Source organism: Glycine max, chromosome 5 (genome assembly GCF_000004515.6).
Source record: "Glycine max cultivar Williams 82 chromosome 5, Glycine_max_v4.0, whole genome shotgun sequence".
Classification (NCBI taxonomy): Eukaryota; Viridiplantae; Streptophyta; class Magnoliopsida; order Fabales; family Fabaceae; genus Glycine; species Glycine max.
Genome location: NC_038241.2, coordinates 38,871,591 through 39,152,439, shown reverse-complemented (window position 1 = coordinate 39,152,439; position 280,849 = coordinate 38,871,591). Strand labels below are relative to the sequence as shown.

The 280,849-nt window shown below is 32.7% G+C and overlaps 35 protein-coding genes, 3 long non-coding RNA genes, 1 other non-coding gene and 2 pseudogenes across 82 annotated transcripts in view; 24 read left to right on the top strand and 17 right to left on the bottom strand.

Annotated features, from left to right (window-relative positions):
• LOC100791666 (uncharacterized) overlaps positions 1–1,220 on the top strand; it is a 2,994-nt gene extending 1,774 nt beyond the window's left edge. For both annotated transcript variants that reach the window (XM_003525340.4, XM_006580511.4), the window contains one exon: positions 1–1,220. This exon is cut by the window's left edge and continues 404 nt beyond it. In XM_003525340.4, coding sequence (XP_003525388.1) covers positions 1–862 — 862 coding nt within the window. In that variant the 3' untranslated portion in view covers positions 863–1,220.
• A 1,339-nt stretch (positions 1,221–2,559) lies between these two features.
• Positions 2,560–5,446, top strand: LOC100792189 (BTB/POZ domain-containing protein At5g41330). The gene has a single exon (XM_003525341.5). The coding sequence runs from the start codon at positions 3,694–3,696 to the stop codon at positions 5,209–5,211; it is 1,518 nt and encodes a 505-aa protein (XP_003525389.2). The 5' UTR covers positions 2,560–3,693; the 3' UTR covers positions 5,212–5,446.
• A 13,512-nt stretch (positions 5,447–18,958) lies between these two features.
• LOC121174913 (cytochrome P450 86A22) lies at positions 18,959–21,532 on the top strand. The gene has a single exon (XM_041015658.1). It carries the CDS (start codon positions 19,697–19,699, stop codon positions 21,281–21,283), a length of 1,587 nt encoding a protein of 528 aa, XP_040871592.1. The 5' UTR covers positions 18,959–19,696; the 3' UTR covers positions 21,284–21,532.
• A 3,914-nt stretch (positions 21,533–25,446) lies between these two features.
• On the top strand, positions 25,447–27,628 carry LOC121174916 (uncharacterized). Of its 2 annotated transcripts, XR_005891614.1 has the most exons (5): positions 25,447–25,679; positions 25,844–26,064; positions 26,175–26,266; positions 26,519–27,026; positions 27,120–27,628. It is a non-coding gene; the product is annotated as an uncharacterized lncRNA (long non-coding RNA). The 2 variants fall into 2 exon arrangements; XR_005891613.1 differs by lacking the exon at positions 25,447–25,679 and having other exon boundaries at positions 25,715–26,064.
• A 1,090-nt stretch (positions 27,629–28,718) lies between these two features.
• LOC100793781 (short-chain dehydrogenase TIC 32, chloroplastic) lies at positions 28,719–31,449 on the bottom strand. The gene is made up of 8 exons (XM_003525344.5): positions 31,284–31,449; positions 30,654–30,885; positions 30,230–30,309; positions 29,921–30,074; positions 29,675–29,753; positions 29,469–29,553; positions 29,148–29,194; positions 28,719–29,026 (listed from the first exon to the last, which is right to left on the bottom strand). The coding sequence occupies exons 1-8, from the start codon at positions 31,387–31,389 to the stop codon at positions 28,862–28,864; spliced, it is 948 nt and encodes a 315-aa protein (XP_003525392.1). The 5' UTR covers positions 31,390–31,449; the 3' UTR covers positions 28,719–28,861.
• Positions 31,450–33,059: 1,610 nt separating this feature from the next.
• LOC121174914 (probable aquaporin PIP1-2) lies at positions 33,060–34,779 on the bottom strand. Its single transcript, XM_041015659.1, has 4 exons — positions 34,299–34,779; positions 33,856–34,154; positions 33,583–33,723; positions 33,060–33,334 (listed from the first exon to the last, which is right to left on the bottom strand). Exons 1-4 carry the CDS (start codon positions 34,624–34,626, stop codon positions 33,239–33,241), a joined length of 864 nt encoding a protein of 287 aa, XP_040871593.1. The 5' UTR covers positions 34,627–34,779; the 3' UTR covers positions 33,060–33,238.
• Positions 34,780–44,333: 9,554 nt separating this feature from the next.
• LOC121174912 (UDP-N-acetylmuramoyl-L-alanyl-D-glutamate--2,6-diaminopimelate ligase MurE homolog, chloroplastic) lies at positions 44,334–48,347 on the bottom strand. Its single transcript, XM_041015653.1, has 5 exons — positions 46,366–48,347; positions 46,041–46,157; positions 45,756–45,931; positions 44,826–44,971; positions 44,334–44,657 (listed from the first exon to the last, which is right to left on the bottom strand). Exons 1-5 carry the CDS (start codon positions 48,152–48,154, stop codon positions 44,639–44,641), a joined length of 2,247 nt encoding a protein of 748 aa, XP_040871587.1. The 5' UTR covers positions 48,155–48,347; the 3' UTR covers positions 44,334–44,638.
• Positions 48,348–48,846: 499 nt separating this feature from the next.
• On the top strand, positions 48,847–54,198 carry LOC100776560 (uncharacterized). 2 transcript variants are annotated; one of them, XM_006580513.4, is made up of 7 exons: positions 48,847–49,522; positions 50,026–50,176; positions 50,496–50,563; positions 51,369–52,635; positions 52,767–52,846; positions 53,125–53,302; positions 53,397–54,198. In XM_006580513.4, exons 2-7 carry the CDS (start codon positions 50,089–50,091, stop codon positions 54,035–54,037), a joined length of 2,322 nt encoding a protein of 773 aa, XP_006580576.1. In that variant the 5' UTR covers positions 48,847–49,522; positions 50,026–50,088; the 3' UTR covers positions 54,038–54,198. The 2 variants fall into 2 exon arrangements, with proteins under 2 accessions (XP_006580576.1, XP_003524457.1); XM_003524409.5 differs by having other exon boundaries at positions 48,848–49,522; positions 50,026–50,230.
• Positions 54,199–59,802: 5,604 nt separating this feature from the next.
• On the top strand, positions 59,803–62,376 carry LOC100792719 (cytochrome P450 86A22). Its single transcript, XM_003525342.5, has one exon. It carries the CDS (start codon positions 60,541–60,543, stop codon positions 62,125–62,127), a length of 1,587 nt encoding a protein of 528 aa, XP_003525390.1. The 5' UTR covers positions 59,803–60,540; the 3' UTR covers positions 62,128–62,376.
• A 3,914-nt stretch (positions 62,377–66,290) lies between these two features.
• LOC102667937 (uncharacterized) lies at positions 66,291–68,472 on the top strand. Of its 2 annotated transcripts, XR_005891608.1 has the most exons (5): positions 66,291–66,523; positions 66,688–66,908; positions 67,019–67,110; positions 67,363–67,870; positions 67,964–68,472. It is a non-coding gene; the product is annotated as an uncharacterized lncRNA (long non-coding RNA). The 2 variants fall into 2 exon arrangements; XR_001388575.2 differs by lacking the exon at positions 66,291–66,523 and having other exon boundaries at positions 66,559–66,908.
• Positions 68,473–69,562: 1,090 nt separating this feature from the next.
• Positions 69,563–72,293, bottom strand: LOC121174911 (short-chain dehydrogenase TIC 32, chloroplastic). Its single transcript, XM_041015652.1, has 8 exons — positions 72,128–72,293; positions 71,498–71,729; positions 71,074–71,153; positions 70,765–70,918; positions 70,519–70,597; positions 70,313–70,397; positions 69,992–70,038; positions 69,563–69,870 (listed from the first exon to the last, which is right to left on the bottom strand). The coding sequence occupies exons 1-8, from the start codon at positions 72,231–72,233 to the stop codon at positions 69,706–69,708; spliced, it is 948 nt and encodes a 315-aa protein (XP_040871586.1). The 5' UTR covers positions 72,234–72,293; the 3' UTR covers positions 69,563–69,705.
• Positions 72,294–73,842: 1,549 nt separating this feature from the next.
• On the bottom strand, positions 73,843–75,539 carry PIP1-5 (aquaporin PIP1-5). The gene is made up of 4 exons (NM_001255575.3): positions 75,143–75,539; positions 74,700–74,998; positions 74,427–74,567; positions 73,843–74,178 (listed from the first exon to the last, which is right to left on the bottom strand). Exons 1-4 carry the CDS (start codon positions 75,468–75,470, stop codon positions 74,083–74,085), a joined length of 864 nt encoding a protein of 287 aa, NP_001242504.2. The 5' UTR covers positions 75,471–75,539; the 3' UTR covers positions 73,843–74,082.
• Positions 75,540–85,177: 9,638 nt separating this feature from the next.
• On the bottom strand, positions 85,178–89,191 carry LOC100776022 (UDP-N-acetylmuramoyl-L-alanyl-D-glutamate--2,6-diaminopimelate ligase MurE homolog, chloroplastic). Its single transcript, XM_003524408.5, has 5 exons — positions 87,210–89,191; positions 86,885–87,001; positions 86,600–86,775; positions 85,670–85,815; positions 85,178–85,501 (listed from the first exon to the last, which is right to left on the bottom strand). Exons 1-5 carry the CDS (start codon positions 88,996–88,998, stop codon positions 85,483–85,485), a joined length of 2,247 nt encoding a protein of 748 aa, XP_003524456.1. The 5' UTR covers positions 88,999–89,191; the 3' UTR covers positions 85,178–85,482.
• A 502-nt stretch (positions 89,192–89,693) lies between these two features.
• Positions 89,694–95,042, top strand: LOC121174910 (uncharacterized). 2 transcript variants are annotated; one of them, XM_041015651.1, is made up of 7 exons: positions 89,694–90,366; positions 90,870–91,020; positions 91,340–91,407; positions 92,213–93,479; positions 93,611–93,690; positions 93,969–94,146; positions 94,241–95,042. In XM_041015651.1, the coding sequence occupies exons 2-7, from the start codon at positions 90,933–90,935 to the stop codon at positions 94,879–94,881; spliced, it is 2,322 nt and encodes a 773-aa protein (XP_040871585.1). In that variant the 5' UTR covers positions 89,694–90,366; positions 90,870–90,932; the 3' UTR covers positions 94,882–95,042. The 2 variants fall into 2 exon arrangements, with proteins under 2 accessions (XP_040871585.1, XP_040871584.1); XM_041015650.1 differs by having other exon boundaries at positions 90,870–91,074.
• A 1,475-nt stretch (positions 95,043–96,517) lies between these two features.
• On the bottom strand, positions 96,518–99,927 carry LOC100794993 (GMP synthase [glutamine-hydrolyzing]). Its single transcript, XM_003525346.5, has 5 exons — positions 99,251–99,927; positions 97,952–98,578; positions 97,735–97,866; positions 97,471–97,646; positions 96,518–96,822 (listed from the first exon to the last, which is right to left on the bottom strand). Exons 1-5 carry the CDS (start codon positions 99,794–99,796, stop codon positions 96,699–96,701), a joined length of 1,605 nt encoding a protein of 534 aa, XP_003525394.1. The 5' UTR covers positions 99,797–99,927; the 3' UTR covers positions 96,518–96,698.
• Positions 99,928–107,429: 7,502 nt separating this feature from the next.
• On the bottom strand, positions 107,430–112,000 carry LOC100795524 (transcription factor EGL1). The gene is made up of 8 exons (XM_003525347.5): positions 111,329–112,000; positions 110,594–110,848; positions 110,343–110,439; positions 110,156–110,170; positions 109,666–109,722; positions 108,723–109,577; positions 108,074–108,520; positions 107,430–107,942 (listed from the first exon to the last, which is right to left on the bottom strand). Exons 1-8 carry the CDS (start codon positions 111,424–111,426, stop codon positions 107,871–107,873), a joined length of 1,896 nt encoding a protein of 631 aa, XP_003525395.1. The 5' UTR covers positions 111,427–112,000; the 3' UTR covers positions 107,430–107,870.
• A 3,543-nt stretch (positions 112,001–115,543) lies between these two features.
• LOC100305606 (uncharacterized) lies at positions 115,544–119,423 on the bottom strand. 13 transcript variants are annotated; one of them, XM_006579284.4, is made up of 6 exons: positions 119,015–119,423; positions 118,879–118,927; positions 118,674–118,718; positions 116,765–116,828; positions 116,484–116,577; positions 115,552–115,855 (listed from the first exon to the last, which is right to left on the bottom strand). In XM_006579284.4, the coding sequence occupies exons 1-5, from the start codon at positions 119,298–119,300 to the stop codon at positions 116,533–116,535; spliced, it is 489 nt and encodes a 162-aa protein (XP_006579347.1). In that variant the 5' UTR covers positions 119,301–119,423; the 3' UTR covers positions 115,552–115,855; positions 116,484–116,532.
• Positions 119,424–122,458: 3,035 nt separating this feature from the next.
• LOC100777089 (kinesin-like protein KIN-14J) lies at positions 122,459–130,777 on the top strand. Of its 6 annotated transcripts, none has more exons than XM_006580516.4 (22): positions 122,459–122,883; positions 123,376–123,487; positions 123,576–123,751; positions 123,921–124,019; positions 124,417–124,612; positions 124,814–124,938; positions 125,120–125,203; positions 125,321–125,404; positions 125,502–125,594; positions 125,719–125,748; positions 126,648–127,001; positions 127,083–127,164; positions 127,262–127,357; positions 127,459–127,638; positions 127,751–127,857; positions 127,935–128,113; positions 128,447–128,611; positions 128,701–128,954; positions 129,086–129,249; positions 129,455–130,011; positions 130,203–130,309; positions 130,448–130,777. In XM_006580516.4, the coding sequence occupies exons 2-22, from the start codon at positions 123,421–123,423 to the stop codon at positions 130,507–130,509; spliced, it is 3,261 nt and encodes a 1,086-aa protein (XP_006580579.1). In that variant the 5' UTR covers positions 122,459–122,883; positions 123,376–123,420; the 3' UTR covers positions 130,510–130,777. The 6 variants fall into 6 exon arrangements, with proteins under 6 accessions (XP_006580579.1, XP_006580578.1, XP_006580577.1 ...); XM_006580515.4 differs by having other exon boundaries at positions 122,459–122,932; positions 123,381–123,487; XM_006580514.4 differs by having other exon boundaries at positions 122,459–122,932.
• Positions 130,778–133,055: 2,278 nt separating this feature from the next.
• LOC100778143 (uncharacterized) lies at positions 133,056–137,411 on the top strand. 13 transcript variants are annotated; one of them, XM_006580519.4, is made up of 10 exons: positions 133,056–133,212; positions 133,300–133,401; positions 133,649–134,919; positions 135,059–135,177; positions 135,419–135,543; positions 135,817–135,916; positions 136,272–136,337; positions 136,429–136,512; positions 136,805–136,890; positions 137,044–137,411. In XM_006580519.4, the coding sequence occupies exons 3-10, from the start codon at positions 133,716–133,718 to the stop codon at positions 137,189–137,191; spliced, it is 1,932 nt and encodes a 643-aa protein (XP_006580582.1). In that variant the 5' UTR covers positions 133,056–133,212; positions 133,300–133,401; positions 133,649–133,715; the 3' UTR covers positions 137,192–137,411. The 13 variants fall into 13 exon arrangements, 9 of the variants coding, with proteins under 9 accessions (XP_006580582.1, XP_014631314.1, XP_014631315.1 ...); XM_014775828.3 differs by having other exon boundaries at positions 133,637–134,919; XR_001388487.3 differs by lacking the exon at positions 137,044–137,411 and adding an exon at positions 135,638–135,711 and having other exon boundaries at positions 133,066–133,401; positions 136,805–136,863.
• Positions 137,412–139,248: 1,837 nt separating this feature from the next.
• Positions 139,249–144,279, bottom strand: LOC100778683 (uncharacterized). 2 transcript variants are annotated; one of them, XM_006580526.4, is made up of 3 exons: positions 143,860–144,279; positions 141,165–143,046; positions 139,249–140,148 (listed from the first exon to the last, which is right to left on the bottom strand). In XM_006580526.4, exons 2-3 carry the CDS (start codon positions 143,028–143,030, stop codon positions 139,822–139,824), a joined length of 2,193 nt encoding a protein of 730 aa, XP_006580589.1. In that variant the 5' UTR covers positions 143,031–143,046; positions 143,860–144,279; the 3' UTR covers positions 139,249–139,821. The 2 variants fall into 2 exon arrangements, with proteins under 2 accessions (XP_006580589.1, XP_014631312.1); XM_014775826.3 differs by lacking the exon at positions 143,860–144,279 and adding an exon at positions 143,203–143,821.
• A 1,635-nt stretch (positions 144,280–145,914) lies between these two features.
• On the bottom strand, positions 145,915–152,437 carry LOC100796051 (uncharacterized). 3 transcript variants are annotated; one of them, XM_006580525.4, is made up of 9 exons: positions 151,918–152,437; positions 151,430–151,492; positions 150,207–150,962; positions 149,919–150,053; positions 148,633–148,716; positions 146,679–146,738; positions 146,501–146,587; positions 146,265–146,408; positions 145,915–146,112 (listed from the first exon to the last, which is right to left on the bottom strand). In XM_006580525.4, exons 1-9 carry the CDS (start codon positions 152,287–152,289, stop codon positions 146,089–146,091), a joined length of 1,725 nt encoding a protein of 574 aa, XP_006580588.1. In that variant the 5' UTR covers positions 152,290–152,437; the 3' UTR covers positions 145,915–146,088. The 3 variants fall into 3 exon arrangements, 2 of the variants coding, with proteins under 2 accessions (XP_006580588.1, XP_014631313.1); XM_014775827.3 differs by having other exon boundaries at positions 145,915–146,408; XR_001388484.3 differs by lacking the exon at positions 145,915–146,112 and having other exon boundaries at positions 146,268–146,408; positions 146,501–146,594.
• Positions 152,438–155,559: 3,122 nt separating this feature from the next.
• On the top strand, positions 155,560–157,339 carry LOC100798181 (5-amino-6-(5-phospho-D-ribitylamino)uracil phosphatase, chloroplastic-like). The gene is made up of 2 exons (NM_001317692.2): positions 155,560–155,693; positions 155,861–157,339. Exon 2 carries the CDS (start codon positions 156,084–156,086, stop codon positions 157,215–157,217), a length of 1,134 nt encoding a protein of 377 aa, NP_001304621.2. The 5' UTR covers positions 155,560–155,693; positions 155,861–156,083; the 3' UTR covers positions 157,218–157,339.
• A 3,585-nt stretch (positions 157,340–160,924) lies between these two features.
• On the top strand, positions 160,925–168,930 carry LOC547545 (glutamate--cysteine ligase, chloroplastic). 3 transcript variants are annotated; one of them, XM_003525349.5, is made up of 16 exons: positions 160,925–161,279; positions 161,355–161,634; positions 161,785–161,935; positions 162,023–162,130; positions 162,627–162,719; positions 164,284–164,367; positions 164,508–164,576; positions 164,667–164,737; positions 164,823–164,891; positions 166,065–166,158; positions 166,307–166,396; positions 166,500–166,580; positions 166,949–167,041; positions 167,613–167,693; positions 167,766–167,835; positions 168,612–168,930. In XM_003525349.5, the coding sequence occupies exons 2-16, from the start codon at positions 161,363–161,365 to the stop codon at positions 168,698–168,700; spliced, it is 1,515 nt and encodes a 504-aa protein (XP_003525397.1). In that variant the 5' UTR covers positions 160,925–161,279; positions 161,355–161,362; the 3' UTR covers positions 168,701–168,930. The 3 variants fall into 3 exon arrangements, with proteins under 3 accessions (XP_003525397.1, XP_006580590.1, XP_040871579.1); XM_006580527.4 differs by having other exon boundaries at positions 160,993–161,279; positions 161,359–161,634; XM_041015645.1 differs by having other exon boundaries at positions 161,014–161,279; positions 167,613–167,835.
• Positions 168,931–171,204: 2,274 nt separating this feature from the next.
• Positions 171,205–174,727, top strand: LOC100797652 (tubulin beta-1 chain-like). Its single transcript, XM_003525351.5, has 3 exons — positions 171,205–171,791; positions 172,371–172,640; positions 173,648–174,727. Exons 1-3 carry the CDS (start codon positions 171,398–171,400, stop codon positions 174,322–174,324), a joined length of 1,341 nt encoding a protein of 446 aa, XP_003525399.1. The 5' UTR covers positions 171,205–171,397; the 3' UTR covers positions 174,325–174,727.
• A 307-nt stretch (positions 174,728–175,034) lies between these two features.
• On the top strand, positions 175,035–175,106 carry TRNAC-GCA (transfer RNA cysteine (anticodon GCA)). The gene has a single exon. It is a non-coding gene; the product is annotated as a tRNA-Cys (tRNA).
• Positions 175,107–175,890: 784 nt separating this feature from the next.
• On the bottom strand, positions 175,891–186,362 carry LOC100797107 (serine/threonine-protein kinase BSK7). 2 transcript variants are annotated; one of them, XM_006580528.3, is made up of 12 exons: positions 186,277–186,362; positions 185,998–186,056; positions 185,479–185,570; positions 185,174–185,397; positions 183,042–183,177; positions 182,596–182,729; positions 181,868–181,973; positions 181,244–181,329; positions 180,876–181,064; positions 178,623–178,775; positions 177,192–177,305; positions 175,891–176,577 (listed from the first exon to the last, which is right to left on the bottom strand). In XM_006580528.3, the coding sequence occupies exons 3-12, from the start codon at positions 185,561–185,563 to the stop codon at positions 176,335–176,337; spliced, it is 1,470 nt and encodes a 489-aa protein (XP_006580591.1). In that variant the 5' UTR covers positions 185,564–185,570; positions 185,998–186,056; positions 186,277–186,362; the 3' UTR covers positions 175,891–176,334. The 2 variants fall into 2 exon arrangements, with proteins under 2 accessions (XP_006580591.1, XP_003525398.1); XM_003525350.4 differs by having other exon boundaries at positions 185,998–186,064; positions 186,277–186,344.
• A 6,830-nt stretch (positions 186,363–193,192) lies between these two features.
• On the top strand, positions 193,193–196,921 carry LOC100798706 (AT-hook motif nuclear-localized protein 5). Its single transcript, XM_003525353.5, has 5 exons — positions 193,193–194,487; positions 195,115–195,182; positions 195,709–195,840; positions 195,931–196,089; positions 196,411–196,921. Exons 1-5 carry the CDS (start codon positions 194,034–194,036, stop codon positions 196,654–196,656), a joined length of 1,059 nt encoding a protein of 352 aa, XP_003525401.1. The 5' UTR covers positions 193,193–194,033; the 3' UTR covers positions 196,657–196,921.
• Positions 196,922–197,058: 137 nt separating this feature from the next.
• On the bottom strand, positions 197,059–198,327 carry LOC102659935 (uncharacterized). Its single transcript, XR_414523.4, has 3 exons — positions 197,891–198,327; positions 197,619–197,693; positions 197,059–197,527 (listed from the first exon to the last, which is right to left on the bottom strand). It is a non-coding gene; the product is annotated as an uncharacterized lncRNA (long non-coding RNA).
• An 859-nt stretch (positions 198,328–199,186) lies between these two features.
• On the bottom strand, positions 199,187–201,369 carry LOC100527421 (uncharacterized). The gene is given in 6 exon segments (NM_001248911.2): positions 199,187–199,409; positions 199,509–199,676; positions 200,222–200,340; positions 200,862–200,923; positions 201,158–201,234; positions 201,320–201,369. Coding segments are annotated over 6 exon segments (501 nt in total). The 5' UTR covers positions 201,365–201,369; the 3' UTR covers positions 199,187–199,379.
• A 300-nt stretch (positions 201,370–201,669) lies between these two features.
• GSTT1 (theta class glutathione S-transferase) lies at positions 201,670–204,350 on the top strand. The gene is made up of 7 exons (NM_001249974.2): positions 201,670–201,902; positions 201,986–202,059; positions 202,154–202,214; positions 202,312–202,365; positions 202,729–202,808; positions 203,351–203,556; positions 203,666–204,350. Exons 1-7 carry the CDS (start codon positions 201,838–201,840, stop codon positions 203,876–203,878), a joined length of 753 nt encoding a protein of 250 aa, NP_001236903.2. The 5' UTR covers positions 201,670–201,837; the 3' UTR covers positions 203,879–204,350.
• Positions 204,351–205,388: 1,038 nt separating this feature from the next.
• Positions 205,389–208,802, top strand: GSTT2 (glutathione S-transferase GSTT2). Its single transcript, NM_001255957.2, has 7 exons — positions 205,389–205,561; positions 205,661–205,734; positions 205,940–206,000; positions 206,788–206,841; positions 207,249–207,328; positions 207,842–208,047; positions 208,195–208,802. Exons 1-7 carry the CDS (start codon positions 205,491–205,493, stop codon positions 208,405–208,407), a joined length of 759 nt encoding a protein of 252 aa, NP_001242886.2. The 5' UTR covers positions 205,389–205,490; the 3' UTR covers positions 208,408–208,802.
• Positions 208,803–209,229: 427 nt separating this feature from the next.
• LOC102660154 (probable copper-transporting ATPase HMA5) lies at positions 209,230–210,396 on the bottom strand (annotated as a pseudogene).
• Positions 210,397–212,078: 1,682 nt separating this feature from the next.
• LOC100799758 (serine racemase) lies at positions 212,079–214,804 on the top strand. 2 transcript variants are annotated; one of them, XM_006580531.4, is made up of 7 exons: positions 212,079–212,206; positions 212,555–212,835; positions 213,003–213,089; positions 213,172–213,402; positions 213,863–213,936; positions 214,039–214,225; positions 214,425–214,804. In XM_006580531.4, the coding sequence occupies exons 2-7, from the start codon at positions 212,660–212,662 to the stop codon at positions 214,675–214,677; spliced, it is 1,008 nt and encodes a 335-aa protein (XP_006580594.1). In that variant the 5' UTR covers positions 212,079–212,206; positions 212,555–212,659; the 3' UTR covers positions 214,678–214,804. The 2 variants fall into 2 exon arrangements, with proteins under 2 accessions (XP_006580594.1, XP_040871578.1); XM_041015644.1 differs by having other exon boundaries at positions 212,132–212,206; positions 212,660–212,835.
• A 390-nt stretch (positions 214,805–215,194) lies between these two features.
• On the top strand, positions 215,195–217,581 carry LOC100779214 (actin-depolymerizing factor 7). The gene is made up of 3 exons (XM_003524414.5): positions 215,195–215,775; positions 216,565–216,824; positions 217,007–217,581. The coding sequence occupies exons 1-3, from the start codon at positions 215,677–215,679 to the stop codon at positions 217,155–217,157; spliced, it is 510 nt and encodes a 169-aa protein (XP_003524462.1). The 5' UTR covers positions 215,195–215,676; the 3' UTR covers positions 217,158–217,581.
• A 1,293-nt stretch (positions 217,582–218,874) lies between these two features.
• On the top strand, positions 218,875–221,865 carry LOC100800291 (RNA-binding NOB1-like protein). The gene is made up of 5 exons (XM_003525356.5): positions 218,875–219,295; positions 219,419–220,559; positions 220,696–220,864; positions 221,264–221,380; positions 221,525–221,865. Exons 1-5 carry the CDS (start codon positions 218,971–218,973, stop codon positions 221,669–221,671), a joined length of 1,899 nt encoding a protein of 632 aa, XP_003525404.1. The 5' UTR covers positions 218,875–218,970; the 3' UTR covers positions 221,672–221,865.
• Positions 221,866–224,006: 2,141 nt separating this feature from the next.
• Positions 224,007–229,199, bottom strand: LOC100779744 (probable LRR receptor-like serine/threonine-protein kinase At1g63430). The gene is made up of 13 exons (XM_006580532.4): positions 228,502–229,199; positions 227,988–228,126; positions 227,744–227,815; positions 227,462–227,605; positions 227,211–227,360; positions 226,506–226,622; positions 226,364–226,428; positions 225,865–226,101; positions 225,568–225,773; positions 225,333–225,468; positions 225,091–225,248; positions 224,717–224,932; positions 224,007–224,551 (listed from the first exon to the last, which is right to left on the bottom strand). Exons 1-13 carry the CDS (start codon positions 228,584–228,586, stop codon positions 224,306–224,308), a joined length of 1,971 nt encoding a protein of 656 aa, XP_006580595.1. The 5' UTR covers positions 228,587–229,199; the 3' UTR covers positions 224,007–224,305.
• Positions 229,200–235,659: 6,460 nt separating this feature from the next.
• On the top strand, positions 235,660–239,731 carry LOC100527667 (uncharacterized). The gene is made up of 3 exons (NM_001399605.1): positions 235,660–235,762; positions 238,647–239,077; positions 239,193–239,731. Exons 2-3 carry the CDS (start codon positions 238,844–238,846, stop codon positions 239,547–239,549), a joined length of 591 nt encoding a protein of 196 aa, NP_001386534.1. The 5' UTR covers positions 235,660–235,762; positions 238,647–238,843; the 3' UTR covers positions 239,550–239,731.
• Positions 239,732–247,870: 8,139 nt separating this feature from the next.
• LOC100780280 (intracellular protein transport protein USO1) lies at positions 247,871–253,479 on the bottom strand. Its single transcript, XM_006580533.4, has 9 exons — positions 253,010–253,479; positions 252,446–252,646; positions 252,244–252,366; positions 252,101–252,138; positions 251,880–251,988; positions 249,327–251,591; positions 248,993–249,130; positions 248,595–248,653; positions 247,871–248,445 (listed from the first exon to the last, which is right to left on the bottom strand). Exons 1-9 carry the CDS (start codon positions 253,076–253,078, stop codon positions 248,187–248,189), a joined length of 3,261 nt encoding a protein of 1,086 aa, XP_006580596.1. The 5' UTR covers positions 253,079–253,479; the 3' UTR covers positions 247,871–248,186.
• Positions 253,480–268,245: 14,766 nt separating this feature from the next.
• REM2.3 (remorin-like) lies at positions 268,246–272,376 on the top strand. Of its 2 annotated transcripts, none has more exons than NR_174997.1 (6): positions 268,246–268,355; positions 270,710–270,751; positions 270,832–270,903; positions 271,766–271,847; positions 271,949–272,199; positions 272,260–272,376. NR_174997.1 is itself a non-coding variant. In NM_001289233.2 (6 exons), exons 1-5 carry the CDS (start codon positions 268,259–268,261, stop codon positions 272,147–272,149), a joined length of 483 nt encoding a protein of 160 aa, NP_001276162.2. In that variant the 5' UTR covers positions 268,246–268,258; the 3' UTR covers positions 272,150–272,199; positions 272,260–272,376. The 2 variants fall into 2 exon arrangements, 1 of the variants encoding a protein (NP_001276162.2); NM_001289233.2 differs by having other exon boundaries at positions 270,843–270,903.
• A 1,469-nt stretch (positions 272,377–273,845) lies between these two features.
• Positions 273,846–276,134, top strand: LOC100499865 (LIM domain-containing protein WLIM2b). The gene is made up of 5 exons (XM_003524416.5): positions 273,846–274,377; positions 274,868–274,967; positions 275,092–275,114; positions 275,254–275,343; positions 275,444–276,134. Exons 1-5 carry the CDS (start codon positions 274,243–274,245, stop codon positions 275,768–275,770), a joined length of 675 nt encoding a protein of 224 aa, XP_003524464.1. The 5' UTR covers positions 273,846–274,242; the 3' UTR covers positions 275,771–276,134.
• A 1,325-nt stretch (positions 276,135–277,459) lies between these two features.
• The window catches only part of LOC100781351 (uncharacterized), a 6,446-nt pseudogene continuing 3,056 nt past the window's right edge, over positions 277,460–280,849 (top strand). The window contains exons 1-9 of the transcript XR_136532.5: positions 277,460–277,838; positions 277,941–278,564; positions 278,652–278,788; positions 278,870–278,990; positions 279,070–279,168; positions 279,296–279,595; positions 279,714–279,821; positions 279,929–280,000; positions 280,180–280,266. The product of XR_136532.5 is annotated as an uncharacterized protein (transcript). The remainder of the gene's footprint in view (positions 277,839–277,940; positions 278,565–278,651; positions 278,789–278,869; positions 278,991–279,069; positions 279,169–279,295; positions 279,596–279,713; positions 279,822–279,928; positions 280,001–280,179; positions 280,267–280,849) is intronic.

Genomic DNA, 280,849 nt, shown 5'->3' with positions numbered 1-280,849 from the left:
TACACCTTCCTCGCCCGAGGTTCCATTTGCTCAGCTACTTGACCCCAACAATAAGAACAGTGAAACCTTTCAGAGGTTCCAAATATCTCACTATGACTTCCAATCCTATCAGTTTCATCCTGGAAGCCCTGTTGGTCAACTCATATCACCAAGATCTGCCATCTCAGTTTCCGGCACCTCATCGCCACTCCCTGACTCTGAATTTAATGCCACTTTCGCCCATATCCTTGATTTCCAAAGAGCAGACCCTCCGAAGCTTCTCAACTTAGATAATAAACTGTCTTCTTGTGAAAACCAGAAGTCAAATCATGGTTCCGGGTCTCTGACCCCAGATGCTGCAAGGTCCACAACTCAATCTGGTTTTCTATCAAATCATTGGGTTTCTGAGATCAAAATGTCCCCACATCCTAGCAATAATCGCCTCAATGAGATTAGTATAAATCATAGAGTTTCATTTGAATTATCCGCTCAAAAAGTGTTGAAATCTCTGGAAAACAAGCCAGCAGCATCAGCGTGGACTAATGTCCTGCCAAAATTGAAAAATGATGCTCCAACAACAGACAAAGAAGAAAAATCAGAAGAAAGTGCGCTTGATGACAAACAAGTAGTTTCTGAAGCTCACAATGATCAACCACTGGAAACCACTTTGGGTGGAGATAAGGCAACAACAGTTCATGAGAAGGATCAGTCCTTAACTCTTTCTTCCGCTAAAGAATTCAATTTTGATAATGCAGATGGAGGAGATTCTCTTGCTCCCAATATAGTTGCTGACTGGTGGGCTAATGAGAAAGTTGCAGGGAAGGAGAGAGAGGCATCCAAGGATTGGTCCTTTTTCCCAATGATTCAACCTGGTGTCAGCTAAACAATATGGCTTCATCTTGTTCATGAGTTTGGCATTGGTTTTTAATTTTGTGCCGTGATGTTGATTGACAGAACCCAACAGCACACATGCTATATATAGAATCATAGTAAATTAAGATTTGGAAGTCTAACACAGTGATGGGGTTCTTTTTTGAACTCAATGGCCCCGAAAAAAAAAATAGTGAGTTTGCTTATTATATGTGTTATAGTTTTTTTTTTGCCAAGTTTGGATTAGAAATAGCTGTACATTTTTAGCATCTATGATTATATTATATATATGTAATATAGTTGACTGTCATTATTGTTATCTAATGATGGCGATTATAATATATAGCTGAAGATCATGATTGTTTTGATTATATGGAACGCCAAGTTTGAACCTTGGTCCAAATTTATGCGTGGGAGGAATTCAATCTTCTCGCTCACAGGCATCTTGAAAAGTGAATGCGGATACGTTACTTGTTCTATTTGACTATTTCAAACTTTAACTTTTAAAATACTTGCAACATTTGGTGTGTTCTTAGATTTCGCTTTAGGAATTAGTAGTTTTCTGAGTGTTCAAAATTTGCCATAGTTCAATATAGAATTGACAGATCCGTAGTAATTGGGAGACAGATTCACACATTTGGACTATCATGCTCTACAGTAAAAGACATGTTTCCTCAAATAAACAATTTTACTTTCTCTGGGTACATCAAAGTTCAACAACATTTAACGGAAAAAAATGTGAATGAGAAATGAATAAGACAAATTGTCTAATAATATTTCCTATTTGGCAATAATTCATACACCAAATTATACAAGAGATAGAAATATGAGATGTATTAAAATTGCTGCTGTCCAAAATGTTAGTTGTTGTATAAAGAACACATCATACTTGTTTTTTAGTTGTTGTTTTCTAGTTGTTGACAAAAAAATGAGTTCGCTTTTCTTTTTAATTGGCTTTTGCTCCAGTAGTAGCTTGAAGGACTGAAAAAAATCAGTTACACTAATTCAAACCAAACTGCATTAAAACTCTAATAACCTCAACCCTAAGACAACTTACTTATTTATAACTGGTTTTTAAAACCGATTTTGGTTTTAAAATGATTTTTAACTAAACAGATTCAAATCCAGTTTTTTATAAAATTTATTTTTAAATTTAATCTTGTATTAGTGCAAACAGATTTTAAAATAATTCTTTTCATTAAAAACCATTTTAAATTTTAAATCAAATCTGCTTTTGTCGATAAACTGGTTTAAAAACTAGAATAAAACAAGTTTGAAACGAGTTTGGACAAAAATCCAAGTAGCTCTGAAAAGAAGTAATCTAATTATAAAATTTAATTCTTATATGTAGTTTTAAGTTGAATTCGGGTCTGTTCCATAAAAAATGTAAACTGTACCAAAAAAATTGTAATTTGGTTTGATTTTACACAACCAAAACATACACACTCCTATAACTTGCCTTTTTTAATTTTGTTTTTTTGTATAAATGTAGTAGCTCGCTTTTAGGAACGTAAAAGGCCCAAAACGCCTACGCAGAGCCCTAAATCAACACCTTCAGGTCCAGTCCAGCACGACTATCCAGAGTCCAGACAAAAGTAACCTTTTTCGTAGTAGTTTCCATTTTTTGGGTCTTGTGTGCACGCTTGACCAATACATGTTGTATTTAAATTTATTGAATATTCTTTCAATAGTCGGTTCTGCATTTAGCAAACTAAAGTATCAATATTTTATTTTTTTAGAAATACTCATTTTGGTCTGTGAAAATATAAGACGGTGAGAAATTAATTCTTGAAATTTAAAAAATTTAAATTTATTTCTTAAATGTGTAAAAGGTACATCAAATTAGTTATGTAAATAATTTAATGAAAAATTAGTTTATAAAATTTTTAACTTATAATAAAATTGATTTTTGAACATTATAACTTAATAATAAAATTGTCTCATAGATTTTTCACATTTTTTATATATTTAAAAATTAAATTTAAATTTTTCACTTTTCAAAAATTCCTTTATCATCATTTTATACTTTCAATTACCAAAATAAATATTTATCCATATATTTTTAGATGATAACTAAAATATCAATATTGAACATTATTATATTAAATTAATAAATTTATATTTTACTTTTTTAAAGGGCATTTATATTTTACTTATTTAATGTAAGTAGTAACAATTCCTTCAAAAAAAAACTTTATTATTTTTTATATACAATCAAGAATATTTATTGTCTAAGAAACTAATTGTTTCTAAACATAAAAAAAAAGTTAGTGAATTTTATTTTTCTCAACATACATGATTGGAAATTAAACTCTTGTCAGTATATTTATTAAAGGATCTAACCATCTATTAATTTTGTCATACTTGTTAGTAAACTATAATTATTATCATTTTAAGTAAAATGGAAACAACTATTATTAATTATACTGACTAACTAATACTAGAAATTTTCTTTCTAGTTTCTACAATATTTTAATAAATCTTGATGACATAAGTTTGTAACATTCGATCTGCTGACTAATCTATAAACATATTTTATACTCCTTTCTTTTCCCTCTCTCCAATAAGAAGCTGTGTCTCATTTCGCCTCTCTTTCATAACATAAACAGCAATAATCGAAAACTTGGGCACCAAATTTGACCCAGCCATTATAATTTTTAAAAGAAAAAACGTGCGGCAATAGCCAAGGACAGTAGAAAGATACTCGCCGCAATATTCTGAAAATGCTCATTTTAGTGTGGTCCATCTCGGCCGGCTAATATAATTATTTCTTATTTATTTATTTTGAAAAGAAGGAGAATAACGAAACCTACACTCATGGCATAACAACAAAAGTCTGATGCCATGAGTGTAGGTTCTCTTCATCCTCACAACAACCCCAATTTCCCAACCACTACTATAAACACCACAAACTCCTCTCCTCTCTTTTCTTGTATCCACATCTCCAACGGAAGAAAGAACAGCCAAGAAATCAGAGAAAAAAAAATGCCACCTTTTGCCGGATCCGAACCAGTTGGATTCCCTAAGCCAGATTCCGACATAGTTTCCATTGACGTTGGTGGCCAACTGTTCCAAACCACGAAACAGACACTAACCTCGGCGGGTCCGAAAACCTTCTTCTCCAGAATTGCGGCGGAATCTTCTGGACTCCACACGCCCTTCCTAGACAGAGACCCAGATCTGTTCTCGCTCCTTCTCTCTCTTCTCAGAACCGGTAACCTTCCCTCAAAGGCCAAAACTTTCGATCTCCAAGACCTAACTATTGAGTCTAAATTCTACGGCATCGAATCCCTCCTCGTCAATTCCCTCTCCAACCCTTCTCAATTGGAACCCTTTAATCTCCAAAAGTCGCTTCTTTTACCCTTGAACGGACGCGATTCCCCATCCGCCCTCGCCACCACCGCCTCCGGCTCCCTCCACGTCGCGCACGGCAGCAAGATCACCTCCTTCGACTGGTCCCTCCGCCGCAAATCCACCGTCCTGACGCAATTCACCGCCGTGGACTCCCTCCTCGCGCTCTCGCCGTCGCTCGCCGCCGCCGGCGCCAACGACTTCTCCGGCCTCCAGATCCTCGACCTCGATAAGGGGCGCGTCAGGGAAACCCTAAATTGGGAAAACGTCACCAAATCCGGCTCCACCGTCCAAGCCATCGGATCCTCGCCGGAAAACATGTTTGTCAGCTTCGAATCCTCTCGGAGAAACTCGAATTCAATAATGGTCTACGATTTGCACACCCTGACACCCGTTACGGAGATCGGTCACAACGAGATCTTCGGCGCGGACATCGATTCGGCGATTCCGACGACGAAATTGCAATGGATTGAGGGTTACAATTTGTTAATGGCTTCTGGGTCCCACAGTGGGCCCTCCGGCGTGAGCGGGAACATACGGTTGTGGGATGTTCGGTCCGGCAACGTTGTTTGGGAGGTTTCCGAGAAAGTGGATTGTTTTGCTGACGTGGCGGTTTGTGATGCGCTGTCGGTTATATTTAAGGTTGGGGTGAATTCGGGGGAGGCATCCTACGTGGACTTGAGGAATTTGAGTAGCGGTGAGAGCGCGTGGGTATGTCTCGGAGATAAAAGAAAAATTTTGAATGGGAAGAAGGAAGGGTTTGGTTGCAAGATTGAAACGCAGGGGAATCAAGTGTTTTGCACCAAGGGTGGTGATATGGAGTTGTGGTCGGAGGTTGTTATGGGGTCTGGGAACAGTGGGAGGATCTTCAAGAAGAACTTGATGGGGAGAGTGAGGGATATGGGTGGGGCCAAGATTACCAATTTGGCCTTTGGAGGGAGCACCATGTTCTTGACTAGGAAGGATCAACAATGTGTTGAGGTGTGGCAGAGTTCTTCTAGGGAGTTTTGATGAGTTTGTTACTTTCTTTCTTATTTTATTCCAAAAAATTGAAGAATAGTTACCTTGACAAAGAGGGTTGGTTTGCTTGCATGCTGTAAATGAACCTTTGCTGGCGTGTACATTTTTAATGTTTGGTGAGGTACCAACTACTACCATGTTGACAATTTTTCATATCAAATATACCATCCAGCAAAGAGTGGGTGGTTAGTTTAGTAAGACAAATATCAAGAGCTATTTATCATGATTCATGAACCTTACTGTTGATATTCTCTAATTCTTTGTGATCATAGTTGTTTTATAATTTTTTAATTTTCTACATCGACAAAATCTATGGTCCTACAGTTTGGTGCATCCATGCTCCAAGCTAAATGCGGGTGTGTTGTAGAATCAGTCCACGAATGAAACATTGGTTTTCTCTTATCGGCCTAAGTTAGGAATTTAATAATTGTACTTTTTAATAAAATAAAATAAAAAGTGCATGGTTGTGATTTAATTTAGATATGTATTTTAACTTCTTTTAGTGGTATAAAATTAATTTTATCAACTCCGAACCTATGGGACTGCAAATTCTAATAATTTGAATCGCGCTAAATTGATTTAGATACTAAATTCTCCTTCTCAGTTGTATCGATAAGAAAAGGCTGAATCCGGTATTTGTTTAGTTGTTGTTACTGTGAGGCCTTGTCAGTTGAGAAGCTTTGGTTGCTACAAATCTGTTGGTTCTCTCCAACGGGGATCAAATGGATGGTCCCTTCCTTTGATTGGATTCAAGTTAATTTTGATGGTTCTGTCCAAGCTTCTTAAGGGATCCCAAGGGAAGATTTATTCTGGCCTGCACTGCTCTTATTGGAGATTGTTCAGTTATGCAAGCAGAACTATGGGACATTCTTCGTGGTACTACTCTCGTGTGAAATAGGGATTTCACAAAATTTATATTGAATTTGACTCATCTTTTGATTCACGATTGTCAGAAGTCTCATCCTTGTTACTCTCATTCAGTTCATTTGTTCTTTCTCCAAGGGGCTTACTCTCACTTTTAATCATGTCCACAGCAAGGCCAACCAACTCACATTATAGCTAAGATTGGTTTTTAGTGTATTTGGATACCTCCTAGAATGGATGTTGTTTAACATTCCATCTCAATTTCAAGTTTATGATGTTTTAGATTTTTTACTTGGGTATTATTATTGGTGCCAATAAAATTGTCTTCCTATCATTCAAGATCAATTACTAAATTATCCTTTCCCACCTTACCTTGTACTCATATGCTAGTTTTTTTTTTTGGTGGTTAAATGGAATCATGATTTTATTGTGAAAATTCACACATTAAAATCATAATTTCATTATTTTTGAAGTTGTTAATGCACATCCAAATTGTGATTATGCTCAAATTGTGATTCTGCTGGACTAAATTTCACACTTTTGGTTGTATATATTTTTTTTCTTTCATGGATTTGTAATTTCTTTGGGCTTTTGCCCCTTTAATGCACCAAAAAATAGTTATTGGTTATCCAAAACTGTAGGATTCCTACCCTGTTGTTGTGAGAAGCACTCGGGGCAAGGCTGCATAATTTCGCATGGGCTTAGCCTAGGTTTTTGGACCTTGGTCAGTTTGCCTTTCTCCCTTTCTTTTTTTGAAAATGAAATAATAAATCGAACAAATCCTTAAAACAACTTTGCTAACTTGTAAATAAGACCATTTTTTTTAAATAGTTGAAAATAAATATTCTTTTCTAAAATAAAATCAAATCAAATGTGCACGTTGCTAACTTGTAAACACCCACCTATTTTCCGCACAAGGGAAGTGAATTTGTTCAATCTTGAATGAGTAAATGGCAAAAAAAAAAAAGAAAAAAAAATCTCGAATGAGTAGATATCGGGGCAAGTTTTTGTATGTGAAAAAATCACTGGTGGTTGCTTGAAATTAAAAGGATTACGTGTAAGTTTAATTGTGGGTTAAAAACGTTTTAAACAAATTTTTACACGTTTCATTTTACATTGTACAAGGGTCTAAAATTGATTTTAAATTAAAGTAACTTTGAGTATTTTTTTGTGTTTGATAAAAAAATGATATGGATCACTCACCATTAAATAGTAAGAAAGCATGCCATATGATTTCTACCAAACAAATTAATTCTGACAAAAGTTCAATCTCTACTAGTAGTTTTTAGTTAAATAAACAGTCATTGATTAGCAAATATGCAACGCTGGGGCCACGAATCCAACACCAACGTGGTCTTAATATAAGCTCGTTTTCATTCCTTTCCGGCAAATAAAAACCCATTTACAGCTCGATCTGGGCTCTTGGGTCGCATGGGACAACATGCTGGAAGCAGTAATCAAAGAAGTATTTTACGACATTTTTCAGACCCCGCCCCACAAAAAATTAAAATTGAATTTACACATGCATTTCAAAATTTTCCACGTTCCAATTTCTCCATCATATTCGATTCTTAGTACAGTCAAATAGTGAGCAACTTTTAATACTTTGAAAATTTTCCAAATGACACAAACAATTGATCTGGTTAATCATCCGCGTTAGAATTGGGTTGATTCACAATGATACTTTTAAAACTTAGCCATGTTTTTTAAAAAGTTAATGTTAATTGTTAATTTATTAGTTTTAGTTAATGGGAAGGATTTGAACCCATACCTTCTTCCTCTCCTCCTTCTCTCTTAACCATCAAACCAACCACAATTTTGGAAAAGAAAAAGTATCGGTACATAAGGAAATTGTTTAACTAAAAAAAAAGAGAAGTTTATTTGATGCTTAGAATAGATATCCTATCGTATACTTGTGTGGAATGGAAAGAGTATGTATCAATCTCAAATTGGGTTAATCAATATCTACGAAGTTTGCTAGCTTGATACTAGTATTTAAAATAGATACTGTAGCACGTGTGTAGTTGAGGACTAGCTAGCTTGGTATTTAAAATATATACTGTAGTAAGTACGTGCGCAGTTGAAGTGCTATGGGAATACGTAACTATGCACCAATGCATGTGCCCTTTAATTTTTGCCTCCCTCCTGTCTAAAGTTAATTTCTACGAAGCTCGATCGAGTCTGGGTTCGCAAAAAATGAACCATATGGATATGGTCCTCTTGTTGTAATTTCTGTATATATGGAGTTATCCACCAATGTGTTTTCTTATGCCATAATAAATAAAAAGTTGTTGAGAAGTACTAGTAGTGAATAATAATTCAACGTGATTGTTCCTTATTCTCTGATTGCATTGTCAAATGTCGTGGACTTTAACCAACAAAAAATTAACTAAACAATTCAACGGTTTGAAAAGTGGAACAACTTTGGCAGAGACATGGAAAAAAACAAGTCCTACGAAAAATGCTATTGGAGAAAATAATGTTAACCGATTATGTGGCTACCACCGCCCTCTAAAGATAGCTTCGACGGTGGACTGGGACCCACTGTCGCGATGTTAAGACCCACTCACTCCATATGAACCTAAAAACCCATTATTATCGCCTTCCAATTAATGCTGCATTACCCATGAGCACAAACAATTCATTGCTAAATTCGTTGATTTTCATTCACAATATACTAGTAAGAAACAAGGCATTGAATTTATAGTCAGTGATAACCATTTTATCGGCAACCGTTGCCGTATATTTAATTATTCCAGTGACTTTTGACAAAACTCAATGCCCGTATTAATTGTTACTCTATGCATTTTCATTCATTATTGATGTTAACTATCATGAATTTTGTTTTAGTTTAATCATAAGTTTTGAGTTTTGAATATGTAGTCGTGATAACTATTAGAAAGATAAGTTTTATTACTAAATAATCTATCTCATTTGAAACATAATCATCTCCTATAAAATATATATGTGATTTAACAACAACAAAAAATTATTGTTATCTTTCTATCTATCCTAAAAAAGTTATCGTCTTACATTAATTATTCTTTTTATTAAATCTTGTTGGAGTGACAATATATTTCCTTATAACATTTTTACATTATTTTTAAACATTTTATGAATAAAAACACTAAATAAAGATAATATATTTAATAACCTGAAAATAAAATATTTTAATATTTTCTTCATTTAAAACATATTTAGATTAGATTGTTTTCTTCTTGTCTTAATCCAAAATTTGATAAAAAGATAAATAAAGTCTAATAAAAATTATTTTGATTAAGAATCGAATTCAAATATTATTCAAATGATTGAATCTTAATTTAAATATATTAATTATTTGTGTTCAATCACTTGATTAGATTAGATTCTTTTAATTCTAAAATAAAATATTAATTTATTTAAATAAATCATCAATTTGATCCATAAAATTATAAAATTATAATAGTTGGTTAAATTCATATATGAAATTAATCGAGAGATTAAAATAGTTTCTAATATTTTTAAAAAATGTAAAATGTCCTTCAAATAGTAAATCATCGATCAAAGTAGTCCTGTGCTATTATGTGGTGTCATCTAAATATAGTTAATGCAAAGATGTAAGAAAGGGAAAAAACAGTTATTATTCCGCCAATATATTCAGTCATTTGCAACCTTATTATGTGGCAACCACATATATATGTGCCTAGTTAGTTGTCTTTGTTTAATTATTATTTCAGAAATCAATTCCACCGATCAATTTTAAGGAGTACTTTGATTGATAATTTACAATTTCAGAGACTGTTTTTCTATTTTATTATTTCTAGAAACTAATTTAATCTACTATTGTAATTATAGAAACTATTTTAATCTACTATTTTATTTTCCTATTTTATTCCCAATATTGAATCATTTAATCATAAAATTAATTACTTCAAATAATATTATACCTTTTATATAATTTAATCATAAAATAATATTACTTTGATACAACATAAAAGAAATAGATTGTTTTAATAAATATATTTTTCGTTTAATACTCCAATGTCCAATACAAAAAATTTATTTCATATCATAAATCGTGAATTTAATAAAAATGCTTGGGCAAAATATAAAGATTTTAATATTATCATCCATTCATAGAATACTAAACGTGCATATATCTCCAAAAAAAAATGAATTTTAGTTCTTCATGTTGTATAATTATGATTACTTTAAAAATCATATCTAATGCATGTGATTTCTTATTAGTTGGTAGTACAAAAATATTTACACTATTAGTTTATTAAAATTAAACTGATAACTTATTGTAATAATTAATTATAACTATAATCAATTGTTGAAATGATTTATTGCTTAAAATTGCTTTGAAAAAATTATCGAATGATTTTTTTTCAATATATTGAATACTTTTTTTTTTAATAAAATAAATATAAATCACACACGCCAATTTTAACTAGGAAAAAATCCATGCATATTTTAAGTAGGGAAAGAGAAACGAACACGTACTCATTGGAAATCAAAGTCGAAATACTGCAAATCAATTGGTTGTCCTCGTTACCTACATATATCATCAACTTAAGAACATGTCAAATCCATATTTAGATCTATTTATGTTAAAGCCAACTAACGATTGTCGTCCTTTGGAATTTAATGAAGAAAATAGAAGCATTTACGAGTTAATTTAACTCATATGTAGGGTAAATGACATTTAAATCAATCAATTTGGTTGGGTCGATTTGATTCGTTTTTTAATTTAAACATTATGATTGAAACCCTCTAAAAATAAATACATTATGATTGAGTTAGTTTTGCCCATGGCAATTGGCACATAGAAGTCCAGCTCTCAAAGTCAAATGTTGGAATGGTGGCTTGATATGGGGTGGCGTTGTGCTAATTTTAGATATGGCACAGAGAAGTCAAGCTCTCGAAGTCATAATGTAATTTTAGATTAATATTCCAGCAGCATTATTATTTTTATGTAATGGTTCAAGACATATTTTTGATTAGTATACCATTATTTTAGTTTCTGAAAGTGTCTAATAATTCTTTTGAATTTTGGACTAATATAAATGATGGTCAGGCACTAAAGGGTGGTTTACTCGTATTTGTATTCTTGTCCCATTATTTTTGCTTTCAGGAAACGGTATATAACGACATCCTTGTTGTAATTAGTATTAGTTCCACTAGGATCGTATTTTCTGACCAGATCATATATCATTCCTTTCCCTTTGTTGATATACGTTGTTCCTTTGAGATGCATCACAAGAAAAGGAAATTAAATATCTCCCTTACTCGTTTTATCAACTGGAGCGTGAACCAAAAAGACAAAAAACTTATCGATCAAATACAAACTGAAATTGATGGAATATAGACAAGGAAAGATATTACAATCTCCATGTACAAAATACAAAATAGCAGTGATACTTCGATACCTAATATTTTAGACACCTCGTTGATATATTTTATTTGTTTATTTTTCTTGAGGGTTTTTAAGATATCTCCATTAATTTTGAGGATTTTGATATATTGTCAGTTTTTTAAGTAATAGTTATTAAGTTACATTGTCATTATTTTGATATTTAGTAATAAATTTATTTTATATTTTAATCTAGTCCTTGTATAATTAAAATATTATTTCATTTTAAATGAACTTTTTAACATTACATATCTCATATGTATCTTTCTCTATGTTATTCCATTTGAAGCCCTTAAGTTGAAGATTGAAATTTTCACAACAAATAATATCAAATTGTCTTTCCTCTCTTCTCCCAAAATCTCAAAACATTAGTTGTGACATTGTCGAAATCCTAAATACAATCGTGATTGTCATAATCTTTAACTTATTCTAGTTATAAAAAATCTTGAATGAATCTGTGAGAACTTCCACTTTCAAAGATAAAATATGGAATTATGTAAAAATTAAATAAAACTTATTTGCATTCAATCAATTGGTACTATTTGGTAGGTTATTTTTCTGTCAACCAATTCAATTATTGCAATCCGAAAGATGCGAATTTCTTGGAATTGGGAAGTTCTTATAGGGTCAAGGTATTTTCATTCAATTTCAATCTTTAGAAGAAGAAGAAGAAGAAGAAGAGAGAATATATAATACCTGTGTTGTGGGAAAAATCTTAGGGCAATGAGCCAAGTAAAAGGGCTTCACGTTTTGGGAAAAAGATAACAAAGGATTTGTTATGTTTGCAGAAGTTTGATTACGTGTTATTAGAATGTTTATTTTAAAAATCATTTAAATCAAACAGGGACTAAAATGTAATTTATAATAAAATTATTACTAAATATCAACATAATAACTTGATAATGTAACTTAATAACCATTGGTTCGAAAAGCAATAATATCAAAACTCTCAAGATTAGTAAGAGTTATCATATAAACTCTCTCATTTTTCTTTTCCTGCTACATCCATCTATTTATTATTTTTTTATTACTGTTTTTTCTCTCACTAGATGTGCATTAACATATGGGGCGTCTAAGAAATATTTTCTATATGTGCCAAAATGCACGTGTTGTTGTTGTTGATTTAAGAGCACACGAAACACTAGATACCCTATAATGGAATTCGTTATATGCATGCATGCTGAGTGCCTTGCGGAAGGGTTGGATTCTCAATGATCACCATCCCTGATGGTATGTTCAGTTGAGGAGAAAAAAGTAGAACAGCTGGGGAAGGAGAAAATAAAAGCGAGGAAGGTTTTGTGTTTGCATGGGGGAGGAGGGAAAGCAATTATGGACGAGCTATTCTGGGCCAAAACATTACTCAGAGGGAAAAATAGGACAAGATGACTAAGTTTTTTTTTATAAAAAAAATTAGACTTAAATGTAATTTTATTTTTTAAAAAAAAAATATGTAATGTTCATTTTTTTCATTTTAAAATAAAGATATTTAGTCTCTTTTTATTGTTCAAAATCCATAATTTTAGTTTGTTTATTTTAAAATATATTTATTTAATCTTTTAACTTTGTAAAATTCATGATTTTAATTCTTTCATCAAATTCAAAATATTAATACACAAAAATATTAATTTAATGTGACTCAAATTCAGTGACATGATACAACATTATTTATTTGATTCATATTATAATCAATGTTAATTTCTCAAAAGTTAACACTTTCAATTTTGTGGAATGTTAAAATTGTACTTTTTACAAAACTTGACTAAATGTAACTTCTAAAAATAGAAGACTAAAATTGTAGATTTTAAAAAATAAAAAGATTAAATATTTTTATTTCAAATACAAAATTAAAATTATGAATTTTAAAAATGGAAAACCAAAGTTACATTTAAGCCTAACTTTTAATATTTAACAATACTTACATGATATAAAAATATATAAAAAAAACAAAAAAAAAAATTATTTTAAAAATTATAGTTTCTTTAAATATTTTTTTAAAATTATTTTTTAGTAAAAGAATATAAATTTATCTATCTTTCAATCTATTTTCTTACTAATTTAAACAAATTAGTGATTATTCTTTTTTGTTAAATTACTCATTTGGTTTCTATAGTTTCACGATTTATATATTTTTAGTTCCAATAGTTTAAAAGTGGTTTTTTTAGTTCCTATAATTTACATTTTAATTCTCTTTTAATCCTTATAGTTTAAAAGTGATATTTTTAGTCATTATATTTTAAAAGTGATATTTTTAATCCTCATAATTTAAAAGTGATCTTTTTAGTCTTTATAGTTTGTATTTTGATTTTCTTTTAGTCCCTATAGTTTGAAAGTGATTTTTTTAGTCCCTATAATTTGTATTTTAATTACCTTTTAGTCCTTACTACAAAACTATATATAAAAATAATTAGTTACAAATTAATTATAAATTATCAACTATTTTTTATTACAAATTATCTCACAATAAATTAGTTACGAATTACTTACTAATATTTTTGTAGTTAATTATAATTGATAATATTATTCATATTTTGATGGTAAAGACTAAGAGGAAATTAAAATATGAAGTATAGAGACTAAAAATATCACTTTCAAATTATAGGGACTAAAAAGAAATTAAAATGTAAATGATAAGGACTAAAAAAACCACAACTACAAGGACTAAAAGAGAATTAAAGATGTAAAATATAGGGACTAAAAGAGAATTAAAATATAAATGATAGGAACTAAAAAAAACCACTTTCAAACTATAGAAACTAAAAAAATAGTACTAATCCTAAAACTATAGGAACCAAATAAATAATTAAACTTTTTTTTTTACTACTTTTTCTTATATTTATTCAAATGTCATATGTTTAGTTTATTGTTATTATATTGCTCATTATTTTGTTTCTTTTATATAATCATATACTTTCTCAAAACTCAATTATTTGAATTTTTAATAAACTTAAATATAAATAAATTTTATCTACTTCTATTCTATCTAATAATATAATCTCAAAAATACTCATCAATTATTTAAAATTCTATTTTCAATGATTATTTTGTTGTTATAAGTTTCAATGAGGGTTTTTTTAGGAACAATATTTTTAAATTTATTATTTATAAAAAAAATTAACATTAAATAAATATTTCAAAAAATCCAAACTAAAATATATATAAAAAATTAATTCACGTACATTAAGAAAATTAATTTACATTATTTAACGTTGATAGTCCCAATAAAAAAAATATTTTGTTTCTTAAACTTCCCTTTACATTTAATTGCATAGGAAAAAATATTGGTGAAAATAAAACTTTAATTAAATTAATGATATTTGGGAGATAATATTATTAAATAAAAAAATTAGTTATATTTTTTATATTTTAGTTCATCACATAGAATTTTTTGCTTATATTTCAGTCCAAAAAATATAATATACAGTGTTTTCAATATAACTTAAGTGAAATGGTTCGGTGTATTAAGTGGTGAAAGAAAAAACTTAAGTTGCATAGCTAGTCTTGTTTTTATAATATTTTATAAACTATTAACCACTTTACCATTTCACTAGTCAAAGTAAATGTCATGTCAATTGTTCATATCAACATAAAAATATGTTATAATTATCAACTAACAATCAATAATGGTTAGAAAGATGAAAATTTTAGATTTAAAAAAAATTGCAAATGTGTATTCCCTTCTAATGATGATTTTTTCAAACATACTAGTTAAAATTTAAACCCCTAACCAAGTACTTAGGAAGTTAAAGATCCAGCCACTTGAATCAATTATTGTTAGATTTTTTATAGATTATATTTTTGGTATATAACCGTTGTTGGTTTGTTAGCATCAATCTTAGTTTCGCTGTCTATTTTTTATAAAACAATATTATTAAAAAATATATAAGTTAATTACATAAAAATATTTTAATTTATAAATTTCACATAAATTAAAAAAAAACATCTTTGAAATGAAAAAAAAAATAGTTTCAATAAATTTAAATATAACAAGTACTCCAATTAAATTTCAAAAGTCAGAATTGTTTAGAGTTAACCAGAGATAGCATACCATCAAAACAGATGTGCTTTTGTGGCAAATAAATGTTGCTGTCGGTCACTAATTTGAATTTGAACCCAATCACGTGAGAGCACCGAGCCATCAGGCATTTATCAACCAAAGAAAGGGAAATTTTAGCCTCCGGTGAAGGGGAAAATTAAATAATAGATTATCTCATGCGAAATATTACCTCTATTTCTTTTTAATTATTGATTTTTTTAAAAAATATTTATATTTATTGTATATGTGATTTGTAAAGTTCAAACATGAATTATTCTTTTATTAATTATATTTTTATTTATGTCTTAATCTTTTAATTAATCTACACATGTTGGAGTGGAAAGTAAAAGTGGTAAAACAACAACTCCACTTTTTGACTATTTTATTATAATTAAAAAAAATATTGCATTTCTTAATTTTTATATAACAACATTAAAAAGATAAATAAAGGGAACATAGGAGTATATTTACATGATTTTAAAATTTTTATTTTTCTATTTTTTAATAATAGAATAGAATCTCTACCATTTGACCACGCCTATTCCATACCCATAGGTCTACTCTGCAGTTGGCACCAGCACGTCCAATCTTCCACACTTTTTTTTAGCCAATCTTCCACACTATTGTTAAGCACAAAATTATAGTTTTCTCAACCAATCTTATTCACTTGTATTTCTTTCATTGAATGCTAGAATTAAAGGCAAACCAACACTTTATAAAATTAGTGGGTGGGAGCTCTTATTCAAGAAATACTACTGTATCAATTTATTTATTTTGGTATAAACACTAACAATTTATTTGAACCTAATAATTAAATGTTAAGACGTGGACGAAAGTTTTTGATGACTAAGCATGTGTGATGATGATTCTTTTCCTTTCAAATTACGGTATATATTCTCAGGTACTATATATGTATTTCTTGTTCTTCAAATTAAGGTATTTTTCAGTCAATATAGTACTCAATAGCTATATATAATTTATTATTTTGAAACGTAAAAATTATTGAAATGAATTTTTTTTACAAAAAAAGTCCTTTATATATATAATCAATAATGAAATCTTTGATCAACGTACTTATTAATTGTGATGGACTTTGTGACTAAGATATTACATGTTTTTAATATACTTGCTAAAATTAATTAATAATAATTTTTAAAAATATATTATCTATTATATGTTTACTAAAAAATATTTAAATATTTTCACAAATAACTTCCATGGTTTTACTAACCATTTTCTTAAGAATACTATTTTTAATAAGAAATTATTTTTAATTCTTTAACTATTTTCCAAAGAGAATACTTAAAAAGGCCACAATATAATAAACTTGTTTATTTAGGTGAACTGTAGTTCTTTAATAAAATTTATCTAACAATACAAAATACGTAAAATATAAATGTTAAGATAAAAGCATTTTTTTTTTGTAAGTTTTAAATCAAGGAAGACTTTTACATTAAATATTATATTTATAAGTAGGAATGCTAAGATGAGTTAGTCCAATTCAGTTTGGCTTGTCATGTCCTACCATTAGCAAGTCAAAAATAGGTTATGGCAAACTTACTCTTTCTAAGAATGTGACTGATTGAAAAAATGTTGCTCCTCTAACTAAGTCATCTTATTTATTGGTGGACTGCCAGATGGGCTTGCCAAAAAATACAATAACAACAACAACGCTTTATCCCACTAGGTGGGGTCGGCTACATGGATCAACTTCCGCCATAATGTTCTATCAAGTACCATATTTTTATCCAAATCATTAAGTTCGAGATCCTTCTTGAGAACCTCTCTTATAGTCTTTTTGGGTCTTCCTCTGCCTCGAATTGTTTGCCTTCTCTCCATCTGGTCTACTTTCCTCACTACAGAGTCTACCGGTTTTCTCTCTACATGCCCAAACCACCTAAGTCTATTTTCCATCATCTTCTCTACAATAGGCGCTACTCCAACCTTCTCTCTAATAACTCCGTTTCTAATTTTATCCTGTTGAGTCTTACCACACATCCACCGCAACATCCTCATCTCCGCTACACCTACTTTAGTCTCATGTTGGCTCTTGACCGCCCAACATTCTGTTCCGTACAAAATCGCCGGTCTTACCGCAGTCCGATAAAACTTTCCCTTTAGCTTGATCGGTACCTTTGCATCACATAACACCCCCGATGCTTTTCTCCATTTCATCCATCCTGCTTGAATGCGATGATTCACATCCCCTTCAATTTCTCCATCATCCTATATTACAGACCCAAGATATTTAAACCGTGTGACTTGAGGGATAATATGGTCTCCTATTTTCACCTCTGAGTTAGATACCCTCCTACTTTTGTTGAACTTACATTCCATATACTCCGATTTGCTTCTGCTTAGGCGAAAGCCATGTGTTTCTAGAGCTCGTCTCCAAGTTTCCAACCTCTCATTCAACTCCTCCCTCGACTCTCCAAGGAGGACTATGTCATCTGTAAAAAGCATGTATCTCGGCGCTATCTCTTGGGCTTGCCAAAAAATAAATGGAAGAAATTGAAAACGGAAAACTTATAAAAAATTAAGACGTACGATTGGTGTTTTTTTTTTTTCAATTTCAAAGAAAATTAAAAATAAGAATTAAAAAATAAATTTTGAAAATAAGTTCAAAGAAAATAACAAATCAACGTTTTTTTTAATCTTTTTTTAAGTAAAAATGTAATGACACCTAAAAATATCTTCTTCTTGATACATGTCTTATGAATCTTAAAAATTAGAAGAAGAAAATTATTTTTACAAAATGAAAACATAAAATAAACATTCAAATGAATCGTTACTTAAAAATTATTTTAAAAAATATAGTTTTAGACATTTGTTAGCTACTATCCTATCTAGCTGTCCAGTTAATAAGTCTTAACTATATTATTTTATCTTAATAGTTTAACTCTTCCAACTATTTTGTCTTCAAAACTAATTATAACAACATAAAATCAATAGACTAACAAATCTATATATCTTTATTATCTTCTTATAAGTTATAACTTAAAATCTGCGGTCCTAAAGTGTCAACTTCACACAAAAAATAAACTAAAACCCGAAATTCAACACTATTTTTTATTGTCTTTTACATAGTTAAAACAATCTAACGTAACAAACTTATCTACCCTATCGTATTCCAAATATTTTTTTTAGCAAGTTAAAATGGGGTGAGACAAATGGATGGACTGATAAAATAATATGAGAGTGCATTTAAATTTTAAAGGGGATTACATCAATAAAATATTTTCCCTTCAACACTCATTAGCATTTGTCTTATAAGAATAGTTTGCCTTGGAACAAAACTTACATAGAGCTTCATAGATATTGTTTGTACTATTCTTTAATTAGAATTTCAGTAATATCCAAAATAAAAAAAACTGTATCAATGATTAAGTATATTACTAAAGTGAAACTCTTATTCTAATTAAAAAAACAACACACAAAAAATACCTTTAAAATTGTATGTAATTTTTCTTCTTCTGCCCTATCCTTGACATGAAAATAAAAAAATTAAAAAAAAGAATAATTTATCTTTAACTCTCAATATGCCCAACGACCTCGGTGGACATTAATGAGGGTGGATTCATAAGCCACTGGAGCCTACTGACAAGGGAAGAAAATGCAGCTTAAACCATTGAAATCATCAGCAACACCTAGCATCTCCATTCCTTATTAATTGTCCTTCTCTGGGCTTCACTGCTATAAAACACTTTTTTTTCTCGTTTCCCTTTGGCTCACACAACATAAACTCCTACCAAGGTTCTCTCGTTCACTCCTCTCTCTCTCATCGTACGTGCATCCATCTCTCAACACCAAATTACTACTTGCTTCTCTTATTACTCTCCCCAATATTGCCTCTTGTACTTTTTATGCTGATTGCCCTTGAACCCTTCAAGTTTCGACACACATTGTTCACTCTCACAATATTTGCATGCAACAGATCTCAATTATTCACCAATCAAAACCACTTGCACATTTTTTAGTTGAACACAATAATTTCATCTATCACTCCCGTTTTAGCCCCCACTTGAATACTACACAGCTAGGGTTTACTTTCCTCATTTAAGCTGCAATGGATCCAATTGAATTTGCGTGGTGATGGTAATAGCAGCCTCTAGCTCCTCCGGTGAGGGAAGGTGCAAGCAATAAAGGTTTAATTTTTTGTTTTGGGAGTTGGGCCCAGCACTCACATGGACGCAGCAACGGCTTTAATGATCCTATCAGCAATAGCGGCCTATTTAATATGGTTCACCTTGGTCACTCGCTCCCTCAAAGGTCCACGTGTCTGGCCCCTATTGGGCAGCCTCCCTGGCCTCATCCAACACGCCAACCGCATGCACGACTGGATCGCTGACAACCTCCGCGCGTGCGGCGGCACGTACCAGACCTGCATCTGCGCCCTCCCCTTCCTCGCCCGAAAACAGTGCCTGGTGACTGTCACGTGCGACCCCAAAAACCTCGAGCACATCCTCAAGCTTCGCTTCGACAACTACCCAAAAGGCCCCACGTGGCAGTCCGCCTTCCACGATTTGCTCGGCGAAGGCATCTTCAACTCCGACGGCGACACGTGGCTCTTCCAGCGTAAGACTGCCGCACTGGAATTCACCACTCGCACCCTGCGCCAAGCCATGGCGCGCTGGGTGAACCGAGCCATAAAGCACAGGTTCTGCCCCATCCTAGCCACGGCTCAGAAAGAAAACCAATCAGTGGATCTTCAAGACCTCTTGCTTCGGCTCACTTTTGACAACATATGCGGCTTGGCTTTCGGCCAAGACCCGCAAACCCTAGCCGCGGGGCTTCCAGATAACGCTTTCGCTCTCTCCTTCGACCGAGCCACTGAAGCCACTCTACAACGCTTTATTCTGCCGGAGATCTTGTGGAAGCTGAAGCGATGGCTCAGGCTCGGAATGGAAGTGAGCCTGAGCCGGAGCCTCAAACACATCGACCAGTACCTCTCCCACATCATCAAGAACCGCAAGCTGGAGCTGCTGAATGGTAATGGGTCCCACCACCACGACGACCTCTTGTCCCGCTTCATGAGGAAGAAAGAATCCTACTCGGAGGAGTTCCTCCAACACGTGGCACTCAACTTCATCCTCGCTGGGCGCGACACGTCATCGGTCGCGCTCAGCTGGTTCTTCTGGCTCTGCGTCAAGAACCCGCGCGTGGAGGAAAACATCCTAAACGAACTCTGTACTGTTCTTCTGTCCACGCGTGGAGATAACATCTCCACGTGGCTGAACGAGCCTCTTGTGTTCGATGAGGTAGACCGTTTGGTCTACCTCAAGGCAGCATTGTCTGAGACACTGCGGCTTTATCCCTCCGTGCCGGAGGACTCCAAACATGTTGTGAAGGATGATGTTTTGCCTAATGGAACCTTCGTTCCGGCAGGTTCCGCGGTGACCTATTCAATTTACTCTGTTGGGAGGATGAAGTTCATTTGGGGAGAGGACTGCCTCGAGTTCAAGCCTGAGCGGTGGCTCTCTCCTGAAGGGGACAAAATTCAGGTGCAAGACTCTTACAAGTTTGTTTCGTTCAATGCGGGACCTAGGCTTTGTTTGGGGAAGGACTTGGCTTACTTGCAGATGAAGTCAATCGCCGCCGCGGTGCTCCTGCGCCACCGCCTCGCTGTCGCGCCGGGCCACCGCGTCGAACAGAAGATGTCACTCACACTGTTCATGAAGTACGGTCTCAAGGTGAATGTGTACCCAAGGGATCTCAAACCCGTGCTGGAAAAATTAACCACCATCAAGAGTGTTACTGTTGGTCAAAAGTGATTTTGATTTGGTTAATTAAAACAGATAGATACATCATCGGTTTAAATAAAGAAATAATTATAAGAATTTTATATATTACTTAATATAGAATGATGGTGTATCATTTCACTTGTGTTAGTTTAATTTACGCTGGCTGTATAGATGAAATTTCCCTTTACTCACAAGTTTCTCATTTGATGATGAATACTATATATGTTTTGCATGTAAACATTTTGATGATTAAAAAGTAATGCTGCTGCAGTTCTGAAAGCTATATTTGTGCTGTAATTTATCATGGTGGGTGCCTTCACGAACGGGAACTATTTGGTGACACTGATGTAGATGTAGTTTTGTTATTTTAGGACTCTGGCATACTTGCACAGTTAAAGCCCTAGCTTGTGGTCTCTGTCACTATAATGTAATACAGGTCACTGAGATCACATTCGTAACTGCCACATTTCCAGATTTGGGATATTTGGATTTCCAGCAATAAAAAATGACTAAGTCATACGGTTGCACGTGAGTTGTACACTTAGATTTGGTAGAAGGTATAGAAACACGGATTACTTTAGTTGCATTTAATTAAAACTTTCTTATATAGTTTTTGTTTCTTTCGCACAAAGAAGGCTATTTATCCAATCGGATTTATTCGAGAATTATTTACATTAATGTAGATTGATTCAGTTAATTCGTTTTTCCACTTCATATTTGAATCAAATATTGTAATATTCTTAGATTTGTGTTTATACTGTAACTTTTAATTTATTGTAACCTAATAATGAACCAAACCAACTAAATCTTAATAGATTGGTTTGCTTCATATATTGGCTAAAAACCTAAACCTAATCAACTCAATTAAATACGAATTTTTCTTTTTCTATTTTACCTCTTAATTAACTTGAACTAATCCAAATCATGAACAATCCTACCCAAAATTTGTTAGCTTTTCCAATTTCATTTTCTTATATTAGTTATGTATATAAATTCATGTAATATATAACTTCTTACGCGATTGGTGAAAATAAAATTAGATCCTGTGGTTTGAGTGCCAATTTATATATTTTCTACATCCTTATTTATAAAACATAATTAATAAAAAAATGTATTTCTTACCGTAAGACTTTGTCTCATCTCTCTTGTGTATTAATTATTTTTTTAACAAAAATATCCTAAATTATCCTGTTCTCTCCCCCATGAGGATTTAAAAAATGAATAAGTTCTCAATAAATTAAAGTCAAGGATAAATTTTAAAAATATTAAAATTGTTGATAAATTTAATATTAATAATTAAATTAATTAACTTTTTAATGAGTAAAAGTTAATCAACTATATCTTATAACTAGGATCGAAAGCAGTATATATCATCATCAGTAAGAAACATTAGAGTGGACACAGTCAAGTTAGGTTGGATTTAAGAGATTTTTAGATTTAAACTGATAAATATTAATATGTTTAGTTTGGTTAAGGTTTTGTATTTTTATTTTTATTTTTAAAAAGGAAAACCAAATTAACTCGATCACATTTGAACTCTGTGTCAGGTCTGGCTAGCAATTATATCTATTAATGAAATAGTAGGAAAAAAAAATAGCATGTTTGGGCCATTTTTAGGTTCTTGTGTCAAGATTCAATACTCAAATCGATTTTTTTAATTATCATGTTATTAGTATAAAATATTTATTAGTTTTTTCAATGATTAATTTTTAGGTTCCTGGTATCAAGATTCAATACTCAAATTGATATTATTAAGTTTTCCATTTTAAAATTCAAATTAAACTATTTTTACAAACTAACCTGCCCTTTCAATTTAGCATATCCACCCCTGGAAAACATGTTTTTATCTAACAATTATCATTCTGTCTCATACACCAAATATGTAAAAAATTATACGTAATTATGATGAGTTTTTACAATAATTTATATAACTTATTTTTTTTCCTATCATGTTACTTATTTTATATCACATTTATCTAAAAACAAAATTAGTTAAGAATACGTGATTCTTAAGCAAATTTCTACATTTTTTATTTTTGAATATTTAATACAATTATAAACTTGAACTCAAAGTTATGGGCTAATTAAATAAAAATAACTGCATATCAATTTACCTATGCATTAATAGATTGTGATAGATAATTGTTGATTGTATATAACACTATTAAAAAAAGAATTTAACATCGATTAGAAAGATATTTAACATCAATTTTAAATCGAGCAATATTGAAAGTAAACACTTTTAACATCTATTTTTAAACTGATGTTAAAAACAAAATTTGATATTGATTGTAGAAGAAATCGATGTTAAAAATTCTTTAATATGTGTATTTCAATTAGATTTTAACATCGTGTAGACAATAGTTTTATAATATCCGTTTTTAATGGAATCAATAGTGTCAGAAATCAACTTTCTAAAATGAAAAAAAAGAAGATAAAAGATTAAATAAATATTTTTAAAAATAAAGAAATAAAATAAACTAAATTATCAAATTAAACTTTTTAAAAAATAAAGATGTAAACCGAAAAAAAAAAAGATGATTTAGCCTTATTTAGTTATACCTAGTCTGTTAGCGGCATATATAGCAGCTTCCTTTATTCCACCAAATAAGAATTTAATTTTACATATAATTAATTTATTACATCCGGTTGACAAGGAACTTTTCTATCCGTTAATATTAGCCAAAGAATTTGATGGTTGACATTCATGCACCCAGAACTTGATGGTTATCCTTGATGGCAACATGTCACTTGAAAACAACGGCATTTATTATATTCATATATAGATTTAAATAAATAATAATAATTTGAAAACATAAAAGGATTCATATTATATATGTAATTAATAAATATACACAGTAATCCCGTGCAATACGCAAATTGCATAACTAGTTCTACATATTATATACCATGCAAGTCATTTTCATGGCAAAGAAATTTAGTAACCCCAAATTGAGGTCATGTGCCCTCAATCTACAAAATTAATCAAACACAGAGTGTCGCACTCTAGATAGTCATTAACATCTTGACAAGTTTAATTTATCTTCTTGTAACACATGCAATGCAATAATTGTAACAGAAGATATTGTGTTTGTTGTAGTCTTGTAGAAATGAGCAGTCAAAAGTCTAAACTAAACCCCCCTCGACCAATATAATGCAGAATTATCGTACATGTATGTAAGGGGCCAAAATCTCGAATTTAATAATGGCCAAGTTTTTGTTTAAGCTATTAAATTGCATGTTTGGCTTATACAAAAAAAAAAAAAAAAAACCCACACAGATGCATGGCAGCATGACAGCATACAACTTCACCGTATGTGTTGGATCTAGTGAAAGCATTCAGTCTCTAGTGAATTAAGGTTCAAATTTCTATTTAAAAAATTGTCCACACATATTTAGTACTATGTTAATAAGATTTATCTCTAAGAAAAAATGCATGTGGGAAACTAAAAAAAATAACCCCTTATAGAAGTCTTCTTTTCGGACAACGGGGAGGTGCTCTCAATCTAAATACTTTCATCACAGTTTCATCATCCATGTGAGCAATATCATATCTTTTTTGTGAACTTTCAAAAGGAAAATTATAAGTTGTTCCACAACAACAAGTTTTTAAAACTAAAAAAAAACTACAAACTAAAAGTTGATTTCAGTTTTTAAAAACTTGAAACTAAAAATACCCCAAACAGGGCCTAAAATGTTTCTTTCTAGAGTTTATTTCTCTAACATTTGAAATTATTCATTTTTATCTTAATAAAATGTGTGAATTTTAATTTTAGTTACTATAAAATTGACTCTTTATTTTTCATATTTTATTTCTTTAACATGTTTTCTGTTTTTATTTTCAAATAAAATAAAAAATAAGAGTGAAAATATATTTATTTAAAATTTAAGAAATATTTTCTGAAAATATTTTAAAAAGTAGACCCAAACTCAAAATAACAAATCAACATTTTCAGTTTTTTTATAAAAAAGTGAAAACATTATAGGATCTTAAAGTACTTTCTTCTCCATAAGTATTTTTATAAATCTTAAAAATTTAAAAATAAAAATTATTTTCAGAAAATAAAAATAAAAAATAAACACAAAGACCGAGCGCAATCTAACATTCATTCTACACAAATAAATAATATTTATTTTAGAGCTCCAAATATTTCATATCTGGAATAATTTGATGCAGATAAGCGGGTCATGTCTATTTTCTTTCAAAGGAATTCCTTACTGGATGGCACCTGAGGTCAGGAATAGCAATTACATTCAACATTTTTGTTGCTGATGCTTTGCGTGTAGTATATTCTTATCTGTGTCAATGCCTCAATTACACGTAAAAAATTCAAATGGTTCTAATCTTGCGGTTGATATATGGTGTCTAGGATGCACTGTTTTGGAGATGGCGACAACAAAACCTCCTTGGAGCCAATATCAAGGGGTGAGTTTGTAGACAGACTAAAAGCATCTTGAACATTGTTGTATGTACATTTGAAATTTTCTGACACAAATATATGAATCTTAGTTGGAAACTTAGAGCACATGTTTGTCTAGAAACATTGATTGCTTAACTTGTTTCTGCTGTTTTACACTACATGTTTCAAGGTTGCTGCTTTGTTTAAGATTGGGAATAGCAAGGAGCTTCCTAAATTCCAGATGGAAAAGATTTTGTCAGGCTTTGTTTGCAAAGGAATCCTCTAAATCGTCCCTCAGCTTCTCAACTTCTAGAGCATCCATTTGTTAAAAATGCTATGCTGGAAAGATCCATTTTAGCTGCCGTTCCTTCAGAAGATCCAACTGCCATAATAAATGCAGTGAGATCTCTGGTATGTCTTTCGTACAATCATTCTCTGCACAGCTGCATTATTTTTCTGAGGTTGTGCATATCTATGTTGTCTACGAGTGCTCACTATTCATCACTTTGAATTTCTTTTAGGCTATTGGACCTGCAAAACATAATTTATGCTTAGACTCAGAAGTGGCTGGGATCTATCCACACAGAAGCTTGAGAACTGGTTCTGGATCAAGGTTTCTCTCAAACTCAAATGCACACACTTAAGCATGAGAAAGATTGCAATGATAAAATACAATGGTCTACTTGCGCATATGAATATTTGTAGTGCTGACATGTACATATGAATATTTAAAAGCTATTTTTAATTGGCTGCGGAGAAAAATTGGTCAAATTGTCCTATGCTATTTTTAATTTTTTTTTTTAATTCAACATACTTTGATATCAAAGGGAAGCTATTAACTTTTTTTTGTGCCCTTTGTTTCCAGCAATGCTCATACACCAAGGAACATCTCTTGTCCCGTTTCTCCCTCTTAGCCTTATAAATCATTGCATACAAGTGGAAGGATGTCTCCTTCTCCAATACCCAGCCCTCATACTGCATCTGGCCAATCTTCGCCACTAACCAGTGGTGGTGGTGCTATTCCATTTCATCAAAGCAACAGATATTCTCACATGAAGTTTTGGGTATGATCCAAAAGTCTCAGGGATTTGGAAGAAACTTGCAAACTACACATGCTTGCCGGGGTGTAGTTTCATCTGATAATGATGCTCTTCCAAACCATTCTAGGAGGGCTGTCCAGGGAGACCCGATAGAATTTCGTGATGAGAAGTCATATTTGGCTGATTGTGTATCACGACAGCTGTTGAGGGATCATGTACGCCTAAATGCATGCCTGGATAATAAGCTCCATGCCCCAAATCCTGATTGCATTAATGGCTTATGATCTGCATGCCTGTGATCAGATGGTAACACGTGGCATTGAAGATTTGAAGGTTAGCGTTTTCGGAAAGTGTAAATTTACATAATCATGGAATATGGCTACATTCGAGTACTAACCATAATGTCATTTTTGTTTGGAGTTTCAGAAGCTGTTCTGAAGTCTGCGTTTTCTTTGGAGACGCAACATTCAGTCCCAGCCATGCGTAAAACATTTTAGCCCTTTAAGGAAATGTGTGTACATTATAAATTTTATTGCTGTCATTTCGTGGTTTATCGTCATCCTAGCTGAAAATGGGGGTGGTGCCACAGCCTATAGAAATTAGAAACAAATGTCTATTGTAAATATTGCAGAAACCCAGTTATAGTTGATTTAATCAAGGGGGTTGTTCAACTCTTTTCATGTTATATATACTCTCTGGATTTGTCAGCATCTCCGGGCTTAACTGCTGAAAATGTTGCAGCAACTTGGAAGAAGCAGCATAATTTTGGATCAATCAAAATTTTATAATTAAATCACCCCATGCTTTTATTTTCAAAACAATTCAATTTTGTATACTCAGATTAATGTGTCTACTTTTTTTTTAATTCATTGGAAATGCGGCTACTTGTTTAAATGCTTGTGAACTTTATAGTGTTTAATCCAAGAGAAGTAAAAGGAAAATAATTATTTAGATTTATTTCGTTTGAATAAAAGATTTAGGAGAATACTTGTTTAAATACTTGTTTAAATGCTTGCGAACTTTGATAAGGTTTTGGAGAAATTGGAGAGGAAGAAAAGTAGTTTATAATTTAAGTAAAATATGATTTTTTCTTCAAAATATTTAAAATGTTAGTTTCAACTCTCATAAAAGTTTAATAAATTTTGAATCTTTGACGAAGAACTATCCATGCTTTCTTTTCTCTCGCCAACCAAACCTTATATTTTGAAATTAATTCAAGATGATAAGATACATGGACGTTTCCGTGGGCATTATGCACTTGTTACACAACAATCACTAAGAGGAAGGGCCAAGCAGAAGGTAACACTTCTCTTTTTCTCCTTTTAAGGGGTATTTGGTTTAAAGAAATAAATGAGAGACACAATTAAATTGAGTTGATTTAGGAATAAATGTTGTGAGATGGGTGTTTATTAGGAATTAATTACAACTGTAATTTTTTTTAAAAATATGGATCCCACTGGATAAAACTTTCACCCAAAATTGAAATGAGGTGAAAATAGAAAGAGAAGAGACTGCAAATGTTGTCGGAGAGAAGAGTGACGGGAGAGAGGAGATAGGAAACTGAGTTTCTCACATTCTGACGGATGCCTAACTGATTATGAAAAATATATAATCAATTATCCTTCCTTGTTTATTTTTTTTCCTTCTTTTTTACCTATCAAATTACTTTGATTCAAATATTTCATCTTTTTTACATTGATCTTTATCAAATCATTTTGATCTCTATCAAATCATTTTACTTTACATTCTTTCATTTCTTTTTATTCTTCACACTTTCATTCCTTCTGATCCTTCTTTACCAAACACACTCTTAATCAAACACACAGTCAAATTTGCCGAGTGGATAGTATTCACAAGTAAAAAAGTATGGCCGCAATGTGGTAATAATATGTAGCGATTACATTAATACAATTCTTCCGTAATGATTTCGATATCAATGCAGAAGGGACTTATGGAGTCAAGTTTGAAACTAATTATGTATACTGCTTGATTTTCAACAATAACGGTACCAAAACAATACTGTAATGGATAGTAGTCTGAGCTGTAATAATTAATAAAAACCTTCAAGTTGTAAGCTTACACCACTATAAATTTCTAATTCGCTGAAACTTGTTTTCCAATACAATAATGTTGGCATTTATGAAGCTTCCTCTAGTCAAACCTTTAAGCTACTTTGGATTAGTCAGGCTTAAGCTGAATTCCCATAGTTTTTTTGCCAGCTCTGAATCTTTAGCCAGAGAGGCCGGGTTTCCCTTATTGCTATCCATAAAGTATTCACCAGATATTCCCTTGACTTGTGGATGCAATGCCACATAACATTGAGTTGCAGCTCCCTACAAACATGCCCCAACAATTCAATTACTACTAAAAATCTGGTGTAACATTTAGATTAGCAACAGTAGAAGGCATGCAACCCTCACGTTGCTTTAATATATTTTTGTATGTACAAAATACCTGTTGCACATTTTTAAGGAAGTACTTGCCCACCATGTTAGCAAGGGCTGCACAAACCAAGTAGTAGATACATGAATGTAAATTCAAAAGATTATGCAACCAATTGTGTATAAGAATTACCAGCTAGTACATCAGTTTTGCTTCTCTTTGTCTTTTTACAAGATATACATAGCATGGTAAGCCTATTGATATGCATTATGTAGATCAGTCAATGTTACCTATGCCTAACCTCTATTGAACCGGTCATCAAACCTTATTTCCAAAAGCAAGGATACTTCAATAAACACACTTGCAGTCTAATTAAATGGTATAGATACTCACCATTAATATAATCATGGTATCGCAGAATATTTGTAATAATTGATCCAGGATGAAGGGAGTTGACAGTGATTTCCACTCCTTCTTCCTGTCAAACAAAGGAATATGCAACGATTCTACATCAAACTTGACCAACAAGTTGTTCACCATTATAAAGTGGAATCAATGAAATTCCATAAATTAGAGATGATTTTTCATGAATATAATACCTTCAAGCGCCTTGCAAGCTCATTTGCATGTAAGATATTAGCAAGCTTTGATTGTCCATAAGCAAAATAACTGCTATACCTGTATAAAACTCAGATAGAGAAGGAAATTATGCAATTTTGGGGACTCAAAACATTGGACATGAATAATATACATTTATTATGAATTTTTATAGCAAGAGCTTAGTAGAAAATAGCCAAATAGGGAAAAGGTTTATCATTGATTTATCATTCCAACCAGACCATTACCCTGATTCATCATTGATCTTATCAAATTGAATCCCTTCACGATAAGCAAATCTGTGTGCCTCTGATGATAGAATAACTATTCTTCCTTCCTGGTTGCATACCCCTACTGTTTTTTTCATAGTTTCTAATAAAAGGTTTGTCAAGAGAAAATGGCCTGCAAAAATAGTATTAAATTATTAATCTTCAAAGTAATTTTGTATATTATTAGAGAATAACAACTTTCAGTTATACATCATTTAGAAAGACATGTTGCAGAAATGAGGTCAGAGAAATCTAACATTTATGTGAGGTAAACATGCAATATAATACCTAAATGATTGGTTGCGAACTGCAATTCAATATTGTCTTGGGAAAGTGTGAATGGAGTCGCCATCACCCCTGCATTGTTACTTCAAAGGAAAGAAAGAGTATTATTTCTTTCAACTTTCAAAAAAAGAAAAGGAATATTATTTGTTTCAACTTCAAATGAGGAATCTGCAATCAACACATTAAAACAGACAGGAGTTTCTTTCCATGCAATATGCCAACTAGAGTTCAGAGTGAAAGGGAACAAGGGAATAATCTTACAGGTATAGTTTATCAAACCCAGTCAAAAAAGAAAGTAGTAAAAGTTGGCAACAACCACCTTTCCAGAAAGATATGACATCAGCCAGTCATATTCAACCACTTGGAGACACAGAGACAAAAAATATCACCTAAGATATCTAAAACAGATAGAGTTAAAAGTTCTTACATTAGGATATTGAGTGGAAGACCAGAAGAATTAAAATCTGCTGCAAATTTCCTTACCGATGCCATAGAGCTTAGATCTAACTCCATGACATCAATTTTAGCCGAGGGGATTTCCTTAAGTATTGTTTCTTTGACATTCTTACCACTGTCCAGACTCCTTACTGCCATAACAACATGGACACCGCGCAATGCAAGAACCCGGGTGGTCTCCAGACCAAGGCCACTTGTTGCTCCTAAAAATGGACTAAATAAGTACTGAATCATGGTATAGTTGAAACCAGTACAAAATTCAAACTCCCATCTGAATTATAACAGGTTACATGGGATCTGATTTGTTCAATAATTCAACAAAACTCATGTCATCATTGAATAAGCCATAAGTGATGCATCATCATTAAACTATAAAACAACATAAGGAAAATAACTTCTGTCATCTTTCATTTCATCCCACATAAGTGTTCCAAGTAGACTATGGCATCCTCGGACACACGCCCTTTAAAGATTTAAACTTGCTTCAAGTGGTAAAGCTTTTTATGCAAACACACACAACCCAATTTTCTCAGCACCCAAAAACACATGATAGGATTTTTTTATATTTTTTTCAGAAAATAAAAGAAAAGGGAAGAAAGACCTGTGACGATGGCGGTGAGGGCGGTTCCATCAATCCCTTGAGTGACTTGTTCGGCTGTGGAAGAGGCTGAGAACCCTGATGCCCCTTTCCAACCAAGAAACCACATTTTTACTTTTGCACACCAAACAAGTCAAAACACTAATTAATCAGGGTAAGTTTGTGACAAATACTGTTTCAGATAATATATTTAAATTTGTATTAATACTTTATGGACTCGTTGAATTGCGGACTATCCATATTATCACATTTTTAAGGAAAAAAACTAAACCTACACCCCATTTAAGGAAAATACCTTTATTTTGTTATGTGTTTTTCTATTGTTTTTTTTTTCTTTATTTTTCTTTTACAATCATATAAAAAAAATACTAATTATTCATAGCTTTTTACCCTTTTCTTTCTTGTTTCTACTTAATCAAATAATTGCTTGTTAAATTTTAACTAACTCGAATAAAATAATCTCGTCTTATAAAGGATATATGTGATCTCATACCAAAAAGTTAAAATATACTAGTGCAATTTTTTATGTGAAATTAGTGTATATTCGAGTGATAAGTTTATAAAATTGATTTTCAATAATTAAATTATAAAAATATATGTAGTTTAACATCTATGAAAAGTAATTTTGACATAATTATATTGTTTAAAATAAAATAATTTTGTATGAACAATACCAAAGTAAATTAATTTCAAGGACCGTGACTCACAAAAATCTTATTTGGACGACATTAGTGATTTTCATGCTTATGAATGATCAGATAGAGTCATTAGCTTCCTATTTTCATGGTTTGCATCAGGAACAACATTTTTTTCACATTAAACATGTAAGCATTGTGCATGTTGAGTGGTGAAACTGTGAGCCAGAGACAGTGAAATTTTCAGACGGCAAAATGGGAGATCTCAATTAGAGTGGAAGAAAAATAAAATAATGAGAGGTGGTCATACATAAACGTTGAATTTGACCTTATATAATAAATATTTGGTGAAAAAAATTGTTACTCAATTAGAGTTGTACATATGACTTCACAAATCATTAGGCAAATTATGTATTATATAAATTAGGGTTCAATTTACACATATCGCAATGTGGACATTGGTACCTTGACTCATGGCGAGACAATGTCGACCTGTGACTTGGGATGAACAGTGTTGTTGTAGGAGTTGTTTAAATAATGATTCATTTATCATATTTGTTTAATCAATTGACACAAATTCCACTTATTGTGTTTAATCTAATGACACACGATGTAGAATAATAAACATTACCCTATTAATGGTAGTCACTTACATAATTTCTTACGTAATATAGTGTATATTCCTAGATTCGAAGCATTGGTATTCGAAGTATTAAAAAAGAAAAAAAGAGCACACATTAAATAAATAAAAAATTATGATACTCCTTTGGCACAACAAATTTTTTTTAATGCAGAATTATTAAATACTTCTCAAGTTTAATTTGTACTAAAACTACTTATACTTTAAAGAAGAATATTGCGTTTTTAGTCATTACCCTTGAAAATTACTAATTTTAGTCTTTATACGTATATTTTTAATTTTTGTTTTAGTTCATATGAATCATATCACCTAAAAAGTAGTTTCTAATTACAGGGACTGTGGAAGGTAAAGATTATCCATCAAATAAGTAATTAAACCTTCGAATAAGATTGATTGCAAAATTTCCAGGCATTTTCTATCAGAAACTCCACGTGATTTTAATAGTATCGAAGTATATCATTTTCTTTCTATTGAAGCTAAAAGAAGTAATCCATTGTAAACAAATAAAATAAAACAAGTAATCCATTCAGAGTGTCACAAATACAATCAAGGAACTAATCATGTCATAATTTACATCCATACAATGGATTAAAACAAAAAGATTCACATGAATTTCCAAATGAAGAAGACTCCAGATACATAAATAACAACTAATACAAGCAAGCACATACAAAAACAAGAGCCTAAGCCCTTGTCTTGAAAGGGATGGCTCGGATGACTATCTGGTGATACACAGCAGCAAGGGCAGCTCCAATGAAAGGTCCAACCCAGAAAATCCACTATAAACCACAAAATAAAAAAAATTACATTATTATTTAAGGCATATATATTTTTTTATAGAGTTTAATGATTAGAATGTGTTATTAGTAAAATGTTTTATACTGTTAAGGGAATCAAAAGTCAGTATTGGTAATATTTCTAACATAATTATTATAAAAATCAATATAACTATTTACCTTATTTTCCTATGCTAATGGGAATATATGTAACAAAATTTAAAGTCTTAAAAAGGAAGTAAGAAACATACTTGGTCATCCCATGCATGGTCTCTGTTGTAGATGATGGCAGCTCCGAGACTCCTAGCTGGGTTAATGCCAGTTCCTGTGATGGGAATGGTAGCCAAGTGGACCAAGAACACAGCAAATCCGATGGGAAGTGGAGCCAAAATCTACAATTATTATATCATACCATCATAAATTAACCACATTAATAACAAAGTCAGAATATATACTCATTTATAAGCCAAATTAATGGAATGAATGCAATATTGTAGTGGGGAAAAGGAAAGAGTATAGCATACAGGAACGTGTGAGTCTCTAGCGTTTCTCTTGGCATCAGTGGCAGAGAAAACGGTGTAGACAAGAACAAAAGTGCCAACAATCTCAGCTCCAAGTCCATCACCCTTGGTGTATCCAGAATTCACAAAATTGGCTCCACCTTTGAACATCTCATACCTAGCATTGCCCTCAAATCCCTTCACCACACCAGCCCCACAGATGGCTCCAAGACACTGCATGATAATGTAGAACAGCGCCCTTGTGAGGGACAGCTTCCTTGCCAAAAAGAGACCAAAGGTCACAGCTGGGTTGATGTGTCCCCCTGAAACAACAAACACAGATCTGGCTTAGTTCAAAACCTTTCAACAAAAAAATTTGTTTCAGATCCCACATCCACAAGTAAAATGGTAAAAATTATGTATATAAGTGAAAGACAACCTAAAATTCTAAGGAAAAGGAGGGGTACCTGAAATTCCAGCAGTGCAGTAGACAAGGGCAAAGATCATGCCACCAAAGGCCCAAGCAATGCCTTGAATGCCAACAGAGGCACACTTGGAGGGTGACCTGTTGACACCCATGACAGTTAAGATGGTAATGTAGAGGAACAAGAAAGTGGCCACAAACTCAGCAATTCCAGCTCTGTAGAAGGACCATGACTTTAGCTCACCAGGCTCAAACAAAGGTGCTGGGGGTGGTTCTTTGTAGTCCTTGTCACCCTGAGCTGCTGTACCAATTGGTTGCCTTTCTGAGAACTTAGTTGCTCCAACCCTTACATCTTCCTCTTTGCTCTCCATTCTCACACCCTTTCTCCCTTTCTCTCACAAATCTTATTAGCTAGGCTGAGAGAATGGTCTTATTATATATACAGTGGAAAGAGGAAACTCAAAACTGCAACACAAGTCCATCCTTTATTTCCTGTCCTGTCCAGGGTAATAATAATTATTATAAACTTAACTGTGACTGTTTCTTTTTTGTTTTTAGCAAAGAGCTACTGTACTGTTATGCTTTGATTTTGATTATTGTACTTTTCAGATTAAAATATTAATAAGACGTGGGTTTAGTTTAGCTGTCAAATAAAAATAAAATAAAGATATGTGTAATTTTTGTGAGCAGGTACTTGCTGGTTCCTTTGTTTCCACAGCAGATTTCTGGATGTCTGATTTCTCTCTAATATTTTTGTCTTTTTAATGTTTTGTATTTATAATATTATTTTTTACACTTTTCAATAAAAAGGACGTGTAAATATATAATTCATACCAGTATTAATTTAAATACACAATTTAATTTTTTCTATTAGCATGGACAACTACGTATACGTGAATAAGTCTGTGACTACGTAAAGATTTAATTATATTATCATATATTCATATGCGATGGGGTCTTACCAGGTATGGTATATTTAAGATAAATAATTAAGTATTTATTTATATATTAATTCGCTAATGAGTATCTAAAATTAATTGTATCAAAACTAATCCTTATTCAGTAAAATATTAGTGAGTACTGTACTAGGAAAAAATAAGAACCGGACTAGTAATATTTATTAAATATGATTAATGAGTTATATAATTAACTTGCACTGGTAATATTTCTCTTATAAACATAATGATATCATGTTAGTTGTGATGACAAAAAAACGCCGGTTATATGCAGAGTGAGTCAATACTCATTAAATATGAACATAGTGTTGCGTTTGATTGAGGTTTGGTTAAAGTTTAACTTTCTCTGACTTCAAAAAGACGAAGGGCATATATGTTAACGGTAGGAAAATGAGAGGCACAGGATAAAAGAAAGAAATCGGAAGGGGCAGAAGAAATGGCCGTTGGGAAAGTGACAGGCACATGGTAGTTTTGCTTTCTGTTCTGTGGTCATTATCGTTTGTAGTTATTGTGCTTGTGCCTGTTCTGTTGCAACAGTTCACGTTAGTGTTACTGTTCTGTACGTTACACCAAAGATGTCTTCTATCTTTTACATTAGGATCTCTCCCTGTAATAATGATAAAAGACCCTTCCATTAATCAAACTCCATCATAATTCAACAAGCCCCGGTTGATTCTCACGTGATCAACAATAAAAGAATATTCTCAATTAAAAAAAAAATCAATAGAATTGAAATCTTTCGTCAATTAGCGTGAAAGATAGTTTAATAAATACTGTACAATTTATTGTTTAAATGAGATTAAAAATATCAAATGAAGTTAACTACTACGACTCTCGATCCAAAGTATAGTAGTGTCAATGTTTTAGCCTCTTTTTTTCTATTCTAAAATTATTGATGTTTTGATAAATTTTAATTACAATTAATTTTTTTTTCATATATACTCTCGCTTAAAATAACTAAATTTGTTTTTACGAAAAATACCGCACTACTTATAACTTATTTTAAAAAAAATACTTTAGCATATAACAAATCACATTTATATATTTTATATTAATTAAAAGTATTTTATACTTACTACTAATCATTCTTTAGTTTATATATTATATGTATATTTGACCAAACTGAACACTCGATAACATCTTTTTTTAAGTAGTATTTGAGTATTCAATTGGGCCAAATACTTGAACATACTCTTAATTAATTTAACCACCAAATGTAACTCTTAAAATATTTAGATACTCAATTAGATCGAATACCTTAGTATTATCCTTGCCTAAACATCAAAGATAAATTTTCAAAGTGTTTAGGTACTCTACTAGGATGAATACTCAAGTGCTCTCCTAACTTGAAACAACTCCCAAATATCTCACCTAGTAAATTGTCAATATTATCTTAATAACAATCATTTAACCTTTTTAATGGTGCTTAAGGACATATTACCTAATGAGATAATAAGATATGAGATTCAAAGTTGACTGAAGTATATATAAATAATTATGAAAATCTCAAAATAATATATTATTTATTTTTATTTAATATTTTCATTTATTATTCTGATGGAGATCTTACTTAAACATCAGACTATTCCTTTCAATTACTCATTCTTTAGACTGCCAAGTAACAGCCGAACAAGTGCAGATAACATTAATATTAAATATTAGTAATCATTTTAGAATACATGTAAATTGTTAATTAGCGAAGGTAGTATTCTGATATTAAAGGGAAGCATAACTTGCATCATAATCCACAAGTGCATTTATTTTTTTGGAGATTTTCAATGATTTTAGGGATTCTTGTCCTTGATCATACATCTGTATTATTTTGATGAACAAGAGGAATGTTGTGGCGCTATATTGTTTTAGCTGTGTTTCAAATATTCCACGAATCTGATTATGGTGGAACAAATCTTCATTGTCATTATTATCATAACATGTATACGAAAAGCCAGAGTAGCTTTATTATATAACTTATGCGTAACAGCTCATTCTCAAGCGATGCCCTGTTGGGAGAAATTATATCTTGGAGGACCTGCGTGTAAACTTCTCATTAATTAGGATAGAGATAAAATTATCCTAAATCCCGTCGAATGGAACAATTAATTATACTTATTTAAAAAATATATAAAACTTAGAGAAAAAATGCTCACCATTTTAATTTAGACTTCAAATTTTTGTAAGGAAATATTTTTTTACATATCGGTAAGAGTTAAATTAATGAACTTTTATTTAAAAGTAAAATAATAAATTATTAAAATATTTATTTTATTTAATTAATTTTATAAATACTATTTTATATATCATTAGTGGAGAGTTATTATTATTTTTAATTATAAAAATTTATAAATTAAAAAAAATTAATATATAAATCTTTTAAATTTTATTTTATATCATTTTTATTTTTGAATAGTTTATGTATTTTTATTTTAATTTTACCAATTTATAATTAAAATTCATAAATTAATATATAAATTATTTATAAAAATTATTTTATAAATTTATTTTAATATAAAAATTATTTTTACTCTAATTATATAAATAAATATAATTACATCAATTAATAAATAAATATTGAATATTTTATTTTAATTTATAAATTTTTATAATATGAAATAATTAATAATTATTAACAAATGATACATTTAAAATAATATTTATAAAATTAATAAAATAAACTAGTTGTCTAATAGTTTATTATTTATTATAAAAAATAAGAGAATTAAATATCTTAGAATCATGAACGTGAAATGACAAGAGAAACAAAATTATAATTTAATTTTTTTAAAATATATAATTTTATATAGTATATTTTTCATTTAACAATTTAAGGAAATGAATTAAATTTAGATTTGAAAAGACTATTTTCATATAAAAAAAACTAATTTTTTTATACGATCGAATCCTATGTGAGAAACAAATTGATTTTTTTTTTTTACTTTCTTTTACAATTAATTGGTTTTTTACTTAAACAGTGAACCACCTGTTTCAAGATATGTACACAAGACATTTAATAATATAAAGCTTTGTGGCAGACTAAATGCCTAGAGCTCAGCGCTGGCAAGAACAATAAAAATAATATTATAAATTTATTTGAACGAGATATATAATAAACAAATGTAATAATTCATCAAATGGATATATACGGAGAAATATTATTCAATAAAAAATATTAAAACATTCAGCACATTTATATTATTGTCACAGCTTGTCTGTTGTTTCTAAACTGTAAGCTTGTGGAATTTTGGGAAGTCCTGTATGTATTCTAACCTGGATAACTCAGTAGATGGATAAAATTAAGACTGGTTCCATGATCTTCATACAGACTCAAACATATCATCATCATATGATAATTTGTTGGCAACTCTGTGCACACAAGACTAATAAATGGAACACACAAGATTAAGTATACTACAAAAAATAATAATTACAAGATTTAGCACCTTTTAGTTACATTTATGGAAATACATCCCAGGAAATATCGATTTACTACTTTAACGGGATTATTGGTTTGCTTAGTTTAATTAACTCATTTATATATAAATTCATAATTATTTTATTTAATTATTAAATTTATTTTTTATTTTTAAACTTAACTGTGGATAATATTCTTCTCTTGAATATTTGTGATTATTTTTACAAACTCCTTTTACATTGTGATAGTGTAACTTTTTCAAAAATAGAATGAATTACTTTTCACATTTTCAAGGCCCTTAAAAATTAGTATCTAACATAAAACCCACCCGTGCATTTTAAGTGATTTAACATTACTCTTCTTTAAATTTATTTTACTTTAAAAATTACTTTGAAATGCATAACATAGTTTTATAATAAGATCGGCTATGAACCATAAATTTGGACACTTTCCAGTTTTGACGAAACGTTGAGAATGATTCTAATTCATTGGTGAATTTTTTCCTTAATTATTTAGAAAGCAATGATGCACAATTATCTACTTATTTTAAACAATCCATTAACACTTTTATTTTTATTTTTTTCTCTTATCATATTATAAATTGTATAGTATTTATATTTTTCTATTTATTTTTTTCTCTAAGTGTATTATAACATAATGAGTGTTCTTGAAACATTTTTTTTTGTCTAAACCAATCAAACATTTAAATTAAAAAAAAAAAAACAATTTAGACGTTGAACTTAACGGTATCTCTCTGCCAGAAAGAAAAATATAGAGACTTTTCCTACGTGGGTGGCTAAGTGGGGCAGGCTGGCAGGATTGGTTTCATTTGATACAACGATTTGGTCCCGATTCCAAAAGATCATACAACGAATTATGTACCAAAATAAAATATACAACGAATTATGTCACTAGTACACTGTACATTATCCTTCTAGTTTCATTCTTCGATCAATTTCATTATGTTGTTGGAATCCGATATGAGATGTGCACATTGATGGTCTCTCTGGTTCTCCTCTAGTCCACGAAATACCAGAATTAGAAATGTCCACGTCCTCATGCATATGAAACTATCAATCATCGTCTAATAAATAAGTAAAATATTTAATATTTTTTAAGAAATAACATGTATCTTTCACATAAAACAATTTGTTTCAATAGAACTAGAGCAGCATATATGAACGAGGACAAAATCCTCTTTTTCAATATTTAACTCAATTTAATATTTTTTATTCATATGAATTAAATAAAGATATCAAAGAATTTATAACACTTCACATTTCTATTTCACCAATTGAATTAAATTCTCTTAATTAACTCATTTTAATTCCTATTCCATCTAACTTTCATCAGAAATTATTGATTGATCTATAATTATTAGGTTGCGCCTAATTTACTAAAAATAAGATAGAGAGAATATCATTGAACCAGTTCGGTCATCTGACAATTTTTTGGGTACGCTATTTGGTGGTCGATACATAATATAAGTTGTGTTTTATCTTGTTTAATATGTTTATGTACTAAACAAAATAATGTAAATTTCACTATAAAATCTTAGGTGCATTGGGAGCACTTTGACAGCACAATAAAGGAGAGACACCTCTATGGAGGAGGCGCAGCCCCTGACGCCACTGAGTGTAGGGTCTGGTGGCGCAAGACCGCCATAGGATCATGCGATGGCAGCGACGGCACGACGGTGCAACGCGGTCTCATTGGAGTTAGCCAAAAGAAGAAAAAAACATAACAAGAAGAAGGAAGAGGACCATGAGAGCATTTGAATAAATTAATAATGAAAAGAAAGAAACATTGAGCAAAAAGGAAACAACAACAGTTCATACAACTCTTGTCGTCGGCTAAGGCGGTCCTCACCAGCGGCCAAGGTCTGACATTTGAAGATGGAAGTTTAGAGAATGAGACACATGTGGAAAAAGAAAAAAAGATGTGAGATAATAAAAAGTCAGAAAATAAGAATAATATTGTATTTTTACTTTTGTTAAAAACTTGACAAAAAGTTATATGAGATTTAGTGAGTTACAAGTTTTTGTATATTTGTTTAGTCCATCATTTTTTATTTTTTATTGTCTCTCAATCATTTTTTAAATCAAACATTAAACAAATATTTTTTTATTGTTCGGTCCCTTATTTTTTAGCAGATCAAACATATCTTTATAGTTTCATCTAATTTTCATATGACATATGTTTAAGTATTATTATTTTTCTTGTAAATTAAAAAAATTTAACTAATGTTATGTAGAGATTGACCTAAACTACATACACATGACAATCTAAGGTTACCTAATAATTTTCCCACTCCCATTTCATTTTTCTTTCATTAGGTTTGATTTTGCATTGAAACCACGTAGCGTGCATAAAACCATGAAAAAAGTAAAGGCTATGTTTTGTTGCTTTGCTTTTAACACGAAGATTTTAATCAATTTTTCGTAAACATGAAGTAAAAGCAAGCACATTATTTCTATAATTTATTTTGATTTTAAATCACATTATTTATCATATTTATATTTTTCTGTTTTAATTTTGTTTTTCTCAATCTCTTTTCTTCTTTCCACTCATATAATCTAAAAATGAGGTGTACCATTATCATTGATCCCTAACTGACTAATAATTTAGCTGCATTGCAATATTATACTTGTAGATGATATCATTTTCTTTTTCACAGGAAAAAAAATTCTTTCAAACTATTTTCCTCAATTAAATTTATAACCAGTAAGAAAGCATGGAACAATGTATAGTTGTGCTGGTTGCCTGGTTGGCCATACCTTCCAAAAATAAAAATTAAAAGAAGGTTAAAATATATTTTTGTCCTTATAAATATCGAAAAGTTTGGAATCCGTTCTTATAAAAATTTTGATATATTTTTTGTTCTCATAAAATTAAATATATTATTTTTTGGTCTAAAGTCAGGTTTGGACAAATCCGAACTTACATGACATTTTTTAAAACTTAAAATTATAGGCTAAAATATGTTTTTCGTCTATATAACTATCAAAATATTTGAAATTCATCCTTCTAAAATTGAATCTTTTTTTCTCCTCGAAAAATTAAAATATGTTACTTTTTAACTTGAACGTAGGTTTGGATATCCGAAATTGTGTCACTCTTTATTGGTTCCATTGATAGTTATAAGAGTGGGTATTTTTGGGTATCCGATATTTTTATACATTTTTTGGTGCTTTTCAACCCCAAAAAATCACTCACTCTCATAGTCATTAATGAAACCAATGAAAGATTGACATAGGTTCGGATACCCGAACCTACATCCAGGCCAAAAAGTAGTAGATTTCAAGTTTTCCTGGACAACAAAAAGACTCAAAATTTTGTACGATCAGATTCCGAACATTTCAATATTTATAGGAACAAAAAATATATTTTAACTTATAATATAAGTTTTAAAAAATGTCACATAGGCTCGGATTCGGTCAAGTCAAACTTCGAGTAAAAAAGATAACACATTTCAATTTTATAAAAATATAAAACATACCAAAAATTTTATAGGATGAGATTCCAAACTTTTCAATATTTATAGAAACTAAAAGCATATTTTAGTCTTAAAAGAAAATAAAAAGAGAGAAGTATTCCCACAAATCATCTTAGTAAACCATGCTTCAAACATGTTGCTTTTTTCAGTCACAAAATAATTTGTTTTCACTGTCTGAAGAGCAGAATTGCCAAAGTCAATAACAGACAAGTACAAGTTAATTCTCACCAAAGCCACGAGCAATCATTGGCCATGAGAAGCATCACCCGTGTTGGATACAGTAAATATTTCCATGCATTCACACAGTAAACAAATCAGAATTGTCGGAGAAAGTGACTCATTTTATCTCGATAAATCGACTTATATCGAAATTTGAATTGTCTAATGTTTGATTATTTAAAAGTTACAGCATGAGTACCTAAAAACACTAACTACAGTGAATGTGGACCAGAAGTATCCACCTCCAAGGTTCATCAACTGGTACTGCAATAAGAGGCTCTGCTTTTCTACTAGTTTATACTTTTTAGCAATAACCACTACTGTATTAGTGGTAGTGGAACCAGTAAAATGATATTTTTAGAACCCAAAATTCCTTCACTCTCCTAAGCAACTTTTCCAAAAATGAACTTAAGCGAAATTTCAGCATTCTTTGCACATTTTTTTAGTTTCAATATTCTGGATTGGTTGCATTAAGCATGATTTCAAAAAAAAAAAAAGTAAACACAAGAAACACAGAACAAATGGAAACCATTGCTAGTTCATTTTGTCTTCCAAGAGACGTATGAAAAAATTGTATCAAGTAGATCAAAATGTTTCATGAAATGGACACCACTAAAGAATATCACATGTCTGCTGCCATAAAACCATTTCCCAATGATAATAGTGTAAGCTCAAATAAAATAACTATACTTTGAGATTAGGTATATACTATCTGGAGAACTGTGAATTGTGATTATCAGAGCAATTCCCTTTACATAAAATAACCAACCAAAGAGAATGGTGATTAAATGCACGCTGCCTGATAGTATATAAATACATGCATGATAGCTTCTCCCAGGCAGGCTATGAATAGATATCAAAAAGAAACTTCGTATTATATGTCTGTCTAGTATGTTTGCAGATAAATTTGAAAAAGCTGAAATGCAAGTAAACATGAAAAGGAGCACCTTTTAGATATGGCGTTCAAGAATCAAGAAAAAAAGATATTACAGCATCCGGATCAGATAATTCTAAACATTTTATACACTTATTGTACAGATCAAAATATTACAATAAAGATCATCAAAATCTAACATCTTTCAAACATACAAAAATTAAAGCTACGACTGACTTAAAAAGGCTCAAGTAATTAAAATATAGGAACTAAAAGCCAAGTCTGACCTTTTCTTTTTCTGCCCCCCACAGATTACATCACAAAACTTTCTGTTCACCCATCACAAGTATAGCTTAATTATCCTCACTCCGCATTAGAATTGTAATTCAAAAGCAGCACATATTGAAAGGTCACAGTGGCTTAGCTATGTACTTCCAGACAAATATTTGTTCTGCGAGCGAGAAATATCATTAGGTTTATATAATTCCATTTGTGAATGTCTTGGCAACCATATATGAAAAGTTCATTCGGATTAAAAGGCATGGCAATTACTTCAAATGTTTTAGGAACTATCACTCTCTTTGGACCCAAAATATCCTTGTTTTTCTTGCAGACTCAATTGACTTTGACTGGTGAATTGATTTTCACTTTTTCTTCGACTGTTAAAATTTTTGTAAGGAGATTTCATTAGTCATACAAATTATGTTAATAAAATAGTTAGAAGTACTTTGACGTGCGATACATTTGTAAACTATCCGTAATGGGCTGGATTGCATGCCATGGGATCCCAGACTTCTTTGGAGGAGATTTTTCACCTATTCCAAACTAAATTTAAATGCTATTAATCGCCTTGCATCTGGATTGTTTATAAATTATATTTGACTTTGGTCAATATATCAGCTAGTAGTTTAGGTTGACTAATGTTTTTTAAACAAAGTGGTCCCTTTTAATAGGTTCCGCTTAAGAGCCCACCCAAGAAGAGTTTTGGTGCTGGATGTCAGTGCTCATAGTGATACTCCAAAGCTTCTCAAACCTATTGTTGCCTGTTGGACATTCCTGAAGCTTCTCAAAATATTTTATCCATATTCTAAGAATAAAGACTGAATTTGTTGTACAAAGCGAAGAAAGAGGAAGCTGACTATTGCATTACTCTCCATAATTTAGTTAGAAGACGTAGAATTACAGTAGAAAAGGACAACGGAGAATGGGAGAAGAAAACTTATGACTACATTTGTATAAACAAAAATAAATGGTTGGATAAACTGTACTAAGCCGACCGTCCTATTTTTGGCTGGAATCTGACGCCTAATTTTTGGGGCTTGCGCTTTCCAAGCTCCTGCAAAGAAAAGCTCTCTAACCACGGAAAGGCCCTTTTCTTCATACTTGCTCGAAGATAACAATCCAATATTTATCACAACAGCCGTTTGTATCAATGGCTCTCTGGTAACCTGCGACAAGACAAAAACGAAATAAACATGTTATTCTTTTTCATGGGTAACACATGACAATTCTGTGTTTTTCTTTTATTTATTTTGTTGCAGGTGTGGTCTTAATTGCCAATAACCAGCCTTGTCAAGTTACAAAAGGGCATTGAAGAGGAAAACATTTGATATTACCGCCATGGAAATTCACTTGTATCTATTCCAGCTTGGTGAAGCTCATCAACATACTGCAATGCCTCTCGGCACTCTTCTCGATCATCAAAGAATTCCTTCTTATCACCTTCTACTTGATATGTTTCATGGCCTTTGCCAGCAACCACCTGCACCATGCATATAAAAGTACAACCTTGTTTCACAAATCACAACCCACAAATTAACAATTCGTTGTTTATATTAATTTTTTGGTGCATTATTTCAACTTATAGATGATATGATACTCTTAAAGAATTAATTTATATAGATGTCAAGAAGAGGAAACAAGTTATCAGACTCCAGTTGTAATGCTTTCGGTAGTTTATTTTTTTAAACAGTCAATCTAAAGCTTATAGACTGACAGGAAACATGAAGTTTTCTCAACTCCAATAAGCACAAATCATAAAGAAAAAATAGTTTGGACATGCTCTACTAGGATGGTGTCGCATCAATCACCGCACAAGAAAATAAAAGGAAAGGATCAGTTAAGCCTTCAATTAAAGCAAGGCTACCAAATTGAGACAAACTAGAACTCCCACATTTGTGTAGGAACTCTAAGTCATGACTTCATAGGATCACCAAGTGCCATGATGAAACTGAATGTTGATTGTTGGAGGATAATCATCCACTTGCAATAAGATTTATTATTGTGGATTGTGGCAATGTTTGTTCATTGTGTTTAAATTTAAGCTTCTCCCTATTTTTTTCTCTTAAACAGTATAGTTTCGTTGACATATCACTTTGACATACACCTTAAAATATCCATCAAAATTTTCAGAAAACCAAAAACTATAAATCTCTTTTGCAGTACAAGCACCAAAATGCTTTCAATTAAGTGACTTCTCAGGCATCACAACTTAGCTCAATTCTATATTAGAAGGTGAAATGTAGAATAGGGCTTCATTAACTTACAATCATATCACCCTCCTCTCCCATTGCAACTGCAGCTCGCACAGCTACCCTCCTAATGTCATGGAGAAAAAGTCTATGACCATTAGGAAGTGGTGGATAATAGTCATTCTCTCCATATTTCAGGTAGTCCTGCATCGTCCATCCTACCCCAGCTAACATATCATCCAATATATCCACTGGGCAAAAAGCAAAGAAGCATGTCAAAATTAGATTCCAAAGCTGTGCAGCAGCTAGTTAAAGTACGCATATTCATATATTGCTCTATTCTATGTTCAAAATACATACATGGATCTTCATTCTTGGGATTGTCAGATGTCAGCATGGTCACTTCACTTTTATCTGTTGCTATCTTGGTCATCACAGGCCTCTTCCCCCTGTCGCCCTCACCACAGCATCCAATGACTTCAAAATGAACAAGAAATTATGACATGCACAATAATGAAAGCATGTTTGACTTAAATAATACAAGTCTTCACACTCCAGGCATGTAAATAAGTATGGAGTTTTAACTTTCCAACAGAAAAATGCTTTGGTTTAATTTCTTCATGTCCAAACCAAAATTAGAAAGGAAATATTTTGCAGCAATAAGAGAAGCACAACACAAACATACCAGTTATAACCCTGCGAGGTCCAAGCTCTCTTACAGAATCAAGCAATCTAGACAATGCATCAGGAGTACTGGCATAGTCCACTATCACCCCAAATGCTTGCTCCTCATCAATCAACTCACACCTCCCAGGAACTGCATCAACCTCTTCAATCCCTCTAACAATGTCCTCCAAGGGTGCCCCAACAGCAATCCCAACTGCCACAGCAGCAAGGATGTTGTAAATATTATGCTTCCCAAGCAAACCGGACGAAATCTCCAGTATCCCTGTGGGAGTATTAACCAAAACCTGTGTCTCAAACAAAGAAAGCTCAAACTTCAAGGGATGAACATCTGCCTCCTTATTCTCCATTGCAAACGTCACAACAGGAACTTCCTGGCTCCCCTGCGACACAAAAAATGACGCATTTGGATCATCAATGTTAACAACCTTCCTGTGCCTCTCCGGATCCACCATTCTCGAGAACAACTTAGCCTGTGCGTCCCTATCCCCCTCCTCCTCCTTACTCAAATTAGTGAAAACCGCAATATCAAAATCAACCTCATCATACTTCCCATCCCCCAACCCATGACCACCCGCCTCCATGACCACCGCCTCAGTCCCATTGTGAATCATCTTGGCCATCAAATTCTGAACCAAAACAGAATCCGGCACCATGTTACCCAGGTCCATCTTATTATCCCCATGTACATATGAAGCAACCGAGTTCAACATACCGGTGCGCAGCCCCATCGCCTCATACAAACTTTTAATCAAACAGGTGGTGGTCGTTTTGCCATAAGTCCCAGTTATCGCGATCACAGCCATTTTGGTGGAAGGTTGTTTAAAAAACGAGGCAGCCAAAGCAGGAAGAACAGCATTAGTATCTTCCACAATAACCAAAGCCTTGCACCCCAAAGTGTCCTCAATATCAATCTCTTTACTAGCCACAACCGCAACGGCACCTCTCTTATCAGCCTCAGACAGAAACAAATGCCCATCGGTTTTTCTCCCCACACAACACACAAACAAATCACCAGAACTAACAATCCTCGAATCGTGCTGAATTCCGGTGATTTCAATCTCCAAATCACCGGAAACCGACACCGGCACGACCTTACTCTCGTCAAGAAGCTCAGCCAGAGTCATCTTAAATTTCCCTTCTACAATCCTAACCTTACTTTTACCATAACTGTCAAAATCGAATTCAAACGGAGAATCGGTTGAGCTTCCGTTACCGTCACCGGTGAGTCCCTGGAGGCGTTCGATTTCCTCCAAGTCGCCGAGCTCGTCCGGTTGGAGCTCGTCGACGGCGGCGACGGGGAGTTGGTCCTGCTTGGGGGGATTGGGTTGGAGAAGGCCTTGGGAGACGAATTCTTTGCGCTTGAGAGCTAAAGCTTTGTCGATTTCGCCGAAGAGGTCATCCTCGGAGGAGTCGAAGGGGGCGTTGTCGGGGGCGTCTTCGACGTCGGCGATGGCGGCGAGGTACGTGGACTGGTTGTTCTTGTAGTCTTCTTCTTCGATTTGGCGAGCGCGTTGGGCTTGGCGCTGGATTTGTTGGAAGGTGGAAAAGCCGTGGGAGGAATCCTCGTCGGCTTCCGGAGGGTCGTCGTCGGCTGGGCTTGGGTAGAACTTCCCATCAGGCCCAATGGCCCGCGGAGCCCGAACGAAAACAACAAAGGGATATGAAAAAGAAGGAAAGAAGGGTGTAAGAGTGGAAGTGGAAGTAGAAGGCTTGTGAAATTGTTGCAGTTTTGCAGCTGTAGGAGTAGGACAAAGCCAGTGTGGAACACCAACAAATGATAAAGCCATCAAAGACACTGCTACTGCCGAGTAGAGTCAATAGGGGTTTGTGTCTCATACGGGCTATGCCATTGCCTGATACACATTTGGGCTCGGCCCAAATTTCTTTCTATTTGTGTAGCATCAAATGAGGTTGGCAAACTATCATGTAGTATTGTACGTGAGAAGATAAGATTGGATTGGGGACTTGTCTTATCATTTTACGTGTATTATTCACTTTAGTGGAATTGTCTTTAAATGGCTATATGTAGTTTTTTTTTAAAAGAAAAAATGACAAATGTTATTCAGGATATTAAGAATTAAAAGTGAAGATATTTTATCATAATTTATAATTTGTCCTTGTTCTATATACGAATTACTACAAAGACCCAGTATTGTGCTTTGCTATAGGGATTCCTACTAGAGCTTCCTCTTTTGTCTGTCAATGCAAAATTCTCTTTGTGCCTTAGAGGCAAAAGAGGCCTTATATGCAAAATTCAGTATAGAAGAAGGGTAAATTAATAATAGAATGCAATTGTCAGTTAGTTGTGTAGTCATTAATAATAGAATTAGAATCCCATGACAGGCAACGATAACAGAATGGTGTTATTATTGTTGTTGCACCTAAATTAAAAGTGACAGCCGTCATAAAAAAATCTTGTTCACGTTAGCGTTAACATGAGTCTACATAATAAGTGAGTGCGGGACCATAGCCACCAACATGAACGGTTCACATTGGTAGCACAACAAGGTGCAGGGGCCAGGGGGTGTTCCATACTAAACATGAATGAATGGAAAGACGTCCCATCGAGCAAAAGACCTCACTCTACGACAAGCTTAGGAAGACGGAAGATTCCTTAAAACCAAAGAGCTGGATTCAACAAATAGTGGGTCTGAACAGAACTCTCACTAGACAGGAAAAGGATGCCCATGATTGACAGATAATCATGCTCCTTGAACATGTAGTCACAAGTTTCATCTCTAGGTTGGTGTATATAAAAGAGTATCTGTTGGAAGAAGTCGACTCTTTAAATGAATATCACCCCCGAATTCACCTTAAGAAAGACTGGCAAAGGAGGGTGGATTTGGATTTGTAATTGCAATTGCTCGGAAGTGATAGACACGTAGAGAAAGACATTGGATAACAAAACAAAAGCAAGCCAAGTTGCCTTCAGCTAAAAGCTTTCCTCAACCACTAAATATTTTACAATTTACTTGTCATTGTCATAATATTTTATGTCCCTATCAGAATCCGATTGACTATTTAGACACACACACATTCCCTGTGTTCCTGTGTTTTTGTGTTTCACTTTCACATTTTCAAATTCCATTCTAGATCTACTTCATCATGCACTTGTTTAAGCTGCAGGAGGACTTTAATTTGGGTATTATATCCAGGTATCTCTCACGTATAATTGTTATAGACTTGCTATTTCCATTGATACTTGTTAGACTTCGTATTTTACCAATGATACTTGTTAGAATTAACTAGGCAAAAAAAAGGACTATTGAATTTAATGATTGCAGTCAGGGTTGGGCCTCAGTCACATTAGGTATTCAGAAAGTAACTTACTTTGCTCTTCACGTGTTTGTGTTTTACAGACAAGGTGGATACTTTTTCATTGTTTTATTTCACTTTTGTTCGGGGGTTGGGTGAATATGTCAAAATTGTCAATTGGTTATAGATATTAGTATAGTTGTTTAGTTTTAGAAAGTATGATCATTCAATTGTAACTCTTTTTAAGTTTTAAGGTTTTTGTGGGGTTTGAAACTGATTATCAATTAGTACTTCAGATTCTGATACTTTTTATTGTCATTTGGATGGAATTCTGAAGCCGAACATTGTTTGGTTACTTCCCATTTACAAGGATTAACCTTTCCTTTTTTCTGTGCCTGCACAGACTTTTGTGTTTTTCCAATTAAATTTGACTAAAAGATCACAGATAGTAGCTTTCCACTTTATCATGGCGAGAAGATCTCCTCCTCGGGTTAGCCAAACGTACGAGACAGGCTGTACGTGGCGAATGTTAAGAATCTTCAATTTTCGTGAAGGTAATTCTGACAGAAGATTGGTTTCCAATAGGAGGCTGAATGCTCATGCTAATGGTGAGACTTTTTTGTTTTTTACTGCTTAAACTTACTGGGTGGTAGAATTTTCATCCAAAAAGGTTGCGAGTTTCTTAGTCTTGGATGCATATTGCATTTAGTTAAAGTCTTCTGGGCCAAAAACCCGTGCCTCCATTTACCATATTTTTACTTAAACCTGCTACACATTAAATCAATTTTAATTTTCTGAAGGTGAGGAAATTACATGTAATCAATTTGGTCCCGATATAATTTGGAACTTGTGAATTTTTTTTCCAAACTGCAGGAAATGGAAATTCTAGAAGTAGATCAGATGTGCTTAGCACATTTGATGAGAAGTACCTTCAAATTGGTGTAAGTTCTGATCAAACGCACTTCCTTCTCTAAGATTGATGTTATAACATGAGCCTTGCTTTTAAAATTCTGCTTAATGAAATTTATCATAATGCATGCTGTTTTACCCTTTTTACACGGCCACACATCCTACCTCTTCCTAAATCTGTTTACGTGTAGTCTAAGTTGCTTGTAGTGTGCTTTGTATCTAATTAATTATTAATTATGAAGTGTACGTGTTATTTCAATTTAAACGTCAAAGAAATTTGTTAACTATCTCTCTAATGTACCTAGAGGAAAGCATCTCCCTTGACATAAGCCATCTTATTTTTGTCTTGACTATTGACATAAACCACTCTTTTCTTTTATTATCTTAGTTTTTCTCTCAATTCTTCCCACACACAAATACATTGGTGTAGGGGTAGGGCGTAGGATTTTGCGAAGTGAAGAAATCTTTTTAATTTTGCTTAATAACGTAGCACTTTAAAATTTAAATCTTAAAGACCTCAATTATTATTTGTACTGTGATGATGAGCAGAAGAGAAACAACACTGAAACCCATCCATTACTCCATCCTACAAATATATTTAAAAAATAATCACCTTCAGCCTTGGTCTCAAAAATCAGTGGCTTGTTTTGATGATCTATTGACTAGTTTCATGAAAAATAAAATACATGCATAATAAATTATAAATCTAGAAGTTTTAATTAAGCTTTAAAATTGCCACATATAGTTGGCAAGATGCCGCAAAAATGGTGTCATGCATTCTTCTCACCCTATTACAATGATAGCTTAGTAGCACTCATGGAAGAATTCTAACTACAGGTAAGTTCCAGAAGAAGAAGAGATTATAGTTGTAAAAGTATCAGCGGCATAGAGAATGAACAGGTAGCAGATTGGAGAGAAGAAGTAACAAAGATGATTGTTGACCCGAGATTTGTGAATAAAAATTATCAGGGAAAAGATGGGGCAGACTGTGAGCCTAATCAGTTCTTGGATGCTTTACAGATTTTATTTTCAAACAAGGAGCTTTTCATAAAACTTTTGCAAGATCCCAACTCTTTGTTAGTAAAACAGATTCATGACTTACAAAGTACTCAAGTGAAAGAACCATATCAGCAGGCAAGGCAAAAAATGATGACTAAATTAAAAAAGCCTCAAGATGGTAATGCTACACAATGTGTAAAACCTTTTAAGCCCTTTGATAGATCTGATTTGAGGTTAAGTGTTAAGCCTCAGTCCTCCAACAGAATAGTAGTTTTGAAGCCTGGCACTGTTAATGTGGAAACAAGCTTTGCTAGTCCTCCCCATTCGCCTGATAGCTTCAGATCTCATGCACAAAATATTATGCCTTCATATTTTCCCTTTAGTTGCATAAAGAGAAAATTGAAGCATGTCATGAGAGTAAGGAGACAAGAACAGCAGTGGAGGACAGATGATGAAATGTCAAGTAAATTTTCCTGCAGTTCCCAGGGCTTGGAAGATGGTCAAAAAGTAAAACAATTGGAAATTGCTGAGAGAAATTCACCAATTAATGCCCATCCTAATGCTGGAAAAAGGTTGAATTCATATCTTGATCTGAAGAAGAGGGACAATATTATCAAGTTGGAGGATTCTGAGTTATGTATGGGGCTGGAAACTGCTTCATTTGGTGAAAGTCGTAGTAAGAACTCATACCATACTTCAGTTGGCCATTCTGAGGAAAATATACATGTTGAAGGTAGGAAAGGCCCATCTCAGATGTTAAACTGTGGAAGTGAGGAATGTGAACAGTGCACAAACTCTCTAGGGAGATCAATTCCTCGTCCTGACTCTTTGTACTTGCCAAGCATGCATAGGTACTGCAAGCACAGTTCCATTACTGAAAGGATGAGACATTACAGCAACTATCAAATGGTCCACAGAACCAGGTTGGGGCTTCCAAAAGAAGGGGAAAATGGCTCCTATAACTTTTTGGAACCGAAAATCAAGGATTCACCATTGGCCATTGTTAACATGCATACTGATAAGTTGCAACTTTTTGGTGAAGATATTAGAATCAGAAATAGCGTTCCTGGCGACAGTCTATTTGCACATTATGATATTCCTAGAGGTATGCTCTGTATAATAAATATGTCTCATTTATCATCTATGTAATCCATCAATTCTTTAGCATGGTCTAAGAAACTTGTAAAATATTGTTATAATATATATACATGAGAGAATATATGGATATGTTTTCAGAACCAGATGGCAGATACAGGGACAGCCCTACTAGGAACATAGACATGAATGATATAACCGGAGGAAGTAGATCGTTTCTGGTAAATAGTTTTTGGCATTTACTCTGAACTCTGAAGTGACATAGAGATCTATCTTTTACTTTTATCAAATATGGATTTGGCTACCTTTTAAAATCAATGTAGTAGTTTTCTACAACTTTGTAGTTTATTATAGTATAAATGTATATGTATTTTATCACCATCTCAACTATTGTTTTCCAATTAACAGTGCTTTCACACTTCTCGTTAGTGAAATTCATCAAAATTATTTGTTATCTTTTTTATCCTTGATGTGAATAATGGAATTTGGTGTTGATTAGGATTTGCATCCAGAGATCCAGACTTTTCCTTTTTCACAAGATGTTATTTCATCCCGTCAGAGAACAGATGATTATGTAAACATGGGAAACAAAGTTGAACACACCAGTGCTGAATCTGTTGTTCAGCAATTTACTAAGGATGATGTTACCAACCCACAAATCACCACCTTTCAACAAGGTATGGTTTTAAACCTGGACATATTCGAGTTTTTTTTCATGTTCACTCTATTGTTGAGCAATTTACTAAGGATGACAGTTTCGGACTTCCACAGATGAGTCACCGATACAAGTAATGCAAGACAAATTTGAAGAGAGCCATTTTGAAGACCTTATAAGACTCTCTTTGGATCCAATGAACAATTTAACCTTCTCCAAGGACATCTTACACAATGTAAGAGAAATTCTGCATGCTCTCAGCTTAAAATGGGATGAACTTACTCTGAAGAGATCATGTGACCAATTGTTAGATCCATCCACCTTTGTTGAACTGAAGGAACTAACTAGCCAACTTTCTGGTGGTAGAATCTTGCATGACTGTGTCATCGAAATTTTCATGCAGGTATATCAGAACTGTGGATTCCCACCTCATGTTTCAACAAAAAATCCAAATGTCCAAGCATATGTTGTGAAGAAACTTCTGGTTAAAGAGATTACAGAACTAGTTAAGTTGCACTTTCACCCTCGTCCATCACCTTTAACGTTAGAACAACTTGCTGAAAAGGACTTGGCAAGACGTGGTTCGTGGCTAAATATCCAAGTTGTTACAGAAGATATTGCAATAGAGGTGGAGAAAGATGTTCTTGAAAAAATGGTATTGGAAATTGCATCTGAGATGGATGTCAGAAGTATGTCTACTTATTACTCGTGGGATGATAAAGCACTATGGAAAGATTATCAAGCTACCATTTTCTGAATAAATCATAAATTTGGTCCAGGCATTACGCTTCCTAAATTACACTTGTATCAGTACAACATGATTTTTTATACACAACAATATGAAATTTTCATTTTCTCATTATTTTTTGTTCGTGTACAATGACAATAATAAAGTTTGAATTTAAATTCTCATGCAAACTAACTAAATTCTCCGTTACTATGCGTACCTAAAAGGTTTTATTTTAGAATCTTTTGATGCCATGACAAATTATTTTTTGTATTTTTAATATGCAGTCCAAATATTCTATATTTGATGCCTTTACATGCATCTCTTTTTAATTATTTTTTTATTCAAAACAAGTCTGCATGACCAGTACCAGTTTGTGAAAGTCAACAATATAAGTTGATCGAGGTTGTTGAATTATAGTGTTTACAAGTCTTTATATATTAATAATTATTTAAAGTTAAATTACTCATTTAATTTCTATAGTCTCTGTGTCTTTTAGTTTTTATAGTTTGAAATTAATTTTTTTAAGTCTCTATCGTTTACATTTTAAGATCTTTTTAGTCCTTCTAGTTTGTATTTTAATTCTTTTTTAATCCCTATAATTTGAAAATGATATTTTTAGTCTCTATAATTTGTATTTTAATTACTTTTTAGTCATTATTAAAAAATATATACAAATAATTAGTTATAAATTATTAACTATTTTTTATTACAAATTACTTCTGATAAATTAGTTACGAATTACTTGCTAATATTTTTTTAATTAATTATAATTGATAATATTACTTATATTTTGATGGTAAGGACTAAAAGGAAATTAAAATATAAAATATAAAGACTAAAAAAACTATTTTTAAACTATAAGAACTAAAAAAAAATACATTATAAGGATTAAAAAAATCACCTTCAAATTATAGGGACTAAAAAAAATTAAAATGTAAATGATAAGGACTAAAAAAACCACAACTACAAGGACTAAAAGAGAATTAAAGATGTAAAATATAGGGACTAAAAGAGAATTAAAATATAAATGATAGGAACTAAAAAAAACCACTTTCAAACTATAGAAACTAAAAAAATAGTACTAATCCTAAAACTATAGGAACCAAATAAATAATTAAACTTTTTTTTTTACTACTTTTTCTTATATTTATTCAAATGTCATATGTTTAGTTTATTGTTATTATATTGCTCATTATTTTGTTTCTTTTATATAATCATATACTTTCTCAAAACTCAATTATTTGAATTTTTAATAAACTTAAATATAAATAAATTTTATCTACTTCTATTCTATCTAATAATATAATCTCAAAAATACTCATCAATTATTTAAAATTCTATTTTCAATGATTATTTTGTTGTTATAAGTTTCAATGAGGGTTTTTTTAGGAACAATATTTTTAAATTTATTATTTATAAAAAAAATTAACATTAAATAAATATTTCAAAAAATCCAAACTAAAATATATATAAAAAATTAATTCACGTACATTAAGAAAATTAATTTACATTATTTAACGTTGATAGTCCCAATAAAAAAAATATTTTGTTTCTTAAACTTCCCTTTACATTTAATTGCATAGGAAAAAATATTGGTGAAAATAAAACTTTAATTAAATTAATGATATTTGGGAGATAATATTATTAAATAAAAAAATTAGTTATATTTTTTATATTTTAGTTCATCACATAGAATTTTTTGCTTATATTTCAGTCCAAAAAATATAATATACAGTGTTTTCAATATAACTTAAGTGAAATGGTTCGGTGTATTAAGTGGTGAAAGAAAAAACTTAAGTTGCATAGCTAGTCTTGTTTTTATAATATTTTATAAACTATTAACCACTTTACCATTTCACTAGTCAAAGTAAATGTCATGTCAATTGTTCATATCAACATAAAAATATGTTATAATTATCAACTAACAATCAATAATGGTTAGAAAGATGAAAATTTTAGATTTAAAAAAAATTGCAAATGTGTATTCCCTTCTAATGATGATTTTTTCAAACATACTAGTTAAAATTTAAACCCCTAACCAAGTACTTAGGAAGTTAAAGATCCAGCCACTTGAATCAATTATTGTTAGATTTTTTATAGATTATATTTTTGGTATATAACCGTTGTTGGTTTGTTAGCATCAATCTTAGTTTCGCTGTCTATTTTTTATAAAACAATATTATTAAAAAATATATAAGTTAATTACATAAAAATATTTTAATTTATAAATTTCACATAAATTAAAAAAAAACATCTTTGAAATGAAAAAAAAAATAGTTTCAATAAATTTAAATATAACAAGTACTCCAATTAAATTTCAAAAGTCAGAATTGTTTAGAGTTAACCAGAGATAGCATACCATCAAAACAGATGTGCTTTTGTGGCAAATAAATGTTGCTGTCGGTCACTAATTTGAATTTGAACCCAATCACGTGAGAGCACCGAGCCATCAGGCATTTATCAACCAAAGAAAGGGAAATTTTAGCCTCCGGTGAAGGGGAAAATTAAATAATAGATTATCTCATGCGAAATATTACCTCTATTTCTTTTTAATTATTGATTTTTTTAAAAAATATTTATATTTATTGTATATGTGATTTGTAAAGTTCAAACATGAATTATTCTTTTATTAATTATATTTTTATTTATGTCTTAATCTTTTAATTAATCTACACATGTTGGAGTGGAAAGTAAAAGTGGTAAAACAACAACTCCACTTTTTGACTATTTTATTATAATTAAAAAAAATATTGCATTTCTTAATTTTTATATAACAACATTAAAAAGATAAATAAAGGGAACATAGGAGTATATTTACATGATTTTAAAATTTTTATTTTTCTATTTTTTAATAATAGAATAGAATCTCTACCATTTGACCACGCCTATTCCATACCCATAGGTCTACTCTGCAGTTGGCACCAGCACGTCCAATCTTCCACACTTTTTTTTAGCCAATCTTCCACACTATTGTTAAGCACAAAATTATAGTTTTCTCAACCAATCTTATTCACTTGTATTTCTTTCATTGAATGCTAGAATTAAAGGCAAACCAACACTTTATAAAATTAGTGGGTGGGAGCTCTTATTCAAGAAATACTACTGTATCAATTTATTTATTTTGGTATAAACACTAACAATTTATTTGAACCTAATAATTAAATGTTAAGACGTGGACGAAAGTTTTTGATGACTAAGCATGTGTGATGATGATTCTTTTCCTTTCAAATTACGGTATATATTCTCAGGTACTATATATGTATTTCTTGTTCTTCAAATTAAGGTATTTTTCAGTCAATATAGTACTCAATAGCTATATATAATTTATTATTTTGAAACGTAAAAATTATTGAAATGAATTTTTTTTACAAAAAAAGTCCTTTATATATATAATCAATAATGAAATCTTTGATCAACGTACTTATTAATTGTGATGGACTTTGTGACTAAGATATTACATGTTTTTAATATACTTGCTAAAATTAATTAATAATAATTTTTAAAAATATATTATCTATTATATGTTTACTAAAAAATATTTAAATATTTTCACAAATAACTTCCATGGTTTTACTAACCATTTTCTTAAGAATACTATTTTTAATAAGAAATTATTTTTAATTCTTTAACTATTTTCCAAAGAGAATACTTAAAAAGGCCACAATATAATAAACTTGTTTATTTAGGTGAACTGTAGTTCTTTAATAAAATTTATCTAACAATACAAAATACGTAAAATATAAATGTTAAGATAAAAGCATTTTTTTTTTGTAAGTTTTAAATCAAGGAAGACTTTTACATTAAATATTATATTTATAAGTAGGAATGCTAAGATGAGTTAGTCCAATTCAGTTTGGCTTGTCATGTCCTACCATTAGCAAGTCAAAAATAGGTTATGGCAAACTTACTCTTTCTAAGAATGTGACTGATTGAAAAAATGTTGCTCCTCTAACTAAGTCATCTTATTTATTGGTGGACTGCCAGATGGGCTTGCCAAAAAATACAATAACAACAACAACGCTTTATCCCACTAGGTGGGGTCGGCTACATGGATCAACTTCCGCCATAATGTTCTATCAAGTACCATATTTTTATCCAAATCATTAAGTTCGAGATCCTTCTTGAGAACCTCTCTTATAGTCTTTTTGGGTCTTCCTCTGCCTCGAATTGTTTGCCTTCTCTCCATCTGGTCTACTTTCCTCACTACAGAGTCTACCGGTTTTCTCTCTACATGCCCAAACCACCTAAGTCTATTTTCCATCATCTTCTCTACAATAGGCGCTACTCCAACCTTCTCTCTAATAACTCCGTTTCTAATTTTATCCTGTTGAGTCTTACCACACATCCACCGCAACATCCTCATCTCCGCTACACCTACTTTAGTCTCATGTTGGCTCTTGACCGCCCAACATTCTGTTCCGTACAAAATCGCCGGTCTTACCGCAGTCCGATAAAACTTTCCCTTTAGCTTGATCGGTACCTTTGCATCACATAACACCCCCGATGCTTTTCTCCATTTCATCCATCTGCTTGAATGCGATGATTCACATCCCCTTCAATTTCTCCATCATCCTATATTACAGACCCAAGATATTTAAACCGTGTGACTTGAGGGATAATATGGTCTCCTATTTTCACCTCTGAGTTAGATACCCTCCTACTTTTGTTGAACTTACATTCCATATACTCCGATTTGCTTCTGCTTAGGCGAAAGCCATGTGTTTCTAGAGCTCGTCTCCAAGTTTCCAACCTCTCATTCAACTCCTCCCTCGACTCTCCAAGGAGGACTATGTCATCTGTAAAAAGCATGTATCTCGGCGCTATCTCTTGGGCTTGCCAAAAAATAAATGGAAGAAATTGAAAACGGAAAACTTATAAAAAATTAAGACGTACGATTGGTGTTTTTTTTTTTTCAATTTCAAAGAAAATTAAAAATAAGAATTAAAAAATAAATTTTGAAAATAAGTTCAAAGAAAATAACAAATCAACGTTTTTTTTAATCTTTTTTTAAGTAAAAATGTAATGACACCTAAAAATATCTTCTTCTTGATACATGTCTTATGAATCTTAAAAATTAGAAGAAGAAAATTATTTTTACAAAATGAAAACATAAAATAAACATTCAAATGAATCGTTACTTAAAAATTATTTTAAAAAATATAGTTTTAGACATTTGTTAGCTACTATCCTATCTAGCTGTCCAGTTAATAAGTCTTAACTATATTATTTTATCTTAATAGTTTAACTCTTCCAACTATTTTGTCTTCAAAACTAATTATAACAACATAAAATCAATAGACTAACAAATCTATATATCTTTATTATCTTCTTATAAGTTATAACTTAAAATCTGCGGTCCTAAAGTGTCAACTTCACACAAAAAATAAACTAAAACCCGAAATTCAACACTATTTTTTATTGTCTTTTACATAGTTAAAACAATCTAACGTAACAAACTTATCTACCCTATCGTATTCCAAATATTTTTTTTAGCAAGTTAAAATGGGGTGAGACAAATGGATGGACTGATAAAATAATATGAGAGTGCATTTAAATTTTAAAGGGGATTACATCAATAAAATATTTTCCCTTCAACACTCATTAGCATTTGTCTTATAAGAATAGTTTGCCTTGGAACAAAACTTACATAGAGCTTCATAGATATTGTTTGTACTATTCTTTAATTAGAATTTCAGTAATATCCAAAATAAAAAAAACTGTATCAATGATTAAGTATATTACTAAAGTGAAACTCTTATTCTAATTAAAAAAACAACACACAAAAAATACCTTTAAAATTGTATGTAATTTTTCTTCTTCTGCCCTATCCTTGACATGAAAATAAAAAAATTAAAAAAAAGAATAATTTATCTTTAACTCTCAATATGCCCAACGACCTCGGTGGACATTAATGAGGGTGGATTCATAAGCCACTGGAGCCTACTGACAAGGGAAGAAAATGCAGCTTAAACCATTGAAATCATCAGCAACACCTAGCATCTCCATTCCTTATTAATTGTCCTTCTCTGGGCTTCACTGCTATAAAACACTTTTTTTTCTCGTTTCCCTTTGGCTCACACAACATAAACTCCTACCAAGGTTCTCTCGTTCACTCCTCTCTCTCTCATCGTACGTGCATCCATCTCTCAACACCAAATTACTACTTGCTTCTCTTATTACTCTCCCCAATATTGCCTCTTGTACTTTTTATGCTGATTGCCCTTGAACCCTTCAAGTTTCGACACACATTGTTCACTCTCACAATATTTGCATGCAACAGATCTCAATTATTCACCAATCAAAACCACTTGCACATTTTTTAGTTGAACACAATAATTTCATCTATCACTCCCGTTTTAGCCCCCACTTGAATACTACACAGCTAGGGTTTACTTTCCTCATTTAAGCTGCAATGGATCCAATTGAATTTGCGTGGTGATGGTAATAGCAGCCTCTAGCTCCTCCGGTGAGGGAAGGTGCAAGCAATAAAGGTTTAATTTTTTGTTTTGGGAGTTGGGCCCAGCACTCACATGGACGCAGCAACGGCTTTAATGATCCTATCAGCAATAGCGGCCTATTTAATATGGTTCACCTTGGTCACTCGCTCCCTCAAAGGTCCACGTGTCTGGCCCCTATTGGGCAGCCTCCCTGGCCTCATCCAACACGCCAACCGCATGCACGACTGGATCGCTGACAACCTCCGCGCGTGCGGCGGCACGTACCAGACCTGCATCTGCGCCCTCCCCTTCCTCGCCCGAAAACAGTGCCTGGTGACTGTCACGTGCGACCCCAAAAACCTCGAGCACATCCTCAAGCTTCGCTTCGACAACTACCCAAAAGGCCCCACGTGGCAGTCCGCCTTCCACGATTTGCTCGGCGAAGGCATCTTCAACTCCGACGGCGACACGTGGCTCTTCCAGCGTAAGACTGCCGCACTGGAATTCACCACTCGCACCCTGCGCCAAGCCATGGCGCGCTGGGTGAACCGAGCCATAAAGCACAGGTTCTGCCCCATCCTAGCCACGGCTCAGAAAGAAAACCAATCAGTGGATCTTCAAGACCTCTTGCTTCGGCTCACTTTTGACAACATATGCGGCTTGGCTTTCGGCCAAGACCCGCAAACCCTAGCCGCGGGGCTTCCAGATAACGCTTTCGCTCTCTCCTTCGACCGAGCCACTGAAGCCACTCTACAACGCTTTATTCTGCCGGAGATCTTGTGGAAGCTGAAGCGATGGCTCAGGCTCGGAATGGAAGTGAGCCTGAGCCGGAGCCTCAAACACATCGACCAGTACCTCTCCCACATCATCAAGAACCGCAAGCTGGAGCTGCTGAATGGTAATGGGTCCCACCACCACGACGACCTCTTGTCCCGCTTCATGAGGAAGAAAGAATCCTACTCGGAGGAGTTCCTCCAACACGTGGCACTCAACTTCATCCTCGCTGGGCGCGACACGTCATCGGTCGCGCTCAGCTGGTTCTTCTGGCTCTGCGTCAAGAACCCGCGCGTGGAGGAAAACATCCTAAACGAACTCTGTACTGTTCTTCTGTCCACGCGTGGAGATAACATCTCCACGTGGCTGAACGAGCCTCTTGTGTTCGATGAGGTAGACCGTTTGGTCTACCTCAAGGCAGCATTGTCTGAGACACTGCGGCTTTATCCCTCCGTGCCGGAGGACTCCAAACATGTTGTGAAGGATGATGTTTTGCCTAATGGAACCTTCGTTCCGGCAGGTTCCGCGGTGACCTATTCAATTTACTCTGTTGGGAGGATGAAGTTCATTTGGGGAGAGGACTGCCTCGAGTTCAAGCCTGAGCGGTGGCTCTCTCCTGAAGGGGACAAAATTCAGGTGCAAGACTCTTACAAGTTTGTTTCGTTCAATGCGGGACCTAGGCTTTGTTTGGGGAAGGACTTGGCTTACTTGCAGATGAAGTCAATCGCCGCCGCGGTGCTCCTGCGCCACCGCCTCGCTGTCGCGCCGGGCCACCGCGTCGAACAGAAGATGTCACTCACACTGTTCATGAAGTACGGTCTCAAGGTGAATGTGTACCCAAGGGATCTCAAACCCGTGCTGGAAAAATTAACCACCATCAAGAGTGTTACTGTTGGTCAAAAGTGATTTTGATTTGGTTAATTAAAACAGATAGATACATCATCGGTTTAAATAAAGAAATAATTATAAGAATTTTATATATTACTTAATATAGAATGATGGTGTATCATTTCACTTGTGTTAGTTTAATTTACGCTGGCTGTATAGATGAAATTTCCCTTTACTCACAAGTTTCTCATTTGATGATGAATACTATATATGTTTTGCATGTAAACATTTTGATGATTAAAAAGTAATGCTGCTGCAGTTCTGAAAGCTATATTTGTGCTGTAATTTATCATGGTGGGTGCCTTCACGAACGGGAACTATTTGGTGACACTGATGTAGATGTAGTTTTGTTATTTTAGGACTCTGGCATACTTGCACAGTTAAAGCCCTAGCTTGTGGTCTCTGTCACTATAATGTAATACAGGTCACTGAGATCACATTCGTAACTGCCACATTTCCAGATTTGGGATATTTGGATTTCCAGCAATAAAAAATGACTAAGTCATACGGTTGCACGTGAGTTGTACACTTAGATTTGGTAGAAGGTATAGAAACACGGATTACTTTAGTTGCATTTAATTAAAACTTTCTTATATAGTTTTTGTTTCTTTCGCACAAAGAAGGCTATTTATCCAATCGGATTTATTCGAGAATTATTTACATTAATGTAGATTGATTCAGTTAATTCGTTTTTCCACTTCATATTTGAATCAAATATTGTAATATTCTTAGATTTGTGTTTATACTGTAACTTTTAATTTATTGTAACCTAATAATGAACCAAACCAACTAAATCTTAATAGATTGGTTTGCTTCATATATTGGCTAAAAACCTAAACCTAATCAACTCAATTAAATACGAATTTTTCTTTTTCTATTTTACCTCTTAATTAACTTGAACTAATCCAAATCATGAACAATCCTACCCAAAATTTGTTAGCTTTTCCAATTTCATTTTCTTATATTAGTTATGTATATAAATTCATGTAATATATAACTTCTTACGCGATTGGTGAAAATAAAATTAGATCCTGTGGTTTGAGTGCCAATTTATATATTTTCTACATCCTTATTTATAAAACATAATTAATAAAAAAATGTATTTCTTACCGTAAGACTTTGTCTCATCTCTCTTGTGTATTAATTATTTTTTTAACAAAAATATCCTAAATTATCCTGTTCTCTCCCCCATGAGGATTTAAAAAATGAATAAGTTCTCAATAAATTAAAGTCAAGGATAAATTTTAAAAATATTAAAATTGTTGATAAATTTAATATTAATAATTAAATTAATTAACTTTTTAATGAGTAAAAGTTAATCAACTATATCTTATAACTAGGATCGAAAGCAGTATATATCATCATCAGTAAGAAACATTAGAGTGGACACAGTCAAGTTAGGTTGGATTTAAGAGATTTTTAGATTTAAACTGATAAATATTAATATGTTTAGTTTGGTTAAGGTTTTGTATTTTTATTTTTATTTTTAAAAAGGAAAACCAAATTAACTCGATCACATTTGAACTCTGTGTCAGGTCTGGCTAGCAATTATATCTATTAATGAAATAGTAGGAAAAAAAAATAGCATGTTTGGGCCATTTTTAGGTTCTTGTGTCAAGATTCAATACTCAAATCGATTTTTTTAATTATCATGTTATTAGTATAAAATATTTATTAGTTTTTTCAATGATTAATTTTTAGGTTCCTGGTATCAAGATTCAATACTCAAATTGATATTATTAAGTTTTCCATTTTAAAATTCAAATTAAACTATTTTTACAAACTAACCTGCCCTTTCAATTTAGCATATCCACCCCTGGAAAACATGTTTTTATCTAACAATTATCATTCTGTCTCATACACCAAATATGTAAAAAATTATACGTAATTATGATGAGTTTTTACAATAATTTATATAACTTATTTTTTTTCCTATCATGTTACTTATTTTATATCACATTTATCTAAAAACAAAATTAGTTAAGAATACGTGATTCTTAAGCAAATTTCTACATTTTTTATTTTTGAATATTTAATACAATTATAAACTTGAACTCAAAGTTATGGGCTAATTAAATAAAAATAACTGCATATCAATTTACCTATGCATTAATAGATTGTGATAGATAATTGTTGATTGTATATAACACTATTAAAAAAAGAATTTAACATCGATTAGAAAGATATTTAACATCAATTTTAAATCGAGCAATATTGAAAGTAAACACTTTTAACATCTATTTTTAAACTGATGTTAAAAACAAAATTTGATATTGATTGTAGAAGAAATCGATGTTAAAAATTCTTTAATATGTGTATTTCAATTAGATTTTAACATCGTGTAGACAATAGTTTTATAATATCCGTTTTTAATGGAATCAATAGTGTCAGAAATCAACTTTCTAAAATGAAAAAAAAGAAGATAAAAGATTAAATAAATATTTTTAAAAATAAAGAAATAAAATAAACTAAATTATCAAATTAAACTTTTTAAAAAATAAAGATGTAAACCGAAAAAAAAAAAGATGATTTAGCCTTATTTAGTTATACCTAGTCTGTTAGCGGCATATATAGCAGCTTCCTTTATTCCACCAAATAAGAATTTAATTTTACATATAATTAATTTATTACATCCGGTTGACAAGGAACTTTTCTATCCGTTAATATTAGCCAAAGAATTTGATGGTTGACATTCATGCACCCAGAACTTGATGGTTATCCTTGATGGCAACATGTCACTTGAAAACAACGGCATTTATTATATTCATATATAGATTTAAATAAATAATAATAATTTGAAAACATAAAAGGATTCATATTATATATGTAATTAATAAATATACACAGTAATCCCGTGCAATACGCAAATTGCATAACTAGTTCTACATATTATATACCATGCAAGTCATTTTCATGGCAAAGAAATTTAGTAACCCCAAATTGAGGTCATGTGCCCTCAATCTACAAAATTAATCAAACACAGAGTGTCGCACTCTAGATAGTCATTAACATCTTGACAAGTTTAATTTATCTTCTTGTAACACATGCAATGCAATAATTGTAACAGAAGATATTGTGTTTGTTGTAGTCTTGTAGAAATGAGCAGTCAAAAGTCTAAACTAAACCCCCCTCGACCAATATAATGCAGAATTATCGTACATGTATGTAAGGGGCCAAAATCTCGAATTTAATAATGGCCAAGTTTTTGTTTAAGCTATTAAATTGCATGTTTGGCTTATACAAAAAAAAAAAAAAAAAACCCACACAGATGCATGGCAGCATGACAGCATACAACTTCACCGTATGTGTTGGATCTAGTGAAAGCATTCAGTCTCTAGTGAATTAAGGTTCAAATTTCTATTTAAAAAATTGTCCACACATATTTAGTACTATGTTAATAAGATTTATCTCTAAGAAAAAATGCATGTGGGAAACTAAAAAAAATAACCCCTTATAGAAGTCTTCTTTTCGGACAACGGGGAGGTGCTCTCAATCTAAATACTTTCATCACAGTTTCATCATCCATGTGAGCAATATCATATCTTTTTTGTGAACTTTCAAAAGGAAAATTATAAGTTGTTCCACAACAACAAGTTTTTAAAACTAAAAAAAAACTACAAACTAAAAGTTGATTTCAGTTTTTAAAAACTTGAAACTAAAAATACCCCAAACAGGGCCTAAAATGTTTCTTTCTAGAGTTTATTTCTCTAACATTTGAAATTATTCATTTTTATCTTAATAAAATGTGTGAATTTTAATTTTAGTTACTATAAAATTGACTCTTTATTTTTCATATTTTATTTCTTTAACATGTTTTCTGTTTTTATTTTCAAATAAAATAAAAAATAAGAGTGAAAATATATTTATTTAAAATTTAAGAAATATTTTCTGAAAATATTTTAAAAAGTAGACCCAAACTCAAAATAACAAATCAACATTTTCAGTTTTTTTATAAAAAAGTGAAAACATTATAGGATCTTAAAGTACTTTCTTCTCCATAAGTATTTTTATAAATCTTAAAAATTTAAAAATAAAAATTATTTTCAGAAAATAAAAATAAAAAATAAACACAAAGACCGAGCGCAATCTAACATTCATTCTACACAAATAAATAATATTTATTTTAGAGCTCCAAATATTTCATATCTGGAATAATTTGATGCAGATAAGCGGGTCATGTCTATTTTCTTTCAAAGGAATTCCTTACTGGATGGCACCTGAGGTCAGGAATAGCAATTACATTCAACATTTTTGTTGCTGATGCTTTGCGTGTAGTATATTCTTATCTGTGTCAATGCCTCAATTACACGTAAAAAATTCAAATGGTTCTAATCTTGCGGTTGATATATGGTGTCTAGGATGCACTGTTTTGGAGATGGCGACAACAAAACCTCCTTGGAGCCAATATCAAGGGGTGAGTTTGTAGACAGACTAAAAGCATCTTGAACATTGTTGTATGTACATTTGAAATTTTCTGACACAAATATATGAATCTTAGTTGGAAACTTAGAGCACATGTTTGTCTAGAAACATTGATTGCTTAACTTGTTTCTGCTGTTTTACACTACATGTTTCAAGGTTGCTGCTTTGTTTAAGATTGGGAATAGCAAGGAGCTTCCTAAATTCCAGATGGAAAAGATTTTGTCAGGCTTTGTTTGCAAAGGAATCCTCTAAATCGTCCCTCAGCTTCTCAACTTCTAGAGCATCCATTTGTTAAAAATGCTATGCTGGAAAGATCCATTTTAGCTGCCGTTCCTTCAGAAGATCCAACTGCCATAATAAATGCAGTGAGATCTCTGGTATGTCTTTCGTACAATCATTCTCTGCACAGCTGCATTATTTTTCTGAGGTTGTGCATATCTATGTTGTCTACGAGTGCTCACTATTCATCACTTTGAATTTCTTTTAGGCTATTGGACCTGCAAAACATAATTTATGCTTAGACTCAGAAGTGGCTGGGATCTATCCACACAGAAGCTTGAGAACTGGTTCTGGATCAAGGTTTCTCTCAAACTCAAATGCACACACTTAAGCATGAGAAAGATTGCAATGATAAAATACAATGGTCTACTTGCGCATATGAATATTTGTAGTGCTGACATGTACATATGAATATTTAAAAGCTATTTTTAATTGGCTGCGGAGAAAAATTGGTCAAATTGTCCTATGCTATTTTTAATTTTTTTTTTTAATTCAACATACTTTGATATCAAAGGGAAGCTATTAACTTTTTTTTGTGCCCTTTGTTTCCAGCAATGCTCATACACCAAGGAACATCTCTTGTCCCGTTTCTCCCTCTTAGCCTTATAAATCATTGCATACAAGTGGAAGGATGTCTCCTTCTCCAATACCCAGCCCTCATACTGCATCTGGCCAATCTTCGCCACTAACCAGTGGTGGTGGTGCTATTCCATTTCATCAAAGCAACAGATATTCTCACATGAAGTTTTGGGTATGATCCAAAAGTCTCAGGGATTTGGAAGAAACTTGCAAACTACACATGCTTGCCGGGGTGTAGTTTCATCTGATAATGATGCTCTTCCAAACCATTCTAGGAGGGCTGTCCAGGGAGACCCGATAGAATTTCGTGATGAGAAGTCATATTTGGCTGATTGTGTATCACGACAGCTGTTGAGGGATCATGTACGCCTAAATGCATGCCTGGATAATAAGCTCCATGCCCCAAATCCTGATTGCATTAATGGCTTATGATCTGCATGCCTGTGATCAGATGGTAACACGTGGCATTGAAGATTTGAAGGTTAGCGTTTTCGGAAAGTGTAAATTTACATAATCATGGAATATGGCTACATTCGAGTACTAACCATAATGTCATTTTTGTTTGGAGTTTCAGAAGCTGTTCTGAAGTCTGCGTTTTCTTTGGAGACGCAACATTCAGTCCCAGCCATGCGTAAAACATTTTAGCCCTTTAAGGAAATGTGTGTACATTATAAATTTTATTGCTGTCATTTCGTGGTTTATCGTCATCCTAGCTGAAAATGGGGGTGGTGCCACAGCCTATAGAAATTAGAAACAAATGTCTATTGTAAATATTGCAGAAACCCAGTTATAGTTGATTTAATCAAGGGGGTTGTTCAACTCTTTTCATGTTATATATACTCTCTGGATTTGTCAGCATCTCCGGGCTTAACTGCTGAAAATGTTGCAGCAACTTGGAAGAAGCAGCATAATTTTGGATCAATCAAAATTTTATAATTAAATCACCCCATGCTTTTATTTTCAAAACAATTCAATTTTGTATACTCAGATTAATGTGTCTACTTTTTTTTTAATTCATTGGAAATGCGGCTACTTGTTTAAATGCTTGTGAACTTTATAGTGTTTAATCCAAGAGAAGTAAAAGGAAAATAATTATTTAGATTTATTTCGTTTGAATAAAAGATTTAGGAGAATACTTGTTTAAATACTTGTTTAAATGCTTGCGAACTTTGATAAGGTTTTGGAGAAATTGGAGAGGAAGAAAAGTAGTTTATAATTTAAGTAAAATATGATTTTTTCTTCAAAATATTTAAAATGTTAGTTTCAACTCTCATAAAAGTTTAATAAATTTTGAATCTTTGACGAAGAACTATCCATGCTTTCTTTTCTCTCGCCAACCAAACCTTATATTTTGAAATTAATTCAAGATGATAAGATACATGGACGTTTCCGTGGGCATTATGCACTTGTTACACAACAATCACTAAGAGGAAGGGCCAAGCAGAAGGTAACACTTCTCTTTTTCTCCTTTTAAGGGGTATTTGGTTTAAAGAAATAAATGAGAGACACAATTAAATTGAGTTGATTTAGGAATAAATGTTGTGAGATGGGTGTTTATTAGGAATTAATTACAACTGTAATTTTTTTTAAAAATATGGATCCCACTGGATAAAACTTTCACCCAAAATTGAAATGAGGTGAAAATAGAAAGAGAAGAGACTGCAAATGTTGTCGGAGAGAAGAGTGACGGGAGAGAGGAGATAGGAAACTGAGTTTCTCACATTCTGACGGATGCCTAACTGATTATGAAAAATATATAATCAATTATCCTTCCTTGTTTATTTTTTTTCCTTCTTTTTTACCTATCAAATTACTTTGATTCAAATATTTCATCTTTTTTACATTGATCTTTATCAAATCATTTTGATCTCTATCAAATCATTTTACTTTACATTCTTTCATTTCTTTTTATTCTTCACACTTTCATTCCTTCTGATCCTTCTTTACCAAACACACTCTTAATCAAACACACAGTCAAATTTGCCGAGTGGATAGTATTCACAAGTAAAAAAGTATGGCCGCAATGTGGTAATAATATGTAGCGATTACATTAATACAATTCTTCCGTAATGATTTCGATATCAATGCAGAAGGGACTTATGGAGTCAAGTTTGAAACTAATTATGTATACTGCTTGATTTTCAACAATAACGGTACCAAAACAATACTGTAATGGATAGTAGTCTGAGCTGTAATAATTAATAAAAACCTTCAAGTTGTAAGCTTACACCACTATAAATTTCTAATTCGCTGAAACTTGTTTTCCAATACAATAATGTTGGCATTTATGAAGCTTCCTCTAGTCAAACCTTTAAGCTACTTTGGATTAGTCAGGCTTAAGCTGAATTCCCATAGTTTTTTTGCCAGCTCTGAATCTTTAGCCAGAGAGGCCGGGTTTCCCTTATTGCTATCCATAAAGTATTCACCAGATATTCCCTTGACTTGTGGATGCAATGCCACATAACATTGAGTTGCAGCTCCCTACAAACATGCCCCAACAATTCAATTACTACTAAAAATCTGGTGTAACATTTAGATTAGCAACAGTAGAAGGCATGCAACCCTCACGTTGCTTTAATATATTTTTGTATGTACAAAATACCTGTTGCACATTTTTAAGGAAGTACTTGCCCACCATGTTAGCAAGGGCTGCACAAACCAAGTAGTAGATACATGAATGTAAATTCAAAAGATTATGCAACCAATTGTGTATAAGAATTACCAGCTAGTACATCAGTTTTGCTTCTCTTTGTCTTTTTACAAGATATACATAGCATGGTAAGCCTATTGATATGCATTATGTAGATCAGTCAATGTTACCTATGCCTAACCTCTATTGAACCGGTCATCAAACCTTATTTCCAAAAGCAAGGATACTTCAATAAACACACTTGCAGTCTAATTAAATGGTATAGATACTCACCATTAATATAATCATGGTATCGCAGAATATTTGTAATAATTGATCCAGGATGAAGGGAGTTGACAGTGATTTCCACTCCTTCTTCCTGTCAAACAAAGGAATATGCAACGATTCTACATCAAACTTGACCAACAAGTTGTTCACCATTATAAAGTGGAATCAATGAAATTCCATAAATTAGAGATGATTTTTCATGAATATAATACCTTCAAGCGCCTTGCAAGCTCATTTGCATGTAAGATATTAGCAAGCTTTGATTGTCCATAAGCAAAATAACTGCTATACCTGTATAAAACTCAGATAGAGAAGGAAATTATGCAATTTTGGGGACTCAAAACATTGGACATGAATAATATACATTTATTATGAATTTTTATAGCAAGAGCTTAGTAGAAAATAGCCAAATAGGGAAAAGGTTTATCATTGATTTATCATTCCAACCAGACCATTACCCTGATTCATCATTGATCTTATCAAATTGAATCCCTTCACGATAAGCAAATCTGTGTGCCTCTGATGATAGAATAACTATTCTTCCTTCCTGGTTGCATACCCCTACTGTTTTTTTCATAGTTTCTAATAAAAGGTTTGTCAAGAGAAAATGGCCTGCAAAAATAGTATTAAATTATTAATCTTCAAAGTAATTTTGTATATTATTAGAGAATAACAACTTTCAGTTATACATCATTTAGAAAGACATGTTGCAGAAATGAGGTCAGAGAAATCTAACATTTATGTGAGGTAAACATGCAATATAATACCTAAATGATTGGTTGCGAACTGCAATTCAATATTGTCTTGGGAAAGTGTGAATGGAGTCGCCATCACCCCTGCATTGTTACTTCAAAGGAAAGAAAGAGTATTATTTCTTTCAACTTTCAAAAAAAGAAAAGGAATATTATTTGTTTCAACTTCAAATGAGGAATCTGCAATCAACACATTAAAACAGACAGGAGTTTCTTTCCATGCAATATGCCAACTAGAGTTCAGAGTGAAAGGGAACAAGGGAATAATCTTACAGGTATAGTTTATCAAACCCAGTCAAAAAAGAAAGTAGTAAAAGTTGGCAACAACCACCTTTCCAGAAAGATATGACATCAGCCAGTCATATTCAACCACTTGGAGACACAGAGACAAAAAATATCACCTAAGATATCTAAAACAGATAGAGTTAAAAGTTCTTACATTAGGATATTGAGTGGAAGACCAGAAGAATTAAAATCTGCTGCAAATTTCCTTACCGATGCCATAGAGCTTAGATCTAACTCCATGACATCAATTTTAGCCGAGGGGATTTCCTTAAGTATTGTTTCTTTGACATTCTTACCACTGTCCAGACTCCTTACTGCCATAACAACATGGACACCGCGCAATGCAAGAACCCGGGTGGTCTCCAGACCAAGGCCACTTGTTGCTCCTAAAAATGGACTAAATAAGTACTGAATCATGGTATAGTTGAAACCAGTACAAAATTCAAACTCCCATCTGAATTATAACAGGTTACATGGGATCTGATTTGTTCAATAATTCAACAAAACTCATGTCATCATTGAATAAGCCATAAGTGATGCATCATCATTAAACTATAAAACAACATAAGGAAAATAACTTCTGTCATCTTTCATTTCATCCCACATAAGTGTTCCAAGTAGACTATGGCATCCTCGGACACACGCCCTTTAAAGATTTAAACTTGCTTCAAGTGGTAAAGCTTTTTATGCAAACACACACAACCCAATTTTCTCAGCACCCAAAAACACATGATAGGATTTTTTTATATTTTTTTCAGAAAATAAAAGAAAAGGGAAGAAAGACCTGTGACGATGGCGGTGAGGGCGGTTCCATCAATCCCTTGAGTGACTTGTTCGGCTGTGGAAGAGGCTGAGAACCCTGATGCCCCTTTCCAACCAAGAAACCACATTTTTACTTTTGCACACCAAACAAGTCAAAACACTAATTAATCAGGGTAAGTTTGTGACAAATACTGTTTCAGATAATATATTTAAATTTGTATTAATACTTTATGGACTCGTTGAATTGCGGACTATCCATATTATCACATTTTTAAGGAAAAAAACTAAACCTACACCCCATTTAAGGAAAATACCTTTATTTTGTTATGTGTTTTTCTATTGTTTTTTTTTTCTTTATTTTTCTTTTACAATCATATAAAAAAAATACTAATTATTCATAGCTTTTTACCCTTTTCTTTCTTGTTTCTACTTAATCAAATAATTGCTTGTTAAATTTTAACTAACTCGAATAAAATAATCTCGTCTTATAAAGGATATATGTGATCTCATACCAAAAAGTTAAAATATACTAGTGCAATTTTTTATGTGAAATTAGTGTATATTCGAGTGATAAGTTTATAAAATTGATTTTCAATAATTAAATTATAAAAATATATGTAGTTTAACATCTATGAAAAGTAATTTTGACATAATTATATTGTTTAAAATAAAATAATTTTGTATGAACAATACCAAAGTAAATTAATTTCAAGGACCGTGACTCACAAAAATCTTATTTGGACGACATTAGTGATTTTCATGCTTATGAATGATCAGATAGAGTCATTAGCTTCCTATTTTCATGGTTTGCATCAGGAACAACATTTTTTTCACATTAAACATGTAAGCATTGTGCATGTTGAGTGGTGAAACTGTGAGCCAGAGACAGTGAAATTTTCAGACGGCAAAATGGGAGATCTCAATTAGAGTGGAAGAAAAATAAAATAATGAGAGGTGGTCATACATAAACGTTGAATTTGACCTTATATAATAAATATTTGGTGAAAAAAATTGTTACTCAATTAGAGTTGTACATATGACTTCACAAATCATTAGGCAAATTATGTATTATATAAATTAGGGTTCAATTTACACATATCGCAATGTGGACATTGGTACCTTGACTCATGGCGAGACAATGTCGACCTGTGACTTGGGATGAACAGTGTTGTTGTAGGAGTTGTTTAAATAATGATTCATTTATCATATTTGTTTAATCAATTGACACAAATTCCACTTATTGTGTTTAATCTAATGACACACGATGTAGAATAATAAACATTACCCTATTAATGGTAGTCACTTACATAATTTCTTACGTAATATAGTGTATATTCCTAGATTCGAAGCATTGGTATTCGAAGTATTAAAAAAGAAAAAAAGAGCACACATTAAATAAATAAAAAATTATGATACTCCTTTGGCACAACAAATTTTTTTTAATGCAGAATTATTAAATACTTCTCAAGTTTAATTTGTACTAAAACTACTTATACTTTAAAGAAGAATATTGCGTTTTTAGTCATTACCCTTGAAAATTACTAATTTTAGTCTTTATACGTATATTTTTAATTTTTGTTTTAGTTCATATGAATCATATCACCTAAAAAGTAGTTTCTAATTACAGGGACTGTGGAAGGTAAAGATTATCCATCAAATAAGTAATTAAACCTTCGAATAAGATTGATTGCAAAATTTCCAGGCATTTTCTATCAGAAACTCCACGTGATTTTAATAGTATCGAAGTATATCATTTTCTTTCTATTGAAGCTAAAAGAAGTAATCCATTGTAAACAAATAAAATAAAACAAGTAATCCATTCAGAGTGTCACAAATACAATCAAGGAACTAATCATGTCATAATTTACATCCATACAATGGATTAAAACAAAAAGATTCACATGAATTTCCAAATGAAGAAGACTCCAGATACATAAATAACAACTAATACAAGCAAGCACATACAAAAACAAGAGCCTAAGCCCTTGTCTTGAAAGGGATGGCTCGGATGACTATCTGGTGATACACAGCAGCAAGGGCAGCTCCAATGAAAGGTCCAACCCAGAAAATCCACTATAAACCACAAAATAAAAAAAATTACATTATTATTTAAGGCATATATATTTTTTTATAGAGTTTAATGATTAGAATGTGTTATTAGTAAAATGTTTTATACTGTTAAGGGAATCAAAAGTCAGTATTGGTAATATTTCTAACATAATTATTATAAAAATCAATATAACTATTTACCTTATTTTCCTATGCTAATGGGAATATATGTAACAAAATTTAAAGTCTTAAAAAGGAAGTAAGAAACATACTTGGTCATCCCATGCATGGTCTCTGTTGTAGATGATGGCAGCTCCGAGACTCCTAGCTGGGTTAATGCCAGTTCCTGTGATGGGAATGGTAGCCAAGTGGACCAAGAACACAGCAAATCCGATGGGAAGTGGAGCCAAAATCTACAATTATTATATCATACCATCATAAATTAACCACATTAATAACAAAGTCAGAATATATACTCATTTATAAGCCAAATTAATGGAATGAATGCAATATTGTAGTGGGGAAAAGGAAAGAGTATAGCATACAGGAACGTGTGAGTCTCTAGCGTTTCTCTTGGCATCAGTGGCAGAGAAAACGGTGTAGACAAGAACAAAAGTGCCAACAATCTCAGCTCCAAGTCCATCACCCTTGGTGTATCCAGAATTCACAAAATTGGCTCCACCTTTGAACATCTCATACCTAGCATTGCCCTCAAATCCCTTCACCACACCAGCCCCACAGATGGCTCCAAGACACTGCATGATAATGTAGAACAGCGCCCTTGTGAGGGACAGCTTCCTTGCCAAAAAGAGACCAAAGGTCACAGCTGGGTTGATGTGTCCCCCTGAAACAACAAACACAGATCTGGCTTAGTTCAAAACCTTTCAACAAAAAAATTTGTTTCAGATCCCACATCCACAAGTAAAATGGTAAAAATTATGTATATAAGTGAAAGACAACCTAAAATTCTAAGGAAAAGGAGGGGTACCTGAAATTCCAGCAGTGCAGTAGACAAGGGCAAAGATCATGCCACCAAAGGCCCAAGCAATGCCTTGAATGCCAACAGAGGCACACTTGGAGGGTGACCTGTTGACACCCATGACAGTTAAGATGGTAATGTAGAGGAACAAGAAAGTGGCCACAAACTCAGCAATTCCAGCTCTGTAGAAGGACCATGACTTTAGCTCACCAGGCTCAAACAAAGGTGCTGGGGGTGGTTCTTTGTAGTCCTTGTCACCCTGAGCTGCTGTACCAATTGGTTGCCTTTCTGAGAACTTAGTTGCTCCAACCCTTACATCTTCCTCTTTGCTCTCCATTCTCACACCCTTTCTCCCTTTCTCTCACAAATCTTATTAGCTAGGCTGAGAGAATGGTCTTATTATATATACAGTGGAAAGAGGAAACTCAAAACTGCAACACAAGTCCATCCTTTATTTCCTGTCCTGTCCAGGGTAATAATAATTATTATAAACTTAACTGTGACTGTTTCTTTTTTGTTTTTAGCAAAGAGCTACTGTACTGTTATGCTTTGATTTTGATTATTGTACTTTTCAGATTAAAATATTAATAAGACGTGGGTTTAGTTTAGCTGTCAAATAAAAATAAAATAAAGATATGTGTAATTTTTGTGAGCAGGTACTTGCTGGTTCCTTTGTTTCCACAGCAGATTTCTGGATGTCTGATTTCTCTCTAATATTTTTGTCTTTTTAATGTTTTGTATTTATAATATTATTTTTTACACTTTTCAATAAAAAGGACGTGTAAATATATAATTCATACCAGTATTAATTTAAATACACAATTTAATTTTTTCTATTAGCATGGACAACTACGTATACGTGAATAAGTCTGTGACTACGTAAAGATTTAATTATATTATCATATATTCATATGCGATGGGGTCTTACCAGGTATGGTATATTTAAGATAAATAATTAAGTATTTATTTATATATTAATTCGCTAATGAGTATCTAAAATTAATTGTATCAAAACTAATCCTTATTCAGTAAAATATTAGTGAGTACTGTACTAGGAAAAAATAAGAACCGGACTAGTAATATTTATTAAATATGATTAATGAGTTATATAATTAACTTGCACTGGTAATATTTCTCTTATAAACATAATGATATCATGTTAGTTGTGATGACAAAAAAACGCCGGTTATATGCAGAGTGAGTCAATACTCATTAAATATGAACATAGTGTTGCGTTTGATTGAGGTTTGGTTAAAGTTTAACTTTCTCTGACTTCAAAAAGACGAAGGGCATATATGTTAACGGTAGGAAAATGAGAGGCACAGGATAAAAGAAAGAAATCGGAAGGGGCAGAAGAAATGGCCGTTGGGAAAGTGACAGGCACATGGTAGTTTTGCTTTCTGTTCTGTGGTCATTATCGTTTGTAGTTATTGTGCTTGTGCCTGTTCTGTTGCAACAGTTCACGTTAGTGTTACTGTTCTGTACGTTACACCAAAGATGTCTTCTATCTTTTACATTAGGATCTCTCCCTGTAATAATGATAAAAGACCCTTCCATTAATCAAACTCCATCATAATTCAACAAGCCCCGGTTGATTCTCACGTGATCAACAATAAAAGAATATTCTCAATTAAAAAAAAAATCAATAGAATTGAAATCTTTCGTCAATTAGCGTGAAAGATAGTTTAATAAATACTGTACAATTTATTGTTTAAATGAGATTAAAAATATCAAATGAAGTTAACTACTACGACTCTCGATCCAAAGTATAGTAGTGTCAATGTTTTAGCCTCTTTTTTTCTATTCTAAAATTATTGATGTTTTGATAAATTTTAATTACAATTAATTTTTTTTTCATATATACTCTCGCTTAAAATAACTAAATTTGTTTTTACGAAAAATACCGCACTACTTATAACTTATTTTAAAAAAAATACTTTAGCATATAACAAATCACATTTATATATTTTATATTAATTAAAAGTATTTTATACTTACTACTAATCATTCTTTAGTTTATATATTATATGTATATTTGACCAAACTGAACACTCGATAACATCTTTTTTTAAGTAGTATTTGAGTATTCAATTGGGCCAAATACTTGAACATACTCTTAATTAATTTAACCACCAAATGTAACTCTTAAAATATTTAGATACTCAATTAGATCGAATACCTTAGTATTATCCTTGCCTAAACATCAAAGATAAATTTTCAAAGTGTTTAGGTACTCTACTAGGATGAATACTCAAGTGCTCTCCTAACTTGAAACAACTCCCAAATATCTCACCTAGTAAATTGTCAATATTATCTTAATAACAATCATTTAACCTTTTTAATGGTGCTTAAGGACATATTACCTAATGAGATAATAAGATATGAGATTCAAAGTTGACTGAAGTATATATAAATAATTATGAAAATCTCAAAATAATATATTATTTATTTTTATTTAATATTTTCATTTATTATTCTGATGGAGATCTTACTTAAACATCAGACTATTCCTTTCAATTACTCATTCTTTAGACTGCCAAGTAACAGCCGAACAAGTGCAGATAACATTAATATTAAATATTAGTAATCATTTTAGAATACATGTAAATTGTTAATTAGCGAAGGTAGTATTCTGATATTAAAGGGAAGCATAACTTGCATCATAATCCACAAGTGCATTTATTTTTTTGGAGATTTTCAATGATTTTAGGGATTCTTGTCCTTGATCATACATCTGTATTATTTTGATGAACAAGAGGAATGTTGTGGCGCTATATTGTTTTAGCTGTGTTTCAAATATTCCACGAATCTGATTATGGTGGAACAAATCTTCATTGTCATTATTATCATAACATGTATACGAAAAGCCAGAGTAGCTTTATTATATAACTTATGCGTAACAGCTCATTCTCAAGCGATGCCCTGTTGGGAGAAATTATATCTTGGAGGACCTGCGTGTAAACTTCTCATTAATTAGGATAGAGATAAAATTATCCTAAATCCCGTCGAATGGAACAATTAATTATACTTATTTAAAAAATATATAAAACTTAGAGAAAAAATGCTCACCATTTTAATTTAGACTTCAAATTTTTGTAAGGAAATATTTTTTTACATATCGGTAAGAGTTAAATTAATGAACTTTTATTTAAAAGTAAAATAATAAATTATTAAAATATTTATTTTATTTAATTAATTTTATAAATACTATTTTATATATCATTAGTGGAGAGTTATTATTATTTTTAATTATAAAAATTTATAAATTAAAAAAAATTAATATATAAATCTTTTAAATTTTATTTTATATCATTTTTATTTTTGAATAGTTTATGTATTTTTATTTTAATTTTACCAATTTATAATTAAAATTCATAAATTAATATATAAATTATTTATAAAAATTATTTTATAAATTTATTTTAATATAAAAATTATTTTTACTCTAATTATATAAATAAATATAATTACATCAATTAATAAATAAATATTGAATATTTTATTTTAATTTATAAATTTTTATAATATGAAATAATTAATAATTATTAACAAATGATACATTTAAAATAATATTTATAAAATTAATAAAATAAACTAGTTGTCTAATAGTTTATTATTTATTATAAAAAATAAGAGAATTAAATATCTTAGAATCATGAACGTGAAATGACAAGAGAAACAAAATTATAATTTAATTTTTTTAAAATATATAATTTTATATAGTATATTTTTCATTTAACAATTTAAGGAAATGAATTAAATTTAGATTTGAAAAGACTATTTTCATATAAAAAAAACTAATTTTTTTATACGATCGAATCCTATGTGAGAAACAAATTGATTTTTTTTTTTTACTTTCTTTTACAATTAATTGGTTTTTTACTTAAACAGTGAACCACCTGTTTCAAGATATGTACACAAGACATTTAATAATATAAAGCTTTGTGGCAGACTAAATGCCTAGAGCTCAGCGCTGGCAAGAACAATAAAAATAATATTATAAATTTATTTGAACGAGATATATAATAAACAAATGTAATAATTCATCAAATGGATATATACGGAGAAATATTATTCAATAAAAAATATTAAAACATTCAGCACATTTATATTATTGTCACAGCTTGTCTGTTGTTTCTAAACTGTAAGCTTGTGGAATTTTGGGAAGTCCTGTATGTATTCTAACCTGGATAACTCAGTAGATGGATAAAATTAAGACTGGTTCCATGATCTTCATACAGACTCAAACATATCATCATCATATGATAATTTGTTGGCAACTCTGTGCACACAAGACTAATAAATGGAACACACAAGATTAAGTATACTACAAAAAATAATAATTACAAGATTTAGCACCTTTTAGTTACATTTATGGAAATACATCCCAGGAAATATCGATTTACTACTTTAACGGGATTATTGGTTTGCTTAGTTTAATTAACTCATTTATATATAAATTCATAATTATTTTATTTAATTATTAAATTTATTTTTTATTTTTAAACTTAACTGTGGATAATATTCTTCTCTTGAATATTTGTGATTATTTTTACAAACTCCTTTTACATTGTGATAGTGTAACTTTTTCAAAAATAGAATGAATTACTTTTCACATTTTCAAGGCCCTTAAAAATTAGTATCTAACATAAAACCCACCCGTGCATTTTAAGTGATTTAACATTACTCTTCTTTAAATTTATTTTACTTTAAAAATTACTTTGAAATGCATAACATAGTTTTATAATAAGATCGGCTATGAACCATAAATTTGGACACTTTCCAGTTTTGACGAAACGTTGAGAATGATTCTAATTCATTGGTGAATTTTTTCCTTAATTATTTAGAAAGCAATGATGCACAATTATCTACTTATTTTAAACAATCCATTAACACTTTTATTTTTATTTTTTTCTCTTATCATATTATAAATTGTATAGTATTTATATTTTTCTATTTATTTTTTTCTCTAAGTGTATTATAACATAATGAGTGTTCTTGAAACATTTTTTTTTGTCTAAACCAATCAAACATTTAAATTAAAAAAAAAAAAACAATTTAGACGTTGAACTTAACGGTATCTCTCTGCCAGAAAGAAAAATATAGAGACTTTTCCTACGTGGGTGGCTAAGTGGGGCAGGCTGGCAGGATTGGTTTCATTTGATACAACGATTTGGTCCCGATTCCAAAAGATCATACAACGAATTATGTACCAAAATAAAATATACAACGAATTATGTCACTAGTACACTGTACATTATCCTTCTAGTTTCATTCTTCGATCAATTTCATTATGTTGTTGGAATCCGATATGAGATGTGCACATTGATGGTCTCTCTGGTTCTCCTCTAGTCCACGAAATACCAGAATTAGAAATGTCCACGTCCTCATGCATATGAAACTATCAATCATCGTCTAATAAATAAGTAAAATATTTAATATTTTTTAAGAAATAACATGTATCTTTCACATAAAACAATTTGTTTCAATAGAACTAGAGCAGCATATATGAACGAGGACAAAATCCTCTTTTTCAATATTTAACTCAATTTAATATTTTTTATTCATATGAATTAAATAAAGATATCAAAGAATTTATAACACTTCACATTTCTATTTCACCAATTGAATTAAATTCTCTTAATTAACTCATTTTAATTCCTATTCCATCTAACTTTCATCAGAAATTATTGATTGATCTATAATTATTAGGTTGCGCCTAATTTACTAAAAATAAGATAGAGAGAATATCATTGAACCAGTTCGGTCATCTGACAATTTTTTGGGTACGCTATTTGGTGGTCGATACATAATATAAGTTGTGTTTTATCTTGTTTAATATGTTTATGTACTAAACAAAATAATGTAAATTTCACTATAAAATCTTAGGTGCATTGGGAGCACTTTGACAGCACAATAAAGGAGAGACACCTCTATGGAGGAGGCGCAGCCCCTGACGCCACTGAGTGTAGGGTCTGGTGGCGCAAGACCGCCATAGGATCATGCGATGGCAGCGACGGCACGACGGTGCAACGCGGTCTCATTGGAGTTAGCCAAAAGAAGAAAAAAACATAACAAGAAGAAGGAAGAGGACCATGAGAGCATTTGAATAAATTAATAATGAAAAGAAAGAAACATTGAGCAAAAAGGAAACAACAACAGTTCATACAACTCTTGTCGTCGGCTAAGGCGGTCCTCACCAGCGGCCAAGGTCTGACATTTGAAGATGGAAGTTTAGAGAATGAGACACATGTGGAAAAAGAAAAAAAGATGTGAGATAATAAAAAGTCAGAAAATAAGAATAATATTGTATTTTTACTTTTGTTAAAAACTTGACAAAAAGTTATATGAGATTTAGTGAGTTACAAGTTTTTGTATATTTGTTTAGTCCATCATTTTTTATTTTTTATTGTCTCTCAATCATTTTTTAAATCAAACATTAAACAAATATTTTTTTATTGTTCGGTCCCTTATTTTTTAGCAGATCAAACATATCTTTATAGTTTCATCTAATTTTCATATGACATATGTTTAAGTATTATTATTTTTCTTGTAAATTAAAAAAATTTAACTAATGTTATGTAGAGATTGACCTAAACTACATACACATGACAATCTAAGGTTACCTAATAATTTTCCCACTCCCATTTCATTTTTCTTTCATTAGGTTTGATTTTGCATTGAAACCACGTAGCGTGCATAAAACCATGAAAAAAGTAAAGGCTATGTTTTGTTGCTTTGCTTTTAACACGAAGATTTTAATCAATTTTTCGTAAACATGAAGTAAAAGCAAGCACATTATTTCTATAATTTATTTTGATTTTAAATCACATTATTTATCATATTTATATTTTTCTGTTTTAATTTTGTTTTTCTCAATCTCTTTTCTTCTTTCCACTCATATAATCTAAAAATGAGGTGTACCATTATCATTGATCCCTAACTGACTAATAATTTAGCTGCATTGCAATATTATACTTGTAGATGATATCATTTTCTTTTTCACAGGAAAAAAAATTCTTTCAAACTATTTTCCTCAATTAAATTTATAACCAGTAAGAAAGCATGGAACAATGTATAGTTGTGCTGGTTGCCTGGTTGGCCATACCTTCCAAAAATAAAAATTAAAAGAAGGTTAAAATATATTTTTGTCCTTATAAATATCGAAAAGTTTGGAATCCGTTCTTATAAAAATTTTGATATATTTTTTGTTCTCATAAAATTAAATATATTATTTTTTGGTCTAAAGTCAGGTTTGGACAAATCCGAACTTACATGACATTTTTTAAAACTTAAAATTATAGGCTAAAATATGTTTTTCGTCTATATAACTATCAAAATATTTGAAATTCATCCTTCTAAAATTGAATCTTTTTTTCTCCTCGAAAAATTAAAATATGTTACTTTTTAACTTGAACGTAGGTTTGGATATCCGAAATTGTGTCACTCTTTATTGGTTCCATTGATAGTTATAAGAGTGGGTATTTTTGGGTATCCGATATTTTTATACATTTTTTGGTGCTTTTCAACCCCAAAAAATCACTCACTCTCATAGTCATTAATGAAACCAATGAAAGATTGACATAGGTTCGGATACCCGAACCTACATCCAGGCCAAAAAGTAGTAGATTTCAAGTTTTCCTGGACAACAAAAAGACTCAAAATTTTGTACGATCAGATTCCGAACATTTCAATATTTATAGGAACAAAAAATATATTTTAACTTATAATATAAGTTTTAAAAAATGTCACATAGGCTCGGATTCGGTCAAGTCAAACTTCGAGTAAAAAAGATAACACATTTCAATTTTATAAAAATATAAAACATACCAAAAATTTTATAGGATGAGATTCCAAACTTTTCAATATTTATAGAAACTAAAAGCATATTTTAGTCTTAAAAGAAAATAAAAAGAGAGAAGTATTCCCACAAATCATCTTAGTAAACCATGCTTCAAACATGTTGCTTTTTTCAGTCACAAAATAATTTGTTTTCACTGTCTGAAGAGCAGAATTGCCAAAGTCAATAACAGACAAGTACAAGTTAATTCTCACCAAAGCCACGAGCAATCATTGGCCATGAGAAGCATCACCCGTGTTGGATACAGTAAATATTTCCATGCATTCACACAGTAAACAAATCAGAATTGTCGGAGAAAGTGACTCATTTTATCTCGATAAATCGACTTATATCGAAATTTGAATTGTCTAATGTTTGATTATTTAAAAGTTACAGCATGAGTACCTAAAAACACTAACTACAGTGAATGTGGACCAGAAGTATCCACCTCCAAGGTTCATCAACTGGTACTGCAATAAGAGGCTCTGCTTTTCTACTAGTTTATACTTTTTAGCAATAACCACTACTGTATTAGTGGTAGTGGAACCAGTAAAATGATATTTTTAGAACCCAAAATTCCTTCACTCTCCTAAGCAACTTTTCCAAAAATGAACTTAAGCGAAATTTCAGCATTCTTTGCACATTTTTTTAGTTTCAATATTCTGGATTGGTTGCATTAAGCATGATTTCAAAAAAAAAAAAAGTAAACACAAGAAACACAGAACAAATGGAAACCATTGCTAGTTCATTTTGTCTTCCAAGAGACGTATGAAAAAATTGTATCAAGTAGATCAAAATGTTTCATGAAATGGACACCACTAAAGAATATCACATGTCTGCTGCCATAAAACCATTTCCCAATGATAATAGTGTAAGCTCAAATAAAATAACTATACTTTGAGATTAGGTATATACTATCTGGAGAACTGTGAATTGTGATTATCAGAGCAATTCCCTTTACATAAAATAACCAACCAAAGAGAATGGTGATTAAATGCACGCTGCCTGATAGTATATAAATACATGCATGATAGCTTCTCCCAGGCAGGCTATGAATAGATATCAAAAAGAAACTTCGTATTATATGTCTGTCTAGTATGTTTGCAGATAAATTTGAAAAAGCTGAAATGCAAGTAAACATGAAAAGGAGCACCTTTTAGATATGGCGTTCAAGAATCAAGAAAAAAAGATATTACAGCATCCGGATCAGATAATTCTAAACATTTTATACACTTATTGTACAGATCAAAATATTACAATAAAGATCATCAAAATCTAACATCTTTCAAACATACAAAAATTAAAGCTACGACTGACTTAAAAAGGCTCAAGTAATTAAAATATAGGAACTAAAAGCCAAGTCTGACCTTTTCTTTTTCTGCCCCCCACAGATTACATCACAAAACTTTCTGTTCACCCATCACAAGTATAGCTTAATTATCCTCACTCCGCATTAGAATTGTAATTCAAAAGCAGCACATATTGAAAGGTCACAGTGGCTTAGCTATGTACTTCCAGACAAATATTTGTTCTGCGAGCGAGAAATATCATTAGGTTTATATAATTCCATTTGTGAATGTCTTGGCAACCATATATGAAAAGTTCATTCGGATTAAAAGGCATGGCAATTACTTCAAATGTTTTAGGAACTATCACTCTCTTTGGACCCAAAATATCCTTGTTTTTCTTGCAGACTCAATTGACTTTGACTGGTGAATTGATTTTCACTTTTTCTTCGACTGTTAAAATTTTTGTAAGGAGATTTCATTAGTCATACAAATTATGTTAATAAAATAGTTAGAAGTACTTTGACGTGCGATACATTTGTAAACTATCCGTAATGGGCTGGATTGCATGCCATGGGATCCCAGACTTCTTTGGAGGAGATTTTTCACCTATTCCAAACTAAATTTAAATGCTATTAATCGCCTTGCATCTGGATTGTTTATAAATTATATTTGACTTTGGTCAATATATCAGCTAGTAGTTTAGGTTGACTAATGTTTTTTAAACAAAGTGGTCCCTTTTAATAGGTTCCGCTTAAGAGCCCACCCAAGAAGAGTTTTGGTGCTGGATGTCAGTGCTCATAGTGATACTCCAAAGCTTCTCAAACCTATTGTTGCCTGTTGGACATTCCTGAAGCTTCTCAAAATATTTTATCCATATTCTAAGAATAAAGACTGAATTTGTTGTACAAAGCGAAGAAAGAGGAAGCTGACTATTGCATTACTCTCCATAATTTAGTTAGAAGACGTAGAATTACAGTAGAAAAGGACAACGGAGAATGGGAGAAGAAAACTTATGACTACATTTGTATAAACAAAAATAAATGGTTGGATAAACTGTACTAAGCCGACCGTCCTATTTTTGGCTGGAATCTGACGCCTAATTTTTGGGGCTTGCGCTTTCCAAGCTCCTGCAAAGAAAAGCTCTCTAACCACGGAAAGGCCCTTTTCTTCATACTTGCTCGAAGATAACAATCCAATATTTATCACAACAGCCGTTTGTATCAATGGCTCTCTGGTAACCTGCGACAAGACAAAAACGAAATAAACATGTTATTCTTTTTCATGGGTAACACATGACAATTCTGTGTTTTTCTTTTATTTATTTTGTTGCAGGTGTGGTCTTAATTGCCAATAACCAGCCTTGTCAAGTTACAAAAGGGCATTGAAGAGGAAAACATTTGATATTACCGCCATGGAAATTCACTTGTATCTATTCCAGCTTGGTGAAGCTCATCAACATACTGCAATGCCTCTCGGCACTCTTCTCGATCATCAAAGAATTCCTTCTTATCACCTTCTACTTGATATGTTTCATGGCCTTTGCCAGCAACCACCTGCACCATGCATATAAAAGTACAACCTTGTTTCACAAATCACAACCCACAAATTAACAATTCGTTGTTTATATTAATTTTTTGGTGCATTATTTCAACTTATAGATGATATGATACTCTTAAAGAATTAATTTATATAGATGTCAAGAAGAGGAAACAAGTTATCAGACTCCAGTTGTAATGCTTTCGGTAGTTTATTTTTTTAAACAGTCAATCTAAAGCTTATAGACTGACAGGAAACATGAAGTTTTCTCAACTCCAATAAGCACAAATCATAAAGAAAAAATAGTTTGGACATGCTCTACTAGGATGGTGTCGCATCAATCACCGCACAAGAAAATAAAAGGAAAGGATCAGTTAAGCCTTCAATTAAAGCAAGGCTACCAAATTGAGACAAACTAGAACTCCCACATTTGTGTAGGAACTCTAAGTCATGACTTCATAGGATCACCAAGTGCCATGATGAAACTGAATGTTGATTGTTGGAGGATAATCATCCACTTGCAATAAGATTTATTATTGTGGATTGTGGCAATGTTTGTTCATTGTGTTTAAATTTAAGCTTCTCCCTATTTTTTTCTCTTAAACAGTATAGTTTCGTTGACATATCACTTTGACATACACCTTAAAATATCCATCAAAATTTTCAGAAAACCAAAAACTATAAATCTCTTTTGCAGTACAAGCACCAAAATGCTTTCAATTAAGTGACTTCTCAGGCATCACAACTTAGCTCAATTCTATATTAGAAGGTGAAATGTAGAATAGGGCTTCATTAACTTACAATCATATCACCCTCCTCTCCCATTGCAACTGCAGCTCGCACAGCTACCCTCCTAATGTCATGGAGAAAAAGTCTATGACCATTAGGAAGTGGTGGATAATAGTCATTCTCTCCATATTTCAGGTAGTCCTGCATCGTCCATCCTACCCCAGCTAACATATCATCCAATATATCCACTGGGCAAAAAGCAAAGAAGCATGTCAAAATTAGATTCCAAAGCTGTGCAGCAGCTAGTTAAAGTACGCATATTCATATATTGCTCTATTCTATGTTCAAAATACATACATGGATCTTCATTCTTGGGATTGTCAGATGTCAGCATGGTCACTTCACTTTTATCTGTTGCTATCTTGGTCATCACAGGCCTCTTCCCCCTGTCGCCCTCACCACAGCATCCAATGACTTCAAAATGAACAAGAAATTATGACATGCACAATAATGAAAGCATGTTTGACTTAAATAATACAAGTCTTCACACTCCAGGCATGTAAATAAGTATGGAGTTTTAACTTTCCAACAGAAAAATGCTTTGGTTTAATTTCTTCATGTCCAAACCAAAATTAGAAAGGAAATATTTTGCAGCAATAAGAGAAGCACAACACAAACATACCAGTTATAACCCTGCGAGGTCCAAGCTCTCTTACAGAATCAAGCAATCTAGACAATGCATCAGGAGTACTGGCATAGTCCACTATCACCCCAAATGCTTGCTCCTCATCAATCAACTCACACCTCCCAGGAACTGCATCAACCTCTTCAATCCCTCTAACAATGTCCTCCAAGGGTGCCCCAACAGCAATCCCAACTGCCACAGCAGCAAGGATGTTGTAAATATTATGCTTCCCAAGCAAACCGGACGAAATCTCCAGTATCCCTGTGGGAGTATTAACCAAAACCTGTGTCTCAAACAAAGAAAGCTCAAACTTCAAGGGATGAACATCTGCCTCCTTATTCTCCATTGCAAACGTCACAACAGGAACTTCCTGGCTCCCCTGCGACACAAAAAATGACGCATTTGGATCATCAATGTTAACAACCTTCCTGTGCCTCTCCGGATCCACCATTCTCGAGAACAACTTAGCCTGTGCGTCCCTATCCCCCTCCTCCTCCTTACTCAAATTAGTGAAAACCGCAATATCAAAATCAACCTCATCATACTTCCCATCCCCCAACCCATGACCACCCGCCTCCATGACCACCGCCTCAGTCCCATTGTGAATCATCTTGGCCATCAAATTCTGAACCAAAACAGAATCCGGCACCATGTTACCCAGGTCCATCTTATTATCCCCATGTACATATGAAGCAACCGAGTTCAACATACCGGTGCGCAGCCCCATCGCCTCATACAAACTTTTAATCAAACAGGTGGTGGTCGTTTTGCCATAAGTCCCAGTTATCGCGATCACAGCCATTTTGGTGGAAGGTTGTTTAAAAAACGAGGCAGCCAAAGCAGGAAGAACAGCATTAGTATCTTCCACAATAACCAAAGCCTTGCACCCCAAAGTGTCCTCAATATCAATCTCTTTACTAGCCACAACCGCAACGGCACCTCTCTTATCAGCCTCAGACAGAAACAAATGCCCATCGGTTTTTCTCCCCACACAACACACAAACAAATCACCAGAACTAACAATCCTCGAATCGTGCTGAATTCCGGTGATTTCAATCTCCAAATCACCGGAAACCGACACCGGCACGACCTTACTCTCGTCAAGAAGCTCAGCCAGAGTCATCTTAAATTTCCCTTCTACAATCCTAACCTTACTTTTACCATAACTGTCAAAATCGAATTCAAACGGAGAATCGGTTGAGCTTCCGTTACCGTCACCGGTGAGTCCCTGGAGGCGTTCGATTTCCTCCAAGTCGCCGAGCTCGTCCGGTTGGAGCTCGTCGACGGCGGCGACGGGGAGTTGGTCCTGCTTGGGGGGATTGGGTTGGAGAAGGCCTTGGGAGACGAATTCTTTGCGCTTGAGAGCTAAAGCTTTGTCGATTTCGCCGAAGAGGTCATCCTCGGAGGAGTCGAAGGGGGCGTTGTCGGGGGCGTCTTCGACGTCGGCGATGGCGGCGAGGTACGTGGACTGGTTGTTCTTGTAGTCTTCTTCTTCGATTTGGCGAGCGCGTTGGGCTTGGCGCTGGATTTGTTGGAAGGTGGAAAAGCCGTGGGAGGAATCCTCGTCGGCTTCCGGAGGGTCGTCGTCGGCTGGGCTTGGGTAGAACTTCCCATCAGGCCCAATGGCCCGCGGAGCCCGAACGAAAACAACAAAGGGATATGAAAAAGAAGGAAAGAAGGGTGTAAGAGTGGAAGTGGAAGTAGAAGGCTTGTGAAATTGTTGCAGTTTTGCAGCTGTAGGAGTAGGACAAAGCCAGTGTGGAACACCAACAAATGATAAAGCCATCAAAGACACTGCTACTGCCGAGTAGAGTCAATAGGGGTTTGTGTCTCATACGGGCTATGCCATTGCCTGATACACATTTGGGCTCGGCCCAAATTTCTTTCTATTTGTGTAGCATCAAATGAGGTTGGCAAACTATCATGTAGTATTGTACGTGAGAAGATAAGATTGGATTGGGGACTTGTCTTATCATTTTACGTGTATTATTCACTTTAGTGGAATTGTCTTTAAATGGCTATATGTAGTTTTTTTTTAAAAGAAAAAATGACAAATGTTATTCAGGATATTAAGAATTAAAAGTGAAGATATTTTATCATAATTTATAATTTGTCCTTGTTCTATATACGAATTACTACAAAGACCCAGTATTGTGCTTTGCTATAGGGATTCCTACTAGAGCTTCCTCTTTTGTCTGTCAATGCAAAATTCTCTTTGTGCCTTAGAGGCAAAAGAGGCCTTATATGCAAAATTCAGTATAGAAGAAGGGTAAATTAATAATAGAATGCAATTGTCAGTTAGTTGTGTAGTCATTAATAATAGAATTAGAATCCCATGACAGGCAACGATAACAGAATGGTGTTATTATTGTTGTTGCACCTAAATTAAAAGTGACAGCCGTCATAAAAAAATCTTGTTCACGTTAGCGTTAACATGAGTCTACATAATAAGTGAGTGCGGGACCATAGCCACCAACATGAACGGTTCACATTGGTAGCACAACAAGGTGCAGGGGCCAGGGGGTGTTCCATACTAAACATGAATGAATGGAAAGACGTCCCATCGAGCAAAAGACCTCACTCTACGACAAGCTTAGGAAGACGGAAGATTCCTTAAAACCAAAGAGCTGGATTCAACAAATAGTGGGTCTGAACAGAACTCTCACTAGACAGGAAAAGGATGCCCATGATTGACAGATAATCATGCTCCTTGAACATGTAGTCACAAGTTTCATCTCTAGGTTGGTGTATATAAAAGAGTATCTGTTGGAAGAAGTCGACTCTTTAAATGAATATCACCCCCGAATTCACCTTAAGAAAGACTGGCAAAGGAGGGTGGATTTGGATTTGTAATTGCAATTGCTCGGAAGTGATAGACACGTAGAGAAAGACATTGGATAACAAAACAAAAGCAAGCCAAGTTGCCTTCAGCTAAAAGCTTTCCTCAACCACTAAATATTTTACAATTTACTTGTCATTGTCATAATATTTTATGTCCCTATCAGAATCCGATTGACTATTTAGACACACACACATTCCCTGTGTTCCTGTGTTTTTGTGTTTCACTTTCACATTTTCAAATTCCATTCTAGATCTACTTCATCATGCACTTGTTTAAGCTGCAGGAGGACTTTAATTTGGGTATTATATCCAGGTATCTCTCACGTATAATTGTTATAGACTTGCTATTTCCATTGATACTTGTTAGACTTCGTATTTTACCAATGATACTTGTTAGAATTAACTAGGCAAAAAAAAGGACTATTGAATTTAATGATTGCAGTCAGGGTTGGGCCTCAGTCACATTAGGTATTCAGAAAGTAACTTACTTTGCTCTTCACGTGTTTGTGTTTTACAGACAAGGTGGATACTTTTTCATTGTTTTATTTCACTTTTGTTCGGGGGTTGGGTGAATATGTCAAAATTGTCAATTGGTTATAGATATTAGTATAGTTGTTTAGTTTTAGAAAGTATGATCATTCAATTGTAACTCTTTTTAAGTTTTAAGGTTTTTGTGGGGTTTGAAACTGATTATCAATTAGTACTTCAGATTCTGATACTTTTTATTGTCATTTGGATGGAATTCTGAAGCCGAACATTGTTTGGTTACTTCCCATTTACAAGGATTAACCTTTCCTTTTTTCTGTGCCTGCACAGACTTTTGTGTTTTTCCAATTAAATTTGACTAAAAGATCACAGATAGTAGCTTTCCACTTTATCATGGCGAGAAGATCTCCTCCTCGGGTTAGCCAAACGTACGAGACAGGCTGTACGTGGCGAATGTTAAGAATCTTCAATTTTCGTGAAGGTAATTCTGACAGAAGATTGGTTTCCAATAGGAGGCTGAATGCTCATGCTAATGGTGAGACTTTTTTGTTTTTTACTGCTTAAACTTACTGGGTGGTAGAATTTTCATCCAAAAAGGTTGCGAGTTTCTTAGTCTTGGATGCATATTGCATTTAGTTAAAGTCTTCTGGGCCAAAAACCCGTGCCTCCATTTACCATATTTTTACTTAAACCTGCTACACATTAAATCAATTTTAATTTTCTGAAGGTGAGGAAATTACATGTAATCAATTTGGTCCCGATATAATTTGGAACTTGTGAATTTTTTTTCCAAACTGCAGGAAATGGAAATTCTAGAAGTAGATCAGATGTGCTTAGCACATTTGATGAGAAGTACCTTCAAATTGGTGTAAGTTCTGATCAAACGCACTTCCTTCTCTAAGATTGATGTTATAACATGAGCCTTGCTTTTAAAATTCTGCTTAATGAAATTTATCATAATGCATGCTGTTTTACCCTTTTTACACGGCCACACATCCTACCTCTTCCTAAATCTGTTTACGTGTAGTCTAAGTTGCTTGTAGTGTGCTTTGTATCTAATTAATTATTAATTATGAAGTGTACGTGTTATTTCAATTTAAACGTCAAAGAAATTTGTTAACTATCTCTCTAATGTACCTAGAGGAAAGCATCTCCCTTGACATAAGCCATCTTATTTTTGTCTTGACTATTGACATAAACCACTCTTTTCTTTTATTATCTTAGTTTTTCTCTCAATTCTTCCCACACACAAATACATTGGTGTAGGGGTAGGGCGTAGGATTTTGCGAAGTGAAGAAATCTTTTTAATTTTGCTTAATAACGTAGCACTTTAAAATTTAAATCTTAAAGACCTCAATTATTATTTGTACTGTGATGATGAGCAGAAGAGAAACAACACTGAAACCCATCCATTACTCCATCCTACAAATATATTTAAAAAATAATCACCTTCAGCCTTGGTCTCAAAAATCAGTGGCTTGTTTTGATGATCTATTGACTAGTTTCATGAAAAATAAAATACATGCATAATAAATTATAAATCTAGAAGTTTTAATTAAGCTTTAAAATTGCCACATATAGTTGGCAAGATGCCGCAAAAATGGTGTCATGCATTCTTCTCACCCTATTACAATGATAGCTTAGTAGCACTCATGGAAGAATTCTAACTACAGGTAAGTTCCAGAAGAAGAAGAGATTATAGTTGTAAAAGTATCAGCGGCATAGAGAATGAACAGGTAGCAGATTGGAGAGAAGAAGTAACAAAGATGATTGTTGACCCGAGATTTGTGAATAAAAATTATCAGGGAAAAGATGGGGCAGACTGTGAGCCTAATCAGTTCTTGGATGCTTTACAGATTTTATTTTCAAACAAGGAGCTTTTCATAAAACTTTTGCAAGATCCCAACTCTTTGTTAGTAAAACAGATTCATGACTTACAAAGTACTCAAGTGAAAGAACCATATCAGCAGGCAAGGCAAAAAATGATGACTAAATTAAAAAAGCCTCAAGATGGTAATGCTACACAATGTGTAAAACCTTTTAAGCCCTTTGATAGATCTGATTTGAGGTTAAGTGTTAAGCCTCAGTCCTCCAACAGAATAGTAGTTTTGAAGCCTGGCACTGTTAATGTGGAAACAAGCTTTGCTAGTCCTCCCCATTCGCCTGATAGCTTCAGATCTCATGCACAAAATATTATGCCTTCATATTTTCCCTTTAGTTGCATAAAGAGAAAATTGAAGCATGTCATGAGAGTAAGGAGACAAGAACAGCAGTGGAGGACAGATGATGAAATGTCAAGTAAATTTTCCTGCAGTTCCCAGGGCTTGGAAGATGGTCAAAAAGTAAAACAATTGGAAATTGCTGAGAGAAATTCACCAATTAATGCCCATCCTAATGCTGGAAAAAGGTTGAATTCATATCTTGATCTGAAGAAGAGGGACAATATTATCAAGTTGGAGGATTCTGAGTTATGTATGGGGCTGGAAACTGCTTCATTTGGTGAAAGTCGTAGTAAGAACTCATACCATACTTCAGTTGGCCATTCTGAGGAAAATATACATGTTGAAGGTAGGAAAGGCCCATCTCAGATGTTAAACTGTGGAAGTGAGGAATGTGAACAGTGCACAAACTCTCTAGGGAGATCAATTCCTCGTCCTGACTCTTTGTACTTGCCAAGCATGCATAGGTACTGCAAGCACAGTTCCATTACTGAAAGGATGAGACATTACAGCAACTATCAAATGGTCCACAGAACCAGGTTGGGGCTTCCAAAAGAAGGGGAAAATGGCTCCTATAACTTTTTGGAACCGAAAATCAAGGATTCACCATTGGCCATTGTTAACATGCATACTGATAAGTTGCAACTTTTTGGTGAAGATATTAGAATCAGAAATAGCGTTCCTGGCGACAGTCTATTTGCACATTATGATATTCCTAGAGGTATGCTCTGTATAATAAATATGTCTCATTTATCATCTATGTAATCCATCAATTCTTTAGCATGGTCTAAGAAACTTGTAAAATATTGTTATAATATATATACATGAGAGAATATATGGATATGTTTTCAGAACCAGATGGCAGATACAGGGACAGCCCTACTAGGAACATAGACATGAATGATATAACCGGAGGAAGTAGATCGTTTCTGGTAAATAGTTTTTGGCATTTACTCTGAACTCTGAAGTGACATAGAGATCTATCTTTTACTTTTATCAAATATGGATTTGGCTACCTTTTAAAATCAATGTAGTAGTTTTCTACAACTTTGTAGTTTATTATAGTATAAATGTATATGTATTTTATCACCATCTCAACTATTGTTTTCCAATTAACAGTGCTTTCACACTTCTCGTTAGTGAAATTCATCAAAATTATTTGTTATCTTTTTTATCCTTGATGTGAATAATGGAATTTGGTGTTGATTAGGATTTGCATCCAGAGATCCAGACTTTTCCTTTTTCACAAGATGTTATTTCATCCCGTCAGAGAACAGATGATTATGTAAACATGGGAAACAAAGTTGAACACACCAGTGCTGAATCTGTTGTTCAGCAATTTACTAAGGATGATGTTACCAACCCACAAATCACCACCTTTCAACAAGGTATGGTTTTAAACCTGGACATATTCGAGTTTTTTTTCATGTTCACTCTATTGTTGAGCAATTTACTAAGGATGACAGTTTCGGACTTCCACAGATGAGTCACCGATACAAGTAATGCAAGACAAATTTGAAGAGAGCCATTTTGAAGACCTTATAAGACTCTCTTTGGATCCAATGAACAATTTAACCTTCTCCAAGGACATCTTACACAATGTAAGAGAAATTCTGCATGCTCTCAGCTTAAAATGGGATGAACTTACTCTGAAGAGATCATGTGACCAATTGTTAGATCCATCCACCTTTGTTGAACTGAAGGAACTAACTAGCCAACTTTCTGGTGGTAGAATCTTGCATGACTGTGTCATCGAAATTTTCATGCAGGTATATCAGAACTGTGGATTCCCACCTCATGTTTCAACAAAAAATCCAAATGTCCAAGCATATGTTGTGAAGAAACTTCTGGTTAAAGAGATTACAGAACTAGTTAAGTTGCACTTTCACCCTCGTCCATCACCTTTAACGTTAGAACAACTTGCTGAAAAGGACTTGGCAAGACGTGGTTCGTGGCTAAATATCCAAGTTGTTACAGAAGATATTGCAATAGAGGTGGAGAAAGATGTTCTTGAAAAAATGGTATTGGAAATTGCATCTGAGATGGATGTCAGAAGTATGTCTACTTATTACTCGTGGGATGATAAAGCACTATGGAAAGATTATCAAGCTACCATTTTCTGAATAAATCATAAATTTGGTCCAGGCATTACGCTTCCTAAATTACACTTGTATCAGTACAACATGATTTTTTATACACAACAATATGAAATTTTCATTTTCTCATTATTTTTTGTTCGTGTACAATGACAATAATAAAGTTTGAATTTAAATTCTCATGCAAACTAACTAAATTCTCCGTTACTATGCGTACCTAAAAGGTTTTATTTTAGAATCTTTTGATGCCATGACAAATTATTTTTTGTATTTTTAATATGCAGTCCAAATATTCTATATTTGATGCCTTTACATGCATCTCTTTTTAATTATTTTTTTATTCAAAACAAGTCTGCATGACCAGTACCAGTTTGTGAAAGTCAACAATATAAGTTGATCGAGGTTGTTGAATTATAGTGTTTACAAGTCTTTATATATTAATAATTATTTAAAGTTAAATTACTCATTTAATTTCTATAGTCTCTGTGTCTTTTAGTTTTTATAGTTTGAAATTAATTTTTTTAAGTCTCTATCGTTTACATTTTAAGATCTTTTTAGTCCTTCTAGTTTGTATTTTAATTCTTTTTTAATCCCTATAATTTGAAAATGATATTTTTAGTCTCTATAATTTGTATTTTAATTACTTTTTAGTCATTATTAAAAAATATATACAAATAATTAGTTATAAATTATTAACTATTTTTTATTACAAATTACTTCTGATAAATTAGTTACGAATTACTTGCTAATATTTTTTTAATTAATTATAATTGATAATATTACTTATATTTTGATGGTAAGGACTAAAAGGAAATTAAAATATAAAATATAAAGACTAAAAAAACTATTTTTAAACTATAAGAACTAAAAAAAAATACATTATAAGGATTAAAAAAATCACCTTCAAATTATAGGGACTAAAAAAAATTAAAAAATAAACTATAGAGAGTAAAACAACCACTTTAAAACTATAAGAATTAAAAAGTATAAATGATAAAAATATAAAGAGTACATAGAATAATTAAACTATTGTTTAAAACTTTCAAAACCCAAAAGGCATGAGACTTGCATAAATGAAATTACGCCTAGTAAGTAAGTCTAGTGCAATGCATATCTTTCAATCTCCCCTCCACTACATGCCCAATAATAGGCCCCATAAATGATTTTTACAAATTAAATTAAATTTCAAAATTGAGCTTACATGAAATCTATTTTTAAAAGCGTTCATTTTTATGAGATTGTTCTTATCAAAACATGGGTTAGAGACTCTCACTAAATGTTCAGTTTTTATCCACTAGATGAACATTTTACTTAGATTTATAAATTTATTTAAACTATTATCTAGATCAAGTTGATCAGAACCCCTTCTACCTCTTTTTCTCATTTCAAATTAAAGGTTACTAGTACTAAATTACAAAAGATTGTCCATTTTGCTACCCAGCAATTATCGAGAAGAACTTGTTATAAAATAAGAAACTTGTACACCATGCAAATAAATCCTTAAAGATAGGATAGTACGAGCATCTCGCGTCTCAGATTTTTTTCCTCACCAATCCAATTACACTGTTCATGATCTTCGACTTCAAAAATTAAAATATTAATAAAATTGATTCATGGGGGCAAAAAAATCATTAGTTAAATTTTTGGTTATGGACCTCTCAACTCCTACTCCAATCACAAGAATCATATTAATTCCACTAGAAATTCCCGCTCCCCTCCAAGCCATTGTAGGCATGCAAGGAAGAAGACATGAAAGACAAAAAGAAAATAGTCAGTGCCTTAGCACATATACAACTTCAAAGTACCTCGCTACTTTTGTGAAGTAAAACCCATAAAATGTGATGTTATTCCCATTCAATTGTTGATGGTGGCTTTGAGGTAATATCTTGCACAACACGGTTTACACCACGGACACCATTACAGATCTTTCGGGAAACATCGTCAAGGAACTTGTGCTCAAAGTAGTACCTGAAATTTATTTGAAAATGTAGTTACCAGAGAGCAGCAAAGGATGATAAACAACAGTTATTATGATTTAATAGGGAAAGCCTATTTGAAGCCAATAGAATAATTTAAAAGTATTTGTATAACAAAAATGCTCTGAAACTAATGTATTTTTTGCAAAGAATTTAATGCCCCTAGTATTTAACTAAGATCATGATTGACTAATGACAAGATAAGGTGGCATCACTTTCTCTGGAATATTTCAAAATTTTCTTATGTGTTTATGTATGGTTTATAGTCCCAAGCAGGTGTAGAAGTTCTTATACTCTGTTACAAGCACCAGTACTGACACCTTCCCCTTTATCAAATAGACATGCTACATCAACAAGAAAAGCAGAATATCATGTCATGTACTGGGAACCCATCACATGCTTATCAAACTTTATTTGGTCCATTCTATAGTTTACTAGAAACATGTTCGACCTACTATTGGTAATTTGGTACCATTAAAAGAAAAAGAAAACAAAATATGGTACTGCAGCAGCAGCACAGCATAACCAGATATGCTTTTTACAAGTATATTCTACAAATGGAGCACATTCAGCGGTAATAAGGAGAAAAAAAAAACATTATTCAGTAGCATAGCCAAACATACTACAGTTGAAATCTTACCAGTCAGCAGTCATTCCATCTTGACTTGTAACAGCTCTGAGAGCAACAACATGGGAGTGTGTTCTTTGATCACCTTGAACTCCAACCGATCGAACAGGCAAGAAAACTGCAAAAGCTTGCCATATTGAATCATAGAGCCCAGCATCCTTGATTGACTGAATGAAGATCTCATCAACCTGGAAAAAACAATTCTTAGACATAAATACTAAAGGGTAATCATCAATCAGCATCACAAACATACAAAAGCACAAAAGATCTACATACCTGTCGGAGAATATCTAAAGCATTTCCTTCAGTCACATCACCCAAGACTCTCACTGCAAGACCAGGCCCTGGGAATGGGTGACGTCTTAGAAAGGCCACAGGAACATCCAAGATCCTCCCTAATTGACGAACCTACACAAACCGCAACAAAAACAATGCATAACATAATCTGAGAATCCAAGCACATTTAAACAAGCCAATAGATCCAAAGCAAAACCTCATCCTTGAACAGAAGCTTAAGTGGTTCAATAAGCTTCAACTTCATATCTTTTGGAAGGCCTCCAACGTTATGATGACTCTTAATGGTATGGGAATGGGTTCTCCCGGTCCCAGGTGGAGGACAAGATTCAATCACATCAGGATACAACGTCCCCTGAACCAAATAAGAAGGCTTCTTCCCCAGCTTCCCCTCAAGCTCCTGAGCAAAAGCATCAAAAATACAAATAAACTCCTTCCCAATAATCTTCCTCTTGGTCTCTGGATCCACCACACCTTTCAACTTCGTAAGAAACTGATTTACGGCATCAACACACACAACCGGCAAATGAAGATCCTTCTCAAAAGTCTCCATCACACGCTCCCTCTCCTTATACCTAAGCAACCCATTATCCACAAACACACAATGAAGCCTATCCCCAATAGCCTTATGCACCAGAGTAGCAGCAACAGTGGAATCCACACCACCAGACAAAGCACAAATCACATGCTCATCAGGCCCCACCGTTTCTTTAATCACCTTTATCTCCTCCTCCATCACATCCTCCATCTTCCACCCTGCTCCCACACCACAAACATCAAACAGAAAACGCCGCAATGTCTCCATTCCATCCTCCGTATGGGTCACCTACACAAAACCACAACCAACATTAATCCCGAACATACAGCACATAAAATTAAATAGGATAAAATATGCATTTGGTTCTTCAAAACATCTCGAAATCCGGTTTTAGTTTTATAAAAGTTTAATAGATTTCTAGTTTCTATATTCCCCAAAAGTGACGTGATTTTAAAATCGTATTAAATTAATTTTAATAAATTAAAGCCAGATTTCGAACCGCTGGATCAACTAGTTCAGTATTATTCCAGCTTAAATAATGGTAACAAGTTCAAGTCCTGAGTATGAAGTTGCACTAAATACTCTGAGAGAGCTCAAGTCATGCGCATGCAGCTGCTTTTTTTTTTTTTTTATAATACGCACGCAATTGCATTAAATACTGAAGGAGCGTTTTGTCACTCAGTAGTCTTATTCTAACTCAAACACAATTGCTTCTAGCCTATTGTATCTATCAAGAGAACCGGATTTCAAGACATGTTGACAGGGCCAAAAACATATTTTATCAGGGTGATGCAAATTAAGGTAATGTCAAACTTTTTGGGACATTGATTAAAAGCCCTATTCATGTAATCCACTTTTAATGAGACAAGACTTTGTTAATGATGCTGACAATGTTAATGATGCTGACAAAAAAAAAAAAAACCTTGTTAATGATTAAATTTGAAGTTATGATAAAACTACCTCAGGGTGATACTGGAGGCCGTAGAGCTTGGCGGGGGGGTTTTCAATAGCGGCAACAGCGCCCTGGTCGCTGCGGGCGACGACGTGGAATCCATCGGGCAGCGCGACGGCCTCGTCGCCATGGCTCATCCAAACGACCTGTCGTTTACCGACTTTCTCAGGGCCAAAGAGCGCGGAGGGTTTATCGGCACAGATTTCCATGCGGCCATACTCCTGCTTGTCTCCGACGCGGACGTCGCCGCCTAGGCGCTGGACGAGGAGCTGGAGGCCGTAGCAGATGCCGAGGACGGTGACGCCATTGGACTGGGCCCACTGGAGGAAGCCGTCGGGGAAGGAGGGGGAGTCGGGGGTGTGGACGGAGTGGGGCCCGCCGGAGAGAATGACGACGGAGGGGTTGAGGTCGGCGATGGTGGAGAGAGAGGAGGTGCCGGAGATGCAGAGGGAGAAGACGGAGAGGCTACGGATGCGGCGAGTGATGAGGTGGGTGTATTGGGAACCGTAGTCGAGAATGAGAACCAGGTCCGATTTCACGTTTTTGGGGTCCATTTTTTCTGTCTGGGGAGGGAGTGATGGAGGCTGCCAAGTGCTTCCCTTTGCTAGGGTTTATGGTGTCGACTGTTGACAGTGGTGAATGATGATAGGCCAGGGTTTATGTCCCCGCAACAGTGATTTTGAATAAATTGAAGTAAACCTGTCGCTTTAATTATTTTAATTTACTGTCACTAACTGTGATTTGAGATTTTTGGGTTTGGCGGGAATCCACCAATTATCTTCATGCCTTTTTCTCTCGTCCAATCAATTTCTCCCACTTTACAACTCTTTAATCTTTTTTTTAAACAATGTTACTACTCCCTAGGTTAATTATTACTATCATTCTGATTTCAAATTCTTAATATATTTTAATTAATAATGATAATTCTATAATTTTAAATTAACTAAAAAAAATATCTATCGAGATAAATAGGATAAATAATTATTTTCATTTTAAATGCTTAGATGATTAAATAATTTATCTCCAAAAGATAAAAATTCAAATTTTAATCCTCAAAGATAAAAAAAGTGCAACAAATTCATTCATTAACTTTCGTCCAATAAAATTAACAAAAGAACCTACCATAATCAAGGATAAATTTGTGAGTCATTTACACATTCAGAGACGAAAATAACTATTTATCCAAAATATAATTTAATCTTCATTTTTTGTAATCGTTGCAAGCGTAATATTACAATAAACATCATATTGATTAATAAATATAATTTATCTATTGCTTTAAAATTTCTATTGTGACAAAATTAAGTTGGGTCTCATTTTTTTTAAGGATTAACTTAATGATTGTGCATTTTTGTTTGAGGCTAATATTTTAAGTAAAGTATTGTCACATTATAAATTTCAAAGCAATAAACAAATTATGCTTATTAATCAATAATATGTTTATTATTATGTTTGTTTTAATTTATGTTTGTTTTCCTATTTTTTAAGTATTTATTATAATGTTATACTTACAACGATTAAAAGAAAGGAGTGAAGACGAAGATTAAATTATATGTTGGATAAATAACCATTTTCATTCCTAGAGTGCTAACAAATTCTTCCTTGAATGTAACACGCAGACTCTTTCATTAAGGACAGCAAAAGAAAGTTAATGGATAGATGAATTTATCATATTTTTTTCACTTTTAGGGTCTAAAATTTGAATTTTCATCTTTCAAAGATGAATTTATTAAAGCTCTACACATTCATGGACAAAAATAACTATTTACTCAGATAAACATTGAAATTTCAAATAATTATATTTGTTTTGAAATCAAATAATTTTATTATATCTTTAAAAAAAACTTGTTTATTGTGTATTATAAATTAAAAAATTAATCCTCACCTAATTTTAATATAAATATAGATGAACATAATTATCTTCTATTGTCAATTTGTCGTGAATTTTCTCTCAATACATCATGAAAAATTATACCTATATGACTTATGATATTAAGCCCACAAATTAAGTATAAGATTTTAGTTAGTCATTCGATTTTGTTGTTATGTACTAATTTCAATAATAGAAACCAAGTAACTAGCCTTGATTTGATTTTGTTAGCAAAATATAGTTTTTCATTTTTCCAAGACTAGCCTTCATTTTTTACTCATTCAAGTATAAAAAATAGTTTTTCATTTTTCAGGACTAATATATTAACAAAATAAATTTTTAAGCATGAAATTAGGTATTTACTATTATTTATTATTAGGTAAGTTTGTTGACTTTAATAATAGTTATTCTAAAAGTCATATTAAGGTGAAGTGAGATTCAACCATAATGTAAAAATATTTTATACTATTGCATGACTATTAAACCTTGTGTTTTTTACCATGATATAAAAGATAATTTTTTAAATGATTGTTTGTTAGTGTATATTGAAAATAAAAGTATTGAAAATTTAGTGTAAACTCAATTATAATTTATTTTCGTGACATAAAAAACAATTATATCTTTTGATAAATAATTAATATAATTAACATTTTGAAATATTAAATTACAAATAATTTATATAAAAATTAATGAACTTCGTAACATCTTGACACATGGTGACCCAATAAAAACTGGATTGGAGTCTGTGGATGGTCTTGGCTATTCCCAAATGGCTCCTCAAGGGAGTAGCATGAAACTCGAGCAAGAGATTGGGGATAAAGGAATCTGTTGTGTCTAACCAAATGCGTCTGTGAAAGAACAGAAGCTCATTATGAATGCAAAAGTCGGGGTAGTCTTAAGGAGTGTCCCGGACCTTAGATAGCTGAGCCTGAAAGGCGGGGCTTGCATGCAAGGTACGACGAAGGTCGTCGATAAAGTCAAAATTGGGAACATAAAGTAAGAGGAGCTGGCCAGGAGTAGCAGGGGCAGATCGAGAAAGAGCATATGTGACAACATTGGAGGCACTTGACTTATATTGGATTGAATAATCATACCCCAAAAGCTTGGACAGATAGTAATATTGTTCTGGAGTCTTAATTACCTGGGACATGAGTTCCCGGAGGCTCTTATGGCCAGTCAAGATTGTGAATGAATGCCCGAACAAATATTGTCGCCATTTGCGAACGGTCGTAACAATAGCGTGAAGTTCTCTTACATAAGTGGAAGCATGGAGTAATCAGGGTCCAAAAGGTTTGTTGAAGAATGCAATTGGGTGGCCCTGTTGCATTAAAACAGCTCCTATGGCGGTACCAAAAGCAGCTATTACAATGATGAATGGTGCATTAAAATCTGGGAGAGCCAAAACAAGGCTTGAGTCATGGCCAGTTTGAGTTGCTCAAAACAAGATTGAGAGACCGAAGTCCATACGAACACATCCTTGCATATGAGTGAAGTGAGAGGAGTCACGATTGTCGCATAATTCTTAATAAATTTGCAGTAAAATCTTGTAAGGCCCAGAAATGCATGTAGTTCCTTGGGCGAAGCCATAGCCAGAGTAGGCCACTGTACCATGGCTCGAACCTTGGAGGGTTCGGGTTCAACTCCTTTGCCGAAAACGAGATGCCCCAAGTACTCCAACTGAGTTTGCGCAAACATGCATTTGGTGCGCTTTAAATAGAACTTACCCTGCAACAAAGTCTGAAAAATGGTTTCAAGGTGATGAAGGTGAGATGGTAAAGAGTCGCTATAGACTAGAATATCATAAAAAAAGACTATGGCAAAGCGGTGCAAGAATGGTGCCAGCAGACTGTTCATCGCGGCCTGATAGGTCGAAGGCGCATTGCATAAGCCAAACGAGATTACGCGATACTCGTAGTGCCGCTGATGTGTTTTGAAATGTTGTTTTCTCAATGTTCGAAACACTATTTTCCCAAGCTCATCGAGCATTTCATCAATCGTTGGAATAGGAAATCGATCGCGGATAGTGAGTGAATTCAACGTACGATAATCCACACACATTCGGTAAGTGCCATCCTTCTTCTTAACCAAAAGAACCGACGAAGAATATGGGCTCCGACTGTGTTGGATGAAGCCCACGGTTAAGAGCTTAGAAACTTCTTTCTCAATTTTAGATTTTTGGAAGTGTGGGTAACGGTATGGCCGGACGTTCACCAGAGTGGTAAAGGGAATGAGATTAATATGATGGACCACCTGGCGAGGGGGAGGAAGGTGAGTTGGTGTTTGGAAGATGGTCTAGAACTTTGATAGCAAAGCTTCAATGGCGGGAATGGGATGTGGGAGATGAGGAGGTGGGTCGAGTTTGGTGGTGGGTAGAAGGCAGAGGTGAAACAGGGCCGAAGTTGACCCGGTCTGTATCAGGCGCTTCACCTAGGGAGCAAAAATAGGTTCGGGCCCAATAACTACATCCGCGCGAAGCTCGATTGGGCGGCCCAAGGGGGTGAACTGCATAATAAATGAGGTGTAGTCAATAGTAATGGGCCCAAATTGTCGGAGCCACTTAATGCCTAGGACCGCGTCAGCGCCACTTATAGGGAGGATATGGAAGGTGACTGTGAATGGATGGCCTTGGAGGGTGAAAGGAGTGTTTGGTTAGAGTTGGGTGTAATCGAGGATTGAACCATTGCCAACCAACACGTGTAATGGTGAAGTGGGTTGTGTGGGTAGGTGAAGGAAATGGGCAATACGAGGTTGAATGAAGTTATGGGTGCTGCCGCTATCAATTAAGATGGTAAGGCGGGCGTGGTGGATAACGTCGAAGAGGCGAAAAGTCTTGGGAGAGGGAAGGCCGGAAAGGGCGTGGAGGCTGATATGGGGAATGGAAGGGGAGGTGTCAATATCAGAGCCAGGGTCAAGAGTAGGGGCGGGGTCAGGATTGGGTGAGAGGTAGAGTGAGGTAGAGAAATCAGGGTTGGGGTCAGAGGTGGTGTGGTCCGCAATGAAGAGGAGAACATGACCTTTGCAATGATGAGTGGAACTCCACTTTTCATCGTAATTGTAGTAAAGGCCCTTCTCGTGGCGGAGGGCCATTTCGTTTGGGGTGTGTTGTACGAAAGGGGTTTTAGGTTTAGGGTTAGGGGTGGGAAGTGGTGGTGAGGGAGGTGGAATAGGGCGGGGAGGAACGCGGCGGTCGTGTAACTTGTCTTCCTATAGTTTGGCAAGGGTAGTGGCTTGCGACAAGGAAATTGGTTGAAGGGCCAACACCTCGCGACAAAATTCCAACGACAAGCCGGAGATGAAGCAACTCAGCAGGAAAGGGGGTGGAAGGCCGATGACGTGGTTGGCCAAGCGCTTGAACTTGGTCAAATATTTGTTGACCGTACCCTTCTGTGAAAACTTGAAGAGAGCGTCCTTGGGATCATCGTAAAAGAAAGGTGCAAAGCGAGACTCCAACGCTTGCAAGAAGCTAGACCAGGAGGTGATGAATCCATTACGGAACATGCACTGGTACCAACTAAGGGCGGGGCCATCGAGATAAAATGATGCGACAGTGATGCGTTCTTATTCCGGCGTATTCTGATAATCAAAACGAGAAATATACGACCGAAGGGATCGCGAGCATCAAAATGGGAAATATCGAGTTTCACAGGATTGCGATGAAGGTGAGGAGTACTGGAAACAGAAGGTGTGTTGTTGGTGGTCAGTAGATGGAGTCTGTCAAGGATCGAATCAACCTTGCTAAAGAGATCATTGTACTTATCTGCGAGGTCAGTGTGTTTATCAAGGAGGGAGGAATGGTGGATGGACAGACGGAAAATGGCTTCCTCTAGCCTATCAGTGGTGGTCTTGCGGGTGGCATGGTCGGACCAGTTGATAAGAGGAGAGGTGCACGATTGCCTTGTTTCGAGGACAAGGCTCCTCCTGAGATAAGAATTTTGGGAAATTAACTTCTCTATTTTTCATTTCTTGCAACCTTCTTTATATACTAGTTTTGGTAACATAATTGTAACAAACTTCCTAACAAATTTTTAACAAACTTATAATAATTTGCTAATTATTGCTGCTAATGGTTGCAACTAATTTCTGTTGTTGGTGTTTCCTTGGCACTATCTTCAGGTTTCGTCTGCAAGTGACTTGGGCGTGTAGCATTTCTTTTGGGCCTTCTTGCATTGGGTTCTGGTAGCTGCTCTGCTATTTTGCTAACATTTTTTGTTATTTTTTTTTAAAGCCAAAGAAAATAATATTATTGATATTTTTTTGAAAGGCAAAAAAGATATATATCAATGGTATGAAATATACATCAGATAGACAAGGTGTACAGGATGATATAGAGTACACCCAGTCTACGCTCCCTCTATGAGTCATGAGGTAATTTGCCTAGTCAAAAAGTTTTCAAAAAAAAAAAAAATGTCCTATGCAGTCAGACTTATATGCACTCCAATGGGTTAGTGGACCAAGTGGAAAAGAAAAATCCTGGTTGTATCCCTCTTTTGTAAAGTAACCAGTACCATGAAATTGTCTTGATGTGATTTAAAACTCCTATAGAATGAAGCTGCCCCCCTCTTAATATTATCAATACTTAAGCGTGGCTGAAGCACAAGATGTGCAAACAAAACCACAAAAGAGCAATACAAAGTTTCAAAGTAGACCACAAATAATTCTTTGGTTATGTGAGCTGACATGTTTGCTTTATGAATTTGGATCATATGTCATCTAAAATTGGCTCAATATATAATAATTATTATAAAAGTCAAATTTAAATAATTTATGAAGGGTTATTACTTTTTAGTATAAAAATCTTTACCCTTACCATACATATAAATTAAACTAAAAAAGTGTAAATAAAATTGAGATGTATGTGCTGAATTTCTCTTTTCAAATTTGTCTAGCTTGATAGGGAACGTGCGCTCACTGTGGAAGGAGCTGGTCATTGGTCGATATATTATATATCCAATTCTTAAATGTTTTATATCCTGATTCAGTCAGGACTAAGAATCATGCACCAAGTTAGAAGTCTTATCATGACCGAATCAGCTTTCATATATATATATGTGTGTGTGTATACACGACTCATTACTTTCCTTTTATTATTGATTTATTGTTATTGAATTCCACTGAATAGCATGTTTAATTTTCGCTTTATATGTCCACGATGTAAACATATGCATTCACTTAATGGTCAACAGTCAACATGAATGCAGTATACATAAAACAACCAAAAAGTTAGCTGCATTATTTGATAACCACTGTATTAATTATTAGGAGGGGTCCTCTTTTTTTAATCTCATATCGTTGAACATATATATTGAATGATGTGAACAATATTGTAGAGCTTAATTTGCATGTGTTCACTCATATCAGACGAAAACAGCACTATCTCATCCCAGTACAGTTGAAGTATCTAATATTCAATTAAGACTAAATCTCAATTTATTATTTTAAAATTTTGCGTGAATTCTTCAAAAGAATATATATAGTAATTATATTTGTCTTTCAAAGATTTAATTAAAGTCTCATCATATTAATTCACTAAATTTTGTATCATCGTACAACTACCTAAAATAGAAGACTAAAGTAGTAATAAAAAATATAATTTAGTAAATAAATCTTCAATAGATTAATTTAATGGTAAAATCTTTAATAGATTAAAGTAATGTCAAAAAATAAAAATATTAATTTGATAATAAAAATATACGTGATTACACATGCAACAAATCTAAATTGATGATTAATTTACTCTTAAATATATTTGATCAGATACTATAATGCCGGCTAGGACCCCCACCCCCATTTTATAATCTGTTCTATGCGTGATCTGTCAAGATCCAGCAATGAACTGCTTTGATCTCTGAATATAAAAAATAAAAGGCAGAAAGAGGATTATATTACTGGAGACTCAATTTGACCGAGACTACGTATTATTAGGGAATAAACAAATTAAAATGAATGGAGTGGTTGGCAAAAATATTAACTATGTCAAGATACTTATCAAGGTAATTAATATAACTTGTTACCACTGGTTGTAATATTTTATTACAAAGGGGATAGAATAGTGAGGGAAGAGAATGAAAGTTATAATGATGTGAAGAAAAAGAGAAAGATAATTAAGGTGAATATAAAAAATAAAGTGTTAAGAAAACAGTTAAAAGACCACCACTTGTTAAAATATAATTCTACCCTCCATGTTGTTGTTTGTTTTCGTTTCAATCAAGTAGTAGGATACAAGTTGAGCATCTGAGGATCTATGTACTTTTCTTGGATCACATGAATTATAGATTCGTTGTGACGGACAAATCCATAAACAAATTCAGAATTATAGATTCATGGTCAAAATAGTTGTGTTCATTTTAGTATACTAGTAGTAGTACTGTACAAAAATCATATAGGTAGGTTCATTTTCAATTTAACATCACGCGCAGCTCTGAAGAAAGCTATCATAATTAATAATGTACGTCTCTCTATCAATATTTAGTCATTGGTCAACCTTTGTGATGCCATAGGAGCAAATGGCATTACATAAATCTAGTCAACTAAGCATACCTACCCATTTACAAGTGCTTAAAAGTCCATATATGTTACGTCACCAAGAGTTATGGTATGGCCGAAAGATGAGTGAAAGTCTACATTTTCCTTTTATGAGAAATCTCCAAGAGCTGCACTTGTGAGTTGTGACTCCATCAATCTAATGAACTTTCTATGTCACACGGCAGAGGTAAGAATTAAATTCAACAACCCATGGTTTTTAAGGTAAAGACAAAAAATCAGCACTTGGAAGCCACTTTTTGTAGTGCTAGTTTGATTCTTTTGGCTGTTGCAACCCTTGGTCCTGTGAGCTGCAAATAGAAGGATAACCAATTTTAGATAAAGGGTAAGAGGGTATTTAGGTGCTTAAGAAACGATCATTTTATAGTTAGTTATGTTTTGCTGAATGCATAAAACCAAAAAGGCATATTCAAGTGCTCACCACAGATTTAATGGTCAGATAAAGATTTCCATCAGCTTCTGTTGACTGAACTGAACTAAAATCTATATTGAAACTGTTAATTGCTTCCATAATTTCTAGCATCCTTCCTGCTCTCGAGGGGCACTTCATTTCGATCACAATTCCATTGTCACTGGTACTCACAATAACATCATTAGCATAACTGCCTTTTAAAGCATCTAAATTAATCTCTCTTCCTTTCTCATCTACACCACAAGCCTTCCTCTTTTTCATCCCTGGTTTTTTACCATTATTATTATTATTTTTGCTAAAATAATGATCAGGAGTCCTCTCCACCGTATCTTGTGGTGATCTTCTAGTCCCAGTCTCTATATCTGTTACACCCCTGTGAGCTTCCAACTCGTTTATCCTTCTCTCAAGCTTTTTAAGGTATTCAATTGCATCATCTAGTATCGAAACTTTGTCATCCTACATACATTATATATTTGGTTAATTTGAACCGTGACAATCAAGCAAAAATGGCATAGAAGTAGGATCTCTATGGTCTGCAATACTTAGAAGAGAGAGAACTTTCTTGCCCATAGAGATCCTACCTCGAGCAAAATTGTTTCCTATGAAGAATACCAGTCTTTACCTAAAAAATAAATGCCATGACTAAAATATACATTACCTTACTGATTGAAGGGACCATTGACCTAAGGGTTAAAAACCTTTGATTTAGTTTTGCTCTTCTCCTCCTTTCTGACATAACATGGTTCATGCCGTTTTCATCAGCTTCTACTCTCATTCCCTCTTTATAGTCATTCTCTTCTTGAGACTCATGAAGCCCATCCAAGTGCATTTGAGGAACTTCAAACAATACTTTCTTCAATAACTTTTGTGAGGTTCCTGCTCTTGGCCATTGGGAATCCATTGGCTCTCCTTTCCTCCAACTAACAAAGCTTGATGCCTGAGGAAATTTTTGCAAATGCATTCCCATAAGTAACTGGTCAGTGTTTTTTATAAGGGTGGAAATAACTCTCTGATAATGCCACTCATCACTTCGAGGATCCACTAAGGTCATTTTTGGGTTGTTGCACTTTTGAAAATCTCGGGCACAAGGATCAGAAGGGTTGTTACACTTGGGGGCAGAAGCAATATTCTCAAGGCTGGCAAAAGTTGGTGATATACAGTCGCTGGAATTCATGGAGTTATGGACACAGTTACTCAATTCATCATCAATAACTTGCCAGTTTTGGACTTGAGAAGTGCCATTGGTTATACTTTCAACCATAAGTGTGTCATCTAGTGGTTGATTGGCTTGGATTGCATTTGAACTACCATTAGGAGAGGTTGTGTTGGCTATTTCATACCCAACTTCTGGAATCGATTCAACATTATAGTCATTATGATCAAATGCTACATAAGAAAGATCTTCCTGTTTCCTTGATTTCAATGTAGCTACTGACTTATTGGGAACATCGACATGCAGACTGTTCAAGAAAGAAGTTTTGATCCGTTCAATGACACTCAAATCTTCTGAGACCTTCACACAAAGAAAAAGGGTTAAATGAATGGGGGAGGATAACAAAATAGTCATATTAATTAATGGTTAAATGAAGGTGGAAACTTACCTGTTCAGTAGTACCTAGCTCAATAACCCCTTCCCTAAACGGAAAGCACACAACCGTCTGAAAGTTGAAATCAAGGAAACAAATTACACAGTGCATTGATTAGATTTTGCCTATTAAATTTTACACAAATTAGTTTTGGTAATCATCGTAGTCTTAGACTTGGAATCCCAGCCCCTTGTGTGTTAAAGAAAACTACATGCAGGAAAAGGCCACAAAATTTTAAAGAGTCTTGCCTTCGTTAAGATCATAAGCAACCATTGCAGAAATTACAGGTCTACTACTACCCTTAGGAATTAAGCTGCATACTTTACAGCATTTCCTAGACTAAACACTATAGAGTGGGTTCAAAAGGAACAACTGTTCTAAGTTCTAACACATCTAAATTTCTCTGCATCATACTTGATGGCACTAAGCTAACTGTTAAAAAAGCATAAGAGATTATAAAGCGAGGATGATTAACGGATTAAGTAAAGAAAAAATAAGATGGTACCTCAATGGACGCACTCTGAGCATGAAGGAAGACAATTGTCACAGGTTTGTTTATGGATCAAAAACCAAACAAAGAAGACACTTCAGATTCTGTCAGTTTAATCATGGTAGACAACTAGAGTATAATCATTCAAGATTTTAAACAAAAGCAGAAGAAGGAACAAGCCAAGTCAAGAAACAGAATCCACCTTTGCCAGAAGAGAACGGCTAAAAATTTTACAATCAGCAGAATGGGCATTGTTCAGCCAAATGGATTGACCCTTCGCTAGAGTTCTTCCTGGTAACCTACCAGCACACATAGATTTGAAGATAACTAAGACTAACTTACCCTTAAGATTAGAAAACAATAAAACACCCCATTTTGGGAACACAACTTGATGTTCCAAAACTTGAATGAAAAAAAAAAAGAAAGAAAATTAGAGGAGATTAATTATTTTACCCTTGGCCAATGTTGAATATGAAGGACATGCAAACCAAGTAATACCACTCAGCATCTGTGAGATCTTCTGGGGACAGTGCTGCTGAAGGCCTTTTAGTTTGAGGGCTGACTTCTACAGTTTTGAGGGATTTGAATAGTTCTCGCAGCTGTTCACTCCTCTGCAACCCTATTTGGTCAGAATTGAGCTCTACTCCTTGACTTGTTTTCCTAGTCTTAATGTCTCCATTGTAATACCCTTCCCCCCAGCTCAACACCCTGAAAGAAAACAAAAACTTCAACACATCACAATGGCCTCTTACCAACAACCTCATAAGCAGTAACACAAGAAAATGTAACAGTAGATTCAGAATTCCAAATTGCTATTTGATCAACTATTCCTCTGAAATGAGAAAAACATGGATATGTTAGAATTGTTTGATTTTGATTTATTCTCTGGTATAAACATAAACAAAACTACACCAGAGAAAAGATGCATCCTTATGTTCCACCAAACATGGCAGATGCAGATGGCAAATTGTGTATGTCTCGTCTAATATAAAATCTTCTCAGGTATTGGATAAAACAACATATTCAAGAAGGGGAAAGTGCAGAGTCAGAAAAACAATTTAGAATAGAATAGAGGTAGATAATATGAGTGGAACAGTTGGTACCCGGGTTGGGTAGTGGAAAGTGCAGAGTCATAAAAACAATTTAGAATAGAATAGAGGTAGATAATATGAGTGGAACAGTTGGTACCCGGGTTGGGTAGTTGAATCAGTCCAGAAGATTGCATAGCTCCAATGGATGCTTCTCACAGCCAAAGCAAGTTGTTTCTTCAAGTTCTCTGGCACCATTGTTTCTGGCTTTGCAGGTATAGCCAGAACTTGTTTCACATAGATCAAAATTTCAGAATGAACACAACACAACACAAGAAGCCTGCAGTGTGTTATGTTATATGATCAGATGGGAAAAGAAAGGCAAGTTTGTTTGTTGGACTTGTCTACCTCTCTCTCTAATCTATATATATGTGTAGATTTATTTACTCCCTTGCCATGACCCTTGTTTCCCTGACTATAGAAATCCTTGTCATAATCAACAACAAAAAAAAACAAAACAACCAGGTTGCATTCCAAAAGCACGTTTTGTTTGGTAGATTAGATAGGGAGATTCATTCCAAATCGAAGACTACTGCAGTGGCAGTAGATGTTGACTTGAGAGGGAAGATAGTAGTAGTGTTGCTTGGTTTGGTTACTTGTACTAATGTAATGGGATAGTGCTGCCCTTGTTATACACAAGGAACCAAGAGTTTTTCACTGAATTAGAAAGCCTAGACCACCTTCATTATTTTACAATCCTCATACCTATTTTTACGGAGAGCTAGACACTCATTTCCAGACCGCAGGTAAAAAAGAAAGCAAAGCGTGCACGGTGTATATGTTTGTATAATATGCCAACATGTGTCTCTATATAACAATGATTTTGGTACGGACCATGTATATGAGATATATAATTCTATTTGAGTGGAATATCATCATTACAAGAAACAAAATTTTTTATTTGAATATTAACCCAATTGTATATTGATGACTCAAATTTGATATCATTAATTAAGGTGAAATAACATTGGTTAAGCTGAATTTTTTTATGAGTTGATTTACACTCTCAACGAGTTATATAACAAAGATTTATGAATGCAAAACAATTTCCAAAGCAAATAAATAAGTTTTTAGTTGTGACTTATGATCAATAATCAAACGATTGATTCTTATTCTAAAATATCTCTTTGACCCCTTCAAATCGAGGTGATTCAAAGTTATTTTGTTTAATTAGATCAACATTCTCAAGTCATCAATACTAACAAGAAGACTTATGTGAGACACATGATCCTCTAAGCGCGACGCGACTTATCGCTGACTCTAACAGCCTAATTATGAAATATCTCTACTTCTTAAGATTTATTCTCTACTTCTCTCAAATATTGACTTGAGTATTGGAGTGTCCCTTGGTACTCTAACCGCTACATTGACATCTCTGTCATGTTTCACCCGGTCGACTCAGTCACCAAACTTGGATCTGGTCCAATTCCACCCAATAGTCCTAAAACTTTATTAATATTAATTTCTTGACGTATATACGTTAATCATTATTGTGCAAGATATCTAAATAAAACTATTTTTTAATTGAAATCTATACATAAATACTTAAATCAATAAATGTTATTTGTTTCTATATAATAATGCCACGAGGAAGTGAAACATTTTGCAAATAATGACCAACGGCAAGAGGACAATCTTATGAACTTGAGTCAATCTATCATGCATGCCTAACCTTTGGCAATTCGGGAGACAAGTGGCTTTGTACATGTTGTCACACGCCTTCATGCCACCAAGTTCGACAAACTCAGTTAATTGGTTTGAATATTTTTATTATTCAGAACAAGAACACCGTGGTTGTTCAGCCAAAAAAAAAACACCATGGGTTAAATTCAAGTGTTAGAGAATTCATCCTCTTCTTATTGAATATTTTTATTTTGTCATCTTTTTTTTATACTTTAAATCAAACACGACTTTAAAATAAACGAGGAGATCACTACCACGTGCCAATTTAACATGAATCAATTTTCAAATCCATACAATAAAAGAGTTTGACAAATCATCCGGAGACTTGTGCCATTTTGCTACGTCTGGTTTAGCGGAATATTGAGAGAGAAAAATATTTATACAACTTAGCAGTATTTTTTATTTATTTTCACCACATCTTTTATTTTTGTTTTTTTATATTACTTCATCTATCCTATCACATGTTTTCTCTTTAACAAGATTCCTCACACTACCCAAAAAAACAAGAGAATCCTCAGTTGATTGAATAATACTCCGGTGAAAGCAATCCAACGATTCAAACCGCTATGAGCAGAAGCTTGAAGCTCTCCTTCTTTCATTTCATTTCTTATACCCAAAATAAGATCTCAATATTTTATTTGACCAAAATCATGCATTCAAGCAGGATAGATAGATTTTCAACTCATGTAATAAAATTGATTTGACAACGTGCATAAGTTTGGTGCGGTCTTAATTAATACTTTAACAATATTCATTAGTGTTAATGTTTACACTTATTAATTTATTCCTTATCATAAAAATTCTCAAATCAAAGAAAAATCACTCAAAATGAAAAACTTCTCCCTTCTCCCTCTTCCTTTCTAAACAATCCGAATCATTCCCATACCATCTTAGGGAGGACCATATAAAGCTATCACCACTTGCTTTACCATTGACAAACACAAAATAGCCAATAAGATAGCCACCTCCGTCCCATTCTTTCATACAAGACTTGGCATCCCTCTCTATTTTTCGTTATGAATACTTAATCTGAACTTTTGTTTTTGTTTTTGTTGTTGCTATTATGAATTTTCTTCCCTAGTACTGCTCTGTGGTTGCTAATAAACAAGGAAAAGGAAAACGATCGGATTGCATTATTGTTCATGAATTCATCATTCAAATTAAACAACGTATACTAAAATCCAAATCCAATGAATGAAAGGTAGTTGTTGCGTAAGCCGTCAGCTCAAAAAATCTTGTGTTTTATAAACGTAATTCCAAACTTGAATCTTAAGAGTGTGTTTGAATACAAAATTTTAACTGACGAAAGTAATTTATCAGAGAATTTAAATTTATGTAATTTGGAATTTATTGTTTGGATGTTTTTTATGAAAAATTTAAAATTTTAGAATTTTAAAACAGAATTTTAAACAACTAAAAATCTGGAATTTCAATTTCTTTTTAAAAGGTGAGAAATTGAAATTTTTTTCTTACAGTCTTCTCCGAACTCCTAAAATATCGATCGGATGTGAACATAGAGGAACACGTATAAGTAGCACATCAACCATATTTTTTTTATTCATTTTTTTCATTCTCATAATTTTAATTTTTTTTTATCCAAACATAAAATTTTGAAAATAAAAGAATTTCAATTGAAGTATTTGAAATTCTTAAAATTTTAATTATTGATGTGAGCGATTATGAGAAACAATCTTTAAATTTCAAATAATCATAATTGCCGGGGAGAAAAATCCCAGTCTAGAAATTGCACTTCACCGACTTGTCGTCCAACTTAGAAACTAACTCAACAGGAAGTTCATTTACAACTTTTTTTAAAAAAATTATACTATCTTATAGTAGCTTGACTTGAATAATATTTTGTTGTTATTACAGTCATTTATTTCTAAATCTTTTTACGCGTTGTATGGATGTATCAGACTCTGCCCGCTGATGACTGAATATTATTCGATCCAGCCCAAGTTTAGTTGGTTCGTTTTGTGTATAATTAATGCATTCAAAATAGCAAACTGCACTAGATGTATGTTTAATTTTTCGTTTACGTGCACTTTATTGCGTGAAGATGGAAAAAAATGTTCGGAAAATATTTTTCTACAATTTAAAATTTAAAGTAAATATATATTTTTTTTCTCAATCAGTTTTTTTAATAAATTTCAAGAAATAATAGAAAATCTGTTAAAAAGAATACATTGTAAACCAACATTACCCATTTTTTCACACACTGTACCAAGCATTAAAATGTCATTCTCAAATTCCAATCTGACCTCGAAGATGTTCTTTATGACTTTGCAAACAGAGGAGGATAATACTACTTGTTTAGCAAAAGTAGCTACTAGCAAAACTAACTATCGATTGAATTAAAAATATATAGTAAAACTAATTATTGAACTAGTTGATAAAAGTAAAATAATATAAAAAGACATTTAATTACCTGCCGATAACTTAAAATGTGGTAACTATATGCATTTTCAATTAATAATCACTTTTCATGTCTGTGCTTATACCTCAATACGTTGTTGCAAGATGTCTCTCTAGGTAGTAGGTTTCATTATAATATCCCTCCCAAATCAATCCAAATTCTATTATATATCTTGCATACTAGGTGCAACTATCAGTCCCTCACACAATGCTTACACTAACACATTTTAAGAATCAAATCATTATACATCATATTCAGTTCCAGTTAATGATTTCACACGTTACTAGCATCATTTACCCACTTTTACCATAGAAGAATGTAAGTTACATATGAACCATAGGTTAGGTAACAGCGAGGTGTCTATCCTAATTCAGAATATTTAAAATGGAGTGGTGCTTTCAAAGCATAACCATGTCACATGGAAAAGTGCTCAAGTTGCCTTGTAGGTGAAATTCAAAACACTAGCTCAAGTTGCCTTGTAGATGAAATTCATGAGCCTGCGTTCGAAATATTCATTTTCATGTTTGCCTGTGCAACATAGAATCCAGGCCTAGTCAGTTGGTCAAAAGGTCTTATTCTTATACACGCTAGACATTCCATTAATCCATCTTTCTTTTTTTCTTTACATTTACACTTTTTTCTTTCTGTCAGTGTGGGCATCATACAAAAAAGTGTAAAGACAGCTTACCTCAATCCATCTCAAAAAGATGGATGGTCATAGGTTTCTCAACAAGAAGCCTATAATGTTTATACCACCCATTTCAAAACAAAATAAAGCATCAAAATATGCTACTCTAGTCTCTAAGTACATTCATTCCCAGAGTTCTGTATCCAAACAACTATTAACAGCACAATGATCAAGACAAAGGCGCACACACAAAATCATCAACATCTAAAACTTTAACCATACCGTGCACTAGAAAAATCTTGTGACATACACATTGTAACATGGGGAACAATCTGTAAACTCTTTATCCCTTGTGTTTATGAGGGGAAAAGAGGAAATATCACCAGTTCTCTACCCCCTATATTAACTGCTGGAAGAGAAAAATATTATGTTGCTTTACTTGCACTTCATCACTATCTCAGCGCAATACATGAAATGATAGATATTTCAACTTATTTTAAGAGTTTGTTATGGGAAACAGAAACAAACCTTGTACAAGACTGCATCCCCCCAGTTTCAGGGGATATGAAGAAGCTTGTTAACAGCTGCGTCCAGAGCATCGACATGCTTTCTTAAGATTTTTCTTCAAACCATTAAGAAATCAATGGAAAACTAAGATCAAAGGATGAAAAAGAAGGAACATCTAACACTCAAACTGTTCCTAATCAAGTCTTCAGTTAAAACAGAAAATAAGGCAATTCTAAAGAGAGAACATCTACAGTGCCCACAAGATATAAAAACAAGGCTAAGTTCACAAGGTAGGAACGCACCATCACTTGCATACTTCTTGGCTCTTGCTGACTTCGGTGAAGTATTCCCCCCCACCCCTCTCTCCTAAAATAGTAAATATAAACATTCCAGAATAGTAGAAAAATATTTGAGATGAATCTTTAGAATTTAATTACAATGTTTTTAAAGCAGCATCTAATCATAGATTATCATGTAAGATTGTTGATAATTGTTTTAAAAGACATGTTTAAAGAAAGGGAACTAAAGTGGAGATAGAAAGGGAATGAAATAAAGAAAAAGGGTGGTTTGTGCTCATACTAGTGAAGGGGGGTGGATGGTGTCAATAGGGTGAAGAATGACAATGAGTAAGAGCGACAACGACGAGTTTGAGTCTTAGATAATTTGAGACTTTAAGAAAAGAAAATGTCTGAGTATGACTTAAGACTACATAGTTATGCTATCTATGTGTCATATGTTATAGTCCTAAGTAGTACCCAAACATTTTCTTTCCTCAACGTCTCAAACTAACCAAGACTGAAGCTCGTTGTTGTCGTTTGTGCTCATTGTCATTCTTCGCCCTGCTGGGCACAAACGACAACAAGCTTGAGTCTTTGACAGTTTGAGACTAAGGAAAGAAAATGCTCGGTCCGACTTAGGACATAGATAGCATAACTATTTACATTAAAGTAGTTCCAAACTTGATGAACCTAACTAAACTCAATAGTTATGCTATCAATGTGTCGTGTGTTGTAGTCTTAAGTCGTACAGAATATTCCCTTTCCTTAGTCTCAACTGTCCAAGACTAAATCTCGTCGTCGTCATTCATGCTCAGTAAGGTGAGGAATGACAATTAACACGAACGACGATGAGCTTCAGTCTTGGTTAGTTTGAGACTTTGAGAAAAGAAAAAGTTTGGGGATATGACTTAGGACTACAATATAAGACACATAGATAGCATAACTATTTATATTTGAGTCGGGTGTTGGGTTCATGAGTTCCAAACTTGATGAGCTCAACTAAACCCAATAGTTATGCTATCTATGTTTCCTGTGTTGTAATCCTAAGTCGTACCCAGACATTTTTTTCCTCAAAATCTTAAACTGTCCAAGACTTAGGCTCGTCATCGTCGTCGTTCGTGCTCATTGTGATTCTTCATCCTACTAAGCACGACCGATGAACAACGATGAAAATGAACGACGACAAGCTTGAATCTTCAACAATTTGAGACTTTGAAGAAAGAAAATGTTTAAGTGCGACCTAGGACTACAACATAGGAGACATGGATAGCATAAATATTTATATTTGAGTCGGGTGTTGGATTCATGAGTTCCAAACTTGATGAACCAAACCAGACCCAATAGTTATACTATCTATGCGTCCTAGGTTGTAGTCCTAAGTTGTACCCAAACATTATATTTCCTCAGAGTCTAAAACTGTCCAAGACTCAAGCTTGTCGTTGTTCATGCTCATCATCATTCTTCACCCTATAGAACACCATCCACCCCACCACTGGTATGATCACACCACCCTTTTTCTTTATTTCATTCCCTTTATATTCTCAATTTTAGTTCCCTTGCATAAAGTATTTAAAGATTATCATGTTGTTTCTCCACTTTTTAAAATTTCTCCACAAGTACTTTAGGAGAAGAAAATAAGAAGATAAAAATGTAAAATGAATTGAACTCCTTTCAAGATAAAATCAACTTATGCACTTTAGTTTTTGGAGAAGTTAGACGAGAGAGCTTTTGATTTTGGCTAATAGGAAAAGTTCAATTCAGTTGACCTCCTTATTTTCTTCTCATAGGTGCTTATAGTGAAGTTTATCCAAGCAATGCCTTAGGTGATTTTTATTGGTTGAGTGTAAAGTGTTTATACTAATAATATATCAAAAATAAAGTATGAAGAAAAGAGTAAAATAAATTAGCAGCAAATAGCAAAGTAATTGGATACAATTGAGAGGCGAGACCATCAACACTCTTCATCTCCTCATTCAATCTGTACCCCACAAAATAATGATAATGAATTAGGAATTAGCCAACTTAAACCTGAAGCTTCATCTATTTTCCTTTAGTTTCTGTTACGTGATCTTTCCGTTTTCTAACTTGAATATCAATATAGACAGTAATAAACACATTTAAATATTAAATAGTAATACCTGAGACAGGAATTTATATAGCGATTCCCCTTGGTAGCTGCATCAAGCACTGCAAAACCACAAAATATGAATGATTATTATGATTTTTTTTATGAATTTTTAATTAGAGAGAGATGTGATTGGGAAATTACAGCACCAGATTCCTGAAGGCGACCGGTGGCATCGGTGAAGCACTGCATGTGATGGAGAGAGGTGGATGTGGATTCGGAGAGGGCCAATCGGAGGGAAGCGAAGAGAGAAGTGAAACTCTGAGCGATGGCCAACGAGTCTCGTTCCACAACCTCGATGGCTTGGAAAATCGCGCTCTGATTGTTGAATGCGATGCCATCTGAAATTGGGATTTCTTTTTGGGTCTCTGGAATAGGAGCTTCCAATTCCAAGGAGGAGCCAGCACCCTCGCCTTGTTCTTCTCTATCTCCCATTTCCCCTTGTTGCTGTTTTCTCAATTCCAATCCAACAAACAAATTACTTACGGCGCATAACAACCTCCATCTTACTTCTCAATCACCCTAATAGTCTCACAGACCACATTATATAACTCGTTAAGCTCACTCAACCACCAGGGCTTTTCAGTAATTTAAAAGATTCTTTTTAGCAAATATCTCATCTCATCCTAGTTAGATATCGAAATTCGGAAGTATTTATTAAAAAAATAGGCCAAATTATACTTTTAATTTTTTTATCTTGTTTTTTAATTCAATTTATTCTTTTATTTTTAAATAGAAAACAAAAATAATAAAAAGTGAGATAATTTCGAAAGTTGTTTAGTAAGAAAGATTTTTTTAAAAAAAAAGGCATGTGTATGAAATGACATAAATATTTTGAATAGAAAAAATGTGCATTTCAGTTTGAAGTTAAATTATCTAAAATCACTTTGAAATACTGGTTAACTTAATTTTAGAAAAAAAATTATAAGATTAATTTCACATTAAATAATTAATTATGAGCTTAAATAACTTTAAAGAGTTTCATGTTAATTCATGTATGCAATAATTATTTATGAGTTTAAATAATTTAAAGAGTTTCATGTTAATTCATGTATACAATAATTATTTATGAGTTTAAATAATTTAAAGAGTTTCATGTTAATTCATGTATACATGTATAAGTGTAATTTGGTTATTTAGTGTATAATATTATTTTTCTCTTTCCCTTTCTTTCCATTTTTTATAAGACATGACCTATGAGTATAATGCACTTTTTTATGAGTGCTATGAGTATTATGCACTTTTTTATGAGTGTGGAGTTATTTAAACTAAGTTCATTCCTCGTAGAAAAATCATGTTTGCATATCTGACAAATTATTATCACAGTTGAATTGAATGTGACTTTCATTCAAATGAGCTTGAGTATAAAGTTACTTCCTTTTTGTTTTTCTCTCTAATCTAGAAAGTTTTAAACAAATCAAATTACATTAAATTTACTTTTACCTAAACTTACGTTCAACGAAATTTTACTTTTTTATAGCTGTAATCCAAACACACAATGTGTGTCTCCTTAAACTAATCAAATGCCAAAAGAAAGAGTGAATGTGGTATGGTGATTAAGTCATTTCATTATCTCCTTTTCCTTCATTTAATATTTTTAAACATTATAACGTAACACAAACACAAAGTATTAAAGTGAGAATCTTTCGCGTAATAATTGTAGGATCAAAATGAAAATTTCAATTTTTATTTAAAATTCTTTTATTTTATTTGATTTTTCCTCATATTTTTATTATTTAAACAAATTATTTTGTATATGTAATTACATTAAATACTTGAAAGGAGAATTTTATCATGCATAAAAGTCTTACTGAGTTTGTTGCAGTAGAATTAGTTACAGCTAAAGATATTTATGATATATAAAAAAAAACTAAATTCCACTAATAATTTCTGATGTTTTTTTTTAATTATATAAATATTTTCTATTTTTTAATCATTACAATATCCTCTAGAAAAGTGTTAGTGTCATCTAGGATAGAATGTGGGTATAATGTTTTCAAATATATAAAAATTTGTAAGATAATATTTTTGAACACAAAGAGATTAGTATAAGAATAGAAAAGAAAGTAACCTTATACGTAATTTTAGATAACATTACTTTAATTACATATGTAATCCGGACAAAAGTTTGGATAAACCAGAAGTCACGAGCCCTGCCCTGCAAATTGCAGAATACATATTAGATCACAGACAAGAAAATAAACACATCAAGGAGAAAAATAGGCAAACAAGTATGTTTAATTAAGGCCTGAATAATCTATTAGTTAGATTATCATTTGATTTTTGTCGCAAACTATAAAATCCAAGTAACTTGGATAGATTATCTTTTTTTTTTTTATTATTTTGAAGGATAAAAGTTTTTTTAAGAAATTTAATACGCTGCATTAAAAAAAGAAATTTAATACGTATGATAAAATTATCAAAGTGAGTAAAAAGCTTTTATTCTGATAAAAATATCGCTATAAAGAATGATGAAAAAATCGTTATCATCGCAAATAAAATTTTATAGCTTATAATTATTTTTTTAGATTATTTGTAGTTATTTTTTTTTTCATTTTATACCTGATAATCAAATAATTTAAATACAGGTTTAACTACTAAAATGATTTTATATGGTTTTTTATGATTTGCCGCTTAAAAAACTAAAAATTCTAAATAAAAAGAATTATCTTAAAATTTCCACTTGAAATATTTAACTATAATGAGTTCTGTTTATTATGTCTTAAAATTTTGTATTTCTTTAAGAAATAATATAGCATAATAAATTTGGATGTATATAATATATTTCAAATTAAAGAATATTTTTTTAATAAAGGCTATTGTTTTTTTATAATACTTTGTGTTATATTTTTGTATGAATTATATATATTTTCCACATAACACAATTTTTTTAAAAGCTGAATATAAGTATTATGAGTGATAATTTTTTTTCAAAGTTTTTAAAACACCTACATCTCACGACTTAACTTATACGACTAATTAAATTGAAATAATTTTAAAATCTTATCCAATATAGTAACATTTTATATAATCACTTTCTGAGTACTGTACAATATTAAATCATACTTGGTAAGTAGGAAAAGCAATATTTAGACCAAACAAGATTATGTCCGAAAACAGGTGTATAAGTAATTTCATCGTAATAATTTAAAAAATGCAAGAACATACGAAATCATAAATTTACAATATTTGATTAATTTAATATTTTTTCTGCAACTTTTAACGGAGGAGTCTTTCTTGTATCATTATTAGTATATCGTATTTAATACCCCAAAAAAATAGTGCCTTTAATATTATTTAAAATAATTAGAATTTTATTTCGAACAAATCTTACAATGAAAATTGACATTAAAATCGACGTTGACTATTAAATTAAAATTTTAATTAATTTGAAAAGAACACAAGAAAACAAATATGAAATACTAGACCGAACTTGTGTTCCTATAATAATAACAAATCCAATCCGACCCGTATATGTTGTGATCCTAATAGTTAACATCTTTGCTTTCTCAAAAAATTTCCGATCAAATTAAAATAATACACTTAAACAGAAGCGAACACGGTGGGCTAATTGAGTTTAGTTTAAATTAAGAAAGGAAAAGGGGCCGGCGGGAATGGCATGGTAGCGTCAAAATCACAAAATTGAAAAAAAAAGAAGGAGAGGTGCTGTTTTATTATTATTATTTGTCAGCAAATGAAAGGGTAGTTAAAATCTTAGAGATTCAAATTTCTCAAATTGGCTTGTAATCCCATTCAATTCACCCTTTCCTAATTTTTCCAAAATTCCAGCAGGTCCTGCCACTGTCATTTGAAAACAACATAACAAACAAACAAAGAAAAGCCCATGCCCTTTGCTTCAACTCTCACAACACTATCAATCAAAATCCCCAAACCCCAATTTCTCGTCCCCGTACGATAATTTCCCCGCAATTTTCATCGATCCGTATCCGCTCGCATTGCTGTTTCATCCACATTGCAATCTTCCAGGACATTGGATTTGATCTCTGCTTTCCGAAGCGTGAGATTCCTCTCCCTCACCTTTTTCCCACATTGCTTCCTCCAGATAGGTTCGCGCCGATCTGCTTCTCTTTTGCCTCTTTCGTTGCGTAAATATTGCTCTATAACGCGTGTCAGCTAATATTGTAGCTTCGATTTGTAGTTTAGTGTTTTAATGCTTTCTTTACCTCAAATCGGTTTTCTGCATTTGCTTCTCCTTCATTGTAGTTCTCGAGAGACACCTTTTAATTTCGTTCTTCATGGAATGCGTACCGATATTCTGCTGGAGTGACAGTAAATTGTTTAATGCAGCTTATTTTAACCCTAATTCCTTATATTTTTTTACTGAGAAGAAGCATATTGTTATGATCATTCTGTTTCTGTGTTGTTATTGGTCTTCTTTTTTTTGGATGAATTGTTGTTAAGTATATTTTGGTTAAATGTTTCTCCTGCACTGGAAGTATTAACTTGTTTGGATTGAGTTTCTGCTTATTAAAATTCTTAGTTGTTGCAGTGTAGGTGTTATTGATCGAGGGGGTGAGGAGTGTTGAAAACGAGCATGCAGTGGGAGCAGGAGGGGCGGGGGAAAGGGGGAACTGACAAAGGAAATGGGTTTCCTCGGGCAGGTGTTAACTGAAGAGAAGTTTCACTGGCTTCTCTCTAATGAGATGGTTAATTCAATTTTTTGTTGACCTACTCTTTACGCAACAGTAGATTTTGGTATGGTTTCAGGTAGCCAGCAGCTTGTGTCTCTGGTGAAGTGGATAAATGCTGTGCTTCCTAATTTTAATCTGCCTTTAGATACTACAGAGGAGGAGTTGAGGGCACGGTTGAGGGATGGATCAGTATTATGCAGCATTTTGGACAATCTTGTTCCTGGTTCGGTGAAGGTAGTAGGGGTGTCCTTCATTGTGTTCTATACTTGTTTATTGCCTTTGTTTTGCATGTGTGTAGTATGCATAGGTTTAATGTTTTTTGTTTTCTAATGTGCGGACATTAAGTTAGAGAGCTTGTTTATTTTTGTCCTCTTTCTTCTAAGAAATGCATTTTTGACTTCAGGGAAGTGGTTCTTTGAATGAGCTAATTGGTGTGAAAAGGTTTCTGGTAGCTTTGGATGAATTGGGATTGTCTGGATTTGAATTGTCAGACCTGGAGCAGGTATAAGAAGTTCTGTTGTGCAATGTAATTTGAGAACATTGTGAGTTATGTTATGTCTATGAATCTAATCTAATTGGCTTGATAAATACCTCATTTGTGTGTACATGGGAAATGTATGGTTTGTTTCATCTTTTGTTACACAATGAAGGAAAACCACTGAACAATTTGATTGTGATATCTACTATTTTATGGTTGTGAGGTTATGTATACTTCAAGTTTCTTTCTTTGATGCTGAAACTGGTACACTTCTATGTACTTCCTTAGGCTGCTGGACTTTGTCTAATAAAATAAACTGGTTGGCCCTGTTCAAACATGACACTCAAATTCCATTTTTCTTTACTACACTTTGTAAGTTTTGCCCTAATAATTTAATCCTGTGGCCTGAGAATGTATGTAGGGATCCATGGTGCCTGTGTTGCAGTGCCTTGAGACTCTGAAAACTCATTTTGCTTATAATACTGCACAAGAAAATATCCAAAGTGGTTCAAGAAAGAGATGGGACCAGTCAAATTTAACATTCTTTGAGGAATCTGATAGTTGCCTCAAGGATGCTTCAAAATTGCAACATGCTGTTGATGGTTCTGTTGTATCAGGTATACTAATCCATTAGAAAGTTCCTTGCTCTCAGTAGATTTATTGAATATTTGAATTTTGTTAAGTCCAATGATGCCACATGATTCATGTATTTGATGCCACCTAATGGAATCAGGATTGGTTGTTGTTTAATTATGTTGTTTCTATTTTTGTTAAAACATTTTGTTTGTTTTACTATACTTTTTGTTTTCTTTATCCAGATGAAATCACTTCCATAGATCATATTGGAATAAAGTCTAATGAACTGTTCCAGTTGAAGCAAGGATTGCTTGCAGATTTTTCTGATGCCAAACTTAATGAAGTATTTAAATCAAACAATTTGGATGTAAGTGATGAGATAATTTGTTTGTCTCTATCAAAGTTTCCCTTTCTTCTTTCTCATACCAGTTCTATATATTATCAATGTTTGAATAATGCTCTTTCTTTCTCTCTGTGTGTGTAATGCCCTTGGGTTTTTGCTGTTAACTCGTATGTGACTAATATATTTGTGAAATCTTTTTCTGCAGAGTGTCTCAACTCAATTGCTTTTTAATATAGGAAATAGGATTCTGAGTGATATCTTTGAAAGGAAAAATGGAGATGTACCTCAGGTAATTGGACCAAATACTACTACAAGAAGTAAGGCATAATGCTGTTTTATTGTTCTAGCAAAATTAGTTTTGATTGTGTCTGAAATAGTTTGATTTCCCTTCTTTTTTTGTTTCTAGGCTCATCGTGCTGCATGCCTGTTGAGGAAAATTCTGCAAGTAATTCAGTTGCGCTTTTCAAATCAAGCAGAAAACATGAAAAATGTATAATTATATTTCTTTTCACATTTCCCCCTAATAGATCATTAGTTTTTCAGTTGCTCTTGAACACTGACCATTTAAATACGTTGCATACCTGAAGCAAAACAATCTTTTCAAGGCTCGTGAGGGAAAGTATCAAACAAGAATAAATGCACTTGAAACCTTGGCAGTAGGGACAACTGAAGAGAATGAGGTATTTCTTTATTTATTTTTTGTCATCATTGTTGATGGATCTGGGCAATGCCTTACTATCTTTATTATATTATTATTATTACTATCTGCTAATTTAATTTTAAAGTTGTCTCCACTTTCTACAGGTTGTTACAAGTTGGGTTCAGCAGTTGAAGGTGCAAGCCCTATTGTTGAGTTCAAGATAATGAAAGAAACTATCAATATAGATCCTTTTTTTTTGTTAAATTTACTCACTATTTTCAGTCATTATTATCATTGCTAGAGAGAGAGAGAGAAGAGGGGTGTCAAATTACACCAATATACATACATACATTTGTTGTTAACGTACACTCATTTGTTTTTTAGTTGAAGCTACACTGGGGTTGTAGGATTTGTTATGTTAAACTATACCTACGGTGTAGCTTGCTAACATACTACAACTAAAAGACAAGTAGGTGCAAGTTAACAAATAAAAAATGTCTCTCTTCTCTCTCTCTCTCTCTCTCTATATATATATATATATATGTATATATATATATATATATATATTAAGGAAGGATTTAGTTATGCCAAGAGTTAACTCTTACTAAAATTACTTCCTTCAATAATTCTTTGTATATATTAATTTTTATTAATCCAGCTGTTGAATGTTTGAAATATTAACTCAATGATCATGCATGCCAAATTTTAGATGAATCAGACATTTGTAGTTATCTAATCTTATAGTCAAAATTTAATTATATTTTAAAAAAGTATATTATACTTTAAATTGAATTTATTAATAAAATATCAAATAATTTTAAAATTTTATAATATGGGCTTGATCTATTAAATATTGAAGGGAGTAATTTTAACAAGGATTATTCTTGGAGTAACTTGATCTTCTTTCTCTCTCTCTCTCTCTATCTATCTGTGTGAGGTGTTCCCTTTTATCACAATAGATAAATAAAAAAAATGATTTGATATATATTTAAATGTTTTTTTAGCTTTTAAAAATTGCAAAACAAGTAGCTTTTCCAATTATAAATGTGATTTGTGTTAGCTGCTAACTTGCTGCAGTCATTTGTATCTTCAGTATGCTTTGCAGGTTGAACAAACTAAGTTTGAGGAGAAGAAGAAACTTGAAGAGCAGGATTTTTCTCGTTTAAAGAAAGAAAAAGTTCATAGTGAAATCGAAATTTCTGCATTGAAGCAAGATTTGGAAATAGTCAAAAGAACACATGAAGAACATGTTTCAGAGTTAGAATTGCGAGCTACTGAATCTAAAGCTGAATATGAAAAAAGGATAGAGGAACTTAAGCTTCATCTTGCAGATGCAAGAAAGCAAGTGAAGGAACTAGAGGCATTTTCAGAATCCAGATTTTTGAAATGGAAGAATAAAGAGGATACCTATCAAACTATCGTAAATTTTCAATTTGGAGCTTTCCAGGTTTGGTTCTTTGTATTGCTTTTTCATTTATGGTTGCCAATTTCTTTCTTGTGCTATACCATATAATTTGACGCTTTTTAGGAACTGAGAGCTGCTATGAAGTCTGTCAAAGATGATGTGATAAAAACAAAAAGAAACTACTTAGAGGAATTCAAGTACTTTGGTAGGGTACAATGTTTAAAATTTTTCGTGGTTTATCATTGGTAGTTATTTTATGATGGATCAGATGTATTTACAACTAACAAGATGTGCATATGTAGGAATCAAGTTGAAAGGTCTAGCTGAGGCTGCTGAAAATTATCATGTAGTTCTAGCTGAAAATAGGAAATTGTATAATGAAGTTCAAGATTTGAAAGGTATGTATTATATGGTGTTTATCTGAAGATTGTGAACTGGTGATTGCTTGATAGCTGACCTGATTTATTTTTTCTTTTTATTCTAAACCATTTATGAATAGGTAATATAAGGGTATATTGTCGAATTAGACCATTTCTTCCGGGGCAAAGTCAAAGTCATACAACAATTGAATTTGTTGGTGATGATGGAGAACTAATTGTTGGCAATCCTCTTAAACAAGGAAAAGAAAACCGCAAGCTTTTTAAATTTAATAAGGTTTTTGGTCAAGCAACAAGTCAAGGTACTGCATTTTTTTTTCTTTTCTATTTCATGATTATTATTATTAGTACTTGTTTTCTATTGTTGAAATTGATAGTAATGTTCAACTTATACATCAATATTTTTCTTTGTAGGGGAAATATTCAAGGACACTCAACCATTGATTCGATCTGTTCTTGATGGGTACAATGTTTGTATATTTGCTTATGGTCAAACCGGCTCGGGAAAGACATATACGATGGTATGCATTATATTCGTTTAATGCTTTTTTATGTTGCGTATCTTGTCTAATTTACTTAGCAATTGCTTTTCTACTAGAGTGGACCTGGCCTATCATCAAAATCAGATTGGGGAGTCAACTATCGGGCACTTCATGATCTTTTCCATATCTCCCAGAGTAGGAGAAGCTCTATTGTTTATGAAGTTGGAGTTCAAATGGTTGAAATTTATAACGAACAAGTTCGTGATTTACTATCAAGCAACGGTCCTCAAAAGAGATATCCTTTTCTTTTCTTTAATATATATTCCTGGATCCACAATAGTGGAAGCCTTGTGTACTAGGCTTCCCTTTTCATTATAAGTTATGCGACTCTCTATATTCGTAATTAAGCTTGCATTTTTATTCATTTATGTATTGACATACTACTATATGCACATGTATAGAAGATTTGATGCACTATTATTCATTTATTTACTTCATGCATTTTTATTTTCTATCATGTACGACAGTACGTGTCATTATATTTAGACATAGCTTTGTTTACCATTCATTTACTTTTACTTGTTTTGAAGGAAAAACATACCAAGTATTGTTTCCTTGACTTGCACACACTTGGGATTTGGAATACTGCCCAACCAAATGGGTTGGCTGTTCCTGATGCAAGTATGCATTCTGTGAATTCAATGGCAGATGTCCTCGAGTTGATGAATATTGGGTTGATGAATCGGGCAACTAGTGCCACAGCCTTGAATGAAAGAAGTAGCAGATCACACAGGTTATATTCACAGTTTTAAGATTTTCTTTTTTGTCAATTTTCCAATTATGAAGACACAAAACTCATTTTATTTTCATATCACATGATAGTGTTCTCTCTGTTCATGTTCGAGGAACGGATTTGAAGACCAACACACTGTTGCGTGGATGCCTTCATCTTGTAGATCTTGCAGGAAGTGAAAGAGTGGATCGTTCTGAAGCAACTGGAGACAGGCTTAAGGAGGCTCAACATATAAATAAATCACTATCTGCACTAGGAGATGTAATATTTGCTCTATCACAGAAGAGTTCACACGTGCCATATAGAAATAGTAAATTGACCCAACTTCTTCAGAGTTCGTTAGGTAATTGTTGCCATTATTGGTATCAATTTACAGTATTGTTATATTTGGTTTCATTTGTTTGCATTTTGATTTAAGCATATTGCAGTCATGGCTTACTAAATTGCAATAGCTTTGTCCGTTGTATATGATAGGTGGTCAAGCGAAAACCCTTATGTTTGTACAGCTTAATCCTGATGTTGCTTCATATTCTGAAACTGTAAGCACCTTGAAGTTTGCTGAACGGGTTTCTGGCGTGGAGTTAGGCGCTGCTCGTAGCAACAAAGAGGGGAGGGATGTGAGAGAACTTATGGAGCAGGTTATTTCTATTTTTGAATGCATTTTACTTGGATGTTTTAGTTATCAGCGAAGCACCAAATGTTATGAATTGGAATTTTAGTTATTCATTTTGTTTTTTACACTTGTGCCCCATCATCAATATCCAGGTCATCACTCTTGCTGTAGGTTAAGCTGATATTACAATATCATTTACAAACGCACACTGACTTGTATTATTCTTGCAGTTGGCATCTCTCAAGGATGCAATTGCAAGGAAGGATGAAGAGATTGAACGGTTACAGTCACTCAAGGCTAACCATAATGGTGCAAAGCTTGGTATGATCTCAGTAAGACATGGGTCATCATCTCCAAGGAGACATTCCATAGGGACTCCCCGAATTAGCACGAGACTTGCAGGAGCAAGGAGCTTTGGAGTCAATGGAAAGGCAGCTTCTGACATGGATAACTGCTCAGAGTATAGTGATAAGCATTCAGAAACTGGTTCTCATCAATCAATGGATGATTTCAGGAACAAGTCCAGTTCCCTTCGGTTGAAGTTAACCAGAGATCATATCAGTCAAAATGTCAATGAAGACATTGACCTCTTAAGATTTGGAGATGCGGATTCAGAGGAGAGATTAAGTGACATATCTGATGGTGGTCTTTCAATGGGAACCGAAACTGAAGGTTCAATCAGCAGTATTGTGGAGTACACTCTTTTCCCTGAACTTGAGAAGGCAGCTGAAATTACACCAATGAAGGACACCACAACCGACAACCTTCCAGCTGAGAGCACAGAAAAGTGAGTTCTGTCCCGCCCTCCATCTCTATTAAAAGTTTACAAGGCACATATTCTACCCTAATATAGAATGGTATAGATAATACAACAGTGATTGCTGGTACAATGATGATTTTTCATCTCAAATCCAAGTTACTTGCATGGGACCTGTTACCAAGCTTGGAACTGATCTCAATTTGTTTGATTGAATGCAGGCCTATTATGCCATCCAAAATTCCCAAAGCTTCTCAAGTCCCACAAAAAGTGCAGTCAAAACATTCTAGGCATTCAATGAACAAAACCTCCTCGAAGGTTCTGTCAAGTATGTATATTCAATTAACTTGGCCATTTTATTCTGTTATTGTCCAAAATTAATATATCTATTTTACTCTCACGCCTTTTCCTTTTTAAATTAACCAGTGACTCAATCTCCCTTGGTTATTCTGCTTCTTACGTTCAGGTGTTAGAAAACCCGCAGCCAGTAGCTCTTCTTCGGTGAAGCCCCCTAAACGATGGCAATAGTTAGGATGCCAGTTGGATGCAGTAGAGTGCTTATTTATAGCTATAGCCGGTAGGAACTTTTTTATTTATGTTAGGTGATCATTCTAATTACACTTTACTCAAGGCTCAAGGGTCAGCTCAGTTCAGCTTCAATCTGTTATGGAATGAGGCGAATTGCAAATTGTAACCAGTCTGTATGTAAGCATCATGGCCTTTTATGTCATATCACCGAATCTGCTGTATTTACAACTTTCCATTCAGTAATGTTATCTACGATGTTGTATATGTAGCTGAAGGTGAGAAATGTCACAAATTCATCGAACATTAAAACATTGCATTTGAAAACTCTAGCTCGAATGGTTAAAATTGAATCACAATCTTTAGTTTAGTGTTAGGTCCGTTTGACTAAAAAATTAAACTGATTTTAAAGAACTAGTCGAACTAGTTCAAAACTGGTGACGTAAAACTAATTTTAATAGTTTATTTTAATTTTTCTAAGTTCCCTTCTGGATTTTTTTTATTTAACTAATTTTTTTTAATTAAATAAAGGAACAATGTTAAGTATTATTTTGGTGTCATTGATTTTTTTACTTCATATAATATAATAGTCAATTTATGTTAATTTAAATTTTCATTATTTTTTTTTGGAATTTTGTATTCATTTTTTACTTTTATATATGTGTATGTGCATAATTTTTTTTATATTAATTTACCCACCTTTTGTAATACATAGAGCTTCGGGTGTAACCATGACCGGTGCATGTATCTATGCTCCTTGAGGGTCCGTTCGATAGGATAAAAATAAATAAATTGAGATGAAAATTTTAAATTAAAATAGAGTATAAAAATGTGAATATTATATACTTTATTAGTTATTTTTTTTTTCTTTTTCACTTCAAACAAGCATCTTGAGAGTTGAGACTAAGACACCAGTATAACTGTCAGAGTGCAAGATTTTCGCTTTAGAAGTTAGTTGTTAAAAAAAAAAAATAGTAGTAATTTCGTTCGAACTTTATAATCCAATCCTGGTAATTCATTATACCATTGAGTCTGGGAAGAATTAAATGCATTTTTTTTCCCTACCTGGTGGAATAAGAGAGAATTAATTTTCATAGCCCTTCCAAACTCTAGTTGAGAGATACCTGAGTTTCCATGGAAAAAAATCCCATTGTCCAAAAAAAATTTAATATTGTAGAAGGGTGAGGAAATGTTATGTTATTTAATAAATGTTCATTCTTACTCATAGTAGCTTGAGAAACAGTCTGGCTGGTGTAGTTGGTTATCATGCTTGTCTCACACTAGAGGTCTCCGGTTCAAACCTGGGCTCAGATATTTTATTTTATTTTTATCATATTGATGTCCTTAATTTTTACATGTGCTGTCATGTATTTTATAAACTTCATTCTTTTAGACTTAAAAACCCTAAAGGGCTTTAAGGATGAAAAAAAAAACTATTTTACAAGATTAAAACGATTTTTTTAGGGAGTAAAAAAAACGCTAAATTATAAGGATGAAAAATGTATTTAATTTTTTTTGTTATTAAAAACAAGTTAACAAATAAATAACTTTTTTAGTGTAAAGCTAAATTCATGTCTAAGAAAATTATTGAATATTAGTTACCCAAATGTAAGAAAATTGAAGCTTAATAGCGGTAAATTAAACTCAATTAGAACAGTGTATTAGGTTAAAAATTATTTAAATTTTTGTGATGCAGATAGTTTTATTAAGTATAAAAAAATAGTTTTATCAACATTGATTCTTAAGATTAATGTTAAACATGGTAAGATTTCATGAAAATTATTTTTTATATTGAAAATTATTTATTAATAAATGGTGCAGTTTTTTATTAATTAAAATATGTTAACATTTTTCGTAATTTCAAAAATAAAATAAAGTGATGTTTTACATTAACAGGCAAAAATTTGAGTAATTTGCATGAGAATTTAGGTTCTAATTCCAGTGTTCTTATTGTACATGAAAAGAAAAAGTAATGTTTCACGTGTAAATCATTAATTCTCCCTTCCTTTCTAAATTTGTTTAATGTTTTTCTAAAAAAAATAAAAAATATTTAAATTACATTAATTTACATTATAATATTATAATTTATTCTTTTATAAATTTTTATATTATCTTTAACTACTTCATTTTTTATATATAAAAAATTTAGAAGAATTAAGTCTCAAGAGTTCACTAAAAATATGATAAGTCTCAGTTTAATAAACACTTATAGATATATTTTTAGATAACCTACCAATAAGATTCTGGTGTTAGCTGTAAGGATCCTTTATAACTACTTCATTTATAATTTTATTCTAATTTATAAATACATCTTTGAGTTGTCCATTATTAAATCCTTCTATAAGATAATTTTTTGTCGTACATCATTTGATAAGATAGTATTTCTTTTCAAATGTAAATGCCACAAAGAAATAATATGAATATTTTACTATAAATATTTTGTAAATAATCAAAATTATTTATTTATTTTCTTAATAACTTTACTATATAAGGGTGTAATTAGAAGCAGAAAAATTGATGGTAAATTAAAGGGAAGGAGGAGGGAGGTGGTGAAAACAAACAAACAAAGGCTAACGAGTAAAGAAAAAGAGTAATGCTGATGAGAAAACAATTTGGGGGCAACCGTAAAATCTTGAGCTTCTTAAACCCTTTCTCCCCAAACATGAATTTCAAAGATTCTCGCCACCATCCACCGCTCTCATCAATGTTTCACTTCTTAATCAACATCAACTTTCAAATATAGCTCTCTCTCTCTCTCTTCCGATAAATTCATTCTCTTCTTTTTTTCTGCAGAGTACCTCATTCACTTAGTTCCCTTGATGTTCCCAATTGTGATTCGGGTTCCATTCACTTCATTTCTATATTCTCACACAAATGAGAAAAAAAAATTAACAGGTAAAAATATCGCTGGTTTAGTGGTTTTTAGTTCTGTCTCTAGTCTCTTGTTCCATGTGTATTTCATAATCATGAGTCGTAAGCTTGACCAACAATGTTCATGTTATAAATTTCCCAAGAAAAAAAAAAGTGGGGATGGTCCAAAATTGAAACTTTGTCAGTCAATCCTAATTGACACTTGAGCTTAACAGTTAATGTTGTCTGCAATTCATGGTGTAATTGACAGTTAATTTAGTTTGATTTTCAGGCTCTTCTATCCAGACATTTTCGGGCTATCGGCGGCTTCTTGAAGGAGACACAGAAGATTTGAGAATATGTCTGGATGCAATAAATCACCCAAAAATGGTCAACAATCATTCAAATATTGGCGGATTCAACACGGAGGGGCATCCTCTGAGGCCGTTCTTTCTTGTGTAGATTATTCGCCATCTCTTTCCACCAATGAGAACAAGCAATGCTATGGAAGTTCTCAACCAAAGTCCCCTCAGATACTGAGCACATCTCAGCTCATCTCGGCTATAGGCCTGATATGGGATTCTGCCAGTCGCCCGCTTTCGGTTTTACTTTCGAAGGAAACTGTGAATCAGGATGATAAAGGATTCCAGAAAGAGAAAATTCTGGATAGCGTTGATGAGAGAAAAAATGATTTGGTATATGCTTCAACCGACATTAAGTACTATCCTGTTACTGAGGGAGGTGCACAGATTGTGCAGGGAAAATTGGATTTCCCTAAGGTAATGCAGAAGATATCAGTACTTGACTCTTCTAATGAAAGTCAAGATTATATTGATTCTTTATTCAAGAGGTGTTTGCTGGCTAGTGATAAAACTACAAATAAAGATTGGAAAGAAATGGAACTTAGGAGGGAGGAAATGTCTTGTAAATCAGGAAATGTATATTGGTGGGTAGGTAGGAATATTACTAAGGCGCTAAATTGTCAAGTGGATGTTGCCCAACCTGAGATCCCGGAATCTAATGCTCCAGTTGCTGGGGGTAACATTTCAGTAGATACAAGCACCCCTGCATTGGCTATTGAGAGTGACGTGTCTAGTCCTAATTCAATCACACATGAAACTCAATCATTATATAATGCTGCAACTCTGAACACAAGAATAGTTAGCCCTCTTTGTTCAGACTATTTTCTTCAAGCTGTGCCTGATACTTGTCAGATCCTTTCTTCTAGTATCTGTGCGGACTATCATATTAACTCTCTAGCTTCATATAATAGTGCTTCTAATCAGTGCCAACATGAGATTGATGATAACAAATCTCTGGAAATCCAAAGAAGGCATTTCTTGGATATAGCTGATGATGAACCTAAGGTTCAGACCTCTGCAACCCATCTAAAGCCTTGTAATTACCAAGCCAAGCAAGAACATGTTTTTTCTGGGGCGTTAGCTGGTATATGTGTCAGCCTTTGTCTGCATCCTGTTGACACAATTAAAACAGTCATTCAAGCATGCCGTGCTGAACACAGGTCCATCTTTTACATTGGGAAGTCAATTGTTTCTGATAGAGGTTGGTTTTGTAAGAGAAATTATGTTCTTGCTAGATATCTGTGTAGCTTATATGTCTCATTTCTTTTAGATTAACTTTCTCTCTTGAATTAAATACTCTACTAGATGGCTCCTTCATAGAGTTGATGGACTAATTTCAGGTTTGCTTGGACTGTATCGTGGAATTACCACAAACATTGCATGTTCAGCTCCAATTTCTGCAGTTTATACTTTCTCCTATGAATCAGTTAAAGCAGCTTTGCTTCCTCATCTTCCAAAGGTAGCTCATCTTTCTCCATATTCTACTCATTTAAATGAATTTGTTTGAAGTTGGTTATATCCTTGCTGTCTTCTGCTTTGCTTTTCCATGATTCCTTTATTTCTATATGTGGTACCTTCTAGGTGGGAGAAACTGCAAGTTAAACATCGCTGTAAATATTATAGTGTTTGACATCAGTAACTCTTACTATTATTTTAGTGTTTATTGGCATAAATGAGGTTTCAATCATCTTTTCGTGCAGGAGTATTATTCTTTTGCCCATTGCATGGGAGGTGGTTGTGCAAGCATTGCCACCTCTTTCATTTTTACTCCCAGTGAGCGAATAAAGCAGCAGATGCAAGTTGGTTCTCATTATCGCAACTGCTGGTATGCCTCCGTTTTTGGGATCATCAGTAGACCTTGGCTTTATGCATTTGTTGTGAATATTCAATCATTGTAATTTGTGTTATTGTTTCTGAAGCTCTTGTAAAATTTCTGTGTGGTTTGGTCATGTCAAATATATATGTCCTGTCAAGAGATGCTTGTTATGTCTGTGTAAGCTCATGACTTCAAACTTTCACTGGAATTTTTTCCCATGCAAGGCCTGTATAATTGTATTAATTTTATTTTGCTATGAGCCTTACGAGTATATCTGTGCAGGGATGTATTGGTTGGAATTATCAGAAATGGTGGTTTTTCCTCCCTATATGCAGGTTGGAGAGCTGTACTATGCCGGAACGTTCCACATTCAATTATCAAGGTCAGTAGATGTTTTTAATATTGAATGCATATTTATTGAAGTAGCTGATGCAGACAGATTTTGTCATCACCAGGGGGGTTTGCATGAGGTTTTGATAGTGTGTGTCCAACAGTCCCTCATGCAGTCATGCTGAAAATTCATTATTTTCCTTGTTGGCTGCAAAGTGTGACCGCACTAAAGATTCATGACTCCCATGAGGATTTTTATTTCTTACTCTGAGAGCAAGTCTGTTGTGATTATTGTTGTTTTCTCTCAATCCCCCTCTGTTAATATTACTTGGTCTTCTATGATTGCCTTTCTAAGTTCTTCAGAAACTAAGGTTTTATTTATTGCTTTTTTTTGTGACCAACTGTAGTTTTACACATATGAAAGCTTGAAGCAAGTGATGCCATCTAGTATTCAACCCAACACATTTCAGACTGTGAGTTAATGTTTGTTCCTGGCTCTTAACCATCATTTTTTTTGTCTCATTCCAATGAATGTAACTGGGATGATTTTACAAATTTCTGTAGTTAGTGTGTGGAGGATTAGCTGGATCTACGGCTGCTTTATTCACAACCCCTTTTGATGTGATCAAGACTAGATTACAGACACAGGTATGTAATAAACATGCCCTTCAATTGTATAAATTCTCATTGCTACTACTGAAGAATAATCTGGTGCAGCCATCTAATTAGATGTCGAAGACAACCTTTCTTAACACTAGGTTTCTGAAACTTTTTTTTATTCAACTATGTTCAATATCATTTATCTTGTTATCCTCAATACTATTATTATTTCAGTATGTTATTTTAAAGAATTCAATACATTTTTTAGCCACTTTTTTTTGGTTAATGTATGTCATTTTACTCTTAATTCATGGTTCTGATAGAAGTGAGTGCGCCGCAGATTCCTGGGTCTGCAAATCAATATGATAGTGTGCTCCATGCACTTTACAAAATTAGTAAGAGTGAAGGATTTAAGGGCCTGTACAGGTATCATTGTCTGAATCTTGTCATTATCATTTAGATCAAAAGAAAATATTTTATAGGAGCAACTGCTATACATTCTGTCTTGAAATCTCTGTTCAAATGTGAATTGCACATTTGATATTTGTCTTTTGATGTGCTTTGTATGTCTATCATCAGGGGGTTGATTCCGAGGTTGATTATGTACATGTCTCAAGGATCACTGTTCTTTGCTTCATATGAATTTTTCAAGAGGACATTTTCTCTGGAAGCATCACATCCCACTGATTTATGCATTCAGGACAATGACGGGAATGCTGAAGAGTGAAGAACGCAAAAATTTTGAATTAACAGGTCCATCATAGGGTGTTCCAGCAGCAGCTTCCCTAAGTCTTGATAGTTTGCATTCTTGATAACTTGATAGTGTGTGGAAGAAACATTTAATTGTGCCACAAGCTGTAAGCAGTGTCATACTATAGATTTAAAGAATAATGTTAAATCCTTTTGTAACATTATCTTACAAGTCTTCCTATTTATTAAGTGAATAATGAATTGAAAGCATAGTGTTTTCAAGATTTTTTTTAATGTATTTATTATTTTATAAAATATTAGGATATAGTATTGTTTTTAAAAGAAGTATTAATTTTAACAAAATATATGATATAAATATATTAAGAACAATTAACTCTGGGGAATAATATATATATATATATATATATATAAAGTAAATATAGAAAGTGGGAGTCAATATAATTTGTCGTAGATGTGGGACTTAAATTTTTTTTTAATATAATCTCACGCTCGATACTTTCAGATTTAGTGCATGGATAATATAGTGGGTGACTGGTTCTAGTTGATGTGAGACTTGAGTTTTTTTACTAATGTATCCTCTCACGCCCAATATTATTAGATTTGGTGTATGAATAATATGGTTAATGCATTTAGGATTGACTCTGATACCATCTTATAATATGAGTTTGAGTCTAACTCAATCCTGTAAGTTATCTCATAAGATGAGGGTTGAAAAATGAGAAATAAAATAAAATAAAATTAATTGTTGGATTTTTTATTAAAGAAAAATAAGTGAAAAATAAAGTAGAAATATATAAAAATAGTATTATGACCTTCTTCTATCCATTTTAGCAGAATAAACATAATCGGTGGATCCCATAAAATTGCGCTAGTGGTTTTATTTATTTATTTTAAAGATAGACAGTGCGGGTTAAAAGAGACTTTTACACTGAAATACATTCTAATTCATTGAAGACAGAAGTTAACTAATGGGTCCAATATAATTCAAACTCAACTCTTGCATAAATCTATTTAACCAAACAGGCACAGGCTATTTCTATTGTGGCAAAAATATTTCCATTGTTAAGATCAAACACATATTTCTAAATTTATTTTTAAATTATATTTTTTTAATCTATAAATTATAATTAAAATTTTTATAATAAATTTATATTTGAATATATCAATTATATTATGGATTAAAATAAACAATTAAAAGGATCATTAAAGTCAGCCTAGTAGTGAAAGTTTGGGTAGTTTGCACAAAATCCTAGATTCGTTCTAACCTTGTTGCCATTTTACATTAAAAAAACAATTAAAACCAATAACAAATAAATATAAAAAGGAGAATTTTGAGACAATTGAAAGAGAAATGTTTTAGCTATTTGTCGAGATAGTGTAAAATGCATATCCACGAGAAAAAATAATATTCAAAATGTTATTTGAGTATGGAGGATAAGAAACGCACTCTTTAAATTGTGTATTTGGTTTTATAATATAAAAATATAAGGGGGTGTTTGGTTTGGTTGTTTTCTGTTTTCATTTTCATTGAAAACAGAAAACGGTGATGAAAATGTGTTTGATTGGATTTCTGAAAACATTTTCAGTGAAAATGAAAACAGGAAACAACCAGAAAATGAAAACAATAAATTTTCGTGTCCAGTGTTTTCAGTTGAAAACAGAAACTTCATTTCGGATAAAATGAAATTGTGGTGACAATGAATGTAATTTTAAGCAAATCTAAAAATACAAAAAGACAAGAAATCAATATATCATAAATTTTCAGTATTTTTATTTCATGAAAACAGAAAACAAGAAGTCAAATCAAACATATTTTCAGAATTTTAATCTTTTGAAAATGAAAACAGTTTTCAGAAAATGAAAACAAGAAATGAAAACAGAAAATGAAAATGCAAACCAAACACACCCTAAATATCTTAAAGATATTAATTAAAAATAGCAACACAAAAATATTTAGTTAAAAAAAGATTTGTAAGGTTTAGAGCCTAGCAATTAGGAAGTATCTTTACTACCCTATTTCTTTGAATTTTCAAAAGCTTGGGTCCATACTCAAAGAAGAGAGACTAACAATTCTTGAAATTATTCCAATCCACTTCCCATCATTTATATAATTTCAGAATCTTAATAGATACAAAAAAAAGAGAAGGGATTGTTATGCTATTTCCTACTGGGTGTAAAGTATCCCCCTTCTAACTATCCCATACAATATGGACAATTTTCGGTTTCTATCCTACTTAACTGGAACAAAAGAACTTATACAAAGACTGATTCTGACACCTCTAATGTGCTATCCCTATCAGATATATATCACCAACCCCATTGCACTTTCTCAGAGTGTTCAACAGATTCTGCAAGCAGGTCATTGTGTCTAGCAACAAAACCTATATATTGATGCAGAGTTGCAAACCCCACCCTCACTAAGATCCTCCGCACACTTGTTACCAATTTTCACAGGCCATCTCCAAGACCATAATGTCTTTCTCCAAGCAGCAATGGCATAAAGGTGGTATAAAGATAAGAAACTAGTCGTGTGTTTGGAGGCACGGTAGAAACATCAGAAACTACGTCAACAACGTGTAACCAAACATGCTATAGATGATGTGTTTTCCATTTAATCACTACAGCAGGGCTGGTCAGGTCTATACTTTATACGCGTGCAATAGGAGAAAAAGGCGGGTTCAGCACATAGGATCGAGGAATTCCTTTCTGATTCTTGCAACCAGTCTCCTTCTCAGTTGTGACTGATTTGAAAAAGAAATCAACATCCTCCTCAAGTAGCATTTTCAGTGAACTGCACTGAGATAACTGTTGGTTTTTCTGGTGACTTGCATTGCTGAAGGCAGAAGTTCCATGCAAAATGGCAACACAGATGGAGAATGCTTGTAAAGTGGATAATTGTGCATGAAAATCAACAGCATAATGCCCCTCTTCAATTCTTGTCATGCTGAAGGTAGGACTGCTTCCTTTTGCTCCCTGTGCACCAAAAGGTCAGACATGTATTAGAAAAAACAATAACAATCTCTTAAAGAAGCAAGTTAAAATGGTAACACTGAAGGAAGCAAAGAAAGCTGTAATAAGAAAGTGTTATTCGAAAACCTAAATAGATGCATCTCTCATGGAATTAATTCATTGATCAATCCTACTATTAATATCATTTTGCTTTCCTAAATACCTGTATGCATTCTATCTTTATATCAACATTTAGAAACAGCTCTAATTCTTCAAGCTAATTTGAGAGGATTTTCTAACTACAGAGACACTGCAATTTTGCACTGGATTGCACAAAAAGTTATATATATATATAAAATACAAAAGTACAACAACAGCTAAGCCTTATCCTACTAGGTGGGAGAAAGAAAAGATGAAGTGAATCACTAAAAATTATCCTACTAAAAGTATATTTGCAGAAGAACATGTTCATGAGATTTGACCAGCATACTTGAAAAAGCAGATGCAACCCATTAAAAAGTAAGAGGTTGATTAAATGTCTCAGAATGAAATGTTATCAATAAAAAATTTCCTTGGCCATTTATTATCAGTAAGAGGTTGGCAATTTCTCTGAACTCTCTAAAATTCAACCAGAAAAGTTTTTGCATTACGGCATATGGTTCGGTGGAAATCTGGAACATAACCAATGAATGGCTACATAAGAAAGTGGAATCCATTTTGGGAAATGGAATTAAAAAATGCCCATTTTTTATTCCATATTTGTCTCCTAAGTAATTCAAAATTAAAATACTGTAGCATTTAATCATTTTAGATTTTAGAGGGCAAGTCTTGGTGCAACAATAAGGTTGATGCCTTGTGACTTGGAGGACACAATGAAATTGCGGAAACAACCTCTCCACTAACCGGGGGGGTTAAGGCTGCATACATCTGCGGCACCACCCAACCCTCATTAGGTGGGGCTTGGGAGCCTCGTGCACTAAGTCTCCCTTTAATGTATTTTCAATTCCCTTCAAAGAAAGTGTCTGAAATTCAACTTATACCTGAACAAAAAGTTCCAATGGTTGATGTTCCTCCATGAGTGAGCAGTCTTCGGCAAATTGAATAGTAGGATTGCCTAAAAGAATAAGGGGACAGGCCATGTCCCAGCCACCACAGTCACAACCTCCACCATGCCTCAGTCGATCAAGTAATGACGAGGGAGCCTGGCTTTCAGCATTTGGCAAACCATGATTGCCAGTTGGTATTACCACCTTTACCTGTTCCTGGATTTGGTCATAATGAAGACTTTTTCTATCTTTTACTGCAGAGAGATCACTTCTGTTGGAACATTCTTTAGCACTTTTTCTTTCTCCTCTTTTGTACTTCAAGCTTTCTCTCTTAGAAAACGGAATTTGCAAGACAATGGCAGCAATTTCAAGGTTTGGATAGCATTCAGTGGACAGGTAAGGATAAGAATTTAAATCATCAAATTCAACACTGCTTGATAGAGGCTTGTCTTGAAGTTTATTTTTTACCACATGGTTCCCATCCAGCCCCAAAGTTTCCTCCTTCAATCCAACATGGGAAGCTTTTGGAGTTTTAGAACCATCTAGTTCACAGAAAGACTTTTTTTCACGCGAAACACTCTGCCTTGAGTGTGTAAAATCATACAACACAAATTCTGTCACCATAAAGTTGTCAAATACTTTGTCTTCTAGTTCAGAACCTAAATTACAGGAAACTAGCATCTGTGCTACTATTGAGGAATCTTTGTCAAAATCATGGGATCCCAACCCATTGGCATTGCTCTTCTTTCTATTATCAATTGAGTGAAAAGTATACACCCAGTTGAAAGCATTACCTGTTCTCCATGTCTTGGCCACAAACACATCTTCAGGGCACTTCACCTTGAACTCAAAAAACAGCACTCCATGTTTATTTTCCATTTTGAGATTGCCATGCAGATGAACTGGTGAAGAAGCTATACCTGAATACTGGATTTCTCTGCTGATAAATTCAGAAATAATGTCAGAATGCTTTCCTTTGTTGGATAAGTCATTTAGCAATGATTTTTGATAAGTCCTATGTCTTGCAATGTTTGCTATGCCATTTGATTTGATCTCACTATTTTCCAGTATCTTACTCACTGGACTTCTCAATGATTTTGACTTTGTGAAATGATTCAACCTTTTCCTGCAATGGGTGACTTGGACTTTTGGACTTGATCTTGATGAGCAATCACTTCCTAATGGAGATGGCATGTGAGAGATCCCTGCCTTAGCTGAGAGTGACTTTTGCAGCCAGTGGACCATGTCCTTTTCAACATGATAATTGCCATTGATTACAGAATCAGAAACTTTGTCACTTCTGGACTTCAAATTTATAGATTCTCTCCCTTGTACTGTGGCAGAGTTCTTATTTTTAACATCTGAATTTATACAGATTTCAATAAAGCTATTTGGAGAGTCTGGCGCCTTGCAAGTCCTGGACCTGGATATCTCTGAAGATCTCAGCCCAGAACCTTCATCATCTGAACCACATAAAGAATCAACAATGCTACCTACGAAAGAGGTGTCACTCCTCCTTGAAATTTCTATTTTTCTCCTTCCCTCTACCATGGTGCCCATTTTTTTTATACTTTTCACTTCCTCTGAACTCTGATACATGGAACTGCGCCTGGTTTCTGTATTACCTTCCAATTCATGAGGTCTAGAGAGATGGCTCTTACATGAAGAACTGCGGAAGCGAGCAAATTTGATCCCAGCAAAGCCCTCCTTGAGAGTAAAAAAATCATCTTTCCCAGTGGGTTTTCCCTTTTTAGATCTCTTCTTCACATTCACACAGTATTGATGAGGTGGAAGAACAGTATTGGGACTCAAACCCACTGAAGACTTGTCATCAAGATCCAGCTCCAACTCTTGTCCCATTGATGAATCCAAAGACCTGCAATACCATTAAGAAAAAAGAAATAACATATATTAGTTTGTGGCAATGCAACACGTACATACTCAAACAGACCCAATTCCACTTGACAAAATTGGCATAATGCTGCATGGTACCCTATCATCTAACAAATTAAAATCAGATGGCTACAATTACCCGGAATACAAGGGAGATCTTCCATTGAGGGGTTTTTTGTTGGACTAAAAGAAAAAAAAAGGCTATAACATCACATTGAGGAGTCCATATAAACTGTATCAAAACTTTGGCTGTAATAATCAAGGGATTCAGCTTCAAATATTTTAAAATGAAGGGATGAAAATAGCAATTGATGCAGGAAATAATATTTCATAAAACAAACTGTTTATTGCAATTAAGAAATGATGGCACTAAACACTGTAGAAAAATTGTCCACATTCTCATAAAACATGTTATTTTGCAATGACAATTGTGACCTTGCAAACAAACATTATTGTAAAGGCCACGTCTCAGCAGTGCCCTACAAATCATTGGTTATAGTTAGATTAAGAAAAAAAGAACAATATTGATTCCAAGCGCCGAAAAAGAAATGCCTTATGATCTGTAGAGTACCAAAAAAATTGCAAAAGGAAAAGAGAAAGGCTGGAAAGAACGCTGTATAATCTCCATAACACCCAAATGTGAGTAAAGTGACACAGATGAGTGCTGCACAAATGTTTAATCAAAAACAATAACAAAGTACACAATGATTATGATACCAAACCATAACACGGAGAAATGCAAAGAAAGTAGGAATTTTTTTTTGAAAAAATAAATAAATAAGGGAAAAGGGCATACTAGAGTAGATCTTGGAGAAGTAAACTGAAGAAAAGGTGAACCCCAAGAAGCAGCTTCAATGCACAATCATAAATCTCCAAACTTGAGCATAAAGTGTGCAGGAGAATAACTTAAGAAACCAACCCATTTGATTAAAGAGTAAAGTCCTGGGCCATTTGTGTTGTTTTGTAACTCATTCACAAAAAGCAGTGGGGGAGACTGAAACAAAAAGAAAGCTCAGTTCAATCACCTCAATGGCAAATGGTGCCAAAAAGCTTTGTTAGAAACAGTAACGGAAACAACAGAGTGCAAGAGAGAGAACTCAGAGAAGCATTGAACTCTCTCTCACATGAGTAACAGCACCAAGCTACGTTAATGCACATGATGACCCTACTAAAACAAAGGCATGCTCTTCAAGCACCATCATGCCATGTTCGTTTCTATTTTATTTTTTTTGCTTTCCTCATGTATTTATTATTGTTATTTATTATTGCCTCCATCCGTCTCATAATAATAAAAATATTATTTCAAAATAATTATTATATTAACTTTTTAATATAATATTAATTATTTTTTCTACTCATATTTCTTATAATATTAATGATATATATTAAAAAATAAAAATAAATTAATAATAAAAATAATTTTATAAAATTATTATTTTCTTTCATTTATTATTAATTATTTTTTATTTATATAAAATAATTTAAAATAATAATTATAATAAAACATACAAAATATTATTTATTTGTGTCCCACATAACTGTCAGCATGAGACCAGCGATCTAAGCAAAGCAAGCGAGCAACCCGAGAAAGAATCGAGAGTGCCCTCGTGAGATGACAAATGACACCATCCAGCCACAAACTTTGGCTTTAAGTATTTTCACTTATTCAGTGCACAAAGGGAAGGGTAATAGTGGTATTTAATGTGGTCTTACTACAGTAACAGTGCCACTTGGAGTTTACCTTGTTTATGTTTCAGTAAAAAAATCATTATCTTATGTCTTCGGGAAAGGCAGGTATGACATAGTATATTAACTAATAAAGAACGGAATCCCACAATTAATTAATTAATAATTCAGTAAGTGTATCAGTATATATACATTAATAATGAAGATACTACAATTAAACACCATGAACGGTTTTGTCGAATTGAGAATCAGATCTGCAGTTTTCCTATTGTGAGGTGAAATTTATTGGCAATAAAGTCTCTCAGTTGTTGTTTTATATTTCCCTATCGGGCAAGGCAAGTAACTGTAATACTCGGAGTTGAAGCACAATTTTACTTTTGTTGAGTTTGATTATTTCTTAATTAAGTTTTATTTAAAAAGAAAAAACACGGAGTTGAAGGTGTTCAAAGATGTTTGACCAAATCAGATAGATTAAAGTGTTTTCGGTGTTTAATTAAGGTGCAATGCCAACAGGGGTAGAGGCGTAAATTTGCTTAAGATGAATAAGGACAAGGAGAGAACCTTATATTTTTTATGGGGGCAGGAGGTGGCCAAAGACAAGGGAGTGTATTTGCATGTGATTGGATTGGGTGGGGACGAACCCAAATTCAATGTCTGTGGTGTGCCTCACATCAAACGCATGGAATCTTGGACTCACGACTTGCCGTTTTTTCATCATTGTCCCTTTCGAATTTCATGTTATAGTTCAAAAATAAACAAATTCATATTATTATTGTTAAATTTTAAAGTCTTACACTACCCTTCATCCTCCCCAAAAAAGAAAAAGAACAAACTCCAACACCTCATGTTATCCGTGAAATAAAACCATTAAATATATTTTCTTATAGAGATCAAAATCATATGGAAAAAATTATGGAAAGAACCTGATCTCAATCAGGTTTTTTCATCCACGTATATAACAAATCCATGTTAAGAAATATGATCTCAATGTCACTCAAATCATCTTGGTATATATTATAAGTTTATAATTAAACATATTTAAACTAATATAATGGTTTGAATTACTTAATTTTAATAAGCACATATCTAAATAATTCATTCAACCAATTTTTAGCCTACAAAAAGTATCTCTTGTGAACTATTTTTTCAAACTGAAGATACTAGATAGAAAGTAACAACCTGATCCTGAACATTATCACACCCAAAATGGCAACACCCAGTGTTCCAGGACGTGTAAAACTCAAACGCAAATGGCTATAGTACCATTCTACTTAAGTATTTACAAACAACATTTAGTTAAAGCTATACACAGAAAACCAACGGTTCCGTTGTATGCGAACTATATACGATCTTTTGCTACTATCTGTACAAAAAAAAAAAATCTAAAATTAACTACAGCACATGATAACTATTCCTAGCCACTAGTCAGCGAGTTTTGAAGCTTGGATGTTTCCATCTTTCCTAGACTTGCCAAATATTAAAGATGTCATTCTTTTCAGATTCACGGGGACTCACCAGCTTCTTCTCAACATCTTCAAATTTTGCAGTGGCCCATGGTGCCGTGCCTACACTTCTTTTTGAATCTGATGCATCTATAGTCAGCTCAGACACCTCATCACGGGAAGCAAACCAGGAATGACCACAGGCAGTACATTCCAGCTGAACGAGCAGGGCAACAATCAAGCAAAGTTATGAAAAGCATAGGAGATGGTTTTGGAATTACAGATATCAGTAAAAAGTAAGGTGCAAACCTGATATCGATCACCATGTCCAGCATGGATAATATCCCTCAAGCCCACCTTACCCTCTGTGCATCTATGGCATCGGGCACCTGTCATCTGTTTCCTGGGAAGAGAAAAGCTAATGGTCAGCAGATATCGTCACACAGTTTAACAGAACATGATATTGTGGCAGGAAATGAAAAATGACCTGCATGTGTTGTGACTCATCAGGCTCCTTCTTGGTTGTTTCCTCAGCAGTCAAACCCTCCTGCAGTTCAAATATTCAGTAAATAACCAAATAAACCATAGAATCGTCAACCAGATTAATATTTTCAAAAGCAGCTTTAAAAAATGATGGTTGTTTTTATCAAAATCTAGTTATTTATCTGCTGTATTGGATAGAAAGGAGGAAAAAAAACACAAGAAGAAATTTGACAATATTTTTTTGAAAGTACATCTCCTAGTGTTATTAATTTTTTTTAAAAAAAAAAACTATTTTACAAGTACATTCAGTGAAATTTGACAAACACTGGAATTATTTTAGAATGCCACAACTACTTGTTTACTAACCCCTGTTCTTTTAATAAGAAGAAATCACATACAAAACGTAATCACAAATCAAATAAACACAACTAGGACCAAAATTTAGAAGTAAATGGTTTCATGAACATCAAAATTTCATTTCTAGTAAACTTACACCACTTTAAGGTGGACCAAAATATCTTTTGCCCATCAGTGCACAACTAAATAAAAACCATAGATATATTAGTTATTTAAAATAACAGCTGAGATTGCATAAGATGATATTTATCAAAATCAATTCAGTCCCTGAGAAAATATGCTTATTTTCATAGAAGCCCTTCTTCAAACCTTCTCCAATACACTAATGGAAGAAAACATGAAGCCAATCACTCCCTCAGAAGCAAATGGGATCCAGTTTCCACTTCAAACATCTCCCAACACCAAAAACACTCCTTTTCAGTAGCATGCCACTAAGCAAAAAAACCTTGACACCATCAAGAGCCTGCAATCTGTAGACTTCAGCCAATGAACAAGATCCGTGAAAAGATCTATATTTGTTGACACTCCATGAAGAAAACTAATCAGAGATCTGTAAATTTCCTCCAGCAGCACCCCATCTTAGCTGTCCGGTTCTTCCTCTACTTCCACATCCACCTCCTGTTGGTCGCACTCTCCTCTGTCACAGTCCTCCTGGCCTTCGTCTTCACTGGAGTCCGGTAGAATGTGTTGGTGTCACTTTTCAACGTAGATTGGTTACTTTGCATAATCCCAAATCCACCTTCAAACTGATTCACAAACTCCAAAATGGACAGCACCACCAGCTGAGAGCTACAGGCCGACATGCCAACCCACACAAACTCAACCGCTAACCCCTTCCCATATTCATACAAAACAACGGGTAGTGAATATCACTAATTTTCTACAGTACAAAAAGCCGCTATAGAGCCATGGCAGAAGCATTGTGGAGGGAAGGGTTGGGTTATTTGGAAACATTCTTATTTGTATAGACTATTAGGAAACAAGTATATTATCCAGCTTCAAATTAAATTAATAGGGACTGAGTTGCAAATAATTCCCTGCCCATCAGTGGACACAAGCATTTTTTTTATCGGCCAAATATTAGTTGTTAGTTTGTATTGTTGATCATAAAACTCCTAATACTATTTATAATCAATTAACCTCACATAATCAATGTTAGAGTGATTTAACCCAAGAAGGCTGCCCCATGAAAATACAAAGAAAACAAATCAACAGGTCAAATGCAGGGTGATCAAGATTGCTCAAGAACATAAGGAAAGAGTCTTTTTCCCCATTTGATCTCTCGCAACCCCCTCCCCCTCTACCTCAAGATCCAAATGTTCCAACTTTATCCAAAGACACTTAATAATCATAGGTTTTCACCTCCTTTTGCTATATGACAAGAATATTCGTTAAATAGGTAGAATATGCTAAAGACTATTAAAGGTTGAACTAATAATATTGACTGACCAAAAGAATCACAAGATGCTGCTGACTTAAATCAGAAAATAATAGTAAAAAATCTACAAAATAAATTGATCATAAGAGCACAAAACTGCAATGTTCCAATGAAGTAATATATATATATATATATATATATATCATCATCATCATCATCATACCTTCAACTCATTGGGCGTCATATTCAATATTATAGAAGGTTCCAACTCTCCATTTAGTAGACGGCGTGCTAGGATTGCATTGTTCTGTCAAAACAAAAGAAAGAGAATATAAACAAATCATCAAATCATCATTATCACTTCAGAAAGAAAAAAAAAATCGTATAAATAACATGGATAGAGGTGATAAACTTATCATAGGCATTAGTAATTGAGAAAATATAACTATTGTTATTGCAAGCCATTTTTTATTTTCTTTCTCCATTATAGGAGTAGATATTGTACATAAGTATATTATCTGTTAGCCTATTTTGTTTGAACAATCCTGCTCAAACACATAAATCAACAAAATGCGAGTGGGATTCTTGTGATAAGCTCATAAGAGTCAAAAGAGTGCCCAAAACAAGTGAAGCATTTAACATTAATAAGACGTCAAGAGGAGTGCTAGCAACACTCTCTCTCTCTCTCTCTGATACTCTCAATAATTATTTTTCCCCAAGCTTGCTCAGGAAGCCTAATTTCAGTTACAACTCTGTATGTGAGTCAAGTAACAAAGCATTTAAAATTAATATGACGCATGGGATTTAAGGAAAGGAATGTCCAAACATGCCGGGTGCTGATGAGCTGTAACAATAAATAGAAGAGGTTTGCAGCAGCTGAGCAACGTGGAGAAGAGGAGTGGATGTATTGGTAGGGCAACTATAATAAACCCAAAAAAAAAATGTTCCAACTTCCATCCCCTACCCCCAAATTGGGCAGGGAGGGGGGAATGAAGGTGAGTAGTGGAATTGGATGGAATGAATTTTATTGGGTTCCATGTCATGCCATCTTTTTTTTACAATCCAAACCAAACAATGGAATATGATATCATCTCCTTCCTCCAATCCAAACATAACCTTACTAAACTTACCCTTTTTGAAAACTGGAAAAAACTATAACAGAAATGATTATAAATGTGCTAAAAACTACAGCACATAATCACACAAATATGTTAATTACAATAAAAAGAAAGAAAATAAATCAGTTCAAACAAATTGCCAATTTCAAAATTACAATCAATAACTCAACAGTAGTAACATGACCAAGTAAAGATTGCCACCATTCTATCAGACATCTAATATATTAGACTTGGGCATTAGTTTTTCATAGCTACTATAAAAAAATCCATACGATAACAAAAAGTCCCAACTTATCCAAAATAAAATGTAGCAGCAATATATGTATTTTTTAATCATTCAAGTGGATCACTTATAAACATTTCAATCCATATTAGAAGAGCAGCTTCTAACCTTGAGATTAAATACTAATTGTCGTAGCTTTTGGTTATACTTCTGATAATCTGATGATAAGGTATCATGTGAAGCTTTTTCCAGAGCAACTACAGCTGGAACAGCATCATCTGGCCAAACAAAAGGCTTGGAACTCTGTAAATTGAAAAAAAGGAAAATACTGAAATCATTATAACCCTCAACTTGCCTCAAGGAAAAGGAAAATAAATAGAAAATTATGAGAAAACAAACAATCCATACAAGAGATGACCACGGCACCACCACCCAATTTAGTAATTCAACATGTACCTTTTGAACCTTGTCTTCACATTCGTTAGCAGATTCTAAACTTTTGTTATTGCTTCCATTGTTGGCAGCACCAGAATTGTCATTTCCTTTCTCTTCCTTCTTTATGCTGTCATCAGAATTAAACATGAATTGAACACTTTGAAGCAACTTCTCCAAACATTTGTCACGATGGGTATCTCCTGTTAGAGCATTGAAATCGACTAATATGCGATAATGTTCTGAGGCATTATTTACACAACTCCATGGTGTTTCAGGTTTCAGAGGTTGGTCCCCTTGACGAGTTGTTTCCTCCTCCTTTGAAACATCAAGAGGTGAAATGCTCTTTTTCCTTAAGATTCTTTTATTTTTCATCAGATCTTCCTGATCAGCAACAGGTTCTTCAGGCTCAATGTCAAGTAGTTTGCCCAAACGTTGAAGAGTTTTCTGAACAAGCTCATCAATTTCTTGCTGTTTATTGTCCTCATAGTCCTTATCAGTTAGCTTCCAGAGTTTCCTTTCTACTGTGTCATACACCTTTTGCACAATAAACCCAGGATGCTGCTTACGATTTGGAAGCTGTTTGTGTATGGGAACAAAATGAACCACACACTTATGCATAACAGATTCTGCAGGAACATCATCACGGTGGAAACTATAAAACAGCTCCCTTGTGTCACATGATTGCCAGCTGCCACCACCTTTTCTTTCAGCTTCTTCAGGACGATAAAACCACTGTCCAGTGACCATCATGCTGCCATTCAGGGATTGAGTAATGTCCTGATGGCAAAACAACCCCCAAAATCAGAAGGTGGAGAGAGAAAGGTCTATAAATCTAGATTTTGTGGAAAAGGAACGAATAACAGCAGCCTCACCCACACACGACAGAGGAAAAAAGGGGGGCTGCCAGACCCAAAATAACGTCAATGCAGCTCAAGCTGCTCAACAGCCATACGCTGCATACAACATGACAAAAAATTGGCAACCTAGTTACCAAATCTAAAAAAAAGGGCAACATAATGAGCAGAAAATTATTATTTGTATTCCATGTACTTCTGGTAGAATATATTACTTCTTCACCAATGCATGGTGTCATACCCTGACGGCCTGACGATCACCAAAATCCAGTATATGATATCAAAGCAGATACCAAGTGTCATAAAATCTTACTTTCCCAACCCAACAACATATCTTTGAAAAATATTGTCAACTGATGGTAGAATTATATATTTGACAAGAGAATTTACCTTGATAATCGCCACATACGGCTTTTGGTCTTTGTCCTCAGGCGTGAGAAGTATAGGGTCCTCCTGCAGAAACACAACACGCTTCTTATTTCAGAAGGTCTTAGAACCCACTTTTCACAAAACAATCATCAACCTCAAACAATGCACAAGCCAACTTCATGGCAGAAACCTCAAACTACACTTCTCTCTCAGTTGTCAGAAATGAGGAAGAGCGGCAAATATGAAAAAAGTAAACTTCTGGAAAGACTATAAATTGCACTGCCATTGGATAGAGACACTCTTATATATCTAACACTTTTTTTTTATCTTCTCTCTCTTACTCTCTTCGCGGGTCAATTGTCATTTAGTGTAGGGGTGTCCACTGATTATTTTCCATAACACAATTATGCACATGACGTAAACCCTAGCAGAGGACAAAATGAAATCGAAACTCACGCGTTCAAATCGAATAGCCTGAAATAATTCCTACTAACGAGAAAAGGTAGTACCAGCGTGTATTGGTTTCCGTCGTACTCGAAGGATTCATAATGCTTTTTGCGGCCCCTTCCCTTTCCGGATAGCCTAACCGGTTCGCCAATGGGCTTGGCGTCTTCCTGCGGCGGTTCCTCTTCTTCGTTGGATCTCTCTTCCTGCTTGTCTTTGATTTTTCTCTTCTTCTTCTTCTCTTCCTCTTTCTCCTCTTCCTCTTCTTCTTGGAGCTTCATCCTCTTCCTCTTGCGCTGCTGCTGCTGCTGCTGCTTCGAACAGTTTTCTTCGGAGGCACTGACGGACGATTGCTGCTTGGGAGGAGGCGCCGGCGCCGGCGGCGCTTCGTCCTCGTCGTCGCTGGTTGCGACCTGAGTGAAGCGTCGATTTCCCATTCTTACATCCAGCGCCACCGTGACACGAGAATTTGGATTTTGTTGATGTTTGTGTCTGATAACAAATCGAGAACCTTGCTATTTTTCATGAGCCTTTCAAATAAGGAAAGGAAATTTTTTATACTTCTCTTATAAGTTAAGTGTTCGAATGTTATTTTAGTCTTGAAATTAAGAAAAAATTAAATAAGTTTCTGAAATTTTTTAGGATTTCATTTGAGTGTTTGAAATTAACCTCTTTCCTTGATTTGGTCCTTAATTCATGGACTCAAGTCATGCCCTAAAAAAAGTAATAATAATAACATAAATTTAAGAACCAAAATGAGACAATAGTTAATACCATATACTTAAATTAAATAAGAGTATGTTTGAATAGATAACTTTAACTTAGGAATGTAATTTATTAGAGAATTTAAATTTTTGTAATCTAGAATTCATTGTTTAGATACATTTTTGTGAAAAATTTAAAATTTTAGAATTTTAAAACAGAATTTTAAATAACTAAAAATCTGGAATTTCAATTTTCGGTGAGAAATTAACATTCTTTTCTCACAGTCTTATTTAACAAACACCATATGACTTGTGGAACCATCAGTAGAGTCTGAGCGTAGAAGAACACGTACAACTAGCACATAAATTATATTTTTTTATTCATTTTTTTCATCCTCATAATTTTAATTTTTTTATCCAAATACAAAATTTTGAAAATAAAAGAATTTCAATTAAAGTATTTTAAATTTTTAAAATTTTAAATTTCTTATGATTTTAAATTACTCTATCCAAACACACTCTAAGATTTTTTTTGAGTTTCCTTACTTAGAGTAACTAACATGACAGTGAGATAGAAATTCAAAACCGAAATTGGTCTTTTATTTTTTATTTATTTATTGAAAGCTCCAAATTCATTATGAATTTAGGAGAATATTAAGATGAATTACCTTTTGGCATATTACCGGTGCATTATTGGTATAGGTAATTGGATATAATATTTGTTTAATTAATGACCAGATTTGTTTATCAATATTAATCATTAATCAACTTGTTACTGTACCAAAAAAAAATACTAATCAATAATCAACTCGTAACATTATTCAACGAAGTTATCGGGTAAAACTTAAAAATAAAAACAAAAATATCATATGATATTTCAATACAAAGAAAACAATGATAAACTATTAAGTGAAAAGATAGTTTGTTTGGGGTCGAAATTTCAGGAAAAATTTATTTTTTATTGTGAAATTATCAAAGTAAGACATCGATAGACCAATCACTATTTTTTAAAACATGGATTACTTACAAAGTTTTTAGTTAAAATGAGGTTAAAAATTGAAAAAGCAAATGAAAGTACTAATAATTTTAAACAAAATGCTTAGGAAAATGGTATCCGAAGTTCCCAAGCTACCAAGGCGATATGAGATTCCAAATTCTTTATGAAAGATTTTATAAAGAGGGGCACAAAGGAAAAGAAAAGGTTTTTGTTCAACTCTAAATGAACTGTTAACAAAAGGCTAGGAAGCTCCCCTCGTTCAAATGAAGAAGAATAATTATTTTTCCACCAAGTGATAAAGGGAAAATATTCTATAGTGAATGAAGGATGTAACTGAACCACTCCTACCAGAGTGGTATATAAACACAATCCATTTAATGAAGAAAGGTGGTTCAACTATTTGGATCAGTAGTAATAATGGGTCGCCCAAGAAAAACACTCATTGGTGGCTAGAATTTAGTCAAGAACGAAGATTAATGGTCAGGCAAGAAGAACACTAATTATTGTTAGAAAATTAAAACAAAATGAAAAAAATAAATAAGAAGAAAAATACAAAGCCTTCAATTAAATAACAAAATAACAATAACAAAATAACTTTAATTGACACCACATAAATGCACTATATCATACAATAAGCACAACAAAAAAATAAATTAGGGAAAGTCTGGATTGAAGCGCGTAAACGTTATTCTTAGAGAGAAAGCGTTCTCACTTGCGACAACCCATTGGCTTCGATCCAAACCTTCTAAATACCAATGTTCTTCTCTAAAAAAATGTTGCTTTGCTCATGTGTTGTGTTTTTAGTAAGGATGAAAAAGAGGTATATATATATATATAGACATAGACCCCTTATACAACAACAATAAAATATGATAATTTGAAACCAAATATGATCATTAGAAACCAATTTATAGGTTTCAAAACAAACTCAATAAATTATTGACTTATTAAAATAAAATTTTAAAAAGATAAAAAAATCTAATTTTACATAACAATTTTTAAAATAAATGTTTTATTTTATAAAAAAACTAATATAAATAATATATATTTATAAATTTTAAATTATAACACAAATATTTACTAACAATTATAACTAGTTAATGGATTACTATTACTTTAAAAGAAAACATTTCCTATACTTCTTTTTTGCATGCTACTTCCTTCTTATTATGACTATTAACTATTTTATATCTTTACAATTGACGGCCGAAAATTGCTTTCGCACGGTTATGGTCGCTCACGCTACAAACATGTCAAGTTTGGAAGTATTTTTAAACCAATAATATCAACTTACAATTTCCTTAATACAACAAAGATGTGAGTGCCTTTAATTTATTAAAACTCACAAATAAAAAATATAAAAACTATTAAAATGAAAAATAAAATATTAAAAATGTAAATATAAATAATTTTAATATTAAATTACTCATTTGATCCCATATAATTTCATTATTCTTATTTTTTTAGTCTTTATAATTTAAAAGTGATTTTTTTAATCCTATAATTTATATTTTAATTATCTTTTAGTTCCTGTAATTTAAAAGTATTATTTTTAATTCTTATAATTTATATTTTAATTCTCTCATATGAAACTATAAGAACCAAATAATAATTTAACCTAATTTAAAAAAGACATAAATTAATTGAAATAAAAACTAAAGTATAATTAGTTAAACTTAAGCCTCGAAATTACACTGTGGTTGAGTGGCGTAAGGGGAAACACTGTTTCAGCTTGTCAGCGTGTGAACCGTTTTACCAGAATTTTTAATTAAAAAAACAAGAAAAAAAAAGGTAATGATAGGAACACCGTCGGTTACCCACTATTAAAATGTGATCTTATTTTATGACGAAACGTGTGCCAATTATAGCCGACGATTTTTCCAACGTGGACCGTTTCTTCTTCAATGTTCGATACCGTGCATTCTCTCTCTCTCTTCTTTACCCAACCTTCGTTCCTGATTTATAAACCACAATTTCGTCTTAAAAAATCAGAACAAAAATAAAATAAAAAGGAAACGTATAGAAAAAGCTTTTCCAAGAATTGGCAAAAAGAGAAGAAGGGAGAGAGATTCATGTTCATATTTTCCCCTTCGTGCCCGTCAAGTTTCTGATTCTCTTTTTCAATTCCTTTCTCTTTCAGGTTTGTTCTTCTTCATTCACCTTTCTCTTTCCAACGTTTCTACTATTTTCTTTTTCTCCCTCGCTTTTTGGCGTTCACTTTCTATATTCTGTTATACGCATTTTATTTATTATTTTGTTAGCTATTTTTGCGATTCGAGTAATTGGTATGCTTGTGTTTTCATGAAGGTGATTTTTTCTCCACGATAAAGTTGCGATTTCGCCGGTGTCGTTTTGCCGCAAGATGGTGTCGTTTTCGGGAATATAAAATCAGGGTTGAAGTTCTTTCTTCAGCATTGAATCTTTGGTTACATAGGTTGGTTTCTTTAGAACTCGATTCAATTTCAAATAATTGGTCCTCCCTTTTTGTGGAACTCAATTCTATTAGGTTAGTGGAAAGAGAAAAAAAAACATGGTTGAATCAATTGCTGCAACTTCACTCCTTGGCCACCGTCCAATTTGTGGTGGAAATTTAACCAGGGATGTATCTGTTAAACGCAAATCTTTGAATACTGTTCGGTTCCCAACAACTGAGTTTCTTGGTGGTGGAAGGATTGTGGTTTCTCTGGCTTTGCCTAAATCTGATAAGCAAGATAGGTTTGTGTTTTCATCAATTAAGGCCTTGGCTGTGGAGTTAACAAGAGAAGCACATGCTTATAGGGAAGAGAAATTGCCCAACAGGGATACCAAGATTGATCGTGGATTTGATCAAAGGCCTGATTCGTGGCCTCCTGCGAATAGGGCAGATAAACCGTCGCTTCGGAATCCACTACTCCGTCATGAGAGGATGGGATGTGGTTGGTTGGGTGCTATATTTGAGTGGGAGGGTGTTCTAATTGAAGACAACCCTGATTTAGAGAAGCAGGCTTGGCTGGCACTCTCTCAGGAAGAAGGCAAACCCTCTCCTCCTGCTTTTATCCTCAAGAGAATAGAGGGCATGAAGAATGAACAGGCGATTTCAGAAGTGCTGTGTTGGTCTAGGGATCCGGCACAGTTGAGAAGAATGGCTAATAGAAAGGAAGAAATCTACCAATCTTTGCAGGGTGGGATATATAGGTTCTTGTCTGGATCCAAGGAGTTTGTTAGTGTTTTGATGCATTATAAGATACCAATGGCATTGGTTTCCACGCGGCCTAGGAAGGCTCTTGAGTCTGCTATAGGGGAGATTGGGATTGAGGACACTTTCAGTGTTATTGTAGCAGCAGAGGATGTTCATAGGGGAAAGCCTGATCCAGAAATGTTTGTGTATGCTGCACAGCTTTTGAACTTCATACCTGAGAGGTGCATTGTGTTTGGTAACTCCAATCTAACAGTGGAGGCTGCACATGAAGCGCGGATGAAGTGTGTGGCTGTTGCTAGCAAGCATCCTGTATATGAGCTTGGGGCTGCAGACTTGGTTGTCAGGCGCCTAGATGAGCTTTCAGTGGTTGATTTGAAGAATCTTGCAGACATTGAAATGACTGAATTTGGGTCTGTGGAGCCTGAGATGGAGCTGGAGGTGGAAAAAGATTATGGCTCATCATCAGTTGATGACAATTTCTGGTAAATCCTATAATGTACAGTTGATTGAACCTCATCTGATTGTTGATGATATTAGTTACAGGTTAGTTACTTGTGTATATGGTAATCAGAATAAATGGGGGGAAAAAATGATAAGTGGTATGCATTGAACATTGATGTTACTACTAATGCATTTTCTGTTCATATACATTCACGAATTTTTAGATTTGATTTACTGGTGTTTCCATCCATAAAATAGAATACAAATTACCTCATGAAGTTTAGGTCATTTCTACGATTGATCCTTGAAGTTTATCTTGTGACATAGCATCCCCTAACCCTAAATCTTGGAAAATCATGGAAGTTGAAACCTTCAAGTAAGATTTTATCTTAATGAGCACAATTGAGACGTTATATCTAAAATTGAGTAATTTGTACCTCACAAGTGACTTAATTTTAAACTATTCTTCCTCTGTTGGAATTTATAAGGATGGCCGCTGTGTTTGTGGGGTATTAAAGTATAGTAAGCCCAAAATGTTAATCATAATAAGGAGATAAATATTAATCATAATGCAAATTTTTTGGAGAGGGAGGATTGAGATTGTTGCCTCGGTTTTGCATAGAGCTGTGGCTGTATTCGCTGTTCAGTGTATATACACTATATACATCCCTCACTTTTCAAATGGTTATATTATATGTGAAGTTTATTTTGATAATATTGTTTACTTGTAAGTTATCCCCTTGCCATTTTTAAAGTTGCGGTTGGTGTGTTATTTTATCTAAGGAACTGGGTACTTGCAGGGGGGCACTTTTATTTTGGTCTGGGGCTTAACTAGCTTTGTTTTAGTTGAGTTATTTGTGAAAGAAGTTACAGTGAATGTATTTGGTTCAGTTTATTTAAAAAATAATAATTGTTTAGTTTTACCTGCATTGTAACTTGTAAGAAAGCTTTTTTAAAAAAATTATGAGTATCTGATAGCTGATATGAATGTATTAAAAAAAATACTCTTGTACTTTAAGTTGCTTTCAGAAGAACCTTTGGAACGGTTGCATATCCATCGTGCTTTTGGGGGTGCTGGTGGGGGTTGTAAAGGTTTCTATTTTAATAGCATAATTAGATTAAGTTCATCTTCAAGTTATGTGTATTAAATAACATATGTTGAGAGATTCATGCCTTAAATAAATTTCAATATTTGTTCTGCTTCTTAAAAGCAGATATATGGATTGACCCCACTCAATCTCCCCCCCATTCGAAGTCATTAAACGCTGCAATGGCTTGAAGACTAATGATTTTAACTTTTTTGAACAAAAATATACTAAAAAGTAAAGAAATAACATATGGGTATAATTAATTGTCTATTTAAGGAAAAATATTTTTAATCAATTTTTATTTGTGAAAATTAAAGACAATTTTAATGTGAGAAAGTTTATAATAATTTATCCAGCTTATTCAATTAAGTTAGATTTTTTTTTTTTACTTTCTCATAGTTTACATTTTAACCTAAAATATTTTTCTTTAATTTATTTTCTAAACCAAATAGTGTAAGAATACACCCACCTTTAATTTAAAGGTGATTAAATATACAAGATACTTAAAGTATATTAACGATAAATTTATTTTTACAATTTTACTTGTTCACTTTTTTTTTACAGTTAGATATTTATTCACTTAAAAAAACAAACAAATTCATCCCATTAGAAATTCAAACACACTGCTACAAACTTTCTGAACTCTAACAACGAATGCAGCACAAACCAAAATAAGTTATCTATTTGTAAGATTTAATTAGGAAAAAAGATCATGAATTCATGATGACCTCTAAACTTATGTGACGAGAATTCTAAAATCTCGCTATATATCATAGCTCTAATTATCTGATCATCATTGTAGAGCTTCGAAACATCTCACCCGGTGGTGGACCTACATTACTTTGAGGGTGTACACTTGCATCCCTTTATTTTTTAAAATTTATTAAATTTGTAAATAAAATCTTATATTTTTATATTTTATTTTATTTATATTTATATAATTGAACCCACTGAATTTATTTTTTATAATTTGCACCCACTGATTTAAAATCTTGGATCCGCCACTGATGTCAATGATATCACAAGTTATACTGTAGCGACTGCAACACCTTAATCACAATAGAACTAAATACTAAAATATAAAAATATATTTTTGAAAATCCAAAATCCTGTAGTAAGAGATAGAAAAAAGAAATGTATAAATTTTACAGATAAATTTATACGACAAGAAAGGAAAGATACGCCAATAAAGATAAACAACAAATATTTGATTTTTATCATTAGTGTGAAGATTTTATTGATAAATAATTTATAATGTCCCTCGCAACACAATATGACATCCTCACTACTTTTTCAGGGAGCTTACGTAACACAACTCTCGAGACACCAATAACATCGAACCTAGCTCAGTGCAGATTTTAGTCAACAAGATAGCGTTAAATCATTAATCATTGGTGACATTAGTACATTGAACATCCACGAAGCTTCCCAATTTAATCCCGAGCATAATAATTTTATTAAAGCATCACAACATTCTTTCATGGCAAGTTGGCAACCCAGTAATGAGGATTATTTCGTTTTGCACATAAAATCAAATTAAAATGTCCCAACTTTTGTGTACGTGTGTGCATACGTAAAAAGCCATTCTTATTTATTGCTGATCTTGAGACGACACCTCGGAATATGACCTTCTAAAAATTGATTTGGACACAAACATGAATATTTAAACAGAGGAGTTGATAGTGATAATATATGATAAAGTTGTTGGATGATCCGAGTGAGATTGTTCCAATTTAATCAGATATTTTAGATTTAAGTTTTGAATTTGTAATTGCATTAAATATTTAATTTTTTTAACTATTTATAATAATTTTATTTAACTTGAATATGATTGATTCCTGTAAATGATATATGTGATTTAGAAAAAAAATCGATAAAGTTGCGTCTTAGGCTGCTGAGTGAAATTCGCCCGTGGGTCACAAATACCGTTTCTGGGAAGAAGATGACAATTTGTAAAAATAAGAATGCAAATGAGTTGAAAACGCAACCCCAAAAAACACTGTAAGTGACATGGTTGATCTCCTTTGAGACTTGAAAATCAATAGAAAATAACTTATAAATATTGATCTTTTACTTCCAAAACAACCTAACCGTGTTCTAGGGGAGAACAAATATTTTCGACAGTTTGAATGTAGAAAGGGAAAGATATTTTGTTTAATCGTGAGAATAATAATAATGACGCACCTTCCGTTTTTTTCTTTCCATCCTGAGGGGATCCATTTCCTAGTTAAGAGAGATTGTGCTTCACTACTTTATTATCTCATCATTATACCACGTTGAAGCCTCGTGACCCTTTAGCTCACTTATAAGAATTTGGAATCAACTTTATAACTATATAATAATATAACAACAACCCACTCATAATAGGAACCGTGTTTTGTTGTCTAAATTTATGCTCATCACTCGTGGGCCTTTAGCTCACTCATTTTGCAGAAGAACCACCCTCAACCTCTCACAATTCCCGCCCTCTACAACCTAGTAAAAAAAGTTAATTACCAATAAAAAAATTACACAAAAGGTAGGTGACGTATGGAGTGAATTATAAACATAAATGATAATAACTTATGTCTTTTAAAAAAATAATTTAAAATTTTAGTTTTAAATATAAAATAAATCCTGCTATATGATATTTATCTTACCTGTACTCGTGATTTTTGATGAAGTTAATCACTTTTTCCAACAATGAATAATGAATATTTACATACCAATATTGTGGACTTATGGTTAGAAAAAAAGACGTGTGAAGTGACGAGCTCAAAATATACTACTCCATGGTACTAGATACGAGTAATATGGTAATGGTAATAGTAATTAACAGTATAAGTATAGAATGAGAAATTGCGTTCTGCGTGTTGTTCCTTGGTAATCGTGAGTGGTACTATTCCCGAATAGCAGCAAGCAAGGCAAGGCGTGTGTCCGAGCAGAGCAGGAGTGAAGGAGAAAAGGACCCTTGTCCGTCCAGTCCTTATTCTCTTTTCTCCTCCCTCCCTCACGCAACCGCCAATTCCTGAACCCTAAGGTGAATTCTCTCTCTCCTATGTCCCAATCACACTTCGCTCTTCGTTAATTTCTAACATTTCTCTGCGTTCTGAAGCTAGCGCCATGGCTGTCGTTTCGCGAAGTGCGACGACCTATACGCGCCACTACTTAATACGACACGAGTTTGATAGGAAAACGAAAACCTGCGTTGCCAATAATAGTTTGTGTTACTCTGCTAAGAAGGCTCCTCCACCGCAGAGGATTGTTGGTGGCCGTAGAGTGATTGTTGCTGCAAGCCCTCCCACCGAAGACGCTGTAGTTGCCACTGACCCTCTCACGAAGCAGGATCTCGTCGATTATCTTGCCTCCGGTTGCAAGCCCAAGGATAAATGGAGGTTCCGTTTTTTTTTTTTTTATGTTTCTTCTTCTTTTTTATTTTTGTTACTTATAATCATTCTTTTATCGTGCTTTTCTGGTTAGGTTTCTTGAAGCTTTAAGATTCCAACTGCCTCTTAATTACTTCATTTATTCGCGTGGTCTTGCAGAATAGGTACTGAACATGAGAAGTTTGGTTTTGAGATTGGAAGCTTGCGTCCTATGAAGTATGACCAAATAGCAGAATTGCTGAATGGCATTGCTGAGAGGTTTGACTGGGATAAAGTAATGGAAGGTGATAAAATTATTGGACTCAAACAGGTAAGCCTGACATTTGCATCAACAACATGTCTAATATTTTCTTCCAGTTTAATTCATTTGTTAAAATTGCAACGTTATGTGAACCAGGGGAAGCAGAGCATATCATTGGAGCCTGGTGGTCAGTTTGAACTTAGTGGAGCTCCTCTTGAAACCTTGCATCAGACTTGTGCTGAAGTTAATTCCCACCTTTATCAGGTACTTGTTTCGCTGATGCATAAACCATTTTTTCTTTTTTGCCATTGGAGTGATTTGAAATTTTTTACGCGATCATATTTTCTACAGATGAATATGTATAATCATTATCGGTGTTGTCATTTAACTGGGCCTGTTAGGGTAAGTTTCTTTAGAAACACTTCTAACTGAAGAAAATAATGAAATGAACTCTCCATTAGCTAATTTGTAGAAGAGCTCTCGTATAACTTCTCTAAAAGATGAGAGGATATCTCCATATTAGCTGACTGTTAGCTAATGGAGAGTTCATTTTAGCTTATGAAGAAGCTTATTTCATTTTTTTCTTCTCCTACAAGTGCATCTAGAAAAGCTTACCCAAACAAGCCCCTTATCTTTGAATGTTAGACGTAATAGATAGCAAAATTTAGTACTAGTTTGTTGTGTTTGATGTTTCTGTTATCTGACAAGTGACCTTATGACCTTTAAATCGGTAATTATTTCCATATAATCGTGTTTATAGGTTAAAGCTGTTGCTGAGGAAATGGGAATTGGATTTTTGGGGATTGGTTTCCAGCCAAAGTGGGGAATCAAAGACATACCTATAATGCCAAAGGTAGTTTTTTCTCTCTTCTCATCTTTCAAGTTCTTGAACTGCTGAACACTTACTGATGTCTCAGCTTGAAAATCTTGCTCATATGTCACTTTCTGACTGCATCAGTTATAACTTGGTCAATCCTTTAAAGGGATGACACCATCCGTTACTTTTCATGAATTCGACTGGGCTTCCTGATTTCAGGATTAGATAGCTGTCAAATTTCACTGCCATACCTATTCACTAACTATCATAGATTCATAGTCGTTAAATGGCAGTTATGGTGGGGCCTTAAAGGAATAGTGTGGCAGTTTTGATGCCCACTGCCACTTGCCTCCTGCTTTGTGGCGCTTTCTGCTATTTCATGTTTTGTGGCTGTCATGTCGGATGTGGTCTTTTTTTTTTAATTAAATTGTTTTTTATAGTCTCAAATAAGGTTTTTAAAACCTTTCTTCACTCTTCCACGTGTTATCTTTTCCCATTCTCTCCTGGGCTGATTGAAGCTCATCTTCCCTCGCCACCGCTGGCCCGCAGTTCCAACTCTAGTGACCCAAACTATGGCAACCACCGTGATTAAATCTCTTATTTCCTGTCTTTTTTTCATCTCTAATCTATTTTTCTAGTTTTTTTTCCTGTTTTTTTATCAGTTCTTGTCACCATCTTTTTTCCCTTCGTTTTTTGTTTTTCTTGTTTTTTCTTTTTATTTGTTTCATTTTTTGTCACCATTTTTTTTCTATTTTTCTTGATCTCTTTTTCCTCCCTTCTCACTTCTAGGACATTTTTAGTTGTGTGGCTTTTATCTTTCTCATTAGTGTTGCTACGGGATTTTAATTCATCTGCCATGTTTAAGCTATTTGCCCACAATGCAATCTGCCATATTGTATGGTGGATTTTTGGTTTTTGCCATGGACTGCCATCTGCAATGAATTACACTATTAACTATATTGACTAGAGATTATTGCAACAACCTTTCTTCTGTTGGACTTGAGTCCAGGCGTGAATGACATGGGGAATTTGGATATTTGGTCTACAAAATTCTCCACAAGGATTGGTAGCTTAATTTCTTATTGAATGAACAGATATCCTTCTTTTAGGTTGCTTTTAAGGAGTCAATGGGTTGGTGGATTTTTCAATTTATACTAGTACAGACTTTTTTCCTCTATGCTAAGTCACATTGTGTGAAATGCATTAAATGTGCCATCTTTATCTGCTTATTATACTATAGTTGCTTTCAACTGAAAATTACAAATTTCTGCTTTTTCTATTGCTATCGATGTACATACTTGTGGTTATGTATTTGACTTACATTTAAACCATTAGTATTTCTACACCAGAAATATGGTTATACCAGAGGTCATTGCTCCATTTCATAATAAGTGATAAACTTTGTTTTTCAATGTTCTATCAATGGTCTCTGTTTGTGGGTTTTTTCTTCTTTTTCTTTTTTATTAAGCTATGTAGCAAGTTATGCCTGGGGAGTTCTGTCAGCAGGCCCTATTCTTTGTAGTAATTGAACAATGACAGTTCTTTCTTGACCTTTAGTGGTGCAATTACCTGCTTTCTGACTATATGTGTTGTTGCACAGGGAAGATACGACATCATGAGGAACTACATGCCTAAAGTTGGCTCTCTTGGGCTTGACATGATGTTCAGGACATGCACTGTGCAGGTGAGATGGGTGATGATTTGCGAGCTGATTTTTAACAAAGCCATTCTAATTTGAACATGGTGAAAAGAGTATATTGTTGACACAATATTATAATCAGCTCTCATACTGGATAGTAATATATTTTATCTTAACTTTTATAGGTCAATCTGGACTTTAGTTCTGAAGCTGACATGATCAAGAAATTTCGTGCAGGCCTTGCTTTGCAGCCGGTAAGAAACGCTACCATTTCCTTTTAAATTGTTTTTATTAGGGAATTTGTTCAGTGCTGTGTGATGTAGTCAGTGTTATCTTTATGACAGATAGCAACGGCTCTTTTTGCAAATTCACCCTTTAAAGAGGGAAAGCCAAATGGTTTTGTCAGTATGAGAAGGTACATGGAAGTTCTAATGCAGTCATTTCCTTTCACACTTTGCATTGTTAAGGTGCCTTATCCACTTTTCATATGCTTGGAACAGCCATATTTGGACTGATACTGATAAGGACCGCACAGGCATGCTGCCTTTTGTTTTTGATGACTCTTTTGGGTAAGAGATTCTTCTGAATTATGAAGAATTAAGACTGAAGCTGTTGTTTCTAAGCCTTTTGACTCTAGGCTTCATTGTTTTCCTGTGAATTTAAAAGAAGCCATTAAAAGTAAAACTTTTCATCCTTTTTTCGATTCTGGAATCCTTCATATTGACTATCTAAAATATATGTATTTGGAAGTATACTCATTGAATGGCTAGGATATTTTAAACTTTTGACATTAAAGATCCCAATGCCATCAAGATAAGAGTTCGGATATTCATTTGCCAATTTCCCTAAACCTACTTTTGGGTGTGATGAAATTGTGGACCTCTGTTCTACTTATGTATGATAATATGAATTTTGCACATTTTTACCTCTGAAGTACCTTCGTATACGGTTGTACCATAATTCCATTACATTCACACCATCCAACTTATTTCTTGATTTTTGAAGTCTCCATGTTTGTCTTTTATTTGTTTATTTCTTTATTATGATTTTCTTCTTTGACCTCTTTAACTCATGATTTGAACTTAAAATTTGAAATTCAAGGTGTTAATAAACTGAATGATGTACTTAAATGGAGATTTTCAAACACTACTTGATAGTTGATATTTTATTTTGAATAAAAAGAACTACCCATGAAGACTTCATGGAGACTTAAGAATATGGAGAAAGAACTCAGTTAATATAGAATATAATTTGTTGTTTCACTGATGTTTGTTGAATTTAGAGGGGTAGATTTAGATTTAGAGGAAGATAGAACAGAATATCTTAGAGAATTTAGAGAGAGAATGCTGTATTATTCAAGAAAACGTAGAGCACAGTTTCTGCAGATCATCTGTATATGTAGACTCTTTGATAGACCTTATGGAGACTATTTCCTAGGCTAGTATTAATTGAGTGCAACTCCGTAGACAACAAATGCATTTTATCATGTGATACGCGAACATACTATTTCCTAAGTGCATTAACTACTATTATTTCTAACAATGTCGTATTTATCGTTAGTAAGTGGCATTCTTGTGAAGTTAAAATTCACAAAAGTTCAATTGAAATAAAGATAATTATTGTACTGTGTCATCTTACATGATGAATTCCTTTCTTTTTTTTTACAATTTTATCAATGATATTTCATGCAATGACTTGGTTAATTGTTTTTCACTTTTTTTCTTCTAACTTTCTGATTGCAGGTTTGAGCAATATGTTGATTATGCTCTTGATGTTCCTATGTATTTTGTCTATCGGAAAAACAGATATATCGACTGCACTGGAAAGACCTTCAGGGTTCCCATCTATCTTTAATATTCTTGTAATTTAAGGATATCTATTCTAGCCCTGCCATTCTTTATTGTGAAACTTACTTTGCTTGACCACACTATACATGTAGTCTTGATTTGCTCAATGTAGAGAATTGGTTATTTTTTTATTGCAGGACTTTTTGGCTGGAAGACTTCCTTGTATCCCTGGTGAATTACCAACTCTCAATGATTGGGAAAATCACTTGACAACTATATTTCCTGAGGTTAGTTTCTATTGGTTTCACAATTTTAACTGGTATCTGTTGCTTTGCATTGGATTTGCAGCACTTTCCTTGTTGTGTTATTGTAAACCATTATTCTTTTCAGGTCAGGCTGAAGAGGTATTTGGAGATGAGAGGTGCTGATGGAGGGCCTTGGAGAAGATTGTGTGCTTTACCAGCATTTTGGGTGAGTGGCCTTTTTACTACTTCTGCATGATGTTTGTGGTCACTTAGCCTCTGACATTTGGATTGTTCACTGTATTATTTGTCAACATCAAAATGGTGTCATAGAGTATAAACACAGACATGTCGGAGTTGGGATTGTCACTTAGCATTTAGCTTATTCATGGAGGTGTTATATGTGCAACAATCTAATGTTTATTGTCTTAAAAAGCAAAAGGATTATTGTTTTGAATAATAATTTTTTTTGGAAGTTTTTTGTCATGCATTTTTATGTCATTCAACCTATTTATCTTTGCTTGCATGCTCTTCAATTAACATATGAACTGCTTCAATTTAGTAACAAGCTAATTGTAATTTTCCTGATTGTGTCAGGTAGGGTTATTGTACGATGAACTTTCTCTAAAAAGTGTTTTGGATATGACAGCTGATTGGACTCCAGAAGAAAGACAAATGTTAAGGAATAAGGTGGAATCCTTAATAACACTATTTTCATTTCTGTTGCTATTATTCAACCCAGATGCATGAAGTCCCCTCATGTAAAATTGCTTTGGGCCGGAAGCATGGACTAAGCACAAGGTTGCTACCATGTGGTGAAATATAATTAGAAGAAGGGGATAAGTGAGGACCGAAATCTTGTCTTGATCATTTAATCAAAGAGGCCTTAAATCCTTGTCAGCATATTTAAGTTAGGTGCAAACCTGAAAGAAGAATAAAAGGGAGCTGTTTAAGTTTTTACATGTTCTATTATTAAGTTCTTGAATTTTAGAGGGGCCTAACTATCACTCGGAACCTGGAAGAGAAAGTATTCATTCTCTGTTTTAAGTCACACACACACACAAAAAAAATAAAAAATGAAGATGCATTTATATACACATACTGGGATTTAAGCCTAGAGATTGTCTTATTTCTTCATGAGGATTGATATGTGTCATAACCCCAGGGATCGGAAGTTGATTTTTTACTATTTGATAGTTTATATTTCAGCAACGGTCATTATTCATACCAGATGTCTATACTAACCATTAGTCTATGGCAGGTTCCTGTAACTGGTCTGAAGACACCATTCCGAGACGGTTTGCTGAAGCATGTTGCTGAAGATGTTCTAAAGTTGGCAAAGGTAAAGGGTGTCATTAATTTTGTTATTGCTGTTATTTTCGATGTTGCTAAGGGCATTGGGATGCATCCACAGGATGGCTTGGAGAGAAGAGGCTTCAAGGAATCGGGATTTTTGAATGAGGTTGCCGAGGTGGTTAGAACAGGTAATGGATTTATAGGTCATATTCTCTCATTAATGATGCATCTCCCACAACCTTTCCATGCTTCCAGTGCCCTACTTCGTTTCATTCCCTTACTCATTTCAATTAGATTCAAACATTCATAATCTTTATCTCCTTGGACTTGACTTTAGCAATAGATTGTTCAATGCACCAAACAAATGTTCTGCTCTCTGATTGAACATTCTTACGGTCTAGTTAAAGTCTTTGCTCCTATTATTTGGGGTTGGGTACGCTAGCTCTTTTAGTGATTATATGAAGCAGACACTTTAAAAAAGAGTCTTATCTATTTTTGAACATAAAAAATTCTCCTGTTTCTGCATCTTATTGAAATGAAACTACTTGAAATATTCTTTTTTTCATTTGATCGAAGCCTTTTTTTTCTTTCCATACCGTGATGAGTTTTTTTAACATTTTAACTTTGACATGTTAATTGATTTTAGTTTGTAATTGTATAAATAATGTTGACATTGATTAATAGGAGTTTTTGTAGTTGATTTACTGGTCCAAATTATCTTTTGGGCCTTTATCTTTTACATTGTCATCTAGAATTGGAGTATTAAAACTTGTTCATTTCTATGCCAAATTATCAATTGCTTTTTCTTAAGAGACCCGAGTTTTATACCCATACATCTTGAAATGAATTTTTTTTACTATGCCGTGCTCTCATTTATGCGCCCTTCATCATGCTTTTTTGTGGTTTGCATGAAAGGTTCTCTCTGTTCTGTTTTGTTTTTTACTAATGGTCTTTGTGGTGGCAGGTGTCACTCCAGCTGAGAGGCTTTTGGAATTGTATCATGGAAAGTGGGAGCAATCCGTAGATCATGTGTTTGAGGAATTGCTTTATTAAGGTAGTATTGTCTTTCAAATGTCTGTGGAAGATTAATTGTGTAATCCTTTGGTTATAGTTCTGGTTATCTCTCATTTGAGCTTCATTTAGATATAGGAAATAATATAAATGTAATTTTTGCCTTGAGGCTTCTCATATACCTTTCTTGGAAAACATGATCTGATCAAGCTGACATTCAATGTCACAAATTTGAAAATCCATCAATATAATCATTTTAATAAGAGTGTCAATAGATTAAATGTTTGTGGTAGGCACTAGGCGCAAATGTTGCTTGAATAAACACTTATTTTTCTTTATTTCTAGACTCGGACTCATTCAGTCACTAGTTTTATTTTTATAATTATTTTTGTACTCTTATTACTATTTTACGGTATTGTTCGATTTTTCACTAACCTATGCTCCATTTTGAAAGATATATCTTAACCAACCAAAATGCTCACCTTATTTGTTGTAACAAGTGATTACAAATCAGCTGGCATCTGATAGGTCATTTGATATTTCAGCTTTATTGCATGCTCTTGCAAAAGTAGTTCTTACTTCCAAATCAAAACATCTATCATGAACAATAGTTTAGCATGGAACAGAATACGTAATACCCTTGTGAGCTTCTGAAATGTACCTTGAGAGTGAACGTGAATATCTTAAAAGTACAGCTAGTTGGAGAATGGGGAGACTAGGTAGTGAGGTGGGTGATTGCTGTGGATAGAACATTCTATCTGTCATCGGAAACCTGATTCTATTAAATTTGAATTGATGGGCTACCTTATTTCCTCCAATTACTTGAAAACTATATATTCAAGAGCATAACTATCCACCTCCTTAAACCTCCGTTCACTTGCTAGTGTGATTTGAATTTGATTTATTTTTGCAGATTATAATCCACTTTAATGAAAAAAAAATATTTATATTCACGTTCTGTCGTTTAGTATTTTTTTAATTTTATTATAAAATTAAATATTTTATATCATTTTAACAAAATAGATTATTTTAAAAATACATTTTAACATAGATTATCTTACGTAATTGATTGTACCAAAAATTGATTAAGTCTATAATAGATTATTAAAATATTTTTAGAAAAATCTAAAATCACACTAAGTATGTCGGTATCACTGGATAATGCAACCACCAAATATTGGCTGAATTAGCATCCACCTTATATCTTTGACTTTTGTGGATGTTAGCTGTATGAAATGATATAATATATTCACAACTTTTTATTTCACATTTTTCTCTTTTGTTTCATTAAATTACCGATCAATTTATCCGAAAATATTAATAAGGGTTTTTTAAACTGTGGAATACAAATAGAACCTATTACTCATCTCAAATGCTTAAAGGTATTAAAGACTTAATAGATTTTTAAAATATAAAATACGTATACTTTTATTTAATCATTTTATTATTGAACTTGCGCATTATAACACACGATAACAAAATATTAATTCTTTTTGTTCAAATTATGTTATCGCTTATGCTAGCAAAACTAAAAAAATAATGTTATCTCTTAAGATTCTCATTCATATTTTATCTTTCGAAAAAATAAGGGCAAACGATCATTCCAGCAGTTTCAGATATTCCACGAATAAATGCCAGCGAATTGGGCAATGTTGCGGTTTTTAATTATTTTTTTAAGGAAGACCAGAGATTCCCACACCAGTACCTAACTATTGCTTTAGTGTCATGAAAATGGTTGTCTTGAGAAGGATACAGGTTTCAACGGAATTCCGATGCCCTTCATATATTAAATTCACACTCTCTTTCAAGATGCTCAAAAGGGACTTATATGACTATGATAATTAGTAACTGCTGTAAAAAAAACTGATAATTAGTAACTGCTTCTCACTAAATTTGACATGGGTCAATAGTAACTTATACCCTAACCAAAAGCTTGTAAACAAGAAGTGAACCTCTAAATTATTATATGACCAGGAATCATTATATTTTTTAATAATCTTTATATATATTTTTAATCAATAATATTAGTATGAAATATTTATCAACTTTATTAATGATTAATTTGAAAAATTTGATTAATCACTTTAGTGAAATATCTTCGTATAATAAGTAATCAAGTATTATTAATTATTATCATAAATTAAATTGAAAAACTCAATTAATGTGACATAAAAATTGGTCAAAATAGTAAACAATATGGGAGTATCTAGTAATTTCTTAAGACCATTAAACTTAGTTTAACCTTGTCTAATGTGCTTTCCCACTACTCTGTCAAACCCACAACGTTAACAACGTGAATAGCAAAGGAGGTGAAAAATAGTTGTCAAATCATTGTGGACAGGAAAAGCACGGTGACCAAACGAGGAAATGGACAATTGGAGATAGTATTGACAGATGGGATATCAAGTGGTAGGAAGAACTGATAATTCAGATACTTAAGGCCATGAATTGAGAACAATCATGCAACTTCTTGTCACTTTCCACGTCCAGCTCATTACACTACTTGGAGTAGGACATATCCCCTTCCCAACAAACCCACATGAACCTATTAATTAAACTTCTATTCATTTTTATTTTCCACTTGACACAAAGAAAGGCAAGTACCATTTTTATCAATCTTATCACCCTTTTGCATTGCACCTACAAAAGGGCCACCCCTTCTTCCCTTCTCAACTTGTACTTCATCTAATTCAATACTACAACTTCTGAATCACTTAGTTGAATTGAATTATCTTCAAAATGAGAGAAATCCTTCATGTTCAAGCTGGTCAATGTGGCAACCAAATTGGAGGCAAGTTTTGGGAGGTGATGTGTGATGAACATGGGATTGATGCCACTGGAAATTACGTAGGCAATTCCCATCTTCAACTTGAGAGGGTTAACGTGTACTACAATGAAGCAAGTGGAGGACGCTATGTTCCTCGAGCTGTGCTTATGGACCTTGAACCAGGGACCATGGATAGCTTGCGTTCTGGTCCTTTTGGAAAAATATTCAGACCTGATAATTTCGTGTTCGGCCAAAATGGAGCTGGTAACAACTGGGCTAAAGGGCATTATACTGAGGGAGCTGAGCTTATTGATTCTGTTCTTGATGTTGTTCGAAAAGAAGCTGAGAACTGTGACTGCTTGCAGGGTACTACTACTTCCTTAGTTAATTCAAGTTCTAAGTAAATTGATAAATTTATTGTCCATACATTCAGACATGTTATTGTTATGTCCTTTTGCACTAACAAAATTTTGATGCTGTTACTTAACTACTTTTCATGTTGTTCTCTAACTAGAGTAGTAGTTTCACCTTAGTTTATATGTAGTTCCTAAAGTACTTTTCATGATGTTCTCTAATTAGAATAGTAGTTTTACCTCAATAACATATATTTTATTTCGTGAATTAATAAAGTGAAGTTTTAATTCTGATTGAAAGATAACAGAAAAAGCAATTAAAGAAATATGTCTAAATTTGATCTATTTTAAAGGACAAAGTTTTGCTACAATTCTTTAAATACTTTTTTGTTTTGTTCCTCAATCAAAATTAGAGTTTTACTTGGTAACGTAAGTTAATATTTAATTGAACCTTTATTAGGGTAAAATTCTAATTCTGATAGGAAAACACTAGGAAGAAAGGAATGCATTCAAATTTTGTCTTTTTTATAAAGCTGTTGAATTATTTATGGTTTTATGTATATGAGAATTGTCTGTTTGATGATCATGACAGGGTTCCAAATTTGTCACTCACTGGGAGGAGGAACTGGGTCTGGAATGGGTACCTTGCTTATCTCAAAGATCAGAGAAGAGTATCCGGATAGGATGATGTTGACATTCTCAGTGTTCCCGTCTCCAAAGGTCTCTGACACCGTGGTTGAACCCTACAATGCCACTCTCTCTGTTCATCAACTAGTTGAGAATGCGGATGAATGCATGGTCCTTGATAACGAGGCACTCTATGATATCTGTTTCCGTACACTCAAGCTCACAAATCCAAGTTGTAAGTATTGTCACCCCACATGATTTATTATCTACAATAAAGTAGTAAACCGCACATGAAATTTCACATTAATGAAATAGCCAATGAAAACGCCAGAGTATGTTGGAGCAGAGTACTTTAATTGGAATATCTTTTTAGGGGGGGTAGGTATTAGCTATCTCTATTTTGATCGGTAATATATATGTTGAGTTTAATTTGGACTAATTTAAAAAATTCAACAATCATTTTGTTACTAATTGCAAACCGCATTTCTTGTGTGTTAATTTTTCATCATCAATAATGTTTTCTTAACGTCATTTTTACTTTACACTCTCTTATATACTCAGAGAGATGAAGGAGAGAAAAAACAAAGAGAAGTAAACAGTTTTACAGAGGGTGTAAAAGAGAGTAACAAGTTAAAACTGATGTGTTAGTTCTTCTTTCAGTGCTCAAAGGTCACCAATAACCAATTTACAAAAAGTAAGAATCCTGATTTTCGTTACTATTTTCTTTTTTTGTGTCGTGCAAAATGGTTTTAAATTTCAAGTGTAGTTGTAGACATGGTTGCATTGCAATCAACAATATTTCAAGTAATGTAAAAAAAAAAGTGTATAAGAAATAAAGCATTCATTCTTGGACAACAATGACACTTATAAGGGAAAGAGATGTTGAGTAGGAAGAAAATATAAAAAGAAATGATGAATGTTAATAAGGTGCGTATGAAATTACGAGGTGTACGAGAATAATATATAACCTTTTAAATTAATCATCTTGCAGTAAGGTTTAATCTCTTCAAGAGTAGTGAAGTCAAAGAATAGATCCTTTCTAATTAGATTTGAATGAATGAGTTTGTTTCACATTGTTTGGCATATGAGGGGTTAAACACCGATTTTTTTTTTTAGAGTTTCTACTCAACATCATTGGACTTCACTCAATCCAACACACGTACAAAAAAAAATATGCATTAATTGTTAGATATGACATGCAAGGAGTAACGTACGTGTGCGTTTTTGTTGGTGGCATTGCAGTTGGTGATCTGAACCACTTGATCTCAACAACAATGAGCGGGGTAACGTGCTGCCTCCGCTTCCCCGGGCAGCTGAACTCCGACCTCCGCAAACTCGCCGTAAACCTAATCCCTTTCCCTCGCCTCCACTTCTTCATGGTCGGTTTCGCGCCCCTCACATCCCGCGGCTCCCAGCAGTACCGCTCCCTCACCATCCCGGAACTCACCCAGCAAATGTGGGACGCGCGGAACATGATGTGCGCCGCCGATCCTCGGCACGGCAGGTACCTGACGGCGTCCGCCATGTTCCGCGGCAAGATGAGCACCAAAGAAGTGGACCAGCAGATGATCAACGTGCAGAACAAGAACTCCTCCTACTTCGTGGAGTGGATCCCCAACAACGTCAAGTCCAGCGTCTGTGACATCCCTCCCACGGGCCTCTCCATGTCCTCCACCTTCATGGGGAACTCCACCTCCATTCAGGAGATGTTTCGCCGCGTCTCCGAGCAGTTCACTGTCATGTTCAAGAGAAAAGCCTTCTTGCATTGGTACACTGCCGAGGGAATGGATGAGATGGAGTTTACCGAGGCTGAGAGCAACATGAATGACTTGGTGGCAGAGTATCAACAGTATCAAGACGCCGCCGCCAGCGAAGAAGGCGAGAACGAGATCGATGACGAGGAAGCCATGGCTGCATGAGAGCCTCATTAAAGCCTCTCCGGAAGAAATTATTATATAATCTAGATTACCACGTCATCATGGTCGACTCAATTTTCACTGTTACATTAATCAAAATTTTTAATATACAATAACAAATTTTGATTAGATGCAATGTGAAGATTGATCAAAATTATTACTATTTAATGATTTCTAGTGATGTCATGAGAAATGCAAATCAAAACACTTGGTATATGCCATATGGTGATGGTAAGGGAAAGGAAAGGAAAGGATGTGTTTGTATAGTTAATGCTAGGTACATATGAGATGTGGGGTGAGTAGTATTTTTTACGGATTTTGTTTTGATATTTTTCTTTCTTATTGGCTTCGTTGTGGGTTTTGTTTGTTATTGTTAATGCTATTATTTCATGGCGTTTGTTTTGTATTTTTTTCCCCATCTCACCTTTCCTATCTTTTTTTTTTTATCAGTTCGTCGATTCCAATAATTGATGTGACCACTTACATTATTATTAGTGGAAAATTAATCATATACAGAAATTTTAACTATTCTCTTTATCAGTTTCAAATTCATACAAAATTTAGCAAGTAGATTATTAAAACCCCAAAATTAATTATTATTTAAACAGAAATTTACATAATTGGGAGTCGAACTTATTAATGCATGTAGATTTTCACAATAAACAATTGAATAAATAGTATGTATTGTTTAGAATTTGCACTTAATATCAAATGGGTCCATAGCTCAGTGGTAGAGCATTTGACTGCAGATCAAGAGGTCACCGGTTCGAACCCGGTTGGGCCCTTTTTATAACCTTTTTATAAGTTATACTTAATTATTTTTTAGATATTTATTTATAGGTTAGACTATGGAACTTTGACTGTTAGCTATCCTAAGTGCTGATCACCTAACATATGAATGTTTCCTCACATGAGTTTGATGGTTGAAATTACAATGCATATTGCTCGGCAACATGTATTATAAAAAGTAGTCAGAGGAAACATGCATTATGAAATCGGATGTCCGATGTCCTGGGGCATAGTTCCACACAGGAGGATATATAGAGGACATGTTTTAATTAATTAGATTTAAATCCCTCCTATCAAAATCTAATCGTATTGGAAATAGATACATAAATAGCTAGATTAAGGGGTGGTCGTATTAATTTTTGTTGAAAAACACCGTGTGGTATGAAAATTTCTTTACATATCCTGAATGAATCACTTGACAAGTCTAACAAAATCAGCTCATACAATTTAGCACTTATATAAGTTTTGTTGAACCTAATCTCATCTTCATCCTATTGGATATTAAAATCCAAATCCGTCTTGAAAATATATTAAAGCTTACAACTTATTCATTGAGAAACATAATAGAATTCAAAAATTTGATGAGGTTGAAACTTGAAAGAATTAAAAATCTATTAAAAATAAGAAATGAAAAGATTATTACAAATGAAGACACGTGTTATTTTTATCAGGTAAACTCAGCCAAGTCCACGCGATCAAAGGATTTGAGGCAATGGAGAGATTATAGCACAGAAAAGATTAAAAGAATTTATTATATGCAAAATCAATATCAATACAACATACAGAAACAACCTATTTCATGTCGACGCAGTAGCCATAACCAATTGTTCTGTACATTAAATTACAAGCACAACAACAGCATCTGCTGTTTACCCAACAAATGGTGACATGCACTGACAAGTGAACCTTTACAAACACAACTCTCTCAAAAGTTTCTCAAATCCTTCCCATGACCTTTATACTAACATAGCTGACTAAACAACAAAAAGAGAACCCTAGTGCAAATACATATTGTATAACTTTGGTGACTCTAGTCTGTGCAAAAGAATGCTTCTAGGCAACCAATGGAACCAGTCATGCACAAGTATAATAAACCACTCTATTCCATGCAATACAATTTGTCCGATAAGGAACTGGAGCCCCTTGCAACATTGAGAAACCAGCACATGTTCTATGTAAGTTATCTTCAAGAACAAGAAAGCAAGGTTTGGTCAACGAACTCAACTAATTTGTGTTCTTTTTAGTTTCCAGTGAAGAACCCTCTTTAAGTGCCACTTGGGCATCATTCTCCTTGCCCAGGGCTAAAAGAGCAACAGCTTGTAAATAAAACGCAATGTACCAAACGGGGGATATTACTTGTGCTTGCATTGCATCATTAAGTGCTTCGTCGGGCATATTGCTCATAAGATAACATAGACTACGACGTACATAAACCGTTGGAGAAACCATGGTTCCAACATCAATGAACTGCATTACACAACGAAACCATCAGTGGCACACACATCCTAACTGGTCCAATATCTATGATATATTTTGAATATAGGCTATTCATAAACAGAACTCATTATATAATGAAAATGTATTTCAAAACTATTCACTACATGTCTTTATTTTGTATAACAATCTAGTCTGCAAGGTTATTAAACATAGTTTTTAACTTTCCAATATTTGAATTCTATCACTTTGTTTCCTTGTTCAGAAAGGAAAATTACATCTTATATAATGAATTTAACATCTCAAACAGATTCAGTCCTGTTATCAAATTTGCCAGGTTTTGGTCAATATGTTGACCCAACATTCAATATTTAACAGAAATGTTGATGTGACATTCTCATGCACTGCCACATCAGCACAATCATGTTGGCATGACACTCAACTGCACTGCTACATCAATATTTTTGTTAAATATTGGATATTAAGTTAACAGATGGACCAAAAACAGTTAAAATAGTGGGGATTAAATCCACAAAAAAAAAAAAAGAGGAGAGAGGAACAAAATTCATGAAATTGTGAAAATAGGAGAACCAAAAGTCCAACTGAGTCACACTCTTCAATATAACCAAGAGCCAGGAATTACTAACCATCGTATAGCTATCAATTGCAGTTTTAAAATCCTTGTGCCGAAAAGCAGCATCCCCTTTCTTCTTTGAGTTCAACGTTTCCTGCATCTGGTTCGTCCACATTTGGAATGAAAGCTGCTTGATAGGAAAATAAAATAAAGAAATCAGTGGACAACCTGTTCAGCCAATCTACATGGAAAAACAGGTCATTATAATAGAAATGTGAAAAGACATAGAAGATTCAAGATTAGACCAACATATTGTAAACTGGTGTGCAAACAAAAAAAAATAAAGTTTATAAGTGAAAATTTTAAATATTATCATGATGTAGCACTACTCTTATGTTGTCTGATATGGCTGACCAAGTATAGCATAGAATATTCCCTTCTCATTCCCACTAAAACTGAACTACTAAAGTGTCAAGCAAAGGACCCAACAAATTCCTAAGACTGAAAATGAATAACAAAAGAAACAATGAATTATTCCAGGGTCAAACATGACCTTCCATTTACTCCACAATCAAGATAAACAATTCACCATAAGATCCCTCCTAACAATTTCCTCTAATGTTTGTCTTGGTTTCGTTCCCCTTTTTACAGGACTAAAAACAATGCAATCTATTCTCCCCATTGGTGCTTCCAGTAGTCTTCTTTGCACATGTCAGAGCCGCCTTAATCAAGCTCGCCATCTTTTCTTCAATTGGTGTCACATTAATATCTCCTCGTATACAATCATATTGCATCTTATTGTTGGAAAGCCACCTTAATTATGGTCCCCCCGAAGCCCGCCTTAGTTGTGACCTCTTTGGGAGCTTCCTTAATTACACAACCTTAAGGATGGTGGTTTAGTCCCACATCAATTAGTGATAAAGCCAAAGTAATGTATATAAGTGGAAGACAAACCTCATCTTACAAGCCGATTTTGTACGATTGTGTTAGGCCAAGACCTACATTCTAAGATGGTCTTAGAGCCTATTCTAGATCCATTGTTTAGTTACCTACATGTGCTCCCCTAGCTCACCTTAGTTGTTGCCTCTTTGGGAGTTGCCTTAAGTGGAGGACAACCTTCACCTTACAAGTCGATTTTGCAGGATTGAGTTAGGCCAACACCCGCATTCTAAAACTTATCATTTCTTGTGTAGCCATGCATCCATTTCAACATTCTCATTTTTTTCACTTTTATATTTTTCTCTTGTTTCTTTAAAGCCCGACATTCACTACCACGGAGTATAATCAGAAGTATAGTAATTTGATAAAACTTTCATTTGAGTTTGGCAAATGCTTAATTTGATAAAACTTTCATTTGAGTTTGGCAAATGCTTTGTGATCATGAATAATCCTCGATACTCACAATCAAGACGTGGTAAAAAAATTGAACAAAAAATGAATAATAAAGGACCAATGGCTTTAAATGATTTATTACAGGTTCTACAATTTGGATATAAAAACAAACCTCAGTTGCTGCGCCCTCGTCGTCTTTATACCCAATTTTCTCCATCACCTCATGCAGGGCAGTCAGATCCATTCGTAGACAAGCTTCTCCAAGAGGTGAAAGGGGAAAAGCAGCTGTACCATCTGGGATACCCATCAACACATGAGAAGGAACCTACAAAATAATAATTAAAAAAAACATCAATAATCAAAATTCCAGCAAACCAAAAATATGGTCCAAGTGTTAGAATCTTATGATTCACTATTCAGATCTCACAGTTCAATACAATTCAAGTAGCTAACAGTTAATATCATGTGATGAATCACAATAAATGGATGAATGGAACAATTTTGTATCACCAATACAAATCACATGACTAAGCAATTCGTTATTATTTTTCTTTTTACATTTCTGTCACCAATTCTCAACAAAGAAATTAGAAAGTTAGATAATCTCATTTATTTATCCATTTACAAATTATAAAATTTGAAGCACAAAATGCCAAGATAATGTTTGCAACTTCACTCTCTATTTGATTGTCATATCATCAATTTGTGATCATTCTCCACTCCTTTGTTGGAGGCAGAGTCCTGGCACATTGATAAAATTGCGCCTTGGTGATGGTTGGTCATGGGTTCAAATTTGGAAATAACTTCTTTGCATGTGCAAGGAAAAGCTATGTATAATGACCCTCCCCCATACTTATGCAAAGCAAGGAGCCTCTGGCACTGGATTACATCAGTTTTAGTTTTTTTCTCTGATCCTTTGTTGAGACATCCATATCTATTTGATTCTTACATCAGGAATTTGCTTAGTTCCACATGTTACTCTAAATTGAGACACATGTTAGCAATTTTACTATATTTGATTGCTACATGAGCAAGTTATGACCATTTTCATTCCTGTCCGATTGTCCTTTCGAGTTCCACATCCATCATTCAGTTGTGTTACTCTAAGTTGAGAAACTCATTTTTTCACATTCTCATGTATTTCAAACTGCTCTTTTTTTATTGGTGTAATCATTAGATTTAGAAGCTTATGGCACCTACAAAATGTGCACCATTTAAACCTAGTTAAATAAAAAGGAACTAAAGGAGTACTACTGATTGCATACTATTTGGTTATTCCACTACTATATTTTCATGCTACTGAAACTGGAGTTTTACAGCATCATTCACTTATTTTATGCACTTTATTTGGAACGGCATCCAGGATGACTTGGAAGTTATAGGTCATTCGCCTATATCATACAAAGAGTGCCCATAGTCATTATCTTATGGTTCCTGCAGCAGCATAGGTCTAAATGGCCATAGAATAACATAAATGATTACTCAATTGCTATCATTAAACTTGTTCATTGTCCTGCAGCCACAATAATGCCTAGAGGAGCATTTTATATGTTTTCTAGCTTTCAGATTTCAACCTTGAGGTTAAGGTTGAATTTTAGGGTGAGTTGCATTGTAAGGTCGGAAGGGAAAATAAATTAGAGACAGATAGTCATAGGGGATCAGTTAGATTAGATAAAGGGGATTAACTACATAAGTAGGAGAGAATAAGGATGGAAGGGGCACTTTGTATTGTATCAATTGAGATTTAGGCATTAGCTCCATAATCCATTGTAGAAAGGGGAAATCCTTTGTGAATGGGAGATCCTTGGAAAAGAAATCTCTCTCGCTGTTATATTAATGTCAAGAAATAAAATTACTCTTTTACTCTATTTTCTATTCTGGGTTCTTCAAATTGTTCCATTGCCCTTTTTTCATACCTCTAAAATAAAGGCTTCATATACTTAGTGATGGCTAGGAATTTTGCTTTTTAGAGATTATAATTAAGATGTTTTTCAGCGTCTCATTTAAAATTTTGCTTTTTATGTGAAATATTTCAAGCTATTTTTCATCAGATTTCTGAATCTTATGATTCAATATGATTCACAATTCAACAATTAGGTTGGCAATCCAGAATTTTAATTGCGATTTGATTACTAACTACTAAGACAGATATGCCTTGCAAATATAAACCAGTCTTCAAGCATTCTTCTATATGCTATCCTTGCATAGATTATCTTGCATATAAACTATATGCTATCCTTGTATATATATAGCCTTATTTATAATGACATTGAAAAAAAAGCAAGAAAATCAGTAAAAGCTAAATTATTTATGTACAGCTCTTCAAGCATTCTGCTATAGTTTATCTTCATTTAAAAGTATTAAGTCCAGCTATCCTTGTGCCTCAGACAATAAATTATGCTGAACCACTTTCAAACCAGCTAACCTCAGAATCCTTCTGTAGAGGTATTAGAGCAGCAACCAGTGACTTTGGATTAGGACGCTCTCGTGGTTCAGATTGCAAACATCGTGAGGCTAGACGCACTAATTCAGTCCCGTCATCATTTGTAAGCTCTCCTTCTAAGCAAGAGTCTGATAGCATCTGAAGGTTCTTGTCTCTAATTAGGTCAAGGGCCTGCAAAATTAAGAATTTTGGGGAATTTTTTCTTAACAGGTACTTCTTACTTGATTATAGCTAGAACAATGGGAAGAAGAAATTGATCAAAATAAAGAGCTCAATTAGACTAAGATAGTGAACATTATAGGACAGGTCACAGTAAGCGTGTTTTGCATAACTTTTTATCAAGAACTTACATGGCTTGGAGGAATATGCTTGCCACTGAGGAGGTCAAGCAAAAGGGTCCCAAAGCTATATGTTACACTCTCTGGAGTAACTCTGCCTGCATGGCAAGGGAAAAGGAGGGCAGACACAATGCCATCATATACGTATAATTATGATATGAGATTATATGATATAAAATAAGCAACATAATTAAACCATCACGTCATAGAAACTATTCATTTTTCTATTTGGGAGAGATGAGAATCATATTATCCACTCTAATCATATTTATAATTCTCCATAGGAAAGCGTATGCCTTAAGTTTTTATGACGTGATTATCTTATTAACTCCAATCATATTTATAATTCTCCATAGGAAAACATATGCCATAAGCAAGTTCCAGTTGAGCAGATTAATAAGAAAGCCATACTACTTTTCTTAGTTTCACACTTTCACAGCTTAATACCATTTTAAGTTGACAAAAACTTTATGAAAATAGAGTAATAGAAGAACTGTTATGAGAGAAGAAAAATCAATTATCATATCTGAAAATTCTTAATAAGCATGGGTACTTAAGTTTGATCTCCAAGCACAGACATAGAAGATCGAGTAACATGATTTCGTGATGAAAAATATATCTTTTTTGAGGAGGTACCTGTCCTCAGATATTCAGGTGGAGTAAACGCCAAATTTGTACTGTAACTTCTCCCATCCCTACTATTTTTCATCAGACCGAAGCATGAAAGTCTAGGATTGTAGTCCTGCATAACAAGGGGGGAAAAAAGAAAAAGGACAGTCAACACTTACTATTTAGGCTAAGAACACGCAAATTTATAGCAGTTTCTTCCACAGCTCCACCCACTATCATTGCCTCTTAATCAAGTAAATAGCTACTTACTATCCATCCTAGCCTTTACCCACTCTACGGCAATGAAATATTGAACAATGGTCAACTCTATATCTTGGTTCTCTTAAGATTCTGATATCATTTCAAATTCTACGAAAACAATATATTTATATATGTGCAGTGTATCTTGACTGTCTTTCCAATTATTGTAAATTAATATTTTAACTTAATTCAGAGTATGAAGTATGAAAATTTGAAGACATGACAAAATAAGTATTAACTTGTTGACTTGTTAAGGGAAGTGAATTGTCACTATTACATGATATTAATTAATTTTTAAGCAATTCAATTGTAAAAATATCATTTTTATCAACTGTAATAAAGCTTTCCAGGATTACACCAATTAGATTGTGTGCTGGATACCACTTCATAAGAATAAAAGACAATTAACATATCTGCATGTTCTGAGCACCATCCAACAATACCTTAACCTTGAGTAATAAAGGTCATGTCACAGATGAAGAAAATAAACTTACATCATCATAAAGAACTCTGTAGGCATTCAGATCATGATATAGTGCACGTCCTTTGCTGGTACAGTACTCTAGAGCTTGGGCAAGGCACAGAGCAACCCTCATTCGCATTGCCCATCTCATGGGCTGAGTTTCCCCTAAATAATTGTGTAAAAAGTTGTTATAAGAAAGTCACCAAACCATATTTAAGAGAATGAGAGCAAGAAGTGGTGGCAACAAAAGACCACAGCTACAGTTCACTTGGTAAAAATGAATACAAAAAGAGCAATAGCAATGAATTTCCTTCGTAATAAACTCCTTGGCAAACAGATTTAAAAGAATCATCTGACAAAGGGACTTTCCTAGTAACACCAGATTGTGTTCAGGATAAGAGTCTGACCTAGAACCCAAACAAGTAAATGCCAAAGCTAATGCAGGCAAACTGAATTAATTGCTAGTTATGCACTTACAATGGAATAAATGCTTTGTCAAAGTATCATTGGGCATATATTCTGCAACAAGTAACCTTTCTTCACCTTCACAACAACATCCAAGCAGATTTATCAATCTTTGGTTCCTGAGCTGACCAACGGCCCGAGCCTCCTCCTGAAGGAAGGAAAGAAGTTTCTTTAACAAGCTAATTATGAAAATTGAACAGCATGTGTAAGCGAATGAAGAAAACTATATCACTAACCACATGGAAAAAAATTGTGAAAATGGTGGATAATATTTAACAGGCACTACATGTGAAAAGGAAAATCCTTAAAGCCACAAAAATCCATCACCAAGATGTTTGAATCTTTAACTCCAAATGCAACTTACAAACGAAGGATCCTAAGCAGGAAACCAAGCCAAGACCTTTTTCTTAACACTGTTCAATACTATTAATTGAGCCAGATATCATTGGCAAGTGAAACTAACATAAATTGCACACCAAATTTTTCAGCACGAGTTAATTATATTGATAGATGTAGCACATTACTTATAAAATATCTATTAAATATGAAAATGTTGCACACCAAGAGAAAATATTCTATGGAAACAAGAAACATATATGTCATTAGGCCATGCATGAGTTAGGAGGCACTAAACCATGTAAAACAGGTTTGAGATGGACCATCTTAGATAAAGAAACACACATGTGCGAAACAACATACACATGTGTATAAAACAAACTAATAGTCCATCCAGTTGTTCCAACCATCCCTTAAGATTTCCATGTGTCCTCAGCCAGACAAGAGTGAGATAAAACCAGCACAAAAAACAAACATTCACAAAATAAAATAGTAATTAATTCAGCCATTAAAAACACAAAAGTATGGTTAAACCAATTAGAGATTGCATCATAATTAAAATGAAGAATATTTAAAATTACAAATCTGCAGAGTTGGCACATGGAAGCCCACCAAAATCTGCCAGACATCTTGGCCAGGCTGATCTGTTGAACCATTTAACAGCAATTAAACCATATAAAACGCACGGACTATCTTGTATTTTTTTTATCCTTGATAAAGAAATGCAAATGTGTGAAAAGAACATAAGCATGTATAAATCAAACTAATTCATGATCCTGCAGAACCCCCAACCGCCAGAGGATCTCTGTGTCCTCAACAGGACAAGAGTGAGGTAAAACCCAAAAAAAAGACATGTGCACAACCCAAAATAATAATTAATTCAACTGTTCAAAGCAGAAAAAAGAAAGAAGGGTAAACCAACAAGTTGACAACATTATTAAAATGCAGAAACACACAAGAAAGCCTGTAACGGATACTTAAAATGAACATTTGAAATAACAATCTAGACGGAGTTGGCACATGCATGCTTATAAAAAATTGCTGGACATCTGACCAGATTGACCTGTTGAAACCATTTGACAGCAATTAAACCATGTAAAACACATTTGAATTGGAACACATTATAATTATTATTATTTATCCTAGATAAAGAAAAACAAATGCACGAAAAACAAAGACACATGTATAAAACAAACTAATAATGATTCAGCCATTCCCTCAACCCCCATAGGATCTATGTCTTTAGCAGGAAAAGAGTGAGGTAAAACCAACAAAAAAAAATACTTAAAAGACACATGTGCACGAAACAAAATAATAATTGATTCAGCTGTTAAAAGCGACAAAAGTTCAGTAAAACCCATTGGAGATCACAACATTATAAAAGGCATAAACGTACAAGAAAGCCACAAACATCTAAAATAACAAATCTACACAGTGCAAAACATATTTGAATTGGACTCTACTATAATTATTTATCCTAGATAAAGAAACACAAATGCATGAAAACAACATACACATGTCTATAAAACAAACTAATAAATGATTCAGCCACTCCCCAATCCCCATAGGATCCATCTCTTTAGCAGAAAAAGAGTGAGGTAAAACCAACAAAAAAAAATTGACAGACGTGCATGAAACAAAATAATAATTGGCTCTTCCTTTAAAAGCAACAAAAAGTTCGGTAAAACCAACTGGAGATTGCAACACTATAAAAAGCATAAACATACAAGAAAGCCGGCACTTATAACAAACATTTAAAATAGCAAATCTGCATGGTGTTGGCACCACGTAAACTGATGCATGCTTACCAAAAATGGCTGCGCTTCTGGCCAGGCATTTCTGTTGAACCGTTTGACAGCAATTCGCATCTGATTATCAAGTCTCCCTTTATAAACCACATTTGGAGCCTTTTCTCCATGTTCAGAAACTATATTTTCAATGGCAAATCCGGACGTAGCCTTCCTAAGCTGATCAATTGTGAATTCATGAAACCACGGCAAGTCAACACCCTCAACAACATTGTCTTCGTTTCCTGAACAAGAAATATAGACACAGAAACAGCAATCACTCTCAGAGCACCAATAACAGAAACTAGGCACATTCAATCACTTACCACCATCAACCTGAGCCTCAGCAGCCAGACCATCTTGCTCAGAACCCGTGCAGCACGCTGTGTACTTGGAAAAGCCACAACCCATCCCAACCCTATAAATCATTGGCAAATTCCAGTTAGCCAAGAAACTATCAAATTTACCCAAAGGACCCTTTTTGCTTAAAACCATAATAACCTCTCAACCTAACACCACCTTCAACTGCACACACTACTCACCCCATCACTCACAGAATTACATTAAAACAAGTCTGGTAGGTCTTCACTAACCAAAATTGGATTTTTTTAAATATTCAAAAACCCTTTTACATCAAGAAAACAAAAGCCCCACAACAAACAGGTTCTGTACGGAGCTCACCAAGAATTCACAATTGAATGTCACTGGGACCATGTTGAGCTAGGTAGGTTGAACCCAATAGAAGATAACAGTAAAATAAAGATAGAAACTACTCCATAGAGATTTTATCAAAAAATAAGCATAACAAGAACGAATATGCAGCATATACAGCTAAAAAATCAAACCTTTCCTTCGGCAGCAAATTGAGAGCAGTGCAGGGTCAATCCACTTCAACAGTTCCTCCCTGAATTGCTAACACAAAGCAATCAAATCAACCAAAAATGAACTCCAAAACATTTATTTGTGTAGAACAATTAAAAATGCATTAGATGAACACGAAGTTAAGGCGCCAAGCAATGAAGGAAGGTAAGTTTTGTGCCAAAATCAAAGATCAGAAAGAAGCATGAAGAGGAATTGAGAAGGGAATTGAAGAAGAAAAGCGATAAGAAGCATTGACGAAGCACCTAAGCAAGCGCAGGAATTCGAAACAGTCAAAACAATGAAAGACAGGGAAAGTGAAAGGACTTTCGTTGCTAGTTCTGATCTTTCACAGCTTATATATACTGTGTTTTAATATTATTTTTATTCAGTATAATAAGTAACCTCATTAATAAAGAAATAAAACAATGGAAGTCAAAACTGAACTTCATTAAGCTATACTTAAAGTTAAAAGTTTAAAATCACTGCGTAAATCAAGTAATATTTTTTTTGTCATTTGTATTAGGATTATCTAGCTTGAACCATAAGGTGTAAGTATATGATAAGAGATTGATTTTTATTTCTTTCTTTTTTATAGAAAAATGGCTATATATTGATGGTATAAAAAAAATTACATAAATATCTAATTATAATTTATTATTTATGATTTTAAAATAGTTATCTTAAAATATTTTAAAATCATAATTTATGATTAAATAATAGTATAAAATAATTCATAAGCATTGAATTTTTTTTTTTAAAAGAAGTTTGATTCTTCCTTATGGAAATAAAGTAAAATTGGGATTGAATTCTCCATTAATTGATACTTCTGGTTTCTCAATATTAGTTTCATGGTTTGGATGAATTTTTTACCCATATAATAAAAAAAATTATTCAAATGATACAAGTTAATTATTATTTATATTCACGATATAAAATACTGTTTATAGGTGAGAAATTGTTTTGTTCTAAACCAATTCGTCACCTGTTTTTTTTTTTCGTTTTGCGTTATAAAATCGATTTCTAATGTGTTTTTATTTTCTTAAAACCGATGTCGTAAGGCTTTAAAAAAAACACAATTGAGAATGCGTTGTTTTTTTGTTTTCTTTTTACTTATTTCAATGTTGTTGTTTTTTATTTTTTTTAAATAGTTTTCTAATTTTTTGTTACCTTTTGTTTTTTTTTAATTTTGTTTTTGTTTTTTTTAAATTGTTTTCTATTTTTTTGTTACAATTTTAAAAAAATAAGAGTTTTTTTGTTTTAATTTTTTTAGTTTACTAAATTATATATAATAGTTTGTAAAAAATATAATTTATGTAAACTTATGTAAAAACTTGAATATAAAATACATCTTTAAATTAATTAATAGACCGAATTAAACTTTTAAATAGACTTAAATCAAAACCAAAAATAAAAGCTATAACTTATAGATCAAAGTGAATCCTTATATTTTTTTTACCTACTTATTAACATATTTTATTTTTTTAACATGTTTCTTTTGTTATTATATCATAAATCTTATAAAATTTATATTTTTTATAATTATTTTTTTCTCTCTCTCTAAATGTCTTATAGTAACATTGTGAATGTTCAAATATTTTTTTCCATGAAATTATATGACTTATTATATTTATACATATCAAATGTTTTGAATTACTAAGAAAAGACTCACAATGAATAAAATTTTAAAAGTCATTTTTTAAATTAGAAAAATATTGAAGTTAATGATAAAATTAATTTTATTTTATTTTTAAATTTTAATTTAATAAAAACATTTAGCTTATTAAAAATAAGTGGAAAAGTATAAATGATAATAAAAAGAAAACCAGCATGTAGCAAACAATCAAAAAAAGATTAAAAATATAACAACAAGTTCAATTGAACGAAAATATTTAATTTTCAATTAATACAACAAAATTTTACAAATACAAATAACATGACATACATTCAACGTTGTTAGCTTGAGCCTATATAATGAGGGCAATTTTTTGTCGAATGACCTGGGATATGACATACGAAACATCGCTTATGTTGACCCGGTTATCAGACATCCATTTCGATGTGGATACGAGAGGAGATAAGACGATCCTTAGTACTTATTTTCTTTTCTGGTTCGAGGAAGATCATTGGCTCGTGACACGATAGCTAATAGGCTTCGTTGCACAATTCTCCAAACAATCCTCTGTATATGTTAGAGACACTTTTCAACCTGTACAAGGGACGTATGTAGCTTTTGTACTCTTGATAAGCATGCTTACAAGCAATAACAACATGAGAACAAGGCATGTCCAACTTTTGAAATTTGTCATAATCACACCACTTTTCATCCAGCCTAGTCGTAAAATCTCCAGCGGGTCAAACCTCTCTCGGGTTTATCTTCTCTTGGACCAAAAATCGTGTGTCGTGTCGATCAAACTCAAAAATAATGTGTGTTTGCCTTTCTAAGTGCGTCTTCGATGACCTTCTTTAGTACAATCGTTTAAACTTGGCTAGATGCAAGCATTGTTGCGGCTTCTCTCCCTCTTTTGTTGAACAATGCATTGCACCTTACATATGTGGATTTTACTAGCGCACCTATCAGAAAATTTATTGAGTACGAAATTAATCAACTTAGCAAGATTGGTGGTCATGTGCCCTAATCGTTGGCCACCATCCCAAGCGAAAGTTCATTTTTCTCGCAAAATCTCGCTAAGCCAATTAATTGCTCGATTAGCATCTACTTCCTCCCCTAGTATGTTGTAGTAGTAATTGAATGTAGGCTCTGTCTTTACATATGTTGAGTAAATATAAACATACAATTTCATTATTATGAATAATACAAAATGAAGTGATATTTAATATAAAGAGAAAGAAGTTTGACACTCTCCCATATTGATAATTATTTTTTTTGATAGGGTTGTTCTTGTACCTCCTCTTGTAATTCTGTGTAATATGTTGAATTCAATACACATGCACATAATTTTGTGTCGTCCACCCACTATCACGTCTTGAGTAAGCACTTTTAATTGACTTGTGCCTGTCTGAAATTAAACATAGATCATGTTGTGAGGTGACATGTCTTTTTAGATTTCAGAGGAAAAATAGTCATGCTCTCATTGATTCACTCTCAATGACAACATAGACTATTGGAAGGATTTTATTGTTGTCATCTTGTAGACTGCCACAAGGAGGGTCTCATGTACTTACCATACAACCATATTTCATCAACCTAAACTATGAGCTTGCAATATTGAAACATGACGAAACCCTCTACTGGTTGAACTTTTTATGGTGGCATTAGCAGTGTTTCCTTCTCCACCACCATACCAAGAAGAAATTGTTGCATAGCTTGCAACAATCTCGATAAATCATGGTATGATCTTTCCCAGTTGTTGTAGATGTCTTTAATAACATATTTCTTTACCAACCATGTTTTGCGGTATGCAGTGGTGTATCCTTCAATGCCTTTGATGTGTGATATTAAGGTTGGCACTGATTTCATGGATCATTTTCGATCAAGTTATGTATGCTTTTACTGATCAACAAATATGATAGCTTTGCATAATCTTATGAGATTGAAGGATTTGAACGTGTGTGGGGTTCACAGAGTCTTCTTATTTCCCACTACTTTAAGGCAAAGATGTATAATGCCTTGCACCTCACAATTAGGTTTGTGAGGTTCGATAGTTGTGTCTTATAGTTATATCATTTACTTATATGATACTGCTGCAAAGCATTTTGTATGTCTTGTTTGTCAGGAAATGCATGCCTTCGAAGAGAGTCCCAACCGGATGTTCGACTTTTTCGCGATCCAAGCTATGCTTGTATTCAAAATCTTGAAAATAAGATTCTTCAAATTTTTGCATATGGGGTGGTATGTAGCATGGTGGTACAATTGTAATTGGTGAAATACACTGAGCTTCTTCCTCATCGTCTTCTTCTTGGGGTTGATTATGAAGATTTTTGTCTTCGTCCTCACTAAAGGGACCAAGTGCTTCGTTAGGTAACCCTGATTCTGCTATGAACTCATGCTCGTTTGGTCAGGTTGATGAGGAAGACTCTACTGCAAGAGTACTAATGTACATGTGAGGATGATCCTTAGTGACATCAAATGGTTGTGACTAAAAAAAATTGGTGGAAATGGTGCAAAAATAAGTTGGGTAAAATAAGATGTGTTTGGTACAAATATATTTGGTTTTGGTTGGCTTAAAGCAAAAGTGTCTTGGTTCAGGGTTTGGGGTGGAAACTGTATTGCACTCGATGTTTGCATACAATTCACAGTTTTAAAGAATCTCAGTTTGACGAATAACTGAAATCATACCTTTTGTGTCTTCGTTGTCAACAAGTTGGATTGCTGTAAATTTCAACATTTTGTGCCCCACTACTTGTGGGTATCTGAATGAAATATTGCATACTTGATCCAATGATTGAAGACAGAGGCATTGGTGGATTTTTGTTTTTAAGGCTTCAAGTATGAGGCCTCAATTTGTTTCAAAGAACAATGGGTCGGGGCTTTGAAAAGTATCTCCTTCATTTGTTTTGATGATTTTACCATCATAGTGCACTAACCATTTGACAAATGAGGAAGACACATTGTATAATAGACAAAGAACAGAAAAACAAATGTGACGTAACATAGGGTTTGTGTTTGCAAACTTAAAAGAAAGTAAAGAGCAAGGAAGTATTGTGTGGATATGTTCAATGAAGGTGGATGTGAGTTCTATATATAAGGGTCAAGGTTAAGGGATTATGACCTATGGTCAAGGTAAGAGTTAGGGTTTGGAGCATTGAATTCCCTAGGGTGAATAAATGACGGTCTGAAAAATTGGATTCCATGATGTGAGTAGATAAGGGTATGAAATAAATTACATTCCTTGATATGAGTAGATAAGGGTCTGAAATACATTGGATTTCCTAATGTGAATAAATAAAGGTCTAACATAAATTGGACCTGTGAGTGAGAGAAAAAGAAGAACACAATAAACGTTAGAGAAAAAAGGATTTATCTCTTCTTAAGTGTAGTGTCTAGGGTTAGGGTTAAGGGATTTCGACCTAGGGTAAGGGTTAGGGTTTGGAGCATTAGATTCCCTGACGTGAGTAGATAAGTGTCTGAAATAAATTGGATTCCCTAATGTGAGTAAATAAGGGTCTGAAATGGATTGGATTCCCTAACGTGAGTAGATAATGGTCTAAAATAAATTGGATTCCTTTATGAGAGTAGATAAGACTCTAAAATAAATTGGGCCTCTGAGTGAGAGAAAAAAACTGCATGAACCAAGTGGCAAAACATATGAATAAATTAGTAAAACTTGAACATTTCAATCCATAAAGGTAAATTTTGCCACTTAGATTCTTATTTGCATAAGCTATTTTAGTTAAAATAATGTTTCCTTTTCATAGATTTTGTGTCAATAAACCTATTAAGACAACTTTCAAGTCTCGATTCGCCCCTCAAATGCATGAATCAAGTGGCCAAAAAACAAGAAAAAATTACTAACAATTGAACATTCAAATCCATGAGGACAACGTTGGACACTTAGATTTTTATTTGTATCAATTATTTTGGTTAAAACAATCTTTTATTTCCTTATTTTTCATGTCAATAAATCTATTAACACAAATTTTAGGTATCGATTCAGCTCTTAAATGCATTCAACAAATAGGCAAAAATGAAGAAAAAATTACTAACACTTGAAGATTTCAATCGATACTTAAAACTTTCGACATAAAACACAAATGATGACAACTCAAAAACACAACAATGAAAAACACACATATGAGTCCTACAAATCATTTAATAATAAAATAATAATCAAATAAATTGGGGGGGGGGATTCTTCAAAACTCGATTCAAGGTTCATTGCTTGAGCGATGTATTCGAAAGAATTGTCATAAATTGGTGGTGGATGTACACATGTTTGTGTGGGCGGGTTTGCGGTGGTAATATACAACTCCAGGCATGTGAGCTTGGAAATGTCTACGAACATGAAAAACATAGTCATTATATCCTCATTATTGTGCAACAAGTATGCCATGTAGCTATCACTATCACCAACAAATGATACAGGTTATTGATAATGTATATCCTTCACCACTTGACCATTTGGTAAAATAATGTTGTTTCCAATAGCTTGTTTCAAGGCATCAAATGACATTTTGTTGTCAAGTTGAATGATCTTTTGTGAACCACTTATAAACATTGAACCATGCTTAGTTATTATGATGGTGTCATCATAATACACAATCACATTGACTGATGACAAAACCATAATTTAGGGTTTAAGGTTATGGTTTAGGGTATAGCTTGCAGAAAGGTTTCTTGTTGAGATGATGGATCAGACTACCTTACTATAGACCATATTTATAATGATTAATGACTTTGTGAAATACACTTCAAAATAAATGATCAAGATGACACCGATAAAATCAATGATCTAGATATCACTAATTGAAACAACAAACTTTTAACAATCAAGATCCCACCGACTAGATATCACTTCAAAATGAATGTGTTTTATATTTTGTGGCGAACAAAAATCCAAATGTGGAAAAAAATTGTATTTTTTGTTGCCAAAGCAAACATATTTTTCCTGGAATTTTTGGAATTACAGGAGCTCCTATATTCTCATGTAGTAGTATCTTTAAACGGTCAAGAGTTACCGTCTTATTTTCCTTTTGTGTTTGTTGGACACCCTTTAGGGGAGCCTAAACTGCACGCTTCCTTCTAGGATGTTGCCAAAAACATTTTTATTGAATTGATAGACATCTTTTTGACCTTTTTTACGTTATGAGTTACAACAGGAGAACCTCAACCCCAAACACATTTCAAATGATTTGTTAAATATCTCCAAGAGTGATCTAAATCATCTGAAATGCACAGACTACATATGTTTTTATAAAAAAATAATCTTATTCAAAACTATCATGAACAACATAATTCTCTACTTAAATTTAACACACTGACATTCAAATTTACTAATTTATTAATTAAACTAAAATAACTCTATGTAGTATGTACAGTCTACCGTGCTATAAATTCAGTTTTCCAATATGACAGGCGACAGTATACATAAAAATTATACTTTATTAATAACATTCTAAGACAATTTAGATTACGTATCTATCTTGTAACTCAAAAGTTTAATTTGCTATAGTTAATTAAGGACTTTATACTCCGTCCGTAAGAAGCAATAGCAGTCAGAGAAAGGACATCAAGTTTTAGTACTTTAGTAGGCCACACTTTCCCTCCAATGCCCACATTTCTGCCGTCCCTGTTAGTCTTCTTTTGATGTTATGTTTCCTTTTTTTTTTAATCTCTCTGCCTTCTTGGTCAGATACTTGCCACTACACCACCCTCACCATTACACAACGAAGGGTCTTTTTATTTACCCCTTTCTATACCCATCTGTTTCACTACTTCACTAACCCCACTTCAATTCAAAAGCTCATTTTTATTCTTTTTCCCCTTCTCAACTCCCAACTCTCACACCCCCTTTGTCCTTTTCCCCCGCATTCTTCTGTCAAAACCCTAGATATCAAATCTGGGGTTTTGTTTTCTTAGTTGTTCAGACACGGTTCTGGGAACTGCCAGCTTGCAAGTCTGAGTTTTATGTCTGGAATCCAAGCTTCTGATGTTCCCACATTTTTTTTAAGCCACAACATTTCCCAGTGAGCTTTCTCATGGGTTTTCAATGGTGACAGTCTTGAGTTCCTTTCTACTGGGTAGGGGTAGGGGTATTTGATCCTTATTTTCTAGAGGGGTTATTTTAGATTCATCTAGTTGAACAAAGCCCTTGCAAAACCCTTTTTCCAGCACACACTTTGCCAAGTATTTGAGCTTGTTGACCAATATATATAGAGCTACTGTGTTTTAGATCCCCCTTTTTTTTTTTGGGGGGGGGGGGGGGATCAAAATCCAATTTTTCCATCATGGTCTGTGCCTTTCCACTTTAGCATCTTCATCAATTTTATTTAACTTGGGTTTGGAAGAGTTTTAGCATAGTTGCCTAAGTCGCAGAAAGTTTGTATACTTACAAGTAAATACATGGATGGGAGAGAAGCTATGGCATTCTCTGATGGCTCAGCTCCATATTACATGCATAGAGTAGGGGTTGGAGGGTCTGGCTCTGGTTTCCAACCAGCCCCTGGGTTCAGACCTTTGTCAAACACTGGCATTCAAGCTGAGTCAAATGCAAGGGGTGGTCAGGGTCAGGGTGGTGGTTCTGTAGGGTCTAATTCCCCTTTTTCAGTGGAGCCACCTCAGGGTCATGCCAATTTTAACCATGGCATCGGCATTGGGGCACCTTCAAGGGAGCCTGTGAAGAAGAAAAGAGGGAGGCCCCGTAAATATGGTCCTGATGGTGCAGTTTCTTTGAGACTGTCTCCAATGTCTGCCCCTGCAAACTCCACTCAGGATGCAAGTGAAACCACCCCTTCTCAGAAAAAGGCTAGAGGGCGCCCTCCTGGCTCTGGAAGGAAGCAACAGCTAGCTGCTTTAGGTGTGTTTGTGTGAGGATCATCGTTTCTTGTGTACTGTAATGTGATTTATCTTAAGATGGAAGATTGCTCTTCAGTATTTGACTATTTGTGTTTTGATGAATATCCTGTTCAGATTTATGCTGTTAAATTTCCTTTTTTTTAATAATTATTAGCAACTTAATAATATGTATTTTAAACTGCGTGATTTTTGTGTTGCTGTTATTTTCTATTTCTGGATGCATTATTTTCTATGTTGGGCTAGGTTACTGACATTCTATAATTTGGTTTCTTTTGGTATGATCAAATTCTACTTTTGAAATTTCTGGAAGTGAATTTTATTCTGATGAATGGATTTCCTGGAGATGTATAGAACTGGTTAAACCAAAATACGTATGTAGATTTTGGTAGCCATCATCATGATCTCTGATGTTGAGCATGTGTACTGACTGCAATATTTACTTGGCCTTGGCTGTCCAGGTTCACATTTCTGAATTTTAAAATTAAAATAAAAGATTAGGTGCTAGGTTTTAACACTTTTCCCTTCCCCTCGTGCAACTCTTTTTTAATTGTTTGGTAGTAACAAGATATATTTATTATCTTCTTGGAAGTGTCTGGACCTTTAACATCTTTTGTTTATTGCATCGCAGGTGAATGGATGAATAGTTCAGCAGGGTTGGCCTTTTCACCTCATGTTATCACTATTGGAGTTGGGGAGGTAGTAACACAATTTCTATGCATAAGCAATGTAGATGTTCTTAGTTATTTAGTTCTCTTGTTCCCTTTCTGAATTCAGAATGTGAAGATGTTGAGGCGCAAATTTTATTGGTCCACTGCTGTTGTGGCTCTAAAATCATTTTTGATGTCAACATAGGAAAAAAACAATTCATTCAATTTAGAAAAATTACTTTGTGCCTTGAAGAGTTGTGATCATTAGTCCATACTCCACATGGATCTGGAAGGCTATATTGAAAAACAGTGGGAAGAGAACTTTTTATTTGTCCCAAAGTATGCTTCATTTTTATTCAGAATATTTACAGAATTTTAATTTACCAATCATGACATGCAATCCCCATGGATGGTTTATATAACTGGAAATCATTGAATGTATACATGATATTTTTAATTTCAATTTTCGAAAAGCATAATTACTTTATTCATCATGGAAACCTTCAAGATTTATTCCTGTCAATGCACATTAATTCAGAAGTTCTTTTGAATGATCAATTTTTCCACTGTTTTAGGACATTGTGGCAAAATTATTGTCATTATCACAGCAGAGACCAAGGGCTCTGTGTATCATGTCGGGCACTGGGACAGTATCTTCAGTCACTCTGCGGCAGCCTGCTTCTACCAATGCCAGTGTAACTTTTGAGGTGAAAGCACTAATTAGTATTGCTTAAAGTGCCTAAGGTTGGTTCTTATGTTGTAATAAGAAACTTGTTTTATTTTTTTAATTTTTATAGGGACGATTCCAAATACTATGCTTGTCTGGTTCTTACTTGGTTGCCGAAGATGGTGGACCCTTGAATAGAACTGGTGGCATTAGTGTTTCACTCTCTAGCCCTGATGGCCATGTTATTGGTGGTGGTGTTGCTGTGCTTATTGCTGGAAGCCCCGTGCAGGTAACTTGATTGCTCTAAAATACACAGTAACTTGATTGCATCCTTAATTGCTTATTCATGCGGTTAATGCTGGAACAATTTGTCAAAACAAGAACTTGCTTCAAATGGATTAGGGAAGTAGAGATTGGAGATACTCAGATAGGGATGCTGAGCTTAGACCTGTTCGTACTTTTGTATAGTTTCCTTGTTCAGCAATCAGCATGCTTCATGTTTTTCTGCATCATAGGATACTTCACATTCCAAAGAATCAAAACCAAAGCAATATCAATAACCCCAAAACCAAATAGGTAGATAGAAGAATGAAGGTTTTGCTTGCTGCAGGTGATGTTGTGCAGTTTTGTTTATGGCGGCTCAAAGACCATGTCTAAACAAGCAACCACTCTCAAAGATGAAAGTTCAGAGCCACCTCCTCAGCATAACGACAAGTTAGCTTCTCCAGCCAGTGCTCCTGCTCCACCTGGTCAAAACTTCCTCCCTCTTTCTGCAGCAAACCTTTGGCCTGGATCCCGACCAGCAGAGCTGAAAAGCGCACACATGCATACTGGCATCGACTTAACTCATGGGTGAGATATTATTTCGGAAGAAACATTTGCAAATTTGTAAATAACTGTTGTAGTAAATGAGCTTGAGTTTGTGAGCATTGTGGCTGCTTTGCACTAACATATGTTATAACAAATGAATTATTCGGGGTTAAGTGATGATTCTTGGCATATCCCAAAAATGTCTGTTGAAATGATCATATGACAAACTTCATTGGGATGCATATTGTCCCGCGTTGAATTTAATGAATTCTGGGATCCCTCTTTGCGGACCAAAATGTTTAACGTTGAAACACGCTACTCTAATTACCTAGTGTACTGAGCTCAATTATTTGCCTGTCATTTGATATCTGTTTATCATGCAGCCAAATAAACTGAACAAAATATAAATGAGACTGAGCTGGACCTGAATCTTCACTGGTTTTAAATGTTAACTTGACTATTGCTGGAAAGACTATGTTTCACAATGGAGTTTTTATTCTTTAATAAATGTTTTTATTTTAATAATTTGTTTAAGTGAAATAAGTAAAAATAATAAATTAGTAGAAATTTAATGTTTTAGGTTTTTTGTTTATTCTTATTAATATTATATCTTCATTTAAAAATAAATAGAAATCGCTTTTTTTCGTTTTCTTTTAATAATTAATGAAGAATGTTGACAACACTCTCTAAGGAGGCGTTTGATATACAATTTTTTTTTTTCCATCCTGGCCCTGCGAATCATGAGTTTTAAGAATGATATTTTCTGAAAATGTCGAATATATATTTGGTATGTGTAAGATATTTCTGAAAAGGATACATATATATAGCAGAGGAGCATACCATTTGGAAGCAACATTAACAATCAGCAGGACTTTCCCCTTGTAAGTAGCAAGATCCACATCATCGCCTTTAGCATCCTGCAAGTGAACAGAAAAACTAGCTACACATTATTTTTATTTTTTAATATGTAGGAATAGAAACAAGTAGCAAAGAGTTTGCATCACTCACCTAAACAACTGAACTAAATCTCCTTGTTCTGTTCGCAACACATTATTCAATCACTACGAATTCACTTGATTATACCTATTTTTCCCAGGGCATTAATTAATACATACACATGTATATTTTTCAACTTAATTTTAATGATTAAAATGATTTTTTTTTATAGTTGTAAATAAAAAACAAGATTTTAAATTTGTAGTAGAAGAAAAAGTAGCGATTTAAGGTAACAGTCTAAGTTGATCGAAATGCCAAAGCAAAGAGATAGACAGAGTAGAAACCTTGACAGTAAAATCAAAGACGGACTTTTGATGGTTGGTGGATTGGGTGGTCATGGTGGGCGAACAGGAAGAGAAGGCAACAGCTCCGATTAGAGTCAGAAGTGAGTTTAGAATCGGTTTCCGTGGGTGTGCCATGTGTAGGATAATTTTTATTACAACCTTTTATGTTACATGTGTAAATTATATCCACCGTTTATTGTAACTATATTTTTAATATTAGGATTTATTTACATATTCAATGATATAATTTCGACAAAATATCTGAATTTGGTTCTCTCACGTTGTTAAAAGTAAAGTAGGAGATTTTATGAAAAATACAGCAAATTTAAATAGACCTCATAACAAATGGAGAGTTATTTTTATAAGAAAGGGTAGGTTTAATTATACTTTTCATTTCTTTAATATAATTTAATGTATGATTTTTTTAAAAAATTTAATTTTTCAGTTTTTCTAATTATTTCAACTAAATTCCTTCAGTCAATTTTTTTTCATAACTTTTTAGATAAATTTAATCTTCCATTAAACTTTCTGTTTTTTTTTTTCATTTTTTATACTAAATTTTTAACTTTTATCTTTTTTATATCTGAAATTCATCGTAATTTTTAAATTATTTAAATAAAATGAGTAAGGTTTTGAGGATTTAAAAAAAAATGATGGCAGAATCAATTTGATTTAACTTAAAAAAAATAAAAGGATTCTGATTAATTCATAAGTTGTACGAACTACTTAAATTTGATATCTGTAGTAATTTTAAATTAACTCATAAATATTTAATACTGATCAACAAGTAATGATGTAAAATATATCTTTAGGTAATATTATGTATAAATATAAAATACAAGAACTAAATAGAAGATAATTTTTAATTCAAATAAAGTCAACTTAATTTTATTAATTGAGTTTTTATTTATAAAAAAATGTTCGTACTCAATAATCAATCGCATAACACTTTCTGGTATTTAGATTGAACATTTTATAAATACCCCAACCTTAAGTGCACTTCCTTTTTTTTTTTTTTTTGTCCCTCTTGAGCACTCTACTCATTATAGTCGTTATAATTTCTGGAAAACATTCCGTTTGGACGTGGAAGATCCTTGTAAGCAAGGAAGCTAAAAGCAATCACAGCGTCTCAGTCACAATCAACTAGAAAAGAGCCATCTGCATGGTAGTTAATCTTGCACATATATCACAATTCACAAGACAGACATAGACAATTTTGCGTCAAGGTAATAAGACCAGGAAGCAAACCAATAAATGGAATAGGTAGATCACTGGCATGGCTAAAGGAAGCTTAAGTTTACATTCACACAATAATAAGTACACAATCTCATGGTTATGAACCTAATGTCAGAGCTACAAGAGTAACTGTTTCGGTACACATACAAGGCACACAGGAAATTGCAGCAGCATCTGCAATACATTTCTTATTCATAATTTATATTCTAATCACAATTCATTTATTGGCAGCTCCAGTCATTCATAGCTTCATTCATGCATCCAACAACTTCAGCAAGTCCTTCTGTAGATATCAGCAAAAGAAATATTCTTGGTGTAAAAATTTTCCAATATCAAATATGTATAGGCAAGATTATTGGTGCCATCATACTAATTGTCTTACCTCAATGCTCAGAGGAGAAGTTGTGGGTGCATAGCGATCAACCACATTTCCCTCTTTATCAACAAGGAACTTGGAGAAGTTCCATTTGATACCATCCCCAAAGAGTCCACCTTTGCTTGATTTTAGATACTTGTACAGTGGAGCAGCTTTGTCACCATTCACATCAACCTATATTAAATGCAAAAAAAATGGTCTCAACTCTCATTGTATATATTTATTCAAACTTGGACACAGGAAAGTGAAATATTTATTCAAACTTGACCATGATCAAACCAGAATTAGTTTCTCCTAGTCCGATTTTCTCTTATTTGCTTAGTATTTGGAAGGGGCTATTAACGCCACATCAAGGAAGAATACAAAATCTTGAAGTCAATCTATTCATCTCTACTTAAATGGTTCATATATTAATGCATTACACAACCAAGGACTGAAACTGGGGGAAATCATTGAAGGAGTCAACTGCTCTCCGAATCAACTTCGATTTTCACACAAAATTGATTACAGAATCCATTTAGAATATTGCTCAAGGAAATTGGAGTTTAGAGGTTAACAGAAAGCATTCACTGCACCCCAAAAAATTTGTACTCAAGTAGCTAATTCCATGATCACAGCACTTCTTTCTATCAAGAATATAGACACTGGCATGGAGTTGATTTTTATACACAGGAAAGAAATCACAGGCAGTGGGAAATGAGAATAAGCAAAGGTTTTACCTTGTCAAAAACGGGAAACTCAGCCTTGAAGCGAGTACAAACAAACTCTTGTATCTGTTCATTAGATCCAGGCTCCTGTGCCCCAAACTGATTGCATGGAAATGCCAGAATTTCCAGACCTGAATAATGAAGATCAAGACTTTTATAAAGATGAAGGGACCCCATATAAGTTAGTTGCTACTTGCTTGAAACTTAAAATTACGGGATGCTTATTCTAGTTGCTAGTAACATACAGCCAAGTAGTTCAATTAGTTTACAATAAATGATTATTTATTAAGGATGTAAAAATTAAAGCCAACAATAAGGATTTGCAACAAGTATTGTGTCGTGTTAAGTCAGTATATAAGCATCTATTTATCCTGGTTACAACACATGATATGGTTTTGTTATGGTAATGAGTTCGGGTGTGTTAATATAATTTTTAAAACGCATGAATTTCAGAACATAAAGTAGTATAAATAGAATGTTGTAAAACAACCCGTACAAGTACGACTCAAAATGAAGTTATCACGCTACAGATATGAGCATTGACGCAAGGAATAAGATAGCGATTAACATAACAATGAAAGCAACAAGAAAGAGACAAACGTGAAGGACAACAATGGCAACAACAGCATAAGAACAGAAGAGAAAAAGAAACCTTTCTGTTTGTATTTCTCATACAACTGACTGAGCTCAGTGTAATTTGAATTAGTCAAGCCACTGCATCAAACATTGAATCAACATCAAAATAAAGCATAAAGAATAATTAAATTGCAACAAAATTGAGGGCAAAATCTCTCCAATTTCTAGGCAAGCATGACTAGCCGTGGCAATTTTAGGGTAAAATTTCAATTAGAGAACATAGGTTAAAAAAAAAACTTATGATACTCCCTCCCACGTACTTAATTATAGAAATAAAATAGGGATTGAGAAAAAAGAGAATCGGGGAGGTACCATTGTGAGGCAACATTGACAATGATAAGGACCTTTCCTTTGTAGTCACCAAGATTAATATCATTTCCCTTGGCATCCTGCAAAAAAAGGAAGAGGGTGTTAATCTAAAATAAAAAATCTAAAATTTGTATGCATAAGCAAGAATGAAAAGAAGCAAGATACTTTAACGGTGAAATCATGGACTGATTTGGCGCTTGAGGTGGCCATAGTGTGATCTGTTCGGAGAGAGAAAGATGTTATTATAGTTGTTGAGCGGAGGAACAAGATGCGAGTGGTTCAAGTGCAAAGCATTTGGTACAATTTTAATTTATATAGCGTCTTTTCTCCGCGTACTTCTGCTACTATGCGCATCACCACTTACGTCATCGTTATTACATTTTTCTCTCAATTTAATTTTTTTTAAGGACATTTAGTCATCATACATTATTAAAGCTTTAGACAAAAAATAGATTTATTCATTTTTAGAAAATAAAAAATAATTTTTTAAATATTCAGTCTCAATCATCTAACATAACCTAACCAATTTATGATCGAGATGGTTGTAAAATTTTGAGTCCAACCCAACTCATTTCCGGTTCAGAAGGCTTGATGCACAACAGCCCCAAAAGGCGAAGCTAGTTGGGATAAAAAGGTAATTTGAAGAAAAAGAAAACAGAGGCTTAGGCAACTAAGAAAGAAAGATGAAGCTGAAGGTATATGCGGACCGCATGTCCCAGCCATCCCGTGCGGTTCTCATATTTTGCAAGTATTTCTATTATCTTTGCTTTTTTCCTTTCTTATTTTATTTTTGGAATTTGCATTTGAATTTGGTCTCTGTATACTGTATAGAGTGAATGGAATAGATTTTGAGGAGATCAAAGTCGATTTATCCAAACGTCAGCAGTTATCTCCCGAATTCCGAGGTTATTCTTATTTTTTGTTTTCACGAAAAACGCTGTCTGTATTATACTGTGTCTCTCTTAGTCTTACCTTTAACTTTATTGGATTTTCCTTCAGCGGTTAACCCTTTAAGGAAAGTCCCTGCTATTGTTGATGGAAGGTTCAAGCTATTTGAGAGGTACTTCAACTTCAAATTCCATGCTATTCTGCTATGGATTTATCTTCTTTCTTCATTCTTATTAATTCGTGTTTCATTTTCTTCTTTGCACTTGCAGTCATGCTATTCTCATATATCTTGCTTCTGCATTTCCAGGAGTTGCAGACCATTGGTTAGTTAGTATTGTCCCTTTTTACAAATTTAATCGCAATCTGCTTTGTGGAATCAAGATATTTGAATATACAGAGGGTCTTGGGTTGTGCAATTGTGAAGTTCTTTGACTTTGGCTACTGATGTTATTTTGATAGTTTATATGTGCAATTCTGAATCATACCATGGGATTCATCTTAATATAGTGGTTATTTAAATGATGAAAAACATAGATAAGTAATGTTTCTGTTCCTAAACTTACAAGACAGGTATGCACTCTACCGCGGGTTTCTTTCTGTTGTGTCTATATCGATCCCTTATTTAGTGCTGACGTACACTTCTCTTGCTTGCCTTTTAACACTTTCTATTCCATTCATTCTATTAGGTACCCGGCTGATCTTTCCAGGAGAGCAAGAATTCACTCGGTGTTAGATTGGCATCACCAGAATTTGCGTCGTGGAGCAGGTGCATCATAGCTCTAAAAGAACCCTTTTGTAATTGCATTGTTGCCTAGAAAGTGAAACTACTATGAAATTAACGTTATTTCATGAGTTCTTATCATGCTGGCCTACTGTTGCTAATCTCACTGTAAAGAAATCAGGAATTAATGCATTTTTAAGGAATTTGTCTTTCCATTTACGAAGTAGTGAAGTTGAATCAAGTTAACAACATCGCTAGAAGATAGTAATAGTTAAACTTCAGAAACTATCCTCATACACATTAGTCTGGACAAGTTAATTAGTTGGAGATGATAGTATATAAGTAGTTAGCCTTTCTTCGATGCTTCATATCGATGGCAAATTAATTTGCATTACAGTTTGTTTAATTCTGGTAATATTATGTCTTTTGAGGTTGATTTATATTTTCTTCTTGTACATGTATATGTTAAAGCCATGTTTTGCATTAATTTCCTTTGAGCACTGGTGAAGATGCTGTTTTGCTTTTGCGTGCAAAATTCTTCCTGCTTCCTTTCTTTTCATGACATAATCTTCTTGATTTTGTTCCAGCTTCATTTGTTCTAAATACTGTACTAGCTCCACTATTGGGCCTACGAGCAAACCAACAAGCAGCTGCTGAAGCCGAGAAAATTTTGATTTCATCTTTGTCAACAATTGAGAACATTTGGCTTAAGGGGAATGGACAGTACTTGCTTGGTGGCTTGCGGCCATCCATAGCAGATCTCAGTCTGGTTTGTGAAATTATGCAATTAGAGGTACATGTATATGTTAAAATCTGTTTGCATAGAAAAGTGACATGCAGGACAGAATGCTGATCCCCTCCTCAAGAGAAATCGTGACAGTAACTTATCTTTTTGGATGCAGCTTTTAGATGAGAAGGACCGTGATCGTATTCTTGGCCCTCACAAGAAGGTTCAGCAGTGGATTGAGAGCACAAGAAATGCAACGAGGCCTCATTTTGATGAAGTTCATACAATCCTCTATAAGCTCAAAACGAGGCTTTCTGAGCAGCAATCTAATCAGGCAGATGGCGTGATGCAATCTAGGATTAGAACCCCTCTAAGTTCAAAGATGTGAACAAACAACCATGCCAGTAACGTGCCTGTGACAACTTATATGTGTGTGTGTGTGTGTGTTGGCTGCAAGTATCACTGTATCAGGTTTGAAACATCAAAGATGAAGTTTATGTCTGTATTGAGACCCCTTAATCTAAGTAAGTTGGGCAGGTAATAAATGTGATTTCCACATGAAGATACAATCGTCTCCTCCTATGAGCAGATTTGGCGGCAATAATGTTAGTCTGTCCTTTATATTTGCCACGCACAATATTTTCTAGGAGCTGGTAAATTGCTGTAGTATAGACCTATGTTTTTTTGTTGAACCCGGATCTCCCTCGATCCAAGAGCCAATGACTAATTCCCCAAGGCCATGATTTGTACAATATAAATTTGTATGCATTATCCAATGGCAATGACGTGGGAACATTATGCAGCATTTGTATCAAAATTTGATTGAAATAAATTAATCCTAGTATATTAAAATTTTATTTTGGTCGGCTCTATTAGAGTTTGCTTTCTAAAGACTAAGTATATTTTTCAATTTATTTTTATATAAATTTCTATGATAAAACTTCTTAATTAAGTTTATTCCAATTTTTTCTTATAAGTTAAAATAAGTTTTTAAAGAAGTTAAATGAAAGATTTTTTTTTTGTAAAAATTGTAGTGTATTAGTTGATTTTAACTTCTGAGAAATTTAATATATTTTACTTTTTTATTTTTATTTCTTTCTTAGTATTTGTTGAGCAGTTGATCTAATGTGGTTTTTGCTTTGCTTATAGTTTGTGGTTTTTGCTTTTCTTATCATTCGTAGTCCGTCTTTCATGGCCATGCTTCATTTATTATTATTATTATTATTATTATTATTATTTTGAGATCAAGTTCTTTTAGCATTTAATTTTTGTCACCTACAAACCACTCAATTAAAAGCCCCGAGGGAAAGTAACAGAAGGCAAAGAAATGAAAGAATCAGTCTGTAGTCTATGCAAAGACCTGAAACTGAAACCTCATCTTTTCTACAAGGATGGCAAAAGTCTATGCAAAGTTCATTAAAGTTTAATGGGCATTTATTTAGAAATAAACTAAATAGATTTTTTTTCCTACTCGCAAGGTACCGTAATAGTGTGGTATTTGCAATTTAAAATTACATTAAAATAAATTATTTTTTTTTAAAAATAATTTAGTATAACTATATGTTTTAAATTATTTATTTTTCCCTAATTTTTTTATTATATTTTACATTTTTCAAAAAAAGAAATTATATTTTAACAAATTTTCATTGATACCTTAATACCCCGTGAATTTTCATAAAATTCCACGGTTTTCATCAAATGAGACGAGGGTAGCATTGGTTCACAAGTGTTAAAACAAGCAGGGAACAGAAGTGTATGTGAATGCGTATTTTTTCACTGCAGTGTCTTCATTAAAAAAATGAAAATCCTGTCCAATACGGTACCATTCCATAAATATAATAGTTTAAGGATATAAAAATTTGATTGTTATAATAAGGCAAGGTGGTACTATTTTTGGTAAGTAAGGTAAGGCACGCGAACTAATGCAACAAGATAGAGAGTAAAGTCAAAGTGGTGCTTTTCCCAAACTTGAAGAGTTCAAATTTTGTTAATAGTAAGCGATGATGGGAAAGCTAAAGGTGTATGCGGATCGAATGTCCCAGCCTTCTCGAGCAGTTCTCATATTCTGCAGGTTATATTATTTCTCCACACTTTACACAAAACCATGATCTGTATATATTATGATATGATGAACTAAACACTATCAGCATCTTCTCTGTGTGTTCAAAAGGTTTAACGGAATTGACTTTGAGGAGATTAAAGTAGACATTTCCAAACGCCACCACCTTTCTCCTGAATTTAGAGGTATCCATCTAATCTAGGATGTAAAATAAGCATATTATGCACCTTATAAGTTTTCATTTACTAACGACTCTGCACTTAACAAAGTAATATAATTATATATTATTATAGTATTTTGTCATGGCACTCACTGACTTGTAGATAGAAAACTTTAATAGTTTGAATCCATTTGATTTCAATTGAAGTCCCTCTTGTAATTTCATTGCAGAAGTAAACCCTCTGCAGAAAGTTCCGGCTATAGTTCATGGAAGCTTCAATCTCTCCGAGAGGTAATTGATTACTCATAAGTGATAAGGGTCGTGTCTTTTATGATTATCAATGGAGAGGAAAGTAAAGTTCTTATGCTAATGTAGTTGACGTCGATGGGGATGGAATATCAAAGATTTGTTTAGTCCTGTAACTTATCTTCAATTTATTTGTCCTACTTATATTTAAGTCATGTGCATCTAAATCGTGATTGTTGCCCGTGGGCAGACCAAACTGTCACACACACACACATATATATATATATATATATATTAAAGCTATTTAACTGTTTGCTTACTCAATCCACTATTTGGTGATTGTGTGCCTCCATAGAAAGGGGATTTTTTTTTTCCTGGTGTTTATCTGATTTACTAACAATTTATAGTTGCTTATGAAATTAATTTCATTTTATTTGAAAACAATCTCATAGTCTAATGATTGGATGGTTTATACATGATGTAGAGTGGTATTAGAAATGGTCAGCGTGAATGTCTTTTTTATGCTTTATTCTGGGTTATGTGCATCATCCTTAGGAAAGTAAATGAACCATGTTGTGCAATCAATTTTCCAGTGGATTAATGAATCTATCCTTCTTTTTAATGCTTATGTAAATCGTGTAGAATCATTATATGATGTATTTGATTTTAAATCACATTTTCTTTCGTTGTTACCTGTACTTTTTTAATCTCTGTAATACTTTTTTAGTTTCTGTAAATCCTGTAATGTGTAAAATTTGAATTTCTTGTTAGGAATTTTTTTAATGATTGATTTTATCATATGTTCTTAATAAATCTCGTTTTCTTTTGGCAGCCACGCAATCCTTGTCTATCTTGCTTCTGCTTTCCCTGGAATTGCTGACCATTGGTTAGTAGAACCTCTTCTTTTGCTTCTGAAATTCTGAACTGCTTGGTTATTTTAAAGAAATACGTCAGAGTCATTTAAATATCAGAGCTGGACTGTTTCACTTCACAGTATTTTAACATGATTTCGAAAGGGCCTAATCATAACCAGGGTTCCTTGCCCATTTCTAATGGCCCTTGTTCCTCACTTTTGGATGCTTATTTGAAAGTACAGATCGGGGTGAAACAGAATAAAATAAATAACTTAAAAAGTGTATTGGTTCTAAATCCAATTTTGTGCTGCTTGGGGATACATTTTCCATGATCTAAATGAAATCCTAGTTGCCATGCATTGAGGATAAAAGTGTAAAAGTTTTGCATCCAAAATTTATAATGATTTAGTTACGACAGATATCCCTCTTGATGTATCAGGTATCCAAGTGATCTTTACAGGAGAGCCAAAATTATCTCAGTGATGGATTGGCATCACTCTAATTTACGACATGGAGCAGGTGCTTTACACAACAAAATCCATACATCTTCTAACCCCTTTGAGTAATGTGAGCAGTTGAGTTTGTTTTATGGAAACTTGTGCATATAGCTACAGACTAGTATCTACTAAAAGAAAATTCAATCATATAGTTATTATCTTCTGCATACTTACTATGAGAATTCAAGTTTGTTGTAAGTATACTTGAGTGCAACTAGGCAATATTTTTATTAATTATTTATATGGATCAAACTGGGATTAAATCATTGCTCACTTGTGGAGAGCTTCATGTCATTAAGTAAACTAAATTAGTGTCTGGCTATTATGCAACTCTGAATATATTCAATTATTCATATTCTATTGATTTTGCTTTAAAAGCAACATCTGATAGAATAGATTTTACCATTGCTGCAAGCCATATGTTAAATTACATGTTTCTAGCCAGAGAACATCTTTGTTTTCTCCTAATTTTTACAGAAAGAGCATGTCTCTTGTAAACTATGACTAATCGGCAGAAGCACACCACCTTTTACAGTGAACTATGTAATAAATACTGTACTAGGACCTGCAACTGGCCGTCCACTTAATCCAAAAGCAGCTGCTGAAGCAGAGAAAGTTCTATTATCTTCTTTATCGAAACTAGAGGATATTTGGCTCAATGGAGATGGACACTTCCTGCTTGGTGTCTCTCAACCATCTATAGCAGATCTCAGCATGGTTTGTGAACTCATGCAACTTGAGGTAACTAAATGTGACTTGATAATTATTGATGCTGCATCCATCCAAGTTGGCTCAATGTCTTGAAATTTTCAGTTGAATTAGAATTGTGATTGGTAGTATAATTTCTTTTTGCATGAATTTGTAAAATTAAACTGTGAATAAACTTAGGTTTTGGACGAGAAGGATCGCAGTCGAATATTATCCCCATACAAGAAAGTTCTTCAGTGGATTGAGGATACGAGAACTGCAACAAATCCTCACTTTGAAGAAGTGCATAATATCCTTTATAGAGCTAAAAAGAAATTTGAACAGCAGCGTTCAAGGGTAGCTGAAACTGGGACTGAGCCTAGTAACAAGATGGGGGGTCATTCAAAGATGTGAAAGCCATTTCTTTATCTTTGCTGCAAGACTGACAACATAATCATAATAACCTTTTCTTTCAAAAGTCTTGAGCCTTGGGTTTCTGGCTTTGCTTTGTTGGCTTGAATATCTTTATTCCTTCCTATAAAGACACAAATGCTAGACCACATGTTCAATTGTTGAGTAATTCGCACACCCATAAAAAGATCTTGGCAGTGAAGTATGTTGTTGTACATGGCAACTGCAGATCCTGCTTCTATGTTTACTCAACCAAATGGGCCAATAACTGTGTCTGTTCATTTTGTAAATGGTGTTGGTGCTTTGAGCTTGGTTATCTATTATTCACATTTTGTTATAAGAAAACTACTAATTTGTTTGTGTCAAACATTGAATTAAGTCTAAATAATATTTGAAATGATGTATCATTGCATGTGGCAAATTGCGATGGGGGCATGGTATTGAGGAACACCTGAAACTGATGCATGTTTACACGTAAAAATTCTTGAACCATTTGGTATCTATACAACTTCACGTGGTTCTATTCCTTTAAAAATATCACTACTATCATACCTATTTATATTGTAATATCATTACGTGCTGAAATACAACACTTTGATTCTTGTAAATTTTGCGGGTGCAGATATCATTACTTGAAGGTAAGTCATACGACTTGAAGGATTTCCATTTTGTACATTATTCCAACATCAGAGACAATTTTTTACATGCAAAAACATCATCATGCAACCATTATTGACAACTTGATGGTCATCTGACAAGTGACAACTGTCCAAGTTATTGATATATATAAGTAGTAACAGACAACTGAACAAGTCACCACCTACTAGTAACACTAAACACAATAGCAAACACAAGCCCCACCCTTAATTCTTCTGCACCATATTTCACATCACTCAATGCTTATGCCCCGGATCTCAAGGTTGTCCAGCTTCTTGGGTCTCCTATAATATTTCAACAGTAGTGAGCAGCACACAACACTGACAGAAGATGCAGCCATGGCAGCCCCAGCAATCCATGGGGGCAACCGAAATCGTGTAGAAGGAAAAAGAGCTCCAGCAGCAATTGGAATGCCAAGTAGATTGTAGCCCAAAGCCCATACGTAGTTGAGACGGATACGGGAAAACGTTTTTCTGGAAAGATCAATGGCAGTTATGACATCCTCCAAGTTGCTCTTCATCAGGACAATATCAGCAGCCTCAATAGCAATGTCTGTACCAGCACCAATTGCCATTCCTACATCTGCTGCCACAAGTGCTGGTGAATCATTGATACCATCCCCCACCATGCCCCTGTACCCAGAAGCCTAACAAGAAAAGGGTACTCAATATGTTAACCACATGTAATATATGTTAGAGATGTAGTATAAACTGAGTTTAATTTATATACACTTTCAGTGTAAAATATTAGACATCTAATCAGAATTTTGCTTATGATTGGATGAAGATTGAACGACACACGTTTTCTATACTTCAAAGCCTCTACGACTATTTCTTATCCTTGCAACTAAAGGCTGAATTATAGCATAAGATAGTTCGACATGTTGCATTCATGTGCCTTCACCTTTCAGTTTAAATTATTGTCTACAATTTTAAATAATGTACCTGCAAATCCTTCACTTGCTCTGCCTTCTACTCTGGTTTGGCCTCAGCAATAACAGTTTCAATTCCAACTTCCCTTGCTATAGGATTGGCAGTACCCCAGTTGTCCCCAGTCACCATGATGCTCCTAATTTTCATAGACTTGAGAATGGAAATGACTTCTTGTGCAGCTGGTTTCAATGGATCAGATACTACTAAAACCCCAACTACTTCCCTATTTATAGACACTATAATTCCAGTTTGAGCCATTCCTTCCGCTGCTGCAAGTATCTCTTCAGAATCAACAGGAAGTGCAACATTGTGGTCCGCCATCAAGGTCTTGTTAACCATAAGTCAATTGTAAGTTTTGTGTTTATCTCTATATTAATTTTTGAGTTTGCATATTTGGTTCTTCTAATTTTTTAAGTAAATCAAGTCTATTTATTTTAAGATTAAACCAATTTAATTTTTCTGTCAATTGTATTTTATTGAAAACTTTTATATAGTTTATTTGGTAAGGAGAGAAATAAAATAATATAAAAAGAGAATAGAAAATAGGATCATTTTTAAGTTGTTCAATAAAAAAGAAAATGAAAGAAAAAAAGTTAAACTTTTTCTTTCATTTTACTTAACCGTGAAAAAGTTAAATAATATATATATATATATATATATATATATATATATGTATATATATATATATCCATCTGTATAAAAATAAGAATAATTTAATTACACAAAAGCAATTTTCTCTCACTTTCTATCCAGAATGGGATGAAATAAAACAACAATGAGCTCATAAATATTTCCAATAAAAAATTATAAAAATAAGAGTTATTTAATAATTAATTACCCAAAACTCCAAAACTCCAAAACAACCTTTTTCTGCTTCTGCCCAGAATGAAAAAAAATAAATGAAAAAAATAGCGAGTCTCAATTACTTTTTTATGGTTCCTTTCTTCCTTCTGAACCATTATCATGTAGTGAAAAGATTTTTCTTTCTTTTTCCTTTTCATTTCATAGGCTGATTTCGGTCTTCTCCCTTTCATTGTTCCAAACATTATGTAGAATTCTTGGTTTCTTTCCAAATCTTTACTTCCTCAGCTCCATAATAATTTTCGTATAATTTTTTAAAATAATTATTACTTTAACTTTTGAAAGTAACATTAAACATTTTTATTAATATTTTTTTTATAATATTAATGATCAACAATAAAAATTAATATTAATTGATAGGATAAAATTAAATTTTTTTATACATGATAAGATTAATTTTGTATAATTATCATTTTTAATCTAAGATAATATTTATAATGAGATAGGAAGAGTTTATTTTATGATAGTTTAAAACGTAAAATAATTTTAAAAATTTAGAAGAGACTTCCTGTAGATTATAACAAATTTTATAAAGAGAAAATTTGTTATGTACTGCGAACGTAACTCACTTAATCATAATTTACAATATATGAAGTTGTTGACTTTTAACTTTTTTTTTAAATAATTTAAATAATGATTTATGATTGAATAATAATAAAAAATTATATAGTTATTAAACTTTTTATAAGATATATAGTTGTGTTCGGTAAAATTAATTTGAAACTAAAAGGTCAACTAGTAACTGGAAAACTAATTTATTAAATTACAAGAATTTAGTAAAATTAAATTTTGAAGTAACTAAAAAATATAAATGACATAAATAATAAAATTATGATTTGTTTAAAAAAGGATAATCAAGAAATTAAATAAATATATTGAAAATAATAAAAAAATATAAAAAATTAGAAATTAATGTTAAAAACACACTAATTCAAGTAATTTTTTAAAATACACTATAAATTATTTAAAAATTATTATTTATTAATCAGTCAAATAAATTTTTCAATTAATAAAAAAATTAAAAACTAATTTAAATATCTTGTAAAAAATAGCCATAAGATTATATTCAAAAAGAGAAAACATTTAAGATTCTATGTAGTAAAATTTAATGTATATTTTTAGTGAGAGAAATATTTAAAACAATTTCAATGAATCAATTTTAAAAACAATGTTTAAAAAATAAAGAGCTATAATATAAGATTTTAAATTGAAGAGAAAACGAAATTTCCTAACAAGATTTAATTATTAATTAACTAGAACTCGAGTGAGGGAGGGTTCATTTCTCGGATAGGAAGTGGAAGTGAGAGTGACGAGGAGAGCCACCAAGCAGAACTGCTTCAGGTTGCCAACTAGTAAGTTTCGGATTCTCTTAAAAAGCAGTATTTTCTTATCTGTTGTAATTTGACTTCGGATTAACCTTCTGCCAGTTGACTTTACAAACTTGGGATACTCCACATGTCATAAACATTCAACGTTGTACCACTGTTTTTCTTTCATGTTTCTAGTAATTTACCCCACACTTTATTTGCCCCCATGCAATTTTAAATTTGAGATCATTGCTACTGAGGTTAGGTAATCTTTATTTTATTTTCGTACAAATTCAGACTATAGAACTAACTTACCTTATGCCTTTGTCTTTGTTGTTGTTGTATATTGATTGGTAATCATGGGACACAATACTAAAATTGGTTGTTTAATAGTTAGCTCACTTTCATAGTGAAAGAAGAAAATTGGTGGATTGGAACTAAACATTGTTTCTGTTGGAAAGACAAATACCCACTGATCTGTCTTTATTCGCTTCTGAGATGGAAGAAGAGAGCCAAATAACAAAGGGAAAATATGCTGCTGATATTTCTTCCATAAAAGAAGCACATGCCAGAATAAAATCATTGGTTCATAAAACTCCGCTTCTGTCCTCCAGCTCTCTGAATGCTATGTCAGGAAGGAAGCTCTACTTTAAATGTGAATGTTTACAAAAGGGGTGAGAAGTGGATATTTTATGAATTCTACAAAATTTAGATGCTATTTTTCATCTCTTGTTTTTTGGAGTTATTGATGTACTTTAAATTCGATCACACTTTTGGCTAAAAAATAAAGAAGAAAAGATGATAACACACTTCCTTGTGTTGTGTATTCTGTGGCCATCAGTGGAGCTTTTAAATTTAGGGGAGCCTGCAATGCTGTGTTTTCTCTCAATGATGAAGATGCTTCTAAAGGGGTTGTAACACACAGCAGGTTTACTATGTGCAGTAATTCTAGATGTTATTTTTTTAATCAGATTCTGTAAAGCTCTTCTGATTGTTTTCTACAAAATCAGTGGAAACCATGCCGCAGCATTGGCTTTGGCTGCAAAACTACGGGGGATCCCTTCGTATATTGTTATTCCAAAAAATGCCCCAACTTGCAAAATTGAAAATGTAAAGCGGTATGGTGGTCAGGTTGTCTGGTCTGAAGCCTCTGTTCAATCAAGGGAAGAAATTGCCAACAAAGTGTGGCAAGAAAGTGGTGCTATCTTTATACATCCATATAATGATGGACGCATATTAAGGTACAATGCCGAATGTTGATTATTGTTTAATTTGTTTCAGTCTAAAATGCCCTTCAACACTTTGGGGGATAATCTTGGGGTAGACTCATTGTTTTCATACCAATTTACCAAATAGATCATGTAGTGTATAAGGTAGCATTTGGCCAAGTTTTTTCCAGTTCTTAAAAGTAGAAGCTCCTCCAATTGGCGTCTGTATGGAAGCTTTGTTTTTTTGACTTTTCTTTCAATTATAGCTTCTCTACAATTATGTTTGGCCTAGCTTATTCTTTTAAGGAAAAGCTCATAAAAGCTGGGCCAATTGCACCCCAAATGCTTTTTTAAGCTTTATTTATTTATTTTTACATGCATTGCTATAATTCATTGACAAAGCTTGACATATTACATAGGCTTATCACTTATGCTATAGGAATTGGTGACTTGCACACCATTGCACTTTAAACATGTTGGATTGTTCTTGCAGTGGCCAGGGTACCATATCCTTGGAGATTCTGGAACAAGCACCACAAATAGATACGCTAGTAGTACCCATAAGTGGTTTGTTCACTTTTTTTTCTGACAAATTGTGAACCAAAATGTTGTAAAAATCGCATAAATTCCAAAATCTGCTTCTTGATTTTCCAACAAATGAAACTGCAGGTGGTGGTTTGATATCAGGAATAGCATTGGCTGCCAAGTCCATTAACCCAGCTATTCGTATTTTTGCTGCTGAACCTAAAGGTGCTGATGATGCAGCACAATCTAAAGCAGCTGGGAGGATAATACGATTGCCTGAGACCAACACTATAGCTGACGGGCTTCGAGCATTTCTTGGAGATTTCACATGGTAAAAAAGTCTACTGATTAAGATAGTAAACTGAAAATAAACTTTTGGGTCCTTTTTTTTCTCTGGGTTTTTTTTTACTCTTCTATCTATTGTTATTTTATGGAAGGGTTTAAGTTTTTAACATTCCTCTTCTCATGTTGTTTTTTAATCTTCTGTTGATTTGTCATGTTTGCTTATGCACCATGTTATGATGGAACAGGCCTGTTGTACGAGATCTTGTTGAGGAAATTATAACTGTTGAAGACAGTGAAATAATAAAAGCCATGAAACTGTGTTTTGAAATTCTTAAGGTTGTTGTAGAACCAAGTGGAGCAATTGGCCTTGCTGCTGTTCTATCCGATACTTTCCAGAAAAATCCTGCATGGAAGGATTGCAACCATATAGGAATAGTAGTTTCAGGAGGCAATGTTGATCTGGCCATGCTTTGGGATTCTTTGAACAAAGGAAAGTGACTTCTTTTTGTTTTGCTTATGTGGACCTTCATTGTTCTCTATGTGAGTGTAAATGATCCAATTTGTATGGACAAGTCTATTCCATTCCTTTTAGTTAACTTGTTGGGTTGAAATTCTTGTTTGTCAAGAATTATTTAAACAGTTGTTTTCTTCTTGTTTTAAAGAGAGAGAGAGAGAAAAAAAAATTAAAGCTGATAGTTAATTAATAGAGTGAATTCTTTACATTCCTGAAAAGGTACTCTCTAATAGTTCCATTAATTTAAGCAAACGAACGTATGGAACCCCATTTTTTTAAGAGCGCGCCTTGTAAAAATTGATAGTGGAAGTAAACTAGGAGGTGTGTGATTCTACCTAATCCAAGCAATTTTGCTCTAATTTATGTAGACATATAAACCCTCTTATTTCATACAATTTAATTAATTCTTTAACTGAAGTTATATGAGAATAAGGTTAGAAAGTACAGAGAAATCCATAGATCAGTATCACACACTCATTGGTATCTATTATTACTAGATAATCCTAGAGTCCTGTAAAAAAAACAAAACTAGATAATCCTAGAGTAAGGCCTAAAAATAAAGAAACAACAACCAAACAGATTGCAAACAATGCTTTTTTAGGATTTTTTTTTGAAGTCCCCACGCCGTACAAACGGCATTTAGTCCAAAACAGAATAATTGTATAAAAAAAAAGTACTACTATGTTATTAAAATGTGTGTTTTCCCGTTTGCGGTTAACAAAAATTTGTAACAAATACATTGATGTAATGTATGATTGTATAGATGGATAAAAGAAGAAAGAAATTAACGTGAAAGGCATAAATTAAATTTGTGGATACATGGACAAGGAAGCAAAACAGATTGCAACATGACCATCCATTAGTTTCTCCCCGAAGTTAGATCTATTCTTCATATGCTATCTTAGTCTTCTCAAATTAAGTTCCACCTCTCGTTGTCCAGAAAACAAGGATCTTTAATCGTTATTTTCTCTTCATTGTTGTCAATGAGTCTATTGTTCTCATTTTTCCAATCTCTATTGCTACCCTGGCTTTCCCTTCATTCACATTTTGCAGGGCGCTTCTTTCTCATTGCTGGCAAAATGGTATGCATCCTCTTTCTCTATTTAACATACCTGTTCCTGTTTTCTTGAAGACATATGCACCTTCTTCTTACTTTTCTTGAATACATTAGCATTGTATATATGCGTAACATATTCATAAATTAGGATGGGTTTTAGATGTATGGAGATTTCAAGCTTCTGAGATCTTAAAATTCTATCAAATTAGGAGAAGATGATGTGGTGCATGCTCTATAATTGTTATCAAAAGATGATAGCAAGTCATTTTCCTACCTAGCTTTCATCTATGAAATTTATGTTCTAGAGGTTGCATGTGGTTCTTCAAATTCTACGTGTTCTTCTAGCATTTGCCCTTACCATAACATTAAAACTCGCTTTTATCCATTTGGGCTCCGATGAATCACAAAGTTATTACATAGTCCTAGACCGCCACATGTCTATGGTTTCTACCAATCTTCATTCAACATATAACCGAATTTTTCAATTTATAGAAAAAAGTTTATAACACTCAATTACGTATTACATGTATATTGGTATGATTCTGATGATCTTTTCTTGTTTGTCTTATATCCATATGGAAATAAAATTCATGTCATAATTTAAAAAATGAACATATATAATTATTTTTTTAATCAAAAATGATGAGGCAGTTATTAATAATTTCAAAAGAGTATTTTATGCAAGAATTAAGTTATTACTCAACAAATTTGAATTTGAATTTTTTAAAGGATAGATCATATAATAATTTTTCCTTTTAGAAAAATTATAACAATCATTGAAATGTTAAATTCGTGACATGAAATTTTGGGGCAGGCAAATGCAGCGTCCGGAATGGCTGTGCACGATGATTGCAAACTGAGGTTTCAAGAGCTTAAATCAAAGAGGAGCTACAGGTTCATTGTGTTCAAAATTGAAGAACAGCAAGTGGTGGTTGAGAAATTAGGGGATCCCACGGAAAGTTATGAGGACTTTATGGCCAGTTTTCCAGCTAATGAATGTCGCTATGCAGTCTATGATTTTGATTTCACAACTGCTGAGAATTGCCAAAAAAGCAAGATCTTCTTCGTTGCATGGTACTTAATTTATATATATACAACTGCATTTGATAAATACCGTTCTGCCTAAACTACCTATCATATGTATATAAAAATCATTATTCTTATTAGGTATATATTACATGCATGGTTCATTTTGTGACCTTACAAATTATGTATATATATTGTTGCAAATTAAGACAAATTGAATCAATGTGCAGGTCACCAGATACCTCAAAGGTGAGGATGAAGATGGTGTATGCAAGTTCCAAGGATAGATTCAAGAGGGAATTGGATGGCATTCAAGTCGATATGCAAGCAACTGATCCAAGTGAGATGAGCTTGGACCTTGTGAAAGCGCGAGCCATCTAAGCCTCCTTTTTTTTTTTTTTATTGTTATCTCAGCTTTCCTTCTATGTTATGGATTAATTCAACTATTTGGCATCTTTGGCAGCCATCTTTCTTTGCCTATTGTAGCTTGGATTCAACAAACGGCTAATCCAAAATGACATGTATATGCATCATTCTTCCTTGTACTCGATCAGTTTCCTAGAGATCTTGGATTCATGGCCAGTTTGAAGGGCCATGTGTAGTGGTGGGTTCAAGATTAGTAGAATTTATTGTTATATATAGGTTGTTCGGTTCTCTGCCAAGTTGCCTATCTGACCACTTGGTTTTTCACTTCATGAGGGTGGGATTTGTGCAGTCGTAGCTACTGAAAGAATGATGACACTCATATATGTCAAATGCCTCTTCATTTTTCTGTTCTTGTTGAATAATGTCTCATCATTTTTTATTTCTCTTGTTTGGAAGTAGTAGTATATGGTATACTGGTAGAAATGATGTTGGTAACAAACACAAGAGTTATGTATGTAACCAATACAAATCAATAAATACACGATCGGGTTTACAACACGTGTCATATGACAAAATTAGTTTTATGAGTGCTGAAAACAATTACAGCTAACTGTAATCATATTATGAAAACAAGACAGATATAAAGGTAGAATTTTATGTTTAGCATTATTCTTGATATACCTTTGTTTTTTTCTTTTTATTTTCGTAAAATATAGTGAACTAGCAACTTTAAATTAGTTGCAACTTGCAACCCAAATAAACTATAGAGAATATCTTTTTTTTAATTTTTTTTTGTATATATACTTTAACATAGGCAATTAACTAAATGGTTGAAATGTGTATAAAAAATATGTTTTGAACACAATTAACCCACTTACCAAAAAGAAACACACGCACACACAATTTACTCAGATTCTTAAAAAACGTTAAAACTTAAAAGGACCCATTTGTTCTTTCGAAAAAAAAAATTACCAGACGCCAAACTCTACTAGACTCTTGGAAGACATGCAATAAAATTCAAAGATTTAAAATATTGTTTTCTTGTATATACAGCTTGATAGTACTAATTCTCAATCAATAACAAGAGAATAATTCAATAGTTCCTTCCGAGGGATATAATTTTATTTTATTTTATCTTGTCTTGCAAATATAATAACAGATAATCTTTTAGTCTTTTATTTTTAATTTTTAATTTTTTTAAAAAGCACTCAAACACTAAATCCCATGCAAGGAAATCACAATTTTACTTATTATTTTGTTCTTGAGGTTGGGTATAATATATTTGCAACCAAGGAATAAAAAGTTAAAATTAAAAAATTATAACAAAATACATTATCATCTTATTAAAAATGTTATATATAATTAATTTATTTATCTTATAACAATTATTTTAAAAATTGTAAACACTTTTTTTGTATAATCGGGCCAAGGCCCAAAGGAAAATTCCACAAATTATAAACATTTTTTTTGTAGTTCTAGGTCAAATTGTCCCTCAATCCAGATACTACTAGCTGTGCATAACTTTTACTAGTCTAAGAGAAAATTTTGTACTGTGAGAATTGAACAAGCTAAAAATAGGTTATTTTGTTACATTTGTATGGGTTAAAGTTTAACTAAAAACATTTTAAGTGGATAGGAAATAAACTCTAAAATCATATCATAATATTAAAAATATAAAAATGATTTAATAATAACTTTATAAATAAATAATTTAAAATGCAGTGCACACCTTTCCCCTGTTCTTTTCTAGCCTTCTAGGGTTTAGCGATCAAAACACACTCACCCTCTTCTGTTGTGCTGTGCGCACCTCTCTCTCTCTCTGCAGCGCATGGAGGAAGCTCCGTCTTCAGTTCCGGCGACAGCATCGTGCTGGAGCAACGTGGTCAAGAAGCAACCACCACCACCACCACCGCAGCAGCACACTGAGCGAGTGTTGGTGGAAACCAGCGAATCCCCCAATGCCATCTCCGTTGCCGTCGTGGACGCCAACGCCGTCATCCAATCCGGCGAAAAGCTCCACGGCCTCGCCGACAAGTTCATCTCCATCCCCGAAGTCATGGAGGAAATCCGCGACCCCGTTTCGCGCCACAAACTCTCTTTCCTCCCCTTCACCATCCAAACCATGGAACCCTCCCCCGAATCCATCAACAAAGGTATCCCCAATTTTCCCGAACCCTAAATTTCAACAAACTTTGCTAGTTAATTACTACTATACTATTTCATGTCTCGTTGTTTGTAGCTTCAAATTATGTATTCTTAAAACATTCTTTTTGTAGTTGTTAAATTTGCTAGGGCTACTGGGGACCTACAAACTCTTTCTGATGTTGATATCAAGCTCATAGCTCTGACTTATACTTTGGAGGCTCAAATTCATGGGACAAAACATCTCAGGGAAGCCCCTCCTCCCGTGCAAATGGTCAATGTAAAGAGGTTGCCTGAGAAGGACTTGCCCGGATGGGGTTCTAATGTCCCCAATTTGGATGAGTGGGAGGCATTGGAACAAACCGAGGACGTGTCCAATTCCAATTCCAGGATCCTTCCTTTGCAGGACCTGAGCTTGAACATTGTTTCTCATGATGAGCATTTTGTGGATGGTTCCGTGGAGCGTGCAAGTGAAGCTGATTCAGGGATTCAGGAGGGAGATCAGAATGGTTCGATGAAGCCTAGGAGATATCTGCCGAAGAAAAAGGAGATAAACATCGAGGGGAAGATGATGGTGGCTGATGGAATTGATGCGTCGCAGGGAGAGGTTGATGATAGTGCTGGTGATTGGATGCCAGCTGTCAGTCGGAGTACTCATAGGAGATATCTAAGAAGGAAAGCTAGACGCGAGTATCATGAGTTGTTGTCAAGTAATCAAGATCAGCAACAGTTGGAAGGAAATGTTGATGGTAGTGTTGGTGAAGATGCTAGTGCTTTAAATCAGCCTGCTCATCACAATGAAGAACAACATATTGAAAATGCTGTGACAGAGGATGATAACGTGGTAAAAGAGAACAAAGACAATGAAAGTATCTATGAAATTATGCAGCAAATGAGGCTGCAAGAAGGTTCACTTGAAGTTCTTGATGAGGAAAGTAAACCAAGTTCATCTCCTGAAGAACTCCAGTCAGACAATGCTGGATTGGTGGAAACCGCATCTGATGGCAATGCAACTGTGGTTAATAAACTATGTGACAGTAGGATAGATACAATTGATGGCCAATCAAATCAACTGGAGATTGCAAGCCAGACAAGTGAAGCTGCTGATTTTTCATATGCAGATGATGATGATAGTGACCAAAGTTGGATGGTTAGGTCTTTGTCTGAATCAAGTGTAGCCTGTATAACTGGTGACTTTGCGATGCAAAATGTTCTTCTACAAATGGGTTTGCGCTTGCTGGCACCTGGAGGAACACAGATACACCAGCTGCACAGGTGATTTTCAGTAGCTTCTTCAATACTTGCTGTTATTACAAATTACCTGTGTCAGTAATCTCTACAATTCCATTCTGTGCAGCATGATATAAAAAATGCATTCTTTGTGCTTATCCTTTAATAATTTGCATTCCAGATGGATACTCAAGTGTCATGCCTGTAACACTGTTACTGCTGAGATTGGGAGGATTTTTTGTCCCAAATGTGGAAATGGTGGCACCTTAAGGAAGGTAGCAGTCACTGTTAATGAAAATGGAATAGTATTAGCTGCCCGTCGACCAAGAGTTACATTACGTGGCACAAAGGTGAGTATATTCTATACATCAGTTCATTTTTCTCATGCCCTTTTGCTAAAAAAGGTGTGTGGCAAACATTGTGATGCACTAGACTACTAGCTTAAAGTCATTTGGTTTTGTTTTTTAAACTATTGGATCCTTAACTTGATTCATGTGTTACTTGAGTTATAAATAATAGGTTTGGAATCGGAATATGATGCGTATGTTACCTTTCCCAGAGATTTATAAGACTTGATGGGAATTTTTATTCCACAAATTTTGATTGATAGGTGTTGATTTTAATTTGTATGAATAATGTATCTCAAGAATCAGTTTGTAAGTGTATTGCCATTCACAAGATGGGATATGTATGCAATTTCCTTGATACACATTTAATTCTTTATAGCTTTTACATGACTCGATGTGCAGTTTTCATTGCCTTTACCCCAAGGTGGGAGGGATGCAGTGACAAAGAACCTCATTCTCCGTGAAGATCAACTTCCTCAAAGGGTACTTTATCCTAAAATGAAGAAAGCCAATAAGCAGGTTGTGTGTGTGTGTCTGTATTTAAACTATTGATAATAGCCAACTGATCCATATCCCTTGGGAATATGGTGTTCTTTCATTTTTATCCCGAGTCAATTTAGTTAGTTTCATACCAACCCGAGCTTACTTAATTACACTTTGTAGGATGATGACTTCTTTACACCAGACAGTGTCTTCAGCCACCACATAGACAAGAAAGCTCCTTTCCAGCCTCCTGTAAGGAAAGCAATGGCAGTTTTCAGTGGGAGGAGAAATCCAAATGACAATCACTACTCACGCTCTAAAGCATAAGTAGTGGATCTCCAAAATTTTGACTGGCTTCTATTCCCCCCTCAATTTTGTTTTTCATTGCTTGACTTTGAAAGTTAACTGGAAATTTGTTTTAAGTTATGACAAACATGGTTAAAAAAGCGTGTCTCATTGTCTCTAGATATCTGGAAATCTACGATTTATTTTAGGTGATAGTGAAAGAATTAATTTCATGAGATTGGGTTTCAGTTTGCACCGTTTGTGGCACAAAAGCTATTTTGGTGAAGACAACCTTAATTTTGAACTTTGTTGATTTCAGTGTTTAGACGACTGTATCGGGTTTGAGTGTTTAAACGGAAGGATGGGGAGCAAATTCTATATTCATTTTTTAGTGTTTCACTTTCAATAGAATACGCTCGCCATTCGTCCTTTAGAAATTGAAAAATGCTATTTTTTTCTCAAAAAATTTCTTATAAAATATTTTTATAAAGATAATATTAAATGAAAAAGTAAGTGAATTTAATCGTATAAATATTAGCACACAAAATGTAGATATATTTAAAATTATTTAGAGTTCAAGGAAATGTATACATCTTGAAAAAATTATTGAGTTAAAGTATAACTGTGAATTAATTAAGTATTTATGAGATATTAATAAATAAGAATTTTCTTAAAATAATTAATATTAAGTTAAATAATAAAAAAATGAATTAAAACTTTTAGAAATGAGTGTTTTTAAGAATATATTTTTTAACTTCATATCTCTTGTAATATTAATAGTTCCAACTAGAATTTAAATATTTTAAAAAATATTGATAATTAAAAATAACTTAGTATGACAATATATTTATTATAAATTTTAAATATAATTTATAGGTTTAAACATAATTATTTATTATAAATTTTAATTATAATCTAATTTATATATTTAGAAGTACTTATTTATTATAAGTTTTAGTTACCTAAAATAAACATTTTTTTAAGATACCTAAAACAAACATTTATCATGTGCAACACGTGTTAAAATGCTAGTTTGCAATAAACATAATAATGAAGAGAATGAAAAAAAATATACATATACTTCGTTGAAGTGATACTTGGAGTGAGTATTTTTTCTATTTATAGTACTTACTAATCAAGAGTCTTATTTTATTTTTTTTATTTACTATTTGTTTACCTCTAGCTTTATGTATAGTTTACAGATCCTGTATGGACAAGTTTTTTTTTTATAAATATTTATAGGAAAAATTAATAAAAAAGAAAAAAGAAATAAATTTCTCTCATAGTCTAAAATTATCTTATAAACAAATTAAAATCAGCTTTTTGGAAAGTTCATTTAACTTTTTTTTACATTGATAATACATAAAAAATAATGTATCCAATTTATATTTTGATATATATATATCATAGAATATAAATTTTATTTAAAATATCATATTTTAACATGAAAAGTTAATTTAAATAAAATTTTCATTATATAACTATACATTCATAACACCACAAAAAAACACACTAGTTACTTCAATTTTCATATCCATGAACCAAACAGAGACTTGGTCTAATTTCTGACGTACATTCAAAGTTGAGATGTCTCAACTCAACCACCTTGCAGCCAAGAATCGCAAATTATTATTACGATGTGAATTATTTCCCTTAATTTAGGCAATGGTCCTATTCAGAGAAACAGACATACGATGGATCTAGACATTGAAATTTAAGTGCAACAGTGTACGGCGTGTTTGTCTGTAACACAATCCTTGCGTCAACAACCAGATCTTGATCCGCAAAGTCTTTAGAGATCTCCGACAACCCAAATTTTCAATTTAGATATAAAGTTACTAGAATGGCCATTCATGTTAATGTAATTATAAATGTTACATTCACACCATGTTACTTTTATTACAAAACGTGATACCGAAACAAAAACTTGAAATAGTAGTGGAAATAATGGGAATGGGATGAACAAACCAAATTTGGTTGAGTGCAAAAAGATTCCAACAGCCGCAAAGGGACATTTGAAGCGTCCAAAAAACCTTAATGACGCGTTTGGTTAAAACAACGTCAACGTGGGTTTGTTTGATCATGGATCAGCTTAATCATGCATTGCCCTGTGCCCATACAACTGTCATTTTCTTATGTTTTGATATGAACATGTAGAATTGAATGGTAAATACTATGAATCCGTCCGGTAGAGTGGAAAGAAACAAAATGAAAGTAAATTAAGATAAAAGTTTTGAATTAAAGTAAAATGTAAAAGTATGGATTTAATTTCAATTTACTGTTTATTCCCTTTTCCGCTATTTTTCTCTGCAAACGAACGGTCCCTGTAAGCCAGACTTTGTGCATAGCCAAAAAGTAAACCTCTGGGCCCAAGAAGAATCACAAAAGGTTCAACATATACAAAAAGAAAAGGAAAAGCCAGTTGTCAACACAATTTGTTTTGCCATTGATTTATCAACTTCTACTAGTCAACCACAGCTATACAAGGATACCTTAACCCTTGCACATTCCCTTTTTCTGAACAATCATTTACAGGTGAGAAATATAATTAAATAGATTAAAATGAAAAGCAGAGCAAGGGAAGGGAAGAAAGAAAAGTAGTTAGAGAAGTATTAATGGTTATAGGTCTGCTTCAGTTGTAGTGTATGTTGAGTTAGTTGAGTATTATTGGCTCAATTATGATGAAAGTGCTAGCTCAGCCCAAGCCAGTGATGATGCCTTTAGCTCCAAATTTATTGTTGTGTCTATTCTGCTCTCCAGCATAGTGCATAATTCACGCATTGATGGACGGACAGAGGGATCAGGACTGATGCAAAGAGTTATCACCTCACATATTGCTTTGAGGTCTTCATATCTAAAATGTTTCAACTCTGGATCCACCACATATGACATTACTTCTGGCATTTCAAGATAGTCCCTAGCCTGCACCACATGAGTTTAACATTAAAGACTTATTAAACAAGTGTTTATCATATAAGTACTTATAGATAAGTTATTTTTACAACAAAGGAGAAAATTTGGATCCATAATGCTCTTTTTAAGTAATGATGCCTTAAAAGAAATTCAAAATTTTAGGAAATTTCTTACCCAATCCACCAAGTACCCTTTGTCCTTGCAGTATGGAGGTCTCCCACTGATTATCTCCAATAGAAGTACTGCAAAAGCATAAATGTTTCCTTTGGTGTCGAGACGGCGCGCTTCAAGAGTGTTTGGTAGAACACAAACAGCACCCTGGCTACTAACATTACCAGAGTTTCTTTCTGATCTTTCAAGAATTGTCTTCCAACTTTCAAAATCAACCAGCTGAAATTTAAGGTTCATTCAAATGAGAAAAAATAATATACAGCACATAAACATAGGTGCATGTTAAACGACTCTTATCCTCATTTTTCAGTGCAGTAAGATATTTTGCACAATCATAATAGGTATGCTAGAAAGCTTAAACTAGGTTGCATAAACACCTTAGGGGAAAAATCTTCTGTGAGGTAAACGGCATTGGAATTCAATTCTGAGATAGTGAATGGCGGCTCAATTTCAGTGTGCAAATACTTAAGTCCACGTGCAATGCCTATGATAATCTTCATACGCCTTGTCCAAGACAACTGGCAACCTTCTTCATCTGTAGCCATAATTTCAAAATGATTTAAGGTACTGATACACAGGAAAAAAAATACATGTAAACGAGTTAAGAACCGTGGCTTACAACAATGTAGGTGCTCATAAAGTGTCCCATTTGATGCATATTCAAAAACCAGCATCCTTGTAAATGGATTGCTCTCTCTACAATATCCTAGCAGCTTTCCTGTGTTATCATGATTTAACCTTGCCAAGTCTGCCACCTGAAGTGCATCAATAGCAGAAAAATTTAAAGGCTAGTTCAATTATTTGTCTGTCAATTCTTGCACACTGTAAGGATAGGAATGTTCCAATCCATTTACCTCTCTCTGAAAATAGAGCTCAAGGTATCCTGTCCAATTATCTTCCCTAATGCAGAGGGAAATCACAGCAATCTCAGGCCCACCTTTCATTGTACCCTTGTAGACCACACTATCTGGTGAGGACCCAATTATGTTGCTGAAGTCTTCACAGGCCACTTCAAGGTCCTGCCTGCTATACCTCATCACATCCTTCAACATCTCGGAGTCTGCACATTGATAGTATGATATGTTCAAAATACTATACAAAATATCAGTAGTAAATACTAAATACACAGTAAAAAGCAAACAAACACAAACCTATATGTACTGCCATATAATCTTTTCCGCTTGCAGATTTTTTCCAAGGAATAATGATAGATGATTTGTTGTTACACCTCTGAATCGCAGTGAGAATAGCAATAATAAAGAGAGAACCAACCATGGTTCCAGTCACTATTTCTAGAGCCAAAAGCCAAGCAGGTTTTGATGCTTCTTGATGCTTGGTCACATGTTTAGTAGCAGGTTGGTACTTTGGGTTCACTACTGAAGCACCAGCTATTAAATTATAGTTCATTATTAGATGTAAAACAAGCAAGAAACAATTATAGGCAGAGTATATTCGAGTAAAATGAATCAGATGTATATCAGATTCACAAAAGTTTGTATTATCCATCATTGCGTTCTCAACATAATGAAGTCTAGACTAATAAGCACATTTCATCTCTTCTGTACAAGTCAAATTTATGATATGTTGATGAAGACACATCCTAACTGATGCCTTAAATTTTAAATGCAAAAAATATCATGTCTTACATACCACATTGCACCGAAGTCCGCTGTTTTATGTCTTTGATATGGAGACAATTTCCTTGAAAGCTTGATCTGCATGATAAAGTTTATGTTTTATAAGAAAAGAGGTTGACTATAATGCCAACTTAACAAGAAGATCAATAGAGTACCTTGGAAGATATGCCAAGCATTTGGGTATGCTACCAACAAAAAAGTTACATGAAAAATCTGCAACTTTTAACTGAGACGAACGACAGAAGCCAGTTAAATTCACACCCGAGGCATACCTGAATAAATAATAGGAAAAATACGAGTCAGATTAATAATATCCAAATTTCGATTGTGTAACTTGGTATTTAATACTTAACGGGTGAGCTTGACAATGCTTTCTAGATACAACAATTTTAATGTCAAAGGTGATTTAAGTCTTCTTAACTATATATATCCTTATCCCAATGACTTGCTTCCTGAGCTCAATGAAAATTTGACAATTGTAGCAATGATAAATTATCATATCACATGTCTCACATGCAAAAATTACTGTATTCCCTTATAGTAAACATAAAAGATAATGCAAGAAACTATGTCTTGTTTGCTTTAGTAGACACAAATGAAACTGGTAAATGACATTTGAAGAAAACAGAAATTTGAATCCTACCAATTGTATGCAGACCAAAATGAAGCCTATAGACTAACCCATCTCACCATGGTAATCTACCATAGATATAAGAGTCCTACAGGCCTACACTTTATAGCATGTACTGTAGTCATAGAGAAAGAAGAGTTTTATCAATCAGATGAGAAAAGACTACCTGAATGATGATGATGAATTAGTAAACAAACTACACTAATTCATTTCAGAAAATTTTACTCACATCCCATGCATATTTGAAGAAAAATTTGAACTTCCACCACCAGGAAGAGATCCTTGAAGCTTATTCCTATCCAGCCGAAGCTCTTGAAGGTATTTCAATTTTCCTAGTTCTGGAGGTAGCCTACCAGTCAACCCATTGGACTGCAGGTTTCTGCAAGAATGCAATGGAATTGAAAACACTAGTCCATCAAAATAATTTATTTAAGAGTCGACAATTCTGGAAGAGCAAATTAATTAATAATTTCCTTTTACATTTTCATAACTTGGGTCAAATTTCCAATCTCTGGAGGAATTGGTCCAGTTAACTGATTCATTCCCAAATCCAACACCTTGAGAGATTTCAACATGCCCAATTCTTTAGGTATTACTCCAATGAGACTGTTGCCATGCAAGATCCTACAACAATAAGAACCAAGAGTTAGTTACATCGATGATAATTAATTCCAGTTCAATAAGTCGTGGTAATAACACTGAATCACTAATTAAATGAAGCTAGGTTTGCAGAATGATGTATAGGAGAAACAAGGAACATACAGTTCTTGTAAGTAGGTGATTTTCCCAAATTCTGGAGCAAGAAATCCCCTTAATGAAGCCCCAGATAAGTTACTGCAAAAAAGGATTCCACTCTGTCGTATTAGAAATGTGCTATCTTAGAAATGTATGTCATTAATTTACTGTCTCAGCCATGAAGCATGTTACATTGCAGGACAGGACAAAATTTACACCCCCAAAGAAATATATTAAATGCTAAATGGATCCATGGTATTTTAAATCTTACAGCTTGATCACATGATCTCGAGTTGCAGTGCAAGAAACACCATTCCAGTCACAAAGATCTGAATCCAAAGTATTCCAATTGGACAAAACCATATGTGGATCTTCATACACAGCTTCCTTGAAAGTTTTAAGTGCCAAAACTGTACAGAAAAAATATTTCTACAACTCAAAAAATAATAACAACAAAACACAAGGCTAATGCTTCATAGCTGTGAATGTATACGATAGTTAGCCAAGGCAAAAGTACAAGGAGAAAGAAAAACAATTATTCGATCTCAAAACTTTCAAGTTCACCCAAGAACCAAAAATGGTAAACTTTGCTACATGGTGATATCATGATACTATACACATCAGACTAGAACTCAAAGGAGATCATTGACTAGTAAGAGCCAAAAGATCATCAGATTAACCATTGTGGTGCTTTCTTTGTCTCTTCCCAGCATTCAAACAGAAGTCAAAACAAGTACATAATCGAGATCTGAGAGAGAAAGTGAATACTTAGTCATGATTCTCACCTTCATTTTTAGGGACCATGACAGAAGCCACAAAAGAGAGCATGGAAACCAAAGCAAGAAACAAAAATGAAGTATATAACTTCATTTTCCTCCCAAAATTTTCTACACACTATGTTGCTTCTGCTTCTTCCTTGTTAGTCACCCTCCAAGGTGTTCTTTCCAACAAAAGTAGAACTCAGCAAATAAAAAAATGATGTTATGAAACTGAATTTCCCAGAACTTGCTGGGATTTATATCATGAAAAAAAGTACAAACTTGGCCAAGTTGAGAGGTTCTGAAAATGCACACTACTGATAGAGTTTTAAATGGTGGATTTGAGAAGTGGTAATGGAATGAGGGAGAGGTGAAAGAGGGTGACACTGACACTGCACTAGACTATAAGTCTGAAGACAACCCAGAAGAGGATGAAACTTGGATTCAAAGAGAGATTATCCAAGTTTGGATTTTGATGGCACACTTGGGCTGATGAAAAAGAAGGGCCTTTTATTTTGAATTACGTTTAAAATGGCGGTTTATGGAAGCTTTTAATGTAAAAATTCTCTGTTTTTGTGTGGTGTGCTCTTAGGACTTGGACTGTGCTTCTTTGTTTCAAAATCAAAGAAATTGGAGTGATTAGTGTGTGTAACAGGGATTAATTGGTGATTGTGATGCTGCACATTGCTTCTTTTTTTTTTTTTTCTCTTTCTTTTTCCATAATGAGAGGTGCTGATTGCTATGCATATATTGTCTCTTCAATGTCGTGACACGAGAAGTTGGTAATCGCGTATTTCTCGTCCTTAGTCAAAGTCAAAGCCTCAAAGGTTGTTCAAATCGAGATTAACTTACAGTTGGACAATTGGTAATAAGGAGAGAAGGTTTTGTTAATCTGTCCTCCGAGAGTGCTGGTTAACAAATTAAAAAAATTTATTGTATAAATTATAAGAGAATATAAAAAAATTATAAGTAATATATAATTTTTCATCTTTAATATTTTTTTCTTTTTTTTTACAGTAATTATTTCTCTTTAATTGAACAGCTTTTGTCACTTTAATTTATCTTGAGAGATAAAATTGGATTTTACATTTTCTTTTGTTTCCACACAATAGTATTTATTTATTTTTTCTTCCCATCTCACTCTTTTAAAGTCAAATGTAATAGTTTTTCTTCAAATTATATTGTTTTTGTCACTAATTTATCCATAAGGATAAACATAAATTAAACTAAACTAAATTTTATATTTTCTCTCAATTCTCTATGGCTATTCTTCTTTAAAAACAATCATATTCAAGACATAGTTGAATATTAAATGTGGACACTAAACCCAATTCCATATTTTCAATTTTAGAAAAATTAAATAAAGTAATTTATAAATGAAATTTTTATTTTCCCTTATTTATGGTTCTAACATATTTTAAATATTGATCATTATGATGTAAAAAAAAAACAGTGACCATTATAGAAAAAGAATTTACAACATGTCACTATAAACTACAAAAGTAGCTTTATATTGCTGTAATCTTCATTGACATGAAACTTAAACCTAAGTGGATCACACTAGTACCTTGCATGTGAAGCTCTTATGGTCTCATATCATTGACAAAAGAGGATAAATGGAGGAGAAAAAGAGAGGGGAAAAAAGAGTGGGAGGGAAAAAGAGAGAAAGAGGGAGAGATAGTAATAACAAAATTAAACATAAAAAAATGTTAGATTGATTTTGATCCATTAAGTGTTAATTACATTTGAATTTGAAAATAGAAGAAGATGGATAAAATCGATGAACTATATGATTCAATTTTTATTTTATTTCAACAACCGGACATATTAAAAATGGAAAACTCTGCTAGGGTTTCCAATTCTCCATGTAATAAGGCATCAAACAAGGAGGAAGATATGTTGGATCGTAGCAAGAAAAAAGTTAAAACGTGGAACATGGAGATTGTAGAGAGTGGTGAGAACAATGGTCAAGAACAGTCTTACCAGGATATACTGCTAGGGGCCGAAGGTGAGGATGATGGTGGTTAAAGTTTAAATATTATTAGGTAAGCCAGTTCAATATCTTACACATGAGAATGCAAATTCAGATTTCAAATTCTAGACAAATAACGTCTGTTAATTAAGAGATTTCATAACTATTGTGTTTAATCCAATAAAATATAATTTCATATGCAGTTCACAATAAATTAAATACACAAGGATGTTTTGTAAAACAGTAATGACATTTCTACATGTAAATAAAATAATGAAGTAATTAGGAATATACTATTGAAATTTGAAACAACTGATTGATGTCGTACTTTTGTAAAAAGAATCATGTATAAATATACGAGTAAAATTGATGAATATTTTGATACTACACACTAATATTATATGATATAAAAAAATTTGTATTTGAAGTAAATAATAAAAATGAGGTGAGTTTGATGTTTTATGACTTTTGTCGCCAAGCTCTCGAGTAATCATAATAGATATCGCGATTTATCGTAATAAAACAAACAAATAAATAAAGACAAAATCACTTGAATTGATTTTTGGCACAACTTAAATTTACTCGCCAACCCCGGCGTTTAATCTCAATCACATTTCTCTAATTAATAAATATTTTTTTAGTGATCTAATTGATAAATATAATGATTAATTAATGAGTAGAATAATATATGTCATTTTCTAAAAAAACAGAAACAATTAAGTAATTTTTTAGTAAATTCGCTCTTATTGAATACAGGAAGAAGTATGTGATATATAGTAATTTTTAAATCACCTATAGTTTTTCTTTTCAACATATTATTACAAAAGTAACACTTAAAAATGTTATAATTTCTTTAACAAAAATTGATCTCTTTTTCCTTAACTAGTTAATGTGAACGTAATAACAACAACTGTCCTGCATGCGAAAAGTTATTTTGAATAATTTTTTTTTATTAAAGAATACTATTACTAGCTAAAAATTAATGATTTAAATTGTACGGCTGATGTTTAGTTATGCGATTTATTAGCTAAGCGAAAGTGCTTTTTTCAAATAAGAAAGGAAATGCTTCCGAAACTCTACATTTCACATTTGTTATCCATCCAAAACCATTTCTTTTCTAATTTCTGTTTTTGATTAATTAATAAGCCATTCATGCATTATATTGTCCTGCATTTGCGGGTGAATTTATCTTATTATTTTCTTCCATATCTTCATGTTTATGTTCATATATCTGCTTACTTTAAGTTCGTTTGTTCTATCATTATAAAATCAATTTTCATATTTTTTTCAATGAAAAATGCATTCCCGATACAACTTGTCTCTCGTTATTTTCATAATCAATTTTACTCAAACGTGAAATCAAACAGGCATTCGTCTTTTTATTTTTTACAGCTTAATTTCCATAATTTTTTTTTGAAAGGCAAGAAATGTCCATAATTAAATGCCAAACTTAGTAAACATGAAATTATTTTTATTTGACTTTTTGTATTAATGGTATATCGAAGTCTATTTATAATGATAAGGGGTAACAAAAGACAAATGGAGATATTGTTTAAGTTAGAGGGCCCTCACCAAAAGTGCTTCCAAGCAAGACCCTCTTAAAAAGGTTGGAGTATATTTAAAGGAAGAAGGAACCTAATGATATTGAACCAGATTGCGCAATAAGGCGCCTTCAAAACCCAGTTAAGCTTACGAATATGACCAAAAATAAAATAAACAAAAATAGGAGAAAATGAATATAAATGCTGTACACGTATTTTTTTAATTGTATTTGAAGTCAGCTAATTGATTAGCTATCAAGTATTGGAGATGTAGCATAAAGACAGGTTGGGTCATGTATTGCTAGAACTTTTATAATCTGAGATGGTTTTTTGTTTTAGCTTTTGTCAAAGTTCCATCTACATCCATGTTTGGAGTTTGGGGCTTCCTTTCACCTGGCACGAAGAATCCCCCATGTGCGTGCTTTTCATTGGTTCCCCCACATGCATATTTCTTTATTCAAATATACTCTCTTCCACAAGAAAGAGAAAGAGAAATTCCTCTACGTACTTACTTTCCCTGTTCCTTGTTAGGTTTCTTCATTTATTTGGTTGCCATTGTCCCATCAATGCCTCCCTTATCATTTTTCTCTCTCTTTGCTTTTGTGTAATCTAACAATTTTTACAAACTTTCCTAAAGGTAGTCCGTGAATCAACGTAGTGTATCATGTAGTATGGTTAGCAATAATCATGATCAAAGGTTTATCCTTAAGTATGTGTGTATAGCCGGATATCTACTAAGAAAAAGAGTTGCCCCATGAAAGTTATCACTAAGTAATAAGTTAAAGAGCATATAGAGAGGAGATTAATTAAAGTGCCACGGGAAAGTTAAGTGATTGACAGAGAAGAGTCCTAAAGTTGGCCCTACTAATATAATTCTTGCAAATAGTAAATTTTGTAATTAATGTGCAAAATTTCTTCCCATGCGACATTATCATGTTTCCCGAACACTAATTGAGGCGACATAATATGTTGGGGACAGTGCTTCTTAATTCTTATTCTTATTGTGAGACCAATTTTATTTATTTTTATTGATAAATAGTAATTATTAGAATTGTTATTTTTCTCACCAGGAGATTTAAATATGCCCCTCTTCTCTTCTTTCGTTTTCCTTTTATTACTAAATCAATTTTATATCTTTCAATTTTAGTTTGTTTCCTTGCTTTTTAATTTGTTTCTGCTCAACAATGCTTTTTTTCCTTAGGAAGTTAGTTTATCTGTCAAATTCGTAATCAAAATTGATTCAAGAGCAAGGAATTGGAAGTTTGGTTGGACACACGGATATATAACATAGGCTAATTTTGGAAAGTAAGAGCACTATCAAATGGGTGAGCTTAAAAGTAGCTTACGGCAACTATTTTTGGGTTTTCAAGTCAAATTATCTCCCTTACTTTCAAAAATCCCATTGCTTTAAAATTGCCAAAATCACAGATATGTTACTTCACGCTTAAGCATGCTTTAGGACCTTTCTTTTTCCTCCGCTACGGCCGAGAATTCAGGTTTGGTTATAAGCAATGTAGTACCTTCAATTTTACTAGAAGATTAAATAGATTATCCTCTTTAAGTGCTTAATTTGGTCACATTCTTTTACCATTTTGTTATGTGAAAATAGTTAATACACTTCAGTCACGAAATTATTTAATTATAAATCACTATATATAATAAATTTATTAATTTTTATAATATCTACGTTTAAAAATCATATGAATCAAAATTTTATATTGGTTGATAGTGTATGTAAATTAAATTTTTTATTATTACAATTTGTTTATATTGGTCAAGGAAAATTTACCTTAATTCTACACAGTGCGCTAAAATAATTACTCTAAGCGATACTTCACTATTAAGCTCTTTAATACCGACACGAGATTAAAGAAACTGTATGATTAGTGACTGAGGTCAATACATTGATTTCTTATTATTCCCACATGCATCATATTGATAGGCTTAAGAGTAGTTAATCGTAAAAATAGTTAGATTTACCTTAAGATAAAGCTACTTCTGTTCGTTGTTATAATGCATAACCACCTAACAGTATCCTTTTATTTATTTTTTGGGGTCCATATGATTATAGCATCCTTAGTAATCTGCTCTCCATCCCATATTTGGGCCAAAGTCCACTGGGCTAACACACACACAAATTGTTGTTCTTATAGTTTTTTCTTAGACCTCACTTCAAGTAAGCAAACAAAAATAAGAGAAAAATATTTGACCGAATTTTTATAAAATTATTTTCATTTTTTTACTATTTTTTATAACTTATTTATACTAAAAACTAATTTAGGAAAGATTTAAAATCATTTATTCTCTAAAATAATGGATAAATAAAAAATGGTCGGAGATCAAAAGTATGTATAAAGCAAAACATGATTTTTAAAAGAATACATTTTATAATTGTAACAAAATAAATAATCACTTTTATTTTTCTTAAACTCTCTAAATAGAAACTAGTTAGCTTTTTATATATATTTGAATTATTTTAAAAAAATGGAAGCAAATGAGTCCTTAATATATTTCAAGAATAATGATTCTCTCACATCCTTCTCCTTCTGTATATGGAATGTGAAATGTATAAATTAAATGACATGTATGTAAGTGAAATTATCTTACATATCTATTGTCTAAAGATTTTATGTTTAGATTGGATATAATATCGTATTTATTTGTGTGATTTATTATTCAAGACCTATTAATAGAGACTGATATATAATATATAACATGATTTCAAGGAAAAGGATTTGTTCCTTATTCGATATCTTGAGAAAGTTTGTTGATGTGGTTGGTAGTCTCATATATGTAATGACATATATGTACATGTCAATGAACAAATCAATGGAGATTATTTGGCCATCTTCAAGCACAGAATTTTTGTCGCATTGGTGTTTTTTCACATCCGTAACTAATAAACAAAATTATTTATATTGAGGTTTTATTTTGAGAACAATATTGGATGTAATTCATAGATTGAAAATCCAATTTAATTAACATAACAACTAAAATGAACATTAAAATAAATAAAAAGGATTTTATTTTTTAATTAGCAAATCCTACTTTATGAGTGCAGACAAACAATTAAAATGTGGTTTAGAGTAGTCAAAAACATAGAGCTGCGGTTAATAGTTTCAATTTTTTCTAATACTAGTATAGAGTAAGACCTTTTCTAGTCCTTTGGTACGATGATCCATTCCACTTTACGAGTCATAAATAGAAGTGATAAAACATATTAGGCGCAGATAAGTGAAAGGTGAGTTGATGTCTCGATAAAAACGTGTGAATGAGTGTGACCAAGTATATCAGCAGCCTCGGTTATATATTATTATAACAACATAATGACATTAGAATTTATGTCCACTTTCATTTGTTCTTAACATAAGATCGATTCTCTGTTTTGATTTATTTTAATTTCCAACTTAATACTTATCAAATGATTTGGCATATCATTGTCTTTTTTACGGCGCCACTTGATAGAAATAATGTCTATTCCTAGGGGCCTTGCCCAATTAAACCAAGGAATATAATGGAACACTCTTACCAATTAATTTATGTTTATGTATATCTCTTAATTAGTTTATGAATATATCGCGAGAGAGTTTAATTTGTTGTTTGCTTCTATCCACCATTTTATTATATATACAAAGTCAGTTTCATCCATCGCGATATATATCCCTATTATTCCTCAAGTTTATAGCTCAACAACTGTTATTACTGTTTCTTTGCGTGTCTTTTGTGGAATTGCATTTCAAGACAACAATTTGCCAAAAATTTAAGAGCATCAAAGGTATGTATATACTACATATAGATGATTCTTGCATGTATATGTATAGCGTAATATTGCTTGTCAGAATTAATGCATGTCAATTGTCATTGCCACCTAATATAATCCGGGCTTCGAATCCACAATATAAGATTTTCGACATGAACTTTCTTTTAATTAATTGATTTGTTAGAAATACAAATACATATACAGACACATTTTGATTGATTCGGTGGAATATGTCCCTGTACATACAATACTCTATTATTAATTGCATGCCTGGGAGTTGAGACATGTCATATGTGCCTGTTTTATGATTATTGTATTGAATGTGACGTTATGCAAACAATACGCATATAAATGACTCGCATTAATAAACCAATAAAAAGGACATTGTTTAAAAAGAAACATATAAAATACTACTAGTATATAATAATTAATAATTATCCATATTGTAGCGAAATCCATATTAATCGTAATTAATATTTGTTGAGCAAACTCGATGACACCAGCCTTGTTTTTGTAATGAAATAGGCCAGAGGGAAAAAAGAAGAAGGAGGAAATTACATCAAAATAGAAGTTAATGGCTTATAGTGTGTTTGAATACCTGTTCACTTCAGTTGAATAGAGACATAAATTCACATTGGAAGTACATTAACAAGTGGAAATAGAATCACACACTTAGATGATTTAGATTTTACGTGACTTAATTAAGTTTGTCTTATTTTGTTAAAAAAAAAGGGAGTTTATCTTACCACTTTCTACCATAACACGGATCCTCTCTATAGTAGTCTCTCTCGTCATCTCTCTTGTTTCCTTTTTTTTCTTCTTCTAACTTTTAACTTCTCATTTCTCTATTTTTTCTCCTCTTTTTCTCTTTATTTTCCCCTCCTATTGCAGAGGTAGAACATGGAGAGGAACCATTTTCTATCATATATTTTAGCACTTGTGATGAAAATGGCACATGTTTGATTAAGCTTATAAAATTGACTTGTAATCCTTTTATAATTTTTTTCAATAAAATTTTCATATGATGAATGCTAACTTAATAAGCATCATGTTGAAGCTTATTTATTTCACTAATATCAAATAAGATTTCATGAATATCCTTTAAAAAAATTTGCAACTACTCATTGTATCAAATGCTTATAATATATAAAGCTCTTATATTTAACACGTTTTTATTAAATATGTTTACCTTATGTACGATAATGATAATTGATAATTTAGAGTAACCAATAACAAGCTTTTATCTATTCCTGAACAAAATTCGGTTCACTTCTTCCTTAGCTCCTTTAAAGTGTGGTGTAGTAACTGCCAATGTTAAGATTATAATAATACACAGAAACATACACAACAACAGATTATAAGAAATTATTAAAATTTTAATTATTAGTTTTTTTAATTAATATAATTGTAACTCTATCCTTTATCGTGTAAGATGCCTCAACATTTTAGAAAAAGTCAAATCCCTTCCTTCATGAAATTACGCTGACTGAACCAATTCAAGGTATATTATTGGCTATGATGCAAGCAATGCCTTTTGGTTCAGTGCTAATTATCATAACGCATATTATAATTCACCTAATGACACCCATTTAGCTCCCAAAGTAAAGAGGAGCTATACCGGATAATGATTTAATTATGGTGTAGCCGATAAGTATACAATAAAAAATGATTTATCTCTTTATGATGGTGACATCAACTGCCACAGCCGACCAATTTTTTAACAGATAACTACACAAGCAATGTCTGCACTAGAATTGACATCAACGACCATTATAATTGGAAATGAACTAGGTTCATTTGAAAAGTAGTTTTTAGTTTTTAATCCTATCTATTCCTTCAAAGTTTTCAGCTAATGCCATGAAATGGAAAGCCTTTTTGATAAGTGCATGCTTAGTTATAATATTTTTCAAATGAAAGTCAGAGCACATATATAAACTAACTCATCTGTATAATTATGCAGCGTTGGCTGCTCCCTGCTTTATTTAAAAATCCGTTGGTGTTTTCCACGCCCTATCCAATGCCTAAAACGTGCTCCAATGGGATATGACGACTTTCCATTTCTTTATGTTCCTCCCAAGTACTCTCTCTGTGTATATTCCTTTCTATAACCCTTTGTCCCTTCAGCTAACTCCACTTTACCGAATTTGGCACCCAATTATTTTGATTCACCTCAAAAATGGGGCATAGCATGCATTATATTAAGTTGGTACTAATGTCAATGAACGTTGATGTTTTTTTTGGAAACTCGGATCTCTTCTGACTAAGAATTAAGGACTCATATCTTGAAATACTGAATTTTATTTAAAAGATTAACTTTCCTTATTAATGTTATTTCATATATACACATTTGGTAATCAAAACCTTAATGGCATACTTGAGAGATATGATGATCAGTCAATCACACGACACTATGTTGTTAAAGAATGTTTTTATGATAGTGCTTAAATAAACAAAATTATAATTTGATGAAAAATCATTTATTACATTTAAAAATACAGTAATATATAACTTAATGGTTATTTTTTAAATAATGAAAACAATAAACCGTGTCAGAGACACATTCATTCTTGTAAAAATCATAGTTCGTTAGAAAGTTTAAGAGGACAGATGACTTTCCATTAACAATGTCACGGGTGGGATGAAAAAGCTTTTCAACTTTATAGTCCAATCATGAGAAAAAGCTTTCATGAGTGTTTTATGATAACTGTTCCGTTTTCCATTAGATTAAATTTAATCCTCGAAAGGTAGATTAGTGCTCGATCCACATATAGCATGATTGTAACAGCCAAAACAAAGACATAAATAATATGGTATTAGTATATAGCACTTAAGATGAAACTGGCCTGGTTAATTAATTAATCCAGGGGGGTTAATCCACATCATAAATTTTTCTTTGCAGTTATTAATTAATTATAAGTCCATCTTCCACGAGTGCTGTTATATTGAATAGAATTATCTCCAAAAAGGTGCTTCAAAGAAACTGCCAACTTGGTAGGACCAGGTAGGCATATAAATATAAGTTGCCCCAAGACCATTTCCTCATTCCACATACTCACAACAGAACATTAAGTCCAATTCTCTCAAACACTACAAACAATGGCCAAGGTTTACCCTCAGATACCTACATCTCCTGATCAGACTCAGTGTCTCACCACCAAAAGAGAAACATACACTCTATGGTTGAAATCACTTGTCTTCCACTCCAATGGTTGCACTGTCTATGACTCTAATGGTGACATAGTTTATCGAGTTGATAACTATGACAGAAAGGGAAGAAGAGAAGTTAATCTCATGGATCTACGAGGCAAAGTTCTCTGCACCATAAAGAAGGTACAAATTTGTTAAATGGCACATTCAATATATATGCTAATAATCTTTCAATTAAATTATTGTATGACTTGATCATAGGATTAATAATTGACCTCTTCCTTTTTATATTATTCAGAGATTACTAGCTCTTGGATGCTGGGAAGGCCACAGGTGCATCAGTTCTGATTTTGGTACACAGGAACAACCATGGTTTCAAGTTAAAAGATGTAATCAAATGATCAAAGGGAAAGTGACTTGCCAAATTTCTGTGGGGAGCCAAAAATACAGCATAGTGAGAATAAGTGGCAAAGCAGAAGCATTTAAGATCGTAAACATAGATGGACAAATAGTTGCCGAGGCAAAGCAAAAACACTCACCCACAGGAGTTGTACTGAGTAACGATGTTCTAACGTTGGATTTGGCTGCTGGCACAGATCATTCCCTTATGATGGCTTTAGTCACAGTATATGGATTGATATGCGGTATAATGTAAAAAAAAAAAAAAGAAAAACAAACAAACTTGCTGGTTGGTCCATTCCATATGAGATACACACAATTCATTCGGTGACTGACTCCTATGTTATTCACATGATTCACTTTGTAAATTTTCTGAGTGACAAGTTTTGTAATCAGATTTTTGCTTAATTAGTTTGTATAAAGATTTTGAGCTTCGTCAGGATCGTAGAGATATATCTATGTATACATATATATTTGTTTACAGAGGAAACAAGATACAATTTATTGTACATTCGATCTTTGGAATTTTACCAGAAGTTCGCTGCAAATGTTAAGCTTTGTTTTTTTAATCATTATTAGCGAAAATTTAAAAGTTAGTAGCCGATCTTACATTTATTGGTATAATTTTTATTTAATGAAAATTAAACAACTAGAAATGTGTGTGTGTGTGTTATCAGTGCATCATATTACTATTATATATAAATATTGATCTATAATATCTTTATTAATAATTTAGTTTTCATTATATAAAGAAGACTATAGCAACCAAGAATAATAAAGTCGATAAGCTAGAGACACACACCACACACATCTCCATAAATATGCCAACCACAAATTTCTACATCTTCCATGAAGCCCACACCAAAATAGAAGTAGGTCACCACCCCAACCAAGGTCCCCATGTATGTCGACAAGACAAGCATGGTGGGGATGCGTTTTGTCCTCGCAGCCCCTGTTGAAGATAGGGGTGAATTTGGGGAGCTGAGGGCAAAAAATGACACTTAATCCCTTTCCCGTCAAGGCCAAGGAATTTTACACGGAACTTGTTTCCATCATTTTAAAATTAATATGAATAAAAGTAAAGTTCACTTAAAGAAATACGAGTCATATTAATTGAATAATCAATTTTATAATAATTATTAGATCTCTTTTTATTTTTTTGTAATAACTCTATTTAATAAAAAATTAAATTACTCATAATATGAAGTATTAAATATTCATTACGTATAATAAATATAAAATAGTTGTAAAGTAGACATTAATAGTATAATCATTATTATAGTTAACAATGTCGTGCTTTTGAATTAAATGAAAAAATATTAACATATGAAAATTAACATGAAAAAATAGTAACATGTATCAATAATATTTCGTATAGATAAATAAGATGTATAATAACTAAATTATAAGATATAAAATTTTGATCACATAATAATCTTTTATAAGTAAACATCTTTTTTAAGAAACTATAGAATAATAACTTTAAAATATAACAAGTAATGAAATTAAAATCAAATAATAATAATATTATTAATAATAAAAAAACGCATTGTACTGACAAAGAGTATTTAATTTAAGTCATGATGAGGTTAATCAATTAAAAACTTTAACAATATCACATAATTAAAGTCAATATCTTTATAATTATTAAAATATCATTTATAAATAAAATTTTATTTCTGGAATAAAAAATTTACACAAAATTCAAGTACATATAAACATTATATTCATGGTAACAAAATGAATACTACAATTTAAAAAACTATAAGTATATTTATTTTATTTTTTAATTTATATATTTCATATTAAATATTACATCACTATATTCTTTTATAAGATTACATCACTGTTATTAATTATAAAAAATAACAAATCAAGTGAGTTTCATTAGGCTTAATACTTTTTTAAGACAACATCTCCTCGATTAAAATATAGTTAATTATTTTTGTCGATTTAATATTTTTATATTCGATATGCTACTAAATATTTTTAAAATCAATGTACATATTTTTATATAAATACTAAATATAAATATAAAAATATATTATTTAACCGAACCCAAACATCACACGTTTTAAAATCTAATTTATGATGTAAATGGTACTATTCACGAATTGTAGCCTAAAATACAAATTTTAGCTCAGTATACTCAAAATAAATATATGTTTTAGAATTTAAATAAAATGTATTATTCATCCAATATAAATTGTTTATATAATAAAATTCTTAATTTTTATAATGATTATTTTAAAAATAATATTTAAAATATTGAATGACATTGTATATTAACTAATAAATATTTGACATGTGTAATTACATGATAATTTTTTTACATAACTAAAATTTATAATAAATGAATATTTTAAATATATAAAAATTATACTACAGATAAATTTTGTACAGATCGATAAACTATATTTCATAATAAAAATTTTGAACTGATAAACTATATTTTGAATTTATGAAGATTAATTTATATTGTATTATAAAATTATTTATTTATTTATTTATTAAAATTCAATTTAAAAATACGGATCAAAATAGTAATAAAATTGAAAAAGATCAATAGTTAAGTAAATCATGTTTAATTACGGATTACGGATAAAGATAAAAGGAAAATAATTTGATATGGTTGAGAAAGAATTTTTTGTGTCTAGCTGTGAGAGTAGTATATGAATATACACATCTAAAAGAGAAAAATGAAAGAATATTAATTCAATAATTAAGAGAGCAGGTCACAAAGTTTGTGTATTCTTACAAAAAGTTTAATATATATGCATTGCATTGAAAGTGAAAATAGTTTTATACTTACACTATTCTTTATTTAATCACAAATCATTATTTGAATTATTTTAAAATAATTATTTTAAAAATTAATAAATTTATCATACATCATAAATTATAATTAAATGATTGGATAAATTTTTTTACACCCTATTGCATAATTCTTTTACTCTCTTACAAAATATAGGAGTAAATTATAATTGATTGGGACTACAAAATATATATATATATATATATATATATATATATATATATATATAATCTTAAAATTTAATTTAAGTAAATGAAAAAATATCTTTTATTTGATCATACAACTTATTAAGATTTAAAATTTAATAAAATAAAAGTTAAAACTGAAATAAAAAATATAAGGAATTATAAATTTGACTTGATGGTTAGAGAGAAAAGGAATGAAAGATCCCATAGATTCGAATTTCTTCTATTGATATTTTTACAAAACTAACAACTAACATTTAACGACTAAAAATAAATATATTTAAAAAAAAATAAAAAAAAAATAAATATTCAAAATATATAGAATTAAGATAAGATATATATGTGATTCAACAAGAATAAAAAAGACTCCTACAAAACGACCAAATGGAGATTCAGTTAGAGCTGGATGGCTGCCCAAGTTTTTGAACAACATATAAGTGGTTTCACGTTGTAAGTGTCCTGATTTATTGGTACGATAAAAACAAGATAGTTGAATTTAACATCTTTTTGAACCCTAACCACTAGGCAAGTGAATAATCGTTTTCAGTCCACAACAGCTGCATTTTTCCTTCTTGATCGAAGTGTGCATTTTCTGAAAATTAAGCTGTATATGAAGGAAAGAGACCAGGGCAGCAAGACATACGTCTGGTCCCAGCTGCTTCAAAAATATCACTCCCCATTCCACAGTCATCCTTTGTATGTTTTGCATAACAATCTTGTTGAGTTTCTGTCTCTTCACCCCCATGTTTATGTTTGGATGATCATTTCGTTATTACATTATCTCATCATACACTACACGTGATAATTTTTATGCAAATAAAAGACTTATATGTTATATGTATCCTCATTCAACTCTTTGTTATTAAAATGGGATTCTCGATCTTTTCTCTTCATCTTTTTTTTTGTTATATAAAAATTTGGAAAAAATAATTAAGCAAATTTAAAAAACATAAATTCAAAGTCATTCTTACAAATGCACACATTAAAATAAAATCATGGTTAATGCTATATAAGATACCCTCATTCATGAGCTCTTTTTTCGTTATTTTGTCACCTGTTTTCCGCAGAACACGGCAACTGCAATGATGCAGCGTGTGACACAAAGTGCCTCAAAGAATTACATCAACACAGCAGTTGTAATAATTTCCCCTTTCTATTTGACGTATTGTTGATGCATATATAAGCATAAACATGTGTGTGTCCAGATAATGTTTCTTCCAGTTTCGGTGGGAAGCAAGTACATCAGCGACTATCACTAAATTAATTTTGTTAGCAGATTAGCAAAAGTATTTAATAATTAATAGTTCACTCACAATAAATGTTTCAAGCAAGTGATACGTATGCATTAATTAAGCACGTGAAAGAGTTCTTTAATGGTAATAATTCAAGCTTATTAGGAAAGAACTTATAAGATGGGGTTATATTTTTATTTCAAGGCTTCAAGTCAAGATTAATTAGTATGACACAACTTTACTGATGATTTTGGAGGAATGGGATATTTTGTAGTTTGAAAAACATAATAATGATGTTTATATGGAAAAAGAGAGAATTAACAAGAAAGAAAGGTTTTACGATATTGGGAAAGTATTATATTTGAGACCTTAATTTATAATTTATCAATTTTATCTTATTTTCTAAATTTTTAAGGTATAAAATTATTACTATAACATATTTTTATTGATAAATATTAATTATTAATGATTAATTTTTTATTAGTAAAAAATTTAAACTCATACCCTTTCACTCTCTTCCTTCTCCCTTTACCATCAAAAGCTATATAACCTTATAACTTTTACAAATAATGTGGCTATATTCAATTTGATATTTACAGTCACACTTTTAATTATCATTAACTTCACGTCTTCATCACTCAAGAGACTATTAGACTTTAAAGTTTCAAGATCCCCTTTTTCTTTTCTTTCCCTCATCCAGTAAATGACAAAGTAAAATAGAAAAACAACAATAACAATAAGCCAAAATGTCCGCTGGCAATTAGACTAGATTATGGGAATATGGGAAACATATAACGCAGCATGCCTGTTTCAAGTTTTTGTATATATAAATAAAATAATTAAATAGCATATGATGATATGAATGTAGTATACTGGTATTTGTATTTAATTAGGAGGGCGCTGTATTACCTCCATTTTTTTATACATAATTTGATCAAATAAATATCTCTGCCAATATGTACGACATATTTAATAATCTAATGAAATAAATAATACTAACATGTGTAATGTGCGGAACTAACCACTGTACGTGGAGTTAATTAAAACGAGAATTGAGAAGTCTAAATGTGGACGAGGAGTAGAATAGAATGAGATTAGGCATAAGGGGACGTGAAAGATGACATTTAAAATCATATAAAAATATTTGGAAGCCTTAAGTAATTGAAATCTATAAGATACTGTCTTGATTACCTAAAGCCTCAAAAGTACCCAGAGAGAAGATGTTCATTGTAAAGTGAGAAGAAAAACGACAAGTTTTTAGGGATGCCCATATGGTGCGTCTACGAAGATCGAGTGAAGATTTTTTAGGCGTCACACATGTGAAGTTTCGTCATTGAGTCTTAATTAAGTCCAAAAAGTATAGGGATATCTCATTAAAAAAGATTCACTAATTCAACATCCGATATAAATGAGAAAGGAGGCCACAATAGGATAGAACAGATGACCATAAAAAATTCCTTTAATCTATTTTTGGTTTGAGATGTGTGTCTTTAATTTCGTGCTGCACTACATACACATTGGTAACATGGATATGCGGATTCACGCTCTACGTTTGCTACCAATGAGAACCAAGAAAATATGTAAAGCTAGTGTCCAACGTAAGTGTACACTGCATATAGAGATATACCACAATGTACATGCATAGCCATATGCACTTCTTTTTTCTTTTTCTTTTCTTTTTTTTAAAAAAAGATAGCAATGCGTTACTAATTTTTAAGAGTTACATCATTTGTATACACATCTTTATAACTTGTATTTTGATGTGATTATAAGGATAAGTATACATAATATCATTTTTGGTATTAAAAATTGATTCACAATTAAAAAAAACAATTCTAATAGAAATCATGAAGAATATTGAAAAAAAAATTCAAATTCTACGTTGGTTAGACATAGTGATAAGATAGGGTATATGAGTAAAAAATAATCATCACTTTTAGTTTTTTAGTTTTATAAAATTAGATTAGGTCCTAAACTCAAAAATTTTAATATGAATATGAATATTATTTGATTTTTAATTGACTATTGCATTTGATGGTATATTTAAAGCCTAATGTCTTGGGCAATTCAATCTTTAATTCTAATTGTCTGATAATAAAATCATAAGGACTAATCCTTAAGAATAAAAATTCCTATCGATAATGAGTATCTAATGACTATGTCTAGCCAGGGGCCAACCCTGAGGGTTGGCAAAGGGGGCATCGACCATGGGTCCATGATTGAAGAGAATCTAAGAAAATTCAGACAAAAAAGTATTTCATATTTTTGGTATTAATGCTTTAATTTTATATTTTGGACTTATCTGAAACTCTTTTAATTCTCAAATTTTAACTTATCCAAAATATTAGAAGTAGCAAAAGTTTAGTTTCCACCAAAAATATAAAATTCTTATTAACATGGAATATTTGGTATTTGTGTTGTTTATGAGCAGAAAAAATATTTTGTATACAATATATATAATATGTTATTATGAAATAAAAACATTAAAAACAAATACAAAGGTATAAAAACAAAAATTGTATTAATAACTCATTCCAGAGATTCAAAGAACACATTTGAAATTGGAGGTCCAATTAAACAAATTTCAACCATTTGATTGTATTAGTGACCCAGATCTTACCACGTGTCCTAGGTTATTTTTGCTTCTCTCTCCACGGTTCACACTCCAGCAACAAAAAAATAAAAAAGAAACTCTTCTCTAGCTCGTTTCTGAAAGTTGAATACAAATCTGCGTTCGCAGTCGCCGGAAGTAAAGGGTCAGTGGAGTTCATCGGCATTGGTTTGAGAAACAAAATTAAAATTAACGATTTGATGTGTTTAGTAAAACGGTGAGTAAATCGCAACCCTTTATTTTAATCCTACGATTCACATTAATTAAACTTAATTTTCTCCCATTATTTGCGAATTGAGAGGATCCGGATCCGAAATTCAGCTAACCCTTACAAAAGGGATTTAACTAAATACTAAGAAAGGAAAAACACAATAAGAGATGAGGATAGAGAAAAAGAATTCCATAGTCCATACATCCTTAGAAATATGAGTTTTACCCTTGTCATCCCTCTTTAGATAGAAAGATGACAATTGGAAACAAGACTCTATACTTTCTAATTTGAAAAAAGTTCAAGTAATTTACAATAATAATAATATTGTGATTTATTATGGAATGCTAGGTAATAAGCTTATTTTGTTTATTACTGTGGAATTACAAAATCAATCTAACTAGAAGGATCTTAAATTTTCATTCTAATTATTGAAATTAACTAGAATGTATTGATACAAATTTATATGATGAATTTGTTAACTTTTTATATTAATTACTTAAAAAATATATAAAAAATAATTTTTAATCAATTGATAGTGTCAAAATCTTTAGATTAATTCATGAAAATTAAACTCTTAATTATTATACTACTTTCATGTTTGGGATTATTTTGTCAGAAATTATTTTCGTCAAATACGCACGAACTGGCATGACTCCTTGATTTCAGTTCAAAACAAATTTTATCTTTTGTTAATTTCTAATTATTATTTATTTTAAACAAATGATATTAAGCCACGTACATAGGTTCGTTCACTTCGTGCAGTGCTTTTTTCGTACTAAATAGCACTATTTTTTTTTTTCATTTTGCATGTTGAATTTTTCTATTTCATGACTCTAGTTTACTAAATATTTCAAATTCAATCACCTAACTTATTTACTATTAATTATTGGCTTATCTCTTATTAGATATAAGCCCATTTGCTATGACTTAGTCCATCTGCTATCAATTATAAGCTACTACCTTATCCGTTTCCACTAGCTTCTATGAAAAACAACCTTAGTCGTCCTTTTTAATTCTTGGAGGAATATTATAGTCGTCCTTTTCTATAATTTGGTCGCATTATACATGATTATTATTTTATTTTTTTTATAGGATCGCATTATACATGATAGTGATACCTTATTCGACTAAAAAATATATAGTTTCTCCCCTTAACATATTTCTTTAGTTCTTTCACTCAAACACTTCCTTTTAAATGAAAGGTATGCTCACTTTTATTCTTTTAATCATTGACTGGATATTCTCATAGCATAACTGAGATTAATTTTCAGATTATGAGTTTTTATTTTTGGTGAATTTTCAGATTATTAGTAATGACTCAACAAAATTTCTTCAATGTAATAACTCCCAAATTTGAATTACTGACATTAAATAAAAATAACCTGAAATCACAGTCCACTTTTACTGTGAGTAACAATTACTTGGGAAAATGCTCATTTTTATCACAAGTTCATAACACCTGAATTGAATGCAATATGAGAATCTAAATATAAATGCAAAACAAAAAGGATGTACACATTATATTCAATAAAAGAAATGCTCATTTGTATTATATCATATATCAGTTAAAGGATACAATAAAAGAATATGTATATAAACGCATAAGAAAGAGAAAAGAAAAGATACAATCAAAGAACTGATGAGCACTATTGGTAACTATAGAACTTAAAACATCACAAACTGCTAGGACAACTCTGTAAAACGGTACCCTTATTATGGCACACATTTACGATTCGGAAGGGAGGGAGAAAAAACCTAAGAAAAGGAGAAGAAAATGCATACATATCCTGCCATTGTACACATTAATTCATTCATCTTATACTATTTCCACAGCAGATATCATGAACTAGTCATTTGGGCCTTCCGGGCATTCTTGAGGTTTCGTACAGTCATGACAAGCTTTTGTCTTTCACCTTCTACCTCCGCAAATCTTAGACTCATTTCTGAGTATCTTTGTTGCAACTCTTTCAGCTCCGTTTCCATTGAGTTGTTTCTTTCCTTCAACAACGATAATTCAGCTAAAGTTTCACAAAGGTAGCCACCCTCATTACTATCTATTGTGGATATTTCTGCTTCTTTCTCCGACAAATGTACATCACTGCCACGGACAGAAAGTAATCAATAACGAATGAATTCCAATAGCTTCAATTCACAAGTTTACAAGAGTAACACGGACAAACTAAGTAGTCAGAACTAGTACTAAACTATGTGTACTTCCAAGTTATAGGAAAAAGATAAAGAACACACCTCTTGAATAATGACACTGCAACACCATTTGAAGTAGTAGTATTCTTGTCCTCAACAACCTGTTTGAAGTGCAAGCCAATTATATTTATTGCTGATATATGTTTCAATAACTTCATACTGACAATACAATAATAATAACTTAAACCAGACAACAAAGGCAAGCAAGACTTGCTTCGTAAATTGTGATTTAAACTTTATGGAACCAAAATTGATGTGAAACTTTGGCTAAGATTAATCATATATATATATATATATATATATATTTGAAAATTTCTTATTTCCATCATTCATCGGTACATTTTAATGGATATGCCAATTGACACTAAGACGCTCAATTTTTATTTTTAAGTTGGCAAATTGCTTGAGCTATGTGTTATAATAATCAGTATACTGTATACCTTTTGCAAAGCAATGCTGTGGTTGAATTCCTCCACTTTGTCCTCCAATTCCTCAATTTTGGATTGGAGCTCCCTTTCCTTCTCCAAAAATGAAGAAGTTGACATTTCCAAAGCTGTTTCCTTTGACTTTATCATGCCCTGCCACAAACAACTCTTTTAGTTTATATGCTCCCCCCAACTGCCATAGCTAAACAAACTATACGTGGAAAACGCAGAGGAATGAAAATTTGTGTAGTAGAAGAAAATATCAATAGAAGAATTAGCATTTGGGAATCAAGCAGTTTTGTCAAAGGACCTATCTATCTCTTGAAACCACTGGGATTCATGAAGTTACCTCAAGTGTTTTTATTTTCTCCCTCAGATTTGCCATTTCTTTTGAGCTCTGAGGAATTGATGCACCCTTTTTGTTCTTTGAATTTGTTTTAGTTCCCTCAGAAAGCTGTGTGCGTCCATTGCTATCCTTGAACTTCTTCTCAATGTTGATTAATGCGTCGTCTTTTTTCTTTAGTTCACCCTTTAGCTGGAAAACTTGCTTTCTCAGATTTTCTTTCTCAGCCTCATCCCCAAGAAGATAACTTTTCAAGTCATTATATTGAGCTCTAAGTGCTTCTAACTCTGACTGCAACACTCTACCCGCCATCTCTTTTTCATCCTTGAGATTCTTCATCCTATTTAGCTCATCAAGTGACCTTTCTGCTTCCTTCTTCAATAAAGCAATTTCACTCACCAGCTCATTGCTTTCCACTGTTCTATTCTGTAACTGAGCCTCAGATTCCTCAAGTGATTTATTCATAAGCTCCAAGTCATTTCTTAACATTTCTTTTTGTTCTACTTGCTCAGAGAGGCATGATATCTCCACTTTAAGCCTTTCATTTTCTGCTTTTAGCATTTGGATCTCTTCAGAGAAATCCCTACTAACTTGTTCCTCACGCGTCTTCTGGTTTTCAAGCTGCTTGGACTTGTCCTCAATTTCCAAAAACATCTGTTGTTTCTGAGCTGTCATCATGTCTATTTTGTTGGATAGTTCATTCAGTTTTACCTCATACTCAGCTTTGGCTGACTGAAGCTCTTCATTAACTTTGTGCAGCATTGCTTCCACTAGTCTTTTCTGCGCACGAAGTTCACTTGCTTCGGTCAATGCCCTCATGGCAGCCTTCTCATTTGCATCAAATGTAGAAGCCATTTGCGTTGAGAGCCTTCTAAATTCTTCTTGAAGCCTCTCAGCAGTGTTAGCATTTTTATGTCTGGTGTTTCGCAAAGCTTCTTCGGCACGGATGGCTCTTTGCTCCTGCTCAACTTTGTCGCGTGTCACGGCATCTAGATCAGCTTCAAATCCTGCGGCTTGTTTCTCCAGTTCCTCCTCTAATCTGCTTATTTGGGTTTCAAGTTTCTTGATAGTAGCCAGAGAATTTGAGAATTCTTCAGACTGTTGCTTGAGTTGATTTTCCAGATTCTGAATATGGGCCTCAACGTCATCAACAGCAGGAGGAGGAGATGAACATTCATACTGCATTTTTAATTGTTCTTGCAGTTCACTTTGTTCCAGCTTATATGCAATATCGTGGTTTTCCTGTTTCAATATCTCATAGTCTAGTGCAAGCTGTTCCATCTGCATCTCTAACTCATCTTTGTCTCTCCTATACATCTCTATTTCACCATAGAGATCTATAATCTTTTGCTCAAGTAAGTGAGACTCCTTGGCATTGCTGTGCTCCTTAACTAGCTCTTCCAACTCTTTCTGTTCTTCGTCATCTGTTTCACAATTAGAGAGCTTTCCCGCTAACTCATGGGAGTTTTTACCCTCTTCATGTTTATTGGAAAGACTATATATTTCACTATTTTTCTGCTCCAGCATTTCATCCAGGTCTTGCACTGCAAGAACTAGTTCAGAATTTGCATCTTGTGTCTTCTTTAACTGTAATTGGAGATTCGCATTCAGCTCCTTCTCGTACTTCAATTCTTGTCTAATTTCTTCAACAAGAGTACAAAGATCCCCACTATCCAATTGAGGTCTGTTACTCACTTTGGCCTCCTCCATTCGTTTGCGAAAAGATCTGAGATTGTCACATTCAAGCTTGAGTGCATCTCTTTCCTCTTTCAAGCTAATGATTTCCTTTGAGAGCTCCTGTCCTCTTTTGCTTTCCTTTACAATTTGCTTCCTAAGAGTCTGTAGTTCCAAGTCTGACACATCTGCCTGCCTGGCCAATGCAGCAAGTTCAGCCTTGAGTCTTTCAACTTCCATATCAGATGTTTGATGGGATCTTTCCCTAGGAAACACATCCTGAGAACCATTAGTTGAACTGTCGGTACTCAAACTGTGTTCTGAGCGAGCTGACCAGTCCCAGTGTGATCTCTGATGAATATCATACATTACTGCAGAGGCATTTACAGCAGGCTTTTGGGGCTCTGAAGGGTGGCTGGCCTCTGAAAGAAAACCATGGTCGTTGTGGTGGATGCCACCATTTCTTAATCCATTTTCTCGCAGAGTATCAAGTCCGGAACTGCCATCAGAACTTGACAATGTAATGTCAGAACCACTAGATGTTCTACAATCAGCACTCAGTGCAGCTCCATTGGTGTTTGCTTTGGCAGACACATCCTGTGAAACATAGAAAGAGGAAGTTTAATAATTTCCACAGAAGGAAAGAAAGCAGATAACCTTTGCACTTAGAAAGGACATGACTGTTGAGTTTATATATTGAGGAAATTTTCAATTATGAAACATGATTGTAAAATATAGAGATACCAATCCCTCCCTCCCCCCATCAATCTTCAAAGAAAGAATGTTCAGACAGAAAAGAAAAGTTATTTTTTATTTTGTAGACCAGGATACATAAACAAGCCAAAGTGATTCCAAGGCTCCTAACCCCAATGAGTGAAACCTTACTTCAGAAGAATCAATTTTAGAGTTTGCGTCTATCTCTCCATTGCTTAAGTAGGTCCTCAAACTTCTATCATTGGCTTTTAGTTTGGCATCTTCACAATCCTCTTCCTCTCTGCAAATGTTATTTGACAAGAAGAAACCCCATCATCAAAAAACAATTGAGCTAGAGGCAAACTCTATAACCTGCAAAGTAAAAATAACAATAGTAGTAATCTCCCTTGTACCTTTTATCATTATTTTCTTGTAGTCTCTGGATTGATACCTGTCCATTAAGCAACAAATCAGAATCACTGAAATCAGCATTGCAGTAAATTTCGCATTCTACTCAATTTATTTTATTAGGAAAAGAGAGAGACCAAATACTAACATGCAAGACGGCATCACAATGAGAATTCTTGATGGGAAGAGAGACAGTGGAGGGCTTTGTAGCCTCAGCATACTCGGCAAAGTCCACAGAAACTTCCCCAAAGGAGCTAGCTTTTGATAACCCCTACACAGAAACTAGATCACAATCTGACACATAACAAACCAAACAACCAACCACAAACAGAAAATTTCAAACTCCATACCGTTGAAACCACAAAATGATATAATCTCTCATTGAATTTCCCAATCTTTGGCTCCCGAACAAACTTCACTGTTTCGTAGACAGGATTCTCCCATCTACAAACTCCACCACGAACTGCTGCTTTCTCTAACCTCGTAGTTACCTTTCCAATGTCCCCTGGAACTATAGACAGCACCAAACCATCCACCGCAGATTGCACCATCTGAAAATCACACAAACCAAAGTAAAAATCTCTCCTTTCACCATCTCAAATCAAAATCAAAACCCAGTTGCTGCATTGCACCCCCATCATCAAAATCAAACAGAACAAATGGCAACAAAATTATACCCTTTTTAAACTTAAATTGAAATATTTCTTTTTTATTTCCCACTTGCATCCTCCTTCAGAGACAATTCTGTTCGAGGCACTATAAGATACTAAACATGAACACCTCTCCAGGCAGAAATTCGAACCTTAGATTCGTCATGTCAGGGAGATTAGCCCCTTAAACTAAATTAAATCAATAAATGTACAAAATTTAATCAATGGTTACTTTCATTGTGAAATGAAACCAAGCTAAGCTACCTGGGTGACATGGAAGTGGAGTTTGAAAACAGCTTTGACCCTGTGTCTCTCACTCTTCCATCTGAACATCTTCGCTCACAAGTCACACTACTCCACCGAGTCACCGACTCAATTCCACATGTCAATGATCCCAAAACCCAGATGGATTTTGGTCACGGAAAAACCACGTCATCAACCGGAGCCACCAAAACCCGCCGGAAAACGCTGCTCCGGTGCTCAACACAGAAAAAAAATTGTTGAAGTCAGTCTCGGTGGCTCTGAACACAGTGTAGAAGTGAAGTGACGTTGAAACGAAACCCAGTTATTAAGGAAGGAAAGTGAGAGTGGCGACTTCTGAAAACTCGAAAACAAACAGAGTCAGTGGATCTCATCTCATTCGTGCTGTTCTTGTCTTGTGTCTTTGCAACAGTTTTTAAGAAACCAGGTGACACATGTGTCTAACAATTTAATAATTCAATTAGAACCTTCTCTCTGATTATTTCTATTAATCAATTACATTTAAAGAAATAAATGTGTATGCATGTTTATTACTGGACTAGAGGTGAAGAAAAATATTTAATACTATGGTTTTCGTATTAGGAGAGGTGTCATTATTCATGAATAATGATGCCCCTGTACGTTGTCTCTTTTTCTTATACGTAAATTATTGTATCAAATTACCTGCCCCGCGAGTATATAAAAATGATTTTCCGTATTCCTGCGATGTGTTTTTATTAATTTACATTGTTAACATAAGAGAATATGATGGATGAAAGGGAATTTCGAACCAGACCAAAGGAAAAATAATGAAGTGAGTTGTTGGAACAGTAACAATAGCTTGAAATAGAGAATTCAATTCTTACTGGGTTTCATGTACAAGTTTGCCTCTTTTGCTGAAGGGAAGATGAAATTTGGAAACTAGAGACATTGAATTGAATCGCTAGTGTAATAACTAATACTTTAATTTGTGAACATAGATCTCTCTTGAGATTAATTTGTACAAAATAATTTGTGACGAGTAATTTTGAGTCATTAACTGTACTCGGTCTATATAATTTTTTATTTGGAAAATACCACGTGCAAGTTTAAACCATGGAAATTTTCAACATCTTTGTCGAATTGTACAGATGTCGGAATATGACTTTTCACAGGAAGATTAGCAACTGTCCTTTCAAAATTACAACGTTCCTTCTCTTACTTCTGATTTTGGTAATTGGGAGAGATGAGGAGCTTTGATGCTAATGCTGATAGATGTGTCTAAAAACCTCAACCAATTACTTACTATTATAATCTCTATTACAATGATGAAAATATTTTTGTAGAATCGCCCTTATCGAGGCCAATGCTGTTTCATCTTTATCACTGGACACCTCTTAATTGAGTAAGTTTATATATATATATATATATATATATATATATATATATATATATATATATATATATATATATATATATATAATTGATAAAATTATATTAGTATAAATTTAATAATTATTATATTATTTTTATAATATAATATAAAATATGATTTTTATTATTAAGACGTTTTTGTTAATTTTTTAAAAAATTGAACAACAAAAAAAATATCAAATGATTAATATTTTAAAATATTTATATTATATTTATTTTAATTTATTAAAACAAGATAATAAATTACTTCAGATTAATTTGAAATGTTATAATATAAGTGAGATAAAATTTATATCGAATAAGAATGTAAAAAGTAAAAATCATATATCTGAATTTTAAGATTTTAAATTAAAATATTATATTAAATTTATTTATATGATTGATAATGATTCATCAGTGGAATGCAAATATTCATTGAAAATCAAAATATACAAGATAATCATGTCATTGATAACAAGTTTTTGACTGTCTTATTGGATTCCTCTTATTTAGTCATTGTCATAATTATAGATTTTTGGAATTAAGAGGACCCACAGAGGTATGTACTTTTGTGTATTTTCTTCTTGATCTTTTAATTTCTTGTAGAATTGGACAAGTGGACCCCCAAAAATGATCATAATAAGCAACCGAGCTTTCACCATATCATTATTTCCCGCTACTTTCACCTGTGGACTTTTTGTGTATATTTACAAGTTTTTAATAAAATTTCTCATGACTCATGAGACATCATCTATTAAAATAGTACCGAGCCAAATTTTATAGGATATTAGAAATTCGTTACCGTCAAGGGGGTTTGAGTCTAAGGAATAAAAATAATAAATAGATTAATAATACATCTATATACAATCGGCCTAACAGGTCAGCTGCCGACAAATATCCATGCATGTATGGGTTGATATAAATAATATTAGTAATAACTGTTGAAAAGAAAAATAAAAACGAACAGTCAATAATTTTCATGTTTTCTTTTATTATCGTGAAAATGACATCTTAACTATAATAAATTTTGATAGTATAACTTGCAAATCCTTTCCATAAAAAAAAAACTTACGAATCCTTGTCTAAATACGCACTGAAAATTAAGAATGAGCTTATTGGCACTTTTTATGTCTCTGCTAATAGTAATTCATAATATTAATTTTTCGGATTACTCCCTAACCAAAATGCTTTTATGAAATGTTTGTTTATTCAAGCTTCGCTATATCCATTGGTTATATCTTTATTTATGTATTTAAGATCGTCTTACAGTTATTTTTTTTATCTTTTAATTTAAGTAGATTTTTTAGCTTTCTAATCACACATTTAAAATTTTAATCAGTCATTTGTTGTATTTTCTTTTTATGAAAATGAGGTATAGCTAGAATTATTTGATAATTTTTATATTATGTATAGTAATTGTATTATAAACATATACTATATATAATCATATAATATAAGAACAATTTTTGCTAGCAAAATTTAGTTTTCTTCATATAATTTTAAAAAAGTTATATAAGAAAAAGAAAATTTTAATATTAGTGTTCTGATTAGAATAATGATAAAAGAATTAAAAGCATATCATTATTATCATTATTATTATTATTATTAACTTGGTTTCCAATTTCACTCTAGCATGATTTTCAATATAAATTTCCTATTTATCAGTTTCTTAACTAGCCAGGGACTTTAAGACACTACCTGATCCTAAAAGAGTAGTTTGTTTTTTAGGAGACATAATTGAGAGTTGTTAAGGTTAAACAAGAGTGATGAGTGTGAATAAATAAATAGTACTATAGCTGTTTTCGAGTACATTTATTTTATACATTTGAGAGTTACAAAACATCGGGGTGAGAAAAGTGTTGAAGTGGGTGCAGTAGACCTATAATATGAACAGGCCTATGGCTGTAGACAATATTACTACTGCTCTTACTATTTTGATCGTTAAACTAATCAAGCATTAATAGAGAGCATTCAAACATCGCAGATGACTTTATTAAATTAATCATTTACGCCACATAGTTTTGAGGTTTATGATAGGTTGGTGGATAATGTAAAACTCCTCAATGTAACAACAAATCACTACCAGAGACAAAAGTTGATGAATACTACAAGTCATATATATCTACCTAAATCATAAAAGAATTATAGGGCGTGATCATATTTATTTCTAGGAACGTTATTAGAATATTCGTTAAAGAATTTAAAAAAATATTTATTATGAAATTTATAAAAAAAAAACACAAAAATAATCATGAATAACTTAATTTTTTATCTTCCAATTAACAAAAAAAATTAACTTTAAATTTATTAACCAGTATTCTTAATTAGGATAAGTAGGATTATAGTTATGTCTTATTTCTGTGTACCAACACATTGTTTGTGGAAGCATATACTAATTATCATATATATATATATATATATATATATATATATATATATATATATATATATATATACACACATTGTTTGTGGTTGTATTGTGCAGTCCAATTAACTGTAAGCTAAGGGACCCAGTGACAGCTAGTCATAAAACACTCAACAATATTTGTGAAGATTCCATTATTTAATTTAAAAGACAAATACATGGGGGAGCTAGCGAAGAAGGTGGAGGGTAGATAGATAGGTGGACTTATGAGAATGGTGACGTACTGGTGAGACAGCAGGGGTAGTTTTCATTGTTCTTTGAATTTACTTGGCTTTAAAGCTCGCATGGCATGAGCTGAGCTTAACTCAGTCAATCACACAAGTCCATTCAATTTCAACTTCATAGTTCACAACCTAGTCAATCTATAAAACTTCACAAAATAAGTATACATCATGGCATGCAACCAGTCGTTATAAATTTAATTAAATATTTCCTTTTTAATATCATTATGATATGTTGCAAGAAAAAAAAATAGTTTTAATAAAAGTAAACACGAGTAATATATATTTCTTTAATTAAAAAGGGACATATTGGAGTATTAAATATAAAATCATATAACGGCTATTATTTGAAATGATTTAAAATATTGAATAAGGCATACTACTATAATAATTGAAAAATACATTCGACGTAGCTATCAACTTTCAATACACACCACAACTGCCAAACCTAACCACAGGGGACACCTTTTTAAACTTGGGACCGGACCATCTCCTATTGGTAGTTTTACTTACCCTGACATAGTTAATGCTGTTAAACTAAACCCTATTCATAGAAAACAATCAAATCAGAAAGCTTTAGGACCTCTAAGGTTTGCCTCTTCCGGCAAAGGCAAACTAGTCCTTTCTAGACCACCTTTTGTTTCTACGCTAGCTCTGTCTTGGATGCGTACCAGGTTGAACTTATGCCAATTAAAGCTGCACCAATTTTAATTCTGTCTGTGGCTAAATTGGCAGCAACTTATCCCCCTATATTAAAGACAAAATAACTCCACTTCAATCAAATATTCCTTCTTTCTTTCACCAGCTATGCACCAATTCGAAAGTTTAAGTTGATATTCTACCCTTCTAGTCTTTTATATATATATATATATATATATATATATATATATATATATATATATATATATATATAAGAAAATTTTAATTAATTTTATATTATTTAATATTATTATCTCTCAAATAGTCTTTATTTAATTGAGATATTAGTTTCATTGATTTTTTCTTATTTTTTATATTAAGTTTAAATAAAGGATAAGTTGAAAAAAATACTTTTTAATTAAAATTAATATAATTAAATATGATTAATTATTATTTTTTTAATTATCGTGATATATTTTTTTCTTATATTTGAGATTGGAGAAAGGAGATTGTTGGTTTCATAATTAATATTAGACTAGTTTTTTTTTAGAAATATTTTTTATTTTAAAAGGAATAATCTTGTAAAGAGAGTTAATTTGACTATATTCTAGATATTTTTTTTAGTTCAAACAGGAATTTTTGTGCGGAAGAAATATGTGATCCTAAATAATAAATGTAAAATGAATAAATAATAATTAAGATATTAAATTAAGGTATATACTTTATCAATTTTGAAATAGTTATTACCTAATTTTTTTTTAAAAAAAATCAAACTGTTTACTATTTAAAAAAAATATCATAACACATAAGATTGATATAATGGTGGTAAGGTCTTGCATTGCATTCACATATGTGAAACAATTTATTTAGTGATGAAATTTATTATTTTTATGTGTAAAATTTTCTTAGACCAACACCATAAATAAAATTAATCTTTAACTCAATATTTTTTTAGAAAAAAATCATTATTATTTTTAATTATTTTATCTCGTATTTTCGGATTCGAACCCATGACCAACAAGTTACCAAGGCACAACTTTACTGCTGCACGAGGGCTCGCCCTCGAAATGAAAAGAATAGTAAATAAAATAAAATTGAAAAATGATTATTAATATTAAATAAAATATTTCACTTGCCATTGGATACTTAGATAAACTGACACGTAATTATTTCCACTTAATTAGTTATGTCGAATTCATGTCCTTAGTATACAATCTTGATCTTGTTAAATATTTCGGTCCTTGGTATACAATCATTATGCAACAACATACCTCTGGTAATCCTTTCAATTATAATGGATTTTGCATAATTAAGAAATAAATACTATTTATTATTAAAATGTACGGTGGGTTGCATCGATGGTAACACTTTTTCATAAAAACTTTTACCTTTAGTTTGTTAACCAATGTCACTAGTTAACATTACTTAATTACTTTTATTAAAAAATAAAGAGTTTTATTTCAATACATTGTAAACATAATTTTCTTTACAATATCAATTGTTCATACAAGACAATGTCGTTTCTTACCAAAGAGCTCTTGAGCTAGAGAGTCCAAATAAAAGCTCTTGTAAGCTATTGTCCTATCTAAACATGAGGCAAGAGTCACAGTAATCTTCCCTCTTTTATAATGGGTGTTAAGCTATTGTCCTATCTCTGTGTGTGATATTTTAAGTTTCAAATTTATAATTAGCTATTTCAGCAATACTATTCTCTGCATACTTCCCTTATCTTGTGTAGACCTTCTCCATATTCTAAATGCGGGCACCATAATTAATGAAATTGAGATAAATTATAGTACTTAGTAAGTATTATGATCAAATTAAACTTTTAAACATTAAATTCAATTAAAAAAAGCTTATATTCTTTTCAAGCAAAAATAATTTTCTTTTAGAGCATCCAACAATCACGCTTTCGGGTGGTCGCTAACTGCACATTTGCGTGCTGTTTCATCAATAGTTTAGTTAGGTTCCCAAGTGTAATCCAAAGGTCTAATCCGACAACCAAAGGAGCAAAGTCACAATAAATTTGGGGTTTGTCTACAGACTAAGCCTAATTAACTTACTAGCTGACCATGAAAGGGATTGTGATTAAGATTAGATTAATAATAATATCCACAAAATTATTAAAATGCATGTTAACTAATAGAGACTTGACTGTTTGAGACACAAGTCCATCTTACGATACACAAAAGTGGAAACCATAAAGATGTTGATATATGCTAGCTTATAATGATTTTATTTTGCAGGGCACATCATCGCTGGCTAGTTGGTCCCATTCGACATTTTCAACGAGGGGGACCCTTAATCCACTTTATTCATTATGATAATTTCTACTTTTAAGTATTACCAAAAAATTACGGATAGCAAGTTTAATATTATTGGTTCATCGGTTCGCATCTTATGAACATTTAGCTCCCTCAAATAACAAAAGGAAGCCTTTTCGGCATTATTAGGCAATGATCTTTAGAAACCAATCAGCCATGAAATCGAAGGGCTTAATTAGGACATGGGTAATCATTCTCCTAGTTTCACCTAACTCCATTACTTACGTAGGAACTAATTAACTAGACATGCGAACTAATTTTGACAAAGGTCAAAATCTGTTCAATTTTCTCCTGTGCCATTAATGTTCTTATTTTTCACAATTGGAAGATTAGTGCCGTTTTCTTTTTCCTTTCCAACTCATATTGTCACATAAAGGTCATCATCAATTGTGTAATGCTATAGGGAAGGTATATTCACTATCACGCACGCTCTAACGTGGGCATTTCAGAGATGGAATGGCTTAACACTCGAAGTGAGTTACGAACAATAGCTAGCTAGTGATAAAGCAAAATTATTTGCTGGGAAGAATGTGCAGAATAGAATTCTTACATGTGAAATTTCGGCTCTATCATCATATGCAGGATACGGTCATGCGGGACTCATTGACTATGTTTTGGATCCCTTGCTTCAACCACAAGAGAGTTGAACCTACCAACTAGAGGGGAACAATTGTATAATTCACTTTAACAACTTCGTCATCTGAACGTCGAGCTAGAAAAATAATGAACCCATTATGGTTTCATTAATAGTAATTAATTAGTAGTACGTACGACTAGAATTATTGACCAGTTTATGTGTCTTTATTCTGCCCAAGTTAATTAAATGTCAGCAAATTGCAATTGAATTCATCCCCTTGTACTTAATTATGCTACTCAATTATTAAAACGCCACAATATTTATTTGTGAAAGGGAAAAAAAAAACATAAAAATAATACATAACACCTGGCTTTGGCAATTTAGAGGAAACAAACAAATATCTATACATCAAATGTGATCCTCGAGAAGAAGCTGGCTGGCTATAGCTTTGATTTTTCGATTTCCTATTGTTTTTTTCTATTAGTAAGTTTATGATCTATTTCACTTTATCACTGTCTGTAACGTGACAACAATGGGATGTGAAATCTTCGAGCGTCTTTTCCTCAATTAAGTAACTGATCATTATCAATGAAATTATACTAAAATGTACACTTTTGTTTTAACTTTATTTCATTTCGATCAGTTGGATAAAGACAAGGTGAATGAGAGGATGCTGGAATGATGAGGTTGTGTTGTGTGTGCGCACACACATGACAAGCATGAGGGGCAACATAGTGATGTGAAGGTGGTCACGTGAAGGTGGTCGACCCCATGATCCATGATGCATCATCCAGCACACTATAACTCACAAGACACCCCAATTTGCCATTAAAGAGCATAGTGCAAATGGGTCCCACTAAGACTTCTCTGTGGCGCAACATGCTCACACACCACCATTTTTGTTGGCCCATTTGCTAGCTCCCTTTAGAATAGGAAGCACACATTGTGGAGCTGAAAAATGAAAAGGGTGAAATAAAGAAAAGCAAGAAAGAAGCTAGAGATGCCAAGATACATTTGTCCAAAGGAAGTGAGTGGAAAATAAAATCATGTGCTATATAAAGCCAAAGGGTTACAGATCTCACGTGATGAAAGAAACCTTGCGCCTTTGTTCCTTTAATTTTTATCAGACAATAAAATGAGGATGAAAAGAGTATGGGTCTGGAGCTAGATATTCAAATAATTCAATCCATAAATGTATGTGCGTATAATGTGGCTTCAGAAATTAATACCGAGAGAATGAGCACATGAATTAATGCTATACATATACATATCAAAACATCCCATGCACGATGCATTCAAATTTGATTTTCAAGATGCCCAAAATTTGTAAAATACCTTGGTACATAAAACAAGGTTAAATTTTAAAGATCGTAGTATTAATATGCTGCTTCAGTGTACTGCGTGATTCATTTATCAAATAATACGTGAAATTGAAATAAGAAAGTACGATGATGATTCCAAAAGTCCCCATGATTTTAACTCTGATGAAAATTTTGTCCCTTTGACAAGAGATTTAATTTTTTGAAACGACATGATTTGTCTTGATTGAACAAATACTTTGAAGTACTACTGGTGGCATGGCTCATGGCTTGGGAATTCATTTTTATCACAGGCGAGCGAAGCTTCCCAGGAGCCGAATGCAAACATGAGTTGGGTCGAGGTGGGACTCCTATCAGATGGGCACTGGACCCACCTCAAAAGCCCAACTTGCACATAGTGAGCCAAGTCATATCTTTTTTATTATTTCTGCTTCATGTTATCTTTGGTAATTAAATAAGTAACTATCCTTTATAAAATTTGTTTTTTGTCATAAAATAACATACTGGATGGTTCAGGCCTGAATATTTTTCGGTCTAAGCCCAGTGGCTTTAATCTACAAGACTAGCCACTAGGATCGATCAAAGCAAAGCCCATTCTGGTTTAGTATGGGCCATAGATATTGGGGACTCCTAACGGGATGTGGTTTCACCTTCACTCACTTGTATGTGTAACGAGTCGTCGGACTATTGCTTCCTGCACTCCCTTTTTTCCTTCTGAAATGTAAAATTATATTGTGAAATATATTCCCTTTTGTCATTTGGAATGACCAATCCAAAAGATCAAAAAAATATTCCGAAAAGAATACAAGAAGCAACTTGGGAAGGTGCAGGAAACAACAACGCCCGGGTAGTCTCGCCACATCTAAACAAATTGTCACTCACCCTCTTCTTCAATTAAAAAAACTTCAAACACCGCTCCATGTTGTTATTCCCAACACAAAATAGATTAGTATTTTTGTTAGAGAAACAAATCTACCAAGTGTGAAATACATGTCAAAATTCATAAAGCCATTTCCTCAACGTTTTTAAGAATAAGAAGAAGAAAAAAGTTCTCTTGACAAAAAGTTCATTTCCCGAAGTCTGCTTCAAAGCCTTAAATTTTAAAATCATGGTTCAGAGTTTTTATCTTGTTCACCCGTTTTCTCTAGAATTCTTATAAATAAATATGTTTGTTGTCAACAACATTTGTCAAGAGATGTCATCTGACTTTGATTTTCATGCAGGAAACTCATATATACTTTATTTCTACGCCTTATTTGTCTCCTGTGTTTCGGAATTAGTTACGTTACTCTCCGGAAACTTAAAAAGGGCTTTAATCATGCGGCTGTGTAACTACGATTCAGTATAAACTCACACAGTGCACTACCACAAAAATATTATATGCATTTATATTGCCAAATATTATATTCGAGAGCACTAAAATAGTGGGAAAGAATAAGAAAGAAAGGAAACTTGTTATATTGAATAATATTAGTAAGACTATTTACATAAAATTTATCAAAAAAGAATGAAAAGGGATGTCAAAAATAGTATAAGGAATTAGAAATAGAAACTACCTTTGTTTTTGTGCTTGTGTATGTTGTGAAACACGGAGATGGACCCAGTATGTCCGGCCTACATTTTCTTTTCTTTTGTATAATTGAGAAAGATTTTTAGTATACACTATTAACGCGTTGAAAAATCTTTAAAAAATGTGATAAATATTTTCTATTATTTAACCAAAACTTTTTATTTTTGAGATTTTATTCTAAGAGAAATGTCACCGCGAGATTATATGGTTAAATATTATTAAAAACATAAAATCAAGAGAACTAATTAACAAATATGAAGTGGGTGCAGGAAATATTGTGATTTCTAATGAATTCAGTTAATAATAAGTAAACTCAAAAGAATTTCTCTTATTTTTAAATACCTGATGCGATAGAAGTAACTTATATCCTCGTACTAGTTAAATGATTAAACTTGTAGTAGTATAAGGAAGTAAGTCTTACACACGGAAACCGCAAAACTGTTGTTGGCTCGCACAGTTAGTTGAATGGAATAAGTCCCCTAAGGAATAGGTGGTTAAAATTAGCCCCGAGAAAGATAGAAAGAAAGCAAAAGAGTGAAATAAATAAGATGAAGTTGTTGGTTAATTAAGCCGCATAGATAGAGCTTAATACGAGAAGGGTTGTGTTAGTACATATTCTTGGCATTAAGCAAAGCCAAAAAAAAAAAAAAAGGCCCAGCGAACAATATGTAGGTGCTGCGATTAATTAAGCGGAGAGACAAGTAAAAACAACGTTGTCGGCGACAAGACCAAAGCCATTAGAGATGTATGAAGCCTTGGGTGGATGAGTGGTTGACAAGGAAACTTTGTTGTGAGTAGATTCAGTGGCATTGTTATTCCTATGCAAATGTGATTTTGAGCTTTTCCCTGCCTTAATAGCATACTCTTCTGAAATAAATACATCCATTCTGAAAAAAGAAATTGGTGGTACCTAAGGCTAAGATTGTATGAAAATGAAATAAGTGAAGAGAAAAATGAGGGTGCGGTGGTGATGGCTATTAATGTGGAGGGAGAAGCCAGAGATACCATGGGCGTTAGTCCCATGTTTTGGATTAAACTGGCCACTTTTTTGTAGAAACTTTGGAAAAGGGGAAACAAATGCAATAAATGACCCAAACAGTGACAGGTGGAAATTTGAATTGGGTTATTCTCATTTCATTTCTCCAATGCGTTTCCCCACTCTCCTCTCTATTCTAATCACCCTTCATGTTGCCACCGCTCCATCAACTAAAGTGCCCAAAAACCTAATTTCAAACCCCATTCTCATTAGTAACTTACATGTTAATAATAATAATAATAATTCAATTTGTATACACGATCGATAATTGTAGTCAATTTTGGTAAATGTTAATAAATATTCTTGGACACTGTTTAAGAAACTAAAAAGAAAAGAAAAAGTATTTAAATACGTAGTTCGTAATTTTATATTAAAAACTTTTTCTTTAACCACTCACATTCACTACTAAGAAAAACATTGTTTACTACAGCAAAACCACCATAGGTGCATTGTAAGGTTATTTGCAGCAAAATTTGATTTGATTTTTTGGATAAAAAGTCATCTAAATCAAAATATAAAATAAATATGTGATTCAGTTTGCATCAAATTAAATCAATCTTTTGGAATCTAATTTTATAATTTTCTTCATTTTTTAATCTATTAACATGATTTAAACCCATCAATTAAACATACATAATTATTATATATGTTATATTATTTTAAAAATAAATTTTATTTTTATTAAATTTTATTTAACATATTTTAGTTAAAAAATATTATTTTTATTTCTATTTAGTATTAATATAAAATGTTATTAGTAACTTTTTTTATAACATAATAATAGTAATAATTTATGCATTTGATTGTATGTAATATGTATAGTGGACTATGCTTAAACTTTGGTCTGTGTATTCAGGGCTAGTTATGAAAATGTTAATGTGCAGTAGAATTGATCAAATATGGTAGTCATGTAGAGACTATCTCTGAAAAAATAGAATTAATTGAAGTGGGTAAGATGTATAGTTGAAGTAAAAAAAGAAAGCCAGCCCCGGAACATCTTCATATGACAATGAAAGTCTTCCCAACAGAGGGAAAGGGTTCGGCGATCGATAGCGGAGCCTAAAAAACAGAACAGAGACTGAGAGCTACGGACGAACGAAGGAGCCATAATAAAAGCAACGATTGATTGCGATCACTACTTCTGGCTTCCGCAAACACCGGAGTGCGGTGGTTGAGGGATCTGGCGGCGGTGGGGGGTGGTGGTGCGAACGGGTTACGACGGTGAGGGTGGAGGAAAGGCACAAAATCCTATTGTTTCCCACGATTACATATACTACATGAATGCATTTATAAAATATAAAGAATTAAATCTTCAGACTAAAATATTGATATTAGATTTTTAAAAAAAATGAAATATTAATTTATCAATAGATAATTTAGTTCATGTAGTATCATTTATTTATATTTTTCTTCAAAATTTAAAAATTATATCATTAAATATCTCATGTGTTATTACATGGGTATTTATTAAAAAATCATAAAATTTAATTGATAAAAATTATATTAGTTGGGATAAAAATTAAAGTATATCTAACCAACACTGTTTGATTTTTTATTTTCAAAATTCTAAAAATTAATTGAATTAAGGACAATTGTTTCAATGACAGTCAAGCCACAAATTATTATTATTTATTTTCTACTTTATTTAACTTTTAAATTTAAATCAAATATTATAAAGTATCATGCATGTGTATTATGTGGATACTTTTTCTAGAATAAAAAAATTCAATCAGAAAATATTTCGAGTAAATATAGTTTGTACAGCCAAATATATAAATGTTTTTAACGATTCTTTTATGTTTTTAGAAGATTATTAATTTATTATCATATGACATACAAATCTAGAATCACGTGTTCATTTCATATGATCAATAAATACCTTTAGTTTTAAGTAAAAACTAAATTAATTAGGTTATCAACCCTGCGCTTGAACTTGGAATTTGAGGTATTTTAGCGTTGTTGATAGTTCATCACACTAGCCACTAGGGTCGTCAAACCGCAAAAAAACACTATGAACAAGTGAGGATTATTTGCATAAATTTTAAAATGAGGCCAGAATGATATTCACTTAAAAGCAAATATCATACCTAGACAAAACACACACACTAAAACAAAAGAAGTAGCTTGCATTGATATTCTCGATCACAATGATATTCACTAAACAAATGTAACTTACTATTATTAGTATCCTTTTAACATATTTAAAAGAAACATTTGAATTTTGACGGTAGAAAAAGAGAGAGAAAAAATTGCATACAACCACAGAAGGAAAAATACAAAAAGGATAACCATAAAAAACTAAACTATTTTTCTCACCTTTATATTTAATTAGAAAATAAAAATAAGTAAAAAATATATTATTAAGTTAAATGTATGGTTCATGCATTGCTTATAGATTCCATACTGGTGGTAAAGTAAATTTTCACCATTTTTTAAGTGGTAAATTTATTTTTAAGTTTAAATTATTTAAACTAAAAAGAGTGTGAATTTAAAAATTAAAGACATGTCCAATCTTAATTTAAGCAAGTTATATAGAAAATACTTTGTAATTCAATCTAACGAGGAATAAAGTCCCACTACTTTCTCATTTTACATATATTTTCACTTTATATAAATATTAAAATTTTACTTATAACAAAGAAATATTTCTCAAATATAATAGAGTATTAATGGTATTCTTATATAAAACCTAAGGAAAAAAGCATTAGAGTAATACCTTCAATAAATATTCAAAATTTTAACTTCCTCTTTTTGGTATTATGTATTTGCCAATATTTATATTCAATATTATGCATTAAATAATTTTAATAAATTAAAAATAAGAATGAATTTGCTAATAAGTTGACTAAGCAAAAAGTAAAAAATTAAATAGGAATTATTTAAAAAATTAATTAATTTATATTTTATAATAAAATATTTTATTATTAATTATTTAATTAATGTTCAGAGACCAGTACAATATTATCTGGTTTCCTGCAAGTAATATTTAATTTATTTATAATAAATATAAAATATAATTTATGTATTAACAAATCACCTAATTCTGATAATATTTTCCTTAACTCTTCCGATAGATCTAATTAATCCAACCAAAGTACACTTTGTGCAATGTGTATAAATCACAATTGCTCACCATATTATAACCAAATTAATTTGGCTTTGCGCGCGCACACACACATATATATATATATATATGTACAAGCATCCATCCTTTGGTGAAAAGAAAGGATTTATCTGTTTCAGTTCAGTCGGCGATGACAACTCAGCGGCTCTTCATGCAGAGCCAAGTTTAATTCCGTGATATATCATTCACCCAAAAATAAAATACTGATTATATATAATATTATTATTTTTACACAATACTAGTATAATATAGTGCATAAGTTATTAAAATACCTAACCTAGCAATTGCCAACTTATTAATTATTATTTTCATTTATTACGGCTCACCATAACTTCCTTCCCTTCATTCATCTCATATGCTACATAGTTCATTATAATATAGTTTGGAAAATCTTCCAATAAAGTATTTCAGGTTCGGACCAATATATATGATTGGAAGAATACCTACAAGAAAAAGTATATATATAGTAAAAATATGTGTGTGGACCCTCCTTTGAAACTTATCCACGTCTCTTACATATACCAGCGAGACCATTATTCATCAAGACCCTGTTGTAGCCAACATACAGTGTTGCTATATATATAAAAATAAGTCTGCATGCATGCTGTAAGGTCTTGGTATTAATTATAACAAGTGTGTATACGTTATGGGAGAATCGGGGAACCAACGAGGCAAGGAAGTGGAGGACGGAGACACTTCAAGCGGTGTTAGACAAGAGTATGCAATTTCTCCACTCAATCTATGTAAGTCTCTGATCACATGCTTTACCCCTTACTCAAAATGCATGTATGCGCATGGACATAGACTGAACCAAAACTCATATTAATAACCTTTTCAAGTTTCAACCCGTGGATGATGCAACCAACCCCTTTCTTTATCTGAAGTAAAACTTATATTACTTGCTGTTATATATCAATACACTCTTACTAGAACATTCTATTTTATTGTACTAAATAGAAAATTTATGAGTTCTAATATTATAATTGCAATGTCTGATTATGTAGTGTAGGCATCTGTACTTTTTTTTAAAAAAAATGAATACTTCTGTGTATTACAATTTAAGAAGGATATTTGCTTATGGTATAGAACATACTTACATACACATGATGATAACTTTATGTAGAATGCTTTATATTTGCTTGACTACTTTTAATGTATTTTTTTTTTATTGAAATTCATATATCTTCATTTGGATATTCCATAATATTATTGATTTGATTATATTTTGTATTATTATTACTCTGTTTTGATATATATTATTTAAACTACATACTTATTGACTCTATGGTATTGTTAGAAAAATTTTATATTTATTTGAGAACCAACAACGAAAAGAGCTGTAGATATATAATGATGATATAATATTTAAAATCAATATGTTTTGAATATATATGTTTCATATTATGTCATGTTTATAGGTTTTAAAGGTTTACAAGAATTCTTAATTATTTAAATGGTATGTTGTATATCGGATGTATTGTTTTAATTTATTTAATCGTTTTGAATTTATACATAATGTAGTGGTTAATTTTTATGATTAATATTATAACTGTTTTTATGAAAAATGGAATATTTAAATAATTATATTTTTTCATATTATTACGGTCCATAATTTGATTTAAAATATAATTTTCTTAATATAAAGGAGTAGGTTATAAAAAAATTTCCGAAAATAATTAAGAAGATTATATTATAGAAAACTTATAAAGAAATTTATAATTTAAAATACATATTTTATATAATTTTGACATTATTTTCTAAAATTCTTTGAGTCACTGATTAATAAAAACCTCTTTAATATAATAATGAATTTGTCAATTTAGTATTTAAAGTCCAAATATAATATTTTTTTAAGACCTAAATTTAATATACATCATAATCTTTATCTTAAATTCTTAATTAATTAACATTCAAGAGTGAAAATACTTTTGTTTACTAAACAGAGGTACATCTCTTCTTCTTTTTTCCTCACGAAACTTTGATACTTTTTGTTTATGTTTCAACTTTCTAGGTTTGTTCGCCATACGGAATCAATTTCGTAGTTTCTTAGTGATTTTGTCGAAAAAGGTCAAAAAGAAAGGTGAGTTATTTTTAGGTTTTAAGGTCGAATTTGATTAAAACGAGGGAAAGAGAGAAGAAGGGACATAAAATAAAACACGAGTAAATCTTACTACTTTATAAAGAAGATATTCAATAAAAAATTGTATTTAATCTTTTAAAGTTTAGCATGTGGTTTTGTCATATGTAGTTTGTACTTAAAGAATGTTTTGTAAGTATAAAATATATTCACTACTTATCATATAAAGAAAATAGGAAGATTAATAGAAAGATGTTGTGGGAGGATTTAATTAGAATTATTCAATTAAACATTATCGTGGTTTTTCTCACTTTTTCTTTCTTTAAACTTTTCAACCAAATAAATTAGAATTTCCAATATCGATCAAAGTCACTCTATTTTTTTAATTTCTATTTACTTTCAATAAAAATATTAAGTAAAAAAAAACTCAACTCTTTACTATGTTGATTATATTGAATAACTCGATAGATTCAATTATTAACGACCAAAATAATTATTATTATTTTAAGTATTTTAATTTATATTTTAACTATTTACCTATATTTAGAAATATCTATTTAATGTATGAAATATTATTAATAAAATACATTTAATATATCTTAATTAGTATCTTAAAGTTAACAAGCGTCTTCACGTACGTTAGGATTTCGGTAATTATTGGTTATGGACTTATGGTTACACCTGTTCTACATATAATTACTTTTCAACGTACTCATTTAGAGAATAAAATAAACAATTTCAATTAATAAAAAAATTATGATATTTTAACTCATTTTTATTTGTTGTGTATGTTTATATAACATCATGAACTATTATTTTTTTAATCAATGGCATGTATTTTTAAGAGGATTTAGAATTATTTGTTTGACTTCCAAATCTTATGATTTTTAATTTTTATTATGTATATGTCAAATTACATGGATAAGGCAGATAGTACATGATTTTGCACGCGTTTCTTCAATGTTACTCTATTAATTACTCAACCCGTCATGTGATTGTGTTTCCTTATTGAGGTTGCAGTTCTTACCACTAGGACGGGTTCAAAGGAATCAGTTGACAGAGGTTGTTTTCTAAAAAATTTGTATTTAGTAAATAACTTATAACTATTTAAGGGATAACATCGATCAGATGCTGTGCTTAAGGTTTGAATCAGAGAAAAGACTGGCTTTAATAAGAGCATGGGAAGAAAGTGAGAAGACAAAAGCAGAGAACAGGTAAGATACCATCTCTTAGTTCGTTATAATACTTTTTTTTTGTACTTGCAATACTATTTTGTTTTAAATCATTGGTTAGAGTTTTGATTATCTCCTTAATTAAAATGAGATAATTAAATATATTCAAGTTTCCGTAAATCTTCTTTGACTTTAAACGCTTTTTCTACTTTAGACTGATTTTTTTTCATTAAAAAATTTTAACCACCCAAAAAACAGAGAGTGAAATTGAGCTATTTAGGCATGTTTTTGGCTATATTAGGACTTTAGTTTAGGAGTGTGTTTCCCAATAAAAAGTTAGTTCACCATTTTATCGTGTGATTGACGTTAGTATTTGATTTCTTTGGTATTTACAATATTTTGTTGTTGACGATTACTATTATTTGCTAGTATCATTTATTCATTCCGTAACTCTTCTTTTGACACATTAATTAATGAAGTTCAAGTAATTAAATATTTTTTTATCTTACTATAATTATCATATGAAAATAATAAATTTATTTCATAATAATTATAGTTTTTCAATAAAACATTAATTATATTTTATATAATATTAATGATAGACAACAAAATATATAAATAAATTAATCATGATATAATATTAATTTTATAAAATTATTATTCTTTTTTATTTATTTATTATTGTTATTTTATCTGTGAAAAATAACAATTATAATAAGACTGAGAGGGAGTAGTATAATTCTTGGAAGAAAGAAACCGGATTTTATCTTAAATTTACTATGTTGTGAAATTCTGAGACATTTGCTTGACTTTAAGGGTCCGTTTGAATAGACGTTCACAATAACCTCTTGAATTCCATTCTCTATTGATTGCTAAGCTTGATAAATGTGAAACTGTCAAACAGGGCATATAAAAGGCACAATGCTGTTGTATTGTGGGAGAATAGTAAGAAAGCATCTGCGGAGGCACATCTTAAAAGGATTGAGGTCATACGTGGTTAATTAATGCATGCATCAATGTGACTGATTTTTGGATGTCAGTTGTATGAATGATCCTAATGTTATATTCAAACATTTGCATTTGACAGGAAAAATTGGACAGAAACAAAGCCAAGTGTGTAGAAAAAATGCAAAATAAAGTTGCAGAAATTCATCGAACAGCAGAAGAGAAAAGGGCAATGATAGAAGCCTACAAGGGAGAAGAATTCCTAGAAATAGAGGAGAAAGCAGCAAAGTTTCGTACCCGTGGCTATTCACCCAAGAAATATCTACCATGCTTCGGCAGTTAAAGGATTTTCAGCCAAATCAAAAAAAAAAATTCTCATATATGCCTTGCTTTATATATATATATACATATATATATATATATATATATATATATATATATATATATATATATATATATATATGTTTAAATTATGCTGTGTGTGTTGCTTATGTGTAATAAGAGCCGGATATTCATATTTGCATATTCAAAAAACACAAGGAAGATATAATATAACGAAAATATTCCTCAGGTCAAGGATGCGATGAGATTGAATCATAAAAAAAAATATGAATAATTAAAAATAAAAATTAGTTAGTTATTATATCATTGCTTAAAAAAGTTTTGTACATTAATATTTTAATTTTGATTATTTAAATATGACTTAATTATTTGTATTTATTGTTCTGATTTATCATAACAATCAAGTGTTCTCCTTTGTGTAGCTTCTTCAAAAATTACATTATCTTTACATTTTTATATGATAAACTATAAGAAAAACATGTTTTCATATATCACATGTGTTCCAACTAACGTTAAGCTCAAGGCTCGAGGGACAGCATTTGGTCCAAAGTTGTATTATGCAATTTCTTTATTGTGAGAGAAGGAGGATGTCATTATAATTCAACATGTGATATTAGGGATCAACTACAGTTTGACCCATGTGTAACTGTTTACCAATATGGCATGATTAATTAGGTTTTGGTGGCCATGAGCTCGACCCGTAATAATGGTGGACTTAGGTTAAGTACTTGTCATATAATATGGGAGGGTCCAAATTCCAATACACATTAATATTATTTATAATATATACTGGATTTTTAGACAAATACAAATATTCTTATTTTAAGTTCCTTAATCAATACTTTTAGATTATAAATCTTTTTTTATACAGATACCAAATAATTAAAGTGACTTAATGGTTTTTCATGCTAGTTTTGAAGCAAGGGGTTATGATGCCAAATAATTTTTTATATACATCATCAATTTTGTAAATTGAAAAATTTAAGTACATTTATACATATATTAATCAAGATCATATATATGTGATAGTTTCTTACCACCTAATAATTCTTCCAATTTTACCCTGTATATTGTGATAGATATCTATACATTAAGATAAAATTATAGATGAAAGTACAATTTCTACTTTTATCATACATTTTTATAGGAAAAAATATATTTTAACTTTTTAGTACATATACTTTTAGTCAAAGTTGGTATAATTGATAAATTTAATCTTTTATTTTTTTAAATATGTAAATTTATTCATTCTTTATATCAACATATACACTTACAGCATATTTTTAGAAGATGAAGGCATAAATTTATCAATTTAAAAATATAAAGAATAAAACCAATTTTAACTAAAAGTATTGGGACAAGAAACACATCTCTTTCTTAAATATATAATGTTTATCTAAATTAATTATAAATTTATATTTAATATTTTAATCTCGTTAATTTAAAATATAGACAAATTACAATTTTAATATTTGAAAATATAATGTTACATATTAGTCTCGAATTTAAAATATATTCGTCCGTCACATTATTCTCTAAAACTAAGAAGATTTCAAAAATATTTATATGTCATTTTAATCCTTAAAGTTAACAATTTATTGAATTTTGAATCTAAGTAAATGATGGATTACACATTTAGGATTTTTTTTTTTAATTTTATCAAATACTAAAGCGACAATATATAATTGCTCACACTTTTGATGACCAGTTAAAGTATTTACAGCAATACAGGTGCAGAAGTATCATCTTCCAATCCAGAAATTTATGCCTTCCATGAAGGACATGGTCAAAGACACATGTGCGTTACATAGTTGTAGGCCTATAATTAGAGAAGAAAATTAGTGTCCGAGCATAATCCAAAGACAAATAATGCTTCTTATCCACCCATTTCATCCTTTTTTTACTGCAATTTTGCACGGGACAGCAACTACAAAAGACGCTGGAGGATGAATGCTAGAATCACATTTCCTCCTTTGGTGTCTTAGCTGAACCCTCACCTCAATCTTGCGTGCTAGCTAGCTTTATTCCAATTCCTACAGAACCAAATTATTCTGCTAGCTAGCTAGTACGTCAAATAAAATAAAATAATCAAATATGGCATTCAGCGGGACCCAACAGAAATGCAAGGCTTGCGACAAAACTGTTCACTTTGTCGAAGGTTTATCTGCCGATGGAGCTGCTTATCACAAGAACTGCTTCAGATGCAGCCATTGCAATGGCCTTCTTGCGGTACATTGCTTTGTTTTTGCATTCTTGTTAAGGAGCATTTAATAATGATTTTAATTACTTAATGTGTTATTAAAACATTAGAACTAGTGCATGTGCAAAATTATGCTATGCACGGAACCTTATCATACGAATCTGTTGTACGAATTGAACAAATGAAAATCGTAATATTTAATGTATGTTTGATTTGCATTAAATTAATTATTTCTTACAATATTTTATTTAACTTTTTGTTCAATAATACAAAAAAAGTGACCTCATTATCAATTCGTGCAAAAAGTCTTCAAATCTTTGTACTGAATAGCAGTTAATACAAATAATTTTACTATTTGTAGCATCAAATGCTTTATTTGTATTTTTAATATAATGTTTTTTTAATAAAGACTTTGTATATGCATCCTTGAGAAATATTCTTAAGAAACTCAAATAAAGCATGGTGTCTGAAATCTGAAGCCTTATTTCTATATTTTGTGATGTTAAATTTTCATTACAGATAAGCAATTACTCATCCACCGAAGGAGTTTTGTACTGCAAGGTGCACTTTGAGCAGCTTTTCAAGGAAACTGGAACCTACCCCAAGAAATCCCAGTCGTGTAAGAGCCCTTTTGTACACAAAAAATTACCATAACATGCAGCTGCTGTTTTGTTTTGTGCTATTTTTGGGCTAATAAATCATAATTTTTGTTGCATAATTTTCGTTTCATAATTTTCAATCAGCTGGAAAGCCTCCACTCGAGCTGGTATGTATTATTCTACATACACAAGACACCTTTTATTTATTTGCTTGAGCTATATATAATTCAGTTAGTAAATTTTATGTATTCAACTATATTGTGTAAATATTTACATGGTTTTCACCAATTGTTATATCAACTACAGAATAGAGCACCAAGCAAGCTTTCTGCCTTCTTCTCTGGGACTCAAGAGAAATGTTCAAAATGCAAGAAAACCGTATATCCATTGGAGAAGGTTTGAAAGACAAATCACATTTCCTTTTGTGATTATATATATGCTTCTGAGTTATGACCCTTAATTAGTTAGCTAATGTTGTGAGTTGAATTTATGACAGTTGACCGTGGAAGGCGAGTTTTACCACAAATCATGCTTTAGGTGTGCACATGGAGGATGTTTCCTGACCCCTTCAACCTATGCTGCTCTAGATGGATATCTTTACTGCAAGCCCCACTTCTCTCAGTTGTTCAAGGAGAAGGGTAGCTACAGTTATCTGTCCAAGCAAGCTTCATTGAAGAAAAGTGAAATGCAACAACAAGAACAAGAGGCTGTGGAGAAAGCTACTACAACCGATGATGATCGCTCAGAGTCAGAGCCAGACACGACAACAACAACAAAGGAAGCTGAACAAGCTGATGATGATCACTCTGAGCAAGAGCACTAGATTGATTGATGGAACATTAATTTTTGCAAGCGGGGGTCTTCACTTGTGTCTTTGAGTAAAATTGATCTTTCTGGCTACAAGTAAATCCCCATTTCATTTGGGACATTTTGAAGTTCCTGATTGATTGGGTCGTGGCCTTGTATCATTCCCACAAAAGGGCTATTACAGTATTATGTGTTCCATAATTTGCAAACAATCAGTAGGTTAAGCCTCTCTGTTCTTTGGGGCATGTACATGACTTTCTCAAGCCAAAGTGCATGCATGCCTCAGTCATTTCAGATGTATTTCATTCTGTGTATTAAGAAACAGATATCAGAGTAGAAAAAGAAGATTCTATTGTCTGAATTGATGATGGATTACAAAAGCAATCTCTTTTCTATACAACTCTCCTTAATTATACACTTTACCTAATTGGCGTATCGGAAAATATTAGTAACTGAAAATCATCTTCTATCTAAAACTTTTTGTAAAGGGCTCTGCATTTTAGGCTCAGCTTCAGAAATCCTAAAAATAAATATATTCCTTTTAATGTATAGAGTAAAATATTAGTAGTTGATAATATCGATGTAAAATAAGTTGCAATAAATATAAACATATATGGCCAGATCAAAAACTTAATTTTAAGTTATTAATCATATATTAAAAATTAGAAAGAGTGAAACTATAAAGATTGTTAAAGAAAATAGTTTTAGGATCTTACAAACTACCACTATCTATTTCACTCGTCCACCTAATAATTTCTAATTATGTTATTTCATCATGTAAAAAAATTATGTTATTTCATCTAATTTATTTAATTCTTTTGTAATATTAATGACAGCATTTTTTTGACAAACATAAGTATCTTCATTGGTCATCCTAATTTAAAATATTGGGTGCAAACATAACATATCATTGTTACAGAATAAAATGAAAATTCAATATATCACACTATTAGACATTATAAAAAATTGGTGAAAATATATTTTTGGATTCTTATTTAAATTTTTTATTTTAGTTTAGTACTTTAAGTATAAAAAATTTAACTTTATCCCTTTAAAGTGTATTTGTTATTCTTCTATTAGTTTATCATACTGTTTGATTCATGCAAATTGTCAGAGATACCATATCATCTAGGTATTTGTTATGTAAATACATGATTAGTGAAAAAAATTGATGAAAAGATGATTTTGATTTTATATAAAAAAAAAACCCTAAAGGACTGGGTGATACTTTTTAATTCAGAAGATCAAATTGAAATGTATAGAAAATGTGAACAATAAAAATATATTTTAACATAAATATTTATCTCTTTGTCATTTAAGATACATTTTACTCTAACAACAACGTAACTAACTAGTTTTTTTTCCTATTCACCAAAAAAAAAAACTATTTTTTTCAACTATCTCAAATTAATTTTATTTTATATTGTTTTTATATGCTTTTTTAAGGGATTTTTTTTATATACACTTCATCTTCTTAATTTTCATATTTTTCAATTTTTATTATCTTTATTTCTAACTTAAATTTGAATAATTTCAAAATATTAATAATCAAAATGATGTTATATCACAATTTAAATATTTCAAATTATTTATTTATTATGAATTTGAATCATAAAAAATAAATATTTTTCTATAATCTATACGATGCACGTACTAAAAATATTAATTTCATATTTAATTATTCATGAACCAGATTAATTTGTGTGTGGGGGATAACCCTTTCTTTCCGTTGTTCCCCATTCTTCTTCTCTACTTGCTAGCCGTTTATCCAAACCCAAGGTTTCACTCTCTTACTCTGAGAACAACAAATCCCTTCTCAAATAATAATAACATAGCTGTAAACTGAAATTCAGAGGAAAATGGGGTCTCTTCCTCTCACCAGTAGTAAACCCTTCTTCACCCAGCTTCACTGGTTTTCATCGGACAGAACAAGAACCCTTTCTCTGAATCAGAGAGTCAAGGTCTTTGCCTCACGATCACGAAATGAAGGAGAAAAAGAACCACCTAAATTCGACAGCTACGACCTCATGGAACTCAAGTTCGGTCGGTTACTCGGAGAGGACCCCAAGCTCACCCTTGCCAAGGTATATGAAAATGTTCGTATAATAATTACTTTGTTTATATGCTTATAGTTTAGTCTTTCTAATTGATTCAATACACCATTGTATGCTTGCTTGTTGTTTTAGATAATGGGAAGAAAGGTTAATCCTGATGCTTCTTATCTTGATATTGAGAAAGCCTTTTATAAGAACAAGGGTAAAATTGTGGAAGTGGAGCAAGTTCCATTTGAAGGCTCTAAGGGAGGGAGGTCATCAAGGAAATTGGATGACCAGGGCTTGGTGCGTCCTGTTCCTGCTAAGGGGATGGAATTTAAATCCGATGATAGCAAACCTGCATTGGAGATTAAGAAACCCGTCCGAGCGGAAAATAAGGTGGGGAGTGTTAGGAAGAGTATTGTTCCCAATGTTATTCTCAGGAAGCCAGCCGTGCTTAAAGATGACGGTGATGGGGACACGTTGACATCAAGGTTGAGAATGAGGCCAAAAATGCAGGATGAGCAAGTGAAGGACACGTTTAGTGACATGACACTGTTGAGGAAGCCTGAAGCAGCAGTTGCCAAGAACACAGATGCAATCCAAGAGCCTTCTTCTAGTGTGGATGGCCAAGGGAACAATGATGATGAGTTGAAGATGTGGAACGAAGAGTTAAGTGATGAAATTGGTGGCTTTACCTTGTTGGAACGGCCACACAAACCTAGTGGTGAAAAGGAAGAGAAGTTAGAAGAAGTGAATGTCATGATCCCAAATGATGTAGGTGCCAATCTTTGTTGCTAGTTGCAATATAGCATTTAGGAATGTAAGGCTGGATATGAACTAATTTTGTGCTCGATTAATTAGGGATTGGAGCAACATGAGCAGAGACAGCTGGAGTTCCATGAGGAGCCGAATGATTTATGTCAATTGTCAGATTTAAAGTCAGATGATTCTAGAGTGGAGTTGTCTGCGGAAGCTGCGCTACAGGCAAAGCCAAAAAGGTATATGAAAAAAGTTTTATGGTTTAGTTTATGGTTGCAATTCCAGTTTTAGTTCATTGCTTGAATGTATTTTTTTTATAGGCTAGATAAATATGTGAAACAAACCTCAAAATTTGTTGGAGAAGAGGGTGCTTCCCGTAATATTGGAGGTCGCACAAACAATGATGATTTAGGGAAAATTGTTGATATGTCAGATTTCCAGGTCAGATTATATGGATTATACGAGTTATTTATCTATTTTCCCAACTTTATGTTAACCGTTGTGCTTTTTAATTTTGTAGGAAAGCGAAGATGCTGATTGGACCAGGACACAAGATTTGATTAAGACTGGAGATAGAGAAGACGTGGAACTAGTAAGCTGCAATACCAAAGGGTTCATTGTAAGTAATTAGAAAGTGGTATGAAGAACTTTCATTTGTAAATAAAAAAATAGTTTCTTAGTCATCAATGATTTTTTTTTTTTTTTTTTTTTGTATTTCCTATGAACTAAATTAAACCATTTTACAGGTTTCTTTTGGTTCCTTGGTAGGATTTCTGCCATACCGTAATCTTGCTTCCAAGTGGAAGTTCTTAGCTTTTGAGTCATGGTTAAAACAGAAGGGCTTAGATCCATCAATATACAAGCAAAACTCAGGCACTATTACAAGTTTTGATGCTGAAATTAAGAACTTGTCTCCTGATTCTCCTCCATCTCTGGAGATTGATGGTAAAGTTGAAGATAGAATTTCACCAGATATGAAATTGGAAGATCTGCTAAGGATTTATGATCAAGAGAAACTTAAGTTCTTATCTTCATTTGTTGGGCAGGTTTGGTATTCAAAACATAAATGCACTGCCAAAATATATTCCTTTAGTTTTACCATAAAAGATGGAACTTGAATATTATCAATCTTAATGTTAAACATATATACCATGTGTTTTGCAGAAAATTAAAGCAAATGTGTTAGTGGCAGACAGAAAAATGAGAAAGCTCATATTCTCTTTAAGACCGAAAGAGAAGGAAGAATTAGTTGAGAAGAAGCGAAATCTCATGGTAAATACTTTAGTAACAATAACATTTCTTGAATTAGCATGGAGCTTATGTTGTTGATTGAATGCAACAAAGTGGTCTTCAGATTTGTTTTCTGTTTCTCGCCACAGGCTAGACTTCAAGTTGGGGATATAGTGTAATGCTGTGTCCAGAAAATTGCTTACTTTGGGATTTTTGTTGAGGTATATACGGCATTTAATATCACTATGTCAGTATTATGGCATTCAGTTTTACAAACATATCTATGCTTGTGCCTTTGTATTGAGCTAAGCACCTGGATACCCTTTGCCCTTTCATGGAATCAGAGTTCAGAGCGGTGGTAAAAAATTCTCAATATTGATGTTATTACTTATTAATGAAGGTTGAAGGAGTTTCTGCATTAATTCATCAGTCTGAATTATCGTGGGATGCCACTTTGAACCCAGCATCATATTTTCAGATTGGTCAGGTATTTTCCTTCTTGACAATGTGACAAATTAATAAAGTGGAAAATAGTTTTCAACCACTAAAATTAATAATGATGTGAGCCACAACCAATTTGTTTACATTTTTTTTCTATTGTTTGTTTTTCTTCCATGTTTGTGACTTTGCCGTCTATTTTCCATGCTTTCAATATAGATGATGTCATAAATAAACTGTCCAAAAGCATAAGTTGTCGGGTGAAAGTACCCATTTGCATCTGTCTGCAAACCATTATTAGTAGGTGGTTCAAAAGGAGAAATAGAAGAGAAAGCAAGGGATATGCACTTCCCGTGAGCATGGAAAGGGTGGGCAATGGGAATGATATTAGTTTACACGTGGCAGGTGTGGCATGAGCAATGAGGAGTTTGTTATGTAATAAAATATGCCAGTAGTGGGAAGGGTAGGATGGAGGTAGGAAAAGAGTGCACGGTAGAATTGGGAGGGACAGCAGGCCAGGCTTCTTGAAAGTCTTGGTCATCATTTTCTTTATTCATTTCTAGTACTTAATCTTTCTTGTATTTCTCTTATTGAGTTATTTCACTGGTATATTCTCTTCTGATATCAGTGAT

Bases quoted from the DNA above. Each gene is read 5' to 3' on its own strand.
- LOC100798706 (XM_003525353.5), top strand. From the start codon at position 194,034: ATGGATGGGAGAGAAGCTATGGCATTCTCTGATGGCTCAGCTCCATAT. The intron at 194,488-195,114 runs GTGTGTTTGTGT...ATTGCATCGCAG, and splicing joins GCAACAGCTAGCTGCTTTAG to GTGAATGGATGAATAGTTCA. The intron at 195,841-195,930 runs GTGAAAGCACTA...TAATTTTTATAG, and splicing joins ATGCCAGTGTAACTTTTGAG to GGACGATTCCAAATACTATG.
- LOC100800291 (XM_003525356.5), top strand. From the start codon at position 218,971: ATGGAGGAAGCTCCGTCTTCAGTTCCGGCGACAGCATCGTGCTGGAGC. The intron at 220,865-221,263 runs GTGAGTATATTC...CTCGATGTGCAG, and splicing joins TTACATTACGTGGCACAAAG to TTTTCATTGCCTTTACCCCA. The intron at 221,381-221,524 runs GTTGTGTGTGTG...TACACTTTGTAG, and splicing joins TGAAGAAAGCCAATAAGCAG to GATGATGACTTCTTTACACC.
- PIP1-5 (NM_001255575.3), bottom strand. From the start codon at position 75,470: ATGGAGAGCAAAGAGGAAGATGTAAGGGTTGGAGCAACTAAGTTCTCA. The intron at 74,568-74,699 runs GTATGCTATACT...TAATAATTGTAG, and splicing joins CTAGAGACTCACACGTTCCT to ATTTTGGCTCCACTTCCCAT. The intron at 74,179-74,426 runs GTATGTTTCTTA...TGTGGTTTATAG, and splicing joins ACCATGCATGGGATGACCAA to TGGATTTTCTGGGTTGGACC.
- LOC100779214 (XM_003524414.5), top strand. From the start codon at position 215,677: ATGAGTCTATTGTTCTCATTTTTCCAATCTCTATTGCTACCCTGGCTT. The intron at 215,776-216,564 runs GTATGCATCCTC...ATTTTGGGGCAG, and splicing joins TTCTCATTGCTGGCAAAATG to GCAAATGCAGCGTCCGGAAT. The intron at 216,825-217,006 runs GTACTTAATTTA...ATCAATGTGCAG, and splicing joins AAGATCTTCTTCGTTGCATG to GTCACCAGATACCTCAAAGG.
- LOC100527667 (NM_001399605.1), top strand. From the start codon at position 238,844: ATGGCCAAGGTTTACCCTCAGATACCTACATCTCCTGATCAGACTCAG. The intron at 239,078-239,192 runs GTACAAATTTGT...TATATTATTCAG, and splicing joins TTCTCTGCACCATAAAGAAG to AGATTACTAGCTCTTGGATG.
- LOC121174910 (XM_041015650.1), top strand. From the start codon at position 90,933: ATGGCGAGAAGATCTCCTCCTCGGGTTAGCCAAACGTACGAGACAGGC. The intron at 91,408-92,212 runs GTAAGTTCTGAT...TTCTAACTACAG, and splicing joins AGAAGTACCTTCAAATTGGT to GTAAGTTCCAGAAGAAGAAG. The intron at 94,147-94,240 runs GTATGGTTTTAA...GGACTTCCACAG, and splicing joins AATCACCACCTTTCAACAAG to ATGAGTCACCGATACAAGTA.
- LOC100778683 (XM_006580526.4), bottom strand. From the start codon at position 143,030: ATGGGACAAGAGTTGGAGCTGGATCTTGATGACAAGTCTTCAGTGGGT. The intron at 140,149-141,164 runs GTATAAGTTGAA...TTTGGTGCACAG, and splicing joins CATTGGAACTTTTTGTTCAG to GGAGCAAAAGGAAGCAGTCC.
- LOC121174911 (XM_041015652.1), bottom strand. From the start codon at position 72,233: ATGTGGTTTCTTGGTTGGAAAGGGGCATCAGGGTTCTCAGCCTCTTCC. The intron at 70,919-71,073 runs GTATTATATTGC...CTATTTTTGCAG, and splicing joins GTTCGCAACCAATCATTTAG to GCCATTTTCTCTTGACAAAC. The intron at 70,598-70,764 runs GTAATGGTCTGG...AGTTTTATACAG, and splicing joins AAGATCAATGATGAATCAGG to GTATAGCAGTTATTTTGCTT.
- LOC547545 (XM_041015645.1), top strand. From the start codon at position 161,363: ATGGCTGTCGTTTCGCGAAGTGCGACGACCTATACGCGCCACTACTTA. The intron at 161,936-162,022 runs GTAAGCCTGACA...TATGTGAACCAG, and splicing joins AAATTATTGGACTCAAACAG to GGGAAGCAGAGCATATCATT. The intron at 162,720-164,283 runs GTAGTTTTTTCT...GTTGTTGCACAG, and splicing joins ACATACCTATAATGCCAAAG to GGAAGATACGACATCATGAG.
- LOC100795524 (XM_003525347.5), bottom strand. From the start codon at position 111,426: ATGGTGCCAGAGAACTTGAAGAAACAACTTGCTTTGGCTGTGAGAAGC. The intron at 109,578-109,665 runs GTAAGTTTCCAC...CTTTGTGTGAAG, and splicing joins AGCTAGGTACTACTGAACAG to GTCTCAGAAGATTTGAGTGT. The intron at 107,943-108,073 runs GTGAGCACTTGA...TTCTATTTGCAG, and splicing joins ATCTGACCATTAAATCTGTG to CTCACAGGACCAAGGGTTGC.
- LOC100797107 (XM_006580528.3), bottom strand. From the start codon at position 185,563: ATGGGTTGTGGCTTTTCCAAGTACACAGCGTGCTGCACGGGTTCTGAG. The intron at 182,730-183,041 runs GTAAGTGCATAA...ACAATTATTTAG, and splicing joins GACAAAGCATTTATTCCATT to GGGAAACTCAGCCCATGAGA. The intron at 181,974-182,595 runs GTAAGTTTATTT...CTTGTTATGCAG, and splicing joins ACAGAGTTCTTTATGATGAT to GACTACAATCCTAGACTTTC.
- REM2.3 (NM_001289233.2), top strand. From the start codon at position 268,259: ATGGGAGAATCGGGGAACCAACGAGGCAAGGAAGTGGAGGACGGAGAC. The intron at 270,904-271,765 runs GTAAGATACCAT...ACTGTCAAACAG, and splicing joins AAGACAAAAGCAGAGAACAG to GGCATATAAAAGGCACAATG. The intron at 271,848-271,948 runs GTCATACGTGGT...TGCATTTGACAG, and splicing joins CACATCTTAAAAGGATTGAG to GAAAAATTGGACAGAAACAA.
- LOC100797652 (XM_003525351.5), top strand. From the start codon at position 171,398: ATGAGAGAAATCCTTCATGTTCAAGCTGGTCAATGTGGCAACCAAATT. The intron at 171,792-172,370 runs GTACTACTACTT...TGATCATGACAG, and splicing joins GAACTGTGACTGCTTGCAGG to GGTTCCAAATTTGTCACTCA. The intron at 172,641-173,647 runs GTAAGTATTGTC...GTGGCATTGCAG, and splicing joins CAAGCTCACAAATCCAAGTT to TTGGTGATCTGAACCACTTG.
- LOC100779744 (XM_006580532.4), bottom strand. From the start codon at position 228,586: ATGAAGTTATATACTTCATTTTTGTTTCTTGCTTTGGTTTCCATGCTC. The intron at 227,361-227,461 runs GTAAAAGGAAAT...GCATTCTTGCAG, and splicing joins TTGACCCAAGTTATGAAAAT to AAACCTGCAGTCCAATGGGT. The intron at 224,552-224,716 runs GTAAGAAATTTC...CATGTGGTGCAG, and splicing joins AAGGGTACTTGGTGGATTGG to GCTAGGGACTATCTTGAAAT.
- LOC100792719 (XM_003525342.5), top strand. From the start codon at position 60,541: ATGGACGCAGCAACGGCTTTAATGATCCTATCAGCAATAGCGGCCTAT.
- LOC100796051 (XM_014775827.3), bottom strand. From the start codon at position 152,289: ATGGGAAATCGACGCTTCACTCAGGTCGCAACCAGCGACGACGAGGAC. The intron at 150,963-151,429 runs GTAAATTCTCTT...TTTTGCCATCAG, and splicing joins CGTATGTGGCGATTATCAAG to GACATTACTCAATCCCTGAA. The intron at 150,054-150,206 runs GTACATGTTGAA...TTCAATTTACAG, and splicing joins GTGAAGACAAGGTTCAAAAG to AGTTCCAAGCCTTTTGTTTG.
- LOC100794993 (XM_003525346.5), bottom strand. From the start codon at position 99,796: ATGGACCCCAAAAACGTGAAATCGGACCTGGTTCTCATTCTCGACTAC. The intron at 97,867-97,951 runs GTTTTGCTTTGG...CGGTTTGTGTAG, and splicing joins AGCTTCTGTTCAAGGATGAG to GTTCGTCAATTAGGGAGGAT. The intron at 97,647-97,734 runs GTATGTAGATCT...TGTTTTTTCCAG, and splicing joins CTTTAGATATTCTCCGACAG to GTTGATGAGATCTTCATTCA.
- LOC100793781 (XM_003525344.5), bottom strand. From the start codon at position 31,389: ATGTGGTTTCTTGGTTGGAAAGGGGCATCAGGGTTCTCAGCCTCTTCC. The intron at 30,310-30,653 runs GTAAGAACTTTT...TTTCCTTTGAAG, and splicing joins CTTCCACTCAATATCCTAAT to TAACAATGCAGGGGTGATGG. The intron at 29,195-29,468 runs GTGAGTATCTAT...TGGTTTGTGCAG, and splicing joins ATACCATGATTATATTAATG to CCCTTGCTAACATGGTGGGC.
- LOC100776560 (XM_003524409.5), top strand. From the start codon at position 50,089: ATGGCGAGAAGATCTCCTCCTCGGGTTAGCCAAACGTACGAGACAGGC. The intron at 50,231-50,495 runs GTGAGACTTTTT...TCCAAACTGCAG, and splicing joins GCTGAATGCTCATGCTAATG to GAAATGGAAATTCTAGAAGT. The intron at 52,636-52,766 runs GTATGCTCTGTA...ATATGTTTTCAG, and splicing joins ACATTATGATATTCCTAGAG to AACCAGATGGCAGATACAGG.
- LOC100499865 (XM_003524416.5), top strand. From the start codon at position 274,243: ATGGCATTCAGCGGGACCCAACAGAAATGCAAGGCTTGCGACAAAACT. The intron at 274,968-275,091 runs GTAAGAGCCCTT...ATTTTCAATCAG, and splicing joins CCCCAAGAAATCCCAGTCGT to CTGGAAAGCCTCCACTCGAG. The intron at 275,115-275,253 runs GTATGTATTATT...TATCAACTACAG, and splicing joins GAAAGCCTCCACTCGAGCTG to AATAGAGCACCAAGCAAGCT.
- LOC100778143 (XM_006580519.4), top strand. From the start codon at position 133,716: ATGTCTGGATGCAATAAATCACCCAAAAATGGTCAACAATCATTCAAA. The intron at 135,544-135,816 runs GTATGCCTCCGT...ATATCTGTGCAG, and splicing joins TCTCATTATCGCAACTGCTG to GGATGTATTGGTTGGAATTA. The intron at 136,891-137,043 runs GTATCATTGTCT...GTCTATCATCAG, and splicing joins GGATTTAAGGGCCTGTACAG to GGGGTTGATTCCGAGGTTGA.
- LOC100776022 (XM_003524408.5), bottom strand. From the start codon at position 88,998: ATGGCTTTATCATTTGTTGGTGTTCCACACTGGCTTTGTCCTACTCCT. The intron at 86,776-86,884 runs GTATGTATTTTG...CTTTTTGCCCAG, and splicing joins TCCCAAGAATGAAGATCCAT to TGGATATATTGGATGATATG. The intron at 85,816-86,599 runs GTAAGTTAATGA...TGCATGGTGCAG, and splicing joins GAGAGGAGGGTGATATGATT to GTGGTTGCTGGCAAAGGCCA.
- LOC100777089 (XM_006580516.4), top strand. From the start codon at position 123,421: ATGCAGTGGGAGCAGGAGGGGCGGGGGAAAGGGGGAACTGACAAAGGA. The intron at 125,204-125,320 runs GTAATTGGACCA...TTTTGTTTCTAG, and splicing joins AAAATGGAGATGTACCTCAG to GCTCATCGTGCTGCATGCCT. The intron at 125,595-125,718 runs GTATTTCTTTAT...CACTTTCTACAG, and splicing joins GGACAACTGAAGAGAATGAG to GTTGTTACAAGTTGGGTTCA.
- LOC121174914 (XM_041015659.1), bottom strand. From the start codon at position 34,626: ATGGAGAGCAAAGAGGAAGATGTAAGGGTTGGAGCAACTAAGTTCTCA. The intron at 34,155-34,298 runs GTACCCCTCCTT...TTGTTGTTTCAG, and splicing joins CTGCACTGCTGGAATTTCAG to GGGGACACATCAACCCAGCT. The intron at 33,335-33,582 runs GTATGTTTCTTA...TGTGGTTTATAG, and splicing joins ACCATGCATGGGATGACCAA to TGGATTTTCTGGGTTGGACC.
- LOC121174913 (XM_041015658.1), top strand. From the start codon at position 19,697: ATGGACGCAGCAACGGCTTTAATGATCCTATCAGCAATAGCGGCCTAT.
- LOC100780280 (XM_006580533.4), bottom strand. From the start codon at position 253,078: ATGTTCAGATGGAAGAGTGAGAGACACAGGGTCAAAGCTGTTTTCAAA. The intron at 251,592-251,879 runs GTAAGGTTTCAC...TATGTTTCACAG, and splicing joins CTAAAATTGATTCTTCTGAA to GATGTGTCTGCCAAAGCAAA. The intron at 249,131-249,326 runs GTAACTTCATGA...TGTTTGTGGCAG, and splicing joins AGAAAATAAAAACACTTGAG to GGCATGATAAAGTCAAAGGA.
- GSTT1 (NM_001249974.2), top strand. From the start codon at position 201,838: ATGAAGCTGAAGGTATATGCGGACCGCATGTCCCAGCCATCCCGTGCG. The intron at 202,809-203,350 runs GTGCATCATAGC...ATTTTGTTCCAG, and splicing joins GAATTTGCGTCGTGGAGCAG to CTTCATTTGTTCTAAATACT. The intron at 203,557-203,665 runs GTACATGTATAT...TTTTGGATGCAG, and splicing joins GTGAAATTATGCAATTAGAG to CTTTTAGATGAGAAGGACCG.
- LOC100305606 (XM_006579284.4), bottom strand. From the start codon at position 119,300: ATGGGAGATAGAGAAGAACAAGGCGAGGGTGCTGGCTCCTCCTTGGAA. The intron at 118,928-119,014 runs GTGCTGTAATTT...GTGGTTTTGCAG, and splicing joins CGGTCGCCTTCAGGAATCTG to TGCTTGATGCAGCTACCAAG. The intron at 118,719-118,878 runs GTATTACTATTT...TGTGGGGTACAG, and splicing joins TATATAAATTCCTGTCTCAG to ATTGAATGAGGAGATGAAGA.
- LOC100798181 (NM_001317692.2), top strand. From the start codon at position 156,084: ATGGTTGAATCAATTGCTGCAACTTCACTCCTTGGCCACCGTCCAATT.
- LOC121174912 (XM_041015653.1), bottom strand. From the start codon at position 48,154: ATGGCTTTATCATTTGTTGGTGTTCCACACTGGCTTTGTCCTACTCCT. The intron at 45,932-46,040 runs GTATGTATTTTG...CTTTTTGCCCAG, and splicing joins TCCCAAGAATGAAGATCCAT to TGGATATATTGGATGATATG. The intron at 44,972-45,755 runs GTAAGTTAATGA...TGCATGGTGCAG, and splicing joins GAGAGGAGGGTGATATGATT to GTGGTTGCTGGCAAAGGCCA.
- GSTT2 (NM_001255957.2), top strand. From the start codon at position 205,491: ATGATGGGAAAGCTAAAGGTGTATGCGGATCGAATGTCCCAGCCTTCT. The intron at 205,562-205,660 runs GTTATATTATTT...TGTGTTCAAAAG, and splicing joins GCAGTTCTCATATTCTGCAG to GTTTAACGGAATTGACTTTG. The intron at 208,048-208,194 runs GTAACTAAATGT...GAATAAACTTAG, and splicing joins GTGAACTCATGCAACTTGAG to GTTTTGGACGAGAAGGATCG.
- LOC100792189 (XM_003525341.5), top strand. From the start codon at position 3,694: ATGAGTGTAGGTTCTCTTCATCCTCACAACAACCCCAATTTCCCAACC.
- LOC100799758 (XM_006580531.4), top strand. From the start codon at position 212,660: ATGGAAGAAGAGAGCCAAATAACAAAGGGAAAATATGCTGCTGATATT. The intron at 213,403-213,862 runs GTACAATGCCGA...TTGTTCTTGCAG, and splicing joins AATGATGGACGCATATTAAG to TGGCCAGGGTACCATATCCT. The intron at 213,937-214,038 runs GTTTGTTCACTT...ATGAAACTGCAG, and splicing joins GCTAGTAGTACCCATAAGTG to GTGGTGGTTTGATATCAGGA.